Source organism: Equus przewalskii, chromosome 26, assembly GCF_037783145.1.
Source record: "Equus przewalskii isolate Varuska chromosome 26, EquPr2, whole genome shotgun sequence".
NCBI classification, from domain to species: domain Eukaryota; kingdom Metazoa; phylum Chordata; class Mammalia; order Perissodactyla; family Equidae; genus Equus; species Equus przewalskii.
The window spans coordinates 25,368,144-25,641,780 of NC_091856.1; the positions used below are offsets into that span (position 1 = coordinate 25,368,144).

At 47.0% G+C, this 273,637-nt stretch overlaps 1 protein-coding gene and 3 long non-coding RNA genes across 13 annotated transcripts; 3 read left to right on the plus strand and 1 right to left on the minus strand.

The window, feature by feature from the left end:
* Nucleotides 1-4,138: 4,138 nt before the first annotated feature.
* Nucleotides 4,139-231,551, minus strand: TTLL11 (tubulin tyrosine ligase like 11). 10 transcript variants are annotated; one of them, XM_070596184.1, is made up of 9 exons: nt 230,937-231,551; nt 184,238-184,334; nt 177,671-177,804; nt 144,037-144,612; nt 131,807-131,902; nt 130,907-131,022; nt 50,360-50,611; nt 42,679-42,785; nt 4,139-11,088 (listed from the first exon to the last, which is right to left on the minus strand). In XM_070596184.1, the coding sequence occupies exons 1-9, from the start codon at nt 231,366-231,368 to the stop codon at nt 10,796-10,798; spliced, it is 2,103 nt and encodes a 700-aa protein (XP_070452285.1). In that variant the 5' UTR covers nt 231,369-231,551; the 3' UTR covers nt 4,139-10,795. The 10 variants fall into 10 exon arrangements, with proteins under 10 accessions (XP_070452285.1, XP_070452288.1, XP_070452287.1 ...); XM_070596187.1 differs by lacking the exon at nt 230,937-231,551 and adding an exon at nt 213,572-213,656; XM_070596186.1 differs by lacking the exon at nt 230,937-231,551 and adding an exon at nt 211,302-211,486.
* LOC139079690 (uncharacterized) lies at nt 37,719-40,664 on the plus strand. The gene is made up of 2 exons (XR_011533539.1): nt 37,719-37,841; nt 40,474-40,664. It is a non-coding gene; the product is annotated as an uncharacterized lncRNA (long non-coding RNA).
* LOC139079689 (uncharacterized) lies at nt 50,609-54,804 on the plus strand. The gene is made up of 2 exons (XR_011533538.1): nt 50,609-54,052; nt 54,305-54,804. It is a non-coding gene; the product is annotated as an uncharacterized lncRNA (long non-coding RNA).
* Nucleotides 226,953-236,380, plus strand: LOC139079686 (uncharacterized). The gene is made up of 2 exons (XR_011533533.1): nt 226,953-227,353; nt 236,175-236,380. It is a non-coding gene; the product is annotated as an uncharacterized lncRNA (long non-coding RNA).
* Nucleotides 236,381-273,637: the final 37,257 nt, after the last annotated feature.

Genomic DNA, 273,637 nt, shown 5'->3' on the forward strand with positions numbered 1-273,637 from the left:
TCCGGACCCTGGTGGGCAGGCTCCTTCTGGACTGTGGAGCCGGGGGCCCTGGCTTTGGGGCAGACAATCCGGATGTCGTGACACTTTGCTCACACCTCGGGTCCCTGGGTTGATGAGCCCTGGGACATTCTGACCTTCAATGATGTGAGCAGCTGCTTCCCTCTCCCTGCTGTGCCACCTCAGAGCCTCTGTGGCGGCCTCGTGGGCTGGGGCTGGGCGGCCTTAGGCAAGGTGGGAGGCTTCTCTGAACCTCAGTTTCCCCAGCCGTAAAAGGAGAGTGATGCCACCCGCCTCCGCACGACAGCTGGGGTGACTCCGGTGCCTGGGACAAAGCTGGTCCTCCACACATGGTCATGGTTTTTGTCACCACCTTCCCCTCCCCACACTGCCCAGCACATTGTGGCCAGACGCGGAGGCAGCCTCAGTTATCGGAATGTGGCCTCTCCGTGTCCCCTGCCCCATCACTTTGTGCCAAGCTGGGCAGTCCCCAAGGCCTCTCTGCTCTGTAAACCTGGCTGGGCTGGAGTGGCCTCCAGGAAGCAGAGACCAGTGAGGGCTTTCCTCGAGGACTTTATTACACGCAAAGGCTTTTCAGAGAAGCATTGCTGTGCGGTACTATTCAAGGCCTCACCAGTGCCTCCCTTCCTACGCGCTCTGGAACGCCTCCCTTGGCAGGACTCACCCGCCATTTGAGGGAGGAGCCCAACACGGCAGCACCAAGAAGAACCGTCTGGAGTGCCAGCTCCATGAGGCCGAGGTCTCAGACCGGCTTTGACGTGTATAAACCATGCCACTTCGGGCAAGTCACTTCATCTCAGTTTTGAACCTCAGTTTCTTCAACTGTAAAAGGGGGTGATAATAAGAGCATCCATTTCCTGAGCATGTTTCTCAGATTACATGAACGAACACACATGATGTGCCTGGCGTGGTCTAGCCATCGTGTGCCCTCAGTGAATGTGAATCGAGGCTGTGGTTTACATTCCCCCGGGGCCATTGCCTTATGTTAATTGTGACATAACTGCCACCAGCTACAGAAGGAGCTTGGAAGCTGTTCGATTCACCCCTTTGTGCTGGACCCACCCTCCTCGGCAGGCCTATATGCAGGGGCAGGTGGAGCCGGCTTGGCCAGACTGCCTGTCTCTAGGCCAGAGGGCCCTCTGGGGCCTGGACTGAGTGAGTGCTCTGCTCCAGCCTGGGAAGGGCAGACACTCTGTCTGGGATCTTCAGCCATTCTTAGAGCCAGGCCTGGCTCCCACCTCCTCAAGGGGAAACTTCAGCGGTGACCTGCTTTAGACTCGGTTTTCCAGGTGATGGGAAAGCTACCCAAGGAGCTTGGAGCTGAGCTGCAGCCAAGCTGCAGAGCCTAGGACTGGATTTCTTGGTGGGAGGATACACGATATCCCCAATATCTCCCTGCAGCTCCAGAGTCTTAGGAAATCCATGGGCCCTCCCATCATGCTGTGCTTCTCAAATGGACAGTATTGAGGGGGGCGGGGGGTGCTGTGCAGCTGTGTCGTATTTTTGGAGGAACAATTTTATTTGAAGATGGCGGGGGGGGGGGTGGTGGAGAAAAACACTTTGATATTGAAACAAATACGAATTCAGACAAAATGATACTATGTGTTCGAGTCCCATTTCACTTTCTTCTACTTGGGTGTACAGGAGGGGTACCTCTCCCAGGGTCCCGTGCACTCAGGTTGGGGCCATGTGACCCGGTTCCGGCCAAGGGCGTGTGGGCCGAGGTGAAGTCAGTGCTCCCTGAACAACCACCCTGCAATCCTCCCGTCTTCTCTTTCTCCCAGAGGCAACTGAGAAGCCCTCACTGAGAGGAAAGAGTGCAGGCTGGCAGCAGCCCGGACCCTGCAGGGAGGAGAGTGATCCTGGAGGGCCACCTGACCCCCATCAGATTTGCACGAGCGAGAAACAAACCTCCGTTGTGCTAAGTCACTATGATTTGGGGAGTTATTTGTTATCTGAGCATCACCTAGTCTATTCTGACTGAAATATGGATATAATATGGAGCTGAAGGCAATATTTACAGGACTTTTAAAGCTAAAGCATGAGGCTTCACGTAAGTGGCTGTGTGAAGTTGGCCTCTGGGCCAGGCCTGCAGACTTCTGACCTGCTGAAGTCTATCTTACTCCAGCACAGACAGTGGTGAACCCAGTGACCCACTGATGCCACAGCGGCTGGCTCCAGAACAGCTCAGAGCAGATCTGTTTAAGTGACATCTGAGGAGCTGTCGAGGGAGAGTGTTTCACAGATCACAAATGTCTGATGATTACAGCCAAGTGAGAAATGAGCCGAGTGCCGGCCTCCGAGGGTCCCCAAAACCATTCTATGGTGGGTGAGTGAAGATGCTCCAATCTGGGAGAGCCTGCTCCTGCCCTGGGCCCTGGGGCGAACCAGCCCAGTGACTGAGCACCATTGCCAGCACAATGCACATGTCTTTCAGGTGTCCAAGTGTCTGGAGCGGTGGCAGGAGTCACGGCTGGGCTCAGGTGGCCTGGGAAGACGCTGCCGTGGTTGTGATTTTGACCAGTTACTTCTCCCAAGCCTGAAGCTTTGTCACAGGGAAGAAGTTGAGAGTGATGATGATGACATTTGATGCTTTTTCTTTACATGCAACCACAGTAGATAAAACAGAGAGCAGCTGAGCTACTCTTGGGCAGTGCGGAATCTAGATTTAAACCCCTGAACTAGAGGCTCCCTGGGCTGGCGCTGGCTTCTGCTCTTCAGAGTCCCTCACTGAGGAGGCCTGAGCTCACACCCCTAACTTGCTGGGCCTTTGGGGCAAGGCCTTTCCCCTCTCTCGGCTTCCCTTGTTCCATTTGTAGAATTGACAGGGTGGAATGCAGCGTTGTGGATACAATCTTATTACAAGCCCATTACATATCAGCGATGAGGCTGGAGCTGCTTGGGTTAAAGGTGGAGGTGGGATCTGAGTGCTGAGGGTGCCACGAGATGCCGCGGCTCCTGGGGGAGGCGGCTGTGTGGAAAGGCCCTTGTGGCCCGGAGAGTCCCTGCTCCCTCCCTGGAAAACGTGCCTGGCCCATGGCAGAGGCCAAGGCTGTTCCAGCCTCACGGGAACCTGGAGCCGCCTCCTGGCCTGGCTGTGGGACCTCAGGTGGCAAACCTGGGTTTCTCCAGCAGGGAGTGGGGGACAGATCCTCGGCATGGCCTAACCATGAGCTGAAGGCACAGGAGTCTAGGACCAAGGGACTGGCACAGGGTAGGAGCCTGAGGAATGCGTAGCACCTGAATGTTTCATAAAATGGTGAACCTGAGGGGTCGAGAGAACAAAGGAGTTACCCAGGGTGGCAGCCTGCCTGGCGGCCCCTCCCTGGGGAGGGGCTGTGCCACAAACGCCTCCCTGATGCCATTGGCTGGTGGTGATTTCCAGGGCGCAGGGATCCCACTGAATTTGTAACTCAAGGCCATCAGTTTTCACTTTCTGCCGGGTGGTCCAGGGTCTGGGAAGTATTCAGAGCAGACAGAGGCTGCCCAAAGGGTCAAGGGGAGAGGTGGTGCCAGGAGGGGTGAGATGTGGAGGAGTGGCCAAGTGCAGCTCAGCTGCTCTCTGTTTTATATATTGCAGTCGTGTGTAAGGAAAAAGTCCCTCTGTTCCTGGGGACTGAGCCCCCAGGCAGCTTCTTGGGCGCAGCTTGAATGGCTCAGTTCTCTAGGGAGCTGCCCCACCTGGAGCGTCCCCTGTGAGGGTAGAGGTTGTGACAGCACCTGCTCTGCCAGGAGCTGTGCGCAGTGGCTGCTGTCCCCGGGAAGCTGGAAGGGGCCACCCTCCTTGCCAGGGCAGGCACCCCTGCCACACAGTCTCCGACAGGTGACCAAATTCTAGGGACATGTCACTTGCCCCCTAAGCGAGACTATCCCCAGCAAATCAAGGATTGGAGGATTTTCCAAACTCCTCCCTCCGTCTCCCCCAGGATCTCCCAGTTTCCTTGAGGCAATATTTAGCTTCCCAAGCAAACATTGTGGGAGAAAAAATTAAAAGGAGCCCTTTTCTCACCAATTGACCCAAAATGAACAAGCATTACCGGGCCCGGTGGATTTGCCGTCCAAAATTATCAAGCAGAAGAAATCGTCAATACTTTGCAGCAGTTTATACAATGAGCCTATGTTTAGCAACATTCAGCTTCATTTTATTATTGCATTTTACGAAGTTACCAAGACAACTGAGGGCAAGGAACAGAACCTTGACTTTATGCGCCATGAAAATTTAATAAAGAATTTTTAAAGGCTTTTAAGAGGGGGGAGCTGCAGCCTAGCGGCAGAGCCCCGGCAGAGGGAGGTGGGCTGGGCCCACGGCACCTCCCGCCAGACCTCCGGGAGCCTCCTGCGTCAGCGACTCCAGGTGGGCAGAGGCGTTCCCTGGCATCTGTCCTGTGCCAGCATATTGGGACCGGTCCTTTTCTCAACAGACATTTATTAAGACACTTCCCAGGTGCCAGGGCCCAGGCCAGGCTTTGCGTTTACTGACACGATCCCACTGCACAGGCCAGGACTAGGGCGAGAGGTCGAGTCACTGGTCCACCGCCACACACGGAGAGAGCGACGGATACAGCAACAGCTGGACCCTTGCTCTTTCCACAACTACTCGGGGACTCTCGGCGCTTGCTTTCCCCGTTCTGATGCAAGAGGTTCTGAAGGGAAGATGCCCCTGCGGATCCTTTCATCACCCAGCTCCTTGTCTTGCTTCTGCAGCCTGGGAGGGGCCTCGGGGAGCCCCGTGGCCCTAGACGACGTCTTCCCGTCGGAGGAAATGTCTCTCGCGAGCCTCTGGGTGAGCACGTTGTTACCCCAGGGCTGCGAAGAGCCTTCTTTCCCCCGCTCTCTAAATAAGACTCAAAAGCAAATTGCCAGAAAGGAGAAAAACACCAGTAATTTTGCCATTTTATGCCAAAGCTTAATGTTGCTCAGTGCGTGTGTGTGTGCGCACGCTTGCAGGCATGCACATGTAAGTATTGTGTTGTGTAGTTTTCCTAGTTATATAAAAATTAAGACTTTTGGTTACTAGAGATGGAGGTAATTGAACATGTCGACGGTTCTGCAAAGCTCCTTTGTCCCCGGGAAGGGAAAAAAATTCGGATGTATTTCGTGAGGGAGAAATTCACATGCCAGGTGGGAAAATCTCTCTCACATTCATCAAACTAAATAAGAGATTGGCAAAAATATCAATCAAGGCGAGGTGGATCTCAGGGTAACACACACTGTGTGAATTTACCTGGCTGAGGGAGCTGTCTTTCTCCCTCAGCCGCTGGGAACAGCTCCCTGACTGGAGATGTCATCATCTCTGAGCTCCCAGGGGCGGGGCTCAAAGGCTGAACATTCCAGCCTGATTCTCCATGATAGGGCCAAGGAGTTTAGAGCATTAATCAAGCAGTGAAAAAAAAAAATTAAGCTATTTTGGAGTAATACTCTGCCAATCACAAGGCAAATTCCGGGTGTCGGAGGAGCAGCAGAAGCCATTTTTCACCCCGTGAATGTCTTCGAGCATCTTCGGGTGGAGGGGAGGTGTGGAGGGAGAGGAGCCGGCTGTTGTGGCTTCATTTGTCTTGATGGATTACAACATTCAAGGAGGAACCTTGTTCCTTCGTCCCTTTACACTTTGTAGGGAACCCGGCGCCAGTGTGAAGATAACAGGCTGTTGGAGCAGCACTTCGGTTTACAAAGCACTTCCACGCGTACCATGCTGTCTGCTTCTCGCCTTATGTTCCCAGAGACCAGGCGAGGGAGGACCTGTCACCCCTTGTGTGGCTGAGGAAGCTGGAGCCCTCCTGGGGTGCCGAGCGTGGGAAGAGCAGGTTGGACGGCCCCAAGTTAAACCCCCAGAACCCCAGGACTAGCTGAGCAATCATCCAGCCTCTCTGAGATGTGGGTTTCCACGTTTGTGAAATGGGGCCCAAATCCTGTCCCCACTGGCCTGCTGCGAGTGTTGACACACTGTGCAGAGCAGTTACGGTGCCGAGAAAGGAGCCTAGGATTTGGAGCCAGGGCCTCTCTGTGAGTCCCGGCTCTGCCTTTCACCAGCCTTGAGGCCTTCAACGAGTCACGAGGCCCCCTGGGCATCAGCTCCTCATCTGTGAAAAGCAGGTGATGAGAACCCTCACCCTTCGCTGGGGTGGTGGGAGGATCAGACGAGAGGATGGATGTGAAAGTGCTTTGCAAACTGCGAAGCATCGAACAGGTGTTGTTACCCTTACGTGGGAAAAGGAGTTGGTTCTAGAAAGGCACGGAACACCATTCCAAATGTCTGGGCTCCTCCCCAACCTGGTCCGACCTTCCCCCGACCACGGACATTCACATGGGGATTCCCTACTCTGAACCAACAACCCCGCGCAAACACAGACTGCGGTGGAGTGGAAGGGACAGGCTGGACGCCCGATGGAGGCCCTTAGTCTCCAAGGCTGAGTGGGAGGGCGGCTCCTAGGGGGACAAAGCCCATGCACAAAGGGCCATAGAGAGACTGCCCAGGGTCAGAAGCCATTGTCTGTGGGCTCCTGGGAGTCCCGCTGTGTCCAGGAGAGAGCAAGGCAGCTGGGGATATGGAGGTGTTGAGCGAGCGCTTGGCAAGGTTTAGAAACCCATGCTTCTTCACCGTGTCTGTGGGCTGAGGGCAGAACTGTCTCGTCACTCAGGCTGCTCACCTGGGGCTGCTGAACATTCCTGCTACTTTGACTGGCACCTGCTGGGCCCTGTTCTGCGCCCCGGGGGCCAGCGTGAATCCAGCAGCTGCCTGACCCTGAAAGAACCCGCAGCTCGGTGGGAGCGAACGCTGTGATACCACAGGGAAGCGTGATAATAAAGGAACTTTCCAGATTCTCGCAATTATACGGAGGGAGCGGTTCATTCTGTCTGGGGGATGGCAGTGGGGACATTTGAGCTGGACCTTGAAAGATAAGTTTCCACTGGACGGAGGGAGGAGGCCGTCCAGGCAGAGGGGACGGCGGGGCAGGAGAGCACGGAGCAGTTCCTGGCCCTGTGCCTCCCACGGTGGCGGGAACCAGCACATTCTCTTCCCGAGTGGTAACTGCAGATACAAAGGGCCCTGGAGGCACAGGGTCACGGGCCGGCGCGCATTCAGGGTGGAGAGGAAGGATGGGACTGGGTTACGAGGGGCCTTGAATGTCGGGTTAAGGAGCTTTATCTAGGAAGAGATGTGGGTTAACTGAAGGAGGGGATCATGCGGTCAGCTCTATGGCTCTCTGAGTTCCTTCCGGCTGATGCGGGTGGAGGACGGTTGTGGGGTTGAGAGGTGGGAGGCTGATGAAGTGAAGGCAAGAGATGATGACGTCTGCGTGAGGGAGAGTGGACAGAGGCCCAGAGGAGAAACAGCAGGGGTCAGGAAGGCTCGTTTTGGGGACGGAGGAGGCTCCTGTCTCCAGGGTCTCTGCCTCCGCACGTGGGGAGGGGCCTGTTGGGACCAGCTCTGCGAACAGCCGGACTGAATCCAACCCTTACAAGCACCTCCTGCCGGTTCCGTTCCGGCCAGGCCGTGGGGACAGAACTCCTGATTGTAACAGCGGAGAAGCTAAGCACATCCCCCGGGGAGGCAGGAAGGAAGGCAGCAGTCAAGGCCAGCATGGAAGGGAAAGGGCGCTGTCGCAGCACACCAGAAGGGGCAGGCAGGCACAGTGGAAAAGGGTGGGGGGCAGTGGCCCAGCGATGCACCCCAAGCTGGAACAGGCTGAGCCTGACGTGTCCATGCATTGAACCCACTCTGGAGTGCCGGCCCTCCAGGGACTCGGCCAGTGAACAGGGACAGGGTCGGTGTGGCTGGACTGCGCATAGGGGGACATCAGCAGGAGGGGGAGGGAGGGAAGGAGGGAGTGGGGGAGAAGAGCGGGATGGGTCCTGAGAGCCCTTCCCAGGACTGGGCTTGTCCCGCAGGCCAAGCTCTATACGCAGCATCTCTGGGTCCGGGCTCCTGGCTCCCGGCTCCGGGTCCTCTCCTCCAGGGGGCAGGAAACACCTGCTTTTGCTGTCCCTTCACTTACACCCCGAAAATGAGCGGCCAATTACCAAAGGGGGTGATGGGGTGAACCCAGTGGGACTTCTGCTAGGCACGAGGAGGTGGGGGAAGTCACTGAGCCTTCGCTCTGAGGAGGGAGCAGCCTGATTCTTCCTGGTCCACATCATTGAGAAAAAAGGGCCCCGCCTGTCACTACCGGCCTCTTGTAAAACGGCCCCCGATTTCCTAACACACAGGTGACCCTGGCAGGATGACGTCCAAGAGGTGGGGAGGGGACATTCCTGATCATGAGAGTTACGTTTTCATGTCACCCCAAACAATGTGGCTGGAATTCAACCTATCGATAATTTTCTTTCCAAAAAATTCAGTGTGCTTGGTTGGTTTGGGACCTGAAAATTGCATTCCATTTTGGCAAGTGAATGCTTTCTGGAAATCAACTTCCAGAAATGGGGTAAAGTTCGGGCTTTGTGTAAAAGACTCTTGGCTGCTCCCAGCTGCTGACAAGTGTGCCCAAGAGCATTTACTTGGGGCTTTCACGGTGAAATCCATTTGCTCTGGCCACAGGGACTGCAAGAGCGGGTTCAGGGTCTTCAAGCTCTGCGTCTCACAGCGGACCACTTAGGAACATTGATTGCCCTGGCCCGTGCCACCAGCCTATGTGACAGCAAGCAGAGCCCTGGGAGACTGCGGGCAGCCCCAGAGCAGGGGGCACCCACCAGCGGTCTGTATTTGGAGCTGAATTCACCCTCACGGGGGGACAGAGAGGAGATGGGGCTCTGGAGTCACTGACAGATCTGGACGAAGGCCTGGCTCTACCACGTGACCTCTCAGGCCTTTCTTTTCTCATCTGAAAATGGGGACGGCGTTACGAAACTAGAGCCTGGAGCATCGAGCTGATGACACCTCTGAAACGCCCTCATGTAGGAGGCGCTCAATGCACATGGGGTTCCTCCTGCCCCTCCCGTCTTAGGCCACCTGTCCTGCTTTTTGAGGGGAAAATAAAGACATTTGTTTTCTTTCTATAAAGACAGTGTCTCCTGTCACAGAATAGCCCAGCCTGGTCACTGCAGGGCTCGGCTACTGCTGGGCCCCTCTGGATAGGGGAAGGGTATCAGCCTGGGCCCTGCCCCGTGCCCTGAGGAGCAGGCGGAAGGCAGCGGGACAGGAGCCACACTGCATGGGGGGCGGGCTTTCCTCATTGAGAGAGTGGGCTTCTGGCGGGAAGGAGGGGCGGGCGAGGATTAACGGGGGCGCTCTGCTCTAAACTATCTCGCCAACGGTTGGAAGGATCTTGGATCGACAACGTTCTCTTCGGGTTTAAAAATAGTGCCAGGAGGGTGAATCCTAGTAAGTCATTTCAACAGACACTTTGGAGCACCTGCTACGTGCCGGGCTCTGTGTGGGAGCTGGAGTCGGCCGCTCCCATTGGTGTGAATGATGGAGACTTGAATGGAGAGACAGGGAAGGATGGGAAAGGAAGAAGAAAAGAGGAAGAGGACAAGGAGACGTGCTTATCCAGGACACACTTGTGCCACCCAGGACCCTCCCCCTTGCCCTACCTTCGCGAGCATTTCCTGAGTCCCACTGTGTGCCAGGCACCGTGCTAACGCCCTCAGAGACCTTTTATCCTCCTCGCTTGGGGCGATGCTCAGCTCTTCTCAGGGCCCCAAGGGTCCTTTAAAAGGGACCCTCTAGAAAGGGCCGTTTTAGCCCCGCATCCAGCAATGCTCCGGAGAGCTTTGCAAGGGCGGTCTCCCATCTGCCTGTCATCAGTGGGCCTGGACCCTGACTTGCCTGTGGCTGTTTCCAAAATGCCACCTTTGGGTGCCCCAGAGCCTTCCCCTCTGAGAGCAGGGCTGCCTGGGGACACAGATGGAGACAGATGGAGACAGAGTGCAGACTCCCCTTTCCCTCGCCCCGTGACCGCACCTGAGCTTCTGACATCAAGCTCCTGCTCGGCTCACTCAGATTCCCACCCAGGTCGTGTTTCCCTCCCCTCTGAAGCCCCTCCTCCCACCAGGGCACCCGGCACGTGCTGGGCACACGGGGGCCCTCTGGCAGTGCCTGCTGTGAAAGCGCTGGCCCTGTGGTGAGCACCTCACCCAGGGAGGGTTCTAATCAGAGGCCCCTAGACCACGGGACTGACTCCTGCTTTGGGGTCAAGGTCAAACAAAATCAGACAAAATGACCTTGGAGGCTCCTGCCCGCTCCGAGACTCTAAGAGCCTTACTTAGTTACTTCTGAGTTAATTATTTCTTAATTAATAACAAACTGAACCTTGCAGCAACAGGCAAGCTCATGAAGCAAATGAGGCTAATCTGCTAACTACACCCACGTAGCACATGATCGGGAGGGAGCGGCGCCACCGCCCACTTGATATTTCCTCTTCATTTCCACAGAGGGGGTGGTAGGAAATAAATACGATGTTCCGGGCTTTCCCCCACATTCTCTCAGAGTCCTGGGCAGACCCGCGACTAGGCCTCCTCAGGCTCTCTTCCCCACAGCCCTCAGTCTTGGGATTGTCAGTGCCCCGTGCCCCTAACGCAGCAGCTTTACCCCTGTTGTGGCTTCCTGCGAGCCCAGAATAGAAGATGCCATCTGTCGCATTTTGGATGTCATCTGTCCACTGAGGACCGGCAAGCAGGTGGACCACTGAGAGGCGCCGGGAGGAAGGAGGGCAAGAATCAGCCTTCAAGCGCAGCTCAGCAGAACGGGGAGACAATTCGCGGGCGTCTCAGGCGGGAGCCACAGGCGAGGAGCCCGGGGCCTCTTCAGCCTCTTCTTCCGGGAGGACAGAGAAGGGCCTCAGGACAGAGCGTGTCTGGAATGGGAGAGCTTGTGGGCACTGTCCACGCAGGGCAGGGGGTTGCCCTCGGCCGGCTGGGCCGAGAGGGCGGCCTCCTGGGGAGTGCCACCGCAAGCAGGCCGGCCCCCCGATGTGCCACCGTGGCCACACACCAGACGCTTCTCATCCAGCAGGGACAGGTGGTATTCACACAGGTCGATCAGCGAGGCCACCTGCTCGTGGAGCGGCAGCATCTTGAACTTCTTCTGAGCCAGGTAAAAGAAAGCCTCCACGAAGGCCTGCAGGCACATCCCTGTGGACGAGAGAGCCGCGTTAGCGGGGTGTGCGCGCTCGCTGCTCAGCACGCTGCCCTGGAAAGGCCTGGCTCCAACCACTAGGCTTTCTCCCCACCCTGTTTCCATCCTGGAAGCGAGATAGGCCTAACTCATAGAGTGCCTACTGTTTGCCAGGCATCAGTGGGACATGTACAACCATTGGCAGATTTGATCCCTTACACAACCCTGTAAGGTAGGTTTGATTAACCCTATTTTACAGACGAGGAAACTCAGTCTCAGAGAAGCGGAGAGACCTGGGCAAAGTCACACGCGTGGAAGCTGGCAGAGTTGGGATCTGAACCCAGCCCAAAGCCTACCCCTCTGCACCAGTGTAAAGTGTTCCCATAAACTCAGGCCCTCCCTTTTATGGTAAGGAGACAGTTATGAAGACAAGCCGGGTCTGATGGCGGTGTCCCCGTCTTAATAGAGGCGTTGATTACCTTGGTGCGCGCATTTGCCAAAACTCATCAAATTGCACCTTACGATTTGCGCATTTTGCTGTATGTAAATTTTACCTCAAAAAGTAAAATAAACCCGACCCCTTCACTCTACCCAAAACCACATTAGTGGCAGTCCCCACTGCAGCCCTGGAATGTTCTTCCCCTGCTGTGCCTCATATGCTCTGACTCGTCCTTGGGATCTGAACTCGGATCACTTGCTCAGTAAAACCCTCCCTGATCCCCAGACTCGATCGGCCCGCGCAGGCTTCTTGCACTTTCCTTCGCAGCATCTGGAGAAGCTCCTTCACTGCTTATTTGTGCTGTATCCCTATCTTCCCTGCTGGATCATGAACCCCAGCTGACCACTCACGCCAGGGCCAGGTGCCCAGAAGGTGCTCCATATAGACGGGCTGAACACACGACTGAATGAAAGAATGAGCTGTTCTAGGCACTTTTCAGACATTGCCACTAATCCTCACAACACCTTCGTGAGGGTAGTATTATTGTGTCCCGCTTTACAGATGAGGAAACTAACACTCAGAGAGGTCGAGTAACTTCTCTAAGGTCACACAGCCAGAGAAGAGCGGTCTAGAAATTCAAACTCTGACTCCTAATTCTTTTAACTAAGTTGTGCTGCATGAAAGCTTCTGAGTCTTCCCAAAGTCCACGTGAAAATGAACCCTGTGATCCAAATTCACGGGATTCCCTGGGCTCCTTGGGGAAGGTGACACTAAGGCTGGACCAAATGCCACACAGTATTTTAGACAAGGCCGGCTCCCCTCTGCCACTCTGCACCTTCCTAGCGGCCTTGCTTCCCAGCTCAGCTGCATTATTCACCGGCTTCTGTCACTGCAGGCAGAAGCCTGGCCTGGAGCCTGTAAACGCTGGACTATGGATGGACCCTGGGCTCTGAGAGCACTTTTCGTGTCGGGACCTTGAGCTGAGCTGAGCAGTTGTTCTTAGTCTCCTTCCAAGCCCATTAAAGCTTTTTTGCTCAGCCTCGCTTGACTCCAGATGCTCTGCAAGTCCCTGCTCTGTTCGGCCCTGACAGGAGGAGTTGATAAAGAGAACAGTAACCCTGGCGGAAAATCCTTCTAAGGTAAACAGAGGCCTGGTGTGAGACGGAGATGCAGGGAAATGCACCCTCAGTTAACCAAGAGACCGACGTTTTCTAATCACCGACTCTGGGCCAGGGCTCTCCTGGTGGGGGTTGGGGGATGGGGGAGTGTGTGCGCGTGCACGTGTGCGCATGCACATGTGTGCGTGTGTGTCACAGTCAGTGGGGGGTCAGATATGTGCAGAGTGGAAGGGGCTGGGATCTGAAGCGAGAGAAACCCAGTGCAGTCCCAGCCTCCAACTTCCCGACTGTGACCCAAACAGCACTACTCGAAGCGTGGTCGGCAGACGGGCGCCAAGTCCAGGAACTGCGTGTCCCTGGTCCCTGACACAGTAAGGAGCTTGGGTGAGAATGCAAGTGTCCTCCTCACCCATCACACTGTTTAGTTCAGCTGGCCGTATTTTGTAGCAAGCCCTCTCTATAAAGGAAGCAGTGTGGGTCACATTCTGGCTCAAGTCTCCAGTCCAGGACTGCAAAGAACAGTTCGTGGACCCCAACTTTGAGTAGCTCTGGTCTACACCACCCTTCCCAGCTTTAACGGGCATGCCAGTCACCACGATCCTGTCAAAATGCAGATTTTGGGGTGGGGCTGGAGACATGGCATTCCTGACGAGCTTCCTGGGGGTGCCCATGCTGCTGGTCTCTGCAGCGCACTCTGAGTAGCAAGGAATGAGCGCCTTTTACTCAACCAACGTTAATTTCCTTCCCTTAATTAAAGGCAGACTGTGATTAGAGCCATAATGCACAGAAAAAAGAAACAATGAGGACCTTTTTTGGGGGGAAAAAAGGCTTGGCTAAATTATCTGGAAGAAGACTTTTTTTTTTTTTTTTTTTTGCTGAGGAAGATTCACCCTGAGCTAACATCCACTGCTAATCTTCCTCTTTTTGTATGTGAGCCACCGCCACAGCATGGCCACTGGCAGATGAGTAGTGTAGGTCTGTGCTCAGGAACCAAACTGGGGCTGCCAAAGCTGAGTGCACCAAACTTCACCACTGGGCCATGGGGGCTGGCCCTGGAAGAAGACATTCTAAAACAAGAAGTGAGGTTTAGTGTGTGACCCTTGGTTTTCTTTTTGTTTGTCTACATTCCCTGATCTTCTGTAGTCCACACATATGCAATCTTAAAATACACAATGGGAAATTCTAGAGGCTGGAAAGAGGTGAGGCAGGGGCAGCTGCTTTTAATTACAAACGCTTTGCTACTATTTGAATGTGAAGTTAGGCACATGTATTACTTTGGGAAAAAAACAGTGCAAACTTTCTGAATATATTTCTACTTTGATTAAAAATAGTTTAAATATATACATGGGAAATAGAAGAGGAAGCGAAGGGGCAGGGATGTTATTGCCTCTGGCATGAGCCAGTGCGCTATGCCAGGGATGCTCGGGTCCTCGCTACCACTCCCATTGTGCAGAGGAGAAAACTGAGGCCCAGAGAGATGAAATGACCTGCCCCTGGGTCACACAGGGCTAAGCGCAGGGCTGGAATTCGAACCCAGGCCTCATGTGCTACTGTTTCCGCATCTTATTCTCGAAAACCCCTCCTGAGCATCTCTATCAAGAACACTAGAGGACAGACAGGCTTGGATGGAAATACGTAGAACCCGCAGGAAACAGCGGGAGGTTCACCCGGTCACTAGGGGGTTGGGGGAATCAGAGGCGGCTTGTGGGGAAGGGTGCATTTGAGTTGGGCCCTAAAGAATGGGTAGGGCTTTCATGGGCAGACACGAGCTGGGGGTCGTGGGCTGGGTGGAGAACAGGGATGAGCAAGGCAGGGGGCTGGGCATGTGGCCCCGTAATAAACAGGGTGCCTGCAGCGGGGCGGGCCCGACTGGACTGCACTCTGGAGAGGGCCGAAGCCAGAGGCAGTGAGCCAGGAGCCGCTGAAGGAGCCGGCACAGAGAGCCGTCCCACACCTAGAAGAGCCTGGGCACACTTCCCAGTCGGGGGGTTTCTATTTTGTACAGTGATAGAAACCTTGAGGTTTTGTTTTGTTTTATTCTTCAAATGAAATTTTGTGAGGCGGGTGGCGGCTCGGAGCCCTGCCCTCGCTGACCTCCCTCACGTAAAGGGACTCCTCTGTGGGACTCCTGGCTCCTCATGACCAGCAAAGCCATCGTCCCTCCCGATGCTCTAGAATCCTCGTCTACGTCTTCATTTCACAGAAGGGGGAGTGGTAAATGAGGCCCTGAGTCACACAGCCCGTAACCGACAGAAACAGGACGAAACCCCAGGTCTCCTGACTTCAGACTGCACCCCCTCCCTGCCTTCCACCAAAATAAAAAAGCAAACCAAACATCTCTCAGGCCAGGGCCTGGGGAACAGGGCTGTCTACACTGAGCCACGGCCCTGCCTGCTTTGCCCAGCCCCGGTGAGCACATCCGAGCGAGTCCGAAGGCCGATGAGAGTTGGGAAGAGGGCTGCCCCAAATGGCCCACCAGGAGCACATGGGTCTCTGGCCCCCACAACAGCCACTCTAAGGGGCTGTGAGTTTGACAAGAGATTGTTCCTGAGCCTCATTTCATCAAGCGGGCCCAGGAAATGGTGGGCCAGACCCAGGGCAATACTCACTGAGCTTTTTAAGGCTTTGAGGGCGTGGGGGTGGGAGGAGGAGGAGAACCAGAGGGAGTAAGCTGCCCTCAGAGGAACTCTTCTGTGCCAGGAGCAGGGCTGCTGGGGGTTCCCACCTGAGTGGTGAGTGGGGCTCAGGTCAAGGAGCAGCCCCCACCTGGCGGGAGTTTCCAGCCTTTTCCAGATTCTCCACAGATGGTCGATATGTTCAGTCTGGGTCTTTCTCCTCCCTTATTATTATTTATTATAAAAAACAGTGAGAATCTTAGCAGAAAGCACAGTAGAGCTCATGTATCGTCCCCTCTTTAGAACCCAAGTGTCCTTGCTGACTGACCTTCCACCCACTTTGTCCACAGAAGACGTGTTCTCGCTTGGTTGTATAACAACATGCACTAATATCCTGAACATTTTTGTATGTTCCTATGCAGTTTTCATAACATTATTTTAGTGGTTGCATAATATTCCTTCAAATGTTGACTTGTATATCATCTCACCACACCCCCCGCTGCAGAACACTGAGGCTAGTTACATTTTTTTCACTATTATTGAGAATATGATAATAAACACTTGGTACATCATTTTTTAAATTTCTGACTAATTTATTCCCTTACAATAAAACTCTCGGAATTTGTTTTTTACTTTAATGTAATTTTGGTTCGGTAATTAATTTCATGTTAAAAATACTTAAACCTTATAGCGTCCCCAAATGGACAAAGACCATGAATGGACAGTCATAGACATTAGCAAGCAAGAGAGAAAATATCCTGTCCCATCGAAGCCAAGGGTGCTACAGCTCACCCATAAAACCGACAAAAATGTAACAATGATAACTGCGAGGCAGTGGTGGAACTGCTGTGGACTTTCGAAAAGCAATTTGGTGAAAGTTTTAAGAACCGTTCAGGTGTTTCAAAATAATCCTTCCAGAGGAAACACGATGTCCGCAATGGTACGCATCGCCAACTTATTTACAGGAGGGGTGGGGGGAACAGTGCCAGACAAATTTTTATATCCTTCTTTCTACTTTTCTGTGTTTTCCAAATAAGATAATGCATGCTCATTGTTGATAATAATTAGAAAAAATGTATATTATCCTTAAAATACCCCCAACCCAGCCTCTGAGGTCACAGGCTCTGTGGCGCTCTCCTTGACCCACCCCCAGGTGGAGTTAATTGCCCTTCCTTATGGCTTCCTCTTGTCTCTTGTCATATATTGGGACAAACCCTTGGGTACGAGGCTGTCTCCCCAGTGGGATTCTGTGCTCCCGGAGGCAAGGACATTGTCCCAATTTTCTTCATTGTCCCCTGTGCCTAGCACAGCCTAGCACGTGGCAAGCACCAATAAAGACCTATCGAATCCACTGGAACAGACTGTGAACGTTTTAACAATCTTGTCATGCAGGTGTAGTTATTTCCATTTTACAGCTGAGGACTCAGAGGGGAGCCCAGGCGCAAAGAGAAAGACGACCTGTGAGATCTCTTCTCTTAGATGATAAGTAGACTTGCGAAACCAAGAGGATCCAGACCAGAGGCTCTCAAAACACAGACTGTGGGCCCCACCCCCAGAGCTCCTGATTCTGCAGGTCTGAGAACTTGCTCTTCTATCTCCTTCTCAGGTTGTGATGAGGCTGCTGGTCAGGGACCCCACTTTGAGACCCACCTCCCTTCCTCCTTCTCCTCCCCACACTGCTGAGTCCAGTGGGTACATACTCCACTCTGGAAGTCCATCTGCAAGAAGGGGACTATTTACAAAAGGACCTGCCTCCGAACTTCGAGAAGCTTGACTTTGGGCTAAAGACGTCTGCATTTTAAGATACTCTTACTGAGAGCAAACTCAGTATATTTTTAAAAGACTAAAGATGGAGCTGAAAAACTATGAAATTGTTCCAAGTTTGCAATAGGTGATCTCTTGGATTCTGAGAAACCACACAGCCCCGGTTTCTTCCAGCATCATCTCTCGACTGCTAAGTGAAGCAGAGCTCTGAGGCCCTCTCCGAGGCCCTGCCCTCCTCTGTCTGTACTGCGGTAGATTAGACCAGAAGGGTTCTAGCAGGCCAGGCCACAGAGGACTTGGGAGACCAAGGGCAGACTTTGGATTTCACGCTGAGGAAGACGGGAGGCTACTGGGGAGTTTTGAAGTGACATGGCCAGGGTGGCTGCTGTGTTGAGAGCAGGTGGCAGGGGCCCATGTGAACGAAAGCAAGGAGATTTGTTAGGGATCTACTGCACCAGTCCCATCAAGGGCTGACAGTGGCTTGGACCAGGGTGGTAGTGGTGGAGGTGGTGAGGGGTGATGAAATTCTGGATAGAGTCTGAGGTTAGTGCCAGTGGGTCCTCGATCTGCCAATGGGTTAGATGTAGGCATGATGGCAAGTCAGGAACCTTATGAAGGAGGGCTCTAACACCAGGCTGAAGGGACTGGCCTCCCCTCAAGGACTGTGGTTTTTAAACGTTTTGTGCACAAACTAACCTAGGGAACTTTCCAGACATGCAGGTTCCTGTTCCCACCCCTCGGAGATTCTGTACGTTGGTGATGAGGCCCCAGCAACTGCCCTTGTAACTGCAGCGTTGGGGATCCTGCACCCACGGGTGATCAGGAACCTTTGGAATGAACACTCCCACTTGGCCATCTCTTTAAGTGCTCTCGAGGAGGCATGGAGTAAAGAAGCCAAGACCATGGTCTTTGAGAAGCCTAGTCCTGGGCTAGATCTGCTGTGGATGATCAAGAAGCCTTGGGGATGCACGGAACAAGCTTTCTCCTCTGAACTCCCACTGTCCACCCCGCCCCACTATCTTCATCTGCTTGGGCTGCCAAATACCATAACAAAATACCATGGCCGAGGGGGCTTCAACAACAGAAACTCATTCTCACAGCTCTGGAGGCTGAAAGTCTAAGATAGGGGGCCAGCAGCGTGTGGTTCTGGTGAGAGCTCTCTTCCTGGCTTGCAGACGGCTGCCTTCTTGCTGTCTTCATATGGCAGAGAGAGAGTGAGAGCCAGCCTCTGGTGTCTCTTCTTATAAGGACACCAGTCCTATTGGATCAGGGTCCCACCCTTAAGACCTCGTTTAACCTCAATTACTTCCTTAGAGGTCCCATCTCCAAACACAGTCACAGTGGGGGTTAGGTTTCAACAATTCACAACATGAATTGTGGGGGGACACAATTCAGTCCACAGCACCCTGGAACGCTTGGTTCTGTGGAGGCACATGCAGCACTTGGGGATGCCCTCCTACCCCTACCCCAGTCTCTGAGCTTACCTGAGCCATTTAGAAGAAACATAAGAAATCCCACCCCTCTTCCCTGGTCCTCCAGCAGCCCCCGGAAAACTCCTCGCAGCTCTGACTTAGAGTTGGAAGCATCTCTGTGGTACCATTGCTTCAGTGACCCGTTATAGTAAAAGAAATGAAAGGAAACGATGCGAGTTAATACTGATTGAGCCCTCATTACACGCAAGGCCCTGGCCTAAAGCTTCATGTGTGTTATTTAACTTAATCCCAAAGAAACCTTACGAAGCAGGTGTTGCCATCAATCCCATTTTACATTCAAGAGACTTGCCGAAGTCACATAGCTGGTAGATGGCAGACCCCAAAGACCATTCTTAAAACTTCTTTAGTCTGCTGCTGCTTCAAGAGACGGCCAAGTCAGAGTGTTAATTCCAGGCATTTAGAAGAAGGAAACAACATTCGCCTTGCGGTGAATGAGGGACGGGCCTCATCCATCTCTGCGGGATGTCAGCAAGAAGGGGCAGTCAGATCCGTCGGGCTCTGCAAACAGGCTCTCCCCACCTACCTCCCATGCCTGAAGATAAGCTGTTGAGTACTTTTTGAAACTTCATTTGAGTTGACGGATGTCGCCGGAGAAAGCAGCCTTTGAAACATTCCAGTTGTAGCCATCCACACGTCTTTCACCCGAGACTGCCACTTGGATATTGGGATGCGGCCCCTGACAGACCACGGCCTCATTCTGTCAATCAGCCGGGTGAGGGTGGGCCCACGGGCTCCTCCTGGCCTCGAGTCCTCTCCTCTCCACTTCCAGGGAGGGGTCTTAATAAAAGTGCTGGTGGCTGCTCTCCCGTAATTCCATCATCTATTCTGGGGCTTAAGGATGGGAACAAGAATAATACCTTCTGTGTGCACAGTGCTTGCCAATGTACAAAGAATAAAGAATAACCATTTTCTCATCTGGCTCTCAGAGTGATGCGCAGAAGAGGATGTTATTACAAGAACTCCCCATGTCCAGCGGAGGAACACAGACCCAGAGAGGCCATGGGGCTTGTCAACGGCCCCCCTAAGTGGATGAGGTGGCATTTAAACCCATGCCTATTTGACTCTCAAACCTACACTCTTTTTTTTGCACCACGCTCTTTCTTAACATCTGACATTTATGTATTATTTTACAGTGTACAGAGCACATTTGCATATATGATATAATTAAATCCAAATCACTGTCGACAGCCGGGGAGATTATCCCAGACGGAATATGAGATTGCTTTTTTTTCCTCTCAAAGATACCTGAGCTTCTTGCTGGTAGTTGTGTCTCAAGGTATTGGGGTGCTGGCAAGGACAGCTCCCTACCCGCTCCTTCTCTCTCCCCACCCTTTAAATCTCTTCCTTATTATCACCTAGAATAGATGTTTCTGTCTCACAGAGAAATTCTAAATGTGCACGTATACAAGTTTTCGGTTTAGAATCATTGGTAGGAAATAAAGCTGAATGATCATGACTAGAATTAGCTTAGTGATTTCGATCTGTGAGTGGAACGTTCCCACAAGAGCTATCTGTGCGGCTGCCTACAGCGAGGTGGTTAATCTCAAGAATCTCAGTCTTCGCTCCATTCTCAGGGTGCCTCAAGGCCCACTCCCCGTCTGCTGCTGCCCGGTCCCCCCAGACGTGAGCACTGTGCCTCCAGGCCTGGGGCTGGGGTCTCGAAGGACTCCATTACAGCAGATGAGTCCTGAGCATTTCCCAGGAGACGGCATTTGGTTTCGTAGCATAGTGACTGAGAGTCCGATTGGGCTGGTCTGTGTCCTGGCTCTGCCACTTACTAGCTGTCTTGTCTTTAGCAAATCATTTCACCTCTCAGGGTCTCTGTTTCTTCATCTGTAAAGTGGGGACAGTAATATCTGCCCCGAGTGGCTTTTACAAGGCACCACCCACAAAAAGCCCAATACAGTGCTTGGGGCGCAGCAGACCCATCCTCCTGTCATCTGCCCACTTTGATCTCCGCGCTCTCACCTCCTTCGCCTGGAGCGCTGTCATAACACTGGTTTCATTTTCTTATTTGATCGCAGACAGCCAATTGCTCGTCTCCACACCAGGCCAGAGCATCTTTGCCCGCATCTCCAGCTCTCAGAGGGCAGGCTCTCAACAACCGTTCGTGGCCTAAATGAGCCGACTGATGGGGATTCACGCAGGGAGGTCAGGAGACCTGGACTCTCGAGTGGTCTCCGCCCCTGCGCACAGCGGCTCTGAGCCAGTTCCTTCCCTCCCCGGGCCTCACTCTCCCGTTCTGTGAAATGAGCGGCAGACTGGGTGGTTTCCTGGGATTCCAGAAGCCTTGGGAGTGATGATGGCTTCTGAACCTTTTAAAAATGGTAATAACTAAAATCACAAACCCCGTTTATTGAGGACGCTCGGCCTGCCAGGACTCATGCTGTGCATTTTCCCTGACTCGCTCTTTTAATCTCATGGTAACCGTGGGAGGCTGGGACTGCTTATACTCACATTGTACAAATGAGAGGGCTGAACTCAGAGAGGCCCAGCCACTCGGCCAAGGTTACTTTTCACTTGGCCAAGGCCGCGCGGCTAGAGAACGGCGGTGCTGGGGCTCCCACTGCTGCTGTACGCCACCTCTCCCCCAAACCAGATGGAAACCTCCTGAAGGCCTATCCTTTAAGGGAACAAAGAGAGAGCCTTGCTCCTCTGCTGCCCGCACAGCTTGGGAACAGAAGTTACGTACACGCAGTCATTATTTTTAAGCATTAAAGCAACAACAAGTCACTATCACCTTTGTCCTGGGCTAGACGGAAAAATTAATGTGTCAGGAATGAACCATAAATAGACTTTGCAGAAAAATCATTACCCCCAGGAGCCAGTGGCACCCAAATAACAAACATAATCAAAGACGAAAGCAGCTATTTCATCATTTCATTAATCACAGGTCACACCACTGGCCAGTGCAGTGTGGCCCAGAGGTCCCACTCCAGTCCCATCCAGTGTCACCCCTGATTCCACCATGACACAGACTTAAGTTCCTGAGTCACCACCTGGGCTACAGGCTACAGGACTGGTCACCACTTCCTGCAACTCCTTCATGCTGTTCCAGACATTTCTTGTGGGATTCATGGCTCCAGTGGAACCTTCTGGGGCTCAATGCTCATTCCTCAGCAAGTGGTTAAATCTTTGGCTCGAAAAGCCCTTCAGAGATAACACCATCCAGGCCCTTACAGGATAATAACCACAGTCAAAATAGTAAGAATTAATAAAAGTAGTTGCTTAGTGATATCAGGCACTGTGGTGAGCTCTTTAAGGAGCACCTCTCATTTCATCCTCAAAACAGAATCTGAGTGGCAGATGCATTTATGACCCCTCATTTCACCCTTTGGTAGTTCACCTGTGTTTTAATGACAGAAAACTCTGCTTTTCTCTTGGGTTCTGTTGGTTAGTTGGGTGCTAAAGGCTTCTGGGGTGCAGGGAGTAAGGACGTTCACCCAGAGTCCCACAGACTGGAGCGGGCGGCGTGGATTCAAACCCGGGCTCTGTGAGTCTGCCCTCGCTGCACGCTGCCTCTCAGAGAGGCAGTGAAGGAGCCGCAAGTCATGAGTTAGCAGAAAAAGCATGGTTTCTGGACTGTCTCGCTGGCTCCCTGTAGTTTCCCTGGGAAACTCTGAGCCCTGGTTGCCCTCCCTGACATTGCTAATAATGGCCATGCAGCCCCCACTTGGCCACCTCCAGTGGTGGGGGCTCATCACCTCCCCAGGAGGCCCCTTCTCACCGTGTGCTCTCTGCCTCCGAGCTGAAATGTGCAAAGCCTCCCCGCTGGCCCCACTTTTCCAGAGAGCAAATCTAACTTGCCTTCCGCACGACGGCCTTGCTCTGAGAGGACCTGTAAGGCAGCAACTAGAGCGATTTAATGCCACAAACACTCTCTGAGCACCCATGGGGTGGATACAGAGAGGAGCAAGCCCTCCTCTGATGGAGGGGAGCGGGGAGGTGGGGAGAGAGAGAGGGATGTGGAATGGGCAGCTGATAGGGTTAGAAGGCCAAAGAAGCAGATAATTGCCTGGGAGGGACAGGAAAGCTTCCAGAGCACCAGCGGGAGGAAAGGGTGGTGGTCTGGAGTCAGTGCCCGGTGCCCCGGGCTCCTCGATTTCTGTTCCGCCTCCTGAAGAGTGCCCCACGGCCGCTGAACACACCCAGGGTCTTGCATTGTTTAAAAGGCTGCCTTGACATGGCATCCACTGGTCACGATTCTGTCTCTGCTGTCTGCTCAGCCAAACTGCCTGAGCCAAACTCAGGCACACGGCACCATCTCCACAGCCTCCCCTCTGGATCATCAGGGGCACGTCCATTAGCTACCTCTCCGCCAAACTGCTTCTGCCCAATGACCGCGCATCTTCCATCTCTGAGCTCTTCTTTGCTCTAGCTCTCTGCAGCATTTGACAACGTGGAAGACTTCCTGCTGGAAATGCCCTCTTCCCACTTCGCTAACTCCTCACTCTCGGGCTTTTCTTGGTATGTTTTTGCTAACTCCTGACTCAGGCTGTGTGTCTCTGCTGGCTTTTCTCTGCTTTACCGGGTGTGGGGTCCCGCAGGGCTCTCCCGGGGCCCTGCTTCTTTTCTTTCTTCGTGTCATTCATTCCCTAGGCTTTAAATATCTTCCGTGAATCAATGCCCTCGTCCAAATCATTATCTCCAGGCCAGACAGCTTTTTTGCCACTGAGATGTCTCATTAGCATCTCAAAAAGCCTGTTAGAAATGGATCTTTCCATCTTGCCTTTCGAACCTGCTTTTCCTTAAATCCTACCCATTTCAATAAATACTATCTCCACCCACCTCCTTGCTCCAGCCAGAAGTCTGAGAGCCATTGTTGAAACTCCTCTCCCTCAGTCCCCACCTCTCCCCACCATCCCCCCTACTTTACACCCCTCCTTGCCATCTCCACTGTCACCCCCCAACCCAGCCTGAGGGGCCTGCGCTCCGCCGGACTCCCACACAGCCTGCTGGCTGTCTCCCCGCTTCCACCATTGCCCCCTGCCAACACAGCATCCACAATGACCTTTAAGAAACACGAAATAAGTCACGTATTCTCCTTCTTTAAGCTCCCCAACAACATCCAGAACAAAATCCACATTCCTCACCCTGCTCTGAGGGCGGGCGCTGCAAGATCCAGCCCCTCCTGCTTCTGCAGCTGCTCCATGTGCCAGCACACCCCTATTTTCCTGCAAGCCACCCCCTGCCCTCTTTCATTTCCTGGAAGCTGTGTACACCTTCCCCCCTCAGGGCCCCTGTCACCAGCTGGAACACGCTTCCCCTCAGTCTTCACCTGCATGGCACCTAGATCTCAGCTCCGGTGTTGCTGACAGATAGCCCTGACCCACTGCCTCATATCGATTAGGTCTTCTCTGCTGTCCTCCTTAAAACTTAGTTATTTTATTTCGTAGTTCTCATCACAACATGTGATTACATGTTTATTTCTGTGTTTCTGTGTTTAATGTCTGTCTGTCCACGTCTAGGGCGTGAGGCCTGGGTGTGTCCTAGGGGTCACTGCACGTGCCATCACTGCCAGCACCTGGCATGTGGGAGGGGGACACTAGCTGACTAACTGAATGAAATCTACAGGCGTAGTGCATGGCACGTGGTGGGTGTTTGGTAGATATCCGTCCTCTCCTCCCTGCCCCCTGCTTGGGTCACTGGCGGATTTTAGGAGATGCCTTCAGCATCCACTTAGGGTGGACAGAACCTGGGCTTTACATCAAACACACCTAAGTTCCCATCCAGGGTCTGCCTCTCCCAGCTGCTGGGTGACCTTGGCGCATCACTTCACTTCGGGAGCCTCAGCTTCTACCTACGCTGCCGGGCTCTTCTGGGGGCTCAATGAGAACACAGATGTCAGGGGCCCCGCCCGGTGTCTGGCACAGGGAAGATGCTCCATGAATCTGAGCTTCTTTCTTTATTGTCTTTAGAGGATCAGAGGGGCTAAGCGTGGCCAATAAACAGCCTGCTGTCCTGGAGGACAGAAGCAAAGACTCTCCCTTCCATTGTAGTTGCTGTGTTTCCAAAAAGTAGGCAATTTGGGGGAAGTTAGGCTGCCCTAACTCACCCACCACAGGCCACTTCCCTGCTCCCGCTGTTTGCTCCCAGTTAACTGGCTGTGCCTTCTGGAATTCACAGAAGACCAGAGTCCAGAGCCTTGGGGGTGCGCATGCCCACACACCAGGAGGACCGAGCCCTGTCCTCAAGGAGAGAGCCCTCTGAGGAGCTCTGAGGAGCCAGCCTGTCACTTGGAGAGGTGACGGGAGGAAGATCAGTGTCAAAAATAAGACAGAGAAGTGGGTTTCAACTTGACTCACATTAAGAATGTCACTTTAGAGCACAAACGAAAGAGAAGAGAAATGCTCTTTTATGCAGGAGTTTATTTTTGTCACTTTGTCAGAGAGAAATTGCAGCCCTGAGGGCATTGGAGCTGCACAGAATTACCCAAAACATTAACATGCAAATTGCCTTCTTTAGAGAAAGTAATTTTATTAGTGCACGAAAACGTTTCTTTCACTGTACTCAGGCTCAGGAGCAGTGTTGTCTGGGGGCCAGTTGGGGCCGCCGCAAATGGAGAATTAGGGAGAGTCCTAAACTTGGTTAGGATTCTGTTACCTCCTCTCCTTGGGACCACGCATGGAACACGCTTCTGGGGGTGTTACCATGGTTACACGGTTACAGCTGGTTGCCATGGGCACACTGAGTGTAGAGGGCAAGGGACTTGTTCAAGATCATGCAGCATGAATGGCAGAAGAAGAGGTGGAGCGTGAGGTCGCCTGACCTGTGTCCGTGAGCGACAGGGAACCACTGGGGGTCCTGGAAGTAGCCACTCGGAGAATAATGAGATCCCAGTGGCATTCTAGCCTTCTATTCACTTATTTATTCACTCACTCACTCATCCATTCAATAAGCTTTCGCTGTCCTAGGCCCTGGGGCCGAGATATGAATCAGGCACTGGCAGCAGCACCCGCAGGGGGCGGGTGGAGAGGCATACAGATGTATGCAACCACTGATGATCTAGCCAGGTCAGACCTACTGGAGACGAGTGCCAAGAACTGACAGACCACAGGCCAGAGTATGGCTGACTGTTTGGCAGGGAGGCAAGGAGAGGGGCCTGGAAGCTTCACTAAGGAGGGTGTCACATGTGGGCATTGTCCAGGTAGTCAAGGTAGGGAAGGGCATTGCAGGCAGGGAGAAAAGCATGAGCAGAGGCACGGAAGGAAGCATGTTGGCCTGGCCCAGACTAGCCTGTATGGCTGCTGCACAGGGTGCGTGGGAAGAGGGGGGCTGAGGTTGCAGAGGATGGAGAGGAGGCTGGCCAGGCCAGTCTCAAAGGCTGAAGAGCTCAGATTTTACCCTGCAGGTGGCAAGCAGACCTGCAGGGCCTGTTCAGAACAGAACCACGTTCCGGAGACTTCACGAGGGAGGGGGTTTCCCAGGCCCTGGAGTGCCAAAATGACAGAAGGTTGTATGAGGCTGCGCTTACATAAGACTTCTCCTCCCTTCACAGACTTGATCAGCGGGGAAGTGTGGGCAGAGACACCCACCTGCTACCAAGAAGAAAGCACCTCAGTCATGCAAGGTCTCGCTGAACAGTTCAGGTATGCACCATGCCCAAGAGGCCGCTGTCCCTCGCCCTGAGTTGGTTGGCGGTTGTCTCACATGACTGTGGTGGGGCACGGGGAACTGCTCCCACTGCCCCAGGAGCCGTCTTTTAGGGAAGTGAAGGGAAAATGCGGCTATTTCAAGTACACACAGAGCTAATGTGGAGATCTTGAGTGGGCATACTCTATCTCAGGGTTTGCCAACCTCGACACATGTCAGATTCGGGGCCAGACAATTCTTTGTTGTGAGAGTTTGTCTTGCGCATTACAGGATGTTTTGCAGCATCCCTGGCCTCTACCCACTAAATGCCAATAGCAACTTGCCTCCTTCCCCAGTTGTGACAACCAAAATGTCTCCAGACATGGCCAAATGTCCCCTGGGGAAATTGCCCCCAGTTGTGAACCACCGGTCTATCTAGACTTCAAGGAAGACTTATGGAGGTCAAGGATGCCTGCCCACTGGAAGCCTCCCCAGTCTTCCAGCGAGATGCAGAGCACCAGCAGGGCGTGGGCGCTGTCCTCTCCGCTCTCCCATGGGGCAGAGTGTAGGTTTCATCACACATGTGTATTGACTACCTCAAAAAAAAAAAGTATCTAAATTACTCCTAAAAAGATCAAGGAAAAAGAGCAGGGTGGAGAGGGAGAAAGCCAATGGATAGTAGGTGGTTCTCCCAATAACTCGCCAGGGTCTCAGAGTCTCTCATCTGTAAAGCAAGGGCATTGGAATGGATGATCTCTAAGGCCTTTCTGGTTTTAAACACTATGATGCAATAACAGTAAGATAAACACACGTTGGAGAATGCCCCCAACAGATGTTGAAATTGGCCCCATGTGAGAGACAGTGAACTATGGGATGGATAAGGCTCTAAAATGGCTAATCTGGCCATTCCCTTGATGAGAGACAGAGAACTGGTCAGATGACTCATGCAGTTCTCACTTTACTCACAGGTTAAATGACTAAGCCCAGATTTCATGAGGAATTCCATGGAAAATCTCTGCCAGGGCCTGTATGTTAAACACTTTTGGAATGCTTGTGATTGGTGCAGTTTCTCAAAGACCATTAGAACCTGAAGACAAATAATTTTGGCTCTACCACCCACTACCTGGGTGACCCTGGGCATAACACTTAACCTCTCTGAGCCTCAGCTCTCTTCTCTGTAACCTGGAGTAGAAAGGTTAACTCTCAGGACTAGAGGGAAAAGTGTAAAATGCTAACAGAAAACTTCCAGTTTCAGCTCCAACATGCAAAGAGCTTAGAAGTCATCACTCCCATCCTCACAACAAGAAAAAAGATGAGCAAACTGAAAATCGATGCCTTTTCTTACATCCAGCTGAGAATTGAGGTCACAGGGCAAACCGCCATCCTGAAAAGAGGACAGACAAGTAAATACAGAGAATCACAGCTGAGATCAGCTTACTGGCAACAGAGCTGCTGGAGCCAATAACTGATAGGAACATTTAATTGGTAAGCGAAGAATTTCTGGAGGCTGAGTGTGGACTAGATGGAGAGTTAAAAACTCCTGGGGGTCCAGTCATAGCGGGTCTTCCACACTTTTGTGGTTTTACTCCAGCACCCCACCAGGCTCTCAAGGTGACAACTGTAGAAAAATCCCTCATGCTTCCGGCAGGGGTGGGGGTGGGGGGGAAAGTAACCATTTTGAAATATGCCCAGAGCATTCTCCATATCAAAAGACTGCCCTCCATGGAAATTACTTTACCTGAGGCTTAGCTGACTGAAAAAAAGGGCAATTAGTCAACTCCAGCCTCTCTAGCCTTCCGCCTCACATAGGGGGAGAGTAAAAGGCTCAGACACACTTCTGAAAGTCGCATCCAAGGACTCAAGCCCACTAGGAAACTGAGACTTAATCATAATATCACAGAATGCCTTCTTTCCCCAGCACCTTACCACCACATCAACGGGGCTCTAGCATAACAACAGCGGGTTACAACTGAGAGAGCTGCAAGACAAGAGTCTATTTAAGAAGGAGTTTTTAGGGAAACCCTAAGACGACAGATGGAGAAAATCAAGGAAACTAAAGTCTGGCACCAACAGCTGCAGCAAACATTAAACACAGCCCAGCTTCTAGCCAGATTAACATATAACCTCACACCAAAAGCCCGATTACCTCAGTTCCTACTACCAGATACATCATGTCCAGCTTTCAACAAAAAATTACAAGCCCTGCTAAAAGGCAAGAAAAAAACATGAGCTGAAGAGACAAAGTAAGCATCAGAACTCGACTCAGATATGACACAGATGTTAGAGTCATCTGATGGGAATTCAAAATAATGATGAGCAATAGCTAAGGGTTCTACTGGAAAACGTAGGCACTGTTCAAGAACAGATGGGTAATGTAAGTAGAGAGATGGAAACTCTAGGAAAGAATCCAAAGGAAATGCTAGAAATAAAAAACGTTGTAGCAGGAATGAAGAATGCCCACAGTGGACTTATCAGCAGACTGGATGTGGCCAAGGAAAGAATTGGTAAGCCTGAAGATATGGCAATAGGAACATCACAAACTGAAATGAAAAAAGAATGAAAAAAAGGAGCCTGTCCAGGAACAGTAGGACAACTACAAGAGGTGTAACATACACACAATGGGAATACCAGAAGGAGAAGAGAGAAAGGAGCAGAAGACACATTTGAAGTAATAATAGCCGAGGATTTCCCAAAATTAATACAGACACTCAAACCACAGATCCAGGAAGCCCAGAGAATAACAAGCAAGAGAGATACCAAAAAATATATGCCTAGGCATATCATATTTAAACTGCAGAAAATCAAGAGACAAAGAGAAAATCTTCAAAGAAGCCAGAGGAAAAAACACTTTACCTATAGAGGAACAAGGATGAGAATTATATTGGCCATCTCATCAGAAATCTTGCCAGCAAGAAGAAAGTGGAGTCAAATATTTAAAATGTTAAAAGAAAAAACCCCTACCAACCTAGAATTCTGTATCCAGGGAAATTATCCTTCAAAGGTGAAGTAGAAATAAGGACTTTCTCAGACAAACAAAGACTGAAGGAATTTGTTGCTGGTAGATTTGCCTTGCAAGGATTGTTACAAGAAGTTCTTCAGAAAGAAGGAAAATGCTGTAGGTCGGAAACTCAGATCTAAATAAAAGAAAAGAGCATCAGAGAAGGAATAAATGAAAGTAAAACAAAATCTTTTTATTTTCTTATTCTTAATTGATCTGATAGATAACTGTTTGTTCAAAGTAATAGAAGCAACAATGTATTGGGTGATTATAGCTTAGGAATAAGTGAAATGAATGACAGCAATGTTATCAGGGAGGGAGGGAGGAATTGGGAATACAATGGTATAAGGTACCTGCACTATCCATTAAGTGGCATAGTGCTATTTGAAAATGGACTTATTAGCTGGAAACATACATTGCAAACTCTAGAACAAACACTGAATTCTCTTTTAAAAGAAGTATAATTGATAGGTTGAAAGAAGAGAGAAAATGAAATCATATAAAATACTCAATTACTTAAGGCAGAAAAAGAGGGGAAGATAAAAAAGAAACAAAGAATGAGTACAATGAATAGAAAGCAGTTACAAACATGGGAGATATTAACCCAACTATATCAATAATTACTTTTCACGTGAATGGTTTAAATATACAAGTTAGAAGACAGAGATTGTTAGAGTGGATAAAAATACAAAATTCAACTGTATGTTGCTTACAAGGAACCCACTTTAAACATAAAGATGTAGATAAAAAGTAAAAGGATGGAGAAAGCTATATCACGCTAACACTAACCAAAAGAAAGTTGGAGTAGTACATTAACGTCAGACAAAGCAGATTGCATAACAAGGAAAATTACCAGGGATGGAGGTGGGCATTACATAATGATAAAGGGGTCAATTCTTTGATGACACAACAGTCCTTATAACACAGATATAACTAAAGACAGTGTCAAAATACATGAGAGAAAGCCAAAAGAACTGCAAGGGAAAATAGACAAATCTACTATTATAGTTGGAGATTTCAACACCCCTCTATCAGTAATTGACAGATCCAGCAGGCAGAAAATTGGTAAGGATAGAGTTGAACTGAACGGCACCATCAATCAACTGGGTCTAATTGACATGTATAAAATACTTCATCTGACAAGAGCAAAATACATTCTTTTCAGTTCACGTGGAACATTCACCAAGATACACTACATTTTAGGCCATAAAACACATCTTAGCAAATTTAAAAGAATACAAATCATACAAAGTATGTTCTCAGACCACAATGGAATTAAACTAGAGATCAAAAACAGAAAGATAGCTGGAAAGTCTTGAAATATTTGGAGATTAAATAGCACATGTCTAAACAATATATGGGTCAAAAAATAAGTCTCAAGAGAAATTTAAAAATATTTTGAACTAAATGAATATAAAACTGGAACTTACTGAATTTTGTGGGGTGCAGTGAAAGCAGTGCTTAGAGGGAAATTTATAGCATTGAATGCAAATATTAGACAAGATGAAAGATCTAAAATCAATCATCTAAGCTTCCACCTTAGGAAACTAGAAAAAAGAAGAGCAAATTAAATCCAAAAAAGCAGAAGGAAAGAAATAATAAAAATTGGAGTGCAAATCAATGAAATTTAAAACAGGAACTCAATACGGAAACTCAATTAAACCAAAAAGTGGTTCTATCAGAGGATCAATGAAATTGATAAACCTCCAGCCAGATGAACAAGGAAAAAAGAGAGATGATTACTAGAATACTAATTAGTCATTAAAAATTACTACTATCAGAAACGAAAGAAGGCTCATCACTACTGATTCCGTGGACATTAAAAGGGTAATAAAGGAACATTATGAATAACTCTATGCCCACAAATTTGGTAACTTAGATGAAATGGACCAATCCCTTGAAAGATACAATTTCCCAAAACTCATACAAAAAGAAAAAGATAATTTGAATAGGCTTGTATCTACCAAAGAAATTTAATCAATAACTAATAAACTTCCACAGAAGAAAACACTAGGCTCTGATGGTTTCACTGATAAATTCTACCAAACTTTCAAGAAAGAAATGACATCAATTCTTTGCCATCTCTTCCAGAATATAGAAACAGAGGGACCATGTCTTAACTCATTTCAGGAGGCCAGCATTACCCTAACACAAAACCAGCCAACAGCATTACAAGAAAGGAAAACTATAGATCAATCTCTCTTGTAAAACAGATGCAAAAATCCTTGACAAAATATTAGCAAATCAAGTCCAACAATGTATAAAAAGAACTATACACCATGACCAATAATTATTCTAGGTATGCAAGCCTGCTTCAGCATCCCAAAATCGAATAACCTAAACTATCACAATGACAGGCTAAAGAAGAAAAATCACATGATCACAATGATAGCTGCACAAAAAGCATTTGACAAAATCAAACACTTATTCATGACTAAAAAAAAAAACAAAGCTCCCAGCAAACTGGTAATAGAGGAGAACTTCCTCCACTTGATGAAGAATATCTACAAAAACCCTACAGCTAACACCATACTCGGTGATGAGAAGGTGGATGCTTTCCCCCTGAGATCAGGAACAAGACAAGGATGTCCCTTCTCATCACTCCTGTTCCACGTTGTACTGGGAATCTTAGCTAATATAGTAAGACAAGACAAGAAAAGAAAAGGTATATAGATTGGGAAGGAAGAAATAAAACTGTCTTTGTTTTCAGATGACATAGTTGTCAATGTAGAAAATCTGAACAAATTGACAAAGAAAGTCCTGGAACTAGTAAGTGATTTTAGCAAGGTTGCAGCATATAAGATTAATATACAAAAGTCAATTGCTTTCCTATATACCAGCAATAAACAATTGGAACTTGAAATTAAAAACACAACACCATTTACATTAGCACCAAAATAAAAATATTTAGGTACAAATCTAACAGAATAGGTATAAAATCTACATGAAGAAAACTACAAAACTTGGATGAAAGAAATAAAAGATCTACATCAATGGAGAGATATTTCATGTTCAAGGATAGGAAGGCTCAATATTGTTAAGATGTCTGTTCTTCCCAACTCAGTCTATAGATTGAACACCTTCCAAATCAAAATTCCAAACAAGTTATTTTGTGGATATTGACAAACTGAGTCTAAAATTTATATGGGAAGGCAAAAGACCAGAACAGCCAAAACAATCCTGAAGAAGGACCGTCGCAGGACTGGCACTACCCAACTTCAAAACTTACTATCAAGCTGTAATAGTGAGAAAAACGTGGTCTCAGCAAGAGAACAGAAAAAATAGATCAATGGCACAGAACACGGAGCTCAGAAATAGACTCACACAAATATAATCAACTGATCTTTGACAAAGGAGCAAAGGTAATTCAACGGAGAAAGGATAGTCTTTAACAAATGGTGCTGGAACAATATCTATTGGCAAAAAAAAAAAAAACCCAAAACCAATTTAGACACAGATCTTTTTTATAAATTGAAATAACATTGATTTATAACATTACAAAAATTTCAGGTGTACCTTGTAATATATTTTGAATTCTGTGTAGATTACATCATGTTCACCACGCAAAGACTAATTACAATCCCTCACCACACACATGTGCTTAAACACCCCTTTCGCCCTCCTCCCTCCCACCTTCCCCTCTGGTAACCACCAATTCAATCTCTGGTGCTATGTGTTTGTTTGTCATTGTTTTTATCTTCTACTTAGAGTGAGATCATATGGTATTTGACTTTCTCCCTCTGACTTTTTTCACTTAGCATAATACTCACAAGGTCCATCCATGTTGTCACAAATGGCCAGATTTCATAATTTCTTATGGCCGAGTAGTATTCCACCGAGACACAGATCTTATGCCTTTCACAAAAATTAACTCAAAATGGATCACAGACCTCAATATAAAATGCAAAACCATAAAACCTCTAGAAGATAACATAGGAGAAAATCTAGGGGAACTTGGATTTGGTTATGAATTTTTAGATATACCACCAAAAGCAAAATCCATGAAAGAAAAAAATGATTAAGTTAGACTCTACTAAACTTAAAAACTTCTGCTCTGTGAAAGACACTGTTGAGAGAATGGAAAGATAAGCCACACACTGGGAGAAAATATTTGCAAAAGACATATCTGATAAAGGACTTGTATCCAAAATACACAACAATAAGAAAATTCAACAATAAGAAAAAAAAAACCCAATTAATAAATGGGCAAAAGATCTGAACAGACATCTCACCAAAGAAGACATACAAATGACAAACAAGCATATGAAAAGATGCTCAACATCATCTGTCTTTAGAGAATTGCAAATTAAAACAATGAGGTACCACCACACATCTATTACACACCTATAACAATGGCTAAATGCAAAAAACTGACAATACTAAATGTTGACAAGGATGTGGAGCAACAGGAACTCTCATTCATTGCTGGTGGGAATGTGAAATGGTACAGCCGCTTTGACAGACAGTATGGCAGTTTCTTAAAAAGCTAAACATATTCCTACCATATGATCCAGCAATCTCATTCCTAGGTATTTGCCCAATTGTGTTGAAAACTTATGTCCACGCAAAACCTGCACACAATTGTTTATAGCAGCTTTACTCATAATTGCCAAAAATTGGAAGCAACCAAGATGTCCTTCAGTAGGTGAATGGATTAACAAACAGTGGCACATCCATTCAACGGACTATTACTCAGATATAAAAAGAAATCAGCTATCAAGCCAGAAAAACAGATGGAGGACCCTTAAATGCATATTGCTAAGTGAAAGAAGCCAGTCTGAAAAGGCTACAAATTGTATGATTCCAACTATGTGACATTCAGGAAAAGGCAAAACTATGGCGACAGTAAGAAAGACCCGTGGTTGCCAGGGGTTCAGGGCGAGGGAGGCTAAGCAGGTGGGGCCCAGGGGATTCTTAGGGCACTGAAAATATTCTGTATGGCTCTGTAATGTGGGATACGTTACACTAGAAATCTGCCAAAATACATCGAATGTAGAACACGGAGTAAACTTTAATGTAAACTGTGAACTTTAATTAACAATAATGTATTAATATTTATTCATTAACTGTAACAAATGTGCACGAATGTAGTACGTGATTGTAGGAGAAACTGTGTGTGGGGGGTAATATGGGAATTCTCTACTATCTACTCAATTTTTCTGTAAATCTAAAACTGTTCTAAAGAAATTAAGCCTATTAATTTAAAACAATGCTTTTAGAGCACCTGGCACTTGTTAGGCGCTCGATAAATGTAGCTCATGTCCGTGTCAATCACTGGCAGTCAGGTTAAGAGGCAGCCTGCTGGAGGTTTAGTTAGGAGACACGGGTCCTCATCCAAGCGCTCCGTGTACTAGCCGGGTGCCATTGGAGGTGGCCCCTAACCCATCTCGTCCTCATTTCCTCAACTCTAAATAGCAGGGCTGCTGGGAGCATCCAGTGCCATGTTTTGTAACAGTAAAGTGTATGTGAGCTTTCTACTGACTCCCCAGCTGGAGGAGGAGCGGAGGTGGGGGTGGCTTGAGGAGGAGACCCCTGGATGCATGCGTCTGTTGTCGTTATCTCCCTGAACCAAGACCAAGGACCAAACCATCGTCTTAGCAAACACAGCCTGCCCAGCCCCGAGGGATGCTTCAGTCACTCAGTCAGGCTCTTGGGCCCGGGGACATTAGGGGATTGGCACAGCCCTCCATCTTCACGTGCTTGTGACTGTTGTCACTTCTCGAGGCAGCACAGAACTGAAGCTCAGCTTCCTTCTCTGCCCCAAACTCCCTCGTTAGCCCTCTGAGCCGTGGTTTCCTCCTCCCTAAACTGGGTCATGGGAGTAAAGACTGAGCTCGCTGGGAGTGTGAGCATTCAGTGAACAAGTAGACTAGAAAACTCTTTAGTCATCTCTAAACACACACAAAAGTCAGGGACAATGTCTCGTTCCAGCCAGGTGTCCACTTCCTTACTAAATCCTTACAACAACCCAAGGGGGATGTCATCGGCCCTGTTTTAAAGAAGAATGTGGCTCCCAGAGTTAAGTGCCCCCTCTAAGGGCTCCCAGATGGGAGGGGGCACAGAATTGAGCCCAGGCAGCTGACACAGCCGCTCACGCTTTCCCAAAATGCTCCATCCTGCTGCCACTGTTCCTGCAAGATCTGGGATGGTAAGCAACAAGCACAAGGAAAGGGGAGGGCTGTATAAAAAACCATTCCACGTTTTCCTTTTGTCTCTTTCTTTGGGGGATGGGGCCAGGCAATGGGCGGGGATCCTGTCCCCTTCACCCAGGCGGAGAGGACAGAGAGGAGGATGAAGAAGGGGCACCAGCCTGACAGACGGACTGTGGGGTGACTACACGTCTTTGGCGGCGCTCACGGAGGGGACAAGCAGTTACAGAAGGCGCAGCCTGCGCGGTCGCAGGCCCCGAAGACAAGTGTCTGTGCGAGGGAGAGGCCGAGCTGGCATTTCTCTTGGCTCCCTTGCTTTTATTAAAAATAATTCTGACGCCGACTATTTTGTAAGTGTGTAGGGCACACATCCAGAGAGGCCCATCTGACTTCGAGATAATTTCAAGGCTGAAGAACATTGCTTGTGCCAGACACGTCGCGCGAGGCGCGGCGTGAAACCTGCCTAGTTACGGGCGGCCACCCATGTTTCAGAGGGAGGGGGCCGTCCATGTATATGCATAAGTGAGGCTTCGCTAAACATTCCAAGTAAAAATACTTTTAAATATTTCAGTACATCGTTAACCAAATACATTTCAGTTGGGGCTCATTCCAGCTGATGAAAGTACAGGAGGCAGATGATTTGCATAAGTCGACTGAGGAAATTTGGTGAGAGACAGTAATGAGACTCAGACGCCCACGGGATCAGCAGATTGTCACGTCCCGATTCCTCGTCCATTCGACATATGTTCGTGGGGCTCCTGCTATGAGCAGGCCCAGTGCGAGGCTTCATTAAGGCGGGAACAACTCTGCTTGTGGAGGTTAGTCCATGCTAAGGGGCAGATGCCACACCCTCCTTCCAGTGTTTAGTTGGCCATGTTGTCAAGGAGCAGGGCTGGATGCTATTGGAGCTGATGGGAAGAGGGAGGGACCGGGCCCAGCCTGAGGGCTGAGGAAGGCTCCTGAGGAGACAGCCTGCGCCGTGGTGGGTGATGAGAGGGGGTTTCCAGCAGAGGCAAGTGCCCACGGTGGAGGACCTCCAAGGTGGCCAGCCACCCTGGCTGGAGCCAGTGAGTGTGGGGCCTGTGATGGGAGCACTGGCTGCCCGGGAGAAGGGGTCCAGTCTGCGAGGCCCTCCCTCACTCAGGGGCTCTACCCTAGAGTTGGAATCGTGACCCCAGGACTACAGGCAGCTGGTGGTTGGCTCTGAGTTGAAAGGTGATGCAGAGGGGGGGCTGGAGGCCACCACAGCCACCCAAGGGCAGCGAGCACTGGCCCGTGTGGGAGCAGACACTACAAAGGAATGGTGAAAGTCGTTCTTCAGAGACTATGGCAAACAGAAATGGAGAGAAGCTGGGCCTGGAGAGCCAGCAGCACTGCCTTCCCAGCTAAAGGTCCCCAGCCCTCCCCAGCCACACAGGGCCCACTTGCCTGTGCTTTCCTGAGTCGGACGCATGGGTTCCTCTTTCCAGTCAAACCCCACAACATTGCTATATAAGGCAAAGGCGTGAGGGAGGGTGGAGAGGGGAGCAGCCAGGCACTAGGTTGTTTACAGCAACAGCTAAAGGCTAAAGGCAAGAGAGGGGAGTCTTGGAGAGAAAGGAGAGGAGCGCCCGGCGCTGGGTCGGGCACCAAGGTAACGTCTGTTGTCGCGGCGTCCCATCCCTCTCACAGCCTGTGAGCGTCTCCAGGCAGGCGCTTCTTCCTGTCTGTTCCCAGCACCTGCAGAGCGCCTGGCATGAGTGGGTGCCCAGGAAGCGTTTCCTGAGAGAGGGACGCAGCAAGAGCAATGTGGTAGCAATCGCAGCAGCCCCGCTCACTGAGCCTTTCCTACAGCAGCCCCTGCTCTGAGTGCGACCCCTGCTTCCTCTCGCTTCACCCATGTCAATGTTTTTATGAGGTGGGCACTGTCATTAGCTTCACTTTACAGATGGTGAACATGGAGTTCCGAGAAAGTCACGTAACTTGCAGAGGATACACAGCCAGATTCGAAGCCAGGTCTGTCTGATCCCAGAGCCCAGGGATTTGGTTACACTGCTGGTCAAACGAAGGCAGTCCCAGGAAGGGGGCACACGGCTCAGGTGTTCTTCAAGCAGTGGAAGAAATGTTCCTTATTTTGGTCAAAGAGTCCACAGCATATATCAGACATTAAATTATGCCACTCTTAGATTTCCCTCTGCAAGCAAAGTGTGTGTGTGCGCGCGCGCTTGTGCCGTGCATGCATGTGTGAGGCACGTGTGCTCAAATGGGCAGAGAATTGGGGTGGGAAAGGCTCTCCAATCCATTTTTTTTTTGCTTTGCAATCATGTTTCCATTGGTTACAGAGGGACCTTTAGCTTATATCTTAAAACAGCAAAGCACGTGGCTGTGAAGTGAACAAAGCTGTTGAGGTTCAGAAGCTCCTCACACCCCCATCCCCCATGTCGGTGGTGGGTTAGATGGACAAGATGCCTGGTACCGGGCCCACATGTTCCCTCCGCAAGTGAAATGTTTGTCTCTCATAGATGATGCCAGATACTGCCTTTTATTGCCTAATCTTGATGCCATCCTCGTCTCTCGCCGCAGAGAAGTGAAATTCACTCTGGGAAGAGTTGGGAGCAAAGTCTAAATGATAAGGAGGAGTCCGTGAGTGCAATTTACATGTAATGACGCATCCCCACTGACAAATTTGTTTCTTCATTTGATTCTGGGCAAGGAGAGGGCTACCACACCCCAGTTTTGCTGATAACACCCTCATTTAGATTTCTGTGTTCTGCTCGAAATTCTAGAATAGGAAATTGAAATCCTTTTTTTTAAATGACAATTACATTGGCCTGCTGGAGAGTGTGAGATTGCATATTACTGAATTCCATCAAGCTCCTAAATAGTCCATGACATTCGAACAGAGAGGAAGACAAGCCTATTTAGGGACGATGAGCACAGGATGCAGATGCGGGTTCTGTGGGTGGGGAGAGGCGGGGAAAGGGCTGGTGTGGGGAGAGCCTCTTGTTAGATGTGGGTTATTGTCAAGTCCTAGCTTTTGTTTTGGATGGTGAGTTTGTGGATGCTTAGTTCATTATTAAAAATAACTAATTCAAAAAGCTAACTAAACAAAAGCAGGCTATGCAGGGACCAGGATGGAAGTGTCTCATGAACCAAGAATTATGATTAATCCAATTCTATGCAGCTGAGGCCCAACAACAACAAAAAAGCAACTGGAAACAAGCCTATTCAAAAGGATGGTCTGAGACCTGATACAGAATGTGCATACTTTTTCTTATTGGTTTTAATTTTTTTCTTACTCATCTTTTTACACACCATTTCTTCTCTATTTCAAGAACAGGGTATCCTCATATGGGTTGCATAAAGGTGCATAAAGGTCTCAAGCATCAGGAATTGGGTGAACCCCCTTGGTGGGCACCAAAACCTCATTAGGGCAGAAGGAAGGTCTGGGCTGGCTGCCGGAAACGGATGGTGCATGAGCACGTGGATGCAGCTCGTGTGGGTGATGGTCTATCCAAACAGGCTGGCGTTTTATGCTGGACGTTCAGGAGAGGAAAGGGACACCCTGTCCAACCAGAGCACTGCTCCTAAGAGATGTTTCTCACACTCGGAACTCCCTGCATTGAGGATGTGGGGCATTTTTTATTTTGGCATTCATCTGCTCATCAAATATTCACTGGTCACTGAGCAAGATGCTTTGGCAGGCTCTGGGCCATGCACCGGGCCCTTGGGGATACAGAACCCACAGTGAGGGCCTTTTCTGGGCCACACACCTCGCTGAGTGCTTTGTACGTGTTCTCTCTCTGATCTCTCACAGCACCACTCCTTTGTCGCCCCCACATCGGAGCTCTGGCCATACCTATTAGAGTTGTCAACGGTGCGTCCTTTTCACCTGGGAAAGACACTGAGTACAATGGAAAGGCGATGGGCTCTGAAGGCCGACTGCTCTTGGTTCAAACCCCAGGTCCCCGCTGTAACACTTGACGCACCTGTTTCAACTCACCTCTTTAAGCCTCAGGTTTCTCATCTATCAAATGGGAATAACAGCCCTTATGTCACAGGGCTGAGTGAGAATTAAATGAGATAATTCATAAGAGGCATTTTTTGTTTCTGTCACATAGCAAATGTTCAGTAAACCGTCTCCATTACTATTTTTTTTCTTGAGAGTAGGATCTGTAAATACTTTCTCTTTGTATTCCCATAGGGCCCAGTATGTGGTAACATGTTCCTTCCGTGTTTGTTGAATGAATGAATGAGTGAATGAGTGCCTGCCCTTTGGGAATGAGAGCCCATGTTCTACTGCTCTCAGACTCCTTTCTTGTCAGCCCTACAGCAGCTCTAGGACAGGTGAAGCTGCCCCACTCCAGCACGGCACCCACTCCTCTGGCCAGGACTTAACCGGAACTGAGGGCCTGAGGTTCCAGGCTCTGCACCTAGTGGGAAGGAGGAAGGACTCTCTGGTCTTTCTGCTGACACTTTCCAGAAGGAAGAAGCACCTTCAACCACAAATGTCTTCTTTTGCCATCCAGTAGCTTCCTGAATGGTCCCAAGAACATGACTGTCTTCAGAAACTCCTTCTCCTTGAGAATCTGACCAGCTTCCTCAGGAAGCAAGAACTGGGGCCTGGCTTGCACCAGCTGTGGGACCGCGGTGCCCCTGAAACCATGGGCACAGTCAGGCTTCTCATTCCGGGCTTTAATGCCCAGCCCCCACTACCTCTACCCCCTAGACCCTAGACCCTTCTTTTCTGGAGCCATGGAAACAGGAGTACAAGCAACAAGGAGGACGGAAAGGGAGACAGGCGCCACCTCCCACTCCAGTTCTGTCCTCCTGCAGGCCCTGTGCTCTGTGAGTTGACCTTTCACCTCCCTGCCTCACAAGCTCTGCCCCCTCCCCAGTCATTCAAAGGAACAAGCGCTGCTTGGTGTGGCCCTGGATTGGGGATGGTGTCTGGTCCAGCAGACAGGAGGTTTCAGTTCAAATCTGCCCTCTGCTGCTCACTGGCTAAGGAATTTCAGACAAGTCACTTTTGCTCTTGGAACCTCAGGATCCTCATCTGTAAAACGGGATACGATTACCCACCTCGAAGTTCTGGTGTGAGAACTAGCAGTGATGTGTGCACACAGGAAGTAATCTCAAAATTGTAATTACTACTAACTAACGGTTATTACTCCATGCATTCAGGGGCTGAGGCGTGGCAAAGGCCTGGAAGCTCCCATCTCCAGTTTCGATTGTCAGATGTGCTAAAAATAACTATTTTTCTCAATCTCCTTAGCTAGGTCAGCAGAACGGAGAGACCCCGGCAGATCCCAGAAAGCGTCACCGGAGCCTGTACTGAGGACAGCCCCTGTGGATTCCACTTACAGGGAGCAATTTAAGAGGCAAACAAAACATGAAAAGCTACTCAGAATTAACAATGGGCCAGATGGTAATGCTAGTTTGAAGCAATAAAATATGATAAATAGCTTCCTGCTGCTACTCCTGATCAATTTCAATATTTAATAATTCCACTGCCACCCCCACCCCCTCCTCCGGCCCCCTCCACAGGGTCCTGCGATGACTCCTGGCATTCAACTCACAGAACAAACACTTCTTCGCTTTCTGAAGGCGTCAGCAAAAAGCACGCTGCTCAATTGTCACATGAGTGCTCTCGGTCCTGGAGATGATAATTAATCTGCCTACTTCTCCTGAAGACGCTCCAGCTCACGCCTCTCCTAGTTGCCAGGGAAGGCTGCGAGGGAGCTCCGACTGCAGAGATGTGATAGGAGTATTGGTATTCCTCGAGTTTTGCATTCCCATTAAAGGAAGGGGAGCCATAGGGTGGTCATCTTACTCCAGGACCAATCAGGAGGATAAAGCAACCCGGAAGGCCACAATGGCAGCCTGGTGTTAGAGTCTTATGCCCCGGCCATGCCTCTGAGCCTCAGTTTCCTTCTCCATACAGTGGAGATCATTGAGCCTACCTCCAGGAGAATTATAGCCAGTGCTGCACATGCAAAGTGCCCGGCAGGATGCTGGGCGTGCAGGAAATGCCCAACAACTGGCAGCCGGCAGCAGCAAATGACGCCTGAGCGCCCTGCCTGCAGGGACCTCCTGCTGGTCCCTGTGGTCAGGAAGCTGTAGCCCAGGGCAGATCACAGGTGTGGGGCAGGATCTGGCAAGGGCACCCTGCGGTCAGACAGACCAGACCACCCCAGGATTCTCCCCACTCGGTGCCCATTAATAAGATTAACCGCTTTGCACGGCCTGTGAGGGTTCCAATGGCTTTCCTACCCACTGGCCCAGGAGACCTCAGGCACCCCTGGAGAGCAGGTATTTTGGCATCGTTCACCAGAGGCAATGGAGAGGAGGTAAAATGGCTTTTCAAGCTGACATCGTAGGAAACGGCAGTCAATTCTAGTTTGGATCTCCCAACCCCCGACTTCATGTCCTCTCCCCAAATCACAGGAGAAGGCTGCTCCTCAAGGTGCCCCCTCCTCTGTGTGTCCCCTTCACAGGGAGGGACGCCTGGGGGCCAGGTCACCTGTGCTGCAGTTTACTCATCTGTGAAATGAGACTTGTAATATACCCACTACACTGGTTCACGGGCACATTTAATAAGGGAATATGCATGAAAGTACTTTGTAATTTTGTGATGAGCTGTACAAAGGTCAGGTATGGTTATTATGACTTTTTAGAAAAGCACCTTCTGTGAGGAAAAAGATCAGAAACTCATTCCCCCAAAGGTGGGTTCTTCTCACCAAAGCCTTCACTGGCCCCACATTACCTAGAGGATCAAGATCAAACTCTTTCGTGTGGCATTTGAGGCCTCGACACCCCATCTCTGCCCCTTCTCCCTTCCCTTCCCGAGTCAGCCTATCTAAGTTGCTTGGGGTTACCTGAGCCTTTCACAAGCCTAGCCCTGCCAGAGGGGTCTGTCCTGCCTTGTACACAGGCTTATCCCACTCATGCTTCTCCAAGAAGTGTTCCTGGGGCCTCCCTTGATTAGGAGCTCCTCCTCTGGGGTCCCGGATAACCTCTCTGTGCTTCTCTCCATCCTAGCCTGCATCACGGTACCCTAGTGACGGGTTTTTATCTGCCTCCCAGATCTACAGTGAGTTCCATCCGAGCGAGAACCGAGTGCTACTCACTCTAGTCCATCCAGGGCCTGGCCCGGCATATGCTCAGTCAGTATGTGCTGAGGGGTGAATGAATAAACGAATAACTAAGTATTCCCAGGAGAAATGGAATCAGAGTCTTAAGCAAAGACAATGGATTCTAACGGCGGAATTAGAATGTGGTTGGGCACAGCCTTGGTAGCAGAATTCAGGGTCGTGCTCTGAATTCAAATTCAGCTCAGCCTCTTGAGCCATGTCTAGAGCTGGTAGGATAACCTTCCTCCTTCCCCCACCTTGATCCTTAAAAAGGAGGAGCAGAAAATGTACTGCCCATCCCTGTCTGGACTCCCCGCAGGGCGTGGTGGAGGCCAGGCATCGGGTACCTGAATCACGCTGGTCCAGGGTCATGGAGTTCCATCTCCTTGTGATGTCGATGTAGAGGATGTCCACAGCGGCCATGGACAGGCTGCTGCTGCTGAGCTTGCAGTTCCTGCCCAAAATGAGAAGGGACATGTTACTGCTGGACCAAACCCGTCCTGTTCTGTCTTGCCTCCACGCCTTGGCCTGGGCTGTGTTCCCCACCTGGCAGGCCCTCCCTTCCAACAGCTGGAACTAGGGAAGGGTATGTGGCTGGGAAATTTGGGAGAGAAGGCTGCAAATACACGTTGAGATTAGGTCATGTGGGCTCCTGTAATTTGGTTAATTAGGGGTCTAAAGGGCTGGAAAGAGCAAGGACTTTAGGGCGGCAAGTCTTGAGTTGAACCTGGCTCTGCCTCTGAGAAGCTGGACGGCCCTGGTTGAGCCTCAGTTTCCTCACCTGTAAGACAGGCGGTCTTTATCACAGTCGCTGTGTCACTGTACAGGCTGAGGCATCACAGCTGTCCGGAAGTGCATCCCCCTGGAAATGCTCACCAGATGAGTCCCTGGCGCCAAAGCTACGGAGAGGAACTCAAGGCTTCTGGGCTTCCCCCAGCTTAACCTGTCACCTGAAGATTTACAGGCCCTGATCAGCCACAGTAAGCCCAAGATTTACAGAGCAGAACAGCACAGGCTGGCCCACGCCCCTTCGTGTGAGCTGAGGCAGCTTCACTGGGGATGCCCCTCTGTGCTCACTCCTGACCTTAGGGGAGCCACCTGGAAGTGACAGGAGGAGGGATGGGGCAGGCCTCTGAGCTTCAGATGTTCCCCTGGCTTAGGGGCAGAGAGGCAAAGATAACCAGGTTTTCATTCCGATGTCAGCAATGGTGATTTCTGTCCGAGCCACAGAGGGGTGTGCAGAATCCTCTCCCTCCTCCTCACTTGTGCCTTTGTGGTCTAGAATTGTGGCGGGGGGTGGGGGTGGGGGGGAATCTGGCTCACTGGAAGGAGCATGATTTGGGCATCAGGCAGACCGGGATTGAAATTCTGGCTCTGCTGCTTTTTCTAGCTGCGTAACTGTGGGCAATTTACTTAAGCCTTCCGTGCCTTTATTTACTAGCCTCTAATGAAGCTAGCAAAACTTGCCCACATGGCTGTTGTAAAGATGAGGTGAGGCAGGACACGCCAAGGACCCAGGGTGGTGCCTGGCACCTGGTTGACCCACAACAATTGTTGTTTTCCTTCCTGATCTCTCTCTTCTTCCCTTTCCCTCTTCCAGAGCTAGAACCATCTTGGCCCCATCAGAGGCCGCCTGAGGCTGACCTTTCAGTGAGTGGCCCTGTCTATTCTGGAGAAATGGAGCTTGCCAGGCAGAGTGTCTGGGCACAAGGGCTCGGGCTCTCTGTTCAGATTGGAGACAGCCCTTGGCCTGTCCAGGTGCACCACCCTCCTGAACGGGATTGTGCTGGGAGGCGAGTCCCACTGCAGGCTGGATTTGCTCTGGGATTCCTGAAGGCTAGACCTCTGGGCCAGCTGTCCATTTTGCTGAACTACATTCAATGCTGCTTTCAAATTTCCAAACATGGCCACATCCATTGGCTCAGCTAATGATAAAGTGGTTCTTTGAGTTCCCACTTGTCATCATCCCTTGTGTGAACAGCTCCCTTAGGAACCCGCCAGGCCAGGGGTTGATTGGCAAGCAGGATTTGGGCATTCCAGAGGCCCCTCTCCGTACCCATGCACACCCCTAACAATGGTGGCAGGGAGTGTGCCCAGCACGGTGCCCGGGCAGGCTGGGGCTCCCTAGGTGCTCCCTCCCTCCCTCTTCCTTCCTTCCTTCCTTCTCACCGGCATTTCTCAGGCCATCAATTCACACCCTGCTTCCTCCTGGGCTCCTGCTCGTATTTCAATCACAAGTCACTGTGGCAGACTTCAAAGCACATCAGTGCACAGTTATTGAGCCCCAGTAACAACATGTCAGTGGACACAGGGCTTTTCACGTCACCTGTCACCGAGATGGCTATCTCTATTGGGTTCTGCGGGAATGATGCTCCAGTCACTCCCAAGGTATTCTAACAACCTGCACGGCTCATTCCCAAAGCTTCATTAGGAACGGCCACGGGTTTTCTCTAATTATTGTATGAGTGTCCTCCTCACTGCCTGTTTCCCCACAGGACCAGAGCTCTGCCTGGCTTTCTCTGTGGGTTAATGGAGTGCAAAAAGGGAAACCAAACTGACCACGGGTATGTAGTTTTTTTCCCTGACAGACAGAAAATAGAAGTGTCAAACCTTTAGCAGGAACTGTAATTTACCAAAGAGAATTCTCCATTTATCCCTTTTCCAAGGTAACTCATCGTCCCTAGCGGTGCCTGCAAGTCCAGTCGATGACAACCTGTGCTGCCGGGATGGGGGAAGGGGGCTGTCCTTCCTGGCTGTGCTGGCTGCAGCAGACAGGAAATGCTTGAAGAGGATTTTGATTCTGTAGGCATTTCTTGGGCACCATCTGCATGCCAGGCCCTTTCCTGCCCATTAGCTCTCTGAATCTTTACAACCACTCTGTGAGGGAGCTATTCTTAGTCCAGTTTCAATGACGGGTAAGCTGAGACTCAAGGAAAGGGACATCTGGTGGGATTCATACTCAGTCCTCCCCTGGAAGATAGAGCAGTGGGCTTGGGACCTCTGGGGAGAAGTGAGGAGGTGGCCCAGTCCAGGGCCACAGGAAGAACCCAGGATTCAACATATGAAGACTCAGGTGGGGCTCAGTAAGAGAGCCCATTGGGAAGCTTTGGGATATCAGGCTGGGGGAAGGCGACCAGGGTCACTTAGAGACAGGTTCTCCCAGGCGTGTCCCCATGGTCACCACACATTCTCCATTGACCCCAAAAGGGAATGACTCCAAGGGTCAAGACTTTGGAACGAACTTTTCATGCGTGCATCCACTCAGTACGGAATTTATTTTGTGTCCACTGCGTGTAGGTGGTATTCTGGGCCCAGTGAGTGATGCACAGCTGACTTGGTCTTGGGTACCACTCTCATGGGCTGTAAACGATCTCAGAGTCCAGGGTGAAAACGTGAAGGCTTGGCAGCTCTTCATCACTGAGAACAGTTTCCCCTAAGGCCCTGAGATGCAGTCCTTCAAATGACTAATGAATGGAAGGATACATTCTTTAGTAGAAGAGAAGGCCAAGAAATACAGTAACATGAGAAGCCAGAACAATTCCTAAGAAAAGACAGGCTGGAAATGTACGTGGAAAAAATGAGCTTTGGAGTCAAATGCATGTGAGTTTGAATCTTGACTGTGCTGTGTGACTTCAGCGAGTCACTGAAGCTCTCTGCATCTAAATTTCCTTATTTGTATGATGAGGATACGGCTATTCACCACACAGAGCTATTTTAAGGACCAGCCCGGTGCCCGGCACATATGGGGAAGGAGCAAGTGACAGCTCGCAGCCTGCCTCCATGACGTAGAATCAGTTTGAAGAAATGTTTGTTTTTCTTCCCAGAATCAAAGGAATTTGGGCACATATGATGGGAGAGAATAACAAATCATTCGTGTTCATTAGGAGCCCAAGTATAGAAAGATTTGAAATTACCATCCCCATTTTTTCTCAACAACCACTGACATCTCATGGGAAATTTAGAAACCAACTTTTTCCACACCATAAAATCCTATTTATAGAATTTCTTTTGTGTTCATCCTTCTCTTTGAAAGAAAAGAAGCTTATTTTTCCTGGAAAAGTTCCTATCGGGAGAAAGCTAACAAATGATCAATACTCATTTTTTTAAAAACCCCACTATCTGATATCTGGGTGGGGGGGGGGGAAGACAACCCCAGTTTATAACGTATATATTTTTAAAGGCTATTGATATCCCTGGCGTAGACTCTTGCAATATTGCTAGAAAGAGATCATCACAGAAGAGGGGGAATTTTCAAAGTCACTGAGGAGTTAATGACAGAGGGGGAGGCAAGGCCCTTTACAGTTCTATTCCAGAACATTCTAACACACCATGTTGCCTCTCGGAGAACAAAACCCCCCACAGCTACCCATTATGAAGCATATTAATATCTCCTTATGAGAAAAGGGAGGGGAAGAGGAAAAAGAGGAAAAGGAGAAAATTGTTCTGTAATTTAAAGGGAGACCCGGATCAGAAACCACAAAGGGACGAGCAGGGACCTCCCAGCGGAAAGGTCTCCATGAAGCAGGTGCTCATGGTGCAGAGGCTGCCTCCATTTCCTAGAGAGAAACCCAGTTTTGGCAAACTGTTTAATTTTCTGCTTTGGAGAAGGAAAATGCAGTGATGTCAAATTCGGACGTAGGATACATTTGGAAAACGTGTTCTCAGTGAATTACATAGGATGCCCCCCAAATTAGTAATCCAGTGGGAGGCAAACAACAAAAATGCATTTCCCTCAAAGAAAGCTGTCAAACTGAAGAATCAGATAATTTCTATTTCTTAATGAAAGAGAAGTCTCCACACCCTCGCAATTATTATGAAAAAAAAAGAGAGAGAGAAAAGACAGAAAAGAGGTGCTTAATTCATGGTAATCTGTGTTGCTATTATGGGCCTCCTGAGGAAATGACACGAGGAGCTGGTTTGATAGAGTTAAGTCGAGACAAGAAAACGACAGTTCATTATTTCTCATTTCTTGGTGGAAAAGAAAAATAGAATATGTCCAGACTGGCATTAGCATAATTCACTCCTAAAACTGCTGATCTATGCAGCACATTATGAGAGATGGTCACTGAAAATAAATTCACTCGGAATCTGTATGATTTTGTTCCCTCCAGTTCTCTTCAAGGAACTTGGAGAGAAGGAGTGGGTAGGACAGATGAAAAGCTAAGTTCCACTTCTGCCGTTTGCGTGGGAGCTCGAGTATCTATCGAGCCAGCAAATATGTCTCTTGTGTCGTGCTCCAGAGAAGGACACTTGGTTCGATTTAACATATGGCATAAATATTATTAATTCATAATGAAGCAAAATTTAAACTGAAGTGGAAAGGAGAGAGAGAGAGGAGTTGTTAGTAAGAGAAAACGCTTGCTGTTAAATTTAGCTGGCGAGACTGAACATACTGAGAGAAATCTAAAAGCAGAGAACATCATCTTTTACGATTAAGTGGCTGTTGGGATCTCTTGGTATATTTTAAAAGGAAAAATCTATCAATGGTTGTGCGACGTTTTCTCCATTTCTTCCTGCATGCTTAATTACTCAGGACGTCTGCTGGGCGGGTGCAGAGGGACGGCAGAGGGGCTCCCTATCCCCACCTGGAGACGTGGCTTTCCCTCCTCCCTGTCACCTTCACTCCCACCAACAGTGCTCTGCCACAGACTGGGAATGACGGCTGCGGGACCTAATAGTCTCTAACATCACAAAAATCGTTTCTTCATGCAAATCTCCTTAATTACAGAGAACAAAGGGATGGAAAATCATAGAGCCTATCACACAGAGATAGATTTGTAGCGATATTTTTAACATCATCCAGTCCAGTCTGAGAGCATTTCAGGAATCTTCTTTGCTAGAACCATTCTTGGTTCTGCTTTGTTTTCCAGGTTGTGTGAGAACACAGCACTGGTCTTAATATGTCCCTCGGCTTCTCATACCGGAGGGCTCACACTGCTGGTCTCTATAGCCAGCCACGCTTTGACTGAACCCACACAATGTTTAAAAATTACTTTCTGAATCGCCAACATCAATATACCTGTATTGAGATTTTACATAAAAATCAGTATTTCTAGCTTCTCTTGAAAAATCAAAGGCTCCGGTGAAAGCAGACCAGCAGCAGCCCTCCCCTTTCCTGGGGCATGTGCTCTCCAGGCTGCCCCAGCCCGGCCCTCCCACCCTTCTGGATCTGGCCCACCAGCTTGTTCATGACCCCGGAGGCACCGAGATTGTGATTCTTATGGTACGTTGTGTTTTCAAATCTCCCTCTCTCTTACGTTTTAGGAGAATTTCATTAGGAATGAAAAGGAAGCATCCGACAAAGGCCTTTTGCTCCTCCTCCCTTCCTTCTTCCTGCCTGGAATGGGACCGTGATAGCTGGATTTGGACCAGCCATCCTGTGACCATCAGGCAACCCCGAAGCTTGAAGCACATAGTTAGGATGGATGAGCAGAAAGACAGAAAGAGGGGTGTTGATCACATTGTGGAGTCACTGATCGGTTCCAGAACCCCAACTGCCAAACTTTCTGTTACATGAGAGAAAACTAGTCTATTTAAACCACTTATCGATGAGTGTCTATTCCTACTAGTCAAATGCAATTCCTAAACGAGTCAGAGGGTATCAGGTAGTCTTCTCAGGGAAATAACAACACGTGCCTGTAGACTTTCTTGAAAATTCCCACTGCCTAATGGAAATGATAACCACAAGACTCATTTAACAAAGAGCTCCGGTAAACTAGGCACCAGGCCACGTGCTTTATCATATATTACATCCCAACCTCATAAAAGCCCTGCCAGGCAGGAGAGATTAGACCCATTTTACAGATGAGGAAACTGAGACTCAGAGAAGGTAAGGGATCTGCCCAAAGCCACACAGCTATTAAGTAACATGCTTGGCTCTGAAGCCAGACCCCAAAGTCTGTGCTGTTTCCCCTGGGCTTTCCTTTTTCCTCGACAGTAACACAAAGCCCTTCTCAAAATCACCGTGCAGAATACCTCTTCACGATGACTGACATGGCAAAAACCCCTGCTGATGCTTCTGTTTACCGTCCTATCAGGTATATCCAAGGGCGAGAGTTAGGATTTATAAAATTCATTTGGAGAAGAGCATATGACAAAAATGGTTTCTGATTCAAGACTTCTAGTAATTTCCTTTAGTGAATAAAACCATGGGAAGAGTGACTTTGAGGTGCAGGGTAGACATATTAAGACTGATGATGAGAAAAACATCAGCCACATTGGATGCTGGCAGATAGTTTCTTTGAGGGGTAGAGCACACAATCCTAGGGTGTAGGTAGTTTCACTGCCATTTTATAGGATAACTGAGGTTCAGAGACGGTCATTAAGTTACCCAAGGTCACACAGCTAGTAAGTGCTCCCCTATGTCCCTAAAGTGCCCCAGAGAGAAAAGGCAAGTTAACAAATGATCTCAGGAGATTGAGTGGCAATGGCATATTTTGTAGGCTGCAGCGAAAACACAATTTCTTTATCTCATGTTTTATCTTTAAGATTAATGCAAATTTTGTATTATACTCTATAATATAACCATGTTATTTTTATATTAGAACAAATGTATTGAATTATTTATCGACTGAATTATTTAACTTTTGTCTCTTGAAATTGACACTTTGGAAAGATGTGCCTCGTTTCTCTGCTGTGGCCTTGTAAACGCTCAGCACACAGCCACGTCCCACTGGGAGAACATTACCCCAGCTTAAGATGCATGAGGTCATTCTGAGTCCAAGGGGCAATTATTTATATGTGGTTTAAGGACCTCATTCAAGGTAGTGCAGAATTGTTTTCTAACCACAAGCGTAAGGTTGTGAATGCTGTCACTTCCATAATATTCATTAATTCATTCAACAAATCAGAACCTGCTATGTGCCAGGCCTAGTGCCAGCCACTGGGTCAGCTTAACCCCAAACAGGGCATTGACCCGGTACCACAGATTCTCTCAGGAGCGGTCAGGGAGATGGGACCAGCCAGAGGTGGGGCTGGACTCCACCCTGCCAGAATCCCAGGCCAGAGGGGCTGGTCTCACTGACCTACCTTATGAAGGTACGGAAGCCTGTTGGTCCCAACTTCATTGTCCCCTTGATTCCCAGGAACCGGATGAACAGGTTCGCCATCCTGTCCACCAGGCGCAGGTAGTTGAACTGCTTCGCGTACTTGGGGAACACTTGCTTGAGGCAGATGGAGGGTAGGTGGGCCTCGGCATTGGTGTTGACGTCCGCCGCGCTGGCCAGCTCACTGTCTGAGGGGTCTTCCTTTGTGGCTAATGGCTTCTCAAGCTGCTGAGACCTGAAGCACACAAGGAATTAATGCCAGAACCAACATCTGGAGCCAGATCCACAGCAAACAGGGCACTTTCCCTTGCATATTCTCCTTTCCCTTAGATTTACATCGATCTCAGGAGGTGGGTATTATCACTGTTTTTATCATACAGACCAGAAAGCTGACCTTAGAGAATTGACCTGGCCAGCTCACACCACTACTGCGTGGCAAAGTCCGGACTTGAACCCAGGGCAGAGCCACGACTGGAAACTTATGCTTCCTCCGTTCCACCATCCTGGTTTCCCGATATGGACGACTTCCTTTACTGTACTCGTGTTTCAAGAGAATACTCTATTATGGAGCAGTCTGGGTTTGATTTCAAACTCCTACTTATGGGTAGTAATTGAATAATTAAGAAATATAAAAATCTCATTGAGGGCTGGCAAGAAGCCACAGGCAGAGTTCAACGAACAATTTGCAAAGATGTATCAGTTACCCGATGCTAGGAATAGGCACAATTACATTTTCTGGCTTAACTGTTTTCTTATTTGGAACAAAAAAAAAATGATCATAGTGTTGTGATGCCCTAGTCTGGATATTTTATTCTGAAGTTATTCTGATATTCAAGAAAATTAGCAGCTAGTAACTCTCAAATATCTGCCTCTAGCTTGGGCTGCTCTTCTCCCCTCCAGACATATCCAACTATCATCTGTTTGACCCTCAGAAGAGCCCACGCATGCCTCAGACTGAAACGACCTTGTCCCCTCACCCCAAATCGGCACTCCTCATCTCCTTGAATGTCACCACCAGCTGCCTGTTGCATGGGAATAAATGTCAACTCCTCCTCTCTCTCCGCCTCCTCAGCCAGTCTCACCTCCTTAGTATTTCCTGAAACAAGCGGCACTCTCTCCTGCCTGGGCATGTCCACTTTCGCCTGGACTGAGGCAACAGGTCCCCTTGCCTCCAGCCTTTCCCATCCATAGATCTATCCTCCACACTGGCCCCCGAGGCACCCCTTTTAAAGCAAATCCGGTTGGGTTGCCTGCTTGCTACAGCTCTTTAGTGACTCCCAAGAGCCTACGTGATTAAGTCTATACTCCTCATTCTGGCACTCAAGGCCCTTCCTGATTTCTTCTCCGTCCTCTTCATTTCCTATCACTTCCCTAGACACACTATTCCCTTCAAGGCCTTGAACGTTCCTCCCTGCTGACCCCCACTGCACCCTGTCACCCACTGGCCTGGCCTGGAACTAGAGGCTCGGTGCTCCTGGACACCCAGCTCCCTTCCACAGTCAGTGCCTCTCTCTGCACTTGTAGCTCGTCTTGTTTCCTTGTCTCCTGTCCCACCCATAGCAGATGGTGGGGCCAGGTGTAACCCTTTCCCACCTGTGTGCCCCTTCCTGAGACAGAACCTTGAGTGCGTTATTCAAGGCCAATAAATACTGTCCAATTGGCTGATTGATCCAGGAAAATTAGAACCACGTCTCATGGTACTGAGTTAAATACCAAGGCCATTCTCTACTCTTCTCTTTATCAAATGACCTCGTCCCCAGTGCACTCACTTCCAAGCACACCATCAGTCCCACACGTGGGGTCTTCATATCTGCTTTCCTCGACCTACGAGGACTTCTTCTCACCCTGGCTGCCTGGCATACTTCTCTTCCACTTTCAAAACCGGCTCCTTGACTATGCCTCTGGCTCTCTTCCATGTCCCACTCCTGTCCCTAGATTTGCTTCTTTGTTCCCCTTGTCACGTTGCACTGCATTTGTTTATATGCCACCTCCCTCACTATTTATTGTGTGAGCTCATTGAAGGCAAGGACCAATCTTAGTCAACTCTATTTCTATAGGACCTGGCACGTATTAAGCGCTTGGGAAATGTTTCATTCAATTTGTTGAATTGGGCAAGTTTGCTTTTAACAGCAAGGTAAGCCCCAATAACACATCAAGGTTATCATGCTTTGTACCCCAGAAGCCCTTTTAAATGGGAAAGAGGTTCAATAGAGAAACGACATGCTTGGCAGCTATGCCAAAATGGCCTTCTCTTCACACTGGTCTAAGGAGCCAGCCTCTAGGAAGAGAAACCCCCTGAATGAATAAAGTCCTGTAAGTTCCATTTACAGTTCCTTCTGAGAGGGTCTTGACGCTGGTCTCAAAGCAAGGACAGGCAGAGGGCAGAGCCAGAGCAGCGTGAAGAAAAACCCCTTCTAAAGGGCAATAGTGGGGATGGTTCCGGGGAAGCAAACGCTCCCTCCTACAAAGAGGAGACACCTGATTCCTCAGGAGGAGAACACGTTCCCTGGCGGAGGGGGGTGGTGCAATTTTCCTTCAGCTAAACTGGCTTTATCATCATCTCCTTCAACTTGAGACTGTAAATAAAAGTCAGGTGGGTACTTTTCAGGAGAAATGAAATGTTTTCCCATTAACGTTATAGGAAGAAAGATGAGAAAAAAAGCGGTACTGTTACCGGAAATTAGCTCTTAAATTACTGGATAAGTGGCAATCACCGACTTTATAAGCACTCATTAAGTTTTTGTTAAAGGGAAGATTTGGAAATGTACAGTTTGAATGCACTCGGTGACAATGAAAAAGGCTTAGAGAGCTCTTCAATCAAAAACTCTGTCCCACATTCGTGATCTCACTCGCTCTTCACACACTCTGTGAAGCAGACTGTTACATTATGCACCGTTCCAGATGTGGAAACTGAGGCACAGTGGATGGAGCACCTCTTGGCTCTGGCTGAGCTAGAATTATGAGTCGATTCCTTTAACCATTACTCCATTTTTCCACCCCGTTATTCTAAAGCACATCATAATTCACATTGGGGGTTACAAAACTGTAGGACAGTTATTTATTTGGTTTTAAATAGTTTTTTTCATATTATAATAGTAATTCATGGTCTTTGTAGACGTTTTGAGAAATGTATAAAGGAATCAAAATCATTTGTAATAAACAACACTAACATTTTGATTCCTCATCTATATTTATGAAGTTAGGACCACATTACATGTAGTTTGAATCCTTCTTCTTACACTTGACATCACAAGTATCTTCCCACAGCATCAATATGTTTTCATGAGCGTCGTTTCTCTTAGACGTGTAATATTCTGTATTATGCCTGAACCATAATTCAATCAACCATTCCCCGTCAGTTAGATACTGACAGTCTACGTGGCCTGTCTGACTGAAGAGAGCCTGGGGCTCAGTCCCGCAAGCCACGTGCTCCCTCTCAGAAACATAACTTGTTACAGCTAGAAGCAGCCACAGAGCTCATTCTGTCCAGTGAGGTCATCTACTTTTTTTTTTATTGTGGTCTAATGTACATAACATAAAATTCGCCATTTTAACCATTTTAAAGTATAATTCAGTTGCATGTAATATAGTCACAATGTTGTGTAACCATCACTACTCTCTAGTTCCAGAAGATTTTCACAATGACGTCATTTTGGAGACGGAGACTTAATCCCAGGTAGATGGGGACATTAGCTAATGGGCCACTTCACCGGCAGATTGTCTAGGGCCGTGGGCTTAGCTTGGGTTGCCTTGGTGATGGGGACCCCACCCCCCCCAGGCTACCTCTCAGGCTGGGAAGGTTTTCCCCAAGGGCATGTCAGGGGATGTCCCCCCCAAGTGGCCATAGCCTGCATCCCATCCCCCCCAGAGCTGCACAGAGTGAGTCTGTTTTCTCTTCTTTCTGACAGTCTTTCATGTTTCTTTCAAGGGTTGCTGAACTTACTGGATGACTACCATTTCCCAGTCTTCCTGAATCCCAATTAATAACCTCAAGATGAAAAGGACCATCAAAGCCACAGATATCGTTTTCATGGACTCGAAACCACAGATTTGGGAGGAAGTGGTTTTACTCAACTGGAAGAAGGCAATAAAGATATAGCTGATATATAAGAGGAAATAAAACAATGAGACATAGTGTCCTTGCTGGAGATAATTCCAATTATCGCACTGAGATCCAAGTTATCACAAATACTATAAAATCCTTTTCTTACTTAACAGTATTTTGATGGAAATGTTGGGCTTATGAAATAAAAGTGGCTGGTAAAGAAAATATAAATCAGGTTTACTAGTCCTTTGGGGTAATTTTTTTTTAATTGAGTTTGGTGTATCTTTGATTCATTAAAATAGGGGGAAGAATACTGGAATGTTTTATCTATTATTGTTTTAAAAATAAAATGGAATTCTTTTTCATTAAACCTCTTGTGAAAAGCCACCTATCTCTGTCTTGCCTGGAAAGCCTAGCGTTAAAAATCACCACTGTTTATCAGACGCCTACTGCATGTTAAACAATGCGCCGAGCAACTTACCTATACTGTCTCATTTGTTTCCCGTAAGAGTTCTGTGAGGTAGCTAGTCCCGTTTCACAGACGAGGAACCTGAGGCCCAGAGAACTTGAATACTTGCCCAACATCGCAAATCGATAGTGGAATCAGAATTTATACTCAGGACTGTCTCACTACACGCTCTATGCTTAGTTCACTATATAGTTCTTGTGATAATGTGATTTAAATCAAACCACAGGCTTTTCTTCTTCTGTATAAGCTGTCTATATGCCTGGAAATTAACAAAATAGGAAGGTAGATACAGCAAGGTCAAATTCTAGTTTCAGAGAAAGTACTTGAATTCTCTCAGGGAAATAATTTCCATCTCTAGTTAAGCATCCTTTCAATAATTTATTCATTCCTGAGCCATTTCCCAAGCGCTTATCTGTCCCAGGGGTCTCAGATACACAGGTGGGGTGGACACAGTCCCTGCCACCCAGAGGCACGGGACCAAGTGGAGGAAGACAAGACCCATCTATAAACAACGACTGAGTGAGGTGGAAGTGGTGAGGTGAGACCCAGAGCGCGTGGAGGGCTGTCGGTTTGCTGGGTCTTGGCAGTACATATGAGAAGGAACAGGTGGGAGTATGACCAGAAAGCCAGCATGGGTCTAGGTCTTACGGGATCTTGTCCAACAAGGGTGTCAGATTTGGTAGTGTAGGAGATGAGAAGAAGGTGGCGGATTCGGGGTAAAGGAGCGGCAGAATCAGAAGTGCAGTGAAGACGAAACAGTCTGCCCACAGTGTGTGTCCTGAATTGAGGCGAGGGAGCAGACGGTGCTGGCAAGCTATTGGAGTACTCTCGGCCGATGAGTCTGAAAGCACGGTCCCTGGACCGACAGCATCAGCGTCACCCGAGAACTTGTTAGAAATGCAGATTCTTGGCCTCCCCCCAGACCTATGGACCCAGAAGCTCTGTGAGCAGTCCAGTTGATCTGTTTCAGCAAACCCTGAGGGGGATTCTGATGTAAGCAAAAGTCTAAGAATCACTGGTCTAGGTGAAAGATGAACTTGGCAACTGCTTGACAATGGGGGGCAGAAACGGAGAGAACGCCCTGGGTCTTGCTCCCAGGCAATTCATAGCTTGGCAGGAGAGCCTGGTGGGTAGAGGTGCTGCACTGGCAAAGGGAGGTGAGCAGGCTCCTTTTCCTGCTGTTCGGACAATACATGTCCCCCAGTCACTTGGGAATTTCAAATGCACATTGGCATTCCTGAAGAAACTGCTAACCATGCGCAAAGAAGTCCCTTCAATTAGCCCAACAGCTAATTTAAAGAGTTGGAGGATGAAGTCACTAAAAATAAACATAACTACCATGTAGCCCAGCTCTGTCACTTGATGAATCTCTCCCATCACAGAGGCCCCATTTGCTTGATGGCGATGCTATGCTATTTGAAGAGAAGGCGATAAGACTACAAAACGACTGAGGCATGTGCTTCCAAACTGATGAGGAAAAGGACTTAATGATGGGTCTCTGGCTGATGTTCTGGTCCCTATAAGACCCCGTCCCATGCGGGGGTCTATTCTCACCTCCTCCCCTTCACTCAGCCGTCCACTTAACACTCACCTGGCCACTTCCACCTCCCTTGATCGCTTTCTTCCATAGTGTGGCATAGCATCAACAGCAACAAAACACAACGGGGACGATACTGGTAGCACTTACTGTTTACCAGGAACCACAATACAAAAAAATTTAATCTTGATAAAATCCTACAAAGTAGGTATTACTATTATTCCCATTTTACAGATGAGGAAACCAAGGCACAAAGATACATACTAACAGGTTGTGGATCCAGGATAGAAACCCGCAGGCAGGTGCCAGAGTCCTTCTGTCTAACCACTGCATTACGCTGCTTACATGCACGGGCAGTTCTCAGGCACTGAGCACCTGAGAATCAGGCGGATTACCTGTAATACCCCATTTGACCCTGGCAGTGATCTTATGAATTAGGTATGATAAGTGGCCCCATTTTACTGATGAGAAGAATTGGCTTCAGAGAGGTTAACCTACTTTCCAAAGGCCGTTTGTCTCTTGAATGGCTGAGAGCGAGGATTTGAACCCAAATCTGTTTGAGTTCAGAGCCCAGGCACTGTCCACTCCATCATGTCACAACTCGGTGGAGTTACGCAGCTTCTCGGAACTCATTTTCTCCTCCCTTACAACGGAGAGCAGTCTCTTACTTGTGGGATGGCGCGAGGCTGGCGAGGGAGAGTGGCTGGGAGGACACCTAGCCTAAGCCTAGCACAGAACGGCTGCAGTGCTAGGACTGAAAACACAGCCTGTCTACACAGCATCCAGACGAATCTGCTGGGGGTAACTGACCTCAGTGGGACCATCTGGGAGCGACCAGTGCTTGTCTGGACGGGACCGTTCTGTTTTGATTGCCAAACAAATCGACCTCTTTTTTGACAGTTATGGGCTCACACGAATCACGGACACACTGGTTGCCGCATGTCTGAATTACTGAAGGCCCCGATGGCAACAGCAGCAGATGAGGTCTCTGGGAATCCTGCTCGGGATGGATTCCCAGAGCGCCAGGCCGAGCCGCTGCAGGAGCATCTTCCCACCTGGCCAGGCAACGGACTAACACAAGGACACACATGAGCTCTCGCTCTACGCCCCAGTTCCCACAGACCCAGAGCTCACGCGATTTTGAAGCTGGAAGAGCCTTAAGGGGTCCTGGGGCCCAGCCCTCTCATTTTCCGGATGAACGAACTGACGGCTCATTTTACAAAGACCTCCCAATCCGCTTCTTCTCTAACAGGGCTCTCTCTGCTCTGCCCCTCCGCACAGTGTCTTCGCCATTGTCCCTCTTGCTGTCTCGTAGCACAGGCGGTTAGAGTCAATGTAACACCCTGTCACGCAGGCCAGGGAGGAGTGCTGCCAGGGGCCTCCTCCCCAAGAGGCACTGGCCTGGCGATCAGGACATGGGCTCTGGGGGTAAACCGAGGCACTCTTGGAATCCCAGCTCTGCACTCTCTAGCTGGGTGACCTCAGGCAAGTCATATAACCTCAAAGCTTCAGTTTCCTCTTGCATAAAATGGGGATAATAGTGGTACCTAACCTATAGGCCTGGTGTCACTACAGAGGAGACGCGTGCGTGGTGCTTAGCACAGCGCTGCAATACCTGTCAGCCACTTTGACTGTGAGCACTGCCATCTTTATCTTCCGAGTGCCGTCACTGCCAGAGGCTTGCTGTCTAGTCACCAGCTTCGATGAAAGAGATCAACATACACTTCTGGGAATTCAGGAGAATTCGGGGTTCCTTTAATCACTTTCTGACATTCGGCCCCACCCCCAACCCATGTAACTAGACTCTAGACTGGCGTTCGGCTCCTCCGACTGCCCGTGGGTCATCTGGGGAATCCCACTGAAGGCTGCCCAGGGTCCAACCGCATCTGCCCTCTGGTTGCAACCTAAATAAATCCTCTAAATGAGTCTCCTTTTCTTAGGCCTCCCTGGATAACTGCCCCTTATCTGACACCCTGGTTCTCAACTGAGGGTTGCTGATGTCACAAAATAATAGAGATCCTTGCTGCTCCCCACATAAAGAAAAAGTGGAACTGTGGCGTTAGAAGGGGCTTCAGTGATCATCTCGTCTCATTTTCCTTCTGACATATGTAGGGAGGTTGAGGCAAAGCCACTTGCTCGAGGTGAGGCATCAAGGAGAGGCGGTGGCAAAGGCAGGCCCGCTCTTCCTGACTTCCTGTCAGAGCCTTTAAAAAAGAAAAGAAAAAAGAAAAAAACTGCACCACTATTGAGCTGAAACGCCAGAGTGGCCAGAATTCTGATTCTGAGTGAGAAGCGTTCGACTCTCAGGTCCCCTGGCAGGCAGGCAGAAGAGCTCTCTGCCCGAAGGGGTGCAGAGCTCCTCTTTAAACCTGCTCAGTAGTTGGCCGCTGTCTTTCTGCCGATGACTGGGCTCGCGCTTGGCTTCTCTCTGGAACCTGGAGAAAGACTTTTCAAGTGAGGAGCCTTGGCTGCACTGGCTGTCGGAGGCGCGCTGGGCTGGGTCCCTCCTCTAGAGCAGAGAGCTCAGGCCCTGCACGGTCTGGTGGCGCCTGCTTTGCTTGTCTCGTCTTCCACATTCCACATTCCCTCCTCCTTTTGGAAATGCTCTTTCCCAAGTTATCCACTTGAAAAACACTCATCCTTCAAATCTTAGATTCCATATCACCTTTTCCGAAAAGCTCTCCACAGCTCTGGGAGATAGAATCAACCATTCTTTTCCTTATAACCTTACAGACTTTGTATATCATCCTCCTCCTCCATTTCTCTTCATAGTCGTTATCACAACCATAGCGAAACGGTTACTTGTGCAGCTGTCTGCTGGATGCCTGTTTCTCTCACTGGGCTGAAAGCCCAGGAGGGCAGGCGCTGCTCTCGCTCGTTTATGACTATATCTGTAGTCGTAAACATGGTTCCTGGCACACAGTAGGTGCTCAAAATATCTGGCAGTGAATATAGTCATTGTTTCAATGACTTCTCACGACAATCCAATTAATTAGACACCATTACTAACTTGAGTTTACATCTGGGGATACTGAAGCTTCGAGAGGTTAAGTCAGCTTACCTAAGTGCCAAGGCTGGGGCTGGAACCTGGTGGCCTGGTTCCAGAGGCCACATTTTTAACCCCTACGCTACCACACCCCTCCACTGCTGGGTGCCACAATGAATCTTTCTTCCTCTTTTTCTCTCCCAGGTACTCCCAGCTACTAGGAAGATCCTGTCTATACTCGAGGAGACCAAAGATTTTCTAGTGGCAACAGCAAGGCGCTGTCTCTGTGACAATCGCAATCAGTGGTTGTATTAGTCTCTGTTTTACTACTTCCAAAATTAGCAGAAAAGGCCAACTCGAGCTTTCATTGTATAGCTCTGCTAATGAAGGGATCCTTTTAATTACAGACCAAGCGCCTGTCTGCAACACAATGACTTAATGTTTAAACACAGTTCTGCACCAAAGTATAGGGCTATGCGGATAAAGACAAAAAGTGGGGGGAAACCATGGGTAGAAGTTATCCTTTGCCTAGACTGTAATTCCTTTTGGCATTCAATTTCATCCAAACCCAGTTCCTTTTCTATGGTAATCCGAATTCGCTTTTGTATACTGTGCACCCAGTGAGCCCTTATCCAGGGATTCATAGGCATATCGCAGGTCCAATATCTTTCCCTCAGGTTTCAGATGAAATCTGCTCACTTCGTGAATTTCTCTCAGCACTGATTCGCCTTGAGGGTTCTCCCCACCCAGGGGTGCCGGTGCTGCCGGCTGGCTGGTCAATCCCCGCAGTGTGGGTGCTGAATGCAAGGCCATCTTCACTCGACTGTGTCCCCGGGGCTCATGGCATCTGCATCTCACCTTCCAAGGCAATTTTTTTTCTGTCATTCTGTATGGGATTTTCACTAATGTGAGTGAGGCCTTATGAGGCTGAGCCCATAGACCTTTCTTGGGCAAGGCTGCCCTGACTTTGCATTTGCATTTGGTTGGGGGAGAGGAGAGTAACTTTAATTGAACCCCTCCTATGGGCCAAGGACTCTTCCACACATTAATAAACATGTAGCCCAGAGCCAGAATGCCTGAGTTGGACTCTTGGCCCTGTCCCTAACCAGCTGGTGACCTTGAAAAAGTCTCAACCTGCTCGTGCCTTGGTGTCTTCATCTGCATAATGGGGATAGCAATTCTACCTATGTCACAGCACTGTAGTGAGAGTTAAATGGGCTAACATACACAGAGCATTTAGAACCATACCTGGCGTGCAGTAAGCACTCAATACAGTCATGTCGCTTAACAATGGGGATGTGTTCTGAGAAATGCGTCGTTAAGCTATTCCGTCGTTGTGTGAAATCATAGAGTGTACTTACGCAAACCTAGATGGCACAGCCTACTACACACCTAGGCTATATGGTACTAATCATATGGGACCATCGTATATGCGGTCTGTCTTTGACCGAAAGGTCGTTATGCAGTATATTACTGTAATAGCTAATGTTTATCAAACCAAGCTGAACTCAGGTTAAATAAAACACTCAAGCCTCCTAAATGGTATCAGGTGGTCACCTGGGTCTGTCTGACTCTCAAGACCCTGTTCTTTTAGGCTTCCATTGAGGTTAGGCAGCGCCAAGGGGGTTGTCTGCTGGCCCTCTGCTGAGAGACTACTGTCAGAGCCCTGGCCCAATGGGGCGTGACCTAGAGAAAGTCACCCTGTGTGCCCAACCCCCTCCTGACCTCAGTCTGAGCCCGCTGCTTTCTGCTTCCGCTGCTCCAAATGCACTGCTCTCTCAAGGGTTACCGCGGACCTCCTAATTGCCACTAACGTTGCTCTTTTTCCAGTTCGGCTTCTTCATAGTGTCTGATGCAGCTGGCCACTGTCTTTCTGGAACTCATTCTGTGCTCATGCAGTCTCCTGGTCTGGTCTCACTGGGTTTTTTCATTCTCTTTTTTTCTTCCTCTGTGGACCCTTAGTGGTAGATGGTCCTCTAAGCCTCTGCCCTTGACTTGCTTCCTGCCTGACACAGTCTCCCTGGGCGAGCTCATTTACACACGGAGATGACCCCAAGATCCCCTTGTGCTGGGGAGCTTATGCCGCTCCTGTGCCAGGATGCTTCCATCTGGCTCACCGTCCGCCAACAGCCAGGCACAAACCCTGCGCAGCCTTTGAATCTCACTTCAAATGCCAGCCAGCCCACAGCCTTCCCTGATCCCGCCCCCCACAAATACTCTCTTCTGGATTTCCCACAGCACCTCATTTGCACATCTCTTGTGGAATTTGTCATTTTCTAAACTTATATTATGGCCATTTAAGTCTGTGGCTTCTTTTCCCCATAAACAGTGAGTTTGCCAAAAATAGAATCCCTTTTTGCTCCTCTCGTAGTACTGAACACCTACTAGGGGATGCAAAAGGGAGCCATGCTGACAAATGGTTATGTAAGAAAAGTATTCTTTGAGACAAATAGCATGAAGGATTTGGTGTAATTTTGCCTGAAGGCAAAAAAAACAGGCAGGGTGACCTCTGGTGTCAATTTCAGTTTAAGGTTCTATAGAGCCATTTTTTAGGGTAATAACACAACAACAATAATTTACGGTGATAAGAATAGCAGTCATCCTGGTGCCGCTCCTTATTAACTGCATGGCTTTGGGGACGCTGTGTTAGGGCACAGGCTCTGCTTCTCTTCTGCGAAAAAGAGATGGACAATAGAAGCCACATCACAGGGGTGTCAAGGGACTCAACGGATGACATCAAACGAGAGGCCAGCATCCCAGCTGGAGCGCAGTAAGTGTGGGAGAAGTGGTAGCTGTCATCACTCATTGGACACATGTTTATTGAACACACTCCTAAAAATCAGGGACATCGGGTCAGCTCAAGCCCAACCTCCTCCAGAGAGACTTAAGCGCTTCCTCCAACCCATAACATTCCTTTCCTCCAAGAACTTGGGTCCCAACAAAATTAGATTTTAAAAAAATGTGGCTAATAAATTAGGCATGCGTATTAGCAATCAGGTCCAGAGAGAAAGTCTAACTTCTTTTTTGATGCAGTTTGGATTCCCCGAACATAGAGTTGTTGTCAAAATCCATTAAAGTATTTAGTTTCTCTTGTCATTGCACAATTCCCCAAGCAGACATCCAGTCGGTTTGCAGCGCTGTTTCTCACGGAAGTACTAAATGTTTAGTTATCATGGTACATTTTTTAGATGATGTCTCCCTGATGGCTCTAAGGACTCTAGAGAGATGGAGCTAAGTTCAAGGACAAGGTTAAGGCAGGGCAGCGGAGTGGTAAGAGTTGTAGAAATTATGCATCAAGAAGACCTGGGTTTTGGCTCCAAAACTGCCACTTACAAGCTGAGTGACCTTGGGGAAGGTACTTAACCTCTCTGATGATCAGTCTCCTCACTTGCAGCGTGGTGACAATAATACCAAATGGACAGAGTTTTAGTAAGCGCTAAATGGAATACCAAATGTAAAGAACCTCATAAAACGCCAGACATGTCATTGGTCCTCAATACAAGACAGCTTAAAAACCCCGCAGATTTGGAGACGCACAGACTGGAGTCTAGAGGCTGCTGCACCCACTCACCACGCCCTTCCCTGAGGGACAGCCCTAAGGAGCAGTGTGCTTACTGTGATACCATGGCCAGAACCACCACGTCCTGACACGTCCTTCTTTCACGGTGGCCTCTCCAAACACCCATTCAAATAAATTAACATCCTTCCTTGACCAACCCACCTGATGGGAGTAAAAGGTTTCCATGCCAACGGGAATGTGGTGGGCTCCCCCTCCACCCCAAGAAAGAAAACAAGAGAGTCTATCATTTGGTTTCTCTACTGAGGAGCACCGGGCTGAAGTCAGAGCTGGCCACTTCCTTGGTTGTCATGGCAACGTCGACTGACCTACCCTGTCCTGCCAAACACACCAGTGGGAGAGCACGGGGGACGCGTGGGAGGTGGCAATCCAGGGATGAGGGCAGCGCAGAAGAAGCATTCCACAGGGTTCGGGAGAGAAGCACTCTCCCCTGTCTTTACAAACAACAGAAACCATTGGCCAAAGTACACCTCTGGCCAGGGAATGGAGAAATTCCATTTTTTATTAGCTAGTTCCTTTGGCGATTATCAATAGATTTAAAGCCCACCAGAAAGGCCAGTTCAAACCTGGTGAAGGAGCCAGGATTCAGAAGGAGCGAAAGCGTCACTTGTGCCTCTCCTGTCGTGTCCAGCATTTGGGGAAATGTGGCTGATGCTGACACGGGCTGCCTCGTGCTCTGGTTCAATGCTCAGTCTATGCAGCAATTTCTCATCCCTGAGCTAACGCAACCTGAGCAACAGCTTAGGAAGAAAAAAGCAGTGTGCTCCTTTTACAGGCAAGAAAAGTAAGTGCGATGACCACAAACCGGTGAGTATCGACACATCTCATTTTTTCTTAGCTAGTTTGCTCTCTGCCCCCAAAAGCCTTAACCTGGGACAGTACTTGAATTTGCCCAAACAGGTTCAATTCTTTCCCTCACTCTTAAGCTCTGTGTAGCTTCTAAGAGTCACCTTCTAAGTCCAACACCTGCCAGTCAAATCCACCCAGATGTCCCACTTGCGTCTCAGTTGAGTCCAGCTTTCCAAGCTCAATGCAATGCAACCCCCACAAATCTGCTTCTTGCGATTTTCATGTTGCTATTGGCACCTGTAATTGGCATCTTCCAGGGAGCCAGGCTTAAAACCCTGACGTCAGCTTTGGCTTCTCCTTCCTCCTCACCCTGGTTTCTGGGGACCCGTTAGAAGCCTCCCACCGACCCCCTTCCACTCAGAGGCTGTGGTTCCAGTATTCTGGGAGTCCTAGCAGGCGGAAGCAGGAGCACAGTGGTTAACCACAGAGCTGTGCGGTCAGGGCCACATTTCAGCCCGGGTGCTAAGCACGTTCTCTCATTTCGTCCTCACCCCAGTCTTCTGAGGTTATCCTTATTCTCAATATGATTCCCATTTTCCACAGGAGACACAAGAGGGGTGACATGATTTGCCCAAGGTCGTCTGGGTCAGCTGGACTCAGAGCCCTCACTCATGACCAGCACACGAAGCTCCTGCCTACCCCGTCACCGGTTTCTGAAGAGCAGGGGCCCATCGCACCATGTTTGTGCTCAGCCCTAAAGACAGGGCCTGCTCGCATCCTCTGAGGAAGGAGGACCTGACTGAGGGTCTTAGCTCAGAGCTGGCCAGCCTGGGTTCTGCTCCCCACTACCACCCTTTCTCACTGCGTGACCTTGGGGAAACAACCAGATAATAGTTAGAGGTCTGTAGCCGGCTGAAGAGTGGCCCCAACCCCCAGATTCTGACAATGTGACCTTCTTTGGAAAGGGTCTTTGCAGACTTAATCAAGTTAAGGATCTCGAGATGAGATTAGCCTGGATTTAGAGTGGGCCCTCAATCTAGTGACAGGTATCCTTAGAAGAGAAAGGCAGAGGGAGACGTGACACAGACACATGGAGGAGAGGCCATGTGAAGACAGGAGTGATGCTGCCACAACCCGAGAAGTGCCTGGAGCCACCGAAAGCTGTAAGGAGCAGGGAAGGATTCTCCCCTAGGGCCTCAGGGGGCTGCGTGGCCCTGCTGACACCTTGATTTCAGACCTCTGGCCTCTAGAACTGTGAGAGAATACATCTGCACTGTTTGAAGCCACCCAGTTGGTGGCAACTAGTTACAGCAGCCCCAGGAAACCAACACTACGTCTCAGTTTCCTCATCTCTGAAAGGGGTAACCTCAGAGAGTTACTGTGAGACAACACAAGTGAAGGCAGCTAGGATAGTGCCTGGTGCACAGTAGGCCCTCAATAAATGCTAGTTGAACCAAACTAAAATATTCTGAGTCATTGTCTTGGAAACGTCTCTGTCTGGCTGACTGCCTCTGTCTACAATGTTGGACTTGTAAAATGTTTAACTTCAGAACCCAAGGGCCAGAAGGAGGAGCTACAGAGAGTATCTCCTGTGAGCCCAGGTGCGGAGCTGAGGGGGGAGCCAGCAGAGACATCTGTGTGCTTGTGAGGCTGGTAATGAGGCGCCGGCCCATCCCCAGCTCTGAGGAGCCTGTCATGGTGATTTTCACAAAACATCTGTTTCAGGAACAAGTCTGTTGTTTCAGGCAAGCTCTAGAGATAACAGTATGTTTTTCCTATACACAGTTACGACATGTTCACTGAAGCTGAATATTTCTAGATGTGACCAATTTCTTAAGTGGCAGAAGCCCATCAAACTCTTCAAGAACATGAAGTGCATGTGGCAGCCCAAGAGGTTTCTTTTCTTGCTGCAGACCTGGAGCAACATTTACCCAGGCTGATAGCGCAGTGGGTGGGGGGTAGGTGAGGGAAGACGGTAGCGAGCTCTCTGAAATTGGTCCCTCCAAAGGCTGTGCTTAATTCCGCAAGGGAGTCAGGTTCCTAGGCCTCACGCGTACGGATAGCAGCCGTGGTTGAATGATAACCTGCAATTTCCCTTCCCACGTTAATCGACTTCGGTTGGCTACTGAGAATTTGACCAAGAAATGCTATGCCAGTGCACATACCAATGAGCCCAGGACCCAGCACAGCTTTGCTGCATTCGACTCAATTCGGGCCTGAGAGAAGAAAGCGCGGGTGCAGCCTCCCATGTGAAATAAACAGACCGTGCCTTGGCATGAGATTAAGAGAGAACCAGAAGGCAGGCCAGCAATTAGGAAAGTGCCAGAACACTGTCCCCATAGTCCCACAGGTGAAGGGGAAACGTGGGCCCATGAAGCAAACTCCTCGAGATCCTCCAAGCAGAAAGCTCTTGGGAGCAAACACACAGAGCTGTCCTCTCCTCCTTTCTCCCTGGGGTGGGGGTGTGATAGAGTAGAGGCGCTCCCGCCCTGTGGGCAGGCAGACCAAACCCAGGATAGGCCTGCCCTCACAGGCCACCTCCTCCCGCCAGCTCTTGGAGTCAGGACCGAATGGCTCAGGGGTACCCAGGCAGCCCCAGCCCACCATGGGGTCTGGAGTGAGCCATGCTGTTCCCAGCTAGCCCGGAGCTTCCCCGGCGGTGGAGTCTTTGCTCCTAATCCTTGCAGCCTTGGCCTCCAGCCCCTGCTCCATGTCCCTGCGTCCCAGACTCGGCTTGGCCCTGGCGTCCTCCCCTCCTCACCGGTCTGCTGCCAGGAGGTCAGGCCCATCCTGGCTGAACACTAAGCTCCCAAGGCCAGGTCTGTGTACACAGAAGGCAGTGACCCTGCTCCAACTTCCCGGAATATCCTGTGTCCCGCAGACTCTCCCAGAGAGAGCCACTGGGCAAAGGAATCAACGCATTTAGAGGAAAGAGCTTCAGGTCACGGAGACGGGCAAGTTCCAGGTCCTCATGCTGCATGATGACAAGGACCGAGCTCTGGAGACGGGAAGTGATTCATCCAACGTTTCCTGGCACTTGGGCTGCAAGGGTCAGGAAGGACCTAGGCTTCCCAACTCTCGGTGCATTTTGCTGTGACAACATCCTTGGCTCTTCCTTGAGCCAATATCAGCTCTTTGCAGACGGGGCCCCTGTCTGACTCATTTCTGACTCTCCCATTAGCCGCCTGGGGCCAGGCCCAGAGCAGGGGCTCAGTAACAGTTATTCGACTTGGCTGAAGAGGTCTTCTTTGTAAAACAAATCAGACACAGACGCATTACCGATGCCAATGCAAAGGTGTCATCTCAGGATTCTGTGAACACCTCACCACCCGAAGGAAGGTGCAATTTCTGCCTGTACAGTGGTGTGGAAGTCGAGACGGATGTTACATTTACTGGGCGTGTCACCGTCTTAATTTTTTCCTTGTCTACCTGTGATCTGGTGTCCACACGGTAACAGTTGCTGTTTATCGGAGGCTACGGCACGGCACTGGGAGCCTTGAACACAGGCCCTGTTTAGTCCTGCCCTCAACCCTGCCAGGCAGGAACTATCAGCCCCTCTTTACAGGAGGAAACTGAGGCTCAAGCAGGTTAAGCGGTTTGCCCAAGGTCACACAGCTCACCAGGGCTGGAGCGTGGATTCTAGACGAGGGCTGTGCTGTTTTAGCAAACTCGGGGGGTGCTGATGTAAGAACGGTAATAACCTGTGATGAGAGGTAGCGAGAGTTTCCTCTGCGTCAGGCATGCGGCGTGTGTGAACTCATCTAGATCTCAGAAACGACCCTAGGAAGTCTCGTCTCCACCTTGCGGGTAAGGAAAATAGGCCCAGAGATGCAGGGTAAGTTCCCCAGCGGATCCCAGCTGGTCTGGAAGGCAGGGAAGAGCCAGAGGCAGAGAGCGCTCAGACGCAGAGGCAGGCAGCGCGAGAGCCCCCTCGGAGCTGGGCTGGACTGGCTAGTCGTGGGACTTTGGGCAAATTACTATAAAAATTCTTTTTAACATTTTTTAAAATATGTATAAGATAAAATTTACCATTTTAGCCGTTTTTAAGGCAGTGACATTAAGTACATCCACATTGTTATGCAACTATCACCACCATCCCTCTCCAGAACTTTTCATATTCCCCAGCTGAAACTCCATACCTATTAGACACGAACCCCCACTCCTTCCTCCTCCAGCCCCTGGCAACCACCACCCTACTTTCTGTCTCTATGAACTGACCGCTGTAGTACATAGAAGTAGACCCATACAGTATTTGTCCTCCTGTGATGGTTTATTTCACGTAGAATAATGTCCTCAGGTTCATCCATAAAGTTTGCGTCCGGATTCCCTTCCTTTTAAAGGCTGAGTAATACTCCCTTGTGTATATATCCACAGCTGTGAATCCATTGATCCATCAGTGGACACCCGGGTTGCTTCCACCTTTTGGCTATTGGGAATAACACTGCTATGAACACGGGTGTACATGGGCAAACCGCTTTTAAGCTCATCATCGTCTACCCCAAACCTGACCCTCCCGCTTTGTCCCCCGACTCAGAGGAGAGATTTGCCGCCCACCCGGAGCTGGGGCCAGAAATCAGAGAGGAGATTAGTCCTCTCTCTCTCCCAAGTTAAGTAGCCACGTCTTATCCTTCCATCACCTCAGTTCACCCACTGCTCTCCATCCGCATCGCCGCTCCCCAGAATCCAAGGCACCATCACCTGTCCTCATCAGTGGGCCAGCTGAATTTCCACAGCCTCTTCACCAGCCTCCTTGCTTCCAGCCTCCCCTCCAACACATCCTCCATGTCGTACCCAAACTGCAGATCTGACCGTGTCGCTCTGCAGCCCTAAACCTGTCCCTGGCTCGCTCCCTCATTTCTTTCAAGTGCTTGTGGAAATGTCCCCTTTCCAGACAGGCCCCCCACCACTCTGCTTATGGTGGTAACCCCCACTCGTCCCCAGAACCCCCGACTCCCTTCCATTCTTCATTCTCCACAGCACTTACCACCATTTATCAGAGTACAGCTTTCGCTCATCTACTGTGTTTATTGTCATCTCCTGCCCTCTCACCCTCCAGCCCCAATGAACAATGTCAGTTTCACGAAGGCAGGGACTTTTCATGGTTTTGTTCACTACCAACTCCTCAGTCCTAGCACAGAGTAGGCGCTCGATGAATATTGGCTGAGTTCCTGAAGGCATGAATGGCTGGCTCCTTTCTGCCTGCAGGATAAAGCCAAAACGCTTTGGCCTTGTCAAGTCCTCTCATGCTCTCCCTCTACGTTCCTCTCCAGCCCCGTGTCCTACCACATTCTCATGTAAGGTCCAACCAGACTTTACGGCTCACCAAGTTCCCCTGTTGTTTACCACCCCTGGGCCTTTGCACATGCTGTTGTCTCTGCCTGGAATGTCATTCCCCCCACATGGCCCCACCTTCCGCTGGCGTGGGTGGCCCCTTCACTAGGATTCCTAACACCCTATTTTTATCTCTGTTGAAGCCCTTTCACACTGCGCTACATAGCCCATTTACTTGTCTGTAGCTGTTTCTAAACTGCCAGCCCCATGAGGGCAGGATCCTCTTGCTCACTCACGAATTCCTGGTGCCATGCTCTGAGCACACTGTAGATGCACAGAAAATGTCTGGTGAGAAAAGTGAGCCAACCTCTCAAGTCTCAGTGGCTTCATCCGTGAAACAATGGCAGTGCCGCTGCTGCAGGTGCCTGAGGGTTAGAGAGGATGTGCGATGTGTGCACCATCTGCCACCATGCCCAGTACGGGGTGGGCCCTGCACGCCCAGCAGCTCAGGGTCAGCACTCTGAGGCAACAGACGGATTGCCAGCACTTGTCGAGGAGCTGCTGTTTCCACTGTTCTAGAAGCCGCCAGCTGAAGTCCTGCCATCATTTGTGATCTCCGGGGGCCACACTGATAAGTGTCGGCCCCAGAGAGAATTCCTGTCCTTTCCTGTCTTATCCTTCACGTTTTGGCAGCTTGCCCGCCGAGCAGAGAAAACCTCCAAGTCCACTTTCTTCTCAGAACCAACTGTTATTTATAATCAGCATGTCATGGAATTCAGAATGTCCAGGTGCCTCAGGGACCAACAGTGCCGATCTCCCATTTTACACAGGTTCAGAGAGGTTGATTGACTTGCTCACAGTCACACAGCTAGTTAGGGATTTTGCTTTCTATTTCCTTAATGAGAGTTTTAATTCTCTCTGGTTGAAACTGTTGCACCCTAAGGAATTTGACAGTTTAGTCTAAAACTCTCACTTGGGCTAAATCCTGACCATTATCATTACTATACTAATAATTAAAGAGAGAAGGACACATTTTTAACTTTCATAATCTCCCTACCAGCAGCATCAAGTTAGTTTTAGATGTTGGGGAGCTGTCCTCAGGGTCCTTCTCTGCTATCCAAACAGAAGAAATAGATGTGGGGGCTGGCCCCGTGGCCGAGTGGTTAAGTTCGAGTGCTCTGCTTCAGTGGCCCAGGGTTCAGATCCTGGGCGCAGACACGGCACCGCTCATTAGGCCATGTTGAGGCAGTGTCCCACATGCCACAACTAGAAGGACCCACAACTAAAATATACAACTATGTACTGGGGGGATTTGGGGAGGAAAGAGCAGGAAAAACAAAGAAGAAGAAATAGATGTGACTCTCAACCCTCACTCTGACTGTCCCCCAGACACATGGCTTGCCATCACCAGAGGGATGGCAATGTCCTGCCACGGCCACTGCCGTGTATCTCTGCCTGCCCTTGCTCACGGCACTGTGCTCCGTCTGCGGGCTGCTTTGACTGGAGGGGGGCAGCAGAGGGGACAGTGTGGAGTCTGGGGCTCAGGGTGTTGGCAGAGGGATGAGCAAGGCAAGTGAGGGGTGGCCCCAGCTGGAAGCACAGCCAGACTCCCTCTCACTGGGACGGGAGCTATGAGTCATCAGCCACCACCAACAGCCTAATTCACAACCTCTGGTCCCAGAGGAGATCATTACTCCTAATTATTATTATTAGGCATAATGACTAATTAGTAAAAATAGCTACCATTTACTGAGTGCCAACTTATGCCTGGTACTTAAAGCATATTATTCCTTTTTTCCTATTTTATGCTTCATGGTTTATTTTCTATTTTTCCAATTATACAGTCAATATATGTTCCTGGAGAAAAATATTTAAAGATGCCAAAAAGCAGAAATAGGAAAAAAAAAATCACCCTTGGTTTCACCACCCACATATAGCCACTGCTAACATGTGGGATTTTCTTTCCAGGATTTCTTCTGTCTGTCTGTCTGTCTCTCCTTCTCCACATGTGTGCATGTGAGTTCGAGTGTGCGTGTGTGTGTGGTATGTGAGATTTAACACAGCTGTGATCACACTTTAAAAAGAATTATTTCTAACTCTCACAACGAACCTATGAGTTGGATACCATTATCTCCATTTTACAGATGATGAACCCGAGGCCCAGAGAAGGTAAGCAATTTGTCCAAAGTCACACAACAGATAAACGGCCAAACAGGGATTCATATCAAGTCTTTCTGTTGTCAACATCCATCTTTCCCGCACTCTGCTGGTTGCTTCCCGCCCCTTAAGGGAGAATCGGGGACAGTCTTAATCACATCTCCACGTTTGCTCCCCACTCCTCTGCCAGCGCTGCTGGACCACCCTTTACCAAGAGACGTAGCTACAGGCTTAGAGGCAGACTATTCCAGCTATGTCAACCAGACTGGCCACTACCTGGCTACGGAAAACTTTGAAAGCTAAAGCTTCCATGAAGACATTCTGTCAGAAACAGCTCTAGCAGCCAACCTGTTCCGTGCCGCCTCTCTCTTCTTCACTTCCTAACTCCCAGGCCCTCTTTTTCTAATTATTCCCGACAGGAGTGACTCACACGTCTCATATGTGGGAACAGAAATGTTCGTGGTTGCACGGAAAGGTATGTGGAAGCAAACCTGCAGATGCCTGAGCTTCAGCGAGGGGGCCTGGAGGACCTGCAGGGATTGCTGCACAGACCCCAGCGGGGCGGGAGCAGGAAGCATCCTCTGCCGGTCGGAAGAGGAAGAGACATCCGAGTGGGGTTCAAGTCCCAACTCTGCCACTTAGATGCTGTGTGACTTTGGGCAAGTCACTTAGCTCTTCTGATCCTGTTTTCTCATCCTTAAAACGGAGACAATATCTCCCTTGCAAGGTTGGTGTGAAAATTGATATTTTATATAAATATACCCAGATAATATATATATAATATGAGATTACATATATATTATTTTTATAAAACGTTTTAAAACACTCATTTTATACACACACACACATCCCCTAGGTATGAACAGTGGCTGGCATAGGGCAGTCACCAATCTCTCTGGGCTGGCCCTTCTGGTCGACGCTTCATAAATCTGTCATGAGGAACAGGTGCGATGATGTAATTGAAAGGATTAGGTAAATGTAACGTATTTAAAGAAAACACTGAGGTGTATTTTTTCTTCTGTGCTTTGGATGGAATGGTATTTATCCTGTCATTTTACAGCTAGGGGTTTGCAGGTTTTTCCAGCACAGCTCAGGGATACCAAATACAATGTGGGTTAAATATACAGGCCGACTTATCTTCACACGCTAAGACTGAACGTGAAACATCAATTGCTTGAATTTCCACGTTCGTGACATACTCTTTGGAAACAGCATTTTCTCTTTGGAGAAAATACTAACAGCTAAAAATATTTCCACGTTTATGAACGATCATCAAAAGGAGATCTACAGAGGCTTGGCTTTTATACATCGTGCTGCGTTTAATACACTGCTCACCTGGAGCGACACCAGCCAGCCCCTTGCGTCTGGAGTCCCACAGAGTCTTGAGACTCCCCCAGCGGGCTCAGTGCTGTCCAAGCCTTGAGCCGGGGCTGGCCCAGCAGGTGACTCTCCATCACTTTGGCCCCAGTGTGCTTTTTTCTGCCCTGAGCCCTGAATCCTTATGCCTAAGACGAATGTCAGCCTCTAGCAGCTACCAACCCCATCCTCATGGAGGTGGTCAACTCCACCCAACTGGGCTTCTGCCTCAGTGTCTGCTTGGTACTCTAGGAGCTTCCCACCGGGAGGACAACACGACCAGGATCCCTGCCCGTTTGCCTGCTTCTCCCACCAGGGCAGCCGCTGTCATTCTCCATACTCCTTCGCGCTCTGTGGGTCCAGCTGTGAGTGACCAGGGCTCATGAAACCAGGAGGTCACCATGCCTAGTTGTCAATGTTGACTAGCGCCTGGCCTTCCATGCTCCTCCTGCCATCGCGGGCCCACAGTTATGGACCCGAACAAATCCAAGTTTCGCTAGTCATGCTCTTTCACTTTAAAAAGCTCAGCTAACTCTCTATCTCACGTTGCCAGGCCCTCAAACCTCAGAAGATGTTGGCCTATGCTGTACATTCCTACCCACTTGTCCAGGTTGTGGGGCTTCTCTCTAATATCGTCGGTTTTAATATTGTAACATCACATCTCTTTGTGGAAGACACAAAAAATATAGAAATACATAGGTAAGAGAACAAAACTCTCATTTATAATCTGCCCATCCAGAAACGATCACTTTTAATATTTTGGTAAATTCTCTTTCAGTCCTCTTCTATGAATGTAATTTTTTCACATAGTTGAAATCATACTATATATGCAATTTTATAGTCTTCTTTTTTTTTTTTTGTTGGTGAAGAAGATTAGCCCTGAGCTAACACCCATTGCCAATCCTCTTCTCTTTGCTTGAGGAAGATTGTTGCTGAGCTAACATCTATGTCATCTTCCTCCATTTCGTATGTGGGATGCCGCCACAGCATGGCTTGACAAGTGGTGTGTCCACTTGTCCACGCCTGGCATCCAAACCCACAAACCCTGGGCTGCTGAAGTGAAGTGCGTGAATCTAACCACTACACCACCAGGCTACCCCATAGCCTGCTTTTACATGTAACATTTTATTATAAACATTTGCCATATCACCAAAATTACTTATAGATATCTTTGATGACTGAATACCTATCTCTCAAGCTAACGGATATTCAGATTGTTTCTGATTTTTCATTACTTGGACGAATATATTTACACAACAAATTTTTCTCATAATTTTGGATTATATCTTTGGTGTAAAGCCCCAGAAGTGAAATTTCTGAGTCAACAGGTATTAACATTCTTAAGGCCCTTGATACACAATCTGGCTTTAGTCTATGACATTGTGAGTTGCTAAGAATAAATTCATAGTCACAAATTCGAAGCTTTTTTATCTATAATCTTTCGTTTACCCTGAAGTTAACTACTGAGATCACAATAAAATAGGGAGACACATTTTTCTATTAATTTCAACACAAATATGGGTTTAAAAATATTTCACACAGAGTGTGTGAAACCAGAAGTAATGAGATTAAGCAATATTTTCAAGTGTCCCACAGACACTTTCCTAATAATAGGAAAGAGGCATCGAGATTTGTATCTCTAATTATTTTTTAGACTCTTCTCCTCAAAGCTATGAATCTGAGTCTGAGTCAGCACCCTCAACAGCCAGAAGTGGAAACGGTGAACTCTATTTTTGAGTTTCTTGTGTAGAATGCGAACTTGGGATGTCAGCTGCTCAGAATCCATTTATGTAATAATTTTTTTTTAATATCTGTCTTCCTCGTGAACCCTCCCCCGATTCCTGCAGGCGGGATTAACCACCCTTCCTCCCAGAGCTCATCCCCAGCGCCTTGTTTAACACTTACTTTGGTCTTCATCATATTTGAGTTATTTGTTCAAGTTGCCCGCTAGGCTGGGAGCTCCTAGAAGGCAAACCTCGTGTGGTTCCCAAGACAGTAGAGAGATGAGAATGCAACAGGCACGCATCAACAGGATGAGGACTGATCTTCAATTTGCCAGGAAGCATATAGATTGTGCCTTGCTAGGAATCTGGTGTATAGAACAGATCCAAAAGAGAAAGTGGAAAGAGGTCCCATGCCAGCCCAGAGACTGTCCACAGAGCACTGGTCAGGAGAAGAGAGTACGTCTTCTAAAATGTCTGTGGTTCCAAAATGAGAGAAAAATCCATTTGTTATTTCACAGATATTTACGGAGTACCTTCCGGGTAGTTGGAGCGTGCTAGGTAATAGGACTCAGAGAGGAATAAGAAGTTCTTTCTGCTTTCCCCGAGCTCACGGAGAAACAACGATAAATAGAGGCTTCAGTGATCCTCCTAAAAGGTTATCCATAGACGAGTGACAATATGCATGCAAAACCAGGATAGGATAGGAGATACTAGTCTTCCATTAATCGGCGACCACCTCCCTTAGTTATCTACAAGTCACTCAGGATCTTGCAAGCAATCACTACAAGTCAGCCCCTGCCACGTCTAGATCATCTGCTCACTCATTGCTATTTGCTAGCAACCTGCCAGGGAGAAGTAAGACCTTTGAAATCTGCTAAATCTTATTACAAATTTCTCTAGGGATTCTCACACACGTGCTGGTTTGCCATGAAAAATGTATTACTTCTAACCAAATGGATATTTTAAAATGTGTTATACATAATTGGGAAAAAAATGTCTAAGGCCTAGGGATAAAGATTCATTGAGAAAAAGTGTGGAGTGGTGGGAAGTTTGGGGGTAAGACAGCCAGGGATACAAGCCCCGTTCTGCTGGTTAGTAATCCTATGACCTTGGTAACTTACTGAGCTTCCTGAGGGTCAGTATTCTCAGCTGAAGATGGGGATAAAGATACCTACCTCCTAAAGAAGGGAGGAGGAGAAGAAGTGGGAGAACGAAAAAGAGGGTTATCTGTGCAGGTCAGACACGGCCATCTAGCACCCAAACATAGTGCATGTGGACTGCTTAAGAGAAGGGAGAAGAAACCTTCTTCTTGTGGGTGGAAGAATGAGCAGGAGACCTGGCATCAGGTGACTCAGATTCCAGTCCCAGATTCATCCCAAACTAGTGAAAGACCCAGGGAATCCCATTTCCATCCAACAACCTCAGTTTTCCCATCTGTAGAATGGGCAGGCTGGAATAGATGACCTTGTGGCTCCTCCCAGTTCTGAAGTTCTATCAGACCCTTTGTTTCTCTCTTCTATAGTGTGTGGGGCAGAGGACAGTTATTTGGCTAAGAGCAATGCCAACGCTCCCATCATAGCAACACCCATTTAGGCTTTCCCATGTCCACGTTAGAAACTGCCAGCCTCGCTCACCAAGCAGAATAACTGGTACTAGTGAAGATCCTGCCATGTGCTGGTATTCCATGAGCAACGAAGAGCGATCCATCTCCCATTTTGACAGTGCCGTGTTGGGAATTCATAAAATATGGAAGTAACTAATACAGTCACTTTTCATTTCAACAGTGGTTTTCTCTACAAATCTCTGCATTTGTTTGTCCGTCTAGTCCCAGGTTTCTTTGACCAGCTGGAGCATCTACTACGAGGAACGCCATGCAGACGTGCCGCCCGTCCTCCAGGAGCTGGTGCTCTAACCTCCCTCTTTGGCTTGTAGACGGCCGTCTTCTCCCTGTGCCTTCACACGGTCTGCTCTCTGTATGTGGGTGTCCAGATCTCCACTCCTTAGAAGGACGCCAGTCATATTGGATTAGTGCCCACCCCAATGACCTCGTCTTAACTTGATCACCTCTGAAAGGCCCTATCTCCGAATAAGGTGATGTTCTGAGTTACTGTGGTGTAGGATTTCGAGATACAAATTTTGGGGGTGACACAATTCAGCCCATAACAGGTAGTGAACTTATTCATTCACTCGTTCATTTGTTCATTCATTCTTCCAACCCTAATCGAGTACCGCGGCCAGGCGTTGTGCAGGTACTCGAGATACAGAGCTGAACGAGGCAGTCCTAGACCAGGAGAACTTCGCCTTGGGGGAGGCACCACCCACACAGACAGACAGGTCACTCAGTGTGGTGTAAGTGTGAGTCGAGAGGTCAACACAGGGATGACTGGGCACTCTACGCAGGGCAGGTTTCCAAGGCTTCCATGAGGTAGTGATGCTGGGGCTCAGAGGTGCAAGACTTGGGTGGAGGCTTCGAGGTGGCGGGAGGAAGAGATGAATGCCTGGATTCTCTCAAAGGAAGCTGCATGTGTGAACAGACTGGAGGCTGGGAGAGAAGGGCGCAATTCTGGAAGTCGAGTAATGGGCATGGAGCCCAAGGAGCATGGAAGGGCAGCGAGGGAGGAGAGATCAAGGGTAAGCACCAGTATGGCAATTACCACGGGAAACCCAGGCAGGAGAGAAAGATCTCTCTGTGAGAACTCAGGCACCCAACCACCTCCTCTATTAGAACACTATGAAGGACGAGGAGGCGAGTGAGGAGCCAAAACCCAGACCTCAAAGCTCCTGCCCGGAAGTTCATGTCTGTAAATGAAAGGAGGGCCTCTTGGGGCTTCTCTCCATGCTGAGGTACTCTTACTTTACTGTACTCACAGCACAATACAACCAGCAGATTAGAAGGAATGAGACGGGATGCCACAACCACGCAATCTGCAGGATGTGAGTGACAGCTGCCAGGCTGAAAGCAGGGGAGGAAGCAGAAAAACTCTCCCAAGCTGATGCAAGAACCTGGGGGCTCTTCAGGGACACCAATGCATCACAGAACGATCTGAAAGCAGTGTGCAGAGTCCTCATCCAAAGAAAAAGTCAAATTCACTGAAATATATTGAAGTCAAAACTCCCAATGAAACTGAAAGGGTTTGGTGCTTAAAGGGTTAAACACAAGACTATTTAGAAAACAGAGGAATCCAAAGGCTCCTCCTCCCAGGGTCTCCCAACAGCCCAGGTTTCAGGGTATTGACAAGGGCCCCCTAGAGCTGGACTGTCAGTGCTCATGGCCTTTTAGAGTTTTCTGTTGGAAGGGACTTTAGGAATCTCTTAGGCCAAATTGTCCCTTTAGGTCTAAGAAAATTAGGCCCAGTGAGGGGAAGGGACTTACCCAGGACCACCCAATAAGAGAGTAGTAGAGCCTCTTAACCCTGTCTCCCCAGGGGTTAGGGAAACCCTGGGGATAAGTGAGTTTGGGGCAGCTCTGCAGAAGCAGGACCAGGATGGTTCCAAATGACAGAGATGTTCTGGGGCAGTGGAGAAGGGGGAAAGGGACTTCTCAGTCCCTGGGGTCCGGAGGTCTGCTAACAACGCTCTAACATCCTTTCTGGGGCTCAACACTCCAGTTTCCACCCATTACCTCACTAGATCCTCAAAGCAATGCTGCAAGGTAAACAGGGCAGAAATATCTCGATGTACAGAGGGGGAAACTGAGGCCCTGAGGGGATGGCTAGTTTGTCCACACGATCCAGCATGCAAGTGCAGAACCAGAGTGTGAACCATGGCCTCCGACGCTTTGCAGACACTGAAAGCTAGTTTAAAAGCCCCAGCCACAGGTCTCTCGGGGCAAACAAACCTATGAGGTTTTTGCACATGCCCTTGGGTGAGTCTCACACCCTGACACGGTCTCAGGAGGCACCCCCAATACCATGCAGCTGTCACTGCTGCTCGAGCATGTTCCCGATCTGCTACGGCTCGATTTCAGATCCTGTCCCCCATAACCGTTCTTTAACGTTCTGCCACTACAGTAAATGTGCCCCTATTTTGAGCAGTGCTTTAGAACCTTCCAGTTCCTTCACGGCTTCCTTGTCAGCTGAGTCTAACAGTTTGGAAAACCGTGGTGCATCATTACAGCTTCAAACCAAACACGGAGGCTAGCCCTGAACAGCCGCAGCTTTCTTTAGAACAGATTTATCGTTAAAACAAAGGATTGTGGGTTTGGGGAGAAAGAGATGTTTTGAGCTGTCAGGATAGTTGAAAATGTTTGGGAAAAACACTTTTTTTTTTTTTGAGATAAAGCTTGCTTTGTAGGTAGGTACAAATTCAATTTTTTTCTTGCAAATTAACATTTTTTAGATTGCATAGGAAAGAACCTGGATATCTTTGATAGTCTCAAATATAATTATTGTTTTGACTAATAAGTCAACTCTGCAACACTAAAAAGGCAAACCACCAAATATACCTATGCGCTTTGCATTTCTTTGTACTTTTAGAGGGCATATGCTGGGTTTTGTTAAGAGGGGAACGAGTAGTAGTCATATAGAGATTTCTTTAATGGGTGGGGAAACTGGTTTTTCAATATTGGTCCAGGTTCTAATTGGTGTACAGCTCTTTTTTATCAATAATGATGATCATGTACCCACATTTGAATAAACCCTGAGACCTTCCCAAGCCAGTGCCTTCACCCCTGTGACATCCTGGTCCTCAGAGCCGCAACAGGGAGGGAAGCAGGATAAGGATGGTCAGGTGGCTCATCTGAGCATTTACTCAGCAAACATTTACAAGCTTCTACTAGTTGGCAGGCCTGGACTGGAGACTCAGGGATGAGAAGACATAGTGCCCCTACTCCCCTACAGGGAGTTTACGTGAGGTCAGAGGTTGGTAGATAGAGCAGGGGCTGGGGTCAGGCCACCTGGGCCTCCTCACCCAGTGCATTTGGAACTCTAGCACTTGCTTCCTCTCAAATCTGCAACTGCATTAAAGTCAACAGCAGAATTTCCTTTTGGAAGGGACACTTCTGGTCTGGATGTCTTATGTACCTCTGGGGGTGGCTGGTACCACGTGGTACCTGCTAGGCCTCCTGGCCAAGCTGAGGAATCATCCAGACGCTTCAAATCCAGGTGCTCAGAGGATGCACCCACATCAGAGACACTCCATCCTATGAGCCTCTCTCCTCGCCCCTCCTCCCCAGCTAACAGGACCGCTGTTTATAATTCTCCAAATATGAAATGTCCCTACCCACCTCTCTGTCTTTGCATAAGCTGTCCCTGCGGCTCAGAATGCCCTTCTCTGCCCATAGACTGTGCAAGCCTCTCTATGTCATTAAAATCTAGCAGATGTCACTTCCTCCAGAGGGCCCCACTCCCTTCTCTGTGTCACCTCTGTACTTTGTCCATGCTTCCACTGTTGGACTTGCCACCCTAAACCATGATTTTCTTGTCTCTCTGTCTCAAAGCCCTATTGGATCTGTGAACATCTTGAGACTGGGGGCCGTATTTTATGACCTTCTAGATCCTTAGCACTTAGTCTAGAATCCGGCACACGGCAGATGTTCAACAACTATTTCTTAAATGAATAAATAATACTAAGCATTCAGTGAGCACCCAGAATGTGATGAATTCTGGGCACTAAGATTATCTCTAACCCTCACAATGATTCTATGAGGCAAGCATTGTTTTCCTCATTTTACAGATTGGGAACCCGAGGCTCAGAGAAATTATGAGACTTGCCCAAGACCAGGGTCAGAAAAAAGGAACCAGGATGTGAAGCCAGGTTTGCCTGATTTCAACGCCCTTTCCACAACGCAGTGCTGACTCTGCTGAATTTCCCTCAAGGTGGCATCTCCTGCAGTTTGATAAGGAATGCAATGAGCCCTGACCGCTGTCCCCATTCTCCACTCACCCTGCTCCACCCCAGACAAACAGAGGCCAAGCCGAGGAGGGTTCCGTGTAGAGGTCTCCTGGGGATGCGTCATCAGCGCCTCCCTTCCTGTTTGTTTCTTCCTAAGAGCACTTTCCACAGCCTGGATCTGAACAACAAGATTTGAAGTACCTTGCTCTTCGTAATCCTGACTCAGAGTTCCATTTTTTTTGGGTCGGCCTGACCGCTTCTGAAGATGGTCAAAGACCAGATCTTACCGAGACTAATTATTTCTTTAAGACGTACAGATCCCTCCGTTGGCGAAAAGAAGACCAGGAGGCAAAGTTAAATTACACAGTACATCACTGTCCCCAGCACATTCATCTCTGCCACTCTGTCAGCGTAAAAATTTACAGCAGATATTATCTCTTTGAAGGGGTTCAAGTCCTAGAAAATACAAGCTAAATTTTAAATAGAATTTTAATTTTAATGAAAGCTTCAGGGAATGCTGTTTATGTTGCTTATCTTTCATACCTGGTGATTAAGTTAATTTATGCTTAATGGAAAAGGATATTTCTAATCCCCAGACAGGCTCAACACCTGTCTGAGGCTGTGTTTTTGGAAGGCTTCAGCTGCTTGTGATGGATGTAATAAAACCAGGATGCTACTGAACTGACACCTGAAGGCTATGTGTAAGGAGGACCAGGGGCATTGTGTCTCTGCCCAGTGCTCGTGTGGAAATCAAATCAAAGTCCCGAGCATTTCATTCTGTCAGCCCTTAAAAATCCTATCTTCTGCTCTTTCACATTATTCCCTGGACAGGGCCGGGGAAAGAAAGCTGGTCGTGGGTCTCTGGAGGGTTCAGGCTCAGTTGAAACCGGCAGTTCTCAAGCCCTACTCCGTCTACACACCAGTGCTCTGCTGGACTCCCCACATACACTATCTCATTTAACTCTCACAACAATCCTGAAGGTGGCAACTATTATCTCCACTTCACATCTGGGGAAACTAAAGCTCAAAAAGGTGAACTAGCTTACCTGGGTGACACCACTTGTAAGTAATGAAGGTAGCGTTTGATCCTAAGACAGTCCGCTCCTGCTCCTCCCTTTATAGTATAGGATAGGAGTCGACAAACTATGGCCCTTGGGTCAGAAACCAACATGCTATCTGTTTTGTAAATGAAGTTTTACTGGAACACAACCACGTCTATTTGTTAATGGACTGTCTATGGCTGAATTGAGTAGATGTGAGAGACAGTATGACCGGCAGAGCCTAAGACATTTTCTCTCAGGCCCTTTACAGGAGAAGTTTGCCAACCCCCAGAACAGGGCCCATCCCATTACAAGGAAATGAGGTGAGCACCCAGTACTCACAAGGCCTGGCTTGGGGCAGGGGCATGAATTGAACTTGAAGATGACACAGTCCATGGTTTCCGGAACTTAGTTTACAGGCAGGACCCTCAAATGGAACAGTAAGCCCAAATGTTTAACATCTCAGCAGTCTCAATCTGCTCAGTAACAGAGTTAGAGTCATGCCCTGCTCTCGCCCTTCCTAGCAGATCACTGAGGCATTCTGGAGAGTTCCCCATGAAGACCTCGTGAGCACCCATGGCCAGTGCCGTAGCCCTCATCATCACACAGCACCCTCCTGTGCTTCCTCTCTTGCACAGACTCCCAAGGGTCCATTTCCACTGCCCACAAGGCTGCTGGGAGTGGCCTTGCATCTGAGATGGGCTGTCACATGAGTGCCATGTCACAGCCAGAGGGCTTGTTCTTCACGTTCCCTAAGCTTCCAGCCCTTGAATGGAGCTGGATTTCACGGAGAGATGGGGAGAGGACTGGGGGTCGGCGAGAGCCTGCACTACATGTGGCTCCTGGGCTCCTGCTTGTGCCCACACACAGGTCCTCTTGCCCAGATTCATCAGCTGCTGTCTCTTACTCCCTCCCCACAGGGTCTCAAAACCAGTGCAAAGGACCCAGGACAGGAACATGTGTCATTTCGCCTCCATTCCCTCCAACCAGGTTGTTCTTCACATGACCAAACCTCCCTCCTAGTTACAGAATAGACAGATACTGGTGGTGGTGGTGGGAGGGAGTCGCTGGTAGACTCTACACCAGTGATTCCTGGACATGAGATGAGGTGTTCACCCATATGATGGGTGAAATGAGGACAGTAAATAAAGGTGTGCATGTGAATGTGTGAGCATCCAATCTTTTACGAAATCATGCCGTTAATATTCAGCTAAACTATATGAAATTGCAGATAGTAGACAAAATGTCAATTGCACATGGTTCAAGCTAATAATTGGTACTTGATCTTTTTTTAACATCCTTACGTGGAAAAAGATAAAGCTGGCTACTTTCTTTATGTTATCCCCACAATTTGTTTTTAAAATTTTATTGGTTTCTAAAGTCTGAAAGTCTGAAAATTACTTATCCCAGCAGCAGCTGGCCCCAAAACACCCTCATAAAATTTGGCAATAGCTATCAAAATTTAAAAATCACCTATTTTTTGGCCCAGTAATTTTATTTCTAGGAGGAGTCTATCCTGCAGAAATATTGGTATGTGTAAACAAAGATGTACACACACACACATGCGTACACATGCACTCATGCACACATGCATGTGTGTGCGTGCACAAGGGGTTCCTGGCATCACTGTTTGAAGCGCAGAAAAGTGGAAATAACTTGAGTTCCCATCATCAAGGGAATGGTAAGGCTCCAAGCTGGAATAACACTCAGGCCATAGAAACGATAATGTCTAGATCTGGATTTACTGATACGGAAAGATGTCCTTCCCACACCGAGAAGTAAGAAGAGCAAGTCACAGAATGCACGTGCATAGTATAGGACATAGTGTGATCCTATTTGTATAAAAATTACAATAATAAAACAAACTTACCTTTCCTTGGAGGTTTAAGCATCACATTAAAAAGTTTGGAAGGATAAAAGCAGATCATTTATAGTGGTTATCACTGGAAAGTGGGGCTGGGAAAATGGGAAGATTTGCCTTTTCGACTTACGTACTTTACATATTGTTTGAATTATTTACAAGGAAGACGTATTATTACTTTTATAATCTTTTAAACAAAGAAATGAAGGAAAAAAAGCCTGGCTACACAGCGGTTCTACAAAGCAGAATGAAAGAATACAGAAAAAGGAAAAATTCATTTTGATTTGGCCGTTTCAGAGGAAGTGCTTTCTGAGCCGAACCTGAAAAGATGGTCCGAAATAAGAAGGAAAGAAATGGCATTCCGGCTGAAGGACTCATGGGCTCCTATCAGCCCTGAGGACAGCTAACCATGTTAGAGTTTGATTTGTAGCTGATGACAGTCAGGCAGTTGGAAAAATTGTTAGGAAACTTGATCTCCAGTTAAAATTCTTATTACTTTATTCAGACAAACCTAATTTCTCACCAGGTAAATGTCATCTACTTGGAACCCAGGCGGATTTATTTTTGGGTTGGGAAGCTGTTGTAGACATGATGGATGGCCCATCCAAGATCCATTTCCTCCCTTCCCTTTTCCTAACAGAACTCACATTTTGTTTCCTAACAGAACTCCGAGCTCTTCCTCAAGGCCATGTGCTTCAGGAGAGGCTGACCCCAGCCCTAGGCCCAGTGCAGGGGTGAGTTCTGATTGGACTAAGCCAATCGTGGGGGGCCCATTCCCCTTGACAATATCAGTTTAGGTTTGGGACCATGACCCAATACTGGCTTGTAGGATGTGAACGGAAATGTACAAAGGGCCTTCTGAGAAAGGTTCCTTCATTCTTTAAATACACTTGAGTAGGGTGGTCCCTTTCCTGTCTCAAGATGCTGCTATTTTTGGATATGACACCTGAAAATTGCTCTGGCAATCCTGTGACTAGGAGGGGAACAGACCTGAGGACAAAGCCACTGCTGAGGGTGGAAGAACATAGGATGGAAGGAACTGCGTGCTCAGTGATGTCATCGAGCCACCACACTAACTCTAGACTTACTTTAGCTTTTGACGTCCTTCTATGGGAAATAATGCATTTCCTTATTACTTACGCCAAATTAAGTTGAGGCTTCAGTTACCTGTAGCCAAAAGCATTCCAACAAATTCAAAAACATTCTTTCCAGTGACAGGATTCAATTATATGTTCATTCAAACAAATACTTTCCATTGTGTGCCAGAAGTCAATTTCAATTTCAATAAATATACTTACCTTTAAAATCTACTTGTATTGATGGTTGCACAACATTGTGAATATGCTTAATGACACTGAACTGTATACTTTAAAATTGTTAAAATGCTAAATTTTACGTTATGTGTATTTTACCACAATAAAAAAAGAAAGAAAGAAAGAAAGCTATTCACAGTACCTGGTGAAGCGAGCATGATTTGGGGGCAGGAATGAGTATAATCTCTAAATCTTAAATTTCTCATTGGTCTGTAGAAAATAGATTGCAGTTTAAAAATCCTCTAGAATTAAGTTCTGTCCATATAATGGAATAATATGGGGCCATTAAGAAGACAAGCCTGTGCTTCTGCTTTCCATTGTAACAGAGTCATAGAAAACTTACACTTTTGCCCTAAACGACTATGAAACTTAGCAAATTTTTTGTGGAAAGTGTTTTTAAGCGTTGGACAACAGGCAGTGCAGGCCTGGGAGCCTCGAACAAAGGGAAGCATGAGGTAAGCCTCAGTCACCCAGCTTTCAGCCTGTAGGCACTTCACAGATCACCGCCAGGGATGCAGAGCGGCAGACACTGAGCCACGGAGGCAGAGATCAGCATTCGGGGGAGCTGAGGTATCTGGAATGCGTGGAGCAGGGGACTGGAGAGTAGCAGTCTGTGATTGGGCGGGGGCACTCCTCACATCCTCGGTCGAGGCTGAATATGGAGCCTAACAGAGAGGGGCCACTCCAGGGCAGAGCACTGAGCAGAGGTCACAGAGGGATGAGAAATATTAGAGTGAGGGCAGGGAAATTCTACGCCGCTAGATCACATGCTCCATGAGGGTAGCAACTGTCATCTGTTTTCATGCCTGATGTACCCCCAGATTCCAAAACAACACACGCACATGGTAGATGTTTCATACTTATTTGTTGAATAAGTGAATGAATGGTGCCGCCCAAGACGGGTCTAGGGCAGATGGCATTAAGGACAACATAGGGGCTGTCCAAGGAGTGCAGATGAGGGAGGGACCTGGCCAAACCACTGTGGAGCAGAGAGGCACCGTCTGTGACAATTTAAAAAATGCATTCAGGGGCCAGCCCTGTGGCTGAGTGGTTGAGTTCTCGTGCTCCACTTTGGCGGCCCAGGGTTTCGCTGGTTGGGATCCTGGGTGCAGACATGGCAGCACTTGTCAGACCAGGCTGAGGTGGCATCCTGCCTGCCACAGCTGGAGGGACCCACAGCTAAAATGTACAACTCTGTATTGGGGGGATTTGGGGAGAAAGGACAGAAAAAAAAAGGAAAATTGGTAACAGTTGTTAGCTCAGGTGCCAATCTTTAAAAAAAAAATTTTTAATAAAAATTAAAAATGCATTCATTCATTCACTCATTTAATTTCTTCTATTAGCCATCTTGTTCCCCAAAAGGAATGAGAGAATAGCCAAACACTGGAAATTACCTATCAATTACAGATTGTAGAACATTCACAAAATATAATTCCACACAATGAATGGATTCCCCCCATGTGCAACAACACAGGTGGATATCACCAACGCAATGTTGTGTGAAACAAGTCAGATACAAAAGAATATATATTGGCCAACTGCATTTATATGTAAAGCTCAAAAACGGGCAAAAAGAACACATGGCGTTAGAAATCAGGATGGAGGCTCCCTGTGGGGAGGAGGAAGTGGTTGTCGACTGGGAGGGGTTTGGAGGGGAGGGCTTGGGCGGGTTCTAGTGATGTTCCATTTCTTGTGCTTGATTTGGTCCCCCCAGTGTGTTCACTTGATGACAATTCGTTGAGCAGTACACTCACAAATTATGCACTTTTCTCTACTAATGGTATGTATCAATAAAAAAGTAAATGTCAATTAAACTGAAATATTTTACCAAGATCAGAAGTTAGATTAAATGATGGAGAAAATGGTGGCTAGTTTAATTATTTATAAATTTAACAGTATCCTTTTTATTTTTGAGGAAGATTAGCCCTGAGCTAACATCTGTTGCCAATCTTCCTCTCTTTTTTTTCTCCCCAAAGCCCCAGCACATAGTCCCAGATCTTAGTTGTAGGTCATTCCAGTTCTTCCACGTGGGATGCCTCCACAGCGTGGCTTCATGAGCAGTGTGTGGGTCTGCGCCCAGGATCTGAACCGGCGAACCCCGGGCCACTGAAGCAGAGCACGCGAACTTAACTACTTGGCCGTGGGGCCGGCCCCTAAGAATATCCATTTTTGCGCTTTTTAATAAAATCAACATTAGACAACTTTAAAGATGGAAATATAACTTCAGAAATTTCATCCCTTTGACATACTTTAAAATGAGAGTTTTTTTGTGCTAAGCTGCACGTGACATTTACCATCTGAACCATTTTGAAGTGTGCAGTTCAGTGGTGTTAGACACATCCACGTTGTGCAGCCATCACTACCATCCATCCCATAACTCTTATTATGTAATAAGAAGAGTAATAAGTAATAAGCTATTGTTATTAAACAGTAACTCCCCATCCTCCCCTCCCCCCAAGCCCTGGCAACCACCATTGTACTTTCTGTCTTTTAGATTTTGACTACTCTAAGTACCGCAAATAAGTGGAATCATGCAGCACTTGTGTTTTTTGACTGACTTATTTCACTTAGCATAATGTCCTCAAGTTTCATCCTTGTTGTAGCATATTGCAGAATTTCCTTCCTTTTCAAGGCTGAATAATATTCCACTGTATGAACACACCGCATTTTGATAATCTATTCATCAGTTGATGGACACTTGGGTTGCTTCATCCCTTTGAAATACTTTAAAATATTGTGTTAAAAAATACGTATATGTTCTTTAACAAAAAGAATAGTAAGTGGCTTACAGAGATAGATAGATGATTGATAGATAGATAGATAGATAGATAGACGATAGATAAAATGCTTTAAATGGATCCACATGTGAATAAGAGTAAAGGGAGAGCATGGTTAGGATAAAAAGATAAGGTTAAGGCCAGATAGAGAAAGACAAGCTCTGTATGACTCCACTCATAGGTGGAAGTTAACATATAGACAAAGAGAACTGATTGGTGGTTACCAGGGGAAAGGAGGGTGGGGGTAGGGCACAAAGGGTGAAGTGGTGCACCTACAATGTGACTAACAATAATGTACAACTGAAACTTCACAAGGTTGTAAATTATCATAATCTTAATAAAAAAAAAGATAAGGTTAAGGGTGAACTAAACACAGAGACACATGCTTCAAGGGTCTGCACAGTCGCTGTGGGGGTGGAGCGGTCACAAGCTTGGCTCCAAGCTTCCTGATAGCCAAAGGAAAGAGGGAAACAGAAAAGAAGAAAGACTCACTTTGACAACAAGATGTTATAATACTAAAGACAACCAGTTGCTCAAGGGGAAGCCCAGCTTTTCCTGGATCTGAAGCCAGAGAGAAATTTCCCTTGTCGTGACACAGCGAGTGGTGTAGGGCATGATGTCCTCAACAACATCCTAACAAGAACAGTGACATCAGTGATGACAACAATAACAGTGAAGACTTTAATACTATCTAACAATGTCCCAAGCACTGTTTTAAGTTCTTTGCATGTACGATGTAAATTTAACATCAAGGCTCCTTATAATGTCTCCCACCACCGGGGGCATCAAAGCAGAGTCAAGAAAGGCAGCTGCAACAATGGCATACAAGAGCAAAGCTCTCTGATGGTTTGGTTTGATCCAATGATCCAGACCAGATGGATCCCATATCCTTCCAGTAAACTATTATGGATGGCACTAAGCAGCAAGTCGCTGGGAAGCAGATGCCCGTCTTGCAAATTTAGACCCAAGCTATTTTCTTTGGTAGCCAATCAGACCATAGGGAGGGTTGAAGTCCTTTTCCTAAGATGAGGTACATAACAAGATTATACCCAAATAGATGGCCACCCCATGTCCACAGGAATGAGCCAAGGGAGACCTGTGGCCAAGGCCAAAATTTCTCTCTGGAAACTGTTGTGTTTCTGCTCTAACACAAAGACCAGTAGCTAAGTTTGTAGCCCCAAGCGTAGGCCACCAAATACGGCCATGGTCATTTCAGTCTCGTGAATGATATGTATGTGAGTAGCCCCATCAGAGAAGAACTGTTCTCAAAGAGGGAGGAGCACCCTTACCCACTACAGAGGGCCAAGGACCCCTTTGCCTGGGGAAGGTAAGGAATAAAAGGACATCCAGCTAATGTGTGAACAGCCTGGAAGGCATCCTTATGCTTTTGAGTTACTTTGCCTTCTGTTATCTCTTTGTTGCTAACAGAGGGGTTTACACAAAGGATAAATTAAGAGACCAAGCAAAGAGGGAGATCCTAGTGACAGACCCTTGCTGGTGGTGTGCAAACAAAGAGTTAAATCAGATGTACATCTTTCCTTCGGGGAGTTGAATCTAATTCACTGGTTCCTGTTTCATTGGCTCCACAAACGTTCATTTCACACATTTTTTGTGCCAAGATCTATTTATATCACAAGGCAGGTTGGATCACGTGGTAGGCTGTCCTAAGGGTGCTTAGATGGAGTAATTAATCCAGTCAGGGGAGGGGGGATGATCAGAGAGAGCTTCAAGGAAGAGGTGACATCAGAGCTGGACCTCGAAGGATCAGTCAGATTTGTTTTACAAAAGAGCTCACCACAGGATTCCTCTAAGTAACAATTTTTCTCCCAGTGTCTTGCAATTACCCCTGGACTGATTTACACACCCTTTTAGAAGCACAGCTGTTGTGTAAATTAAACCTCAGTAATCCCTCCCCAGGGTTGAGTCCCCCTTAGGAGAAATTCTGGCACTTGCTGATTTATTTCTGTGTACTTTTTCAGCACCTTGAGAATTTCAGCTTTAGAATTGCAACTATGAGGCTCTCCAGCTGGGAACAGTTGGACAAAGAGGGAACAAGGGATGGAATAGGGAGAGTGGAAGCAAAACAGATGTTTGAGAAGGGTAGACAGTCCTGCAATGAAGCCTGGGGCCAGATAAAGGGAGTAATCGTAAGCTTCAGATGTTCTCGGCTGCCTCCTCCATTAGGAGGACGAAGAACTGAGAAATGCATAAGAGAGGCTGATCAGTGCCTGGAGAGCCGTCTCTGAGCCCACGGAGGAACCTGGGAAGCTGACATAGTCACAGACTGAGCCCTTTTCATCTGTGCTTCGAGGATTATGAGATAACATCTTTAAGGAGCTTAGCACGCTACCTGGCGAGCAGTCAGTGCTCTCTAGACCTGAGCGGGGGCTGCTGCTGCTACTGCTGCTGTTCAACTTCACCTGCTCCTTCCAGAGGAGCTTTCAGGAGCCCGACCCGTTAGGTTGAACCAGCTGAGTCGGAACAACCGTGTAGCTATACTGAACAATTTACCGCGGACTCTTTGGAGAGATCCTTTACTCTCGTGAGATCCCTGAGTGCCCCACAAGAATTCTACCCTGCTCTGTTTTCATTTTATTAATACTCTCTTTAAAAAATTTAATGTAAGTATGTTGTTGTGCCCTGATTTCCCGGCCTTCATGTGCATCTATGTTTATTATCTGGGACCCCGGAGCCAGGAAATCTCCTCAAGTGTCACTGTTGGATTTTTAATGTGGCATTTCTCACTGGAGTCCCCGAAGGTATTCCTGGGGCCCAGAATCCTCAAGCCTGCAAAATGCTACATTAGACTAATAACCACCTTGGGAGCAAGCTGACCTTGCGCCAGAGACATAAAGCCCACGGTGACACCCCAGTTCCCTTGGAGTCACTAGAATGACCTCGTTTGCTAACTATGAGTTTGAGACCCACTAAGCCTAGCGTGGATTTGTTTTTCTCTCTTGGAAGAAGTGACTGATTCTGGAAACCCTCTGGCAGCCCCTGCTATCACGGAGACACTGAGGGGGGAAAAGTCCATGGCTAGGAGAAGACCAAACCCTGAAATTAGTGCCCCGAGTAGGTCCCCATTACCCTGGACTGTGGGTGGGTGTGCGTTTGTCAAGTGGGGACTGTAATGGCCTCTGCATGGTCACATCCAAATAAGAGTTTTCAGGGTTCAGGGCAAAGAGTCAATATCCGTACCGAGTCTGTGTGTGTGCGTATCAAACCTCAAAATCCCAATGGTTAAATGGAAAGGGATAGAGGCAGGTAATTTCCAAGTCCCATAAAATAAATATAAACAGTAAACATAAACGGTTTACGGAAACATGTTCGTGCTCATTAACAACCAAAGACATGCACATTTAAAAAGCACCTCACACATCCTAAATTAGCAAGTCATTTTTTATAAAGTCAGCACCTAACGCCTTGCAGGGGAATGGGCACATGCAGGCCTGAACGGTGGCAATGACAGCAGTTACAACACTCTGGAAAAGCAAATGGTACTTTGCAGCGAGATCTTTAAAGATAAGCATTCCCTTTGACTCTGATTCCAGAGCGGGGTTTTATTTAAAGAAGAACAAAATTGAACACTACATAAATGTCCAATGATGGGGGTAGATTGCGGTACTGCACCCTGGGATATTCTCTCTTCACTAGGAATGATCACGAGGACTGCACAGCAATGTGGGGGAAAGTTTATGCCACACAGTCACTTAAAAACCAGCAGAATTCAAATAGCTTGTACATGACAAGAAAATATGAAAGGCACACCTGCAAGTAGACGAGGTCTAGAGAACTTAGATAGAGGTCTTAGCTTTGTTGGTAGAGGCTGGGGTGAAGGCCCTTTTTTTTTTTTTTTCCAAATTTGGTTTTTAGCATTACCATTGTATATTTTTTTAATGCTTTACTGTTGTTTGTTCAAAAACTGCAAAGGGCATCCTTTGGAAACTGGTGAATGAACACTTATGAGACATCCTCTGGGCCAGGCATCGCTCTAGGACGATCTTCACCCTTGATGCTCCCAACAACCTTAGACATCAGGCACTTTGTTTTACAGGTGCAGAAACGGGGCTTCGGTGAGAGGAAGTGGCTTGCTCTGCTCACAGGGCTCGGCCCTGATCTGTCTGGCTCCATCTGAGCTCTTTCTGGTGTCACAATGCCTCCCTTTAGCTCTCAGGAAAGTGACACTCCAGTTTTCATGCTCGAATGAGAGAATTCCTCCTGCAATGGCGTTTGCTTTCATGCCACAGTAGTAATTGGCTTTCCACGAAGTCTTTCAGCCATCCCCAACTGCAGTTAGCTTCCACCTCTCATGCTCCCCGCGCTCAACACAGGGCCTGGCAGTCAGTAGGTGCTCAGCACATAGCGACACCCTTGAATTGGAGCCTGGAATGTCTCCTCCCTTCCCAGCCCGGCAAAGGTGCTGATTTACAACTCCGGGCAGAGAGAGGGGCAAGGACCACATCCCCGGTTTTCTCCCGCTTCCTTCCGGAGTTCTCTGCACTGCATCCTGTTGATTGCTGGTTGGTTTGTTTTAATCATAATATAAATTCAGAGTTAGAAGATGCTGAGAAGAAGCCTTTCAGAGGAAAATGCAGAAGACTTGGCAAAACAAGACACCGGGGAAGGAGCAGGTGAGGGTTCTGTGGACAAAGATGAGAAGTTTAAAAACGAAACAGAAGGCACAGGTGGAGAGAAGCGCTTTGGGGAGAGGCCCGATGAAAGGCAGGGGTCAGAGAGAAATTGGGCACTTCCAGAAAGAGGAGAGAGAAAACAGGCTCAGGCAGTTTCCTGCAGAAATACCTGTGGGGATAACAAGCATTTTTTTTTTAACCCAAGCAAAATCATCAAGCCCAGCTCCCTTTATCATCTAAAATTCGTTCTGGAGATTTCCTCCAGCTTGTGAGAGACGTTTTAACTCTCCCTGAGACAGTCATTTGTCACAAGGGGCTGGAAGCTCACCGAAATGTCTGTAAGCAAGTTTGGGGGCTCTATATAATAAAACAAATGGCAAAATATTGATTTTGCTTCTTTTCAACCTGTTTTAGTCCAACTGTATCGTCTTATTACAGGAATTTTCTCTCAGCGTGGGAAGGAGAACAGGGCCAGCGGCAGGAAGGAGGAGCGAGACTCAGGCGATTTGCTCTTCGTTTCTCCTCTGAAAGGCTCTTTTTATGGATCTCTAATATCCCAGCAGAATTTCAATTCCAATCTTCTACTATGACATTTCTGAAGGAAAGACCGAGGTACTGAGGAATATGACAACAGAGGATGTGTGGTTTTTTCCTAAGGCTGAAGCTTAGGAAAAAAATGAAAAACCCAGAGAAAGTGATTCCATGTCACTTCTGTGCTTGTTGGCTGCTCAGAGCCCCCAGGCTGAGTCCCAGGCCCCCAGACCTCCAGGCCTCCCACTGCCTGGGCTCCATAGAGCTCCCAGACTTCTGGCCCCAGATGTACCCAACCCCTGATGATCCTCCTCACTGTGTTCTGGACATGCCAGGCCCATTCATGATCTCTGGGCCTTTGCTCATGCCCTCCCCTCTGTCTGGGATGCTCTCACCCCTCTTCCTCTAATAAACATCTTCTCATTCTTCAAATTCATGGGTTTCCTCCTCAAGGAAGCCCTCCGACACTCCCAGGGAGAGAGACCTGCTTCCTCCCTAGGTTCCCACAGCTTCCTGGCCAGACTGTGTGTGCCTCAGTGGTAAGGACGGGTCTCTTGAACCTCTCTGTGCACAGAGCCTCGACCAGGGCCTGGAACAGAGTCTGCTCAGGGCAGGCTTGTGGGATGAATGAATGGATGGCAGTGCCCCACTCCCCTCCTCCAACCTCACCCTTTGAAGAACATCACCATTATGGGGAGAGAGCCTGGCATCCAGGGCCTCTAATCTCGGCATGAAAGGCACAGGCCCACTCTTTAGAAGATAAAGCATTCATCTTTTCTTCCCACTTTCCTTGTGCCACAGGAGCTCTGAAAATCCTGTCATATCAATCTCTTCCCGCTTCTGTGTTCCTCTCAAAAAGATACCAGTTTACCCATGTGAAGGCTCGGAGGTTATTTCGTCTCTTGAGGGGTTTTTTAATCTTCAGAGACATAAGGGGATCCTGACACACACTTTGAAGTTCCCCTTCACTCGTGCCTGCCAGGAAGTAGCCACCATTTTTTAGATGTGAAGCGTCTCTGCTTCAGAGGGGCCCTGGTGGGGGGACCAGCCAGGGCAGGCCTTTGCTGCCCACGTCCCCTTCGCAGCACGAGGCGCTGGGGCACAGAGTGCCGGGCGCTTCAACCCTCGCTGTTGTCCATGCGCTCTCTCCACTGGGTTTCCAGGCCTCTGCTGGCCCACACTTTGTTTAGAATCTGCAAATAACTCCTCCCTTCTCTTGTGCAGTGCCCATACAGTTTACTAAGGCTTTATTCCCTTTCATTAATTCCTTCCATTCTCAGAATAACCCTACTGTGGGAACAGCCGCCAGCCTCTACTGAGTGATGGCCGGGTGCCAGGGGCTAGGCTGAGGACCCCACAGATAGGAGGCTCCCCCCAGGTCATTCCGATGTGGCACTCTTATCACCCTGTGGCCCAGGCCAGGAATCTGAGGCTTGGGGAGGAGAAGCAGCTTGTGCCACGTCTCAGAACTGGTCAACGGCAGAGTGGGGGTTTCAGGTCCAATCCTCTGACAGCCAGGACTGTTTCCTTTTCCCACGTCACCTGCTGCATCTCCCTTCCGTCGTCTTTCTACTCAGGGTTGGAGCAGGAGCTTTGGTGTCAGACACACTTGGCTTTGGATCCTATGGATGTCGCTGTATTTAGGCACACTACTGCACGTCTCTAAGCCTCAATCTCCTCACCAATCAAAGGGAAAAAATAATAGTATCTCATCCTATAGCATTGTTGTAAAAATTAATTGAAATAGTGCTTATGAAGCTCTTAGCACAGTGTCTGACACAGAACACATGTTCTATCTACACCTATGGAGATAGATAGAGAGAGAGAGATGTTTATTATCATTACCCTCTCTCTAGCCTTTGCACTTTCCCCTGGAATTTGACCTTCACGGTTACTATTTTTGTTCATCAAATGTCAGCACCAGGATCCTCTATAAACTGTCTCTCCCTGAACCCTGATCCAGCTTTTTGGATGAGTAAATCTCAAAAAAACATTGATGGAGTTCCTACTAAGTGTAGGTAAAGGAATCTAGTACGAGCCCCCTTCCTTGCTCCCAGGAAATTCATAATCTACGGGGGAAAAGAAGATGCAGACTGATAATTTTGAAATAAAATAGAAGTACTACAAGATCACAGAAAAGGGGCATTTGCTGAAGCTAGGAGAAGTCAGAGAAGGCTTCTGGGGGATATCGTCCTGAACAGACATTGACGGAGGTCTGGGAGTGAGCTGGGCAAAGAAAGGGTGGAAAGGGTGTTCTGAATAGAAGGGAGAGCAGCTGTCACACCGGGTTGTTAGTTACAATTTATTCAGTGTTACAGTTGGGATAATTGGGAGGCAGGAAGTGGTGGAAGATAATGTTGATAAGGAGGTAAGACCCTGTCATGGGGGAATCTCATTCATCCCATGGGATTGGGTTTGAATCTTACTGTCTAGGCTAATAATCCTCAAACTTTGGTGTGCTTAAGAAATCACAGAAGGAGCTTGTTAAAATGCATGTTTCTAGCCTTAAGCCCAGAGACTTTGCTATTATTGAATACGCAGCCAGGTGGTTTTGATGGGGGTACTCCAGGGACCACAATCTTAAAGCGTCACACTACATGATCAAGAACTATGGAAGGGGGGCGCTGGAGAGGGGTATGGGACATGTGGTGTCTGTGATTTAGAAAGATCAAGAATTATTCAGGACCACCTCTTGGTCAGCCCATCCCTGGTAAGGGCTACCACTTCTAGAAAATTTGATGCTGTTTCTTTTTTTTATTTTTCTTTTTAAGGAAGATCGGCCCTGAGCTGACGTCTGCCGCCAATCCTCCTCTTTTTGCTGAGGAAGACTGGCCCTGAGCTAACATCTGTGCCCATCTTCCTCTACTTTATATGTGGGACGCCTGCTGCCATAACATGGGCTTGATGAGCAGTGCTGGGTCCGCACCTGAGATCCGAACTGGCCAACCCCAGGCTGCCAAGGCAGAGTGTGCAAACTTAACCACTGTGCCACCAGGCCAGCCCCTGATGCTATTTCTTCACAGTCATGATAGATTACCTTAAATACTTTCAGTCAATGTTACGTACACGCACAACATACATTTGCCACACTAGTATAAAATGACTCATTTCTTCTCATCCGGACAAAAAAATAATCTTTAGCCTACTGGAGACAACCTCTGTAATTTTAAGTAGAACGTGCACTTTCAGACAATTTCAACTATCAAAACATCGCCTCCAAACATGAAGTCAGCCCCAAAGGCCCCAAACTGCAGCGCGTTTCCGGTAAAACTCATGCATTTTATTCTAGGAGAGCCAGGGGCATCTGTAGCTTCTCTCTCAGCCGAGGAGTGCGTATGAAAAACGTGGTGGGGAGAGGGGGGGAAAACAGTAAAATCAGATGCCAGTGCCACAAAGCAGAGCCATCTGTGGGGAGACGAGTTCATCCGTTTGGTCCTTAAATAGTAATTAGCGCTCACTCTGTGGTGGGTCCTGTGCTGAGCGCGGGGAATACAGGTAAGGCCTTCGGGGCAACAATTCCTCAGATTGTTAGACACGTAAGAAGAAGAAGTTGCGCTGGGCAGGTTCTGAGGACCCACCGTCTGCCCCTCCCGAGCTGTGTGACCCCGGACAGGCCACTTTGCTCTTTTGGGCATTTGTCCACTAAGGAGGCGGGTCACAGTTCTTTTGGGCAATCAGTTCCTGTGGTTCGACGTCCAAGATGATGAACCTAACTCGTCAAGAGAAAGTTTCATATCTACTATAGTTAAGCAAACAAATATATGGAAGCTTTTGTAAAGATTTCCAGTTTTCAGTGACTAAACTGTTAAATTTTGGTGACTAGTGGAATAAGTGCCTGTCGTTTGATAAGAACTCACTGACAGGGAAAATTGCATTCCTCAAATGAGAGGCGGTGTGAGGTCAACAAATAGGAGATCACAGAATGCGAGCACTGGGGGAGGTCTTTAAAGATTACCAGTCTAATTCCATCATCTGGGAAAACTGAGGCCCAGGGAAACCAATTCTGACCACACCGTAGGTTTGAGGCGAAAGAGAACTGTGCAGTGCTCCTAGCTGGACCAGGATGAAACGCCCAGGTGTACCATGCTGCTGTGATTTGTAGATTACGGGGTAAAACATGCAATATCAGTAATGGGGCTCCAAGGGAGAGAGAAAGGCTCTTGGCCTCTAGGACTTCTTTCACTCAAATAGATTGAGAGCTTAAGAGAGTAGTCCAAAGTGATAATTTGGGGAAAATAATACATACAAATTGGTTCGTTTTCTCAGTTAACTACTAAAACCATGTCCCACATGTTAAGACAGGCCACTCAATGATAAAGTTCACAGCTGGTGATGAGTGAAACTCAATCCCATATCAATCACGCCAGAGAAGACTAGCCCTGAAGGTCACCCGCTGCAGAGAGAGGAAATGACTCACCCAGGGTCAGCCAGTCCACTGGCAGCGGCAGAATCCTGGGCCAAGGATCAGGAGGACCAGAGCTCCTAGCTCCTGGGTCGCTGCTGTCACAAGGGGTTACAGGCATGCCAAGATGAGGACGCCTCAGCCCTCAGGGCCCCAGGCCATTTATCCCAGCATGGACAAGGCCCAGAAGCACCAGGGAGTGGAGAGGACATCCATGTCGAGCAGCAACCAGGCTCTGCCCGAGATTCCCCGAGTAGGCACCAGAAGCAACGCCTCTCTCGCTTCAGGTCCCACGTGGGTGAATTCAGAATGAATAGTCAGCCCTCTGGATCCGAGGGTTCCACACGCACAGATTCAACCAACTGCGGATCGAAAGGCCTATGATGGTTGCGTCTGTACTGAAGATGTACAGACTTTTTTCTCGTCATTATTCCCTATACAATACAGTATAACAACTATTTACATAGTATTTACATTGTATTAGGTATTATAAGTAATCTAGAGATGATTTAGAGTATATGGGAGGACGTGCATAGGTTTTATATGAATGCTATCCATTTTATACAAGGCATTTGAGCATCTAAGGGCTTGAGTATCCTCAGGGGTCCTGGTCCCAATTCCCCACGGATACTCTGCTACCCCCCATCACAGGGCGGTGTGGGGGTTAAAGGAGACATAAGCATGTAAGCAACTAGCATACTGTCTGGTGTAGAGTGGACAGCAGGGAGCCAGAGAGGGCTTGGACTCTGGGTTCGAGTCCCAGGTCTGCCACTCAGTCAGGCAGTCCTGGAGATCACTACAGTTTTCTGCCCTTTGATCTTTGCCTTCAAAAGGGAGCTGACACACCACCCACATCTCACAGGGCGGCAGTGAGGATAAATGCAGATTTTCAAGCACAGACTCTGGCGCATAGCAAGTGCTTATTTAATGATTTTGGTGGATGGCAGTCATCAATGTTGTAAGTGTCATAATCCCACTCTGCCCTTCTTCCTAGTAATTGAATTTGTACTCTGCTTTATGTGGGAAGGAGCTGGGAGGCACTCAAGCAGGGAAGCACAGCCAGTGGGTTGGAATCCATCTAATTACTCGTTTCACTTTATTCTACCATTAATTGGTAACATGGCAAGGTTCAAAGACCTAATGATTAATATTAGCTTTCCCTGTTGGGTAAGGCCAGCTATCTTCCCCCTCCACCTGGCTCAGCCATTCACTGGGAAATTGCAGGAGCGGCAGCTGTCCCATTTGTCAAACGCTGAGAGCACTTCGTAATGATCTAATGTGCTCGGGGCACAGAGCACATGCTAATGGCACCAAGTCACCCCACGTCCTGAGAGCCCCTTGTGGGCATGCAAACCTCTCCCAGAGAGACGACGGAGGAAGCTAAGTGGCTGAAAGGTTAAAATTAGCTGCTCTATTACTAGACTTCTTGTTTGAGGTGGGCAGTATGTTCTCAAGTTTCATCCTCCCATCTCAGCTCACAGGGGACATCTCACCCATGTCTTTCCAGCCTGTAATGGTCAATCCTCCATTTCAGATGGAACTAAAATGCCCGTGAACTATAAACAATTTGGTGAACGTTAGAAATAGGCCTTGAAACACTACAGAGGATCCTCCTGGGGGGCCTGTCTCATCAGACTAGCGACCTCTCTCACTCCTTGATCTAGCTGCCTGTTTTCCAGAAGGTTCCACCGGTCCCGCTGCACTCTCAGCAAAGAAATTTTGGTGCCCAACCTGGCTCCTCTCTCTCCATCCTCCTTTACAGCTTTTCTTGATGATGTCAGCACGCTCCAAGGGCCTCTTGCTCTATCCTTTCTTACAGCACATGTCCTGCATGTTGAGCTATGGGTCTAGTGGGCTGTGTATTCTATTTGTCTCCATTACAAGCCGATGAGTTCTTGACAGATGACGTTTATACACTCTCCTCGTCTGCTTCCATCGTGCCCCAGGATGTAGCAAGGGGCTTGACGCAAGGGTGTGTGTGTGTATAAAGACAATACACAGACACACACACATGTATATTATAAAATGAATATCCTTCTGCATTGCGCCTAATGCTTTCAGAGATTTACATATTTGCTTCCCCAGAACCCTCTACCCTTCCGTGGAAACACAGGCTTGTTTTCCCCTGCATCTGCAACCCTCCTCGGTAGCGAGCACCGTCTGGGTATGTACCAGGTTCTCAGGGTGCATCTGGATTGCAGAATCTTAGGGCAGGATGAGCCTTAGTGAACACGCAGCCCATTCACTTCACAAATGGGAAAACTAGGTCCCGAGAAGAAAAGAGGCTTGCCCAGGATCATTGGCGGCCAGGAGAAGCGTCACTGCCGACCTCCCCACCGCCAGCACAGGTAGCCCACGCTGGTACAAAGGCTTTTTTAAAAGATAAAAAGAAAATCTCATCAAACCTTTCATAGGAGTATGGCAGGCTGAGAGACCTAGATAGCCCACTTTTTTGCAAAGGAAAATCGAATAATAAGGCTAATTCCCACTGATCCCGAGGATAGGTGAGGTCTGAGTTTACACTTCAAGGGGTTGAGCTCAGAGAAAAGATGATGTACCGTTAAAATGGGAAGTTTGGCAGATCCAAAAAATAAGCACACACTTCAGGGATTTCCCACTACGAGAGACAGGAAAATCGGCCTCATTAATGACAAAATACAGATACTTTTCTTCTGGAGCTGAAAAAAACCGCAGAGTAAATTACACAGGAGCCTTTGAAGAGGTATGTGAGGTATTTTATTTCTTAAAAATGTATGAAATCTCAAGGAAAGATTGATCTACTGGCTCCCTTAGCCCTGGAAATGGCAGTTAGTTTTTCTTCTCTCTTGTATCAGACGGGTGGTGATTAATACAATACAACAGACAGCAGAGGAGGTGGGACTTATAAAATAGGCACTAAGGGGAAATGATAAAGGAGGGAGTTAACCGGAATTTAAATCTGAAGGCAGAGTGGAAGAGCACGTATGAAAGGTATTGACGTGGAGCCTATGGAAGGGAGGGAATGAGAATGGAAACAATGGCCACAGAGAAAGAGAAAGCTTTCCTGACTTTGAGGTAAGCAAGGATAGAGGTTAATAAGGGAATATTGGAGAATGGGGAACGAATACATTTTAGGCAGAAGAAATTGCATGTGCAAAGGCCCTGAAGCATAAGGGAGACAGGCTGGAGGAACTGATGGACTAATGGAAAGAAGACAGTTTGGGGAGAGTTCAGGGAATATTAGGGGTGACATAAGATGAGGCTAGAGATCTGGATCTCTAAATATAGGATCTAGAGCAGTGGTCCTCAAATTTTGGGGTCTCAAGAGTCCTTTATATTCTTACAATCTATCCATCTACCATAATAAAAATTAGAAAGGAGAACATAGAAAACTATCCATTTAAGAATAACAATAGTAGGGGTTGGCCCCGTGGCCGAGTGGTTAAAAGTTCGAGCGCTCCACTTCGGCGGCCCAGGGTTTCGCTGGTTTGGATCCTGGGTGCGGACGTGGCACCGCTCATCAAGCCATGCTGAGGCGGCGTCCCACATGCCACAACTTAGAAGGACCCACAACTAAAAATATGCAACTATGTACTGGGGGGATTGGGGGAGAAAAAGCAGAAGAAAAAGAAAAAAGAAGATTGGCAACAGTTGTTAGCTCAGGTGCCAATCTTTAAAAGAAGAAGAAGAAATTAATTATGTGTTAATATAATTAACATTTTTGTGAAAAACATGTTTTCCAAAACAACAACAAAAAATAGTGAAAAAAGTAGCACTGTTTTATATTTTTGTCAATCTCTTTAATGTCTAGTTTAACAAAAGGTAGTTGGAGTCTCATGTCTGTTTCTACATTCAATCTGCTATGATATGTTTTGGGTTGAAGTATATGAAGGAAATTTGACATATACCAAACTCTGTCAAATGGTGCTTTATTAAAGGTTAGTCCCAATGTGGTAGCTGAAACCATAGCAGGAAACTTTTTGCACTCTGTTAGGAAAATCTATTGCTCTCTCTTGCACTTTGTGTTTTTGTTTTTTTTTTTTTTTGAGGAAGATTAGCCCTCAGCTAACTACTGCCAGTCCTCCTCTTTTTGCTGAGGAAGCCTGGCTCTGAGCTAACATCCGTGCCCATCTTCCTCTACTTTATATGTGGGACGCCTACCACAGCATGGCTGCCAAGCGGTGCCATGTCCGCACCCGGGATCCGAACCAGCGAACCCCGGGACACCAAGAAGCGAAACGTGCGAACTTAACCGCTGTGCCACCGGGCCGGCCCCTCTCTCTTGCGCTTTGAACGGGTCTTTTACCCATGCAGAAATTTAGGATGTCATGTGCTGGACGTCGGTTTATGCAGACCTTCCAAAGGTTGTGCAATTCATTATACAATACCAGAACACTACTATATCACCGCGGATCTCATCAGAAAAATCTTCGTATACTGCAAAGCTGTCAAGCTCATGGTGGCAGATACAAGTTTCCAGAAATTCTAATTTTTGCTTAAAAGTTCTAATTTTATCATTGGCGGCAAATGCTGTTGGTTGTTTTCCTGGAAATGAGAAGCTTGCTTCTATCAGTTTCAAGAAAATGTCTGCCAATTGCCCAAATCTGAATAACTACGGTTTGTCTGCCAATCGTTCTTTCCATGAAAAGGAATTTTCCAGTCATTCCATGACAAAAGGGGCTAGTTCAGCTTGCAACCCAAACAATCGCACGAGAGCTTTTCCTCAAGACGAGCATCGAGCTTCAGTTGGCAGCTGAAGTGGTTTAGCTATTTGCAATTTTGTCACACAGAATACAACAAAGAAGTATACTCGAGGGCTGAGATTTAATTAAATTAAGAGTTTGTACTGTCTCCGCAAGGACTTTCTTAAATGAACCTGGTTTTCTGTTTGTTTGTTTGTTTAAACCGTGAGAGAGTACGAGGCGGTGAAGAACACGACGACTACAAATACAGTTTGGTACCACTGTCTGAAATAATGCTAAGGAGCCAGCGGTTTTACTCATCGCTGATTTGACACCATCAGTGCAAAAGTCAACACAATGAAAAGGCAAACGATGTCTTTGTATTACGATTACGACAATAGTTTTGACCCTGCAGCTGTCCTGAGAAGATCTTGGAGAACCCTGGGGGTCCGAGGGCCTTACTTTGACAACTGCTGGTTTAGGCTAGATCATGCAAAGCCTTGTCTGGCACTTAAAATGGCCTTATCTTTGGTCATGAGGAAATGAAAAGCCATTGAAGTGTTCACGGCGGAACTTGACCTAGTTAGATTTGAGTTTTGAAAAGATCACTCTAACAGCTGCGAGGAGGATAAAACAGATGGAGAAGAGAGTAGGTAAGGAGAAAATTAGTTATGAGATTCTTAGAGCTATCCGAACTAGAGATGATGGTGAGCTGGAGAAGATGGAGAGAATGACAATCAAGAGATGTTTAGGAGGTGAGCTCAAGAGGACTCATAGAGAGTTCATGAAAAACTTCATGGCTTCTGGCTTAGGTACCTGGGTGAATTGAGAAAAGAGCTCACAGAAATACTGCATGTCGTGCACAGAGGACAGAACGTGGCTCACAGCGAGAGCGCAGTGACAGCTAGCTGCCTGGCCTGGCCAGAGCACCAAGTCTCCAAAGATCTCCAGGTACACTGACCCCTACTGGCCGCTTCTGTGAAAAGCAGCCTCAGGTAGTAACTTGCACAATCCACTCTGTAAGTGACTGGCTGAGACTGAACTAATTTCCACTGAAGAGAGGTACTCTGCACAGAGGGTGATTTGGCCAAGCCGGTTAGATCCTCCCTGCCTGGAGAACTGAAGATGACAGGATGGAGAGAGGAAGACACAAGTGGTGGAACATGAGAAGAGAACCTTACTGGGGACTTAGAGTAAGATCTCCATTACACAGGACTACCTGTGCAGGGAGCGCTCGGGAGCTGAAAGAATCAAAGTGGCCCAGCCATTAAAGGCTGGCAAGAGCATATAAATTAAGACCATTAATATCAAGTTGGATTGTGGAAAGAGCGGAGACAAGATTCCGCTTCTCTTCTGCCCTCTGAGGGCCTAGAGGCTGCGTTTCTAAGATCCCAGCTCCAGCGCGTGCCTGTGAGCAGGGCTCCTTCTGGCCCTGAGTCCTCTGGGACTTGAGGCCAAGCTGCCCTCACACAGGTCTGCCGGGAAGGCCCTGGCTCCTTCCTTTCCTTCCCAGAGCAGGCTCTTTGTAGAAACTTGGAATATACAGAAAAGCTTAAAAAAAACTAAAAGTATCTATAATCTTACAGGTCAGAGATCAACACTCTTAAAAAAAGAGAGTGAGACAATAGCCAAGACATGGAAACAACCCAAGTGCCCATCAACGGATGAATGGAAAAGGAGATGTGGTGTATATATTGAATGGAATACTACTCAGCCATAAAAAGACAAAATCATCCCATTTGCAACAACAAGGATGGACCCTGAGGGTATGATGTTAAGCGAAATAAGCCGGACAGAGAAAGACAAACACTGCATGATTTCACTCATATGTAGAAGATAAACAAACACATGGACAGGAGAACAGATTAGTGGTTACCCGAGGGGAAGGGGTTGGGTGAGGGTCAAAGGGGTAAAGGGGCACATATGTATGGTAACGGACAAAAATTAGACTATTGGCGGCGAGCACAATGCACTCTATACAGAATACTAATAAACAATAATGTACACCTGAAAGTTCGCAGTGTTATAAACCATTATGACCTCAATAAAATAATTGAAAAAAAAAAAAAAAGAAAAGAGAGAGTGAGAGCTCTGAAGTAGATAAGACAACATTGTTCACATGTGCAGAATCTTGGCGGAAAGTACATAAATATCCATTACATTGTTACCTGAATGTTTAAAATGTTTCATAATCAAAAAAATTTTGTAAAAGAGAGAACACGGCAAAGCTTCAGCCCTCAGCACCAAAGAATTCCCGGGTGCTCCTCCAAGCCCCTCTCTTCCCGCGCCCAGCCCAGCCTGTCTGCGCAGGTCAGGCACCCCACAGACGTGGTGACAGCTCTGAAAAGCATTTCATCAGCTGGGGCTCGGCATGGAGAGGATAAAGGGAGCAGCAGGCAGAGGGCTGCAGGGAAGCCGGCTGGAGAAGGCTGGGGGAGGACAGGTGGGGATGAGAAGTGCGTGAATCTCTTGTGCTACCCGGAAAGGTAACTCATCAAGAAAGGACAAATGCCTTCCCTCGTCCACCCTTGCAAGCAGCCTGGCTCGTCTTTCCTGCATTACTAGAACCTAACGACCCGGCTCATTCTCAGGTATCCCAACAATGCCCAGCTCAAACATTTATCCAGTCTCTCAAAGTACAGCTTACCAGCAAATGGCTGGTAATAGCTATGTTAGGTTTTTTGAATATGTGTTTGACTGATGGTTATAAATCCTATTTCTAAATTACATAAAATTGTAAGCTCATGGAAACCTGCAGCCTATTCTCCAGCTCTCCTCTCTATCTCCCCATCTCTCCTCCCTTGGAGTTCTAATCATATGTGGTCTATGACCTCCTCTCTCTTCTTTGATTCCTCCTTCCCCTTCACACGCTCACACCCCATCAGTCACCGTAGGAGAGGAAAAATGCTTCTCCTAACTGTCCCCGGGGTCAGTGCCTCGTTCAGATCTCCTCGGCTCTGCCTAGACCATTGCCACGTTCTCCTAACTGGCCTCCCATTAGATTGGCATCCTTTCCTTTCTTCCTGGCGTTCTTCAATCCCCACCTCAAATGTTGGGTTCTCTGGAAAGTGCTTCCTGACCCACCTGGTGGAGGGAGTCACTTTCTCCTCTGAGCACCTTGGACTATCACCATTTATCACCTTGAGCTGATTTGATTGTTTCCACAGCTACCCCCAATTGCAGACCCTGAGCTGCCTGCCGGGAGTACCTGTCTGGACAGCCTCTGTCACTGCATGGTATAGAGCAGGCTCCACAAAACATCTGCTGATCTCTTCTTTTTCTATTCCATATAAACCGGAAATACAATTTTAATTAGATTTCTAACTTCTTAAAACATGATTCAATGCTAATTAAACAAACAGGTCTTTATTTACCATGGAACCCAGAAATGTTGGCTAAAGGTAACAGGGAAAACTGGAAGCTCCTCAGAACCCCAATTACTGCAAAGCAGACTATATTTGGGAGCCAATTAATTTCACAATGTTGGAAATTAATGCATTTAAGATTCTGCTGTGCGCATCCATTTTTCTCCATTAAAACATTTTAACTGTGCTGAGCCTGTCACTATCTTACTCGTGTGTTCAGAAGAGCTGTCATGTAAGGAAGACCTTGGGATTTCTAGGTACAACCAGTGGCTTATTCCCTACCTCCTGAAATTCGCAGCTAATTTTAAGAAACTTTCAAGTCAATCCACATCCATCACAACACTGAGCCCCAAGTACTACATGCCTTTTGCACTGGCTTCTAAAAGAGACGGAGGTGGAAGCTGCTTTCTTCTTTGAGTCTCTTCTTGTGCTCTATACACTCTGCCTGGCAGATCTCATCGTCAGCAATGGCCTCAACTACCACCAAGGTGCTGATGGCTGTGAAATCAACAATGATGATGACAATGATCACAGCCAACACTTATCGAGCACTGACAATATGCCAGGCACCCTGTTAATTTCTTATACGTGTATCTCTCATATAATTCTCTCACTCTGTAGTGTGGGTGCTGCTAATGTCCCCATTTTAAACACAGAGGAGACTGAGACTGAGCGAAATGAGGTACCTTGCCCTGGTCACTTAGCTGACTGGTGGCAGGGCTGGAATTTGCACCCATGTGGTCTGGCTTCACAGCCTGTGGTAAGATGTCTCTTGCTCACTTTTTTGAGACACTCTTCTTCCACCTGGAAGTCCCCCACGTAACTTAAAGTCAACCTGTCCCAAATTGGACTTCTCTTCTTCCCCTGGAATCTACTCTCCCTACTGTAGTCCTGACCTAAATTAAATGTTCACTCTCCACCCCATGGTGAAGAGTCCTCCAGCTCCTTCACTCATCAGATCCCAGTGACGCCCTGCCTGTTGGGTCAAGCCAGGAGTGCTCTCTCTAGCCGAGCCCCTTCTCTCCAGCCGCACTGGCCAAACACCTTGGTCCAAAGTGTTCATTTCTCCTCTGTCAACTGGCCCCGAAGCCTTCTAGCTCTCACTGTTCCAGTTCATCCTTGGACTGTTTCCCAAGGGATATTTGTGGTGTACAGACCAGCAACTCCATCATCCTAGTCTCCACCTGGCCACAATCCCTGGAGCATCCTTGACTCCTATGTCTCTCTCTTCCTCCATCGTCTCCAGCAGGAATCCTGTCAATCCTGCCTCCAAACACACTCAGAGTTGGTCCACCTCTTTCTCTTTCTACAGGGTTAGTTTGAGCCACCTTGCACCTCCCCATGGCTCCTGCAGTACTGAGGTATCTCCCTGCTGTACCTCCTGCCCGCCTGGCCCTTCTACATCCAGTCTCCTTGGAACAGTCATAAATCAGATCACGTCACCAGGGCTTCCATCGAAATAAGAACAAAATCTATGCTCCTTACCCTAGCTCCATGATTCGGCCTCGCCCATCTCCCCCACCATTCTCACCCTTGCTCAGCAGTCCAGCCACACTTGCCCTCGTGTTTGATAGACTCAAACACTGAACTCATCCTGCCTTAGAGTCTCTGTGCCAGCTATTTCTGTTGCCCGGGACGTTCTTCCCCTAGCTCTTTGCATGATGGTCTCCTCCTTGTCATTCAGGTCTCAACTCCAATGTCACCTCCACAAAGAGGACTTCTTGGACCACCCAGTCTAAAATAGGTCCCTGGGCACTCTCACCTCATCTTAGAGCTTTGCCAATTGATCTGCTCACCTGTTTCTTGTCTGCCTGCCTCCATCAGAATGTAAGCTGCTTGAGAGCAGGGACCCTGTCCATCCTTCCTCTGTTCTAACTCCAGACCCTGGAAAAGTACCTGGCACACAGTAGTGGCTCAATACATGTTTGTTGAATATTGAATGAACAGATAGGGATGTGACCTCTCTAGTTAAAAATGTCCCATGTTTCCCACTGCCGTGGAATTTAGTCTGTCCTTTGAGCATGATACTCGGGGCTTTCATTGTCTAGTTCCAAACTGCCTTTCCAAATTAATCTCCTACCAACTTCCCGCTGCCCACAAGTTTCTGCTCTCTTTTTTGCCTGAATATGTGTGTGCTGTCATACTTTTATGCCTTTGCACAGGTGGTTCCCTCTGCCTGACACCTTCCCTTCCTCTGCCTGAGGAGTTTCCCTCATTCTGCAAGACCTCCCCTCATTCAAGTTCTAACATCCCCTCATTCAAGAAAGTGCATCCGAGTTCCCCCAAGCAAATGAACTGTTCAGTGTTCCCACATCCTCTCACACCTGAATTACAGAACTTAAGAGGGTACACAGTAGGCCCTTGGCATTGGCAATCCTGAAGGTCGTGACACATAACAGTGTGAGTGGAGACAATAATCCCAATCACATGACTGCCACCAGGATGAAATGAGATGACATGTGTAAAGCACCTTGCATGACCTTGAATCACTCCTTCCAAGAGGCAGGTATGAATTAGTAAGTCACTTAGCTGGTGAATGAGCCCTGCTGACCAATGGACAGTGGGCTCGTTTCTGCCTAACAATAAGTAGACAATTTAAGGCTTCACAAATGTTCCTGGACATGTCCCTCATGAGTCAAGGATCAATTGTATTGTAATTATTTATGCATCTTTTCCTCCCTTCTCAAAGACAGGGACTGAGCCACCTGTGTTTTCTTCTTAGGTACACAGACCAAACAGACTCTAAGATAAAGGTTTATTGGATTAATAAATGAAATAAGACCTATGTGGATTGATTCCACGGGCACAGGAAAGACTCACCACTCCCCCCAAACACTTACCTCACCTACTTATTGATGCCCAGATTATTTTACCAAGAGAAAAACCTTTTCCTTTACAATGGAAGATAATTTTCACCTCCGCAAAATGACAACTTGCTACACTTCACAGATTTTCATGTTGCTCCAGAATAGTCATAATAATAAATGTTAAACCTGCAAATGTCGAGAAGCCAGAGTTTGTAACTAATTGTAGAAGCATCTGCCCTCCCCTGTACAGAGAGCACCTCAGAGAAGGATGGGGTCTCATCGCCCCCCTCACTATCCCACCACCATGCCCACCAGTGGGCATAGCACTGTTTTTCGACTTTTCCTTTCTTTCCTGCACCGGTGTACTATCTACCCCTCCTTTGGAATGCAAGACCCATGAGACTGGACTTCCTCGGTCTGCTTCACAGCAACATCTCCTCCCCTAGAACAGCGCTCGGCACACAGAAGGCCCTCAGAAAGTGGCTGCTGAATAAAGGAGCGAATGTTTCTGTAAGCCCATTCGTCTCTTTTTTCATGTCTAATCAAAGAATAAAAATCTATCCTCATATTATAAAAAGGTAAACCGCTAACAGTGAGAGTGAAAAACCAGATTAATGCGACGTTTACAAATCCCTAATCAAAAGTGATTTCATACAATTACCATTTTCCCGGAAGGAGAAACAAACTATGATCAAATTAATGAAATGATAAATATAGCCTAGGAAGGCTGGTTACACCATGAATAATCACAAGAACCTGCCCTCGGGGTAATTTTAGAATTTGGAACTTCACTGCCATAGTGGGGAAATATTGGATTGGTTCCTTTAAGTGAACTCAAATGGGATGGCAATAGACCAGGGTTAGTGGTATTAATCTACATCTAGACTATATTTTAAAAATTATTTTCATTATTTTCCAGATGCTATTTAACTAAAAGACAAATTCCTATGACATAAAACGTGGTCAATCAAACACAGGCAAAGGAATAGCAATGAGCACGTTACAGCAACGAGGCTGTAGCAAAGAACAGGGGCACGGGCCCAGCCTGAGGCTGAACTTGACCCCTATCAGCCATGTGACCTTGGGTAGTGACTCAGTTCTCTGAGACCAGCTTTCCTCTTCTGGAAAAACAATACTTGCAAAGAACCTGTAAGAATTCAACAAGGCGATAATATTCGCAAAGTACCCAACGCTGCCCCTGGAACCATAAATAGTGATAGTAACATGTAACAGTAACAAAAACAACAAGCTCAGAAAAATGCGGCATCAGCAAAGAACGGGATGTTCGTTTTCAGGGTGAAAAAAAAATTACCATTAGAGATTCCCCATTGAATAAGCTAGTAATCTTAGCAGCACAGTTTGGAAGCCTGTGGTTTAACATGCAACTAATTAGAAACTAGCACTCCCTAGCTCAGAGTGACACCTGCTTTAAAAATGCACACACAGTGGGGAGTCAGGGGCAAGGACAGTCTTTGGTCATGCGCTTTCTGGAAAATACAGCTGAAAACAAACCCCAGGTGATCTCTTTTATTAAAAATCTCTGAAAAACACTCAGGTTAATAATAGGAACCAAGGAGGTCTTCTGAGGACCCATTAGTTTAATTCCACCCTACACGAGGCCATTCTGGCCAGTCTGGGCTGTGAAAATAATGAAAGTAATAACTAAAGGTGAATTAGGCAAACGGGAAGGGCAGGAGCACCAGACTGGAGCGGGGAACTGCTCTGAAGGATGAGCGATTTGATCTCGTCTGTTCAATGGGCCAACCACACATGATTCTCTGACCCAATCCCGGGTCATGCCGACGCTGTCCCTCCCCTACAGGCTCCACAGAATCCTCCCCTCTGCCCACAGGGCAAATCTAAAGCTCCTTGGCCTGGCATTCAAGGCCTTTTATGATCCGACCACAGCCGACCCTTCTACCTCATCCCCTCTGCTTCCTACACCCGCCACCCCCCATCCATACCAAACTACTCACAATTTTCCAAACTCACCCCAAGTTTAATGCTTCCACTTAGGATGATATGGGGGAGAAAAATTATTTTAAAAGTCAGTGTCTAAGTCCTTTAAAGAAAGTAGTCCACAATTAATCACCATGAACAAATCCTACCATAGAAATTGATTTCCCTGTGAAATTTCTGGAAATCACAAAAACCTTCTACTTACCTGGAAAGTCACCCTTCCAGTAAGCTTCTCCCGCCAAATCACAGTCCTGAATGCAGAAATAAACTAGAGTGCTCCCACCCACCTACCCTTCCATCCACCTTTCAAATACATCAAAAACCCTGTGCACCAGGCCCTGTGCTCGATGCCAGAGACACAAGGATCAGATGTAGTTCTGACCCTGGAAGAGCTCACGATCAGGATGTTTAACCCGTAAATCAAGTACATTACGTACTTGGCTCGTAATGGACACTAAATAAGTATTTGTTGAATTAAAACAAACGTGTACACTAACAATTACAGCATATATGAGAAGCGCTGTGCCAGAGGTGGACACAGAGGCCTGAGAGCTCCAAGCATCCTGGGCGAAACTCCTGCGGAGGCAGAAAGGGCTTCTGCAGGAGGTGGCTTGGAACGGTCTTTGAGAGGTGAGGTGTTCACCAGGTGGAAAATGGGCAGGGGAGCTTTCTGGGTGGGGAGGAGTATGTGCAAAGGCACAGAGGCATGACAGAGCACGACGTACTTGGGGGGCGTTCAAGAAGCTACAGTGACTGGAGGTTGGGGTGGGTGGGAGTGGGGGTGGAATCTCAGAATTCTTTGCTCCTGAACTCCCAGCAAAGCCTCATCGGTTCCTGTTTAACATACGGTGAGGTTCCAAATGCACTCATAATCCTCTGGTTTTGCCCAGCTCCTGAGAGACTGGAAACAACGAGGCAAAGCCAGGCGGGGCTTTCAGAGGCAGGCTCTTTGGCAGCAGCGATGATGCCTGACAGCCAGCCTGTGAGACTGAGGAAGATGACAAAGTTCCCGCACAGACAACAGTTACCGTGCACTCCCGGGCCGCGGGTCGGGGAAGGCTATTCTGTAACCCCTTCTGTGTGCCAAGCAGTTGGCTTATTTCAGAGGTGACTCACTAGCCATCTTCAGGCATCCATCGGGACCAGCAGCTCTCAAACTTGGCCTGCACATTTGAATCCCCTGGGGGAGGCGTTTTCTGTTTGTTTGGAACCATATGCAGGCTCCCCCAGAAATTCTGGTTTAATTGGTCTGAGGTGGGGCGCAGGCTTGGGTGAAGTTCCCGGGCCAAGACTCAGAACCACTGTTTCAGGTGTTTGCCAGAGTGCCCACCCAGCCTGCTGCATTCACTGTGTCACCTGCTTGGCCCCCATAGCACTTAAGTTTGGGACCCCTGACTTATGCCACCTTATCGAGTCCTCACCATCACCCTTGGGGTAGTCATTTTTACCTCAGTTTATACAAAGAAACTTGAGTTAAGTGTCCCGTCCCGGGCAGCCCAGCTCTCAAGAGGGAAAAGTGAGGACGAACGCCAAGTCTGCCCGGGGCTGCCAGCCGGGCCCTCCCCACCTCCCGCCCCCGCCACTTCCTGCAGTGGGAGCCCCCACTGCCCAGAGATATTCAGGATCTTCCCAGCTGGTTGTTAAAAACCATCGATAGATTGAAATCAGTTGCGGTAGGAATATTTACACCATGGAAATAGACAAACACTACAAATCAGGGGTTTTTGGTTTGCTTGTTTTGTTTTGTTTTCTGAGAGCCAGTTTACCAGCACGCCTCTTAACTCCAAGCCACCAAGAAAAGAGAAGAAAAAGTCAAACTGGTTTCCCTCGATTTCAGGAAGCAGGTGTATAATGCATTTTAGCAAGATTTCAACTCCAAATAGTTAAAATGGAAGGAGTTTTTGAGTTTGGAGAGATAAACCTCAAGTATGTAGAAAATACACACCTGTAATTTCTAGAAAGATGCGTTTTGCATGCTGCTCTTTGCTGGGTGCGCTTGACTTAGAGTCGCTTGGCAGCAGCAGAAAAGAAAAATCAAAGTGTGGAACAAGGTGTCTTGAGTGCTCCCCATCTCCACCACCGGGAGCAGAATAATACTCCCTGAAACAAGCCGCCTGGCAGGCCCGTCTCTGCCTTCGCTGCCTAGACGAGTTGGGTTCCCACATCGGAGCCTCCTTTTGAGGAGCAACGTGAGAGACTCACAGAAGTCACCGCCCCCGTGATCTCGGGTACCGCTGCGGAGCTCAGCGTCAAGCGGGCCCCACAGGCCCCACGGAACAAAGAACCGAGGCATTTCTTCCTCACAGCGTGGTTCCTCTGTCAGCATCGCTCAGTCGCCATAAAGCCTAGTTACGCAGGTACGGTGCTTTGAGAGGATTGAAGGAGATTGTAAATTGAAAAGGAATAAAGGAAACTCATTGTTTACTGAGCGCCAGCTTTTACAGCCAGACACTGAGCTAGACCCTTTCAGACATGGTGCTAGAAATGACACTATGGAACAAGTATTACATGTCAAGCCCTGTCCCAGGCCCTTAGGTACATTACCTCATTGAAACCTCTCAATAATCCTATGAAGTAGCTACAATTATCCCCATTTTACAGATGAGGAGATTGAGGCTTGGATAGCAGGCATCACTCAAATGGAACTGGAACATGGCAGAACTAGAAACCAGAGCAATGATTCTAGGGCCACCTTCCCTACTGAGAAATGGAAGTCCTCCTGGTAGGAAGAGAATCGTCACTGACTTAAACTCTGGTCTTTATTTATTCAATCTTTGCAAAAAACTAACAGTGTCCCTCAGTATTAGAGTGATGAAGAAAACGGTTTTTATGCATGTTTCTGGAATTAGGCCAGTTATAGTAATTATATATAATAGCATCTGTTCATCAGGTAATATCCACCATGTCTGAGGACTCTGAAGTCACTTGGTGATGACGATTCTCTGCCACTCTCTGAGCCCCTCCATGGCCAGGCACTGGCACTGCTCTCCGGGTTCCCCATCACCTGCATGAAGTTAGTGCAGACACAACACAGCACAGGGCAGGAATGTGACCTAATGCGAGCTGAGGGCCTAGCTCCCTTGGGAACAGGTGGACCAAAATGGAAATATGTGTCCCTGAGTCACAGGGCTAAACATTTCTCATGGCTGCCCCAGAAATGTGGAGTCTCAGAGGTGAGAACGACCCACCAGGCGAGCTGGGCCAGCCCCCCATCCAGTGCTGGCACATCCACTACAGTCCTCAGTCGGACACTCTGTCTCTTGGGGCCATCTCACATGACTGTGTCTAGGATTGAATGAGATATATGTAAAGTGTTTAGCCCGATGACTACACATTAGATAGCAGTAATTAACATCTTTAATTCCTCCTTCATTCCTTCACTGAATATATTTTAAGTTGGAGCTTACTATGTACTAGGCTTCGAGCAAAAGACCCAAAACAAGTTTCAGGGCCAGTTCTGGAGGAAAATCATTGTTCATTAATTAACCCAATCAACAAACATTTCCTAAGAGGAGATGACTAAGACATGTTCACCAGTAATTACAGTGAAAGGACAATGAACATAATTAACATTTTGCATGATGTTTCACAGTTCATAAAGAGCTTTCACACTTGTAATTGGATCCTTGCAAGAAACAGAGATTCAGAAGAGTCAAGTGACCTGCCAGGGTCACACAGCAAGTGCGCAAGTTTGGTTCAAATCTGGATCTCTGTCTCCAAAGCCTGAGCTCTCCCTCCTCTGCCTCCTGCCTTACCTGGCTCGCGTGGGCCCTTCAGTGACAGAGGACAAGGTCTCTGGGCTGTCTGCTCCACTTTAGAAAACCCTGATTATGAGAAAGCTTTTGCTCGTATGTACCCAAAATCTGCCTTCTGGTACATACTGTTAGTCTTAGCGCTTCCCTCCAGAGCCATACTGATAAACGTGCTCCTCCCTTGACAGGACCTTCCCGCGAGTGAGGACAGTTACCAGCCATCCCCAAGCCTTCTCTGCCCCAGGCCTGGTTCTTCAGTCCTTCTAGTTCTGACATAGCTGCCGACTCTTCCCCAACCCAACCTCCATCATTTCCCACCTAGGCAGCCTCTTCTCAGGCTGCACCCTGGATCACTGCACTCACCAGTTGGCCCTGGAATTGTCTAAGTGTCATTCCTAGCCCACGGGGAGCTCCCCAAGGCCGGGACTAATAACCACACCATGGCTGATCCAAACGCTAACCACATCCCAGGCACTGTTGTAGGCACTTTCCATTCAGAACCTCAATATATGACATAGAGACTATTATTTAGTTTCCACCCCTGGGCCTGGCAAAGGGTAGGGGGTTATAAATTGTTTCAGAATTGAATGGAACCCCAGTTATTGATATCCTTGAAACCTGGTGCTGGGAGTGTGATTTCTCCCCCAGAGCAGAAGAAAGAGTCTGACCTAAGGGCAGAGTGTGCAACAGGGACCTTGCAGAAAATCCCACTCCTCCCAGCAATGCTCAAGTGCTTTCTGAGCAAGGGAGAAAAACAAATGTTACTTAAAAAACAAAACAAGGGGCAGGCCCGGTGGCATAGTGCTTAAGTTCGCGCACTCTGCTTCGGCAAGCCCGGGGTTCACAGGTTTGGATCCTAGGCGCGGACCTGCACACCACTTATCAAACCATGCTATGGCAGGCATCCCACATATAAAATAGAGGAAGATGGGCACAGATGTTCACTCAGAGCCAATCTTCCTCAGCAAAAAAAAAAAAAAAAAAAAGAAAGAAAGAAAGAAAAAGAGGAGGATTGGTGATGCATTTTAGCTCAGGGTGAATCTTCCTTACCAAAGAACAAAATAAAACAAAACAAAAAACTCAGCTATGGCTAGATGTTAGCAATAATAGTTGCCAGGGAAAGGGGCGCTCTATGGGTTTATACCAAATGTCAGTGACATGGGAGCTGCAAGGGCTTTACATGAGCCTCCTTCCCAGTGTCTTTGAGAAGTCAGGTCTGTTCTCAGATGAACAAGCTTGCCCAATTTTCTGGGCAAGCATTGTAACAGTAAAACGCAGATAACAAATCCTCATAGGATTATGGTAAAAATTAAACTAGAAGGAAGCTGGCCATGGTAACACTCAATAAATGTGATGCTGATGATGGTGACAGAGAAGGACGAAGAGGAGGCAGAGGGACCCGGCAACACTCCCCTCCCCGTTTTTCCAGAGTGTACTCAAGGGCTGCCTCTGGCAAATGGAGCTGTCCCTCGAAGGCTGACGGCGGCATACCGGCTCGTGAACACGCCGGGCCTCTGTCAAATTCCCACTAATGATTTTCCAGCATAAATTAAATGGAGTGAAGACTTTCTAATGGCTGCTACAGAATTACATGACAGCTTCCAGGAGAATCTACAAAAATAGCCGGAATCAAAGGAATGGTCATTCTGCTGCGTGAAAGCTTCTCATTAATTTAATTTCTTCTTTCTTTCTGGCTTGTGGGTCTTCTTTATAAGAGCTGATAGGAAAGAGATGCATAACAAGCCACTGGGTACCCCCAGCCTATTTAAATCAGCCTAAATCAGGATTGCTAACAGTATTGCATAGCAAGTGGAATCAGTATTACACTAATGCCACCAACATAAATACCAATGTGGCTTTATATTTCTATAAATGCAATTCCTAAAAAATTGTGTAATTTACAAAGGATGTTTCTATACGTTATCTCACTTGACTTTCTATTATTTTTTGAGCATTTATCATATGCCAGGCATTTTAAAAGATTATCTCGCTTAACTTTCACAACCACCGACTACCATTTCTGTTTTACAGGTGAGGTTCAGCAAGGTGGAGGAACCCATCTAGGATCACACAGCCTGTAAGTGGAGACTGGCATTTGAACCTGGGTCTGTCAGACTCCAAATCTTGTCCATTTAACCTCTGCCCTCTGCTTCCTGTGAGGTAAATACGATTGTTTTGGGGGGCAGGCACTGTTTCCCTACTCTTGACGTTTCTTCCCACATGACAGGAGCACCACAGGATAACAGTTTTGGCCTCTCTCTCCCCACCCTTGCTCTACCCCTGAGGAAATTAAATGCCTTTTTTGGTTGGTGAGTTTGGAGGGAGAAACTGGGCGAAAGCAGCTCCTCCCTCCCTTCCTCATGGGGGCACAGGTTCGGCTGCTCCCAGGGGCTGGCTCTCGTCTCCAGTCCTACTTGTGGGGCTGGAGGAACAGCTGGCCGCATGAGTCTCACTCTGGATTCCACGTCAGGAGGCTCATCTGCCTGTGGACACAGGACACGTGCTCCAACATCACCTTTTCCATAAATGAAGCTGACGTTTGGCCCTTATCCTCTTTATTCTTTGTCTTATTCTCAATTAACTCAGAATTTAGTTGGAAGAAAGGGCTGCTGATTGGGCCTCCTTCAAAGATTCTGATGATTATGATCCCCATTTTGTAGATAAAGCTCGGAAAGGGGCAGAGTCCTTTCCTAAAGAGAAGATAGCTTAGATGTCGGCACGTGTGATAAATAGCCCAGTACAGTATTATGCTATGTGAATGTAATTACTTTAATTCAGATGAGGACACATGGTTTAAGGAGGAGAAAAATGGGAGAATAGAGCAATATCAAAAACAACACAAATGCAAAACAACCTAAAAGAGAAAACACAACTTCAAATGAGGACATCGTAAATCAAGAAGATGATAGGGGCACACCCTACGAATTCTGAGATCTTAATCTGAGGTGATGCAGAAAGCAATTGGAACGCCAATAAGAGGCCAGAATAGAAAATTACTCAAAGCATTTCCCAATGACTAATAATGAGCCAAGAGCCAGTTTATGGAGACCGCCCCTTCCCTCACCCCCCAAAATCCCAAAGATAAACCTTACGTAGGGTATAACCAAGCTCAAAACCTAAGCCTGCTTTATGGAGCCATCTATAATTTGGAACTCATCCAGAGATTTACCTGCTGCCGAAGTTCTACTAAAATGCCTTCCTAAATAACAAGCCTGAGGCTTATTGCTGTTATCATGATGGATAATTTGAGCCAACAGAATGTTAGAACAGAAAGAGCCCTCAGCAAGGAAGCCCAAGCCCCTCAGTGAAGTGATGAAGACGGTCCAGACGATGGAGCTGGGAAGAGGAACCACGCTGAATTATCTTTGCATCCAGGTGCCCCAACACGGTGCCTGGCCTACGGTGTGTGGGCTGAAGCCAGTCAGTGGCAGAGGCAAGACGAGGACCCGGGTCTCCCATGTCGGCGTTCCTTCCCTTTCTTATATTTGTTGCCCATGGTGTTACTTGTCTGTCCCCTTCACCAATATCATGCATTCATACTATTACATAATCACAGGCCAAGTCAACAGGCTTCCAAGACCAGCGGAAAGATTTCCCATGAACACAAACGGCAGAATAAGTGCTCAGATTCAAACCATGGGAGACACTATCTACAATAGTTAAGCACAGTGATGAGCACCGTCCTATCCCGTTATGAGCACTGGGTCACTAATTTCAAAGATGCTAGCAATGAACTTGGGCAGAGAATAGATGTGAAGCCTTGTAATGTCACCCTCATGAAGCACCCAGATTGTAAGGGCATCAAAATATGGCCTTCTGTACCAGAACTAATTTTAGAAGCACAATCCTATTTCTCTTCTTCAAACTAATTAACGTTCGTAACCAGGACTAAAGTGTTTCTTCTGAATGCAGTGGAGAAGCAAATGATTCTGGTTGGAAGCAAGAAGCTGGATGGTGAGAGACTGTCAAAAACACGCTAAGTGTGAGCACATCCACTCCAGATGATAAACACAACTTCCAATTAAGCCACACGCACATATCTGGCACCTAATACCTAGTGGTTTAAAAGCAACAGGCAAAATTTGCAGCGTCTAAGGGGTTTTAGAGGATGAAATCTTCCTTTTTATTTTTTACGTCTCTCTTTTTAAAGGGAATAAATCACATGCACTTAGAGAATTGCAGCGTTTTCACACCGTCACAGACTCTAGAAATGAACAAACCACAGCCCAGAGAAGGGTGGGGACCTACCCAAAGTCAAACTCAGGGTGACGTCCTGGACCCTGACTCCCACCCAGGTCACCTCCCACGGTCAGAGCTGCCTTTCCAGGGGAAAACTGTTCTTATTTAAGGTCCCCATACCCATGCACAACAAAGAGGAGAAGTTCCTGAAATCTGCGGAACTCATTTTCAATTTGAGACACAAATTGAACAAATGTTTTGCATCAGGGATTATCTTAATTAAACTATTTATATAAGCACCGTGGATTTACTTTAATCTTGCTAACCTTCATTAAGCTGTCCTTTTACTTATACAAATTCCTGTTGGCTCAAATATCTTAAAAAATAAAACGTAATTTGCATAGTAGAAAAGTGTTCTTTTAATATAAGTCCATCTATAAGAATTACAATGGTGATAATGGTAATAATAATAATAATTACCATTTATTGAACTCCTATGTGTTTAGCACTGTGATAAGCACTTTATATAATACAACAATAAGGATAATTATAAAATAACTACCACTTATTGAATACTTATCATGTCCAGTCATTATGCTATGTATTTAAGTACTTTAATTCACTTAATGATCACAATAATCCTATTGAGTATTATTACTATTATTTACATTTTATGGATGAAGAAACTGAGGCTTTGGAGGGTTAAGTAACTGCCCCGCATTTCACAGTGGGCAAGAGGAACAGTCAAGATTCACACCCAGGCCCTGGGTTCTAGAATCCTTTGTGTTTTCCACTATATAAGGCTCCATCCCCATTTATAAAAAGTATTGCTTCAAGGTCCATTTCCAGTAAGGACATTTATAGACCCAAGGACAAACTAAATGGTGCTAAGATGACCTGTTCCCCATAGACGTCTTGGACTTCTCCATGGTTTGGAACAAAGCAACTCGGTTACCAAATTCTCTGAAGAAAAACAGAGCTCAGGGCATTGGGGTAATCAGATAAATCCGAAATATGGCGTAGTTCAGAACTACAGTGAAATTTGGGAGATACAACTTGTTTATTGTTCCATTTTAAAATATTCATGAGGCAAGCGAGCAGTCCCATTTTCAATAATTAAATGGCTGAAATCTGCAACCTGATATATTTACCGATCACGAAGGACGCAGTCCTAGAAGGACCACAGTTCAAATGCGCAGCCCTGTGAGCTGCCATGTTACAGTGCAAAACCAAGCAGATGCGACAGAAATGCTGCTGCTGCCTAGAGATAAAATTTTCCCCACCACTTGTTCTGCTGTGGAGAAAGGCTGAGTCAAAATTAAGAATGCATCTAGGACTTCGCCTGCAAACCAGCTGGAAGAGAATGAAGAGATGAAAAAATCTGCAACGTTTTCCCTCATTAGAAGAATTGTTTTAAAAAGGCTTTGATTGTGCCTTAAAGGTTAGATTTTACAATCATTTAATATCTTACTTGTCTTAAGAAACCCACACAGAAAGGCAGGGAAAGGACATAGATGAATAGAAATGTGAATTTCTGAAGTGGCCCTGTTTTACTTTTTCAGTTCTGTGGTTCCATGCAATATGCACTATGAATAGAGCTGTATTGAACTGGGGTGTACTGTTCTCTGTGTTATTAGCAAACCGTCTCCAATGGCCTCCTTCACCATGGGCATTGTCCATCTCTTAGGCATGAGGATGATAAGCACAGAGCCAAAGCCAAGTAGGTGCTGAGGGGCTGTGCCCAGAGTCCTCAGATGTTTTGGGACAGACACAAGGACCAGGCTAGCAGGCAAGTGGTTGTCAAAGTGCTGTGCTGTGCTCTGCCTGGACCAGCAGCATTGGTATGACCTGGGACCCTGTTAGAATGCAAATGAATCAGAAATTCGGGGGGTGGGACTCAGCAATCTGGGCTTTAACAATCCCCCCCACAGGTAGTTCTGACACCCTGATAAAGTTTGGGGACCATCCATCTACAGCCTGGGTGGCCTCACCCTTCTGCCCTTACTAGCTGCAGGCTCTGAGGTCCTGCACCCAAGGACTCTGCCTCCATCCGGCCCTACTGCCTGTGCAGACTTCAGCAGGCAGTACGTTAGCAGACTCCAAAGCACCAGTAGAAGGGGATCCAGAATCTGATGCCCAGCTGCGCCATCTCTGCCGCCACGTTGACGATTCCATTAGGGCTGTGGTTCTATCCTAAGCTCCAGGCTAGATGGCTGAGCCTGGTCCCTACCCCACCCCCAGCCCTGGCCCCACTCAGGGGAGGCACCTGTGCTCTCCGTTCTTCCTCAAACTGACCAGGAACTGAGCCCAAGCCTGTTTGATCCCAGAGCTGGTGCTCCTTCCTTACATGTGGCTATTTAATCTGGGCTTGAATACTACCATCTACAGGGAACTCGCTACTCCTTTGAGTCAATCTTTATTATTTCAGGCAAAGTAAGGAGTTTTTTTTTCTTTCTTTTCTTGAGGTTAAACCTCTCTGCAAATGTCAGCCATGTATCTTTCTTCTGCCCGCTGGGGTTTGCGGGGAGTTTATCTTCTCTCCCGCGTTACAACCTTTCAATCTAAAAATGGGCTATTTTCTTTTCCTTGACCCTTTCCTCTTAGCACAGGATGTCCAGTCCCATTTCCTAATTAGGCCTCTGGGGACAGAGTCCAGTCACGGGTCCCTACAGCGCCTCAAAGAGGTCACGGTGTGCAGAAATACAACCCATCGGAGGCCTCAGCTTAGATCTGCACCACAGGTAGATGTTCCCATCACTGGCAAGCCCTCTCTGACGCGTAGAATCCTAAAACCCCAGGCCTGTGGGATGTCATGCGTGTCTCTGAGTCTTGGTTTCGTCGCCTGTAAAATGGAGATCATGACTCAGACGCTGCCTATTTTGCATGGCCGGATGAGTTTTATTTCAGATCACAGGCTTTGAAATGACTCTCAAGGGCAGCGCACTGTACAGGTGTGAGGCGATGATGGCAGTGATGATCAGGAACACGAGAGGAGGCTGACTGGGGAAGCCCCCCGAGGCAGGGGTGCAGGGAGAGCCTTCCTGTCTGCTCTGCGAGCTCCCTTCCTCTGTCACTCCTCCTGCCAGGCATGGGGCCAAGCACTTGGGAAGGACACCAAGGCACCTGCACAATTCCGAAAGCCTAAAAGTAAATTAAGACACCACGATGATAATGCAGAAGGCATCTTGAAGACAGGATGTTCTGTGCCCAGCGACTGAGCCAGCAAGCAGGGCTGAGCTCTATGAGCATGCCGCTGCAGAGTAAATGCCGGGAACAGAGTTAAAGAACGTGCCAGAAAGAGTGGCAGAGCCAGGATCTGAACCCAGACCTCCTGTCCTGGCTCACCCCACATCACCACAGTTGACTCTAAATCACTTGACAACACAGTGTCCAGTCTGCCCATGTGGACGCCCTGGTCTACTCTAGGGAACAATTATTCCTGCAATGGGCCTTCCCCGACGTGAGCCCTTGGCCCATGTGCCCAACTACCTAGTAAGCAGTACACCTGCAAGTCTCACGACTCTGTGTTAGACGCCTCCCAAGCTGCTGCTTCCCCAAGGCTCCCCGTCTCCATGACTGGCACCAACAACCACCTACTAGCTAAATGCACCCCTTTCTTAACTCCTCCTTCACCCTCACCTCTCACGTCTAGCTCATCTCCAAGTCATGTCCACTCATTCCACTGAACCCCTCTTGAATGCAACATTTCTTTCCATCCTTGCCACCATCACCTAACCCACACAACCACCATCTCCCAAAACTCTTCGCTGCCCGCACGTCCACCCAGCTTGGTTTTCATGCTGCCACCAAAGTGATTGTTTTAAGACACGAATCCCATCATGCCGCCCTGCTGTTTAAAACTTGCCTGTTGCTTTTAGGATGAAAAGCAAAGGCTTGGCCGGACCCACTGGATCCTGCGGCATCGGGCTCCGTCTCCTGATGCCCTCCCTGCTTACTCGCTGTGATCCTGCCACACCTCTTTATTTTACCTGTAACATTGTGCTTTCTCATAATCACAGAGTGCGTAAAATAAATGCGTGCATTTCAAGAATAATTCTAATACTTTTGCAGCCGCCACCTGGGTTAAGAAACAGAGCACATCAGGATCTCAACCTCTCAGTCACATCTCCCTCCACGCTCTGCCCAGAAGTAACCACCCTAAACTCTCTCATCACTCGTCCTTGGTTTCTTCATATTTTTGCCACTTAGGGTTATACCTCTGTAAAATAAAGTTGAGTTTTGCCTGTTTTTAATTTTATCTCATTGGAACCATTCTGTAGGTATTTTATGACTTGCTTCTTTCACTCAGCATCAGTGTCAACGCCTGGAGCTACAGTCACGCATTCGCATTGACATGCAGTGTTCTAGAGAGGGAATACCCATGAGCAGGGCACTTTCTGTTGGTGGACAGTTGGCCTCTTTCCAGCTCAGAGCTTTGTGAACCACGCGGCTGGAGTCCTGGAGTTCCTTCTGGGTGGTTTTTTTTTTTTTAAGGATTGGCACCGGAGCTAACAACTGTTGCCAATCTTTTTCTTTTTTTTCTGCTTTTTCTCCCCAAGTACCCCCAGTACATAGTTGTATATTTTAGTTGTGAGTCCTTCTAGTTGTGGCATGTGGGACGCTGCCTCAGCATGGCCTGATGAGCGGTGCCATGTCCTCACCCAGGAGTCGAACTGGTGAAACCCTGGGTGGACGAAGCAGAGCTCGCGGACTTAACCACTCGGCCACTGGGCCGGCCCCTCCTTCTGGGTTTTAGAGCCATGGGGGCTTGTTTTCTCTGCCCTGGCCCCTCTCACTGCCTCCATCCTGCTCACCTTGCTGCTGGTGCTCCCACTGCATCCTGCACCTCACAGAGGTCATCCCTGACCCAGCCACACACAAGGAGCCCTCAACACTCATTCATTCAGGCATGCATGCATGCATGCATTCACGCGTGTGTTAGCAGCTTCTCCAGGCTGACCCCCGATGCTGCAGAGGCATGGACAGTCTGGGGAAGGAAGTGATCCTCTCTAACAAACAAAGACATCCACCCAACAAGAAGTGGCCCCCCGACCAGCCAGCTCCACATCAGATATGGAGCACGGTGCTTCTCACTCAGGATGTGAGCGCCTAGCGGAGGACGAGTCTGGCGGCGGATCCACCACTCTGAACTGTTCCGATCCCACCTTCTTCCCACCCTCTCACATTAGCCTCTGTGATGAGAGCTGCGAGGGGCTCTGATGCTGCTTAAACTGAAGGAAAAAATAGAAATTGAGTAAAAAGGAAAGGAAAGAAGCCAGCTGGTGAATATTTCCCAGCATTCGGATGATAACCAAGGGCTTTCAAATGATGACGAAAACTTGCTTTAATTTTGATCTTTCATTTCTTTTAATCTAGCAGATAATTAGAGGGAAATCAAATCCATCCTCGCAGCCAAAGATTAACCTGTGACTGCTGGAGCCTCCTTCCCACTTACTTTACCACCTCTTCCTTCACACTTTTTCCTCCTTAAAAAAAAAGCCCCCAGGTTATATATATTGTTTGACTTATTTAAATACATTCAGATTGCACATTTCCCGTGACAAAATATTCTTTTAGAAATAAGCAACATTTTCCCCCTCTCTTCAGATTAAGAAGTTCTCATTGCTTTGCAGATTTAAAAACATCCAACTGCAAAGTCCCCTTTATGGATGAAGAAAGCAAAGCACAGAGAGGAGAGGGAACTGTACCATTGTCGGCGGCAGCGCCGGGATTCACCCCAGAGCATCTGACTCCGGGGCTCCCACTCCTACCCTCTCTGCTCTCCCACCCGCACATTAAAAACCTGAGCAGATCCCCAGTCCTCCTCAACGGGGGCTCTCTCTCTCCTAAGACAACATCCTAATTTGCATACAGAGCTTTAAGTACAAGATGCTGGAAATAAACTAAACATTCACCCATATGGAGGCAGACGCTGGCCCAGTCATTAATGAAAATGACGTTTACAGAGTCGTTAATAAGAAGGGGAAATTACTGTCACATAAAATGGAGAAATATAAAAACAGCCTACAGAAATTATATAGTTGGGCCTCAACTACGAAACAATATAGACAGAAGAAAATTATAGTACTTTTATGAACTAAAGAGTTGATAAAGATTAACTCTGCGTGGTTGAATTTGAGAGAGGTTTTTATTTCATGTTAAATATTTTCCAATTTTTTGACAATAAGCTTTTGACATATTACTTTTATAATGAGAAAAAATTTCAGTAAGTGGGTAGCAGAGAAGAAGCACCTGTCCCTCTACCCATAGTGCCCTTTTGGAAGCATGATTGGCAGGCCTTGCCTCCCATGCACCTCCCAACCCTGCCTGACCCCTTGGCCAAGCTTTCTGCCTCCATCCTTCCTCCCCAAAGCCTTATATTTCCTCTCCAAACCACGCCCGAGCGAATGTAAGCCCCGTCTCCTTCAAGAAGGCTGCCTTGACCACTCCAGCCCAGCTCTTTTTATTTTTTTCAGATGCACATCATATTTCGAATTCTGGATACATTACATCATGCTCACCACCCGAACACTAATTATAGTGCATCCCCTCACATGTGAGCCTAATCACCCCTTTTGCCCTCCCCCCTGCCCCCTTCCCCAATGGTAGCCACCAGTCCAATCTCCAATGCTATGTGTTTTTTTTTTGTTGTCGTTGTTTTTATCTTCTACTTATGAGTGAGATCATATGGTGTTTGACTTTCTCCCTCTGACTTATTTCACTCAGCATAATACCCTCAAGGTCCATCCATGTTGTCACAAATGGCTGGATTTCGTCATTTCTTATTCCAGCCCAGCTCTTAGTTGAATCATAGGAAACTGCCACTCTTATAGGTCCAAACAAAGGTTTAATATCAACAATTTTATAGGGTTCGAACTAATCCTTGGCTCACCCCACCCTCTCCCGAACTTGCGGCATGTTCCCTGTCTGGGATGCACACTGCATGTGAACAGTGTTCTGTCTGTGCTATTCTTTCTTGTGTCATGCGCAGATCCTGCTTGAAGGTGATGTCTCTGCACATGGACTTACATCTTATTCATTCTGGTTTTGAATGTTATTCAAAAATGAAATGGCCACCTAGCTGGCCACAGAGCTTCCTCCCAGGAGATCATCCATCAGTCCTAAGTGCCTACTCATGCATAGTGCTTGAAGATAAAGAGATGAGTCCCTGCCCCAGAGTTTACAGTGAAGGCACCAACCCAGCCAGGCAATGAGAATCCCTTATGGGCACGCATCTCCTTAGTGTGCCCAATACTTTTATACGCGGTCTTTCTCAAGGCAATAGTTAGACAGACCTGGCTTTAAATCTCCGTCTTTTGCTTCTAAGTGGTGTGGTCCTGGGCCACTTGAGGTCACTTAACCTCTCCAAGCCTCAGTGCCCTCGTTTGTAAAACAGAATCGGGAACAGCACCTACTGCATATGGCTGTTGTGAGGAGAAAATGGGAATACACGTAGACACCACTGGACCACGCAGAGCAAGCACTCAAGAAACAGTTCCTTGTGAAAGAGGTAGAGTAGCTACTATTCTTCCCTTGATTTCTTTTCTTACGAGGCAACTGGGTGCAGGAAACTATAATGCCTTCTCTGAGATCAAGTAGATCTGGTACCAAACCCTTGGTCTCCTGAGCCCAGACCACACTGTCTCCTTCCTAAAGGCTAACAACTCTTGATTTAAAAGCACATGGACATTTAAGGCTCACTGGAGCAACTCGTAAGGAAATTTCCAAACACATTTGCTACCGCATCACGACCTGGAATAACTCTGGGAGGGCCCACGCAGAATTCCGCACTGCCGTCTCCCCATAATGGCGACCGACCGGCCATATGGTCGTCTAGTTTTCCATCTGCTCCTCCCGCGAGCGAGAGGGAGAGGGGCCTGCCTGCCGGTGGAGGAGCTCGGCTCCTGTCTAATGGTCTCTGAAAGGACAGTCGCACATCAGCTCAGGAAATTCCGCCTTCCCCATCAGTCTTGGAAATGGCTCCTGCTCGACAAACTTCACACAAAAGAGACTTTTACTGGTTACTTCTGACTTAATGCTCAAACGTTTTCAGATGGAAGAGAGTTGTCTGGTTTTATTTCTTGCACATAACATAACGCACTTATCATTAGTCATTTCCTGTCTGTTCTTACTTGAAAACGCACGCACACTTTTCTAGTGTACTGACTGTGATCTGAAATGTGAGACCTTTTGAGGTATGGAGGGCACAACGGGTCTTGAAGCCACAACACCTCAACTTGGGACAAATTGCTCTAGCTTCCTGTAGCCTCCAATGATAAGACTGTTGGGTTCTTAACTTTTTGAAAATATGACGAAATTTACGGCCTTTTCTCCAGGAAAAATAGACCTATACTCAAAATTTTGTATAGTTTCTGGGCTCACAGACACCCTTAAAGCCTTCATATACTCCAGATTGAAAACAAGCTGAGTTCTTTAGCTTGGCATTCAAGGCCATCCAGCTCTGGCCTCTTGGTCTCCATCTACACGCCCCCAACCCCAATCAGCACCTCCTCTCTACTAATCCACTCCAGATACCTGTCTTTCCAGCTGATTTGAACTCCTTAGCTCCCCCAACACAGCCCTGGGCCTTTGCTTCCCCCACCAGGGATGTCCTTCCATCCATTTTCGTGTTTCAAATATAATTCATCCTTTAAACCTCAGCTCAAGTGCCACCTCCTCCTTGTCAGTGTTTTTTTTAACTCTTCTCATCAGGAAATAATCTTTCCTGCATTTTTCTCCCTTGGCAATTTGTCTTTTTGTTTAGGGCACTTCTCACTTTCCACCTTACAGATATCTCTGTGTCAGTCTTGCTTCTCCTACTGCCCTGTGAGCTAATTCACTTCTCTAAGTGCTCAGTAAACACTCTAGGTAACCAACCCCTGTTTCTTTAATTCACTTGTAGTGTAAATGAAATGCAAATGAAGCTGCAAACCTTCATTTCTCTGTACCCAGACTCCTGATTTGTGTGAAATCTTCAGAGGATCTTGGGGTCAATGTGCGCTGATCTGTAGGGTCTTGCTACAAAGGAATCCTTCGGAATCAACGAAACCCCAGAATTTCAACAACGTATCAGCTGTTCACACACGGACAGGCCATTTGGCAGGACGATTCTCCTGAAAGAATGTCTACTTCCAGAAGAATTGTCTCTGATAAGACAGACAATATTCTACATTTATGAAGGCACGTGTAGTCTGGATAGCTTGGGAACCCCTCTTCCCTATGGTTGAGGGGATGTCAGTTGGCCATACTGCCAATTTAAAGGGCAGGGATGTGGCCTTGGAGGGTCTCTGACTGATGTGTTTTCAATATTCTTCTCCAGGACAGGACAGAGTGACATTCCTTGGTCAGATTACAAGCCCCGAGCCATGAGATTGAGCCACTGGGAGATTCTTTGATCTTTGTACTTTTAGAATGTTTCACCAATATCCTAGATTCTATGTAGAATCAAGCTAATTTGGAGATTCACTGAATCCATTGGTTCTAAACATGGCATAGGACCCAAGGGATATGCTTGGATTCAAGGTAAGAAGTGTAGCCTGAGCTCCCAAAGAAGCTGTCAGAAGACCAACCTCTCTGAATTAGGGCAAAAGCAGCCCTTGCAGGCTGACTCCTGCCTTTATAACACACCTGGTTGTTATGGTGATAGGAGGTAAGTGAAGCTGAGAGAGGATGGAGAAATGTTACTGTGGGAAAAGGGGCTTCTGTGCCTTATATAAGTCATGTTCCAAACATACACTTTTGAACAAGAAGTGAGCAGTCTACACCCCAGCTCCCAGCACGGCATGGCATCACGATATCAAGAAAAATCCCTTCAGATTCCTTCAGGCCTGTCTCTGGCTTCATTTGTGTTACTCTAGGATCCTAAAGAGTTATGATTCCTGAGGAAGGAATTCAGTTACCAGAAACATGTACATTCAGGAAAAGGAGAAAAATCCTGGTAAAATGGCTACCCCAGGGTATACTGACCTTCCAAAATTTAATAATTTTATGGAATGATCGCCTTGTTTCTAAAATAATCAGGGAATGCAATTTATTCACTTCTACTTTGGATAGAAGTTTTAAAAAGAAAGACTTAGACTGCCCAAATACCTTGGAAAAGGGGGAATTTTCTGTTGATTTTCCTGATCGTATGACAGTCATAGAGCCCCAGCCTATTAGCCTCCTCCTTCCCATGTCCCAACGCCTCCAAAGAACGCTTGTATGAAAATGCACAAAGTCACTCGATAATACAAAATGTTATCAGAGTTCAAAATAGTTCTCATATGACAGCTCTTTTCTTCCCTCAGGGACCAAAGGCATTTTCTCCTAACCCAAGAGATAAATAGGACTGGGCCAGTGACATCTTGCTACCTGGAAACGGAACTTTCCATGGGCCACCAGCTCCGGCGTCCATTCTAGTGCACAGCGATCTAGCAGCTTCAGTTTGGGGATATGTCCTTGATTTTAAACTCAAAATTCTACTTTAAGTATACCAGGAAAGAGAATGGTAACTAAGCTTTACTTTTTGTTCGTTTTTTCGTGTCCTAGTAGACAATTTTATTGTTGAGTAGTAAGCTAAGTATTACTCAAGTGCCTACTGTATATTAAAAGTTTTTCACGTTGTTTCACTTAAACCTCGTTATCCCCATTTAACGGAAAAGGATACTGAGGCTCAAAACGGCTCTGCAGTGTCCCCAAGTTCAGGATTTGAATCTCAGTCTCTTCAGCTCAAGAGAAAGTTCTTTCAGCTATACCACGATGGGTGTCAGCAGAGGTGCCAGCTTCTCTCCCCGTAGAAGGCATGAGGACTGCTCTCAGTCCCACCACGAAACCGACCCCAGCCTGCAAGACCCCCAGGTGTGTGAATGTGTGTGACACATGGACACATGGGTCTGGTGCCCTTCTAATGCCCCCGCGCCTTCCCAGAGCAGCTTAGAGACATCGGGACATTATCCGCCTTTTTCTTCAGTCTGTGCAGGGAAAGTAAAGACCCACTTCAACAGTCTCACTGACAAACCGTACTCAGGAAGGAACTGCTGAGGGACACTTCACACCCGCTTTTGCCAAAGAGTTGAAGGGAAAGGCTAGGATACTATTTGTTTTAAAAGGTTTCGGTCACATCCTATGCAAACACAAAAAAACCGGCTTCTAAAGGTAACTTTCAGCCTAGAAGTCTGTGTGATAACACTTTCTGCAATTGGCGTGGCATGGTCTCAGATTCGGACACGTATGATTCCGCACTGCTACACTGTGCATTTTCCGTGGGCATAATGTGGTGCTTTTTCGAGTTATTCTGAAACATTTCTACACAAAGGAGTGAGAATGATTTCAGCCTTTTTGTCTGCATGGTAAAGTCATGAAAACGATAATAATAGCTTACATATAACTGCACTTTACAGATTACGAAGTGCTTTCATGGACGCTCATTGCTGGGGTTTTTTTTTAAAGGTGAAGTCAAGGGAAAATATCAGTAAATGACATTTAACTATTAACATACACTCTTATACTGTAGGTAAGAAAAGGGTGAAATGAAAGAGTTTTTATATTAGAAACAAAGTCAGGTTCTTGAAGTTCTAACTGTTCCTGGTTATCAATAAAAAAAAAAAGTCAATGCTTTTTAAATTAAAAATGAGATGCTGCTACTTACGACTTGATAAGCTGTAAAATGCCTTTCCCGTCCTTCCCAATGGTCCTGCGCCCCATTGCTATTAAATTTTATATCTGCAGCTCATATGGGTTATACAGAATGGCAGGTGTAGGTAAAGAAAAACAATTAGAATAAAAAAAAGAAAGCTAATTGTATTCTGATGCTATTTAATGTGAAAATACAGTGGTACCCTCACATCTCTTCATGGTTTTGGTGGTAGAGGTTAAGAAGGCTCAGGCCACACTTGGCCTTTGAACTTGCGGCCACCAAAGGAATCAGGATGCTATGTGTCAAGATCATCTTTAAAAATCTGTGCCACTGTGCCATCCTGGCATAGAAAGCCACCAACATCTCCCCACAGTGACATACAGTCCCTCAAGACTTAAATTCTACTGGTGAGATTAATAACCATTAGAGAGTAGATTTTCGAGGAATGAGTTTTATTGAAATTAATCTGATCAAACTGCAATTAATCCACTGCTTTTCCTTAGGGATGGCTAAAAAAAGTGGCTGCATGCGTGTACCAGAGGACACCTTACCCGGCTGCCTTGGTGTTTGAGCTGCTCTGAGGATTCAGCACACCTGACACACCACCACTCTGAAGTGCTAACTGGCGGAAGCCGCATCTGGCAGAATCGGCCCATTCAAACTACAGGTGAGTATTCTCAGCCGAGTCTTGCCAACGATGGCAATCTGTGCCTTACGCAGTGAAGAACACTCTGGAGGAGAACCCAGCCGAGCAGGCGCCATCCAGACCGACTCAGAAGATGACAAATACTCCTTCAGAGTGACATTTCCTGCAGGACCGTGATGCTCAACCTTGGCTGCACAGTAGAATCACCTAGGGAACCTAAAATCTTTCTGCGGCCAGGCCTCCGGCCCAAGCTAATTAAAACCAGCATCTTTAGAAGAGGGGCCCCTGCACTGGTACTTATGAAAGCTCTCCAGATGGTTCTAATGTGCAGCCAAGGGCAGAAGCACTACTGTAGGGTGATTCTAACAATATTTGGGCCGCAGTAGAGGAACCTGCAAAACACAACTTGCTTAGGGAAGTCAGCGTTCCCCAAAGTCTCGAACCATAGCTGACACGTGCTTTACTCATCTGGAAGCATTTGGGTCCATCTGATTTGTTACAGGTACGAGGAGTGCTATCTGAAATGCCTGTCTTTGATTTTTTCCCCCCAAAACAGGCACAATGATATTTAATCAACCCCTACTTTGTAAGAGCCAGGAATTGGTAAAAACTAAACAAACAAAACACCCAAGTGAAATGTCGTTCATTTCAGGGGTGATTCCTCCGAGGGAAAGGCAGGCCACGTACTCCTCCCACCATCTCAATTAAACATCCACTGCATGGGCGGGCTGTAGAGAAATGATAACTATTGTAAATATTATAGAACTGCCAGAAGTTCATTAAATTGGCTCTGCAGATTTTGAAACAAAAAGCTTATACTGCAAATATGTGAACATCACGAAGAAAATAAAAAGGGAGCGAGCTTTCCCACGTCGCAGTACCTGTGGCCTTCCTCTCCAGCATTTTATACTCTCTCCCTATGCTTGAGGATTTCAAAGAGAAGTGCTGTTGAACAATGGTGGGAGGGAGATCCTATCACTGGGTTTTTCAAAGAGACTTTCCAGATTCAGGTAACAGTCAGCTAGAAATCCATTGGCTGAGCACCAAGTGTTAGATTTGTATTGTCTCCATCTTCTGATTTTGAGTCACTATATCTGAGGCGTGATTTTCCTATGTGACAAAATGACTTATTAGATGGTGTAACATGTGGATCTCACTCCAGTGTTAACGTGTTTCAAGAATTTAACTTACCTGCTTAAGGCATGGGAAGCAAGAGTTGATAGAAATAAATGATATAAAAAACACTTACTGCTTCTCTCTCTTCTTCTTAAGTGGGTCCATGAGGCGCAGTGTGTCTCTGATCACGGCCACTTTCACTTCCTCATCCACAAGGCTAGGGACATTTTCAAACACCCCCGGAGAAAGCTTGAATGGGTAAGGATTTCGTGTTACAACGGAGAGAGTGACAGTGCCGAGCGGCTCTCAGCATGCGATCCTCCCACTAGAGCCAGCGGTTGCACTGTTAGATTTGGCTTATGTTCATCTATAGGAGAGAATTGTTTAAGCCTCCCTTTATGATACCTTAAAAATGTCAATTTCCTTTTACAAATCACAAAATGCGTGAAGAGGAAAAAGAACACTGCTTTTCTGATCATCATGCTCATTGTAGAAAATTTGGAAATATAGAAGGGGGTTACGAAAATTAAAAGAATTCACATAATCCCCCCAAATTACATAAAATCCCCCCAAATATAGAAACATATATTAATATTTGGTGTATTTCTTTCCAGTCTTTTGTATGCATCTTTTAGGGGGGAGAAAAATATAACCACTGTTAAATGTACTATTTATCTTAGTGATTTAAGCATGTCAACATGGCTAAATCATAGTCATAGAATTTCAATTAGTTCATCTCCTAAGGCTAAGTAATTAGTTCATGTCAAAACTGTTGGAAAGGCTCAGCTGTTTCTACATTTGCAGACCTTAAAAATTGGAAGAATGGCATGCTGGGAAATTACCATAGGTCACATAGGTCTTATATTAATAGACTATGTTCAGAGCTCAACAAAATTGGAATTATTAAGACTTGAATAGAACTTTGCTGTGAAAATTTGGGAATGCTGAATCTTGTTCAGCTGAATGAACAACGTAAGAGTGGGAAAATCCAGCTGTATGGCAATATATTCAATGAGAAACTCAAAATACTTACTTCCTGCTCATGTTCGATTCTCATGCTGGGATTTGCATTTACTTCAAGTAGTACAGGCTTCAGATTTTTCATTAGAAGAATGTCAAAGCCTAAAATCTGGGCAAGATAAATACAATTCAGAATTACTCTCTCTAGCTATAATTTCTTTTCAGGAATTGAATGTGGCATTAGGATCATTAAGGTGAAAATAAATTCAAAGAAATTCGCCCCCCAACCTGGGCCTTGACCCTGACTTCTCTTGTCCACAGCCCCTCTCCCTCTGGGTGTACTTGTCAAGCCAAATGGACAGCAGAAAATTTTATAGAAACCTTGATAATCGGTTGAGTTCCCATAGTGCATTTCAGCACTACCGGCGTCGTCTGAAGTGCTATAAGTTGATGACCTCTTTCTTCTTTAGCAGGTTTTTTATTATGTTAAGGATCAGTGGTAGTCCATCGATTTCTCCCTCTCCTTCTGCTGTCCTCTATTAAGTTGCTTCCTAGCAGGTGTCTGAAAACCCAAGGCTCCTTTCTTAACCTCGGGTGTACATCAGTATCACTAAGGACCCCTTTAAAAACCACTGCTCATCCATCAACCCACACCTGTGAGTCAGAAGCTTTCAGAGTGGAATGCAGGCAAATGTATTTTGAATAATAAATCCCCCAGGGATTCTGATATACCCTCTTCGCTAAGGAGAACGGAATATTTATTAGACACCTACCTGGCACCAATTACTATACAACGCACCAATTATTCACCATCTCATTTAATCCTTAAGACAGTATATTTGAAGGAGGGAGTATGCTCTCCATTTTACAGAAGCAAAAACTGAGTCTCAGAAAGGCCAGTGGATTTCCCCAAGTCTGCCCAGCTAGTAAGAGACAGAGCTGGATTTCCTACCCAAGCAGGACCGGCGACGTAATTTATGAGACCCAGTACAAGATGAAAATGCAGGGCCCCTTGTTCAAAAAGTATTAACAATTTCGTGACGGTGACAACAGAGCATTAAACCAGCCATGGAGCCCTTCTGAACGCGAGGTGCTGTGTGACTGCACAGGCCACATGCCTACGAAGCCACCTGCACCCACGGCCAACTCCAACACCATTTGCTGGGCGCCTCTCCAGAATCCAGCACACTGCCTCCGGTAAAGCTTTGACTTCCTCTGGCCTCTTTCAGTTCCTCACAAGCCCTCTGCTGGGGTAAGCCACTGTGCATCTCATTCCCTCCGCCTGAAACGGTCCTTCACCTCCATAACGCCTCCTCATCCTTGAGATCACGGGTCCTAATTAGATTCAGCTTCTGACTCTCGGACGTCAGATTCTTGAGACGACTCTCATTATTTCTATAGGAGGTGATAGGGTAGAAAGCTTCTAACATAACTGATACAATCCCAAAGTTTCAAAACAGAAGGTGGAGAACAAAGGAGAGGAAGAAAAAGATATAACTGTATCCCTTTCTCTGTGGACTCAAGAAGAAAAGATGAGGTGAAATCCATTTGCTTGTCTGTATAGACTATGGATTAGTTAAATGACAATTATTAAACTGTAGCTTTATCTTTATTAATGAAATCAGAGCCTGAATGACCATTTTTGGGGGGTAATTCCAGACAAGGTTATTCTTCAGTGAAGGGCAGTAAGGATGAGATGTTGGAAAAGTCATCCTCACTCTATTTTTCTTCCCCTAGTCATGAAAAGAAAGGAATGGAAATTCAGTAGAGAATGTTACATGTATTATAGATCTGCTTAATAATATATGACAAGTGGATATGAGTAATGAGGCCTTTAAGAGACTCTGGTGACATCATCAGTCTAACTTCAGACCTGGTCTGAGACATGTGATGTTGAAAAGGCTACAGAGAACGGCGGGCTGCAGTGCCAACGTTTATCATCCTTAGTCATCAACGCTTACGTTCTGCTACATCTTAGAAGTTTGGACTTGTACTGTGTCAGTCTGGTAGACTCTTCCAGTTCAATGCACAATGGTTTTCTGAATGTAAAGCTACAAGAAAGCTGGAAAGGAGAGTGGAAAAACCTCATCAGCTGTATTGACCCATACCCTCCAGCGGCGTAATAGTTTCCCGAACCTAAACTTCGGTGCATGTAGTTGAATATGTTGGACCTTGCACAAGAATGCTTTGGAGTCAGAAAGATGTGGGTTGCAATCCAAGCTCAGTCTCTTACGTTGGCTAAATGACTCTAGGTCTGGTGCTTAGCCTCTCTGAGCCTCACCTGCCTCATCTGAAAAATGGGATAACAATGGCTACCTTGCAGGGTACTTGATAATGGAAGCAAAAAGGACCTAGGATTATGCTCATCATATAGAAGGTACTCGATATCTGCTGGCTCCTTTTCCAGTTTCCTACTAATCCCACCAACAAGAAATGGTATTAGTGGCTTTGGAGTCCAGAGGAGCCAATTTCAAATCTCAGTTCTGCCTTCAACTTGTGTGATTACAGGCAAGTTATGTAGCAGCTCTAAGGTTGAGTTTCCTCGTCTGTAAGATGGAGATAAAAATAGTACTTACCTTAGTTCATTCATTCATAAAATATTAACTGAATGCTTCCTATGTCCCAGGAACTATTCTAGCTTCTGGAAATTTAGTAGTGGACTAGACAAAGTCCCTGTCCTCATGGAGCTTACACTCGAGTAGGGCAGACAGGATCACATAAAGATAACGTGATGTAAAATATTTTGCACACTGCCTGATGCACAGTAAGTGTTTAATGAAGGTCAGCTTTATTATGGTTTTCACCAGTTCAGGGAAACATGAATTGTTTTCTTTTCAAAAGTTCGATGAAATATGTAGCATCAATGGACCTCAATACACAGAATCACAGAACTGGGAGGAGATTAGAGTTGTTCTTGTCATAAAATCTCAGGATCTCAGACCTGGCAGAAAAATCAGGAATTTACATGGTCCAGTGTTATTCAAAATGAGGTTCTTTTCAGGGGAAGCACTGGGGAGGCCAAATCAGATTAACTTTTACCTGTTTTACATAGTGGGGTTCTCAGGGAATAAAAACTTACTATTTTTTGGAAAAACTACTAATCTAGTCTAACACTCACTTTATGCAGATCAAATGGAGAGAGAGAGAGAACTTTTCAATCACGTGATACTCTGCCCCACCTCCGAGTAATTCAATCAGCAATTACGTGTTGCACACTTCCTACTTGAGGGGCCCTGGGGATTCGAAGACATCTTTCCTTCATCCCTGACTTCTAGAAGCTTCCAAAGCTAGTTGAGGAGAAAAGGTGCCTGAGCTATTAATTGTAAACTCATGCAAAGGCTCCAAACTACATTCCAATGAGATGGGATGCTCTCCTGAGCCCTAGAACTACACGTCCATCTGCATTCAGGGTATTCCCAACTGGTAGGTCCCAGATTCCTCAAATTCAATGCATCCAAGCTCACTATCTGTGGATGGCAGCCTCTAAGATGGTCCCAATGATCCTCACCTCCTAGTATTCATGCCCTTGTTTAATCTCTTCCCTTTGAGTGTGGGTTGCACCTAGTGACTTATTTCTAACAAATAAAATAGGGCAGAAATGATGGGATGTAACTTCCAATATTAGGTGATAAAAAGACTGTGGCTTCCATCTTGGGATGTATTCTCTTACTCTCTTGCTGGCTCACTCTGAGTGAAGCCAACTGCCATGTTGTGAGCTGCCCCATGGAGGGGTCCAGGCGAGTGGGGAACTGATGTCTCCATCCAATAGCCATGGGGGACCTGAGGCCTATCAACAACCATGTGAGTGAGCTGGGAAGAGGAGCTACCCAAGCCAAGTCCTGAGATGACTGCAGTCTTGGCCAACATGTTGACTGCAGCCTTGTGAGAGACCTTGAACCAGAGGACATCAGCTAAGCCTAGATTCCTGATCCACAGAAACTGTGAGATAATAAATGTTTGTTAGTTCAAGCTGCTAGGTTTGGGGGTAGTTTGTTACTCAGCAATAGATAATTAATCCACCATCTTTCTCTAAAATCTACTTTGCCTCCCATATTCCTTATCCATCCAACCACCTAAGTCAAAAATTTCCCCTTCATCCTTTACATCTAGCTGCTCCCCAACTCCTGTACATTCCACCTCCTAAAGAGCTGTCTAGATCTGGTCCACTCTCACTGCTTCCAGTCTACAGCAGGGCTGCACCATCTTTTACCTGGGCTACTTTCATAGCTTCCCTCTCTCGAACTCTCCCCTCTGATTCATCTGGCACAAGGGGCTGCCAGAGTAATTTTTCTAAAATATAAATAGAAAAATAACATTCGTTCGCCTAAAATCTCTGCATAAAGAATGAAACCCAAGTTCTACAGCACGTCCTACAAATTCCTCTATGACCTGGCATCTGTCTCACGCTCCAGCTTTATTTCCGCCCACTCACTCCTGCACATCTTTGGCTCTAATTGTGCTGAACTATTAGAAGTTCTAGGAGGCTCTACTGCTCTTGGCTTGTGTACTCTTCTGCCTGGAAGACAACTCTACTTACCAAATATTTATTGAGCACCTACTAAATACTAGATACTGCTCTAAGCACTGGGAATAAAGCAGTGAACAAGACAAACGATGCTTTAGCATCCTACCCTCTTGGGGCTTATATTCTAGTGGAGAGAGAGGCCACAAGCAAGTTGATAATTAAAGCAAGGTAAGAACATAGAGTGTGATACTATGGTGGGTGGAGGGGCGGTTTTGGTGGATAGAATGTTCAGGAAAAGCCTTTCTAAGGCGGTGACATTGTCATCCCATTGTCTTCTGGCTTGCACAGTTTCTGATGAGAACTTTTTTGTTTATTCTTTGTTTCTCTGGACATAATGTGTCTTTTCTCTCTAGCTGCTTTTAAGATTTTCTTATGACTGGTTTTTCCACAATTTGATTATGATTAGCTTTGATATGTGTGTGTCTGTGTATCCTCGTTAGAATTTCTTGAACTTCTTGGATTATGGAGTTTATAGCTTTTAACAAATTTGGAAATTTTGATCCATTTCCTCAAATATTTTTCTGTATCTTCTTTCTCTTCTGCTCAAGGAACTCCAATTACACATATGTTAGATCACCTAATATTTACCATAGGTCACTGAGGGTCTGTTCATTTATTTTTCTAGTCATCTTCTTCTCCTGTTTCATTTTGGGTAGATTCTATTCCTATGTCTTCAAGTTTATTGATCATTTCTTCTGCAGTGTCTAATCAGATGTTAATCCCATCCAGTGAAATTTTCATTTCAGATATTGTATTTTCTTCTTTAGAAGTTCCATTTGGTTCTCTTTCATAGCTTCCATTTCTCTACTAGGCTCATATTTCCCTTTAAACTTTTGTACATAGTTATAACAGCTGTTTTAACATCCTTTTCCTACTAGTTTCATCATTTCTAATATTTCCGGGTATGTTTTTATTGATTTTTCCCCATTGGTATGGGTTACCTTATCTGCTTTGTGAAATGTCTAGTGGTTTTCTACTGGATGCTGGACATTGTGAATGTTACAATGTTGAGTGTCTCTATTTTGTCTTCTTTTAAAAAGTGCTAGGCTGTTTTGGCAGTTAGTTATTTGCAGATTAGTTTGACATCTTCAAGGCCTATTGTTTAAGCTTTGCTAGGTTGGGTCTAGAGTAATTTTCATTCCAGGGAAGATTCAATCCATTAAAGCATAACTTCCCCAGAGTCTCCATTGAATGCTCCCAGTAGTCATCAAGGACTATCCATTCAGAGGATCAAAAGGACTAGCCATTCAGAGCTTGAACATCTCCCTGCTCTGTGTGAGCTCTTTGCCCACTTTTGCGGATCAACACTCCACACAGCAAAGACGCACGGGGATCCCACGCAGGTTTCTGGAGCTCTTCTCTTGCTTGGCTCCCTCCTTTTCAGAGTTCTGCCCACAGAATTCCAGCCACCTCAGCATTCCAAAACTTTGATCTCCATCACCTCAACTCATTGAGGTCACCAGGCTCTGTTTAGTTTCCTCCTCCTTGTTTCCACCTTCTGGAGATTGCCCTAGACAGAAAGCTGAGGCAACTGTAGGACTCACCTTGGTTTTTTTCCCCCTTTCCTCAGGGATCACAGAGCTGAGCTGTCTATTTTCAAAAATCTGAAAACACTTATTTCATGTATTTTGGCTGGCATTATAGTTGTTTGCAGAAGGAGGTTAAGTCCAGTCTTTGTGACTCCATCATGATCAGAAGCAAAAGTCTCAAGAGGTGATCTATGAACAGGGACTGAATTAAGTGAGTGAATAAGTTATTTGCATTGCTAAGGAAGAGCTGTCTAGGCAGAGGGAACAGCAAGAACAAAGGCCACTTCTGGTGAGCAAGAGAGAGAGTGGCAGGAGATGAGGTCAGATAGAAAGACAACGGACAGATCACATAGCATCTTGTAGGCCATGGTAAGGAGCCAGGATTTTAAGTGCAATGAGAAAGCCACTGGAGAGTTTGCACAAGGAAAGTAATTTGATCTGACATGTTTTAAAAGAATCGCTTTGGCTACAGTGAGAAAAATAGGCTATAAGAAGCAAGGGTACCAAAAAGGACATCAATTAGGAGGCTACTGCAGTGGTTCAAGTGCATGGTGATGGCTGCTTAGATTGGGATGGTAGCAGTGGAGTTGGTTAGAAGTGGTTACATTTAGGATGTGTTTTAAAGTCTCTTTGCAAGAGTTGCTTATGGATTGGATTTAGGAAAGAAGGAAAAAGAAGAAACAAAGATGACAGGTTTTTGATCTGTACAACTGATTGAAGGCTATTAATTTACTGAACAGGAAAAACAGTGGGATACTAATTGGGGAGGGAAACCAAGAATTTGATTTTGGACATGTCAAGTGTGGGATGCCCACATGAAATTCAAGGAGAAAATTTAAGTGGGCAGTTGGATAGACCAGTCTGCAGCTCAAGGAGAGGTCAAGACCAGAGGTACAAATTTAGGATCAACAGCTCATAGCTGATACTTAAAGCTATGGGGCTAGATGAGATCATTTCAGGAGTGATGGTAGACAAGAGGGCAACTTTCCATGGATTGAATCCTGGGGATCTCCAACACGGACAGGTCCAGAAGAAGGGGCTGAGAAGCAGCAGCCAGTGAGTCAGGAGGGGAACCAGAGGAGTGTGGTGTCCCTCAGCTTTTTCTGCTTGGCAAATTCTTCTTCATGCCTTAAGTTCCAGCTTAAACATCTCTTCTGGGAAGCCTTCCCTGACTGGGTTAGGCAAAGTTAAATGACTCCCTTTTCTGTGCTCTTGCAGCATCCTGCATACGCCCTCTTATAACATTGATTGCAAGGAATTGTCATTCCCATGGGTCGTCTTCCCCACTAAACTGTGTACCTCTCAGGGGCAGGAACTGTGTCCTATCCATAACCATGTGCCCCACAACTAGCTCAGGGCTTGTCCCACTGGGTGCCCAGGGAATGTGTCCAAAGGAAGGAAAAAGCTTAAGTATCAGACGTGGTCAAGGAAGCCTTTACAGAGAAGGTGGGATTTGAGGAGCACCTGTCAGAAGGCACTGAATTTCAAAAGCAGTGAGAACAGGAGAGAGCATGCCAGGCCAAGACAGAAGAGAACAAACAGACAGAACTGGGAAAGCACAAATGATGTCCAAGAGACAGGAATTGGCTCTGTTTGGCAGGCCTGCAGGGCTCAGAGAGGATAGAGGGAAGCTAGACTGGGGCCAGGCTGGGAGGCGCCCAAGGCCAGGCTAAGGACTCAGTTCTCAAACTATGTTCCTTGGAATACCAGTGTTCCGTTAAGTTTAAAATGTGAAAATTTCACGGTTTCCTATAACTTGGAGGCACCTCTTCATTGACAAGTTTGAGAACTGTTGTTACAGATAACAATGTAATAATAAAAAAAAATCTATCATTTATTAAGTGATTACTATGTGCTAGGTACTGTGCCAAATGTTCCACATGGCTTTCTCTCATTTAATCTCACAACGACTCTGTGAGGTAGATACAAGTATTATCCCTATTTGCAGATAAGGAAACTGAAGCAAAGAAAGGTTAACTTGCCCAGCTCACAGCTAGACTGCTAGAAGGAAGAGCTGGGGGTAGCCCACACCAAGCCCTTGTGTGGTCACTGGACTGCTTCCTCGTCTCCTTTCTATGTGGTGTCTGGGGCTGAGAGGAGGGAGGGGGTAAAAGAACAAGAAAGAAACAGGAGAAGCACCTTAAGAGTTAGGGAAAGTGTCTCCTCCATACATCTAAGGGGAAGGATCATGGCCAAGGAGAGAATTAGACACAGAGATAGAAGAAGATAGAGACCCAGCAATGGAATCGCGGAAGAATGTTCTGGAAAGCTGAGCTAGAAACCTTTCCTTGGCATGTGTATTTCTGCCACATGAATCATCTACACCCAGATGGCCCATACTGTTTAAGCCAGGGTCACACTGCTGCCCTCAAGTAGACTGACAGGAGGATATGTGGCTGGGGGCTGCCTGGGCAATGGCAGGGGGACAGGAGGAATGACAGGGCAGCCACGTTCCTAGGCAACAGATTACAGGAAACCTGCCCACAGCCTGAGCCGCGCCAGCAGCTGCTCTGGGCCATTGCAATTTCCCAAGTAGTTATTGTGGCTGTGATTGGAAAGGGGTCACAGTCACATGTTTAAGACAAATGTAATTTTGTTGGCTAGAGTGTATGTCTTGGAATGCTGCTATCAGGGCCAGGCCCAGGCTATGAGCAAAAGGGGCTTATAGCAGAGATAATTTATGACATATGCGCAGAATATTATAATTTGCAATGCCCTTCATAATCTTTGTCTCCGGTGAGGTGGACAACAACCTTGTGAGGTGGGTGATCAAATGGAGGCACAGGGAAGTTAAGTCACTTATGCAAGATCATACTCCAAATTAGTTCCAGTGTTTGAGATGCAAACTAACAAGTGTTTTAACAAGTGATAAGAATAAAGCAAGCAAGAGAGGACTCCAAGGAGAAAAGGACAATCTTTCCTCAATCACTGTGAATCTGAAATGTATGGTGAAACAAATTTCACACTTCTAACACCTGATACCTTGTCAAAGCGTTTTCACCTGCATCAGTTCACAATACTCAGAAGGCAGGAAGGGAAGTGAGCGTAGGTGATTCACAGAGAAAGAAACAGAGGCTCAGGGTGGTGAAGAAACTTGCCCAGGTCACACAGCTGGAAGGAGAAAATCCCCCTGAGGCTTTGCTCCCAGTGCTGGGCTCCTCCCCTGACCCCAGGCCTGGAAGCATTTAGTGTGGTCAGGCAATGGAAGACGGCCCAGCGCTGTGGTTCCACTGGGTGGGCGTGATCTGTCCAAACCAGCGGCTCCCTCCCTGTCTGCCGTCCAGTTCCCCACGGCTGGGGCCCCTGGTTCCGCCCCGATGGCTGTCCCATGCAGCCTGTCCACAGCCAAACGACCGCCCTGGCCCTCCACCCTGCACTCGCACTGTGCCAGGGCTCTGCGGCTTGGCCACGCATGCCGGCCCACATGATACTCCTGGAATAGCTGTCACTGTCAAACAGATGTGACCACCAGTCCCCCGGGATGACCCTGGGTACCTCCACGTTGCAACTGTTCCCTTTGCCCTGACCTTTGGATGGCTCGGGCCAGGATTTGTTTTCTCTGGTCCGACCTCTAAGTTCTACCCCCTTACTCTTCCTAATGCCTTAAGCCACCTGCCTGATGGCTGAGCTGGACATTCTGCCTGGGGTCCAACTGCCTAAGGATAGATCTCCAGATAGCAACCAGCCTTCCTGGAACTGATCACTGCCTGAACCCCCTCCAAAGGGCTCTGCCAACCTGCCTGGAAATCCTGAAGACGGGTGCCCAGCCCCCAGGGAAAGCCTCTCTGGATTTGGGGGTGCACCTTGGGACCAGACTCCTCTTCTGCCATTGAATGAGTGCCCCATTCATTAGAGATGCTGCCCCACTGCCTCCCCTCTCCCTTCTTGTTCCATGGTACCTGTTACTCTCCTGCCACAGTCTTAGCTAGAGGACTAGAGACTACCCAATGTTCATTGACAGAAGAGCCGACAAGCAAATTGTGCATATTGACCATGAAATATACAGCAGTGCATATGAAACAAACCAAGAACCCACATCAGGAGGTTGTGGGAAAGAATGTGGCAGAAGACTACATACTTTATAACAGCGTTTTTATAAAGCTCAAAAACAAGCAAAACAAAACAATATATTGTTTAGGGATACATTCATGTGTAATAAAAGTACTTTTAAAGCAAGAAAGTGATAAAGATAAAATTCAGGATAACGGCTACCTCGGGGGTGCGTGGAGACGTGGGACGGGGGAGAAGCACAGTCATTGGAGATCTTGGGTTGGGAGATGGGTTTGGGCTGATCACTTTGTTGTTCTGCTTCATAGCTTACATACATGTTCCATATGTTCTTTTTTACATATCAACTGCTACAAAATAATTTGAAAGATTAGATGGAGAGGGTCCCAGTGGCACTCTGTCTTATCGTCTGCTCCCCATTCTGATTTGTCTGGTGGCAGGAAGCTGTGTGCCTACTAGGTGCCCGGCTTCATGTCCCCCACCACCCTCACAGCCAGATGACCTGAAGGAATGCTCTACCCTCGTTCCCATTTCCTTCTGTCTCTTGTTCTGGCTCAGCCCACTACACTCTGGCCGCTGGCCCCTCACTCCACTGAAGATGACTCTCATTGAAGTAGTAAGGACGATGGACAGTTTCAGTTCTGGTCTTGCGTGACATCTCAGCAACACTTGCCGACGCTGACCCCCACCTGCTTCTTCTCCACCTTCTTCTTCTCCAAGCACGTCTTCCTTGGCATTTATGGTCTTCCTCTCCTGAAATCCCTTCTATATCTGAAGCCACTTCTTCTTGGTTTCTTTTGATGGGTCCCCTTCCTCTGTCTGTCCCTTACTTAAATAGTGGTGCCCACAGGGCTCTTCTCACCCTGTGACCTCTCCTGGCTTCGGTCACCATCTGACCACTGATGAGGTCCCAATCTTCTCCTACAGCTCAGATCTCTCTCCTGAACTCCAGGCCCAAATGTCCAACTGTCCACTCAACCCCTTCACTTGGATGCCCCACAGGCACTTCAAAGGCATGTCCAAGCCCAAGTTCCTGACCTTCCCCCTACAAGCCTGGTCCCCTTCCAATGGCTTCTATCCATCCATCCAAGTGCCTAAGCCACCTGTGAGTCAGCCTTGGTCCCCTCCCTCGCTGCCTCCATCTCTCCACCCTTCCCTAGCCCCAACCAATCACCAAGTCCAGCGATTCTACCTTCCAATGGCTCTCAAATCTACTCTCTCCATCTCCACCAACACCTTCCTAATCCAAGTCGTTATCATCTCTTGCTAGAGATGTCATTCATTTCTTGTCTGACAGCAATCAACTCACTAGTCCCCTCCGTGCTCCCAGAGTTGCCTCAATCCATTCTCCACCTTGCAGCTGGTTTGTTTTTCTGTTCTTTGTAAATGCAATTCTGAGTGCCTCAGTCCCCTGCTAACATCCTCCAGTGGCCCCCACTGCCCTCAGCTCTCCATGACTTCACCCCTACCTACCTCTCCCAACCTATCTTCCCTCACCTTCCTCAAACCCCACCCTCCAACCATACGGAACCTCTTTCCGTTCCTTGAACACTTCCTTCTTCACTCTTGCCCCTAGGGCTGCAAACGTGTCTCTGCCTAGAACACTTTGTCTCCCCCAGCCCTATCCAGTCCCACCTGCTTCATCTAATTCTTAACTCATGTTCCAGTTTAACTGCCACTTCTTCTGGGAAGCCTTCCCAGACCACTGTCACTCCCACTCAGAAGATGCTAGATGATCCCACAATCTCACAGAGCCCAGTACATTTCCTGCTCCAGTCTAGTGCTTATGGTACTGTATACAAACTGCTTGTTAAAACTATTTGTCTCCCACAATAGTAGACTCTATGCATGAGCCAGTGGGGACCTGACTTACTGTCTCACTAGGACCTCGGACAGTGCCTGGCCCCTACTAAGCAGGTGGTAAAAATTACTGGAAGAAAGAATGAATAAATGAATGGCAGGCACTGGGCTTTACATATGTCATCTCATTTAATTCTTACAAGAATCCTTTAAGAAAGGTACTATTAGTCTCATTTTACAGGTGAGAAAAGGGAAGTAACTTGCCCCAAACCACACAGCTAGTAAATGAAAAAACTGGAAGTTGGACCCTGGTTTAACCCCAACAAGCAGCCCTCCCCGTTCTGGCCATCCCACCCCATCCCTCATCCCACACGAGGCCAGGGAGCCCTCTGTAGGCCCCGTCAAGGTTGAGAACTCAGGCTGGGAACTGGCAGTGGTTACCTGGAAGCACGTGGGCCCCGGCCTCCCTGCGGGGATGTCCGACTGGTAGAAAACTTTGAGCTCTGGAGTCAGGGCAATGACAGTCTTAATCACCAAGGAGATGATATCAGACCAGACCTTCTTGATGTCAACACCTTTGGAAGACAACCTACAAAGAATGCTCGAGAAAGTCCTTTTGCTGCCTGTGCTAGTACTGTCCGAATGGACAAAGTTACCACTATGGATGTTCAGTGAGTAGTTGGTTAAGTGCATAAAGATGTGGTGTAGATTTTTGGGGCTGGGCTCCTGATATGGCTCAGTACAAAATCTAGAGAGTCCATCTTTGGCTATATAAATCTCTAAGGGGTCTAAGGACTTTAGTAAGACATACAGACGAATATCGAACTTGAGCTTGTCGATAAGAAGAGGTTTGCAGATGTATTCCTGGACCACCGCCGGCCTGCTCTGGAGGGTTCCTGCCAGGCGGATGTCGTTGGGGTCTTTAATGAGGTAGATTCCATCACCCTGACAACCACCATCAGGTTTCACAATGAAAGTGGGCTTCCAGGAGGGGTCACCGTCTTTTACCATTTGAACCTGGGGGGGGAAAAGAATGGTTAGCACTATGATTTTTTTCCTCTCTGGACCCTCAAGACAGAGCAGGATCTTGGTAAACATTTGGTGAATGAGTGACAAAATGAGCCCTGCCTCTAGGAGCAAGTCATTTGATGATGATGATGATGATGATCTAGTAGTAGTGCTCAGTGCCTACTATGCCCCAGGGACTAGCCTGGGCACTTTACAAGTTACCTCTTCTATGAGGTGGTTCTCTTTTTATAATCTAGGAATCAGAGAGGGTGCAGCTGTTGATAAGTGTGTGGGTATTGGAGTCAGACTGCCTCGGCTCAAATCCTGGCCCTGCTACTTACTGTGTGACCTTGGGCAAGTTACTTAGGTTATCTGTGCCTTCCTTATCTGTAAAATAGGAGTGAGATGGTTCTGAGGGCCAAATGAGATAACAAATGCACAGGGCTAAGCACACAGAAGCTGTCTCATAAAAGGCAGCCATCAAGCCTGGCTTAGTGCTATTTTTTACGTGAAGTAACCTGTTGGCTCACTGAGGCCAGAATTTGGATTAGAATCTAGATAAGGGCTCTATAGGGCCTGTGTCTTCCTCTGGACTAGCACGTGGCAGTTTCCTCATCTTAAAAGTGGAGATATAAAAACCCACCCTCACTGAGTCATCGTAAAGAAGAAATAAACCGAAATGTGCAGAAAGCCAAGCACGGTACCTAACACAGAGCTAGGACACAGGAAATGTTGGTTTTATCTTAATATCTCTCATGAGATTCATCTAGCAGACTTGGCCAGTCCTTCTGTCTGTTGAGACTTTTTTGAGACTAGATTCTGTCATCCATAATATTTGCTCTCCTCCCAGCTCCAGGTCAGCAGGACACTCACACAATTATCCGGGGCACTTGCCCAGTCCAGACAGTCAGTCTGGGTCTCTGGGTCTGCATAATTCATACGTGCCCAATCCCCCCAGACACTTGTCAGATCCTTCATGCAGCTATGGAGAACAGATGGATTGAATGGCAGGAGAGGAGGTTTCCACAGGGGGAGGGGAGCTCGAGGAAATTTAAAGGTGGATTTGAAAGAGGCAACCACTCTCTCTGCAGCTTCTGGTGTGAAAGAGCAGGAGGACAGGCCTTCCTTCCTTCCATTCTGAACTCTGTAACTCAGAGCAGTGCCCAACCCAGAACATCCACGCTCTGGGTTTTACTGATCTCTCTGACCAGCCTATATTTCTAAGTGAAGCTTTTGCCAATTCCCTGGGCACTATCAGTTACTCCGGGCTTGTAAAAGATCTTTAACGATGGAGAAACACTTAAAGCCTTAATAATGGTCCACATCAATTGTTTCCCCTTGTCAGCAGGATTCGAGAATGGAACTTCACAAGAGATCAATGCAAGCCTCCCAGGGACCTCCACAGAGCCTTGCTTGCAACTGTGACCTTGATGTTTATGTAGCTATTTAATATTCACCCACGGCATTCATACATTTGGCCCTTTACAGTAAATAGAAGCGAGCTGGAGAAATGGCAGTTACGGATCAGGAAGTGAAAAATGTCAGGTTTGCACTGATAGGTAATTTTTCCCTCTGGAAAGCTTTTGCTATGCTAAAGATACTAACAGTCCAATACATTATCTGGAGCAATATTTTCTCCTTTGAATTCAGTGTATATGTCTTAAATAAATTAAACTACATGGTCAATAGTCTCTGTCATTCATTGCATTACTGAATATTTCTTCTGCTCTTTGCCAGAGTAGTACCATACAAATCAAGATTATTAATACCAATAGAATCATTGCGTTTTTACAACGGGAAGGATTTTTGGAGATCAACGTCATCCAATCCTCTCGTAAGTCAAAGGGGGAAGCTGAGACTCAGAAAGGTGACATTACTTGCCTCGCGTCTCATAACTGGCTAGAGGTATGGTTAGGATGAGAACAGAGGTCTTTTGATCTCAGGTTCTCTGTGTCATTTTTACCTCTGATAAGATAAAATGAAAGGTCTCTTTTCCCTGAATACTGCAGGAAAGATTCTCTCAATATAGCAGACAGTATTGGTATCTGAGCTCTGGCCTCACCCTGAAGAGCCTGGCCCCTGAGCATGGCCTTCGTGGATCCCTAACTGCGGGTCCGGAGTTTGCCAGGATGGCCCCCAGGTCTAGATTTCCTGTCCGGGTTCCTGGCTTGTTACGATACAGGCACAATCTGCGGGAAAGCCTCATGGCTGTGCCGAATGTGCTTCCCAAAGCCGGCAGACTCAGCAGCGACTTTCATTTCTCAAACAGAAAAAGATTTCCTGGAATTCATATTCTCTCTCCTCTGAGGTTTTACTCGAGGGTGACCCTTTCCCCCGAGTTGTTAAAGTTATTAAAGTTAAGAACCAATGCATTGATTCTCAGCAAGAAGTCACGGACCAGAATCTAAATAGAGTCTATATATCTAGGCCCCAGCCCCAGAAATTCTGACTTAATAGATCTGGGACGAGACCTGGGCCTGTGCATTTTGGAAAAGGCACCATGGGTGATTCTGATGTTCACTCTTCGAGAATCACTGAACTAGTGAGAATTAAATAAAAACACAATCTGGGACCAACATGTTGAATGACGTTTCATGCGTTGATGTTAACGTGAACATGAGGAAGACCAGCACTTAGGCTACAGAGGACGGTAGCTCCAGTCTTCCCCAAACCCGCTGTTGGCCGTGAAATCCATTATTGTGTGACGGTAAGCACGGATGGCTGAAGACAGACAGCGAGGATATGCTGGCCTGATTGCTCAGCACTCAGAGCCCCATTGAAAAATTTATGTGTCTTTTACTGCCCCCTAGTGGATATTTGAGAAGTGTGACTGGAAAAGACCCCCGTTCAAAATTCCAACTCTTCTTAGCAGTTAGACACTCTATTAAGATGTTACCACGGTCTTAGAGAGGCACCAGTACAAAGAGTTCCCTTGGTAGCACTGTTAAGGTAAGCTCATACTTCGAACGAACTCATCTCTAAAATGCCAGGGTTGGCCAAGCTCACACTCAGTTTTCACACTCTCTGTCTTAAATTTTTTTTTTTTTTGAGGAAGATTAGCCCTGAGCTAACTGCTGCCAATCCTCCTCTTTTTGCTGAGGAAGACTGGCCCTGAGCTAACATCCGTGCCCATCTTCCTCTACTTTCTATGTGGGACACCTACCACAGCATGGTGTGCCAAGCAGTGCCATGTCCGCACCCAGGATCCAATCCGGCAAACCCCAGGCCACCGAAGCGGAACGTGTACACTTAACTGCTGTGCCACCAGGCCGACCCTTGTCTTAAATATTTTTTAACTTAAGTATATTTCAAGTGTCCTCCCTATTACACAGATTGGCCTACCTGTCAAAATTCTCAGTCTGTAAAAAACTTTTAAAATTATGGGCAACATGAATATGAAATCCTGGAAATATATACCACAAAAAAGTCAGCGACTTTATATATTCTCCATTGTACTTTTTGTATTTTCCAAACTTTACAATAGAAAAAAATATATAAGTAGTAACAGTAGGCAGCAGCAAGTGCCTCTAAATATAAAGATTTTCATAAGGCACAGCTTTTGGTGAACAGACAGTTGTACACACATGTTCACAGCAGCATTGCACACAATAGCAAAAAGACGGGAGCGGCCAAGTGTCCACTGATAGATGAGTGGATAAACTAAATGTGGTATAGCCACACAATGGAATATTATTCAGCCGTAAAAAGGAAGGAGATTCTACTCATGCTACAACATGGATGAACCTTGAGGACCTTATGCTAAGTGAAATAAGCCATCACAGAAAAGGACAAATACTGTATGGTTCCACTTATACGAGGTACCTGGAGTAGTCAAATTCCCAAAGACAGAAAATAGAATGGTGGTTACCAGAGTCTGGGGGAGGGAGAAACGGGGAGTCAGTGTCTGATGGGGACAGTTGGAGTTGGGGAAGGTGAAAAGGTTCTAGAGATGGATGGTGGTGGCGGTTGCACAACAGCGTGAAGGCACTCAACGCTACTGAATTGGACACAAAAATGGTTAAGATGGTAAATTTTGTTATGCGTATTTTACCACAATTATTTTTAAGCTAAAAAAAATATTTTTAATTAAAAAAAAAAGAAATAGCTTTTGGTGAGTTAGAAAGAGGAGTGAAGTGGAAAACAAAAAATCTGGATTCTAGAACCAATTGAGTCAGGTAATTTCCGACCGCGTGGCCTGGAGAAAGTCACCTAACCCCCGGACCTGGTTGTACTCACCCATAAAATAAAAGGGTCACACTCAGGGCCGTGGCTCTTGCCAGCTCACGGGTTCTAAACCGTGATTTATGTGGACATCACCACAGCTGAAGGCTGTGTCACAGACACGCGAGCGGCATTAATCAGCGGGGAGTTCACGCCGCCTGCTGCGCTCAGCGCTCCGGGACGATCCACAAGAGCGGGAGACCCGGACTGGAGATTTATGGTGCACCTGGGGACGTCGGCTGGGCATCGGGGGAAGCAAGCTAAAGTATTTTGAGAGGGAAATTCAGCACCTGGAATACCAAGCCATGAAACATTATTAGCAGCGAGGGGCAGGGAAGAGGACAATATCTGAAGAAATACTGTGTCTGCAATACCAGGGAAGTCAAAGCCAGTCAGAGCAGTCCTCTGTCACTCGGGCGGCTTTGCGTCCAGTCTTAGCAACCCAGACCCTTGGTGTCACAGGCAGCAGACCTTCAGCAGAAACAAGTCTCTGCGTAGACAGACAGATGTCACAAAGCGCAGGCTGGACAGGGTGCAGGGACCAGCCCCTCCCAGCCTCGGCGACCGAGCCTCGTACCCAGGGCAAATGCCTGCTCCCAATGGTCAGGCCGGTCTCTGAGCCAGTGCAGAAGGAGGCAGTTAGGTTACCGAGGGCCAGACCGGAAGGGCTTGAAGGACCCATCAAGAGGCAGAGTGGGAGGTAAGCAGGCGAGGCCGAGAGGAGGGACCCAGCAGGTAACGCGCTGCTGCGGAGGGGTCCTATGAAGGCGGGGGAGAGCAGGACATGTCTGGGAAGCGCAAGTAGTTCAGATGGCTGGAGCACAGAGAGCGGGTGGCGTGGGGAGTGCACTGGAAATCTCACCAGTGATGTCCGCAGGGGCCACGTTACAACAGTAACAGCATCAGCACTCACCTCCTGGGCGCTGTTCTAAACACTTTAGTCTTACCGCACTTAATCCTCAACAATACTATTTTACAGACAAGGAAATAGGGGCCCAGAGATGTTAAGTGACTTGCCAAAGGTTACGCAGCCGGGATTTGAATGCAGGCAGCGAGGTTCCAGAGCCCAGGTCCACCGTGAATGAGGGACGTATGTGAGGAAGCAGAAAGGAAGACCAAGCTTGTGTATGAGATAAGGCCTAATGGGGAAAGGCCTTGAATATCATTTTAGGGAATTTGGACAATGCCCTGAAGAGATAGGGAGTCACTGAAGGGTTTTGAGAAGGAAACAACTTAATTAATTAATTAATTAATATCGCTGGGTCTGCTGCTGGAAGATGAACCTGAGAAGGTAGACGGTCGGGAGCAGAGAGGAAGAGGCGGAACTGAGGCTGGCAGGAGGGCTCGGGGGTGACGGGCAAGGAGGCAGGTTTGAGAAATATTTCAGAGGCAAAATCGACAGAACTGGGTGACTAGGTGAGGGGGACAGGAGCATATAGGACAACTTCCAAATGTCTAGGTGGATGGCGGTTATATTCACAGGGAATAAGGAAGAGGAAGAAAGGGTTAGGGGAGGCTGGGGGAGGATGACCAGCCAGCCTGAGGAACCTAGAGGCACACAGCTGGAGAGGCTCTACAGTCATCTGGAAATGGTGGGGGCGGGGTTGGGAGAGAGGTCTGGGGTCATCTGGCCCCCAGTGATGGCTGCAGCTGCCGCAGAGGGGCAGCTTACCCAGGGAAAGTACGCAGAGGGAGACGAGCCCACCTGGGAATGAGAGGCTGGGGCAGCAAAAAGACCACAAAACGCCAGGTTTTGTACTTGATCTGTAAGCAGCTGGGGGATTTTCAACTCACGGATGACACGGCGCCCACATCACTCTGGCACCCGCGAGGAGGGTGGTTGGAAAGGAACGAGGCTAGATGAAGAAGATATGGGGCTCCAACATCCTGAAACCCCAAACTGGGGCAGTGGCAATGGGGTTGAAATGGGGAAAGGAGACAGGGAGATTCAGGCGCATCTGGTGACCAGGCAGACGAGAAGGGTGAGGGGGCTTTGGCAAAGTGAGGGGATGGTGCTATTTACAGACTTAGGGAATACAGGAGGAGCAGCAGGTCCGGGATGGGGGCCAGGAGATGAGGAGCTCACTCTATTGAATGAACATTAATTGAGCACCTGTAGCCACAGACCCCATTCGGGACCTCACCTCCTCATTCCTCAAGGCCCCTACTGTCCATCGGAACAGGCCGTGTTGTCCAGCATCTCGCACAGATGATTAATTTTGATACAGTCACTCTGCCAGGATTAGCAGAAACAAGAGCTGCTGTCTGGTAGGGGTGAGACTCAGATTTGAACCGCAGATGTGAGTATCCTGGAGGAAGGGCAGGCAAGCAAACCTCTCAGCCCGAGGGTTAGTGGGGGAGCTGCGGGCTCGTGGAAAGATGCACCTGACGCTGTGTGGTCAAACCTTCTCACCACTTCCTGGCTTTTAAGAAAAGCTTAGTGGCAAAACACACACACACAAACCTCTTGTTTGTTTCATCACTGATGAGGATCCTAGATTTCCTTGAACAATTTTTTAAAAATAACATCAATTGCTCTCAAAGAGTTGCAGCTGACCACTGCTGTGCAGCTCCTTGGCATGGCTTAAAAGGCCCTCCTTGCCGGCAGCTCCTCAGCCTCCTCAACAGCCTCATTTCCTGCCCCTTCCCTCCGTCCCCTCCCTCCCCCGTCCCTCTTTCATGCCGCTAGCCTTCACACAAGCTTCCCCTTGCCTCCATCGGCCTCGTTCCCACTTCTTTGCCTGCAGAACTCCTCCTCATCATCTAAGGCCCAGCTCAAAGGTTCCCTCTGAGAATCCTTTCTGGGCCTACAACCCTCCAAGCAGCGCTGCCACTCTGGTCCCCGGCGCTCCTGTGGCTGCAGCATCTAACCTTTCTACAACTGGACTCCATCACACTGGAATGTAGCTACATATGTATCTGAGTTTAGAGCTACATTGTATTAGCACTATGTATTTAAGTATATTATGAGAGCTGAGAACAGGGACGCTGAAGCTAGACTGCCTCCAGGGCTAGCAAGCCCACCGCAGCTGCCACTCACTTGCTGTGTGACCCTCCACAATTCTCTTACCTCTCTGTGTCTCAGCTTGCTCATCTGGAAAATGGGAGTACTAATAAAGCTTCTGCTGTAAGATTGTTGTGAGGATTACAAAAGTTAAGAATGTGAAGTGCTGGGGCTAACATATGGCGGGCTATTATTATCATCTATTGTTGTGACGTCTCTCCTATTTGACCGTGTGCTCATTGAGAATGAAGACCACGCCTTTTTTTGCTCACTATTCCCAGTACCTAGCAGAGTGGATGCTCAATAAATATTTTCAGACATGAAATTATGAGGAAGATTGATTACTATGGCATTTATGAGCCCCAGAAACATGAGTTAATAGATATCCACTTGACAGATTGCCAGATAAACCAACTTCTCCTATGGAAACAAAATTATTTTAAGGAGTAAAAAAGAGGAAAGGGAAAACTGCCATTCGTGGAACACATATTGTATGCTCTGTGCTTTGCAGCCACGACCTAGTGAATCTTCACAACCACCCTGCAAGGAAGCAGAGGCTCAGAGAGGTGGAGTCCCAGAGCCAAGGTCACACAGCTAAAGAGCAGTGAAATTATAATTTGAAACCAAGTTGATCAGATTCAAAAATCTGTGATCTTTCCATAACAACTAGCTTCTTTGGGAAAACTCGAAGCAGTTGACATATAAGAACTTAAGAAAAAATCATTTTATTGGCTTATAGCATTGTATAAATTTCAGGCGTATACTATTACATTTTGGTTTCTGTATAGACAGCATCGTGTTCACCACCAATCGTCTAGTTTTTATCCGTCATCGTACGTATGTGCCCCTTTACCCCTTTCGCCTACTCCGCACGCCCTTCCCCTCTAGTAACCACTAACACGTAGATAAGGAGAACAGGAACTTTTGTCTAACAAGCAAACTAAGGAAGGAGATGGTTGTGGGAATGCATAGTCGTAACCAAGCTGACAGGACTCACCTGGCCTTATCCGGGGCCAGCAGTGTAGGAAGAGGGAATCTCTACAGCCTTGCATCTTCACACCCAGCCCCACCAGGCCCAGGAAGGAATTATCTCACACACACACGCACACACACTCACACACATTTTATAAACAAAGAAACTGGAGACTTGCCCAAGGCCACAGAGCTAGTGGCAGAGCCAGAACTAAAACATAAAATCTCCAGATTTCCGACCCGAAGTTCCTTCTGCCATAATTGATTCGGGCATCTGCAGAGGTCTTTCAGAAGAGACCTTGGAAATAAGTACTCCCTTCTCGTTCTGAGTAGTAACAACACATTTGTTATAATAAATGTTAATGCTTTTCAGAGCTACCACCTTATTTAATCTTCAAGTCTCCGTTCCAGGGAGAATGGGGAAATTGAGGCCCAGAGAGTCAAGCAAGAAGCCTGCAGTCACCCAGCTCGGAGGTGGAACGGCAGCAGCAGCCCTGGACCCCAGGGGCCATGCCTTTTGAAGATGTTCTCACGTTGACCCAGGAGGCAGACACAGCGTCACACAGGCTGCTCAGGGAAGCTGGCGCTTCTGATCAGGAAGACCGAGAAGCAAGAGGAGCCTCTCTGCCTGCTTTACCCCCAAGCCAGCCTGTTGTTAATGCAATTTAATGGATCCCACTTTCAGTGGAGTGCAACCTTCTGTGGGCCATAATCTATCCATCATTAGTGAGCAATCAGAAAAGCTGCCCTAGAAGACGCCTGGGACTATAAAACCTGCTCAATAGGAAGGAGCCAGTCATTTCGTGAGACTGTCCATTTTCCTCTCGGGTCTTCTCGCAACACCATGCCCTTATTGCTGGAGCCAAGTGAGGGGAGAGAGGGCACGAGGACGGCGGGCTCACCAGCCAGGCCAGTCAGCCCTGCCTCCTCGCCCTCTCCCCAGCTCTCCCTAGTTCCTCTGGTAGAGTCGGCTCTACCAGGCTTGCTAGGGCTGAAGCTACATCCCAAGGGCCTTGGGGATCCCTGAGCGCAGGGGGGCCCCCAGGCAGTGGCTCCCCTTTACCACCACCCAGTCCGTGGATCCCAGCGTCCATGGGGAGCAGCAGAGCACAGGCATGGGCTTCGGAGTCAGACAGACCCAGGTTCAAATCTCAGCTTGGATGCTTCCTAGCTGTATGACCTTGGCCAAGCTACTTTACCTGCCTGCATTCAGTGTCCTCACGTGTAAAACAGGAAGAATAGTGTCTAGTTCCTATGCTGCTGTGAGGATTAAATATCTTGCCTTTCTACTTAACGTGGTACTGGTTTTTATTATTTCATTTTACTTTATGTTTTATTATTCTGCTTTGGTTTCTTGATCCTCCTCCAGATTTCCCTACTGAGGCTCATCTCGACCTACTTGGCTGGGGTCCAAACGTCAGCCCACGCTGTCCTGCAGTGCTCCCCTCAGTGAGGCGGCCTGTCTCTGGACCCTCTGCTGTCTCCTGGTCCCTTGGAGGGCAGCCTCACTTTCCTGTCCTCCTCTGGGCCACCAGCAGAGTCCATCCCACAGCCTGGTTTGTCTCCCTGGCCTCCCAGGTCTCACTCCTCCCTCCTTCCCCACAGTCTGCTACTGAGATCCCAGCAGGCATCGCAGCCACCCGGGCCAGAACGCCCACGCGATTGCTGACGAAGCTCCCCTTCCAGCGAAAATCGTTTTTCTCAATCCTGAGGGTTTCCTGCTAACAAACTGGCTAAATGATCTTTGGCTCACCTCATGTCTCTTACGTTCTTGCCAAACTTTACCACTGAACTTTAAAAAAATGCAAGAACATCAATGTCATAGTTTGCAACACTCAGACCAAGAGTCCTTCCTCCCAGTGCTCTCTTGGCTAAAACAGCATTGCCATTTGCAGTATTGATCAGGGCCAGGCACTGGGCTGGGCACATCAATGTGGATACATGTGATCTAATCCTCCAAGATGAGTAAGAGCGTTTTCATTTTTATACTTTGTAACTAGAGGTTCTTCCCCATACTCCAAGACCCCACGGAAACGAGGCTGAGTTAACTCAACTGCTAACTCCTTGAAAGCAGGGAAAATAATTCCTGCACCTCTGGATTCCTCTGCCCCTCTGTCCCCACTAGCACAGAGCCACGTGGAGTAGGACTCAGCAAATGCTAGATGGAACCCAACCTGCTGTCTCACTTTGTTCAGTGACGTTCCGTCTTATCCGAGATCACAGGTAACATTGCTTCCAAGGCTAATCCTGGGTGATTTCAACCACTCCCAGGACTTAGGTTGAAGTCAGCCCAGAATGCGCCGACTCCCCATTCTCGTCTCTGGCACACACTTTTCTCTTGGGCTCCGGACTCTCATAATTAGACATCTCCAGAGGCATCATAAATTCGACTTGGCCGAAACTAAATCCAGTGTCTCTTTCCTCAAGTCCGCTCCTCCTGTGTTCCCTAGTCAGTAAATATGACTACCACCTGCCCACGTCCCCAACCCCAAATCTGCGAGTCCCCCCGGCTTCTACCTTCTCTCGCATCACCCACCGCATCCAGTCACAAATTCTGACCCTTCTCCTTCTCAGCACATCTTCCTGCCCTCTTCTCTCAGCGTCTCTCACTTCCATTACTGCAATAGCTTCCTGAGTGATCTGAAGGCCTGCAGTACAAGCTCTGAGCTGGTACTTCCCACATAGTATTGTCAATTCTTATAAGCAGTTGTATGAGGTAGGCATTAAAGCGTGAGCCATATGAAATTGCTATTCTTATGGGTCAAAAGCAGCCATACAGATATTGGCAATTTCACACGGTTCAACCTAATACTACTATCACCCCCCATCACAGATGAGGCAGCTGAGACTTAAAGGGTAAGTTCTTTCCCAAAGGTCAGACAGTCTGCACATGAGGGGGCCCGGATCCGAACCCAGGTGTGTGTTCAAATTCCCAAAGGCCATACGTTTTCTGCTAAATCATATCATCTTTCAGCGTTCTCAGCTTTATACTTTAAAATGTAATTAATAATAATACTTAATCATAACCACTATTTATGAGTACATTCTATCTGCCTTACATTGTTATTTTACTTAGTCCTTACAGCTACGCCATGAGAAACCCACTGATGCTGGTTTTTTTTTTTTTTTGGTTTAAAAAGTATTTTTTTGTTTTGTTCTTTAGTATCATTTGTGTATGTGTGTGATATTGTTTTTAATAATGTTACAAATAAGAGATCTGAGGTTCGGAGAAGTCAGGTGACCCGTGAATCACACAGGAAGTGACAAGTCAAAAAGTCAGGAGGGCAGGAAAAGTGAAGAGCGGCTGCGGGGTGAGGCAGGAGAGTCTGAGATGACTCTGGAACCAGAGCCGTGAACCTGGACACTGGCTGCCCTGAGCACCGCGGGCATGGCCTGTGGCCGGGTCTGCCTGGCTGCAGGTGACCGGGTGTGCCTGGACAGCGTGCAGTGCCGGTGGTGCTGGTGGGAGCTCCGATCTCCAACAGAGGAAGCACTGGCTGGAAGCTGACAAACCAAGAAACCAATCCACTCTGAGAACCAGGCTGGGCAGCCAAGTGCCAGCCCGGGACCGAGTCTTAGCCTCCTCATTTACATCGGGAGAGTGAGAACAGGATCTCCCGCAAGGCTGCCTTTCGGCCACTGGTTTAAATTTCAAGGAGAAGCGTGAAGGTGTTGACATGTAAGGAATTACTTTTACATGCCTTTGATCACCGTGAAGCTCCGTGGTGTTCTAAATGAGCGTGCTGGTTGGAAGCCAAGCTGGGCTGAGTTTTACAAAGGAACTCCCACTGTGCCGCTGAAGGCTGGCTCCATAAGACACTTTTCCTTAAATAAACACTGTTTCCCTCCCCTCTTTATTTCAGTGGTAGCAGGGGGCCACTGGACAAGACCTTTGGCTAAGCTCTCAGATGGGCTCACAGGAGGTGTTAGCCCAGGGCCCTCTTCTGACCTCTGACCAGTCACTTAACTTCGGTGGTCAGCTGTAGGAAACTCGCCTGCTTCCTTAATAAATCAGAGAGGGGCAGAGGCGGCCATCTGTCTGTGTGGGAACAGGCTTCCCGACTTGTCCCCCACATCTACTTCCCTCTGGGGATATCTCACCAGTCACCGGCCCCACCACAATGGACTGAGGACAGGAGGGATGTTTGATCCCCTTTAATGCTCTGAAGCAAGCATGGGCTCCAACTCTTTCCTTAGTGCTCCATGGCTCAGATGGAACCAACCTTTAGATGTCTTTACTAGTAACTCAGGGAGAGCAGAGGGGGAGTAAACACAGAGACGAGCATGCAACTAGATAATTCTGTTTGCAGATACTCTCATCTCAGCCTGAGGGCTCTGAGTGTGCCCTTGGGTGGCAGAAGACAGTGTTTTCCCATGCCCTAGGAGCACACCCAGATTCCCTGGGGGCTCAGCTAAGAGAACCCCTGCCTAGCTGTAGGAGATGCCCTGACACTGACATTGGAAAGTCCCCCCTCTCCAGGGGAGACCTCACCTGTGATCCATAAAGACAGGACAGGACAGCTATTCTACAACCTCCACAGGACGGCATTTCAGGATTTCAGGATACAATCCCGTAAAATAAACAGCCAGAGAGAGATATATGCAAGAAATAGTAGGGGGCTGACCCTGTGGCATAGGTTTGGGTCCGGCACACTCCTCTTCAGCATCCTGGGTTCTCAGGTTGGGAACCCTGAGCACGGACCTACACCACTTGTCAGCCATGCTGTGGCAGCAACCCACATACAAAACAGAGGAAGGCTGGCACAGATGTTGGCTCAGGGTGAATCTTCCTCACCAAAAAAAAAAAAAAAGAAAAAGAAAGGAAAAGAAAAGCAAAGGAAAAAGAAATAGTTGGGTATTTGTTACACTATAGCATCAGTATCTTCATCCATCAAATGGGGATTAAAATAAACCTCTCTGGTCCAGCATTTTCCAGACTTGCATGGCCAAGGAACACTTAAAATTATAAAGTATTTGGAGAACACCAACAGGAGCTCACATACATTCAGATTAATAATGTGGACTGATTATAATGTCAATATATAAGACATGGTGATATGGGTCAATGGTGACATTAGTCAATATGTATTATAACATAACATTAAATATACAACAATTAATCTGAGAGACCATTTACCTTTTTGCCTTTAACTTGAATCCAAATAAGCATGGACGCCTTGTTAGTGTTTTGCCAGTTTTTAAAGGACCCCATGGCTGTCTAACAAACAGCAGATCTAAGAGCGGCAGGGATAAATCTGAGTGATTTTACTCTGATAAATCGTTTTATTTTGAGCTCTAAGCCCTTTCTAACTATCTAGAAGTTGCTTCAACACGTCACACTGGAGGAAGGAAAAGAGCAAGAAGAAGAAACGACAACTGACTGAGCGTCACAGCGCTGGGGTCTCACAGCCATCTTATTTAATACGCAATCTCGTGTTCATCTGTCAACAGTCCGGCGCGGCAGACTCCTCATTTGAGTTTTATAGGGGAAACCGGGCCCAGAGAGTGAAGGAAACAGTGCCAGGCACACATGTGGCTGTGGAGAGGGTCAGTGCAGGTGTGGCCAGCTCCAGAACCCAAGCCGTTTCCACTACACCGCGCTGGAACAGGGAGCGGGGAACTGAGCCTCAGCCTGTGTGTCCACGCCTGTGCAGTATTTGCCTTCCGACTACACTAAAGGCTCCATAAGGACAAGAACCACATTGGGCTTGCTCATCACAATAATCTCAGTGTCAAGTACAATGGCAGAGCCTGGAGGTAAGAAAGCTCAGGAGACTTGGATGAAATGTTGAAACTCCTGAAGTGTTGTCAGAGGGTCTACAGAGAACACAGAGCTCCCATGGGACCAAGAGGGCCAACCACATCTGGGGGGGGGGGGGTGGGGAGGGAAAGGAGGATGAGATACAGGGATGAGGGCCTCAACCCAAGAATACTGTAAAATTTAGAACAGTCCCACGGTGGAATGAACTGCTTAGAAAAATATTAAATTGCCCCTTTCTGAAGATGATCAAGCACTGGCTGGAGCCTAGTCACCTGTCCAGGTGCGGAGGGGATTCACCCCGAAAGCAGTGGCCTGGATATTCCTTCAGGTCCTTTCCAATCCCCAAGCTTTATCTATTCTTTGGTCCAACTTCTTCAACTCTAAGCCTGATTAGTGTCTCTGACTCGCTGTGTGACTCGGCCAAGTCTCTTTCCCTCTCTGGGTCTCAGTTTCCTCATGTGCACAATGGAGATATTTGTTTGCCTAGGGCTTCCATGATCTTTTCTATGTGTTGTGTGGAGCGTGAGGGTTAGGACAAGACTGCCTGCAGACTAGTGCTGTGTTCTGAGAGGTCACAAACCCTCCTCCCTCACGTGGACACCCTCCCCGTGTGCAAGCTCTGGCCACTCAAGGCAGTGAGCTGAGGCTGCTTCCCCATCCAGGGAGACAGATCAGGGTCATGCTCATTCTGAAAATAAGGTGAGAAGCAGGGAAACCTGTAATGTTAGACATAATTCTGGAAAGTGTTCAAATTAAACACCTTCAAACAATCTAACCGTATTTGTGTTTCTTAAGGATGAGGGATGGAAATGCTTCTGCTCCATACAGATGGATCAGTGGTTCTCCGTGAGGCTGGTACTGCCACCTATGGAGGGTTTGAGAAATTTCTGGGAGTGTTTTTGCTTGTCACAGTGAATGGAGAGCACTAGTGGCATGGGTTGGCGGGGGTCTGAATGCCAGGCCGACCGCAAGGCCCTGGGCGATCCTGCCATGCCTATGTCAAGTGAGGCAGCCTAGAATGCAGCCTCTTGTCACATATACACAAAAAGAACTTTCTACATGATCTAAATGGAGCATCACAATTTTACAAGAATGCAACAATCACGTAAATGGAAGGAAAATTATACTTTGCCCTCTTTTTCCTGGAACTGTATCAAGAGTTGTTCAATATTTCAGAAGCGTCACGTCACTAACGGCATGGTGGCTTATGGTATCTGAGTCACCCATACGGCACGCAATGATTACATATGAAAAATAGCTTGAAGTGTCAAATATAAAGAAACAGTATATGCATGCATATTGTATACATATATATAATAGAGACTATAACGTTAAATCAAATTGTCTTACTTTTCTTAGATTCAAACTTATTCGTTATAGGTAAGTGCAAGCATTTGACCACTTCACTATGTCTCCTACTGTAACACTGCCAGAGCATTTACTGACTGAAATGCACAGCATTTCATTATAAAGAATTTTTCCTTATTATTTTCCTAAAAGAGAACATTCAGGGTGGGTTTTTGTCTTGTTTTGCTTTTAAACGATGCGTGTAGGTTGACTATATTTCATTTTAGGATAGTAAAGAGAATATCACAGAATATTTTTCCTGAGGGCAACAGCCTCCCAGCTGCCTGCGATTATTGAAATATGGCCCTCAACGAAATCTTTTTTATAAAAGGGGGAGCGCATTGCAATGACACCCGTGGAGGAATGAGCACACTTAGCACCCACCAAAAGAAACTAGGGCTTCCTGGAGACTTGGCTGGCTCCAAGGCGGGGGCAGGGAAAATACAAGAAAAGCCTGGAACACCTTATTGTGACAAAAGAAAAAGAGAGCTCCAAGAGTAACAGGGATTGTTCAAAGAAAACAAGGCTGCACTGGCCAAATCTTGGATAATTTGAGCATCAAAATAAATAATGATAGTGAAGGATTATAATCCATTGAATAAAATAAGAACCCACGAGTCTACATTAATATATATACATACATACATAGAGAAATCAATGAGAAGGCAAAGTTCTTCCTCGCAGGAGAAGCTCACCTAAGACACGTAGAAGGAACGATGGAGTTAGAAAATCACCATTTGGCAACCATCACAATAATAACTGATTCAGGCAAGAATCACTAACAGAGGTTAAAACTAGAGTGAAAGTTTGCAGAGTAACAGGATATTATGCAGTCTTAAACTATCTTCCCACAAAATACTTATTCATTAGAAAGGGGAAAATAGTAACTTTTCAGTGGAAATCTGGCAGACATCACCTTAACCAAATGATTAAAGTTAACATCACCAGTAATAAGACACATTGACATCATTCGCCCCCAGAGATGATACCCCTGAGAAAAATACAACATTGCTTCGGTGCTATTCCTGCCAAAAATGCATATCCTGATCTAATAATGAGGAAACCCCAGACAAACCCAAATTGAGGGGCAGTCTGCTAAATAACTAGCCTGTACTCATCAAAAATACCAAAGTCATGAAACACAAAGAAAGACTAAGACATTCTTCCAGATTAAAGGAGACTAAAGAGACACTTTTGCTATATATTATTGGGACAGTTGTCAAAATCTGAATAAATTCTGAATACGATTAGATTAGATAATAGTATTGGATCAATGCTAATTTTATGATTTTGGTAATTACACTGTGGTTATGAAAGGAAATGCTTTTTTATTTAGGAAATACACACAGATGTGTTTAGGGGTAAAAGGGCATCATTGATGCAACTTACTCTCAAAAACAAGAGAGAGAAAGAGACAGTGAGTGAGTGAGAAAGCAAACGTGGTAAAATGCTAACATTTGGGGATATCTGAGTGAAAGACGTGTAGAAATTCTCTGTACTATTCTTACAATTTTTACATCAGTCTGAAATTACATCAAAATAAAAAAGTTAACTGAAAATGAAAGGGAGCCCTTAGGTCCAAAAGGCTAGAGAAGCACTGTCATTAGATCTTTTCTAGCCAAACAAATCCTTCCGTCTGACTCTTCTAGAAAATGTGTGGGGTTAATTTCAGAAGGAGAGTGGGAGAAGGGCGTTGGAGTTTGGGTGAGAGGAAAGGACAAGAGAATCGTTTCATTAATGAGGCCAGGGAATTCGATTACAACAGCTTTCTAAATCCAAATCTCGACTTGGCTTCGCCTTTCATCAGAACTCCTCCAAGAAGCAATTACACAGAAAAGAAGTTGAACAAGCAACAGAGTAGGAGAGATTTCTTCATTTCTTTGGAGACGAGGAAAGAAGGTACAGGCAGAGCAATTTTCATAATTTCCCTTTGAAACAGGCAGTGAAGTCAAGATTGGCTCCACTATTTTCTTGCAGAAAATTAGACATCTCTACTCAAGTGACTAAGGTGACATCACTAAGAACTTTTGCAGAAAGAAATGAAAGGACAAAAATTGAAGAGTGAAAGATGACCTTTTACTCCCTTTGGGAAGCAGGGTTTTCTTGACCTTTAAAATAGTCTCCCAGAAAAATGTTTACCTCTTTCACTTTTTCATTTTAAAAGCTTGCCGTTAGAGGAAAAAAAGCATGTTAAGGCAGTGGCCCTCTAATGATTATATTCATCTCAAAATTCCACATAATAAATCAGTACTGCAAAGTAGCAAGATTATAATAGTTGTGATTTAAAACACTAATGTATTTGGGGCCAAATTGAAGTTTAGAAAGTTAAAGAGTAGAGCTTCTACTCTTAAAAAAGTATTTCTGTATAAGGCTGTCTCTGGGGGAGAAAACCTAAGGGGAAAAAAACAAGTTAAGCCAAGCTGGGATGATGTTCAGTCAAAGAGAAGTCTTAGCTCTTTTCCTCTCCTAAATGATCTATCATCAAATAATGAGACAATTAGTCTCAAGATCAGATTGTTATTAAAAATTAAAATAAGTCCAATTCCACATTTCCAATAAGCCAGAAACACCCAGAATGCTTTGTGTAAGCATTCTTAGCTCCAGCCCAAATTTCCATCTAAGACTGAAAAGCCTCTTTCAATATTCATTCATCACACAAATGCCTGAGGGTCCCCTTTGTGCTGGGCACTGGGGAGATGGAGATGAATCCGACCAGGTTCCAGCTCCCCCAGACTCCTGTCTAGCAGGGACAGCAGATAAGTAATGTCCCTTCACTGAAGGGATGCGTTGTGATGCTCATAGCATCCCTATGATGCTCCGGATGAGGAAACTGAGGCTCAGAGTAATTAAGTAACTTAACCAAGGTACACACTTAGAAAGTGATGAAGAAAGGATTTTAACGTACGTCTACACTGACCCCAAACCCTTGCCTTGCTATCTCTCAACCAAAAACACTGAAAAAAAAAATACTGTGTTTTGGGGTCCTGTAATTGAGGGAGAGTACAGTATGGAAATGGGGCCCGGGGACCGTCCATGGGTCAGGGCGGCAGGAGCGTGGGAGGTGGAGTGGGAAAGGGGGTGTCAGAAAAGGCCTTTGTGGATTAGGTGACATAAACTCTGACACAGGGAAGCTTAGTAAGTGTTTGTCAAGTGGACAAGCACAGGAAGGGTGTCCCCAGCAAAAGAATCTGGGCAGATGTGGTTCTTTCTGAATGGGCTTTAGAAAGGAACCAACAAGAAGGCTGTCTTGGCTTAGCCAATATTTGCTAGTCTCAGCCAACCACACCACAGGACAACTCAGGAAGGAATGTGCAGACGCAGCTTCAGTTACCCTCCCGGGAGGGGGTGGCGCAGAGGTGAGGAGACAGCCACTGCCCGGTGCCAGCAGGCCAGCCCCACAGTGCTGCTCCAGATGAGGCTGCATTGCAGCCTTTGTTATCAGCGCTTCTCTAAGCCCCGGGCTACACTGACCTGGCATTAGCAAGAAGATGATTGATTACATAAGGCCCTTTGTGCTCCAGCTGAAACCTTGGCAGCAGAAATTTGTGCAGAATTTTAACTCCAGCAGGGACTTTTATGGAAGTCCAGGAAAGCCAAACTCAAAAAATCACAAAATCACAAAAGGCTAGAACTGGAAGGGACCTCAGTGATGCTCTACAATCTTCTTCTTTTGCAGAGGAAGCACTGAAGGCTTGGGAGACAGGAGAGAGTTGAGTTGGCCGGGGTCCCACAGCCGGTTAAAGAGGTGTGACACCAGAAGCACAAGCAACAAAAGCAGGAATCAACAAGTGGGACTATATCAAACTAAAAAGGTTCTGCACAGCAAAAGAAAGAGCCAACAAAATGAAGAGGCAACCTACAAATGGGAGAAAATATTTGAAACCATATATCAGATAAGGGGTTAATATCCAAATTATATAAGGGACTCATAAAATTCAATAGCAGAAAACACAAATAATCCGATTTTAAAATGGGCAGAGGACCCAAACAGACATTTTTCCAAAGAAGACATATAAATGGCCAATAGGAACATGAAAAGATGCAAATCAAACCCACAATAAGATACCACCTCACACCTACTGGTGAGAATGTAAATTGGTACAGCCACTACAGAAAACAGTACAGAAGTTCCTAAAAAAATTACAAATAGAACTACCATATGATCCAATGATCCCATATCTGGGTATATATCCAGAGGAAATGAAACCACTATCTCTATGAGATACCCCATGTTCATTGCAATAACCAACACATGGAAACAACCTTGGTGTCCATCAATGGATGAATGGATAAAAAAAATGTGGTCTATATATACAATAGAATAGTATTCAGCCTTAAAAAAGAAGGAAATCCTGCCATTTGCAACAACATGGATGGAGCGCGAGGTCATTATGCTAAGTGAAATAAGTCAGAGCAAGTCAAATACTGTATGATCTCACTTAAATGTGGAATTAAAAAAAAAAAAAAGCCCAATTCTTAGAAATAGAGTAGAATGGTGGTTGCCAGGGGCTTGGAGGTGGGGGAAATGGGGAGGTGTTTGTCAAAGGGCACAAACTTCCAGTTACAAGATGAATGTTCTGGGGATCTAATATACAGCGTGGTGACTATAGTTAACAATACTATGTTACATACTTGAAAGTTGCTAACAAAGTAGATCCTAAATGTCTCACCACACACACAAAAAGGTGATTAAATGAAGTGATGGATGTGGTATCTAACCTTACTGTGGTAATCATTTTGCAATAGATACATGTATCAAATCACCACATTGTACACCTTAAACTTACACAATGTTATATCTCAACAAAGCTGGGGAGTAGGGAAAAGGTGGAGCCAGGACTTGAACCCAGGTCTCCAGACTCCAGTCCAGTGTTTTCGTTTCACATTAAATGATTGCACAGGGCAAGCATATATCTAACTTGTTTTGCATCCTCAGCACTCGGCACTTAGTAGGTCTCAGGAAACGTTTGCACTAAACAGGGTCAGAAATCTGAGTGCACCGGCATTTGCGTCATGTATAACCACAAGCAAGTACCTTTGATTCTGAGCCTCTATGTCCTCATCTGTAAATTGGAGATAATGACACCTCCCCAAATTGAGTGAGGATAAAAAAGGTCATGTACATAAAAAGCACTTGGTAAACTGCAAAGCACTACACAGATGCCAGTTGTCACTTGGGCTATTTTCAAAGAACCTCCTAATGAACAGGGCCTAAGTATGCTTTCCCAGAGAGGAGCAGCATCTTGCATTTCAGATGCTATCATTTTTGCAGTAAACAAATTGAGCTGTTAAGCAAGGGGCACAAGAACAGCATGATATATCTAAGCAGGAGGTGAAGATCTATTTTTGGCAACCAAGGAAATAAAACTTGAAGCAGATGGGGAGGTGAAACCGGGGTTCCAACAGAGTCTCTGCCAGCGGCTCTGAATCATCTGCCTTCTTCTGACAGCTGGAGTCCCCTGGCTTCTGTCTCCAGTCTTTTCCTAGTTACGCACCAGAACCCTGGGCCACTGCGCGGGCCTCCAGGGATGCCATGCTGCATCAGCAGAAGACATTTGAATCTCCAGTCGGCTCCCGAGCTTGCTGCAGCTGTGTCAGAGCTCTGTGTGGGGCATCACAGGGAAAGGGCGGTGGGCTGACCACCAGGTCGCTGGATGGCATCATTCTGGTAAGTTCCTCATGGCCCAAGTCTGGCCCACACCCTTGTAAAGTGACAGGCTGGGTCATGCTGATACCCTTGGCCTTGGAGAAGCTAACTTTTGATGGTTAAACCCGCAAGAGGGGAAAAACTTTTAAGCACAGCATCTGCGTATTAATCTGCAATTTAATTGGGCAAATATACTTGAGTTCCTACTATGGTCCAGGCACTGTGATAGACACTAGGGAAACAATGATGAATAAGACTGACCCAGTCACTCGCTGTCCTTGTGGAACTTAGAACAGGAGAGAAAAATATTTAAACATGGAGTCACTAAACAGTGTAGCAAGCATAAGTACGTGAAGAGAGAACAAGAAAGCATCCCTCCCAGACACAGGGGGCAGAGTGGGCTTTATAGAGAAAATAAAAGGTAGGTAGGGATCTAAAGAATTAGCAAAATTGGTCAAGTGAAAGAAAGCAGCCTTGGAAGCAGGAAGGGGGGCACAAAAGATGGAGACAAGTGCTCCAGGCAAAAGGAGAGATGTGGAAAATGCAGAGCAAAGAAAGGCTGTGGTGCCACTGAATTCCCAAAAAAGTTGAATGCGGAAGGATCTCAGAGCAAGAGGCTGGAAATGGCGCGGGCTGATCCTGCAGAGGGCGCAGCGGCTCCACAAGGCGTGTGAAGGAATTTAAACTTCATCCTGTGGATAAACCATAGGGTGACCCCAAACCAGCCAAATCAGCATATTGTCTATATGAAGGAAAACAATGTGAATAATCAACTCAGAAGGTTATTTGATAAGCGTGGAATCAGGACAAGGAGTATATGCTTCACACTGCAGGTTTTCATTCTGCCTTGACTCTGACCCACTTACAACTCCACGTTTTCCTCGTTCCTAAACCCAGTGGAGAACATTGTTCTCTGGGGTCTTTGCAAATAATGCACTTCATTCAGCCTTGAGAAGCCGAATCAATAAAAGCAAACTTGGGATGGTAACTGGAGAGGAAAATGGAAGAACCCCAGGCTCGCCGGCTCCCTCCAAGAAACTGCAAAGCATTATTGAACAGATTTTTGGCTTTATTCACTGAAAAATTCTTCTGCTATGAAATACAAACTCCTTCACCATAATAAATACTGTTTTGATAACAAAACTGTACTTTTCTCAAATACCCAGATGGAAGACCATATGCAAAAGAAACTCCATGGAATTTTTTTATTGGCCATCTGCTAACGTTGGAGAGAAAGCCTGCATCCTCCTGTAGTCTTCACAAAAAATTTCCACTGAGAATCCTACTTGCTTCTGCCTAGTGCCACCTGCTGATCATTTTTGGGTACCAGTTTTGCAAATGGATAGCATCAGGGATGTGGGATCTCCTCCTCTTTTTTTTTTTAACACAGTAAATTTAATTCTAATTAATGTGAGAAATAAAATACCTACAAAGTGTCAGGTTTCAGAATGTTTTACAGCTCCGCGCACCTTCTCCTGTGGCTGTCAGAATCACAAAGCAAGGCCCACAAGCTCTCCTCAGAGAGTTCACTCCCAAGGCACTGGCAAGATGCTGCTCCCCTCATAATTCAGTGCACCATTTCTAATAAAGCCTCGTGTCCGGCTTTACCTGTCAAAAAGGTAAACGCACATACCCTTTAATACAGCAATTCTACTTTGAGATCTCTATCTGGAGGCAGTGCTGGCACAGGTGTATATAGATGCCTATATGAGCATGTTTCCCAAAGCAGTATTTGTCGAACCAAGAAATATGAGAACCACCTAGATGTTCACCAACAGGGAAGTGATTATAAAAGTTAGAGTGCATTCATACAATGGGATACTACACAGCAGTGACATGGAAAGATGTCTAAAACATATTTGGTGCGGGAAAAGGAAGCCTAAAGAAAAGAATATATAGTACAGTCCCATTTTTAAAGAAAAAAAAGCTGTGTGTGTTACAGTATATATTTGTTTCCACATAGGAAAAGCTGGAAGGATACACACCAAAGTGTGCAAGTAATTTCCGAGGAGTGGGGATTTTTTTTTCACTGTTTTACTTTACACATTCCTATAGAATTTGAATTCTTAATGTGAATGCATTGTTTTGTATTAAAACGAAGGAGATATTAAAAATAAGAATGCCACAAGTTTTTCTCAGGTTTGTAGCTAATAAAACATTTCATCATCAAATACTCACTGGACGCCCACAATCGCTCTCAGGTTGGGATCATTTCTTCACTAAACAGATGGGGAAATGGGACTAAGAGGAGGATGGACTTAGCTGAGATCCCATAGGAAATAAGCGGTGGTGTTAGGGCTTTCCGGCAAACAACTACAGCGGGGTTTTCATAGCCTTTTCTACATGTGCCAGGCCCTGAGTCAGCAGATTCTAAATTAATGCTATTTTAGACACAAAGAAATCCTCCTTTATATCAGAGAACTATCCAGTTCCAAGTACCTTCGACATAAATCAAATGGGCTCTGACATTTGAGGACTTAGCATGCTGAAACATAAAACAGGAAGAAACCAAGAATCGCCTGACCCCACCTCCCTGTCCCACTCAAGAGAAAGGAGTCTCCTGAACGGCTGAAATCAGGAAGCCGACGGTTAAGCACCGAGCACTTGCTCAGCTTGCCATCTCCTCCACTAAACCTGCCCCTCCTCTTGGGCATCTTGGCAGATGGCACCCCCCCAACCCCGATTCCTGAAAGCGTTACATCTGCCTTCTTCCTCACTCCTTCGCCCATCTGTCTCCAAATCCTATAGATTCCACCTTCTAAATATTCCTCACATCTGGCCTTTGTCTGCATAAGACTCTTGTCCTAATGTCTTAATACAGCCCTCAGCATCTCTTTTGCCTGGACAAGCAGCACAGCTTTTCCAACAGGTCTCCCTCTTTTGCCCACCGCCACCCCCCACCCCCGAAACTACTCCATATTCTGCTATCAGGTTACCTTTCTAATACTAAAACCTGACCGTCCTCCTCCCCACCTCCTACTGAAAACCCTTCATGGCTTCCCCTTGTAAAGTTCTTTAACCTGGCATTCAAGGCCCTCCATGATCTGGCCTCTGCTTCTCCCAGTTCATCTGCCATCAAACCCTCGTCTTTTAAACTCCAGTAACACTAAACTGCTTATCGTTCCAATGTGTCATATTATTTCACATCTTTGTACCTTTGCACAAGCTACTGGTTTTGGCTGGAATGCTCTTCTTTGGCTAGTCTGCCAGGTAAACTCATCTCAAATGAGATCAGCTGTCACTTTTACCAGGAAGCCTTCTCTCTCCCTCTATTCCATCTGTCCTCTACCCTGAAAACATCCTTATCCTCTTATCACCAGCAAAGTTTTACTCTTTTCTCTGGAATATGTCTATACCTTATCTACACATCTATTAAAATATTCTCCCATGTTATAGCACTGAAGGTAAAAGGGTATTGGCTCTGGAGTCAGTCTTCCAAGCTGTGTTACCTTGGCAAAGTTACTTAATCTCTCTGTGCCTCAGTTTCCTCTCCTATGAATGATAGAAGAATGCTATTACAGTTGCTGAAGAACTTTAAGATAGGTACTCCAGGTAAAAATGCTCAATAAATGTTGCTATTGTTATTGTCATGTAATCATTCATTCAGAGGACTTCCACTCCAGAGAACTGAAACTAGAAACAGAAATTCGATTTACCCTCCCACGTGAAGCAAGCAAAATATGGACAAAATATATTATATAATGGTTTTTAAGGCACTGGACATCAGGCAACAAAGGACAATGATTCCTGAGAGACAAGAATCAAATGACGTGAGCCCCACGATTGCCCATTTACTGCCTTGAGAGAGATCCCAGCCCAGTAGACTTGCTGGGTTGAGGAAATGGAATGGTGACTCAGGGGAGACTAAGACAGCTGGAGTTCTCAGGACAGAGCACTGGCGAGGAGATTGCTTCACAAAGAGAGAACTCTGGAGATCCACAGAGGGTCTCCCTTGAGTCTTTAGCTGAGTCTGGATCAGTGCATGCATGTGAGGAAGATACCCGAGGCCAAGGAAAGAACCACTCAGAAGGATTAGAGGTAGCAGTGCCTGGTGCCCACACGGAGCGCAGAAGCGTGTCTGATCTCACCAGCCAGCCTGGAAAACACCATGATTCACGAGGATTGGGTAGATTATACATAAGATTCTTGCCTCAGGAATAATCAGCCTTCGACTGAGCACTGCTCCAGTCATGCCTAATAAACCTTAAAAATAAGACCCAAAATCTATTTCCTAGTAACTTAACTGGATCCCATAATGACGTTCAAGAATATTTATAGGAATGCAAAAATGGATAAATTCCTTGAAAGACACAAACTACCAAAGCTCATTTAGGAAGAAGTAGATAATATTAATAGCCTTTAATAGTGAAAGAAATTGAATTTTTAGTTAAAACTCTCCCATAAAAAAAATTAGGTCCACATGGCTTCACTGGTGAATTTTACCAAACATTTAAGGAAGAAATAAGGTCAATTCTACACAAACTATTCCAGAAAATTTTAAAGTTAGGGAACACTTCCAACTCATTCTATGTGACTTGCATTACTCTGATAACAAAACCAGACAAAGATATTGCAAGAAAAGAAAACTACAGAACAATATCTCTCACAAATATAGATGCAAATATTCTAAATAAAATTTCAGTAAATCAAATGCAATAATATATAAACAGGATAATCTATCATGACCAAGTGGGATTTATCTTAAGAATACAAGGTTTGTTTAATATTTAAAAATCAATCAATATAATTCACCACATTAACAAATTAAAAAAGAAAATCCATATGATCATCTCATTAGACTCAAGAAAAGTATATAACAAAATCCAACATCTACTCCTAATTGAAAACAAAACAAAATCCATAAAAACAAGGAATAGAAGGAAACTTCATCAATCTATTAAACAGCATCTTCAAGAAATCTACATCAGCACCATAATTAATGATGAAAAACTAAATGCTTATCCCCTAAGCCCAGGAACAAGTCCAAGTCCAGGACATCTGCTCTCACCAATTCTATCCAGCATTGTACAGGGGTTCCAGCCAGTGCAATAAGGTAAGAAAAAGAAATAAATGGATGATTGGAAAGTAAAACATAAAACCATCCTATTCTCAGAGGACATGTTGGTCTATGTAGAAAATCCAATGGAACCTACAAAATAAGCTACTGCAACTATTAAGTGAGTTCATCAAGGTTGCAGGATACAAGATCAGAATATAAAAATCAATTGCATTTCTCCATACACACAGTAAACAACTAGAAATTGAAGTTTAAAAATAAAACATTGCCAGGGCCGGTCCTGTGGCCAAATGGTTAAGTTCGTGCTCTCTGCTTTGGCAGCCCGGGGTTTTTCCAGTTCAGATCCCGGGCACTACTCATCAGGCCATGCTGAGGTAGCGTCCCACATAGTGCAACCAGAGGCACTCACAACTAGAATATATAACTATGTACCGGGGGGCTTTGGGGAGAAGAAGAAGGAAAAAAAAGAATTATTTGATAAATGTTAAAAAAATAAATAAATAAAACATTGCCAATGTATCAAAAATTTGAAATACTTAGGGATAAACTTGACAAAAGATGTGAAAGGGCTGTACACCGAAAACTAAAAACTTTGCTTAAAGAAATTAAAGAAGACTTAAATAAAAGGAGAGAGACACCAAATTCACGGATCAGAAGACTCCATAGATGTTGATTCTATCTTAAGTGATATAGAGATTCAATGCAATCCCAATCAAAACCTCAGCAGGCTTTTTTGTAGAGATTGACAAGCTGATTCTAAGATTCATATGGCAGATCAAAAGACAATAACAGCCAAGACAACTTCGAAAAAGAACAAAGTCAGAGGACTTACATTATCTGATTTCAAAACTATTATATAGCTAGAGTCACCAAGACAGTGAGGTATTGTCATAAAGATAGACAAATACATGAGTGGAAGCAAATAGAGAATTCAGAAATACACCTACACATATTTGAGCAACTATTTTCAACATAAGTGCAAAGGGAATTTGGGAGAGAAAGGTTAGTATTCTCATCAAGTGTTTCTGAAACAATTGCATATTCATGTGCCAAAAACACTGAACTTCAATCCATACCTTACATTATATGCAAAAATAACTCAATTGTGACAAACGTGCACAAAATGTGAATAGATATTCCATCAAAGAATATATTTGGATGGCAAACAAGCACTGAAAAGATGCTCAACATCATTAATAAACAGGGAAACACATTAAAACCCATGAGAAAACACTACACACCTATTATAACGGCTAAAATGAAAGCCTGACTATTACCAAGTTTAGGCAGGGATGTGGAAGAATTAGAAGACTCGTACAGTGCTGATGAGAATAAAAAATGGCACAACCACTTTGGAAAACTATTGGTACTTTCTCCAAAATTAAATGTACACCTACCATATGATTGACATTCCATTCTTAAGCATTTACTGAAGATAAATGGAAACATGTTCACACAAAAACTTATACACAGATGTTCGTAGTGTTTTTATTTGTAATAGCCAAAAACTGGAATCAATCCAATTGTCCAGCAGCAGTTGAAGGCTGCAATATTGTAATTTATAAGAAGTATACATATTATTAGGTATTTCAGATGACCAAAATATATTTCTCATATATATTTGGTCTTCATTCACAGTTCCCAAAACCCTTGGAATTTCCTGAGTGGCAAGAGCAATAGAGCATCTTCTGTTATAATATTTGGTCTCTAGCCCTCAGTTCTTGAAAACTCTTCAGAGCCATAAAGGTGAAATGGGTGTCTTGTTATTTACAACAAGCCCTTTCCATCACAACTGGGTTTATGTTAATAAGGGTGACTTTTGCAAATCACCTAAGGATGGGGGCTGATTGCCAGGGAAACCAACCATGTGATTAGAAGGTTGGAACTTTCAATTCCACCCCCTCGCCTCTGGGGAGGAGAGAGGGGCTGGAGGCTGAATCAACCACCAATAGCCAATTATTTAATCAACCATGCCCATGTAAGGAAGGCCCCATAAAAAAATCAAAGGGACTGGGGTTTGGAGAGCTTCCAGGTTAGTGAACACGTGGAGACCGGGGAGAGTGGTGTGCTTGGGGAGGGCATGGAAGCTCCAAGCCCTTTGCTCATACCTTGCCCTATGCATCACTTCCCTCTGGCTGTTCCTGAGTTATATCGTTTGATAACAAACCAGTAATCTAACAAGTAAAATGTTTCTCTGAGTTCTGTGAGCCGCTCTAGCAAATTAATCAAACCCAAGGAGGGGGTTCTGGGAATCTCTAATTTATAGCCAGTAGGTCAGAAGTACAGGTAACAACCTGGGCTTGCAACTGGTGTCTGAAGTCCAAGAAGGTCTTTGGAGCCTCCAATCTGTAGCCAGCTCATTAGAAGCACAAGTAACAACCTGGGCTTGCGACTGGCGCCTGAGCTGGTGGGGGCAGGGGCAGTCTTGGAGGACTGAACCCTCAACCTGTGGAATCTGATACTATCTCTGGGCAGATAGTGACAGAATTGAGTTGAATTGTAGGACACCCGGCTGGTGTCCCCAGAATTGCTGGTTGGAGTGGGGACCCCCACGTACCAACCTATCGGTACCAGGACCTATTTAAAGGTATAAGCAAACTGCGGCATATACAGTCAATGGAATACTCCTCAGTAATAAAAAAGAATGAATTATTGATGAATACTACAACATGGATGAATCTCAAAATAATTATGTTGAGTGAAAGAAGCCAGACCCCAAAAAAGAAGAAAAGAGTACCTGCTATATGATTTCATTTATATAAAATTCTAGAAAGTGAAAACTAATCTTGACAGAAAGCAGATCCACGGTTGCCTGGTGACAGGAGGTAGAGGGCAAGGAGGGGAAGAAAGGAAGGACTAAAAAGGGACATGAGGAAACATTTTGGGGTGATGGATATGTTCATTATCTTGATTGATGGTGGTCATGGTTTCATATGTTTTTACATATATCAAAACATATCAAGCTGCACACTTTAAATATTTGCAGTTTATTGTATGTCAATTATACTTAACTAAAGCTGCTTTTTAGAAAATTATAAGACAAATAGGCTATCTGCATAGACTCAAAATATCTCCCCACAAGATACTTAATGATTACAAAGGGAAAAAGTAGTAACTTTATAGTAGAGAAACATAGCAGACACTACCTTAACTAAGTGATCAAAGTCATCATCACCAGAATTAAGACATCTTGCCATGATGTACCTCCTGATATGATGCATTGAGAAGGTGACAACATCATTTTTGTGTTATTCTTAGCAAAAATGTTTAATATGAATTTAATTATGAAAAAAATCTAAAACAGATTGAAGGACATTCTTAAAGAAATAACTGGCCAATACTCTTCAAAAGAGTCGAGGTCATGAAAGACAAAGACAGATTGAGCAACTGTTATAGATCAGAGGAAACTAAGGAGAAAGTCAGTGAGGGATCATGGAGTGGATCCTGTACCAGAAAAAAAGGACATTAGCAGGATAATAGAAAAAAATGCAAATAAGATGTGTATATTATTTAGTATTGTTATATCAATGTTAATTTACCAGTTTCAGTAATTGTATGAGATGCTAATATTAGGAGAAGCTAAATGGAGGATATATGGGAAATCTCTCTCTACTGTTTTTGCAACTTTTTTGTAAGTCCAAAATTAGTTCAAAATAGTTTAAAAACTGAAAGCAAAATGAAGGCATTTCCAAAAAACCAAAAGCTGAGAGAATTTGTCACAAGCAGACCTGCACTACAAGAGACATGTTAAAGAAAATTCCCCAAGCTGAAGGAAAATAATGCCAGATGGAACCCCAGAGCTACATGAAGGAATAAAGAATGCTGAAAATGTAAATATATGGGTGAGTATAGAATACAAATATATTCATTTTTCAGTTTCTTTATAAGAAAATTGACTTTTCAAAGCAAAAATAATAACAATGTATTGTGGGGTTCGTAACATATAAGTAAAGTATGTGACAATGGCACAGAGAATGAGAGTGGGAGTAGAAGCCGACTGCAGCAAGGTGCTTAGATTTAACTTGAAGTATGTAACACTTAAAGTAAATGTGATAAGTTAAAGATGCATTGTAAATCCTAGCGCCTAGGGATAGAAGAAAAACTAAAAACACTTTTTAAAGAGGTATAGCTAATAGGCCTAATGAGGAGATAAAATAAAATACTAAAAATATCCAATTAATCCAAACATATAGGATAAATAGAAAAGAAATAAAAAGATGGTATATTTGAATCTAACAATATTGATGACTGCATTAAGAATAAATGGGCTAAACACACCAATTAAGAGGCAGGGATTGTCAAACTGGATAAAAGATCATAACCCATTTACATGCTGTCACCAAGAAGCACTCTTTAAAAGTACAGATAGGTTAAAAAGTAAAAGAATAATCAAAAGATATACCACACAAATAGTGAGTCAAAGAAAGCTGGAGGTGCTATATTAATATCAGAGTAGACTTCAGGACAAGGACAGTTACCTTACAAAGGAGTCAAATTATCAAGCTAATAACAGAGCTTCAAAATACAAGACGCAAAAACTGACATAACTAGAAGGAGAAATAGACAATCCACAATGTGAACTGGAAATTTCAACATACTCTCTCAATAACTGACAGAACAAGTAGGCAGTAAATTAGTAAGGAATATGTGAACAGTGCCAAGTAACAACTTGACCTAATTGATATTTACAGGATGCTACACCAACAACTCCTAAATACATATTATTTTCAAGTGCACGTGAAACATTCACCAAGATAGACAATATACGGACCATAAGACAACTTTCAACAAATTTAAAGGGATTGATATAAGATGTCTTAGACATCACACAAACTACAAAAGAAAATCTTGATAAATTTCACTTCATCGAAATGAAAAACTTCTGCTCTTTAAAAGACAGAGTTAAAAAATGCAAATTTAAGGTTAAGACTTTGAAAAGTCAAGTGGGAGAAAATAGTCACAATACATATACAAATACATCACAATACACATGAAAAGACTTGTATTCAAAATATATAAAGACCCTATGACTTAAAAATAAAATATTCATAAAAAATGAGCAAAAATTTTGAATATACACTTAACCAAAGAGAATATTCAAATGGCCAAAAGGCATATGAAAAGATGCTTAACATCTAGTCATCAGGGAGGTGTAAATTAAAACCATAAAAAGATACAACTACACATCTACTAGAATGTCTAAAATTCAAAAGACTAACAATACCAAGTATTGGCAACGATGTGGAACAAAGAGAATGCTCACACACTGCCAGTGAGAGTGTAAAGCGGAACCACTTTGGGAAACATTTTGGCAATTTATAAAGTTAAACAGACACATACCATATAATCCAGAAATTCCACTCCTAGATATTACCCAAGAGACGTGTAAACATATATCCACAAAAGGACTTGACATGAATCGTCACAGCAGATTTATTTATAATATCCCCAAACTGGAAACAACTCAAATGCCCATCAATTGGTGAATAGATAAACAGAGCGGGGTACAGTCATACAATGGAACACTGCTCACTAATAAAAATACAAGCTACTGACACACACAATAAACATGGATGAATCTCAAAAACATAATTCCGAAAGAAAAAAAGACTCAAAAGAATACTTACTTTATCATTTATATGAATTTCTCGAATGGGCAAAACTAATCTATAGTGAGAATGCAGATCAGTGGTTGCCTGGGCTGGGGGGTGGAGGGGCTGACCACAAGGAAGCACAGAGGAGCTTCAGGGATGATGGAAATGCTCTTCTCACTCGTCTGATTTTGAAGACACGGTTGGTATCATTTAAAGTCATCCTTGCAGAATAGTTAGATATAGAGTTGTAGAAATGGGAAGGAAAGGTATTCCACACAGGGGCAGTAGCATGAGCAGAGCCACAGAAGTGGAAACTGGGAGGTGAGTATGGGGAACAGATGGTAGTTCACTTTATTTTTAAAAATTAACTTTACTGAAGCATAATTTCCATACAATAAAACACACTCATTTTAAGTCAATAATTTGATGAATTTTAAGAAATGTATAGATCTATGTGACCACCACCTCATAGAAAGCTTCCTTTTAAAAATTACTACGTCAAGATTTTTGGGCTTAATAAATCATAATTTTATTACAAGTTTTATAATTCAATATTAAAAACAAAACAACATGCAGGCAATAAAGAATATAAAAAGCGTAGGCCTTGAAATCAGCTCTAGTTTAAATCCTACTTCTTAAGCAAGTCAACTTCTCAAAGCCTCAGTTTCCTCATCCATAAAATGGGGATAATAATACAACCAACTTCATAAGATTGCGGTGAGGATTTAGAGAAATAATGGTAAGCTTTTAGCACAATGCCTGGAACATAGTAGGACCAACAAATGGCAATAGCCTCATCACAGTGAGACAGGCATTTGCTGCATAGTTACCCTCAGAGGTATGGTATGGACCGTGGAACCCATTGGCAAAGGCTTTGAAATGGTCCTAAATGAAATTGTTAAAAGACTAAATGAAACGGCAATTCTGCTTTCAGCTTCACTACTGGTTCTGTTTCACCATCAGCGGTGAAGGCTCAAACAAGTTGCTTTGATATGGAATGGGTGATTTAAAAATTGATTCTGAAACAAATTTAATGCAGGACACTTCAAACGTTTCCCCCCTCAGTCTGTCAGACCTACTCCCCGGCCTTGAAACGGAGCCCGACCTCCCACGTGTCCCACCACAGGGTGCTGAGGAGAGCACAGCCTCGAGGGTTCACCCAGACAGTGCCAGTCCAGTCCACTTGTGGGCTCAACCCCTGCTCCACTCTGTCTGCCTGGCTTTCCGAACGCTGACTCCGTGATCCAGCTCCCAGTATGAGATGCCCCAGGCCTGTCTCCTCATGTCAAGACCCACTTCTTCAGCTTACCTACCTGTCACTCTACTCGTTCAACTCTGCAGGCTGCCTTGATTGCTGCCAACACCTACTGTGTATGGTTAAGACACTCCCTTAACAGTCTCAGCTTCCTGGGCACCCCCTGCTCCAGCTCCCAGCACACAGCTCCCAGGACGTAGTTGCAACCAGAACATAATTCAAGGGTCGTGGGGACGGAGTGCCATCTACCTGAGCAACAAAGAGCTGGAACTCGTCAGGCAGAATCCATGAGCGAGGGTAGAAGTTGTACTCCTCAGGAAAGAGATTCTGCATGATTCTCACTGCTCTGCTCAGAGTAATTTTACGCACCATCTCCGTCATGCCTGGGGAGAAGAGAAGCTGTGAGGTTTTAACAACAGTGGCCACGAGCTATAAGACAGCCATTATTTGGGACTTTTAAAACCACCCACCCGCCATATTCACCTTTTTAGACAGGATAAAAAAAGGTACGAATTGTTCCCCACAGCGGTGACTCATAGTTTTGGAAGATCTACCAAATTAATGACAAACTTGGGGGGATAGACGGATATTTTTTTTCTCCTTATAAAAATGAAGCATCAATTTGAAAGAATGAATTTCCACCGAGTTTATTATTCCATTCTTTGTCAGCCCCCTACATAATGAATAAAAAGAAACATTTATATCTTACACTTAAAACTTAATATCCTCTTTAATTTTGGGTGACTACACGTACTTCTGGGATTCCTTCCATCTTATATCCTAGAGAATATTATCTAGTGGACTCTGATTACACTATGAGAAGCTTAATTAAGTTGCTTTGTTTTAAACTCTCATGAGTATTAAAGGTATAAAATAGAAAAATATACAGCTTTCAGCAGAAAATCTGTCTCCTTGAAATAAGGACAGGAAGTAGAAAGGATATCATAGCATAATTTATAGTTTAAAGGGAAAAAATGGAATCCGTAGGAGTTCTTCTGTTATAAATACTGACACTGACATTGATCAGATCTCATTAACTTGCCCAGAGGGACTGAAACGTCTCACTTATAAAACATCTTAAAAGGATGGTGGATTTTTTTCTTGTAATATCTTTAGTAACTCTGACAAGAGGAGAAAATGAATATATATCTTGGCAAATTTTAAGCAAATAGGTCACAATTTTAAAATTTTAGCAAGCTTCGTTCTTAAAGCAAATATCATTGCTAAAGATGAAGACTAACAATGGCCTTCACCCTGAAAGAGCCTACATGGTTCCGTTACTGACATGAGAAATTTGCTTAACAAAGTCATTTTTAACAGAAAGTACACAGCTCCATGTCAGCCTGGCATGTGGAATTATCACACGGTCCAAATGGGCACAGTTAGAATGAATGAGGTCTCACAAAACTCCCACGTTCAGGAAGCAAAAGGTGAACATCTGAGAATGAACGTTTTAATAACCTATCTTGCTTCCCTCAGCATATTAAAAACACAATAAATCTAAAGATCGCAGCTTCGAGATGTCAACGCCTGGGTTCTTAGCTCTTGTTTAGAAGGATAAGGAGAAGGATTAATAAGAACTAAAGGAACTTAAAAAGCACTAACAGGCTGTGCTCTGATGTGGGCTCTTCGATATTAAAGAAAACTCACTGAGGACCGTGTTCCGAGCTTCGCAAGAAGTAAGTACGCATTCTGAAAATTACACCTATTGCCTTTGATTCCTCCATGAAATTAGAATTTTTGAGTTACAAACATTGGAGCTTAATACAAAGTATACACAAAAAATTTTCAACTTTTTGGGAACCTTTTTACTTGTATTTAACTAACATTTCAGTTATAGTATTAAAATAAAAACCTTCCTAACTAACTGGAATACAGCACCTAACATCAAATAGATGATGCCTCCAGACCAGAGGTGTGGTGGTATTGTCTGCACTGAATGGTTGTGACAGGGGAAGGGTCCCTTTCAGAAATCCTTGGCAGGTCAGACGGACCCACACAACACACACAGAAGTGCTGTGAGCACAGGAGTGCAGTCTGAATGTTCCAGAGAAGGTCATGAACATCAATGTCCAGCAAACTGAGTAGATATTCATTATAAATCTGCAGTGGCTCTTTTTCTAATGTGGATCATCAGCACCCACACCAGCTAATAGATCCGTTTCCTAGTTTACCTCTGCGTCTGTCTCCAAGTTGAAAACAACCAGCTTAAGAAGCACCCCTACAAGCCAATGCTGTTTTTCCCAGACCCCTCTGGCTTGTAAGTTTTAGACATCTCACCCCTAGCTCTGCCTGAACGCCCGTCTCCAGAATGCACCAGTGTAGACCCCTCTAAATCTGTTTACCACAAAAACCTTTTTTCCTCCACCATATCTAAGCTGTGTTCCCACCCAGTGCTGTGTTCCCATCCCTGCCTCTAGCGGTGGCTCAGAGACAGACGTGAGGAGTGTCATCTTCTCTCAGTAGCTGGGTTTCTAGCTGAGGCAGAGCACATGCTGCAGAGCACATGAAAAGGGAGGTCATCGCCAGGACCTACTGGCTCCAGGCTCTGCCTCCCTTCTCTAAGCAGCTGCAGCGCCTGACCTCTACCTGTCATGCCCGCTGTAGGTTCTGGGACCCACTGTGACCTGAGGTGCAAGCTCTAGGTCTACTTATCAGGTCGTCCCTACTGAAACTTTGACCCTGACTTTGTACTCCAATTAGATGATGAGGATTTTAACTGTTTTTCTGAGGCTCCACTGCTTTGTCCTCAAATTTTGGTAACCTGTCATTTACTCTTGGTGCCTGAGTGGCAGCCTCAGCCCTGCCTTTGCCTTGTTCTCCCCAGTGTTCTTTCTCTGTTCCCTGCAAGACTATCCTGCAAGGGCTGCAGTCCTCCCATCTGTGACTAAACCAGTGACTGGGCTACTGCTACCTTCTATCATGTTCTTTTGAGGCTGACTGCCTACTTGGCTTTCTCAATAAGGTCTAGCCCTAGATATCGCTACTGTGGCAGTTCCCCTAAAGATCGGAAAAGAGCCCCAACTCCGACTGGAGCTTCTTACACCAAGAGCTTGCCTCCTGCCACTCCTTTGGGGCCTGGGTTCTTCCGTCTGCTACACTGGAGTCTCAAGGCCTGGTGGTCCCACTCCATTGGAATGACCCAAGAGTGCAATAGTTTAATCCTCTGACTTGCCCAATCCAATTAAAAAAACGAAAACGAAACAAAATCTAGTACTATTCAATCCAAATACCATAACAGTAATTCTTGGCGAAAACACCTTACAACCACCAAACAACAAATACATTCTTTCAGATCCATCCTCTTTCCTCTACTCCCATCACCAGTGATTAGTTTCTTTCTCGCCTGGATGCTGCAGCAGCCTCTTGGCTCTATATCTGTTTCCTTTCTCAGCCTTTCCACCCACCTCCAATGCATCCTTCTGGCTGATCTTTCTAAATTGCAAGCTGGCCCACGTCACTCTCTGGCTTAAAAATTTCTCAGTGGCTTCCCATGACCTTCAGACCAGAACAATGCTGTACTTTGGTCCCTGCCTATCACCTCTCCAATGTCCTTATCATACTTGACCCTTGCTAACCATCATGGGCCACTTGCCCTTCACTGAATGAGCAGCATGCTCTAAGCATTCTAAACCTTTGCCCCATCTCTGCTCCCTGTTTTGCATGGGAGTCAGGCTTATCTGTTCCTGGAGGCTCAGTTCACCTGTCAATCCTCTTCTCCAGGATCTCTCACCCTGCCTGCCCCCCAGGCAAATCTGAGTTAGGTCATGTGCCCTTGCTCCAAACTCCCACGGCCTCCCAAACTTCCTCTGGCATTGTACTTATTTTGTATTTTACTTCTCTTTACTTGCTTTCTCCTTGTCTTTGTATCCCCAGCCCAGCCCAGTGCTTGACACATGGCTGCCCTCCTAGATTCCTCACGGGAGCCCTCTCCCTCTCTATAGAAAGTTCCCTCCTCGTTGGTGGGCTCTCAGGCACCACCTGCCATGAGCTGCCCTTCATCTAAGACCCTAAAACTCAGCAAGAGACTTGCTTGTAAGCTGAGAATTGACGATTCTGGACTTTTTTTTAAAGCAGAGACATATCTAAATCAGATAATTTTTATAGAAAGTCTTAATTCATCAGTTAAAATATAATAACATATCTTGCAGGAAATTGCCCATAGAAAAGTGGCTAAAATCTAATGTGCTGACACAAACAAAATAAATTACTTCCATATGGGTATCCAAAAGTTTTCAGTTTATTCAGCATGTGAAGTGTTTAGACTTGCCTGGCACATCCACTAGGACTTTAAGTAACATACTAAATGCATTTTTAGAATAATGGGATATATGAGAGACAGAGGAAGAAGATAAGCTTGGACACAAACTGGAGTCAAAGGGCAGCCCGTGCTGTGATCACCCCCTTGCTAAGGGCTGTCCTTCACAGAGCAGAAGGTGTGGCAGCACTCTTCCTCTGCCTAGAGGTTCGAGAGACTGCTCTGTCATTAGAGTTAATTAATTGCTGTTAGTAAATTGGAAAATTATATGTTCTAATCACTGGCATGTGGAATATGGGATAGGCCAGACTTGCTTCTTTGGAGTGAATATTCTTATATTACCTCTAATGAAACTAGTCCCTCGGGGGTATTTTTTTCTGTATTTCTGATTTGTGTTCCAAATGCAGGGCCATGGGTACTCCTTCTTTCCCCCTCTCAGCCCTTAGATGAGGCCTGAACAGACTGGGAAAAGGTAAATGAAGCCTCCTTTGATGACTCCTGTCTCAGGAACTCTGTCCTCATTCAAAGAGTTGTTCTCATCCAAATTTTGTTCTCCCAACATTCCAGTAAGTCCTTTTAGTGGCATCAGAATGTCGCTTTTTCTGAGCAGCAAGACAGAAAATAAGAGCTATCCCATTAAACTGTGTGCAAGAATCCTGACTACAAGAATTGTTCTTGTCCTCTGACAAAACCCTCTCTCCTCCTCTAAGGACAAATTTGACCTTGGGCTAATTTTCTAGCTTGCTCCCTTGGAAATCAATAAAGGTGGAAATTTAGCGGTGTTACTAGACAACAAAGCATACAGTTAAAATGATCCCTGATTGGCAAATTGCATAAATACCTGGTAGGAAATCACAGCTCTAGGCTTTTTTGAGTGTAGTGATTCTTGTAACTTAGCATGACCCTGGCGGGGACCCTGGAAGCTATGCTGTGGAGGAGTTACACGAGGTGTTGGCTCCTAGGTGGTGTCTAAGCTAAGACAGACCCACACCCGCCAGTGTGGATCTTGTCTCCTTGCACCTGAGCTGTCACTTGAGGTGACTGGCTGGCAAGCTGTGTTTCCTGCCCTACACCCTTCCAAGCAAATCTGAGCCAAGTGGGGCCTATGGTAGTCAACACTCAGTTGAAAACCCCTAGCGGACGTGGCACAACTAGCCAGTGTATAATGTGCAGATAATTGGGTTTTCTGATAGGTGTGTCTTAAAGACATGGCATGGAATTCCAAAGAAAAAGAGCCAATTGATTCTCCTTTTTAAAATAAGCATAAATGATATAATGCTGAGAGAAAATACCTTACATTCAGGCGACTACGCTCTGACTGCCACTATGTAAAAATAACACATATACATGGTTAAGGTTTGGGAGGAAATACAGAAATATTCACATTGTGGTTTTGTTAAATGAGGGATGGAATTCAAGATGATGTTCTTTTTAGAAATTATTTATTATTGCATTAGAATATCGTTTGTGCAATATGTTAACATTTCTGAAAATAAGTGGAGGACTGTTTGGCCGTGATCACACCCAGCTTAAGCAAATGCTCCCTCCCCCCGGCACTCCCACTAACCTTGACCACCCTCTTCTATTAGCCATTAAAAATAATGCATAGCAATCACGGCAGAAGAGGGTGGGAGAGATTAAACATGAAATAAGAAGGTGCATGGGGGGCTGGGAGCGGAGGGAGGGGTATCTTAAAATTGGCCGGGAGACTTTTCTGGCACTAAGAGTCACCTTGCAGGGTAAGTCTCGCTGGGATGATGTCCTGAGATAAAACTAAACGCTGACTGCAGCCTATTGTTCCCAGTATGGAGACTGGTGGATTTGGTCTTAAAAATGGTACCTCCAAATATGATACTTAAAGAAAATGGAAGCTGCTAACCCCATTTCTGTGATAGATCCCTAGAATTTTAGTACTCCTGTTTCCTGCAAAGTATTTGAGTGAAATGTTCTTTTTTTTATTTTGAGAATATAATCCCCTCTCATAACACCCCCATGTTATATCAAGAACCCAGAAGGTGAAAATCATGTTCTTCCACCAGTAGAATTAGACCAGAAGAGCCTGTCTGTTTGTGTTTTTGAACCTCCAATCTTTTTTTTTTTTTTTTTTGAGGAAGATTAGCCCTGAGCTAACATCTGCTGCCAATCCTCCTCTTTCTGCTGAGGAAGACTGGCCCTGAGCTAACATCCATGCCCATCTTCCTCTACTTTATATGTGGGACGTCTGCCACGGCATGGCTTGACAAAAGATGCGTAGGTCTACCCCCGGGATACGAACTGGTGAACCCAAGGCTGCACAAAGTGGAACGTGTGAACTTAACTGCTGTGCTACCAGGCCAGCCCCTGAACCTCCAATCTTAAACCCTTGGTGGGTTAAGTCCTGATTGCCTCCGTGTTAACTTCCCTCCAGAGGGAATGGTACCGCTGCACAGCGCAGGCAGCAATTCCCAATTAAGGGTCCTCGAGTTTCATCTCAAAACACTGTCATGTTTTTGCAGAAGAGTGTACCCTCAGACTCAGCCCTAGAAACGTTTTTAAATGCCAACAATAACAGCAGATACCTGGAAACTTGTTCACTTGACCGGAGAATATGTCATTGTCATGAAATGAAACTCCATGCCAGTAGATGTCACAAGGCAAGCGTCGGCCAAATGGGATCTAGAAGAAAGGGAAAAAATGTGATTCGTAACAAGCACAAGAGGAGCAGCACCGCAATGAATGTCTACCATGTACGAATTCCTGGCGCCGGGCACTCATCACATGATTTAATCCTCACAATAAGCACGTGAGGTAGATGACGCTCTTTCCCATTTTATAAGTGAGGAAACAGATTCAGACAAGCTAAGTAACTCGCTCAGGGTCACAACCACTAGTGACTAACAGCCACTGGTGTGGGGCAGAGTTCTGATTCTGTGGCAGGCACTATATAGTGACTTTACAGACACCTTTCATTTTAATCCTCTTAACTACCCTAGAAAAGATTACTTTCATCTCACTGATGAGAAAATTGAGGCTGAGGAGGTAATCGAATAAGCCCAAGGTCACACAGAGCTGATAATGAAAAGAGTCAGGATTTGAATCCAGGTCTATCTAAATTCCAAGCCCATAGTTCTTTTTCCCTGAAAATTGCAACTCTCAACCCAGTCCCAAAAGAAGGAGCTTTCATAGTCTGTCTGTCTCTCTTTCTCTCATGTACACATACACACACACACACACACACACACACACACACACACACACACACAAGGTCCACAAGGGCAGGATGGATCCCCAGTGCCTAAAACAGTTCCCAGCATTCAACAAAGACTTTTTGAATGAATAAAAGAACAGACCAGGAGTGGTCATCTGACTCAAGATGAGATAACCAGATTCTCTCTTCCAGGAATTTGGAAATCAGAGATGCCAGGCAGCCTCTGCTGGCCCTTGAGCTGGAAGTGATAAAAAGCCAGAGCTGGGCAGCTGCGCGTGGCTGTGTGAACGGAGAAGCAAAGGCAGCCAGTCTGCTGAGAGAGAAGAAAGGAGCAGGTGCAGCGAGAAAAGAAGAGATGAAGCCGTGTGGCCCTGGAGATGCAGACTGAGAGACCTCAGCTCCTAGGGCTTCCAGGACTGAGGCCCAGACCCTCCTGAGCCTGATTGTCCCTCCTGTCCTTGGATCCTGTGAGACAGCCTCGTCTCCTTAGAACGCATCCCCTCTGCACAAGCTATAGTGTTTCAATTATTTCCAGCCAGAAAATCTCTCACTGAGACAAAAGGGCCTGCTCTTTCCACGACATCCTGCTGCCTCTCAAAGTTATCAGCAAGTTCTGCATTTACAGACTGGACCTTTAAAGCCTGTAACTCAGATGACCTTCATTAAAAGAAAAAAGTAAAGACATGTTAGTTTATATTTAGAAACTGCTTGTTAAAAGTCCAAATGAAGAGAAATGCCAACATATTAAATAAAATCATTTGATTTTCCCATGCTAGGACTATAGTTAATCAGAATTTTTTTATCTACTCCAAGTTGAGAGGGCCAAGTTCCAATGGAAGAACACAGCATTACTAATGAAATGGTGGTGACTCAATGCTTTCCAGCTAATCCCAATTAAAACGAAGGCAAACAGACTCAGGCCCTTTAAATCATTCACATTACTTCAAAGCTGTGCCAAAGGGAGGCATATGTTACACATTCTACAAGCATTAACAACCTCCATCTCTAATTTATAGCATTTCACTCATTTTCTTTGTATCCAAAGAACTGAAGTTATTAATTCAGTAGTCATAAATACAGAGAGATACAACATATGTTATTTTCTTCCAGCTGTTAAGTGCTAATATAGAGAAGGGAAAAATAACTTAACCAAGGAGATTTCTCTAAAAAGCAGATTATCCAAGCCAAGTTTACTAAGATCCAAGTGGCTTTGCTGCCCACAATGTAGGACCAACACCTGCTCCATGTCAGTGGACAACTGATAACTCCTTATTATCCTTAGGGTTGCCCTTCAAACCTTGCCACCCCCATGAATCCCACATCAACCCTTCATTCAGAAGAGCCTTTAGCTCGTACAGTTTTGAGAAACTGCCTTTGTTTTTAAAAAAATCAATTCATTCGATAATCACTATGTGCCAGGCACCGTGCAAGGTGCCGAGAACTCAGAGAAACACAATTTTAAATAGGCCCCAAGACTTCATAATCTTACCTCTTTTTAAAATCTTTTAAAAAACTGCTTAAACAGCTAACACCATACTCAGTGGTGAAAGACTGAAAAGCTTTTCCTCTAAGATCAGGAATGAGACAAGGATGCCCACTTTTGTCACTTCTGGTCAACGTGGTACTGAAGTTCTGGCCAGCGCAACAGGCAAGAAAAAAAACAGGAGGCATTCAAATTGGAAAGGAAGAAGTAAAATGATCTCTCTTTGTAAATGACACGATCTTATATGTAGAAAACCCTAAAGATCACACACACACGCACACATACACAAATCTGTTAGAAATAATAAACGAATTTAGCAGTTTCAGGATACAAAATCAATAGGCAAATATCAATTGTTTTTCTACATATCAATGATGAAAAATCCAAAAAGGAAATTAAGAAAGCGATTCCATTTACAATAGCATCAAAAAGATTAAATACTTAGGCATTAACGAAGGAGGCAAAAGACTTACACGCTGAAAATTACACAATGTTGCTAAAAGAAATTAAAGAAGACACTCATAAGTAGGAAGACATCCCATGTTCATAGATTAGAAGACTTCATATTGTTAAGGTGTCAGTACTACCCAGAGCAGTCTACAGATTCAATGCAATCCCTACCAAAATCCCAATGACATTTTTTTTGCAGAAATAGAAAAACTCAACCTAGAATTCATATGGAATCTCAAGGAATCCCAAATAGGGAAAACAATCTTGAAAAGGAAGAACAGTGTTGGAGGTATCACACATTCTGATGCCAAAACTTACAACAAAGAAACAGTAATCAAAACAGTGTGTAAAACAATAATGAGATACCACTATACACCTATTAGAATGGCCAAAATCCAAAACACTAACAACACCAAATGCTGGCCAGGATGTGGAGCAACAGGAACTCTCCTTCATTGCTGGTGGGAATGCAAAATGCTACAGCCACTTTGGAAGATGATTTAATGGTTTCTCACAAAACTAAACATACTCTTACCATATGATCCAGCAATTGCGCTCCTTGGTATTTATTCAAATGAGTTGAAAACTTATGTCCACAAAAAAGCTGCACAATTTTTAGAGTTTATAGCAGCTTTAAAGTTCATAGCAGCTTTATTCATAATTGCCAAAGCTTGGAAGCAACCAAGGTGTCCTTCAGTAGGTGAATGGATAAACAAACTGTGGCATATCCAGACAATGGAATATTATTCAGTGCTAAAAAGAAATGAGCTAACAAGCCATGAAAAGACATGGATGGATCTTAAATGCTTATACCTAAGCAAAAGAAGCCCATCTGAAAAGTCTACATATTGTATGATTCCAAAGATATAATATTCTGGAAAACATAAAACTACAGAGACAGTAAAAAGATCAGTAGTTGCCATGGGTTCAGGAGGAGGCAGGGATGACTAGGTGGAGCCCAGAGGATTTTTAGGGCAGTGAAAATACTGTGTATGATACTATAATGGTGGATACACATCATTATACATTTGTCCAAATCCACAGAAGGTACAACACCAAGAGTGAACCCTAAAATAAACTATAGACTTGCAGTGATTACGATGTGTCAGTGTAAGCTCATCCATTGCAACAAATGTACCATTCTGGTGTGGGATTTTTGACAGTAGGGGAGGCTGTGCATATGCAGGGGCAGTGAATATATGGGGACTCTCTGTTCCTTCTGCTCAATTGTGCTGTGAACCCAGAACAGCTCTAAATAAAAAATAGTAAAAATAAATTAATAAAAACCACTATGGTACTGGTAAAAACAGACATATAGACCAGTGGAATAGGATAAAGAACCCAGAAATAAACCCTCACAAATATGCTCAAATGATTTTCAACAAGGATGACAAGACTATTCAACGGGGAAAGGACGGTCTTTTCAACAATTGGTATTGGGAAAACCGGTATCCACAAGCAAAAAGATGAAGTTGGATCCTTACCTTACACAATATACAAAAATTAACTCAAATGGGCCAAAGATCTAATCATAAGAGCTAAAACTATAAAAACTCTTAGAAGAAAATATAGGGGATAAGCTTCATGACATTTGACTTGGCAATGATTTTTTGGATATGACATCAAAAGCACAGGCAACAAAAGAAAAGATAAATAAATTGAACTTCACCAAAATTAAAAACGTTTTGCATCAAAGGACATGTCAACAGAATGCAAGGGCAACCCATGGGATGGGAGAAAATATTTGAAAATCGTATATCTGGTAAGAGATTAATATTCAGAGTGTATTCAGAAACGACTGCAACTCAACAACAACAACAAAACCAATTAAAAAATGGGCAAAGGACTTGGGCCAGCCCCAGTGGCCTAGTGGTTAAGTTCAGCACTCTCCACTTCAGTGGCATGTGTTAAGTTCTCCACGGACCTACACTGCGCTGTTAGTGGCCATGCTGTGCTGGTGGCCCACATACTAAAACATAGAGGAAGGTTGGCATGGATGTTAGCTCAGGGCAAATCTTCCTCAGGAAATAAAAAAGGGGGGGCAAAGGACTTGAATAGATATTTCCCTGAAGAAAATATACAGATAGCTAATAAACACATGAAAAGATGCTCAATATCACTGATCATTAGCAAAATGCAAATCAAAACCACAATGAGATACCACGTCACACCCATTAGGATGGCTATTATAAAAAATAATTTAAAAAAGGAAATAAGTGTTGACAAGGATGTAGAGAAATTGGAACCCTTGTGCCCTGGGAATGTAAAAAGTTGCTGTGGAAAACAAAATTACCCCATGATCCAGCAATTCTACTTCTGGGTATACATCCAAAAGAATTAAAATCAAGGACTCAAACAGATATTGGTACACAAACATTCACGGCACCACTATCCACAACAGCCAAAAGGTGGAAACAGCCCAAGTGTCCATCAACTGTCCATTAACGGATAAAGAAAATGTGGCACGTACGTACACTGCAACAGCACTCAGCCTGAAGGAGGAATGAAATTTTGACACCTGCTACAACATGGATGAACCCTGAAGATTATGCTAAGTGAAATAAACCAGACACAAAAAGACAAATATTGTATGGTTCCACTTACACGAGGTAGCTAGAGTAGTCAAATTCATAGAGACAGAAAATAGAATGGTGGTTTCTATGTGCTGTGGGGAGGGAAAAATGGGAAGTTATTTGTCTAGTGAGTACAGAGTTTCAGTCTGGGAAGATGAAAAAAGTTCTGGAAAGGGATGGCGGTGATGGCTGCACAACATGTGAATGTATTTCATGCCACTGAGCTCTGCACTTAAAAACGGTTAAGACGGTAAATTTTGTGTTACGCATGTTTTACCACAATAAAACAACAACAAAAAGCTGTCTGCTTCCACCCCCGAAGGCTAAGGGGCCATTCATAGCTCTCTGAGCTCTCTGTAGCCTGGAATGCTATGCGGATTTTCATGGGGCAACTGAACACTGACAAATGCTTCTCAGGCTCTCCACTCCCCATTTTTCTCAAGGTCAGCACCAGACTTTAAATCTGGAAGTCATCTTTCTTTTTCTTTTCTCCAAACTCTTTTGGAAAAGGAACTGGATTTGGGGTCAGGGGACCTGAGAGGTCTAGACTCATCTCTGTCACTTACTAGCTATGAGACCTTAGGCCACCAAAAGTTCTGTGTCATTGGTAGGTTGAAGGGAGAAAACCTGGCAAGGTGCAACAGGAACCAAATGAGATGACGGAAATGAAAATGCTTTGCACACTCCACAAATACAAAAAATACAAATCTGAGTTCACCATTAATTTGTTTACTCTTAATTATTAAGAACCGATTATGTGGCACAAAATGTCTCCAGTGCCAAAGACACATGGGAGCACGTCTGCTGTCATGGAGCACCCAGCCCAGGGGGGAGGAAGAGCTGAATCAAACAGTCACTCCAACGCATGACTATAACCATGGGAAGGGCTGTGAAATGAGGCCCACAGAGCAATGAGGATCAGAGCACGGGGGACCTGATCACACCTGGGAAGTGTCTGAGAAGGCCACTCTGAGTTGAGTGACCAGGTACTCATTAGTCCAGGACAGTTCCAGCTTATGCCTATTGTCCAAGTGTTATTATTAACAGCACCTCTTTTCACTTTCAAATGTATCCCAGTTTGGGCAACAAATTAAATGGCCACCCTATTCCTGAGAAAAGGCTGTTTGAGCTGAGACTGGAAGGAAGAACAGGCAGAAGATGGGGGAGGAAGAGAGAACACATGTAAAACTCAGAGGTCAGACTGACCACGGCACGCTGGAAAGCCTGAAGCGTGGTCAGGGTGGCTGGAGCACGGAGGACAAGAGGAAAGTCGTGTGAGATAAGGCAGAAGATTTAGGTGGAGGCAGGTCAGGCAGGGCTGGAACACAGAAGCAGTAGGTAGTGGGGAAAGGAGGAGGAACCCACGGGGCAGACTGAGTAGGAGGGACCAGAGATATAGAGAGCATGAGCCATAAAAGGCATCAGGGAAAGTGTTTCAAGATGAAAGGAGTGGCGAGCAGTGTGAATGTGGCTAAGAGGTGAAGTGAGATGGAAGCTAACAACTGCCCATCAGATATAATGACATGGAGAGCTTTGGACCCACTTCAGCCCACAATGCTCACCCTCCTGATCCCTTAGCATTTACTATGCTTATCATTTGTCTGTACTGTTGTGTATTTCCTGCTGAACCCCGACCTCCCCCATAATACTAGGAATCTATAAGACCGGGAACAATTTGACACTTGTTGCAGGTCTCCAATGATGTCTAATCAGGTGTCCAATGGGTCCTAAGCCCACAGGAAAACTAAAAGCCATAATCCTGAGAATCACCCATGGCACCTCTCTCTCCCCAATACCCAACTGATTAGCAAGTCTTCTGGTTTATCTCCTAATTTATTTTTCCATTTCCTCTCCTTCCTTAAGCCCCCCTGCCACGGCCTTAGTTCAAGGCCTCCCCTCTCACCTGGATGACGACTACCCCAGCCTCCTTCTAACTTTTTCCCCTCCTCCAGGGTCTCCCCAACACACAGAGGGATTTTTGTAAACTTAGCTCTGACCATGTCACTCCTTTGCTTGCAACTCTTCAATGCCCTCCCATGGACCAAGGGATCAAGACTAAGCTCCAAGCCTGGCCTGAAAGACACTTCCCAAACGCTTCTGCCAACCTGCTGCCTCAAGTTGGGCCACTTACGCCCTGGGCACTTGCACTGTCACCACTAGACTACTTGTGTGACATTTAAGTAGACAGCACTTTACTGTTTTGTGGCCTGGGTTTCTGCATGTTATTCCTTCTGCCCGGGATCTTCTGACTCGGCTTGACCATCTGCTCCCTCCATCCGTGAAGCTGTCTCACCAACTCTCCCTTCTATGTGGCCTCTGTCACTTAAACCCTTAAAACAGGCCATTCTGTAACATCGTGTCTGTAAGTCTGTCTGCCTTACCGCTCTGTGAACTCGGAAGATGAAGACGGTCTCATAATCATTTGTGTATCCCTAACACCAAGTCTTCAGCACACTGTAGACTTTGTTTGTAACTTTTTGGGGTCGAGAATCACTTTGAGATTCTCTCCAGAAAAACACACATATGCACAAAACTTTCCATGTAATTTTAGGAGATTCACAGCTCCCTGAAGCCTCTAGTTGTTCACAGACACCACTGTTAGCAACATCTGCCATATGTTTCATGAACGAATCCATGAATAAAGGAACTTATGAATAGCAGCCACTCCAATAATACATTGTCATCATCACCATCGTCATCATCATAAAAGTTAACATTTATGCAATGGTTATTACTATGTCTATGTGTTAAACACTTTACATATATTATCTCATTTAATCCTCACAACAACCTTTTGAGAAAGATGCTACTATTAATCCTATTTACAGATGAAGAAACCAAAGCTTTGAGAGATTAAAAAACTTTCCCAAGGTCACAGAGCTAATAGGGCAGAATCAGCATCAAATCCAGGTCTGCCTGATTCCAAGGCCCGTGTACGTAACCACTGCACACGACTGATCTTGGACTGATGACCACAGCTGTATTTATTAGTCACACATGAACTATTGTGACTGACCTACCCTCTCCCCACATGCTACCGTCTTCGCCACAAAGGAGCCCCTCCCTCATCGCGTACACTGTGCGGACCCAAAATCTTTTTCCCTCTTGCCCAGAAGGAATCTAAAAACTTGCAAAACAGGCAGGCTCATACAAGAACTGAAACCATTAAGCATCCTTTGAGCGTATTTGTGCTTAAAGAACTGAGCTTCAAGTCCCTCTTCTAATGGTCCAAAGAGGAGGTTCAAACCCCTGAGGGATTCTGCACAATGAAATTTCACAGTGAATGCTGATGAAAGCACAATTCCCATTTCCATACTTTGTGAATCATAAAGGTTCTTCACGAACAGAAAATCTTTCAAGTGATTGGGCATAAAAGTGGCAAATAATCTTTGATACGGGCAAGCATATGTGTAATGCATCCACAGGGGGGAATGACCCAAACTGCTGCTTTAAAGTGAGGGGCCCACAGTACTCGGGGAGCATACAAGGAAGGCGCAGCAGCCAGAGCAGCACATTAGGACTAGGAAGAGCTTGGCTCAAGCCCTGGCCCACCACACCCCACCCAGAGACCTTGACACACTGACCTTGCCCCTCTAAGCCTCAGCAGCTCGACTACAACAGAGGAAAACAAGAGCGATCAAACCTGTCTTGCTCCCAGGGCTGTTATGTGGACTGAGGTAATGCATGGGGAAGCACTTTGTAAACAGTAAATTGCTGTTATATACGATAGATTATTATTTTTAATGACTAAGCAAATCACCTCAATGAGTAACTTCAATTAAAAAAGATGCCAACCAAAGATGAAGCATCATTGCACAGACTTGGATATGAACAAGCAGGTGTACCTGCATTTAGAAAACCTTCCGTGATGCCCCCAGGCAGAGCTAACAGATTTCTCTCCAATGCTCCCCCTGCACTCTGCTGATGCCAGTAGTACAGCCACTGCCTTGTAGGGTATTTATGTTTATATGACCGTCCCCCCATTAGAGTGCTTCAGGGTAAAGACGTTTTATTCTTCTTTCTGTCCTCTCCCCGATCTACCCATCTGTGGTAGGCAGCCTCTACGATGGTCTCCAATGATCCCTGCCTCCTGGAATTCATACCCTTGTGCTGTCTTCTCCCACATTGTCACAGGCTTGGTCTATGTGACCAATATCTACAGCAGAAGTGATGGGATGTCACTTCTAATATTAGAATATCTTTATAAAGAGACTGTGGCTTCACACTCTCTCTCTCTCTCATCATCATTCACATTGGGGAAGCCCAGAGAGAGGTACAAAATCCAAGCCTCGTGCCAAAGGCCATGTGAGTGAGCTTGGAAGTGCATCCTTCAGCCCAAGTCAAGTCTTCAAGACCGTGGCCCTGGCCCACAACTTGTCTGCTGCCTTGTGAGAGATTCTGAGCCACAACCATCAGCTAAGCCACTCTTAGATTCCAAACCCCAGAAACTGTGCGAGATAATAAATGTGTGTTGTTTTAAGCTGCTAAATTTTGGGGAAATTTGTTACGCAGCAATAGATACATCATTCCAGTTTTAGAACAAGGTCATAGAGAAAGAAAGAATGAAAAAGTTCAAGACTGATATATCTTTATAATGAATATAATAATTACTATTTATTGAGCATGTAATTATGTGCCAGATATTTTACATATATGCATTCTGCACATAAGAAAATACAACTCCATTGCTAATAAGTGGCAAACCCAGAATTTGAAGCCATGTTGGTCTATCTCCAAAGATTCTTCTCTTTTGACTCCACTAAGCTGGATGGATGGATAGATGAATTAATGTATGAAAAAAAAATGAGCACGTGTATCTATGAAAAAAAGAGTTGTGGTTAACGCTTCAAGGAAGAATGTAGCACAGAAAAGTCCAGAGAAGGCCAATTAAGACAAGGAAAGGACTGAGCAATTGCCCTTCAAGGATGGACTAAAAATTTAGCACTCTTTTCTTCAAGAAAGCAAGCAGACAAAGAAATACTGATGGAAACCCGTCAAATTCTGAAGGGTGTGACCTGTTGAAACACAGTTCCATCTGCCGAATGTGAGCATTTAGAAGGAAGGTGAGCCCCTTTCAAGCTGGAGAGAAGAGGGCGGCTCACTCCTCTTGTTACTCACATGTCAGCTAAGGGCATTGCTATCTTCCCAGAGGGATGAGAAGCGCTAGCGACCCAACTGAGGGGCCACAGGGAGTTTCCAGGCGCCCTCCTGCCTCTGGAAAATGGGGCTGATGAGAAAAGGCCTCTTCCTGCTGGTGAGGGACCAGCCAGCTTCCTGATTGCAGTGTCTTTGGATGGGGCTGTGGGGGAAGCCCACACATGGGGCACCCCAAGCCTGTTTCCTCAGCGGGAACAGTAATGGCTTATTGGAAGGATTAATAATGTGATTGAGCCAACTAGCAATGTGCCTAGCACACAATGCCTGGTACACAGTAGTTGTTCAAAACATGCTGGTTTCCTTCTCTTCCATTCTTTCCCATCACCCTTCACTCCATACCTATTGGCTGGTAAGATTTAGAAAAAAACCACAACTTGCCCCACCCCTATCTCTCTGTTGCCCAAAGGAGCTGGTGGACAGGAGTGTTTTCTAGGACCAGCCTAAGTTAAACGTGCACAGGTATGCTCAGGGGATTTGAAACCATGTAGGTCTTCCTGGGTATGCACCTAACCTCTGAGGAAAGCCCGTATTTGCACAAAAGTTCCTTGACTTAAGTTGAAGAACCTGTTTTTGGGAAGAGGAACTGAACCTCTGATAATAAAAGTTTAAGTTTTACGCAATTACCAGGCTTTGCCATTCAAATATTGGCCCTGCCAACTGCTGAGGGCCTTGGTTTCATCATCTGAGAAAGAGGACTAGCACAGCATCCCTCACAGGGGTTGCTGTGAAGGTTACATACAACTATGCACGTGAGAGAATATTTGTGAACGGCCTGGCACATAGTAGGAGCTAAATTAGTCCAATTACAGAACATTGAGAGCGAGCCTCCTGGATTGTTCTTCACCTACTTACGTCCTATGGTGAGAAAGGCAGAGAGGAAGAGTCCTGAGACATCCCCCATGGTGGAGAAAGCAGGTCTGGCCCTCAACAAAGCCATCTCCTGAAAAACAGTAGTGAATCAACATAGCTCCAGGGACTCAGGAGCCAGGCTGTGGGGTAGAGGCAGACGTGTTACAGAAAAATGGGACCATGTGCTGTGTGAGAGCCCAGGAGGAGCAATGGCTTCTGCTCAAGGTGAGGGAAGTTTAACCAAGGAGGGGCCATTTGAGCTAGGTGTGAAGCAGGCGTTTGCCAGGCAGAGAAGAGAAAGGGAAATCAGGCAGAGGGAAGGCAGTGAGTCAGAGAAGTTCCGGGTGCCTGGAGCCCAGGGGGAGTAAGGGAGACAAAGCTGGAGAGGTCCACACAGCCCAGACGGACCGTGAAGGCTCATAGGGCAAGCTGAGGAGCTTGAACTCAATTCTGCAGGGGGAGGAGAGCAAGGGAAGTGCTAGAATGGAGAATGGAGGAGAGGTAGAGAGAGACTGAGGGCGGCCAGGCCCATGAGGGAGGCAGCCAAAGCTGGGAGAAAGGGGACAGGGAGGCGGTGGTGACTGGGCGAAGAGAAAAAGAATGCACTGGGAGTAGGGGCGGGGGTGGGGCATGGAGGAGCAAGAGCACATCGGGAAGTCCACATGTAAGAACCACTGTGACAGCTGACACACTTTAGAGAAGCCCTTCTCTCATGCCCACGGGCTGACATTCCTGACTCGCCTCCTCCAGCTTCCTGGTTGTTGGAGACTCTGAATGGAGAGCCTCCCACAGGGATAGCTAGCGCTCTGAGGAGCCTTCCAGTTTAATAAAGGCGCCGTCTGGCTCCAATGGGTTTCCCAGGAAGACAATAATTACTCATCCTCTAATAGAGCCAATAAATATAGCCAAGAGGATAACTAATTAACAACCTTTTGCTGGAAAGCAGCAATTTTTGTGATCTATGAAGTTTCCTTTTCCTGTTCACTTCTTCATTATTGCAAATGTGATAGTCTAGGTAAGCCACCATTCGTTGTTCATGGAGCTAATCACCAAGGGATGTTGTATTTTTTATTAAATCCATTCATTATAATTGACTCATATGAATAAAGCTGGAAGAGCTGCCGTGAGGGCTGTCGTCCACCTTCCTTCTGCTTCTGATCACAATACTTTTAATGAGATCGAAATTGTTACCAAACAATTTAACTACAGAAAAAACAGCCCACATTAGCAGGAGGGGAAGATAACCTTGCCCCTTTCATAATTTCAGTGCCCCACAGCCATCTCCTTCAGTTATTTATTCTGGTGTCTAATTTCCCACCAGTAAAGAATCTTTATTAGTGGTAATTAGATTAGGCAAGAGAAAAAGAAAAACTTCACAAACTTCTAAAGTGATTTACCTCTTGGCTTGCAGTTTTAATTAAAATTCCAGTTTATTTAGCAAATAGCTCTGGAAAGATTAGATACCAATTTAGCACTATGTTCTTTTTCCACTTTCCAATTCATAAGGGTAACACAAACAACAAAATAACCACGTTAAATGACTCTTACTCCATTTCATCATAATTCAGCCTATGGAAGAGCTCTAATATCAATTATAAATTATAAATTAACTCATTATGCTCTGCAAAATTATCAACAGTAATCTCCCCGCTCTCTACTCCCTCACTGCGGGTAAATTATATTAATTCACCACTAGGCCTCAAATTATCCAGTCTCCTCCACATCGAAACTTTAAATGTGCTTATTAACTGAAATGGAAACAAAGAAAATCAGGTTTCCATCTCAGCAGGACTTTCCTCCCACCCAGGATATCAAACAACTTTTCCCAAAGTCACTCCTGACACTTCTTAGGGCAGCTCATCCCGTTAACCAGATACCCAGGAAACTTCAGTACTTTCCATAAGGTAACCAGAAAGCCAGTCTAAGGCACCACGGGTTAGCCAGAACATCAATTCATTCATTCAACATGCAAGCAAGTCGTGCCTTTGACCAGGCGGTATGCTCGGGGGACGCTGAGAGGTTCCACACATGGGAGCAGAGGGTTAGCAGGAGGAGACAAAGCTGGAGAGGGGAAAATAGGAGGAAGGAAATGGTCCTCTCCTTCAAAGAGCTCATAGTGCAGCGGCTGAGCCAGACACGTAAACAGATCATTGTAATGCCTGTAGCCACCATCTTACTAAGCATCTACATTCATGCGCCACATAACAACATTTCAGTCAACAACGGACCACACATATGGGTGAGTAGTAGGCTTTACCATCTAGGTCCGCATATGTACACTCTATGATGTTCACACAACGATGAAATTGTCTGACAATGTGTTTCTCAGAATGTATCCTCGTTGTTAAGCGACACATGACTAGACTATATACATGCCTCAGAGCTAAGCTCTTTACCCACGCGGTCACATTTAATCTCCACACAACCTTACGAACAGCCATCACAGCCCCATTTCACAGAAGAGGTAACCAAGGCTCAGAGAGCTAGGTGGCATTGGAGCTGACTCTTGATGAGAGAGAGAGAAGTTGCCAAGACTAGAGAAGGAAGGTCATTCTCATGAGAGGAAGCAACAGTATGTGCAAATACCAAGCAAAGAGCAAGCAAGAGCCTGGAGATTCGGTGCTCCTCTGTCTGTGGCCACTAACTCGCCGAGCCACCTTGGGCATTATTGGGTCTCTTTGGGCCTGTTTCCCCATTTGCCACATGCAGGGTATTTCCCACTTGGCAAATCTATGTTCCCAGAGGACTTACTAGACAAAAGAAGAGGGCTCTGCCCCCCTAAACTCATTTGCTCTTCTTGATCCCTAAAACCAGCCTGTAATCTCCCAGAGACATGCCACGGCCATGAGAGCCTCAAGTCATACCATCACATATTATTAGAAGAATTAATGCAATTGTACCAATAATTTCTATAATAAAAATTGTGGCAACTATTTATGGAGTTTATATTATGTGCTGCATACTTTACATGCGCTATCTCAATTCACTCTCACAACAGCATTATCAAGTAGGTAGATACGCTGCAATTGCATTTTACAGAGAAAGAAATCAAGGCTCAGCGCAATCAGATAACTTGGTCTCTGGTAGTGTATCTAGTCAGTTGTGGAGCAAGGAACAGAACCCAGCCCCATTAAGTCCTCAGTCCCCAGAGAACTAAGCCTAGGAGAAACGAGTGAGTTTCCTATAACAACCATGGAACTCCAGTGACAAGGGGGTGTATACTAAGCCTGATGTGTGTGGGAAGGAGCAGAGGGAGGACATGAGCAGGGGAGCTGTTCCCACCTGGGAGCTCTCCAGAGTGCTGAACTGCCTCTGACAAAAAACACCTGCATCTTCTGCTGAGTATCTCTGCCTATCCTAATCCTCACCTCCAGATTTCAGTGCCCCAAACAGCCACTAACGGGATAGAGCGAATGAGAATGGGGGTACATCTGGGAGAGAAGCAGTTAACTTTTAGAAGTACTGAGCTTGAGGGGACAATGGGACATCTAATTAGAACTATGAGATCACAAACACAGGAATGGGAGTGGAGAGAAGTCAAAGCAAGAAGTCCAAATTCGTGAGTCATAGAGGAGAGAACTAAAGAAAGGGTGAGCAAATAGAAAAAAGGTGAAAAATAGAAATTAGCCTTCCATAGGTGACATGATTCAACTTAATCAAGGCCATACTCCCTCTTACTTGAAGTAAAATGGCTCCAGAGAAATTTGAGGTGTCACTCAGGAAGACCCTGAGCCTCTCTTTGGCCTTTCAGACCACAGAATCCGAAGGCTTACAGGATGGGATATTTATAAACTAAACACATCTCTCCCCCTGCTGGTAAAAGAGATATTGGAAATGCACATTTATTCTTTGCTCCATCCCCACCTCTACCCTCCTACACACCTTACATAAGAATAATTATACTCTTTTATTAACTGATTGATTAATTCAAGAGAACTTATTATGCACCAACTCAATGCCAGGCACTGGGGATTCAGAGAATAAGGCACAGTCCCTGTCTTTAGGATGTGAACCTGTAAATAAATCACAATGCAAAGTGGCAAACGCTCCAGAAGATGAGGAGCCAAGAGCTACGGGAGCATGAAGCAGGGTGTGAGTTCTTCTTCTGGGGGAAAGGAGGTGGTCTGGTAGAAGCTTGAAAGATGAGCTGGGATTTGCCGAGCCCAGAAGCCAGGAAAGTGGTCTAGGCTGAAGGTGCCTCACGTGCAAAGTCATGGGAGCATGATTAGAAGTCTCTCCAGGGCAGGAACAGCATTTTAATCATCTCTGTATCCTGGGCAGGGAGCGGCAAGTAATAGATGCTGGAGGAATAAATGGCATGTAGTTCAGTGTGGTGGGAATAAGGAATGACTACAGGGTCTTGTAACGGAAAGGGAAGTGAACGGGACCAGAATACATAAGCCTCAAAACAAATCTTAATGTGAAACTGCTCGGGCGGACAGCAGATGTGTGCAGGCTGTGGTCATCCATTTCTCCAGGCCAGGGTTTGGTAATAACTCTGCAGATGAACAAGGCAGCTGTGAGAAGGGAAATGGACGCCCTCGATGTGGACCAGTTCAGGAGTGATGGGCTAGTTCACAGCAGTAGGCCGCCCTGCTGTTTGGAATTCTAAAAGGAATTACCAGCAACAACAACCTGAATGCGGTGGGAGTGGGGGTGAGAGCGTACGTGTATCCTTATCAAATTTTGGAGTCTCCTTTTGTTTCTGATGTTGAGCTGTACTGTCAAGTTCCAAATCTCATTTTTCAAAGATCAACACAGTCAATAGCTGCGGCAAAAAGCCACTGCTCTCACTAGCTCCTTGAGATGAGAGTTGTTACTCCTCTACTAAGTATTTAAGCAATACCTTTTAATTTACTTAATGAACTCAGAACAAACTGATTGAGAGCCCAGCTCAGCTGGCAATGACAGTGGCATTTCCCTGATGACCAGGTAATTAGGCAATTGCATTAAGCGGATGTCACCCTGATCAGCTGAAGTGGCCTATTAAGGCAAAGGCAGCCCACTCACAGCTTCCAGCCGCTTCCACAGCACGCAGGTTTTTAAGCACTGTACCAGTTTAAACACCTCGGTATTTTCACAGTGTTACAAATCTGGTGCTTTCCTGGCTCATCCTGAAGAAACTTGGCCAGTAAAGTCAGCTTTGGAAAAATCTGTATCCTATTGCAAATAATGATTAGTAGAAATATTATAGAATTAAGAATCAGGAGACCAAGATTCTAGTCCTAATTAATTAGTTCATCCACTTAACAAACATTCATTGAGTGCCTATTATGTCCTAGCTACTGGGAGAGGTGCTGAGATGTAACGAAACCAGCATCACCACATTCGCTGAGTGTTCACTGTGTACCAGGCATGGTTCTAAGCACTTCATATGTAAAGTCACTTAACACTGCTAATGACTCCAGGAGTAAGTACTATTCTACCCATACCCATTTTACAGATGGGGAAATTGAGGCACAGCGAATAAAGTAACTTGCCTGAGTTTTTGACCTCATAAGTGGCAGAGCCAAGGCACAAATCCAGTCAGTTTGACTCCAGAGATCAGTAAGATGTAGCTGCAGACTCAGAGAAGCTCAGAGCTTCTTAGAGGCATACAGAGACATGTGTACTTACTGGCTCTACGACCCAGGGAAAAGCTTTTAATCTCCCTGTATTAGTTTTCCAACAATGCACAAAAAAATTAACACAAATCTAGTGGCTTCAGGCAACGCCCATTTATTAGCTCACAGTTCTTGAGTTCGGAAGTCCACCACGGCATAGCTCGGTTCTCTGCTCAGGTTACCACAAGGCTGAAGTCAAGGTGTCACCAGGGTTGCGGTTCTCATATGGGTTCAGGGTCATCTTCCATGCTCACTGTTTCACAGAATTCATCTCCTTGCAGCTGTAGGACTGAGGTCCTCATTTTCCTTCTAGCTGTGGGCCAGGCCACACTCAGCAACTCAAGACTGCTGGCAGTGCCTCGCCATAGTGACGCCCATAGGCAGTTCATAATGTGGATGTTTGCTTTCTTCTAGACTAGTCGGAACACATCTGTCTGACTTCCTCTTCTGCAACCAGCCAGAGAAAACTCTGCTTTGAAAGGGTTCACCTGATTGGTTGAGGCCCACCCACACCTATCTTCCTTTTGGCATATAATGTAACATAATCATGGGAGTGACATGGCACCATACCCACAGCTCCCGCCCACACTCAAAGGGAGAGGATTATCCACGTGTGAAGGTCATTTTAGAATTCTGCTTACCACACTTTCTGAGTTTTCACTTTCCTGGTCTGAGGCTAGACTAGATGATAACAGTATTCTAGTTGTATAGTGATTTACAGTTTAATAAAGACTTTTTCACATATATTCTCTCACTTGAGGCTTACCATCGAGGGATTCAGGTGCTCTGGGAGCAAAGGTTAGCCTCAGTATCAGGAAGGGGAATTTAAGGGTCAGAGAAGGTAATCACCTTTTCCCTCCCATGCTGGAAGAGCTGGGAGAGCAGAGGTTAACTCAGGTCTTCCAATTCCAGCACCTGAGCTCCCTCCTCCAGCCGTGCCGCCAGACTGATCTGAGAGGACCCGACGCATTCTGAGGCCAGTGTCACAAGGAAGAGGAAAGAACACAGGCTTTGGAGTGAGACAGAACTGGGTTCAAATCCTAGTTTGCCCCTTATTAGCAATAGGTGTTGGGCAAGTCATTTTCCCTGTCTGCGCATCCTCATCTTTAAAAATGGGCGGAGTTGGACTACATCTCTCCAAGGGCTCTTTCAGCCTCAAACCAGGACAAACTGCTTCCACTGCACTGTGGAAGATGATCAGCTCCATCTTTCCATTCTCTTGGCCTAGGGAGAACCCCATAACTATACCCTCTTCCAGGTATCCCTGTGGTTTGGGGGAAGATCTTGGTTTTATTAGAGTCCTAGGGCCGCCATAACAAATTACCACAAACAGGGTGGCTTAAAACAACAAAAACGTATTCTTTCATAGTGTGGAGGCCAGAAACCCGAAATCCAGGCATTGGCAGGGTTGGTTCCTGCTGAGGGCTCTGAGAGAAAATCCATTTCATGCCTCTCTTCTGTCAACCTTTGGCATTCCTTGACTTGTAGACCATCAGTCCAGTCCCTGCTTCTGTCTTCACATGGCCTTCACCTCTGCGTGTCTCTGTGTCTTCTCCTCTTTTGTGTTTTATAAGGACACTCATCATTGGATTTAGGCCCCACCCTTATTCCAGGATCATCTCATCTGGACATCCTTAATTTAATTACAGCTAAGACTCTATTTCCAAATAAGGTCATATTCGCATATACCAGTTAGGACGTGGACATATCTTTCGAGGGGGACACAACTCAAACCACATCATAAATTGATTTATGTATCTCACAATTGATGGAATATAGATGCTTTCCAAATTTTCCTCATTACGAAGAACTCTGCAATAAACACCCTCATTGCATCTCTTTGTGCACATGGACAAGAATTTTTCTAAAAATGGATCACAGAGTACACACATTTTCAACTCTGCTAGCTACTGCTAAATATTTTGCCAATCCAACGATGCGAAATGGTATCTCATCATTGTTTTACTTTGCATATTCATGATTACACTAGTGAGATTAAATTATTGTTTTCAAATGTTTATTGGACATTTGGGTTTCCTCTTTGAATATCTTTCCAAAAAAACTCTAAATAAATTGTTCTGTGTCGCGATTATTCAGAAGCTTTTCAAAAGTAAAGAGATGCTGATTGAGTAGAGGTGGGCTGGGACCTAGAAATCTGAATGCTAAAAAGCTTGCCAGGAGCCTGAGGCACAACCCCAGGGAAGGACCTCTGTCTTAAATGTAGTAACCGTCTTATCGGCGCTTGGTTGCTATGCCCTCAGAGGGCACTGAGGGGCGCTATCTCATACAACACCTTGATACTGTATTGATTAGAGGGGGTTGTTGGAGAGATGCCTATTGACACATGGGCTCCTTTATGAAGGGCCCTCTCAGGAAATTTCTCCCAGTCTTTGGTGCTAGGAAAAGCTGCGCTTCGCTTAAGCAGCATCTTTTATTTTATCTTAGAGGCAACACGACGTACAACTTGGTACATTTCTGTTTTTCCTTGGTACCAAGGAAACTCAGAGCCAAATCTGTGTCTCATCACAAAAACCACAAGATCTTAAGATCATGCATTTTAGACACTAACTTTTCCCTAATTTCATCTTATTGCACCATTTTTATCGTTCCTTTGCCCTGATTTTTTTTGCCTAAACTTTTAAAAAACTTATAACAATGTATGTATTTTTGAAAGCCACTTTACATACTTTTGGGGAATAAGATAGGCATAAATACATATAAAGATAATTTTAAATTTTACCTTGTGAAACTTAAGTGATAATATACAATTTATATGAGTTAAAGCCTTTCTTTCAAGACTGACCTATTTTCAGGATTCATCAACGATAGTATCAGTTCTACTATTGATGTTTAACTAGAAAAAAATACTTCAAAGATGAACTATTCACAACATATCACTGAAAATGATTAACGCTAGAAAATGGGTCACATAAATTGGCTAGCTGTAGCCATTCAGGGCAGAAAAGACAGAATTGGGTTTTACAATACAATACCATTCATTTCTAAAAGACTGTCATTGAATTTTTAAACAGTGCAAAAGCAATCACATTTAAGACCACCTATATTTAGTTTAGTGGCTTTAAAAGTGAAATTAATTTTCAAAAACTTTCACAAAATTAAAAAAAAAGCAGTTTTAACTTCTTGGTTCCTGTGTTTCGTAAAACAATAGAAAAGCAGGCTAATGTTTCACTTCACTGTTATTTCAGTTCCTTCAACAAGCCTCTCTGCGCACTGGATTGGATAGCCAATCAATTCATTCCAGTTTTCCCAGAACTGTCCAGGTTTTAGAAAGTCCAGTGCCATGGAAACCACCTCAGTCCCAGGGAAACCAGGACAGTTGGTCACTCTGGTGCTGGGGCATCTTCCATTTGCCAGTGTGTGGGCAGAAGGGCCTGTCAAAGCAAGTCCTTCTCTTTAAATCTGAATGGCGGTCATACATCCAAAAGTTATTCCTAACTGGGTGGGGAAACAAAATAAAATTCTGAATTTCCTTCGCCTAATATCAGCCCGGATTTCACAGTCAAATGATTAGAAGAAAGCTTCACAAGCCAATGTTCTTCTTCTTTTCTAAAGAATTCCAGAAAAAGAGATTCCATACAGCTACCTTTGAAATCCATTCTACCACCCATGATCTTTTTAAAATATTAAGTTCAAGCTATAATTATATCATTTTCATTCTCAGCACCAAACTGAATAAAGAAAATTTAAAGATATGTTATCCACAGGAGATCAGGTAAAATTATTAGAGACCTTGAAACGGGTCACCAGAACAAAGTTAAAAAGACCATTGGAGGACAGTCTTTGGACTTGGGGAGAAAAAAGAAAACTAAACTCTGAAACTTTAAGAATACAAGAAACTTTTTAGAATGGTGTGCCAAGCAAAGGGCCTTAAAGCCTTGGTTGTAATCTGCTCTGTTCACTACAATAATCATAAGTAAGTTCTCCAAAGGACGATAAAAACTAACATTTAGTAGATGCCTACTGTATGCCAGTTGCTCTCATGCTATTTCATTTAATCTCCCAATAGCCCTGTGGATAGATTGTGATCATCCACTTTTACAGATGAGGAAAACAAAGCCCGGAGTTCATTCACACTTCACCATGCTAGATGTTGGGTATGCAATAAGAAATGTGAAAGTCATAATAATAAAGCAATAAATAATGAATATTAGAGGCATAAATAATAAACATGAGAGTTATGGTTCCTGCTTTCACGGGGCTTGGAGTCTAGTGAGGCACAATAGACACTTAAAAGATTATTACAAAAATAATGACGAGGGCCAGCCCTGTGGCCAAGTGGTTAAAGTTCCATGCACTCTGCTTCGGCAGCCCAGGTTTGTGGGTTCGGAACCTGGCGCAGACCTACTCCACTCATCAGCCATGCTGTGGAGGCGTCCCACATACAAAATAGAGGAAGACTGGCACAGATGTCAGCACAGGGCTAATCTTCCTCAAGCGAAAAAAGAGGAAGATTGGTAATAGATGTTAGCTCAGGGCATATTTTCCTAACCAGAAAAAAAAAAAAGTAATAATAATAATGACAGGTGACCCAGCTTTGGGGAAAATCAGGCAATGTGCCCAAGAGCTGAAGAATAAGAAGACAAGGGAGGTGAGAGGGATGGGGAGAGAAAGGAAGACAATTTCCTGTTTCCGGGCAGAAGAAATGGCAGCAGAGGTCTGGAGATGGGGACATTGTTATGTGCCCAAGACAACACAGTTTCTGAGTGGGCAGATTGGGGTCAGAATCCTTTGCTTTCTGACTCCAGAATTCATGTTCTTTCCACGGCAATACAATGTGACCAGCTGTGCTTCAAATCTAGAGGATAGTCCACAAGGAGGACCTAACTCCCAGCGATGATGCTCAGTGTTCCCCAAGCTAGTCTGATCACAAGAATTGCCTGCCGGGGCTTGTTCAAAAAACAAAGATTCCCCAGGTCCCATTCCTACCGGGAAATCAAATTTTAACAAATGCCCCAGGTGATTCTTATGATCAGACAAGTTTGGGCAATGCTGAGTTAAGGCTTCAGGAAACCTAAAACCCAACAGGCTGGGAATTTACTTAACTGCAACCTCCTAGACACTTTTAAGAACCAGGTGGAGCTCCTTGAAGTAATTTAGCCTTCCAAGGAGAAAAGGAATGGAAAACAAAATGGAAACCCTCTAGAGATCAATCAGCCAGCCAGTCAAATAAAAATGCTCCCCCTCCTTTCTTCCAGATTTCCTGTGGATTTTTACCATCTCCCATTCTGGATTAAGTAATGTCTTCTCAGTATAGATTATTTGACTGCTGTCAAAAAAAAAAAAAAACCATCCCCGCACCAGAAGGCTCGCAAACATGCTACGGATTGGGAGTCATCACTAATCAAGGAGCTGGGTGGAGTAAGCGAAGCAGCAAGATAATAAGAAACTAAAAGCCTTGACTTTCCTCTGGGAGAGTTTATGGATTTAGAACCTAAACACTTGGGTTCAAATCTCAGACCTACCACTTACTGGATGAAACACGGACCAGTTAATGAACCTCTCTGAGCCTCATTTTCCCCGCCTGCAAAGGAGGCTAATACTACCCCCTCCGCAGGGTTTTTGAGGAATGTGTGAGAGAATGGAGGTGGCGGCCTGATGCTATCAGGCCCTTAACAAACGTTTGTTAATAAATAATAACGGAAGAGTGAATGTATAGCCCAACAGGAGAAGGACTGTGCTAACATGGAGCCAACAGTTAATAAAGACACATTAAATTAATAAAAAAGAGATTCACAGGCACAAAGCACTGAGTCTAAGCTATGCTGCGGAAAAACAGGCCTTTCTCAGTATACAGTGGACTGAATTAGACTGTGGTTCTTGAAATATCTTGTTTTAAAATGTGGGGGAGGGAGGAGCTCTAATGTCTAATTTTTGTTCATAGGCAATAGATTTCCTGGGAGCTGAAGAACTGAACCCAGCTTCCAGAAATGAGAGCAGACTTCAAGTCGAGGTGATGCCAGCTCAAAGCCTGGAGAATTGGGAGAACAGAGTCGTGGGGTGTAGGTCGTTAGTAATAATAATGCCATCCAATTTAGAAAGTGCTTTAACGACTTTCCTTTGCTAAGAGATAGAAAACACACTAAGAGAAGTTTGATAAAGGGTGTACGAAGGACACTGGGGAAAGACGCCAAGCCAGAGTCCAGGGTCATACAGAGAGCAATCCTGCCTGAGAACTGAGGGGTAGAAACATCCGAAAGTGGAACCCAGCAGAGCTGACAGTGTAGACTGGCCTATGTAGTCACCTGAGAGTTGCTGGATTAATGACGTAAGGTCTAAGCATGCCAGATACCCAGCTTGGGGCTGTTACAGACTCTCTTTCTCTACTAAACTCAGAAAAAGCCACAGAATCTTTAATAAGAGTCACTGCTAATCATCAGATGTTCATGCAACAGGTAAAATTTATTTGACATTCGGGAAAGTTCTACTGAATCCCCCAATTAAGAACAAAAGAGGCCCACAGAGTGTACAGTCACCAAGACTTGAGTTCAAATCTTGGCTCCCCATGACCTTGGGCGAGTTACTCAACCTCTGTGAACCCGGCCCTTTCCTTGTCCGGAAAAGAGGGAAAATATTTTTCACCTCAAATGTTTGCAAGGATTAAATGAGACAATATATGAAAAATACCTAACACAGAGAAAACATTCAACAGTGTGTGTTTCTCTGTCACTCAAAAACAAAACAAAAAAATGGAGTTTGTTTCTATTATGGTGAATCCAACTTCTTTAACAGGTGTGGGATTCAGAAAATTGGTGGACAACTTGTTTATGTGGGAAAATAAACTCTGAAGTGAAGAGCCAATTTGCATTGGTTTATAAATCTGCCAAATATTCTTGCTGTGGAATCTGGACTCCCAGGTATCATGGGAATAGGGAACAAGGGTCTGTATTAGTAAAGGTTTTAAAAATTAAAAAACAACATACTCTAGGGGCTGGCCCGGTGGCTGAGTGGTTAAGTTCACAGGCTCCGCTGCAGGCGGCCCACTGTTTCGTTGGTTCGAATCCTGGGCGAGGACATGGCACTGCTCATCAAACCACGCTGAGGCAGTATCCCACATGCCACAACTAGAAGGACCCACAACTGAGAATATACAACTATGTACCAGGGGGCTTTGGGGAGAAAAAGGGAAAAAATAAAATCTTTAAAAAAAAAAAACAAAAAACAACATACTCTACATCTGATCTTCTCATGACAAGCTGAGTCTCCAATTCCCAATCCTTTCTCTCCACAGCAGTTACTAGAGCAAAAACATTCCAAATTTTAAATCCTAACTTCTAAGAGAATTAATGCATGGTATGAATCCTAGATTTATCTTACAGATATTCTCGCACAAGTGCACAAAGACACATACACAAGAATGTGGTCATGGCAGCTTTATAGAGTGGTGACACCCTGTGAACAGCTAAATGCATGTCAGCGGGGTACCAGCTAAGTGATGGTACCCTCATACTATGGAGTGTTCTGCAGCCATAAAAAAAGGATGCAGTAAATCAATATACACTGATATGAAACAATAGCTAAGTTATACTGTTAAATGAAGCAAAAGGTGAAGAATAGGGGCTGGCCTGTTGGCCAAGTGGTTAAATTCACCCGCTTCACTTCAGTGGCCTGGGGTCCACAGGTTCAGATCCTGGGCGTGGGGACCTGCGCACCACTCATCAAGTCACACTGTGGCAGCATCCCACATACAAAGTGGAAGAAGATTGGCACAGATGTTAGCTCAGGGACAATCTTCCCCACCAAAAAGGAAAAAAAATTGGTGCAGAATAGAGTGTATCATATGATAGCACTGGGTAAATAAAAAGGGCTATTTATATACGCATGCTTGTATATGCATATTTCTGGAAACATATCAAGAAACTGCTAATGGTGGCTGCCTTTGAGGAAGGGAACTGAAGGTGGGATGAGGGAGAGACATATTTTTCAGTGTTTCTACTTTTACACTATGTAGATTTTTTGCCACGTGCACGTTATTAAATTTTTAGTTAATCAGTAAAATTGAGATACATGGTAATAATAAAGATAACAATGACTAGAGTAATAATAGTCATAATTTATTGGTTATAATTTACATAATCTCTTATGTACCACTGGGGCTTTCTTTAGTTCTCAATCATCCTTTATGTGGGGTTACTATCCCCCATTATTCAGCTGAGGAAATTGAGGCTCAAAGAGGTTAAATAATTCATCCAAATCTACAAAGCTAGTAAGGAGCTGAGCCTGGATTTGAACCCGGTTTGGACAGACTCCAAATCCTGTACTTCAGCTATACTGCAGTGTGGCAGAGACTGTAGGATGCTCACCAAAATCCATTTCCTCTTCTCCCTGGACACAGCACTAGACCATCTTTCCCAGTCTCCCTTGCAGCAACCAAGACCCTCTCCTTGACCACACTTTAGTCAGGCTCCTCTGAACTCTTGTCCAACTAGGCCTCCGCCATTGGGCTCCCGTGTTCTTCTTTGCATCATTCAGTTGTAGCAAGTATCCTGCTAAAGTCAACTTAGCAAGAATCCCCCACCCTCAGTGTCTGATCAAATTCCCCATCCCCTACCCTTGGTATGTGCTCACCCTGGCCTGTCTTCAGCAATAATCCCGTCAAATTGGTTTAGTCAGAATCCCCCTTACCCCTGACGTTTCCTCAGTGATTTTCCATCCACTGACCCCACCCTGCTCCTTGGCTAGAAATTTTCACTTGTCCATGCTGTATTTGGAACTAAGCCCAGTACTATGCTGAGATCTCTTTTCCCCCACTGCGATAGCTCCTGAACAAAATCTCTTTTCACCACTACTGTCCAGCTCAGAACTCCTTTGACAACAGTTAAGTGTGACCACGTGCCTGAGTTCCAGCCACTGGAATGTGGGCAGAAGTGATATGTGCCACTTCCAGGACTCACAGGAAAACCTGCTGTGTGTGCTCCTCCTCACTCTTTCCTCTACTGCTGCCTGGCTGTCGACGATGCAGAGCCCAGGGGATGGCAGAGCCACAGATGGAAGATCCTGAGTCCCTGAATGGTTCCCCACCAAACGAAATAACTCTGCCCGGGCTGCTGCAAGGGCGAGAGATAGACTGCCGTCACGTTGAGCCCTTACACGTTGGGTCTAGTTGTCACAACAGTTTGGCCTCATCTAATGAATACACACAGCAAACAAAGAAAACAAAGACCAAGAAGAGCTGTGGGCTTTGAAACCACTTTGTGCTCAACCTACTTTGAGTCAGGCTGGGGATCAGTGACAACTAAGATAGTCCCCACCTGTGCCGCGGGCAGACTCCCGGGTATGTGAGCCCCATCTCCCCAGGCCAAGTCAGAGATGTTTCAAAGCAAAGGGAGCACAGCAAGTTCTCATTTGTTCACTACTAGTCAGCGAGGGTGTCTGGACAGAAGACAGGTGAGGAGGGGAGGGGGCAAGGACAGGGGTGGGGGTTATCACCCTCCCAGGTGAGGTGGGTGAGAGAACCTGCTGGACGGCCCCAGAGAAGACCAAGCCGAGTGACCCCCCCCCCCAGACGGAAGCAGCCTTTCCAGGCAGAGACAGAAGCAGAGAGAGGAGAGCGATAGAACCGGCCTCTGTCCCTCACAGAATGCATCTCTGACCTCCTGCAGCTGAGGCCAGCGCTGGCGCGGGGTCTCACATTCTTCCGGTCACAACCCCTCCCTGAGCACCTCCTCTAGGCTGGGCTCCAGAGAACCACACACACACACACACACACACACACACACACACACACACACGGAACACTGTCTCTGTCCTCAAACTGCTCAGCGTTTAGTGTCCCTAAACAAATTATCATCCTCTGTGAAAAGCAATATAAACAGAGGGACATACCAAGTGCCAAGAGGACACAGAGGAAGAAGCTGGCCGCTTGTGCAGGGAGGGTGAGGCTTCACGGTGGAGCTCCGAAATGACCGGTTATTGAAGTGGGGCTCCAAGGTCAGCCGCCAGGAAGTGGGGGGAACAACAGCTATTCCAGGCTGCGAGGTCAGTGTGAGCAAAGGGTGGCAGCAGCAGATGAACCCAGGCTGCTAGGATGGAGTCTAAGTGGGCGTGGGGGAGTGTGAGGGGACAGCCCGGCAGGGGGAGGCTAACTGGGTAGCAGAGGAGATTCTAAGGATCCTAAGGGCTTTGCCAGGATGTGAGCAGGGACGGTGACTGTGAGAACATCCGCCCCACGGCCTGTCATCCCTCCAGGGGCACCTCATGCTTTGGCACTTACAGATGAGACCATCTTCCAACGTCTCCTTTTAAATGTGAAACCTCAAGGGGAATCACAACTAATTCTCCATCGGCCTGCTCATTACTAACCTGAAAGGGCTCAGGATGGATTCAGATCTTCAGGAGGGCCAGACAGGCGTCTCTGAGGAGCAGAGTGTAGAGGAGGGGGAAGGAGAGACAAAGGGGAGAGTAACGAGAGGGTGGTAAACAGGCCAGTGACCCTGCACGGGGCGGCGAGGACCTGCCAGCCTCATCCAGCTGCCATGTGTGGAGCTGCACCAGGACCGGGGACCAAGATATGAGCTCCTGCCTTGGGGGAGTGTGCAGTCTAAACTAGCGCAGGCTGCTGACCTCCACCCCGTTTGTCCTTTGCACAAAAATAAATCGTTGCTTGTCTCTTGGAGAGAACAGGTGCACAGGGGAGGCAGCGTGACGCAGCGGAAGGAGCGGGCACCGTGAGGTCAGACCCAGGGTGGGGATTCTGGTTGCACCTCTAAGTGGCTGGTGTCCCGGGCACTCCACTTCCTCACCTACAAAATGCACAGCACCGTGCCTACTTGCTGGCTTTGCCATGAGTAGTAAGTGAGAAAACCGATGTGAAAGCTTTGAACGGGTGCCTGGCTCGAGTGGACCCTGGATGATGGTTTGTTCCCTTCCCTTTCCTTTAGGAGGAGGGCCATGCATGCGAATAGCCTCTTTATTCTTTTATTTCCACATGGTCTGGATTTGATTTAACTCTGCGTCTTCCTCCTCAATGAGGTTGAAATCTATCATTGGTTACTTAACGGCCCTTCAAGCAATGAGGCCTTTATTAAATAGCAGCGTGATACCCAGGCGATGAGAAGGCGAGCGGCCCACAAATCTCTCCCCACTGCTTTGGTGAAGACAGCTTTCAGCTGCCCGCTGGGCCTCTGTCTCCTCTGCCTGGAAGGAGGCTCCGGGAGGGGGCACCATTGCCTGAAGGGACACAGTAGAGAGGAGGACAGTGGTCCCTGGGGAGAAAGGCACCCATGAGCCAACCCTCTCCCCAGCACTGCCACCCACCCTGCCCTGCAGCATGGGACGGAGGAGAGTGCACTGGACTCGGCATCAACAAAGACCTGGGTGTGAGCCCTTTCATCAGTCCCAGCCTCAGTTAGCTCCTCTGTAAAGCGGAGCTGATGATATATACCCTACTTGCCTCAGAAGGTTCCTGGAGGCTCCAAAAAGGGACGGCAGTGATTCTGCTGTCATTCTGGGGTGAGCGCTTGTGATCCTAGCTTGCTGGCCTCTGCAGGTTGACTCAGTCAGAAAGTACCATTTTGGTGCTTACTATACCCCAGCCACTTGCCAGACGCTGGAAATTCACCAGGAAGCCACTCTCCCTGCCCTTACAGAGGGTTTCCCTACTTCCAGTTCACCACCCAACCCCTAAATACACCCTCCACACTACAGCCAGGGTGTCTTTCTAATATACAAATGTGATTTTTGTCACACAAGCACACACCTGTTTGAAACCTTCCAGCGGCTCCCCAGGGCTCTCAGATTGCAGTTCAGACCTTTATGACTTGGCTCCTGCCTACCTCTCAGGTCCCATCATCCATCGCTCTCCCATCCTCAAATTCCGTACTCCAGCCAGAGTAAAATGTTTGCAGGCCCCTCAGTTCTCTGTGTTCTAGCTTGACGCCACGTTACCGTGCACGCCGAGCCCTGTCTGAACACGCACCCTGCCTCTACCCCTGGAAACCTTGCTCACCCGTCTCACCCATCCAGACTCAGTCCAGAGTCTCCTGCTATAGGAAGCCCTCACTGAGCCCTGAATCGGAGTCAGCTGCCCCCCCTTAACACTGCTCTTCCTCCCCTGGATCGTAATGACAAGAGAGTGAGCTCCCTGAGGTTGGGGGGGGGGGGCTCACAGGTGTCATTTCTTTGTTTGCCTAGTGCTCGACGGGTCCAAGGCACAAAATAAGGAAATGTTTGAGGAATGCAGGAAAAAATCACTTCAGCCAATGTCTGTTCAAAGCTTCTTCTTAGTATGCCAGGCACTGTGCACTGGAGCGTGAGCATCCAATAATAAACAATTATAAACAAGATAAACGTGGCCCTTGCAGTAGTCGAATTTAAAATCTACGGGAAAGAAAGAAAATTAAACAAGCCGTAACAATAAAGCTGATTCATGCTATGACAGCAGAGACCTGAAGACAGAGGAAGATGGAGGCAGGAGGAGAGAAGATCGACACAATCTATTCAAAAATAGGAACACCTCACCAATCTGGAACTTAGCTACCTCACTTATCCAGAAAGTAGCAGAAACCCAGAAAGAAGGATGAGAGGCTACATAGCAGCCAAAATATGACAAAAAGACTATGCCCCTTTCTCACCTGAGTGCCCCTCACACACACAGCCTTTGCCAATACCTCCAGGTTGAGCTTGTCTTGCCTCTGTCTCCCACCACATTCTGTACCTCCTTCTAACAGCAACTCTTAGCATCACACACTGGAATCATCAGCTCTGTCTGCTCCCTCTAGACTGGGGCCTCCGAGGCCACCACGTGTGTGGCTTTTTAGGTCATGTACTAGGGTGCCATGATGCTGTTCGCACACAGACATCTTTACTATCTTGAACACTTTTCATATTTTATAATTATATTTTTTACTCTATCACAAATAGATTATTCATAATATTAGTTATTATATAATATTTACACATTATCATAATGAAAGCACTGGTTGATTAAAACCGGGAGTTCAGAAATATTCTGGTTCGGTAAACAAACATCAGGTGGTTTTGTTTGGGCAATTTTATATTTATGATGAGAATTTTCTGGCATGTGGTAGTCAAGTGTCTTATTTTAACAAGACAATATGTATTGTTCCCCTTTGACAAACTGGATTGTCAAAAGACTGTTGATCTACTAACATCTAAACTAGACTGGGCTTCTGAATAAGATCTGCTTTCACATCTGCTGTATAATCGGTGAGTATTTTTAACTTAAAAAAAATCCTTCACTGGTATTAGTGTCCTGGTTGAATCTGAAATTCCATATTGCAGTCCAATCATCTGATGTCTGTTGACTGTGCCAGAATATTTCTGAATTCCAAGTTTAAATCAACAAGTACTTCATTATGGAACCATGCAAAATATTATTTAATAACTAACATTCATTTATCATTAATAATCTATTTGCTGTAACAAATTTGTTATTGAGATATAAATAATATATTGACTAGTTTAATAGTTTTTTCTTGAGGAGGGTGTACTTTTTCCTAGTTCACACAAAGGACAGTATGGGCCACTTGTGGCCCTGGTTCAAGGAGACGGATGGTGTCTGACTGTGTCGTTATCACCAGTGCCTTGCACAGGGCTTGGGGCATAGTAGACACTCATTTGTTGAATGAATAATGAAGACCTTCAAGGCCAAAGAACTTAAAATCATATATGCTTGCTTTATCTCACCATACTTTCTAGAAATACTTGTGCACATTCTAATGGAATAATATTGCATAAACTCTTCGAAAAACAGTCCTTAGTGATGAGCTGAAGCTTATTAAATTGTCACCCAGCAGGGACCATTTACCTCTCCCTTTGTTCCCTAGACACAGCACATTTTCTGAGAAGTCTTATAAGTAAGAAGTTTTCACAGCTATAGTATACCTTTAGAGGAACATTTTTGCAACCTGCCTAGAGAGTCGTGAAGTTTAGTAATTTCTGAGAAAACGTCATAAAATCCAACAAGATGGTAAGGCTTTGTGCAAGTACTTTCAAATAGAGCCTGAGATTTCTTAAGAAAGGAACAAGCGCACAGGCTAAAGAAAGCTATGTTATCATGGAAAGTAAACCCAGCCAAAACCTAAGGCTTGCAGGAGCTTACAAACAGCTGGCTCTCTATTTCTGGCTTGAGCTTCGCAATGCCAGAGACAGGATAAGTTCACTGCCTGGAATCCCTTTATGTCACTTCCCTTTAAAGAAAATAGTCACTTTGAAGATAGTCCAAAAACACAGCACTAGAACCATTACTAATTACACAGTTCGATTCAATTAACATTTGCTGAATGCCTTCTCTGTGCCAGGCATTGAAGGACTCAAAGATGAATAAGACAAGCTCCTTGCTACTGGATGTCTTACAATGTAGGGGAAGAGACAGTGCATCTCAATCTATAACCTTCCCACCCAGCACTGTCCTGTCCCAGGTAGCACCATCTCCCCTGAGGTCTACAACAGCATCCTAACTTTCCTCTGCCTCCACTCTGGAACTCTAATCCATTCTCCAAAGGGGAGCCAGAGCAAACTTTTTAAAAGGCAAATGTAATTATCTTTTTCTCTGTACACAGGCAATGGTCTGACCTCTGCATGTAGTTCGGGTCCTGAATGCATGCTGGCAAGGTAAGCATCACATTGGAAACTCCCATGTCAAGCCAGGCCCTCTGCAAGGCCACATCCTTAGGGGGTGAACTAGAAGAAAACCTGCCTTGATTTGGCCTTGGCTCAAGGAAGGAGAAATGGAAGAAAACAAGTCTCTTCTCAAAATGCCTGACCATAACACTTCCTGAACCAAGTCTAGAGTCAGAATTCAACTACACCTATAACCTAAAAAGTGTAAGACCAAAAATTTAGTTGTAAGTGTTCTCAGTTAGCAGGGCCCTGTGAGGCCTCTGCACAAGATGAAAGTCCTCACTTTAAACTCAAGCCTCAAAGAATTATCAGAGATTAAGGTTCCAAGGAACATGAGCTCACTATCAAAAAAGGTCTAACAAACATCTAATTCAGAATTCCACGAAGAGAGAAGAGAAAAATTGAGTGAGAGACAATATTGAAAGAGAAAACAGAGTAGAATTTTCCAGAATTAATAAAAGATACCAAACCTCAGAGACAAGAATCTCAACAAATCCCAAGCAGAATAAATAAAAAGAAATCCTCACCTAGAAAGTCATGATGACACTGAAGACATCCAAGACAAAGAGAAGATTTTAAAAGCAGCCAGAAAGGAAAAGATACTCTACCAGGAAAAGAAAAAAGTAGACTGAGAGCTGGCTTTTCAACAGCAAAAATGGAGGTAAGTAAATGGTGGCATATCCTCAAAGTGCTGAGACCATGTAACTCTGAACTCAGCACCATACGTGCAGCAACACTCTCTCTCAAGAATGAGGGCAACATGAAGGTAATCTTGGACAAATAAAAACTGACAGAGTTTATACAAAGAGTCCCTCACTAAAGGAACTTCTAAAAGATTACTTCCAGGAGAAAGAAACTGATCCCAGAGGGAAGGTCTGAGTTGTAAAATAGAATAATAAACAAAGAAAATGGTAAACATGTGGGTAAATCTAAAATACACTGAGACTATATAGAATAATAATAATGTCTAATTCGTGAAGTTCAAAAAAAAGGATAAAGTCAGATAGAACTAAAATACCGGACAACAAAAGCATATAGATAAGGAGGGATGCCACCAAAATGAACGCATCCCAAGCTCTTTGTATTGTTAAGAGGAGAGTAAAGATCCTAACTTCAGACTTTGTGAAATTTTATACATAGTACCTTTTCTAGGGCAACTGCTAGAAGAACAAAAATAGAATGTGTAACTTCCAGACTAGTACAGGGAAAACAGGGAAAGAACAAAAAATGACTTTAAAAAAGATACAAAATCCATAATCATAGAGGGAAATGTTAATATAACTCTTCGTGTAATTAATAACTCAGACAAAAATATTAGGGCTATAAATTTGTATAATGCAACCCATAAGCTAATCTAATGTACATACGTAAAATATTGCATTGGATAACTAAAAACTACACACCCTTCTCAAGCACACTTAGAAAATGATCATATATTAGGGTACAAAGCAAAAAACTGGAAAACAAATTAAGTAAGGAGGGAGAGCATGAGGAAGGGAGGAAAAAAAGAAGTAAAGAAAGAAGGAACACCCTTTAACCACAATGCAATTAAGTTAGAAATCAATAATAAAAAGATAAGTAGAAATAATCTCATATGTTTAGAAACTCTAAAAAGCCACAATCCAAATAACCCATGAGTTAAGAAGAAATTTTCATGAAAATTTAAAATACATAGAACTAAAAAGTGATTGCTAAAAATGCTACATAGCAAAACATGTAGATGCAGCTAAAGCAGTACTTACAGGCAAGTTTGTAGTCTTGAATGCTTTTACTGGAAAAGATGATAGGTCAATTATCCAACTTAATGTCAGAAAAAGAACAAAATAAACCTCAAAAAGTAGAAGAAAAGAAATAATAAAGAACAGAAAGCCATGAAATAGAAAACAAAGATACAATGGAAATGATCAATAAGCCAAAAATTGCTTCTTTGCAAAAATGAATCAAATTGAGATCCTTATAAAATACCGTAAATGACCAAGGAAGGGTACTTAGCCTAGACTGGGGTGTGCGGGAGTCAGGGAAGATTCATGGAAAAGAAGAGTCATGAGCTGATCCTTGAAGGATGTCTAAGAGTTAGCCAAAGAGAGGAAGGGAGCATTCTAAGGAGAAGGAAAAATATAACAAAGGTAAAGAGGAATGGCACAGCACGAAGATTCAAGAGAACCATACACAGTGTGGTGTCAGTAGTGGATAAAGTTCAAGGCGTGGAATACGTGAAGTGAGTCTAGAGAAGCTTAGGGCCAGATGTTAATAAAAAGATACTCAATTGAGTCTTTACTGTGTACTAGGTATTATAAGCTAAATACTTTACATGATTATATCCTTCTATTCCAGCAACAAACACCTCCATGAGTTCTGGTTGTACTATGCCCATTCTATAGATAAAGAAACTGAGACTCAGAGCAAAATTTTCTCAGTGCCACGTAGTGAATTGTTTCAAACCCACAGCTGTGTGGCTCCAAAGCCCATGCTTTCAACCACCATGTTACATTACACCTTAGGTCATGGGAGGCTCCATATGGAGCCTCGGTAAAGAGCCTGAACTTCATTCTTCGAGCAAGTATTCAAATTCCCCCCACCAAAAAACCCAAAACTCACTCTTCAGATGAAAGTTTGGAGTGTTGTTACAGCTGCCACTATTTTGTGCCACGAGGACAGAATTCCATTAGATACAGGTGTACAAGGAGTCCATGTACCACTAACAGGAAATATCGCAATGCAGAATCAACAGAGGGCACTGGACAGATGTGAGTTCCTGAAGAACATTTACAACTACTACCTAGAGGACAAGTGCTCTTCAGTGATGAGACCTGGATAAGCATACGGCATTTTTTTCACCAGCTTCATTGAAATATAATTCACATACTATACAATTCACCTATTTTAAAGGATACAATTCAACAGTTTTCAGTACAGTCGTAGAGTTGTCCAACCATCACCGCAACTGATTTAGAGACATTTTCATCGCCCCAGAAAGAAATCCTGCACCCACTAGCAGTCACTCCCCACTTCTCCCACCAAAAGCCTCCCTTACCCCCAGCTCTGGGCAACCACTGATCTACTTTGTGTCTCTGTCGATCTCCCCATTCTGAACGTTTCATATAAATGGAATCACATAATACACGGTCTTCTGTGACTGGCTTCTTTCACATACATGTTTTCATCCATGTTGCAGCATGTGTCAGTACTTGAATCATTTGTATGGCTGAATAATATTCCACTGTGTGGATATGCCACATTTCACTGATCCATCAGTGGATGGACATTTGATTGTTTCCAGCTTTTGCCCCTTGTGAACAATGCTACTGTGAACACTAGTGTACAAGTTTTTTAGTGACATGTATTCTCATTTCTCTTGGGTATAGACCCAGGAGTGAATTGGTGCAATGTGGTAATTCAATGTTTAACATTTTGAGGAACTGCCAAACTATTTTGCAAATGGCTGCACCATTTTACATTCCCACCAGGAATGTAGGAGTTCCAATTTCTCCACGTCCTCACCAACGCTTATCATCTCTCTTTTTCATTATAGACATCCTAGTGGATACAAAATGATATTTCATTATGCTTTTGATTTTTATTTCCCTAATTTCTAATGATAGCACACGACATTTTAATACAGCCCTTAATGTACCCTTTTTTTACACCAGAGATATTTTAACAAAATCTAGGAAATAACCTATTGAAGCTTTCGGCGGTTTCACTGCCTAACTGCATGAGAAATGCTTAAGCCTTACCTCGCGGGTAGAAGATTAGGGATGGGGTAAGGAATTAGATGTGGGGAGAGGGTCAAGGATAGGGAGAAAGTCAAGCATATCCACTAAATACATTATCTGAAAGTCAAAAAGTGGCTTTACATTCTGCTATGGCTGTTTCAATTTAGATGTGAAGGCTGCACCCAAAGAGCCATATCAAAATGCCCCACTTCGAACGAGGCACTGGTCACTGGAATTCGATTTCGTAAAGGCAGGAAGAAGATTAATTTATTTCACTATCTTCCCCAATATTTGCCGTTACACTCTTCAGAAGTGAGCACTGATAGAAACTCTCACACACTGTGGAGTATAAATTGCTGCCACTCTTTTGGAAAGCAATTTGGCAACTCCTTACAAAAGCCTTAAAATGCACATGCTTTTTACCCAAGTGTTTCACGGCTGTAGAGTTATCTTAAGAAAATGAATATGGGCCGGCCTGGTGGCGCAGCAGTTAAGCGCACAAGTTCCGCTTCTCTGCGGCCTATGGTTTGCTGGTTCGGATCCTGGGTGTGGACATGGCATCGCTTGGCAAAAGCCATGCTGTGGTAGGCGTCCCACATATAAAGCAGAGGAAGATGGGAACGGATGTTAGCTCAGGGCCAGTTTTCCTCAGCAAAAAGAGGAGGATTGGCAGCAGTGAGCTCAGGGCTAATCTTCCTCAAAAAAAAAAAAAAAAAGAAAAGAAAATGAATATGAACTATAGCGCAAAAAACACTACAGAAAAGTTTTTAATAGAGGAATCAATCGAAACATTTAATAACATGAAGATAAATAATGAAATACATTTCACTGAATGAGATATTTTGCAGCAATTAAAATGACATTTATGAATAGTTTTTGCAGCATGGGAAAATGTTTAAATTATATTGTGGGCATCAATTTTAACATAATAAAATTATATCAGCCTTGTAAAACATTAACATAATTATGTCAGGTTTATAAAACATAAAATTTATGCCTAGAAGAAATACAAGAATAAAATGCTTCAAAATGAACATAGTCATTGTATCCCAGTGGTGGGATTATAAATTTTTTTCCAAATTTTTAATATTTTAAACAATGTATCAGGATTATTTATATAAGTGATAAATGTTCTTTTTAAATAAAACTAACAGCCAGACTCAAAGCCCGGTCCTGGACTGAATGACTTAAGTAAACACTAATTTTCTGGGGTCTGCCCGATGGCCAAGAGCTTGGGTTCTTGTGCTCCAATTCAGCAGCCAGGGGTTTTGCTGGTTCTAATCCTGGGCGCGGACCTAGTAGCAGTCATCAAGCCATGCCGGGGCAGCACCCCACACAGCAGAGCTGGAGGGACCTACAACCAGAACATACAACTATGTACTGGGGGGCTTTGGGGAGGAGAAAAAAAAAAGAAAAGAGGAAGATTGGCAGCAGATGCTAGTTCAGGGCCAATCTTTGAAAAAAAAACAACTAATTTTCAATGGTCTGATTTCTAAGGGGCCAGGAAATCATACTCGATTCAGAGGGACAGTATGGTGCACTGGAACAAGAGTTGGCCTGACAGCCAGGAGCCCCAGCCTCTGGTTCTCAGCTGTGTGTCATTTAACACCTCTGAAAAATGGGAGAGTTAAAACAGAACCAATACTTCCTGCACGCTGACTCTGCCATACACGTTACATCTGTGATGAAAATGGGACACAATCCTATGAGATAAGTATCACAACGCCCCTGGTGACAGAACTAATAAGTGGTGGGATTTTTTTTTTTTATTGAGTTAATGACAGGTTACAATCTTGTGAAATTTCAGTTGTACATTAATGTTTGTCAGTCATGTTGTAGGTGCACCACTTCACCCTTTGTGCCCACCCCCCACCCCACCTTTCCCCTGGTATCCACTAAACTGTTCTTAGTCCATAATTTTAAATTCCTCATATGAGTGGAGTCATACACAGATTATCCTTCTCTCGCTGGCTTATTTCAATAAGTGGTAGGATTTAAACCCAAATCTGACTCCACACCACACTGACATCTGTCCGCCAGAATGAATGAAGTCTACACACTCATTGCACAAAGTGACGGTCAACCCAGATACGTGTATGTGAAAGGGCCACACAAAATATCTAGTTCCACAGAAACGTGAGACTCTGAGGCACGCTACAAAACCTGTTAATTCACTGGAAGTTTAGTAGCACCTGAAAGTAGAATTGCTAACAAGTCAATAATAATTAAGGCCGATTTTTAATGAATGGGAAGGAAAAAAATTTAATTATAATAACGAAGCTCATGCAAGGCAAATGATTCTCTAGCCCATGTGTAAATAATCAACACGGGAACAAGAGTGACAACACTTAGGAGACAAAAAGTAACTATTCATAATATTTACAAACCAGTAACAAAAACATAAACAAAATATAAACGTAAACAACCCAAAAGATAAATAAACAAAGAATACATTTAGCCATTTCACAGATGAAGCAGTCCAGAGACAATACACTTATACAAACAGCCCAACCCTCAGGATAATCAGAGGAGTGTAAATTAAAAGAACATATTTTTACCTACCAGTTTGGCAAAGATTTAGGAGATTAACAGGACACAGTATTGGAGAGAATCTGAGAAGACAGGTACTCCCAAACACTGTGGGTGGCGATTCGATAGTAACTATCGAAATATAAAGGGCATGTACCCTTTGACCCAACAAGTCCTAGGAATTTATCCTACAGAAGTATTTGCACAAGTACATACTTAATAACTGAACAGTGATGTTCACTGCACCTTTCTTTGTAACAGCAAAGAAAAAACGTGGAAACAACATCCATCAATAAATTTTATGGTGGTACATCCAGAAAATGGACTATTAGGTGGCTATTAAAGTGAAATAAATCTCTGTGTACTAACAGAGAAAGACGTCCACGAGGTACTGCTGAAAAAGCGGTTGCCAAACACTATATAGTATTATTGCAATATACATATAGGATATATTCTAGGATATATATAGCCTATATATAGTATACATATAGTATAACTGTAGCATTTAAAATAAAGTAAAAATTGTTAATGCTTACATTTATATACAATATATATGTCCTCCTGTATCTCTACATGTGATTTACACTGCCGTGGTCCCTGGCACGGCTACTCTGATTCTCCTCTGTACCTCCTCAGGGCAGGACGGCACATCCTCAGCCCCTCTGGAGGTGGCCATGCCTTGTAACTTGCTTTGGTGAATGAAATGTGAGCAAGGCCTCTTAGAAGTCTTCAAAGCCAGGGCACAATTTACCACCTTCCCTTCCCCTCAGTGACTCCCTGAAGCTGGGGTCGAGCTGGAAGCCTGGGTCTCTGAACCAAGACAATGAGAGACCCCCGTTCCCCCACCCCCCCAACCCGCATTGAACCCCTAAGTGTGAGCAAGAAATAAACTTCTGTTGTATCAAGCCTCTGATGTTTTGTGGTTGCTTGTTACTACAGCACAATTTAGTGATCCTGATACACACAGGAAAAAGAAAGATAATCTGGAAAGATGCACACCGAACTGTAATCCTGGTGTTACAGAGACGAAGAGGAAAAGGCAAGGAGTGGGGGTTTTTGGTTTTCATTTGATGTACTTGGGAACTGTATACATTTTTATAAGCACACAGTGCTTTTGGAAATTGAACAAAGGTATCTGTAAATAAGATGTCCAGAAATTTTCCCATTGTTGCTTTTGAAAATTCCAATAAACCACAGTTCTGACACAAAGAGAATTAAAATCTCCCTATGAGCATAAAAAACAAAATAGGAAAAATAGCCTTCTTCAGAGTTCTAGGCAGATGGACTGAAGGACTTCTCGGAAAAGTAACCCTGCGCCTGGGGATGACGGCACAGGAGACAAACCGCCCTGCGCTCCTAAAGATGAGAAGGTTTTGCTCTCAGATGACACAGCAGCAGATGGGGGAAGAGACGGAGCCGTCAGAAATGCCTGCTAGGACTCACAAAGCATTTATAAAAATTACTAGATAATGGTTCAAAAACACCCAGGGAAACAAGTGTGTACACAAATGGCAGTCGAGGCAGCTGTGAAGGCAAGGCGCGACTTGATGCAACACGGGAAGAGAGATGCTAGTCTGTCTGGAAGAGAGAAACATGATCGTCGTTCTCTCCAGCAAAACAATAACCTTTGCAGAGGAATCTCCGGGACATGACTCAGCTGCAGAGGAGCAACCACAAGGAAAAGAGGGGTTCAAAACGGAAGAAAGGAATAGCAAGGTTATCTGCCTGTTCACATCAGCAATTTTCTGTTACAAAATTTAATTGAGATGCCGTAGAAATTCATCAGAGGGTAAGCCAAACCAACAGGTATTCGTACTTTAAGCACCAGGCACTTTAAAGGTTTTTCTGATTTAATCCTTACAACAACCGTACCAAGTATTTTATGCTTACTCTTAGAGACGAGAGACCTTTGGCTCAGAGAGGTAAAGCAACTTGCCTAGGGCCACACAGCCAAGATTCAAACCCATGTCTGGCTATGGTCTTTCCAGGGTCAGCGGGGAGGACTGCCTACGGATTCAAGGAAGGAGTAAAGAAATCGACCCAGGAAATTCACATCTCCGTGCAGCCAAGGGGGATATTCACACACAATAACCTCAGTTCTCCTGGCAAACTTGTCACCATATTTGTTTTGTGAACACGAAAGTTAAGATACTGATGTCACTCAAATAGCTAAAATAAGTTTCCCGTGGTGATGGATATAATTAACAGACCAGAGTGTGAAACAGGCACAGGTCGAGAATGCAGGCTTTAAAAAATTCAATTAAACTCATGAAACCTTAAAAGTATAATTGGCTTAAAAAGAAAAGAACTTGAAATCAGCATTTTTTAAAAATTTTTAAACCTAGACTACATCACGTTGACATTCATTCAAATGTAACCGTCCCTTAGCCCACAGAAATCTGTGTGTTTTTGTTATCTGCTGTATCCCAAGAACCCAAATATAGCCTCCAAATATTTGTTAATGATTCAAATGAGCCGGTCATATCTGTTCTGGTTAACCAGTAACCTGTATATGCAGACTAAATTCTATAACAGTTTTTTTGTAATTAAAAAAAAAAGATCAAATAACCAATGTCTGTAATTAACCACTAGAAGGAAAAGAATTAACATGAACAGAACACCTAGAGTGTGCCAAGCATTGGGTTAAGGCAATTTACATACCTCCCCTCATTTAATCTCACAAAAATTCTGCAAGATAGGTATCACCAGCCCACCATTATAGTTGAACAAATTGAGATTCAGAAAAGTTCTGTATTTAGTTCACAGTTTGGTCACACACATAGTTAGTGACAAGGATTTTAGCTCATCTGTCTGAACCCAAAGTAGATGCCAACTCCAGCATACGACACTCCCCCTCTGGAGAAGGCACATACAGAGTGGCCTGTTACTTTTATCATATGTTCTTTTTTTTTTTTTCTTTTGAGGAAGATTAGCCCTGAGCTAACAACTGCTGCCAATCCTCCTCTTTTTGCTGAGGAAGACTGGCCCTGAGCTAACATCCATGCCCATCTTCCTCTACTTTATATGTGGGACGCCTACCACAGCATGGCTTGACAAGCGGTGCCATATCCGCACCCGGGATCCGAACCCCTGACCCCCAGGCCGCCAAAGCGGAACATGCACATTTAACTGCTGAGCCACCGGGTCGGCCCTACTATAATATGTTCTTTTTAAGGAATAGATTTAAAAGAAAAAGAACACATATGATGGGGTTTTGGCATTCAACGTCTGCTGATACAAAACCAGAATCCAGAACGCTACCAAAAGTGAGGCTATTTACAAATATTCCTGTTCATATAACATGGAAAACAGCCCTAGCCAATATAATACCTGCTAAGAAACTGAAATTTTAATGTGTAGTAGTTACAGAACTTGAATATGAGCCCCTGGTATTTACTGTCTTTTTCAAAGGATTGCTTAAGGCGTTAGTGTGGATTCACGGAGCTGTTACACATGTTGCGCTGTTCAGATAACAGTGGTAGTGAATTGTGATTTTTATGGTATGACAAGCTTAACTTGCAAAGGAAAAATTCTGGGGAACTAGATGTTAAAATATAAGTCTGTTGAAATAAGATACAAACCATTCTTAAACACAATGCTGTTTTCAAAAAACGGAAAGTAAATGACTAGCATTGAAATGAGAAAGGGAGGGAAGGTTAAACTAGCCCATGTTTCATTTTATACCCCATCTTCTTCCAGGAGGAATCTGAGATGCAGCGATTCGTCTGGCAGGCTCGCATTCCACAGGGGAGCAGGGCACCTCGGCTGGCGGATGGCGCGGAACTGCTTCTCCTTTGAAGGCAGCAAGGAGAGAGGACTGGGAGGGCGGGCACCAACGGCCCCCTCTGCCAGGCAGGATATATTTCAATGTGTTTTATTTTAAGTCCTATTTACAATATCGCTCTCCTGCTTCTGAGCAATGCCACTGTCATCTGAGACTTATGAGTCAGATGAGGAACGGGAGGGTTAGGAAGTGGAGAGTTATACACACACCAAAAAGTGGGCTCTGGAACAAGGCAGCCTACTGCTGGAACCCTGACTCTCTCGCTTACTTGCTGTGCCCACGTCAGTTTCTCTAATTGTTATCTGGGAATAATAATATAGAATAACTCCTTACAGAGTGGATTTTAGCAAAGAATTAGCAAAGAAGACAGTATAGGATTGTATACAGGCTGAAAACACGGGCTCTGGATGGTTCTGCCACTTGTCACCTGTGTGGCTGTGGGCTAGCCCTGTGCCAGCCTCTCTCTAAACTTCAGTTTCCTCATCTGTAAGCTGAAGATGATACTAGGATCTGTTTCAGAGGGCTGCTGGGAGGGTTAACTAAAATAATCCATTTACCATGGATTAATTAATTACTAAGCATTAATACAATGCCTAACACATAATAGATATTTAATAAACAGTAACTCAGATTATACAAGTTACAAGCAGGAAAATATACTAAGTGTATGCATGTTCTAAGGAAAGGCTAGATAAATTTCAGAAAACAACATACAGTTTCGACTCTGAAACAAAGAGCTCACACGGCAATAGATCTTGGGACAGGGGCTTATGCAAACTGCTATCAACAAAGGTCCCTCTATCAAATCTCTCAGTGCCCTCGTTCACGCTAGCTGGTGTCCATGGCACCACTGCGCACATACACTGCCTACATCTCCAAGGACGGCAGCTCACAACAAGAGTGGCATTTATTCTCCATGGTGTCTTTTCTCGAAGGCTTTCTTTAATGAGGGTGTCAAAACTGGAAAAGAATACACAGGGGATGGGGAGAGAGGCTCACAGGATTGGGATTGTGTGGACAATTCCACAAATATTTATTGAGCATCTACTATGAGCCAGTAACCATGCCTCTCTTTCACGTTGCAACTTCGGTAATGACTGTAACATGATTCGCTATTTTCAGAATAAACTTTTGTCTTATCTGCAGGTTTACAGAGTTAACATTTGTGAATTTTCCTTTGGGAAACAAATTTAACATTGTGGGCGCAGCTGAATTAGACCTGACCAGAGTGGATAGGACTGAGAACTGACTCACCAGAGAGTTGGCGTGGTTCACTTCTGACTGACAGAGAGTGGGCAAGCGAGACTGCTCTATATATGGCAAGAGCCTGTGATCATATTCAGTCAGAAGCTCAGCTTCCTGGCACGGCCTTGAATGTCCTCCATGATCTGGCTCCTTCTTCATCTCTCTCCGTTCTCCCACATGCTCCCCAAGCTGCCACCATCCCATCCTGCGTATAACACCCAATCCATACTCCCAGCCTTTGTTCCTACTCTGTGTGGAAGGCCCTTTACCCATTCAGCTCCCAGACTGGACTGCACTCGTCTGTAGGCATGTCTGCCCCTTGACACTGGGAGCTGCTGGAGGGCAAGGAATGAACCCTATTCACATCTATACCTGCAACCCCTAACCCGGGGTCTGCCGACAGACAGCCAACAGGGAGCAGTGGGAAGAGCAGAGACTTGAAGGCTGGCTCCAAATGGAATGCCTGTTTCTGCCACTGACCAGCTATACAACCCCTGGTAAGTTGACCTCTGCGTACTTCGATTTCCTCCTCCATAAAATTGAGACAAAAAGGCACTTACTTTACTGGGTTGTTGGGAGAATCAAATTATTGTGTATATGCAAAGCACTTAGAAGAGTGCCTGGCAGCGGGAGAGCTGTGTAAGGGCTCATTGTCGTTGTGGTTGCTCACCGTCACCATTGTTGTCGTTAGATGTATGTGGAATAGAGAACAGTGAAGGAGGAAGGGAGATGGCGCCCTGTAGACGAGAAAATGTCTGAGCTCACCAGCTGGCTCAGCGCTCCCTGCTAAGTGGACCGTGTTGTGCAGCCCCTCACTACACACAAGGAGACACAGCGCTGTCACTCCAGCTGGTGCTCATGACCTTCTTTCTTACTTGGGCTACCCGCCCACCCCTGCCAAAGCCAGCCAGCTGGGGACTCCCAAACCCTGCAGCAGCACATCATGACATGCAAGGGACACTTTGGCTCACATCCTGGGGCCCCAACCCCAGCAGACGCTCCTGCTCCTAGGACGTTAGGGCTGAGTACTAGAGATGATCTTGTCCAACATCACCCCTGTATCAGAGGGGGAAACTGAGGCCTGGAGAGGGTGTGTTTGCACTTCGTACCCGATTTACAGATATATTACTTGCCACATGGTCAACTTTGTAGTAGGTGTTAAAAATACCATAATCATAGGTTACAGCTGGAAGGAACTTTAAAGTTTTCCTAGTCTGGCACTTTTCAAACTCCACATTGTAGGGTGTCAAGGTGAGATGTGAGCTCTGCTGCAAAAATTTCATTCATTCATTCGGTGAATACTTATGGAACACCTACCATATGTTGGGCTTTGGGGACACAAGTCAGACACCACTCCCGCCCTCAGGACCTCACAGACTAACAGGGAAGAGTGACATTAGGTAAACACATCTAATCACACATCTAATAGTAAAGTCTTATTGTTGTGAGTGAATTATGTTTTAAAATATACTAGAATGAGCATCGCCACTTACATGCCAATCTGTTTCTGAGCGGGAGGAAAAGGCAGACTTGGGGGTGGAGGAGCCAATTACAGATAGTACCTGGAAACTGCCCACCGCACTGAGTTCACCAGGGCATGTCCTCCTGTAGACTAACGTTACCATTATGTGGCTACAGCAGAAGAGAGGCTGCGAACCACTGAACTAGCTCAACCCACCCCCTTTGACAAGGGCAAACCGAGACCTAAAGAGTTTAACTCACTTGTCAAAGGAGCATAGCTGATAAATAGAAGAATCTTAAGATTCTCTAGCGGCTCACAAAGTGTCCCCCCCCCCAAAAGTCCAAATCGCACCGCATGGCACACAATCTGACCCCTGCTCATTTCTCCAGCCTCATCTCTCACCATTCGGCCTCCCACTCTATCAATCCAGCCATCGTGAACCACGTGCAGAGCCCCGAATGGACCTCTGCTTTGCCCATTCTACTCCCTCTATCAGGGATCCAAAGTCGACAGCCCCTAAATAACTCCTCCTCCTTTCCAGCACTCAGAACTCAGCTCAGGTCTCCCTCCTCCAGGAAGCCCTTCTGAGGTGGTCCTCCCCCACCTCCCACAGCACCTATACCTTTACAGAGAGGGAGAGAAACACTCATCACATAAATATTCATCCAGTCAGCAAGTATTTATTGAGCAGCTTCTATGTGCCAAGCACCCGAGGATACAGCAGTAAATACAACAAAGCCCTGCCCTCACGGAGCTTCCATTCTAATGAGGGAAACAGTCAATAAACAAACAATAACAAATATGATGTCAGGTAGAGTTTAGTGCTGCAAAAAAAATAAAGAAGAGCAAGGGTCGGTGGAGGGATCACGGGGGAAGGCCTCTCTGAGGAGGTGGCATTTGATTAGAGACCTGACGTGACAGAGTAAGCCAGGCAGATACCTGGGAAAAGAGCACTTCAGGAAGCAGCAGCAAAGGCCCTGTCCTTACTGCATGCTTTCTTTACCTGTGTTTTATCCTCTACTAAACCGTAAGGTTCTTGAGGGCAAGGGTTACATCTTAAGCATCTTGGATTCACAGGGCCCGGCATCCACGGCAGACACTTGTGTGATGAGTGAAAACCTGGGCCGCCATGGATGCCTGCTGATTTCTGAGCCCTTCTGGCTCCATCTCTCGACACCTAGCCAGCTTCATGTCTCTCTCCCACAGGGCTAAGCTAAGCACAGACCCTGTTTGGGCCGAGCAGCCTTGCCTGACTCTCTGGCCTGGTTTCACTCCCCGGAATCTCTCTTCATTCGCATTGACAAATTCTCCAGTTTTATCTTGTTCTGGTCCTCCTACCTCTAGCCTGGACCTGGGACTCTGTCCAGAGCCAGAAGCCCTCCCTCACTTTCTCCAGGTTTCCTAGACATGAAACTCCTCCCCTGAATCCTGGGCCCCAAGGATGGGGGCCCTGACACCTGGAGTCACTCTTCCCCCATAGCTAATGCCTACCGACCTGCAAGTCTGCCCTGCCTGAGCCTTGACTTCCCTCCAGACCACAGGACTCCTTCCTGCTGCAACATCAACCCTCTGACCTCCTCAGTCCTTTCTGTGGCCATCTTTCGGCATGTTCCAACTTCACAGAACCATTCCCGAATGTCCACCACAGCCCAGGCCCGGGGCTAAGTACCTACAGCCTCATGCTGCTTGCTGCAGAGCCCTGTTCCGGCAGCAGGCCGTCTGGATCTGTCTCCAGACTTGATTACCCTCAATCACAATCCTGACACTCCTGAAAACACAGGAAATAACCTCAGATGCTGCAAATGAAGTCAAATGGCTTTAATCACTCAGCCAACTGCAACAGACACCTCTGGATGTCACTGGTGCTTCATCCCAGCCCCCACCAGGTCTAAAATGGGTGCAGGGACAAATAACCCGTTCCTCCATTCGCCCGTTCACCCATCGCTTCCTGACACCCGCCAAGCCCTGGAACGTAAAATACAGTGTCTGCACTGATGACAATGATGGTGATAATGATGGTGGAAGAGAGAGAGAGGAGAGGGTGGTAAGATTGCCATTTATTGCAAACTTGTGCTACACTACAAGCAGCGAGTCTTCTGAGACCGACAGGACTAGGAGAGAGGTATTAGTAGCTTCACTTTATAGAGGAGCAAATAGGTTTAAGAGGTGAAGCACTATGCCCAAAGTCACACGGCTAAGAGGCAGGGTGTGGTGAGACCCTAGGTCTGTGTGCCTCCCAAGTATAAACTGTTCCACTGCCCAAGAGTCGCACAGTAAACGCTAAACAAATATAACTTAAATGAAGACGTGAAAGAGAGGGTCCGGGGTCCCGGGGACTCACAGGCTGGTGGAAGAGACACTTATAAACGAATATCTACAACGTGGGGAGGCGAGTGCCCATGACTGGAGACCACAGAGCCGCAGGGGAGCCAGAGGAAGGAGGGGCTAACTTTCCCTGGAGGGGTCTGAGAGCCTTCTTGAGCAGTTTGCGGCCGACACGCAGTCTCGAGCGTGGCGCACGGCAGCAGCTCGGCCCCCAGCCCTGGCCGGGCCGCGCCGGCTCCACTGAGGTCGTCCTGTCCACCCCCCCTGTGCCCACGCGGCCGGGCGGGCCTCACCTCCTTCCACTTGAGCTGGCGGATGCTGATCTTCAGGGCGTCCAGGGAGGTCCTGGCCTTGGAGCTGTCCACGGTGACGGGCCGCTGGGAGCGGTGGCCGTCCGGCCCGCGGCCCGAGCTCCGCTTGCAGCTCCGGCCCTTGCACCGGGGCTTCCCGTGCCGGCAGAGGCCGTGCGCGGGCGCCGGCTTCGGCTCCGACAGGGGCAGCGCGGGCGGCGGCCGGGGCAGGCTGCGGGCGTCCCCCTCGTCGGCCGCGCGGGGCTGCACCGGGGCCGGGTCCTTGGACGGCTCCTCCCCCGCCTTGCGCTCCGGCTCGCCCGCCGCGCCCGCGTCCGCGCGGACCTGCTTCGCCGCCGCCTGCGCTTTGGCCGCCGCCGCCTCCTCCGCCTCCCACCCGGCCGCCAGCTCCCTCTCGGAGCTGCCCCGCTGCATGGCGCTCAGGGCCGGTGCCAGCGCCTGTGCCACCACCGCCGTCGCCGCCGCCGCTCCGCCGCCCCGGCCCGCGACCAAACTGCCGCTGCTGCCACCGCGGCCACGCGCTCCCCGCCCGAGCCCGTTGCCATGATCGCTCAGGCTCCGGTTGACAGCGGCAGTCGCCGCCTCGGGACGGGACCCGGGAAGGGACAATCGCCGATCAAGCCCGAGCGACCTCATAGGCGAGGGTGCCCACGTGATCAGGCCTGTCACAGAGGCGGCCGCGGCCATCTTGGAAGAGGGCGGAAAGCCGCCGCGGGAACGCCCGCTGGGAACGCGCGGGGTTCCTGAGCGCGCAGAGCTTGCAGAGGCCGGAGGTGAGAGAAGGATAGAAAGGTGCTGGGCGCCTGCGGGGATCCGGAGCCTGGGGACTGGGCAGGAGAGACGAAAGTCTCCAACAAGAGGCCCACTTTCCCCTGGCCCCGTACACACTCGCCGGGATAACTCCAATCTGAAGGAGGAGGCACAGCCTCACCCATTCTAGGGAACTCCACCATCAGGAGCTCCTCGTTCTGATGACGGACGTGAGAAGTTCAGGCCCTCGGGGAGCAGCTTTGTAGAAACACCTTGCTGGGCCTGGGAGGGCCGCCATCCTGAGAGGGGAGACACCCCCTGTTCTCAGATAGCTCCCTATGGGATGGGGAAGCCGTGGAGAAGCCCTACAGATTCCCAGTCAAGTTGAGGACATTAACCACTGCTTTTCTTATTGTGCCATATGTTTTTTATTGTGGTAAAATAAACATAAGGTAAAAGTTACCGTTTTAACCATTTTTAGGCATCCAATTCAACAGCATTAAGTACATTCACGTTGTGCAAGAACCATCACCAACATCCATTTCCAGAACTGTTTCGTCTTCTCAAATTGGAACTCTGTGCCATAATTCACCATCCTCCCTCCCCCCAACTCCTGGCAACGCCCATTCTACTTTCTGTCTCTATGAATTTGACTACTCTAGGTACCTCATATAAGTGGAATCATACCGTAGCTGTCCTTTTGTGTCTAGCTTATTTCACTCGGCATAATGCCTTCACAGTTCACGTATGTTGTAGCATGCGTCAGAATTTCATTCCTGAATAATGTTCCATTTGTGTATCTTCCACGTTGTCTTTATCCATTCATCCATCGATGGGCATTTTGGTTGTTTCCACCTGTTGGCTGTTGTGAATGATGCTGCTATGAACTTGGATGCGCAAATACCTATTCAAGTCCCTGCCTTCAATCTTTTGGGTTACCATGTATTTTTAAAGGCAATCCAAAGAGAGGCCTCTTCCCTCTCACCTTAAGGAGCCACATTTGGTTTTTCAGGGGATGGAGTTGGCAAGGTGTGACAGCACCCCTGACTGAAGATAGTGAGTGTAACTGCACACCAGTGAACTTTGCCACACTCTGCACTATAGGGTGAAAGGAACACAGAAGTTATCAAATAAGGTGACCCCTCTTCCTTTCTCATCTTCCCAGGTCTCTTGTTTCTTTGTTTTGGCCCAGAGTTTCACTGTGGAATTAAACTGCCTCGAAGTGTACAAGTCAGAAACTCAAGAGGTCCAGATCTCCTTTTTGGCAGCAGAGGACTCTCTCATCTCTTCCTCTGGTGCCCAGCATGGCTTTATTTCAGTGTTTAAGTGTAGTCATCTGACTGCCTGCACCTGAGTTACCTGGGGTGCTTATTTAGAATGCAGGCTCCTGAACCCCAACCCCAGAGACTTTGATGCAGATTATCTGGGTCGGCCTGGGAGTCTGCATGGTACGATAGCTCCTCTGCTGATTCTAAGGCAGCCAGGGTCAAGAACCATGGAGCTCTATTCAAGGCCTGTGGAGAGTCTTGGAGCTGTCCATGGTACCAACAAGAAGGCCTCACTGCCCCCAGTCTCTCTCCGCCAACCTTTTCCCCTAAATCCTGTCTCTCCTCCTGGCATCCCTGGTCTCAGTAAGGGGCACCGCCTTCAGTCAGTCATCCATGCTTGAGAGTTGCAAAGTCTTAACATATCCCTCTCCCCAGCCTCCTAAAACCAGCCCATCGCCAAGTCTTACAGGTTTTACGTCGAAATGTCTCTCCCATCTTTCTCCTCTTGTCTACCCTTATTTTCATTGTCCCGATTCAAGCTTTTAGCCCATTGCACCAGCCTCTTCGTGGGTCTCCCTGCCTCCAGTCTCCACCACACCCCTATCCATTCTCCACACTGCAGCCAGACCTGACACTCTCCTGCTTAGAAACCTCCCCTAGGTTCATGCCATCTTCAGATCACGTCCAAGCACGTTAATAGTCCTGAGACCCTTCCCGATCACCATTCTCTGAAACCACACTCCTCTCCCTGGCTCCATGCCTTTGAACACACAGTGCCCACTGTCTGGACTTTCTCCTCTTTTGTGTCTCTGCCTGACTTCTACATCAGACTCCGCTCAGATGTCTCCGTTTTGAATAAGCTTTCCTCAGTGCCCACAGGCAGAATTAGTTACTCTCTCTACCCTTCTACTAACATGCATGATGACTCTCCACCATGGTGTGTCTCTCACACTGTATGGAAATCATCTTAGTCTCCTCCGTTAGTCTGGAAAGAAATATGTCTGGTCTGACTCATCTCTACATCTCCATTTCCAGGGGCTAGAACAAGAGGCCCTCAGAAGGTAGTATGAATGCATACCTTAATAAGTTGTTTTCCATTTCATTTGTCAGATCTGAGAAGGCCATTCCATGTAGAGACAATCCTTTTGGCCTTGCATTCTCAAAAATATTCTCTTTTGGGGCCTTTGCACGTAGCCTTCCCTTTGCCTAGAACATTCTTTCTCTGCCTCCTTCTCCTTCATCATTCAGAGTAAATAATACATCTACAGTGATATATCTAATCTCTTGATCTAAATCAGACCTCTTCAGGTGAAATAATGACACAACAGAGGAAAACAGGAGGAATCACAAGGCAGTGTACAATTAAGTGCCAAGTGAAGCAAAGAGTCAAAAAAATTATTTAGGAGTTCAAAGAATGCAGAATTGACTGTGAATTAGAAAGCTAGATAGGATTTCATATAAGAGAGAGAATATAAGCTGAGTCTTTGAAACGGCGTAAGAATCCAGTAGATAGAAAATAGGTGAGTGGTCATTCCGGAGGCTGTGGGCAGGGCTGCCATGCACAGTCATGCAGGTGACTCCAGAGGCTCAAAGGGGCTGAAATCCAATTGTGCTCTGCCCACCAAGCATCGCCCACCAAGGCTTTGTCCACCAGCAGGGGGCACCTTTGCCGAGTGGTTCAAAGGCTCCCAGGGTTGGTGGGGGTCCTGTATTGAAAAGGAGGTGAGGAAAAGGCGCAGCAAGAGTAGATTTAAGAAGGAGATAATCATAAGCCCCTTTGAGGGGCAGGGAGCAGACTGGACAGATTGAAACACAAGCCTTAGAGGAAGGAGAACAGGAAACAAAGCGCATCTGAGCTCGTTGTCAGGTCTGTGACCACCACGGTGAGCTCTGATTTCTCCAGAAACTCTAAAATGTGTTAGTGGAAATCCAACCTCACATGGGACTCCTCAAAGAGAAGTTTCACTTAGGCCCGCCAAGGAGCAAAGAGCAGGTTAGAATTAGGGACCAGGACTACTGCCAAAAAAATACACAAATGTATAAAAAATGTAGGTCTCTCCAGTAGTTCTCTCCCTGTCCTTCACAGCACTCACCACAGCCGAGAGCGAGAGCTTTACTTCTTTATTTGTCATGGTCCGTCCCACTGGCCAGAGTCCTAGTGCCGGAAATGATGAGTGGACAGTTCTTGTTGACCCCATGCCTAGGTCAGTGCCTGGCAGAGAGCAGGCATTCAATAACTAGTTCTTGAATGAACGAGTGAAAAACTAAACTACTCAGATACTCAGCATAAGGAAATAGTTAAGCAAACTATGGCAAATGCTGTCAATGACAGCTTCAGCCGCTTAGGAAAATGCAGATGATGTAACATTAGGCAAACTGGTGCAAGCATTGTAATTACAAGGCTTAAAAACTGTTCTGCGTAAATAGGGCCTGGAAGAATATAGAGAGAAATGGAACAACTGTGGGGCTGGAGGCGTGAGATCTTGGTTGAAATTTTCCTCTTGGTTTTGGCAAACTGTATCAACCTTGAGGCTCTTCATATACTTAGGCCCAGAAATCCATCCCATTTCTGGAGATTTCTGCCACGAATCAGATAGGCAGACTAAGCTTTGTGTGTTAACCTGTTATCAGTGAGAAACCTAGCTCTCCCGGGCACTGTACTGAGCATTTTGCATATTTTGTGTCATTTAATCTTCACAACATAACCACATTTTACACATGGTGAAGGAAATTGTTACTCAGAGAAGTCAAGTCACTTGCCCAAGTAACACAGCCGGTAAAAGCAAAGACAGGATTCAAACTCATGGTGGTCTGACACTAGCACCCATCTCTCAACACCCCCACTAACCCCCACACTAAGACTTTGTGCATATGTTTACACATAACTGAGTCCATAGATATGCATATGTATTTGTACATAAATATATATACACACTAATCCTCAGCCATGTGAAGATTATATGCAGAGAAAAACACTGGAAAAAAAGATGCCATTGTATTAATAGTGATTATTCTGGGTGATGGAATTAGAGTGACTTATTTTCTTTATTCTTTGCTATATTTTCTGAATTTTCTACAATGAGCATGCACTGTTTTGATAACTGGGAAAATGTAATTTTTTTTTTTTTTTTGGCACCTGAGCTAACAACTGTTGCCAATCCTTTTTTTTTTCCTCCTTCTCTTTCCCCCTAAAACCCCCCAGTACACAGTTGTGTATTCTAGTGAGTGCCTCTGGTTGTGCTATATGGGACGCCACCTCAGCGTAGACTGATGAGCGGTGCCAAGCCCGTGCCCAGGATCCGAACCAGTGAAACCCCGGACTGCCAAAGCAGAGCGTGCAATCCCAACCACTTGGCCAAGGGGCCAGCCCCGAAAAATGTAATTTTTAAATAAAAAAGTCTTCCTCGATTGTCGTTCTGTCACTTTTACAGCAAGTCTATTTCTAGGGAAAGATGAAGGGACAATTCAAGGGAGAGGGGTGTGGACAGCTTCTATTCCCCGGCTCGTTTCTGCCCTGTTAGTGTCAGAGACCACCACCAGGTGGCGCCCGAGGCCCGGTTTTCGAAGAGGCTGCCGACACACGAGGTGCAGGAAAGGAGCCACAGCAACGATCGTCTGAACAAAACCGAACGGCTCCCGCCTGGCTCCACTGTAAAATAAATTTTACATGACTCCAACTTTAAATTAATCCAAGCCATACATGATCCGCTTGGTGCAGAGAGGATAAGAACGGGGAATGTCTTCAAACACAACAAGGGACAGTGGGGTCCACAGTGGGCAAAGTCCACAGGGGCTGGGACTCTGCTTCATGGCAGGCCCTCGCCAAATGTCACGTGGTGTCCATCAAATGAGCGCCCCTTTCCACCCCGGCCCGCCATATGCACCTGCTGTGAGCAGGAGTCAGGAGGGAAGTCCTGGAGGGGGACAGAGACCAGAGGAGAGAGCCTGGCAGAGGTGATAGCTTGACGAAGGGCCCAGGGTGGAGGGGTGACCGGGGGTGCAGGGGCGCGATGGGCTGTCGGCAGGTGGGGGTGGTAAAGACATGGGCAGGTTGGCAAGGTCAGTGTCAAAACAAGCCCCTGCCCATAGCCGGGGGGGGGGGGGGGGGGGGGGCGCGGGCGGGGATGGGGATCCCGGGAGGGTTTCCAGCAGAGGACCAATGTCGTCAGATTTCTATTTCAGGAAGGATGCTCTGAACATTGATAAATAAAAGTAACTCTATCTATTGAGCGAGACACTGTTCTAAGTCCTCAACATGGGTTATCCAGTTCAAAGCTCACAGCAACCACGGAGGTAGGTGCCCTTCCCATCCCCCATTTTACAGATCAGGACACACCCCAAGGAGAGTAAGCAGGTGCCCAAGGTCACACAGCTGGAAGGGATGGAGCTGGTTTGCATGCGGATGGTGCCCTAGAGCCTAACTCTTAATCTATTCTGCCCTGGAGGGGCTGGGAGGCAGGACTGCAAGTGGAGAGACCAGTGAGGAATCTGCCGCAGTTAAGCAGCCGAGAAGCGGGAGAAGGGACGAGGTGGGGTCTGCGGGGAATGAGGTGTGAGGGGACTAGAGGCCCTCCTGCTGCTCAGGCCACAGCAGGTCCCTTTCCCTCAGCCCCAGGCACCCAGCCTGAGCTCCTTCTCACCAGCCTAACTCCAGAGACGCCCAGCCTCCTCCTCCTCACTGTCCCTGAAGACTCATCATTTCAATGCTTCCACTCAGTGGAGGAAGACCCTGGGGAAAGGGCGGTGAGTCTGGGGTCTCTGCACTGATGCTCCTGACCCTCTGTGGGAGGGTCTCTGGAAGCCCTGGGGACCCTGGCCCCCTCTAGTTATCATCCTGAGGATGAGTGGGATGACTCCCAGCCTCCTTCCCTTCTAGGCGTCTTCCTTCTGGGAACTCCTCCCCCTGGGAGATTACCTTGATGATGCCATCAACCCTGAGGCTGGCGTCCCCTCCCCTCTAGAGGACCCCCAGGATAGCAGCACCCTCCTGGTGAGCCCCCGTCCTGGGAAACCTCCTGGAGAAGGCTGATGTAAGACAGGTGCTAGGTGGTGGCACCTGGTAGAAAGATATACCTGGAGGGAAGGGCCTGAGAGAGGGGAAGACGGCTCAGGGAGAAAAGCAAGCTGCAGAAGGACACCTGATTTTGTCTGTCCCAAGTAGGAAGGAGGAAGAGAGGGAAGGAGGGAAGAAACTAACATTTGCTTAGCAGTTCTGACACTGGGAACTAGACCTAAACGAACCTTCATGGTAAAGATTATAAGGCTCTATAGTCTATAGCAAGGGTCAGCAAAGCTTTTCTGTAAAGGATCATATAGTAAATATCTTAGACTTTGTAGGTTCTGTTGCCACTCTGCCACTATAGTGAGAAAACAGCTGTAGACAATATGTAAACGAGTGAGCTGGCATGGCTGTGTTCCCATAAAACTTTATTTGCAAAAGCAGGCAGAAAAGATGCTCAATGTCATTAGCCATCAGGAAAATGCAAATTGAAACCACATGAGATACTATTTCACACCCACTAGGATGGCTGTAATAAAAAAGAGAGATAAGCGTTGGTGAGAATGTAGAGAAATTGGAACCTTCATACACTGCTGGTAGGGATGTAAAATGGTCCACCTGCTTTGGAAAACAGTCTGGCAGTTCCTCAAATGGTTAAACACAGAGTTGCCCTATGACCAGCAATTCCACTCCTGGGTATAGACCCGAGAGAAATGAAGACATATCTCCACGCAAAAACTTGTACACAAATGTGTGTAGCAGTGCTGTTCATTATGGCCCCAAAAAGGAAACAACCCAAATATCCGTCAACTGATACATGAATAAATAAAATGTGGTATTATCCATTCAATGGCATACTATTTGGCAATTAAAAAGAAATGAAGTCATAGACAATTCAAGAAATTGCTTGGTGTGTAATGACATTAATCTCAGATTGAACAGGCCCATTGTGTACCCAACCTAATGAATAGAGAAAGGGTCCACTCCAAGTCACATCATTTTAAATTATAGTACACTGGGAATGAAGAGAAAATCCTACCATTTCCGGGGGAAGACAATGGGGGGAAGTGAATTCAGAAGGAAAGGGAAGCAGAATGGCATGAGATTTCTCAACAACAAACACAGGAATCCAGAAGATAGCAGAGCAGTGCCTTCAAAATTACGAGTCAAAAAATGATGGAGAATTCTATACCCAACCAAACTATCAAGTATGAGGCTAGAATAATGATGTTTTCAGACATTCTAGGCCTCAAAAATTTGTATTCTCAGTGTCCCTTCCAAGAAACTACTGGGAAAGTGCTCTACCAAAATGAGGGAGTAAAACAAGAAAGAGGAAGATGTGAGATGCAGCAAAGATTTTTAGTAAAAATGGAAATTTAAAAAAAAAAAGGAATGAAATACTGATACACGAACCTTGAAAACGTGATGCTAAGTGAAAGAAGCCAGACACATATTGTATGATTCCATTCATATGAAATGCCCAGAAGAGGCAAATCTACAGGCAGAAAATAGATTAGTGGTTTCTGAGGGCTGGGGGGCATGCGGGGAATAGAGGGTGATGGCTAAGAGATATAGGGTTTCTTTTTTCAGGATGATGAAAATTGATAGTGGTAGTACATAAACAAATCTGAATACACTAGAAACTAGTGAATTATACACTTTAAAAGTATGAATTGGGGGCTGGCCTGGTGGCATGGCAGTTAAGTTCGCACTCTCTGCTTCGGTGACCCAGGGTTCGCTGGTTCAGATTCGAGTCATGGACCTACGTACCGCTTATCAAGCCATGCTGTGGCAGGCATCCCACATATAAAATAGAGGAGGATGGGCACAGATGTTAGCTCAGGGCCAATCTTCCTCAGCAAAAAGAGGAAGGTTGGCAACAGATGTTAGCTCAGGGCTAATCTTCCTCAAAAAACAAAATGAATTGTATGGTATGTGAATTATATATAAATAAAAATGTTTTTAAAATAGTCACTGGGCCAGTTTCAGTCCACCACCCATAGTTTGCTGACCCCTGATGTAGAGTTGTCAGACTGCCTGTGTCGGAATTTGCATCCTTCTTTGTGACCTTGGGCAAGTTTTAGAACTCCTCTGGCCTCTACTTTGCTCATATGAAAAGTGGAGTGGTAATAATAGTGCCTATCTCAGAGCATTCTTGTAAAAATTGAGTTGAAATATGTAAGCTGCCTGCACCTGATTGATCTATAAATGTTGGTGATTATTATGGCTTCCACTTTAGAGATGAGGGAACTGAGGCTGAGACAAAGGGAGACTCTTATCCAAAGTCACACAGTGAGTAAGTGACAGAGCTGATGTTCAAAGTTCCATCTGTCCAGTGCTGAGTCCTTTTTCTTTCCATTCTGCCATCTTATTGTGCTGTCACCTACTGGTAGGTCCTAACTCACTGGGAGGCCCTGGCTGTGCCCTGTGCCATGTAAGGAGCTTGGCCAGGATGCTCATTAAGGGCTTGAACAAGCTGAAAGTAGGACATTTTACAAATTGGTGAAGAAGATGGTTCGGAAATCCTGTGGCGTCTTGTTCCATCAGCACTAAGTCTAGAGAATGGATTTCCCACTCCCTTGCTGGACTCTCATGCCAGCCCCCAGGAGAAGAGGAGATGTACGATGCTTTACTCATGGGCTAGGCGTGTGAAGCAGCAGCTGAAAGTAATGTAACTGACAACGTGACACCACCCTGTGGTCCCCAAGTGCCCTGTGGAGGCAGAGAATAAACAACAAACTTCACACTACTTTTCCTAAAAGGTCAAGAGAAATGGAAAGCCACCATACTCTTCTAACAACAGTTTGCTCTCTTGGAGAGCAGTGAGGGTATAAAAATATTTTATAAATCAATCATCTGTGTGCCATCAAGAGAGAGGCCTCACCCGGGCCAGGAAGTGGGGGCTGTAGAGTGTATCAGTGGAGTTGTACCAGGAAAAACAATAGCAACACTGCTGAGAGACGAATTGTAACCCAACTTTGGAAAGCAATGTTGAAAAGAAGGAAGAAAGAGAACAGGAGGAGGGAAGGAAGGAAGGAAGGATGGAAGGAAAGAATGAAGGAAGGATGGAAGGAAGGAAGGAAGGAAGATATATCTTTGATATTCCCAAGTGGCCCAGTTGGAGAAGAAATCCTTTTCCTGGCTGGTTTAGCGGTGAATTGAGGGAGGGAATCTCCTTCTGTTTTTAGACACCTAACTTCTCCATTCCCTCCACCAATCCACAACCAATTAGCCACCAAGATCCATACTGGCTTCTAATGGTATTTGCCAAATGGATTTTGAGAGAGCTTGAAGAAAGTCTTGCCATTTTTCAGAAAGGCTGGCTATGAAGACTAGATAGGTGATTCCAGCAATCCTGTAGTCTCTTCCACTGAACTTGAATGTGTGTATTAGTCAGGATAGGCTATACTATGCTGCAGTGACGAACATCCCCCAACTCTCATCACCTTAACAGAAGAGTCTGTTTCTCACTCACAGGACATATCCAGGGCAGGGGCTCCACATATAGTAATCACTCAAGGTCACAGACTAACAGAAGCACCATTTCAACACATGCTTCTATGACCACCATGAGTGAGAAGAAAGGGGATGTGCTGAATTACATGCTGGCTTTTAAAGCTTCACTCAGAAGTAATGCAGGGAAATTCTGCTTATATAGCGTTGACCAGAAAAAACATAAATTCAGAGCCTGAAGAGATGGGCTTTCTAGCATGTGATGAAGGCGGAGAGCCAGAAATGTTTTGTGAACTCTCTCTTGACAACCACAATGTACCTCAGACAGGGACCAGGGCAGTGGGCCTCAGATCCCAGGAACCAACCATTAAAGAGCAGTAGTGTGGGACCCACGGAGCTTAGTGGCCTCCAGGGACTTCTAGGTGAGAGCAGGCAAAGTGCCTGGTACATGGTAGGCACTCAATAAACACAGCATTGCCTGGCTCCCAAAGGATGATGATAGAAGAGAGATGGAAGGGATCTTAAAGGTCATTTAGCCAAAGTCCCTGAAGCAGAAATTGGAAAAAAGAAAGGGAAATGAGGAAGGGACAGATGGGGAATGAGGAAGTGGGGAAGAAATTCTTCTCACCTGCCATTTCCAAGCAGCGAAGCCCTACCATTCAGAGGGGTCCCCTGCTATCTATCTTGGTCGAAAGTCTTCTGTTGTCTGCAGTGACAGGTGTCCCATGAGAGGGGACTGTTCTCAAAGACCCAGCCCCCCAGGGGTAAGGTTGATGCTTGACACAGAGGTTGGGATGGGTGTCTCCCTGAGGGCCCCGCCTGCAGACGCAGCCTCAGTTAATGGGACAGGCCCCAACTGTGACTGGGCCTCGGGTTCAAAGCAAGGGGATCAGAGGCCACTTCAAACTGGCTTTGACTAACTCAGCTTGCCTTGACCTGACAGATGGAGAGGATTCCCACTTGTACTTAAGGCCATTTCTAAAGAAGGAAGCATGACCATGGTAGACAGTTACACTGATGACCCCGGTGAACCATACCCAGCCCCAGTAATGGCCATGACTTGCTTTGGCCAAGGGAACGTTAGCAAGTATGATGCAAGCAAAGGCCTAAGCAGGTCTTCCACACTAGGACTTGTCATCTTAGAATGTTCCTGATGGAAGCCAACCACCATGCTTTAAAGATGCTCAGGCAAGACTACAGAACGATGAGAGGCCATGTGGAGAGACCCTCAAGGATGAGAAGCTCCAGCCCCAGCTGAGCTCCCAGCTGAATGCAGCCACTGAGTGACCTCAGCTACACAGCATGGAGCAGAAGAACTTCCCAGAAGAGCCCAGGAAACCCTCAGAACCAGGAAAAATAAGTTGCCATTATTGTAAGCAATTCCACTTTAGAGTCATGACGCACCAATAAATAGCTGAAAGACTGACTTTCTTTTGATCAAGATAAATGTACAAGATGATGCTTGGGTACCTGGATGTGGCTGCCTTTCTGCCTCAGGTTTGACCGACACCAAGAAACTTCTTCTACACAGATGTGAAGAAGACAAGGCCCCGGGGCCTGGGGATGCTCCCCATCCATTGAGAGGCCAGACGCATCCATATACAACAGCAGAACTTTAAGTGTTGTAAGAAGGAGACATGCAAGGTGGTCAAGTTGGGCCTCTTAGCCAGTATGACGTGTAAACCAGCTCTGGAAGCAGACAGTTCCCCAGGCAGATGGAGAGGAATGGGGAAGGACTCCTAGCCAGAGGGACCAGCATGTGCCAAGACACAAGTGGGAAACAGCCTGGTGCAGTTGGCCGCCTACGAGCCCCGTGTTACGGCTGGAACATCTCTATATATAGCAGAGAGTGGGGCGAGGAGGCTGGGGAGGCCAACAGGGCCAGGCTCTTCAGGGTCTTGCAAGCCAGGAGAGGGAGCGTGAACACCATCCTGAGCTCAGTGGGGTGGGGGGACGCTGAGGGTTTGGAACCAGAGCAGGACGGGGTTAGATTGACAGTTTCCAACATGTCACTCTGGCTACTGAGTGGAGAACGGATTGGAGGGAGGCAGTCTGGAGGCAGCTGGTGAGAGCCTGACCTATTCATTCATTCAAGAAATTCTGACCACCTACAATGAGCCAGGCACTGTTGTGAGTGTTGGGCAATTTGAATGGTGGGGATGGAGAAAGGGGGTGGACCTAGATATGTCTGGGAGGTAATTTGGGAGGTGAGAGCAAGTCCTGGGTAGACTCCCAGGGTGTCCTGAGGCTGCCCAACTGAGGGATGGAGGTGCGTTCACCAAAATAGAACCAGAGACAGCATCAGGTTTCAGGGACGCAGGAGAGTTTGGATTTGGTATGTCTGTGGAGCCAGTGGACGTCTCCCAGCCTAAACTCCCTTTTATGTCATGGGGACAATTAGCCTGGCTGTTGGGGTTGCCAAATATTGTGCCTGCCTTCAGCTTTTCCTGGTCTGTGTTTCTTCTTCCGTGGAGCCCTTTGGTGGTGAACGTGAGAAAGGGGACACCAGAGGGGTTCCAGGGCTGTGTGCTGGTGGGCTGGGAAAACCCGTGGGAATTCATCTGCTCAGAGGAGACAGGGTGGGAGGAGACGGGAAACCAGGTGTGGCCGAGGAGTCTGGAGGCAGGTGGGGGGACTTCAACGCTGTCTGCCAACCTCCTAAGGGTGCCGAGGGGCAGGGGGACAGATGCAGCTTCTAGCCTCAATTTTCTGTCTATAAAACTGGACTGAGGAAAGTACTGAGGCTCAAACCAGATAATTCAGGTAAAATTCTTATCAAGAGGCCAGGCCTATGAAAGCCACTTACTAAGTGACTGACGTATTTGCTTCTCTTGGCTTGTGAGACCCCAGAAGCAGAGTTCAGGCCGAAGAAAGAGGCTTTTGGGGGGGCCTATTCAGCCCCAGGCCAGGAAGAATCTTCCAGAGCTAGGAGGGAGGCGAGAGGGGGCAGGGGCAGGGAGAAGGCTGAGAGCAGAGGAGAGAAGCCCCCTCCCCGCCCCACAGACAGTGGCGGCCTGGCGCACATCCCCATCAGCTCTGCCCCACCGTTCCCAGTCTCGATGTCCACAGGCACGAGGCCACACTGCCACTGCCCCACAAGTCCCCCTGCACCTGGTGAAGCCTCCTCTCTTTCCTTCTGGGAGAGGGGCGCTGACTCGGGGAGGGGCAGAGGATGAAGGAGCTCAGCTAAGGCTCAGGACCCAGACAAATCCTCCCTCCCACAATGGCCCCAAAGCTCACCGTTCTGTTGCCTGGTGAGACGCCTCCACCAATCTCTGCCTGTGGGAATCCCACCCATCCTTCAAGACTGGGCTTAAAGGCTGCCACCTCCAGAAAGCCTACCCTGAATTCACCTCCTCTTCTCTCCCCACATCCTCCTGAGTCGGAATAATGCTCCCTCCTCGGAGCCCACATCTCTCCTTTGGCCTCTGATCTCAGGCTTGCTCATGGCAGGGCAGCCTCCTCTCAAGCGGCCGTGAGCTCCCGAGAGCAGACCTGTGTCTGAATCATGGCAACAGGTGACATTTTTGAGCACCTCCTACACGCCAGGTGCTGTGCTTAGAGCATGACTTGCTTTGCCTCACTGAATCTTTGCTCAAGCTCTGTGAGGTGGGCACTGAGACCGTCCCCACTTTGCCAGTAGGAAAACGAAGCTACTTACTTGACGAGTGTCTCAGAGCCAGTCATGTGAGCAGCTGTCCCTGAATGCAGGCCTGTGCGACCCCACAGCAGGGACCTTACCCGCCTCCCCCTCCAAAAATAAGGAGTGGGCGGGGCCTGGCCGGCTGCTGCAGGCTCAGCCCAGCGCCATCTGCCTACAGCCCACTCTGCTGACGCCAGCTCCGCCCCACCTGCTATTCCGAGCTTCAGGCTCCGTTTTCAGAAGGGCCCTGGCCAGCTGTGGCCTCCCTCCCAGGGGCAGGGCATGAACTGGGCTTCCTCTGAGCTCAGGCCCTCGATGGCTGCGTCTGGGGGGGGTCTCATCCAGGACCCTTCAGATGTGGCCAGTAGTGGCCAAGGTGGCTGGGCCAGGCTGCACCCCACCCAGATCTGTGCCTAGAGGCCCCTGCCCTGGACCTGCCACCTGTTTTCAGTCTTCAAGTGCCTGCTGATCAAGGACTGTGTTTTGAGGACCCCAAGCTCAATGGGCCACATCCCTGGTCCCCGGGAACACCTTCAGGTGGCCTGCAGGCTCTGGGTGATCCAGCCCCTCCACAGTACCATCCTCACTCTCTGCTACAGGCCTCGTTCCAGGCACCAGCTCTTCCCACATGCTGGCTCTTTCTATCACCTTGAGGCGACACATGCATTTTCTTCTTCCAGGCCAACTCCACTCATCCTCCAGGTCTCTACTCAGAAGTCTCCTCCTCAGGACAGCCGCCCCGGAACTCGAGGGCAGCTCTCACGGTACCCTGGGCTTCCTCATCATCCTCATCGCAGGGACATTCCGTTTCAATGTCGGCCTCCCCCTGCTGTGAGTGAGCTCCATGCAAACAGGGCACTGTGTGGTACCCTCCTAGCCCAGCATAGTGCTGGCACACAGGGAACCCTCAGAGCTGAGCACAGGATGTGCAGGTGTCCGGGACACCAGGGACGGAGGCAGAGGTCGGTCTGAAATGAAGGTCACGAAAAGCAATCCCTTGGACCGCATCTGAGCTCACACCCAGGTGGGCCAGGCAGGAAGAGTGTTCCTGGAGGAGGGAGCAGCCTGGGCTGAGGGCAGAGGGAGGCCCCGTTCTGGTGCCCAGCAGACTGTGAGGGGCCTGCAGCCTAGCTGGGTTGTACAACCTTCCCAAGCTCGCGCTGTTAGCAGCGGAACCTGAGTTCAAATTCAGAAGGTCTGATGCCACTGCCACACCTCCCACCACCCTGCCACCCTCACCCACCCCCATGCCCTCCTCTGGCTGGAGTCTGCCGAAAGACTCAGCAGAAACAGCCTGAGCTTTGGGGTCAGGCAGCGCCCCACCCCGTTGCAGACTGAGCCCCAGACCACAGGTGCCAAGGGAACAGGTCAGAGTTAAGGGAGAAGGGCAGCCCTGGTAAGTGGGGGCTGTGGTCCGGGACCAGCAAGAGGACTGGGGCCCCATCCCTTCCATCCAAGGAGACTGCCTGTCACCTGCTCAGGCTTCCAGGTGTCTGTCGTTCATCCTTTTACTCAGTAACTTTGCTGACTACTCACCCTGGCCGGGGTCTTAAGCTGGGGATGCAGAGCTGAGCAGAATCCCCAGGCCCTGAGCTCGTGGGGCTCACAGGCTAGTCGGGGGCACAGAGAGGAGTTGGCCTGTGACAGGGAAGCACTGGCCCCTGGACCAGCACGACAGGCTGCTTTCAGCCTTTCTCTCGGCCCCTGTGGACCAGGTGGACTGCAGCCACCACTTGCCAGGGCCTCCTCCACCCCTTTTCTGATCTTGCTCCCTCGGTCTCTATAACTTGGGGCTCAGACCGGAGTTTGGGTTGCGAGGGAGAGGTGCCCCAGGCCAGCCTGTCTGCCTCTCAGGGCTGTGCCTCCAGCCTGACTCTGCAAATCCTTCAGCCCCTCCACATCCTTCCCCCCTCCCATTAGCATGCAGGCTGCTCCTTTGAGGAAGCTTCCAGATGCTCTGCCTGCAAGAATCCCTTAGGAGGGCCTTGGGGGAATTGGGTTCCCTTCAATCAATATTTATATCACAGATAGACCCTGAGTACTGAGCTGGCAAAAAGCAGACTTTGGTCTTAGCCAAAGCTCACAGTGGCCCTGGGAAGGCAGACTCGCCACTATCCCCATTTCACAGATGAGCAACTCGAGGTTCTAATCATTCATTCGTCCTTCCTCAAGTGCTGGGTCGCAGTGGTGACCATGCAGTCAGGAGGGCTGTCCAAAGGAGCCTGGGGACATGGAGTTAGTCATTCCTAGTGAGACGAGAGGAGGAAAGGGAGCCCTGGGAGGGGAGGGCTCAAAGGAGGCTATGCCAGGAAGCACAGAGAACCTGCACCTGACTGGAGGAGGGGTGGGAGGCAGCCAGATAAAGGCAGGCCAGAGAAGCAGCGCAAGTTAGTAATGTACCCAACTACAAGTCAGAGCCATGACTGGACCTACTGGACTCCATTCTCAGTGCTCTTCCCACCACATCATGCTCTTCCACACACACATCCCATACTGACTGCTTGCATGGCCAAGCCCCGTCCTGGACACTGGAGAGAAGGACCGCGCCATGAACATCACAGTGTAGGCACTGCTATGGGAGCCCAGAGCGGGCAGTTTGCCTCAGAGGAGGAGGAGAGGTCTGGGAGGGCTTCATAGAGGAGGTGACATGTAAGCTGGCCCTTAGAAGATGGGTAGGAGTTTGCCAGCTAGAGGAGGCCTGTCCATGCAGAAAGGGTAGGGTGTGCAAGGCTTAAAGATGAAAATGGAATTCACATTTCGGGGGCCTCATCATCATGGGTAGGTGAGTGAAGGAAAGGGGTGTTTCAGGCGAGGGGTGGGGGGCAGTCCTCTCAACCCCTGTGGTTTCATCAAGTCCAGGAAGAAACCTGGGATAATTGGGTAGAGGGAGGAAAAACTGGAAGTGAGAAGGGGAGCTGGGAGCCAGCGTGGGGCTGCGCTTGGGGAGGACGCCAGCTGCCAGCAATTGACGCGTGTTGTTGGCTCCCCATTCATCCCCGGTCTCTCTCGAGAGCTGATTAGCAATTGTTCCTCCAGCTTCTTAAGAGGCCAGGGGATTGCAGGGAGGGAGGTGAGCCTGGAGAAGCTGCCAGGCTTCCGTGGAAGGATCCAGACGCAATTTGGGAGGCAGAGGAGACCCCTCCGACACCCACCTCTGCCTCCTTCACGCTCCCTCCCTTTCTAACCAAACCTGGGAGATGGGAGAGGGAAGAAATTCCTAAAAATACTGAGACAAACTGAAGATCATTCTGAAGCAGAGGCATTTAAAACCATGGAGTTGGAGGATGATGGGGCAGCGGAAAAGTCCTTGGCTCTCCAGACAGACTTGAGTCAGAATTATCCCAGGGCACACTTACTGTGTGGCCTGGGGCCAGCAGCCTAACCTCTCTGAGCCTCAGGTTCCTGGTAAAGTTGTTGAGAGGGTTTTAGGAGGCAGTGCTGGCAGAGTGGTTGGCAAACAGTAGATGCTCAGTAAATGTGCAGTGAGAGAGACTTGGGGGACTCAATGGCTACCTCCATCTTCAAATGTCAGTAGGGCTGTCCTGGAACAGAGGCCTGATGGAGAAAAGGCAGCCTCCATCACCGCCCCCCACCCCCGACCGCCACACACACATACTCACGTGCAAAGGCCCTGGCAGGGTCTTGACTTGTCCTTCTCAGTGTCAGCATCTAAGCAGGGTTCACATCTCAGCTGGAGGAGCGATCCAGCAGCAGCCACTTCTCTCTGCCTCTCTCTTGTTTCCATCCTTGTCTCTGTCTCTTTCAGTCTCTGTCTCTCTTTCTCTGTGCGTCTGTCTCCATCTCCCTTGCCTCCTCCCACATCTCTCTGTGTCTTTGTGTGTATCTCTTTCTGTCTCTGTATGTTTTGCCACGTTTCCGTCTACTCATCTCTCGTGCTGTGTGTCTCTCTGTGTCTGTGTGTCTGTATCTGTGTGTCTCTCTGTGTCTGTATCTGTCTTTGTTTCTGCCTCGGACTCTGTTTTTCTCTTATTCTTTCTCTTTCACTTTTTGTCACCTTCTGTTCCACCGCAATCAGAGACTGCTTGAGTCTAAGGGTTGGAAAATCACCACTTTCTCCAAAATGTTCTCCCTCTCCCCCGGGTCCTGGTGCTGGTGGCACCTCTGATGTTGGGAGGAGGGTGGCCCCCAAACCCCTCTGCCGTGGAGGCCTGGCCTGGGTCAGCACAGAGGGCACGGCCTTCTGGACGTGCCGGTTTTCTGCACGGCTACTATGAGCCTCGTGGAGAGGCGCCCTCAGTTCCCCTCCTCCAGCAGCGGCCTTGGGTGATGAAGGCCTATGAACTTGAACTCAGGTCCCCTCTTTCTGCCCTTGCCCTGGCAGGTCCCCGCCTCTCTGAGATAAGCCCACCATCGCTCAGTGGCGGAGCCTTCTGCAGTGCCTGCCTCCCCAGCTGCCCACCCTCTTCGCTGCCATAACGGGCTTCCACCATGCCCAGACATGCTCTCCCCATCCTGTCTCTTGTCTTAGCATTTTCTGTCCCTTCCAATTGGCATTCCTGCTTCAGTGCCACTTCTTGCCCCTCAAAGCCCAGCTCCAATGGCCTCTCCTCAGCAAAAAGTGGGTCATTCTGGCTCTGTGTTCCCCAAATCCTGGCCATCCCTCCACATGACCCTAATCTCTCTGGCTTGTTTCTTGGTCTGTCTCCCATGAGCTCCTTGTTTCTGGGACTGCACAAAGGACGTCTTGGTGCCTGAGCAAATGAGCCCACCAGACTCTGCAGGGGTCTGTCGGCAGCCCTCCTGCCAGCCGGCCCAGGACAGAGGCTTCGTGCCAGCTCCCTGGGGTACCTAGCCCAGACTCCCTGAGGGATGGAGACATTTTCCCCCCGGCAGCTGCCCAGCCTGTGGCCCAGGGCTGCTATTTGGCCAGCAGCAATCCCAGCCTCCTCAGAGCCACCCCAGACGCCCTACAGAGGCACCGGATCAATGCGCCCGGAGGAAAGCTCCACTCTTCTTGTGCAAAGCATCACTCTTTAAATGACTGGGGTTGAGGTGCAGGCTGGAGTGGGCGGGGTTTGCTGAGGGTGGGGTACCCCGGTGCATCACATGAGCTTCAGCTCCCTGGTGAGGCGCCTGCCTGCAGGCCAGCATAGGGAGTCAGGGGCTGTTGGGGAAAGGCTGGGGCAGGGAGATCCCAAACTGGGAGCCAGTCCTGGGTCTGCTCCCGACCTTGGGCTGTGTGACCTTTTTCTTTCGGGGCCCTGTTTCTCCCTTGTTCCATGAGGGCTGGGACTAGTGGTCTCTCTGACCCCCACAGCTCTGATATGCTGGGCTGAGACCAGAACCCCCCAGAGTCTGCCCTTTAGTCAACATCAACCTTAAACAGACACCGCCTGCTCCACCAGGGCCCCTGCAATGTGCAGGCACAAGCCGTGGGTGAGGAGCTCACGTCGGGAGACATGCCTCTTCCCCATTCCCGCTTCCCAGAGGCCAGCACTCCGCCCCAGGCAGCATGGGTCTTGCCCAGGACTCACCTTGGGGACACCTCAAGGGACCATAGAGCACAGTGGCCATGGCCACTGTCTTGGAGCCCTCCCCCCCAACTTGGGCTCAAACCCTGAGTCTGTCACTTTCAGCTGAGTTACTTTGGACTAGGTCTGCCCAACCCTGACATCACTGACATTCTGGGCAGGATAATTCTGTGTTGCGGGGGACTGTCCTGTGCATTGTAGGGTGTTTAGTGACATCTCTGTAGCACCCCCTGAGATGTGACAACCACACAAGCCTCCAAACATGGACAAATGTCCCCCGGGGTGAAAGGACACCGGGTTGAGAACCACTGCCCTAGACAAGATATGTAGTTTTCTTTGTCCTCAGTTTCCCCATCGGTAAAATGGGGATTAATAGTGATGAGAAAGGCTGACTTGTGGTAAGTGCTCACTGAATGGGAGGTGCTATTCTAAGCGCCTTCTGCGGTTTAGGTTTTAATTCATTGACTCCCCATCGCAGCCCTAAAGGTGGGTATCAGTCTCCCCATCTTTCAGAGAAGGAAATAGAGAGAGATGTTCAGAAGGTCACACAGCCAAGAAGGGGCCCATTTAAGCAAGGCTGCCTGGCTCAACAGCCTGGGCCTGGAACAGCAGGGCGCTCTCCGGGTTGAACAAGACCACGCGTGTAAGGTGCTTTGTGCCGTGTCTGGAACTGTCCAAGCGCTCCATCAATGCTATTATTGGCTCCACGAGCCTCTCCACCCACATGCTGGCCTGTTGCATCTCCATTGATTCTGAGTCAGCCAACAGTTACAGAGCCACCACTCCATGCCAGAGTTACGGCATTTAATCCTGCGAGAAAGTTCTCTCCCCAGGTTGCAGAGTGGGAAGTGGAGGCTCAGAGACAGGGAGAGCTGGCCCAGGGCACACCGCCAGGTGCCAGGCGACCCCTGTGGGGGCGGGGGGGGAGGCGGGCTCCTGCAGCTTAACCTTCAGCCAGACCCAGTGTTCTTGGGGACAGGCTCTCCCCGACTCTGCCACAACCGTCAGGAGGAAGCAGGATGGAATGGCACCGATGCTGAGGAAGACGCCAAAGGTGGGTGTCCCCTCCCTTTGTGTTAAACCAAACTTTCCAGACTCAGGGCCTGCAGCCTGTACAGTGCTGAAAAACAGTGGTCATTAGTTGCCAACATTTAGAAACATTTAAAATTACAAGATTTCACATTGAAATCTGCATTACTGCTTTCCTCTGAAAATTCCAAAGAGGCAGTGCACCTGTGCAGGTGGACAGGCGCAGAGGCTGTGAAGTCAGACTATGTGGGTTCCAAGCAGCTCTCCCACCAACTTGCTGTGTGTCCTTGGCTGAGTTACTTAACCTCTCTGTGCTCTGGTTTCTTTGTATGGGGGGATAATAATAGTATTTGCCTTGAGATTGTCATGAAGATTAAACGAGAAAATGCCTATGAAGCACTTCTTTAGAACAGCTCTAGACAGAAAAGAAGTGTTGACAATGTTTGCTGTCATTATTTTTATCATTATGTACTCATATTAGTATCAGGCAATGCTGACTCCACATTCTCCCTCACCCGTGGCAAAAAACAGTCGAAACCGAGTAGTGGCCGCCCCTTGAGATGGGGTGTGACTCTCCCATTGTCATAGCCCCCGACACCCCAGACCCCAGACTAAGGTCCTTAGAAAGGCGGCTCCACATAGGGGCCTGAGTCCCGATCACCCAATGACTTTTGGACAGTCCCTCCATCTATCTGGACCACAATTTCCTCCTTTATAAAATGGAAGCACAGAACCCTGAAAACTGAAAGAAGGCAGACACGGAAGGCCACGTATTGTGTGGTTCCATCGGCATGAAATGTCCTGAGTCGGCAAACCCACAGAGACAGCGAGGTTAGTGATGGCCAAGGACTGGGGGCTGGGAAGAGACTGCTAATGGGTACAGGGTTTCTTTGGGGCTGATGAAAATGTGCTGGAACTAGATAGTGGTGATGGTTGCACAACCCTGGGAATATACCAAAAAGCACTGAATTGTGTATTCGAAAAGGGTGAATTTTATGAAAGGTGAATTATATCACAATTTTTAAAACTCCAAAATGGAAGTGCCAATGCCCACCCGGTATGAGGTTCGATGATGATCAAATGAGAAATGGGCTACAAAGCGCCAGGCCAGAAGTGGGCACCCAGAGAAGGTACATTCCAAGCACCCCAGCCACATCCACTTGCCCTCTTCTTGGAATGGGGGCAGCTTCTGACCTTTGCCGCGTTCCTTTCCTTCGAGCGCCCTCTGTGGCCAGGACCTGGCTGGAGCTCTTGTAACCTCGGAGGCCAAGGATACAGCCAGTCTTGGCTCTGGTCAAGGACCATCTGCACGGCAGGGCTGCAGGACTTCCCTGCAGGTCACAGCTGCCCTGGTATCCTGAGAAGACCCCAGCCCCATGGGGAACTCAGGCATCCCCTAATTTTTCTTGCCCCTACTGTTCCGGGCCTGGGTCTGTTTGTTTCCTGCATGGGAGGCAGGCTGGGACCCTACAACCCTTACCCCAGGGCATGGCCTGGCCCTTCTCATCTCCCCATCTCTCTGCAGGGGCCAGAGCTGCCGAGGGATGCGGGCTCAGCCCTAATGCTGCATGACCCCATCGACAGTTCTGGAGGTCCCTTGGCTCAGCCTCAGCCTCAGCCTCTGCTCAGGCCCCACTCCCATGGGGCCTAGTGGCTCCCAGGTGGAGGTCATGCCTTCCTCCTCCCCCTCCTTCAGGATCTTCTATGTATGCCACGACTCCCTGGACCTGAAGACGTTTGGCTGCATCACCCAAGATGGTGCCCAAGACAGCCTCGATTGCCATGTCTTCCAATCCAAGAAAAAGGTGAAGTTCTTTCCCCTTCAGCCTTCCCCACTGGCCCAGGGATGGGGCAGATGTCCCATCTGGACACCTGGGAGGCCTGGAGGAGTGATGTGTGCTCTGAGTAAGGCATGTTCCTCTGCGTATCTGCACGTTCCTACGAGTGCGCTTGTGGGCGTGTGTCCGTGTGCACCTCAGCTTGTGTGAACATGTGCATATATGTATATGTATGCTGTTGACACAGGGTCTGTGCACATCCGTAGGGCTGTGTTTCTCCCTATGCCTGTGTGCATGACTGTGCACATACAGGCCTTTAAAGACCTACCAACGTCCACACATGCGTGTTCACCTAGTTAGGCCTGTACTTGTGTATACACATGTGGCTGAGCGCATGACTCTGCTGGTGCTTGTGTCTGCCTTTGTGTGGCCGAGCTGTTTACACCTGCCTGAGCCTGGGGGCCCGTGCTCATGTGTCCCTGCCCCCCCATCTGTGCACACATGTTCTGTGTGTGCAGACCCAGCAGCCTGGCAGAGCCAGCAAGACCAGGGCCCGGGCCTTTGAAGTGAGCCATGAGCTCAGTCTCCAGCACCCATTGCACAGGGCAGACCTGCCAGGGATGGCACAGAGGCCCAAAGGCTCAACTCCAGCATCACCATCACCAACAAGGCCGGTGCCTACGCCTCCCCTGGGCTCCAGGGACCCCTGAGCCTGGACAAGATTTTGGTTCCAACTCCCTCAAGGTGCTTAAGGCTGGCCCTGCAGGTGTGCAGGTACAGGTGCGAAGCTGCACACAGGTGGATGAGAGATCACAACTGGGATGAGGAGGTACTTCCTGTCTGGAAAGTCTCTAGCTCTCACCCCTTCTCCACCTGAGCCTCTCTCCCCTCACCCCGGCCCCCCTCCCCCTGGCACCTCCCTCTCTCCTCCACTAAGGGCACCTGGCACTGGGGCTCCAGCAGCAGCAGGTGCAGAAGGCTGAGGCTCAGGTGAGAGTGGCTAGTGGGCAGATGAACTGGCTGGGCAGATACCAGACCCCTTCCATCCCACTGGCCCGGGCTCGACAGGCCGTAGCCCCACAGGTGCAGCTCCCTGCAGTCCAGCTAAGTGCGGACACATTGGCCAGCAGCGAGGCCCATGCCACCAGCGCCTGTGCACCAACCGTGCACCTGGCACTGCAGGTCCTGGAGGGCCAAGCTCAGAACCCACCTGGGGAAGAGAGGCCCTGAGAACCAACTCAGCCCAACACCTGGGAGGCACTGAGGGTGGTGGGAGTTGGGGACTCTGAAGGTCTTCCCTGGGTGGAACGCAGAAAGACAGCGAAACAGCAGCTCAGAGATGGGGGGTACTTGCACAGGGTTGCCTGTCCAGGCAGTGGCCAAGCCCATGTGACTGCAGAATCCCTTGATTGCCCCATCCACGCCCCCAGCCAAGATTGTGATACCCAGACCTCAGCGAGGCACGTCCCAATTTGCTGAGAGCCCTGATGGGCTCCATGACTGGGCCCCCTAGGACAAGCAGGTGGCCCAGGGTTGCCTGCCCCTCTTTACCCTGATTCTAGGGCTACTCTGGGCCTGCAAGATGCTGACTGGATTCCTGGATAGGCACCCCCGCCCCCCCCACCCCCCTCCCACCAAAACCAAAGAGGGTTGGCCACTTGCCTGAGGGCACACAGCAGGAGAGCTGGCTCTGCCCAGCTGGTCCCTGAGTGCTCTCCTGTACCGCTCCCCACAGGCTGCCCCGGGCTGGCTCAGGCTTGGTGTGGGAGGGGCCCTCCAGGCGGACACTGTCTCCCCGGGCAGTGCTCCTGCTCACGGCCGGCTCTGGGTACCCTGCCACCCCTCCAGAAGTGATCGACTAAGGCCACACTCGGTCAGATCTGGGATGAGACTCCAGGTCTTACTCCTCATCCCAGCTTCTCTGAAGGTCAGACCGCAGCACCAGGGCCAGGCATCAGCTGTCCTGACCCTCGACACGGCCACTCCCCAGGGGCAGCTCTGGGAGGCGTCCAAGGATAGGCCAGGGGGGCCTCAGGACTGAGGATGGAGACATGCTGAGGAAGCTCTAATGCCTTTTTCCTGTTGTTGTTCAGATGGGCCCTGAGGCTCAGAGAGGGCAGGAATGTGGACGAAGTCACACAGAGGGTTGACAATGGGCAAGATAAGGAACCCAGGCTCTGGCCTCCCAGCTGGACTCTGCCCATGGGCGCAGACAGAAGGGGCGGAGAGCACGCCCCTCTTCAGCACACCCCATAAGAAGAAGATGGAGCCACCTTCAGAGACTGTCATTATGTTCACGAGTCTTCGCTCTGTTGACCATGCACACGCCCCTGGGCCTGGTCAGGCCAGCGTTCTGTGTTCCTGCTCACATTCAGCGTCTGTGCTACTGACTTGACACACTTGCGTGCTGTCACTGGGGGGCTGTTGCGCCGGTCGTCTGTCCTGGGGTTGGTCTCAGCAAAGCTGGAGGTTCCGGTGGGTCATGGGAGGATACGAAATGAAGGGGATCCCCAACAGGTCCCAAGAGATTATGATGTCCAATTGCCCCACTTTGCAGGGAAAGAAACTGAGAGCCAGGGAGCCCAAGACCACACCACGAGATCTGGACATGCTGTCCTTAGAGGCAGAAAGCTGGGCCCGGGCAAGACCTGTTCTTCTGCTGTCCCCTTGTGGTCAGAGGAGGGACTGCCACCAGCAGCTCAGTGCCTCCTCCACAGCAGACCCACAAATGAAGTATTGGTCTACTTTTCTCATTCCCAGGCCAGCTCCCAGTGACCCTTGCCCTGGGGTACCATCTCCTCCCCATTTCTCAGTCTGATGGAACCTCAAGGTCAGTCAAAGGGCACCCAAGTTTCCTCACCCAGGGTGGCCCCCTTGGGCAGGGACACCTGGAGAGGCAACCAGCTCTGTGCAGCTGAGCAAGCATTTGCACCAGGGCTCACCAGGCAGCCCCACTGCCACGTCTGGGACATCTTCAGTCCTCACCTCCTTGCCCTCTCTGTTCTCAAATGACTGATCACACCCTCTTTCTTGAAATTCTCTCTTTCCTTGGTCCCCACGAAGAGACACTCTTCTGGCTGTCCTCCTCCCTCCCGGCTGTTCCCTCTCAGACTGCGGGCTTCTTGCTCCCCTTTACCCCTGGCCGTTGATGTCTCCTGAGCCTCTGACCTTCCAGCTCTGGCCTGGATTTGGAGCTGTATCACGCAGCAGGCGGGGGCAGCCTCAGGGCACCATCAGACCAGGAGCACCAAAAAAAGGAAGACAGGGAGGAAAATGTCAGTTTTCACGAATCCATCCATTTGGCGATAATGAAATATTTGTAATGCATGTAAGTGTTATGTTTGACAATTTAGGGTCCTTCTTTTTGGCTAACGGAGACAGAGTGAGCACCATCATCTTTTCAGTGCTTAGGGCTTCTAAGGGCCCTGCCTGAGTGACCACATCTATTCATTGCTTTTAACTACCTGTCAGTAATCTCCCAACATCCCACATGGATATTACCAGACCTGATTTCAACTCTGTCCTGGATACCTCCCCTAGGTATCTCCCTGGCTCTCAGGCTCAACAGATCCAAGTCAGTCTCATCATTTCTCCCCTAAGCACTGATATCCTCCAAGGTAACTTCCCCATCATGCTCACCTCCTCTGCTCCCTCCCACCACGGCCAATACTTCCAAAATCTGTTTGTCAATCTCCATAACAGTCTGGAATCTGCATCCTTCTCAACACCCGACTCCCAGCACCCCTGCCCTGGTCCAGGCCACTGCTGTGCCTCCACGCTGCTCCCTCTGCCCCTAGTTTCTTTTCACTGGCTGACTCTCACATGCCCATCTGACCATGTCACTTCCCTGTCTGCGCCTGTCCCCAGATTCCTGTCTCATCTCCCACCACCCATCATTTCACAGCAATGCTCCAGGTCCTGAGGAGGTCTCAAAGTTTGATGGTTAGTGAATAAACTGAACAGGAGGTGCTCATGTGGGTGGGGTAAGATAAGGCTGGACATATCATCCCAAGCTGGTGATGCCTCCAAAGTTGTCCACTCTGTCACTAAAGGCCACCCATCTGCAGGTGGGTCCAGCTCAGCTTGTACACCTCTCACGATGCGGAGCTGCCTCCCTCTCACCATCACTGGACAGGTTCTCCTGTTAGCAAGTTCTGCTCCTGGAGTACACGGGGATATGGGCAGGGAACTGGGACAAGAGAGACCCTCATCCTCAGGGACACTTACATGCCTTTTCCTCCCTGGGAGTCCCAGTTCCCTGGGTCTGGGTGCGCTCCCTTCCCGGTTATGGCTCAGCTGTGGCTACAGAAAGGCAGTGTGGGCCTGACAGAGAGATTACCAGAATAGCCACCAGAGGGCAGTGCTGCCCCATACACGGCTCCTAGGACTAGCCTCTCTTTGTGTCTCACCGTGTGGGTCTTTCAGGGAAAATCTGTGTGTGTGTGTGTGTGTGTGTGTGTGTGTTACTTTGTGTGTCTCTGATGGGGCTGTTCGTTTACACCAGTTGGCGTACGTGCTTGTCCATTGTTGTTCGTATCTGGGTCCTCAAATTCCCACTCTGGAAGGAGTGTCTTGGTCACTCCTGAGACCCCAGGGAAGGATGGGGAAGAGCACAGCCTCGCCCTGTGCATGGTCCTCACCCTCTGAAAAGCCCCCCGCCACCATCACCATGACACTCGAAGGCCACACCTGAGCCTCAGGTACCTGTAGACCAGGGCTCTGACCCCAACCAGAAGGGGCAGATGTGCTGGCTGGAGGCCCAGGGCTTGGAGGCACAGCTGATCCTAGCCTGTGGGGCCCATATGGGCTGGGAGACCCCCAGACCCTCCTTCCCAGCCTCACATCCGCTCCTGCCCACCAACACCCTACAAGAAGGGTGGGGTGAACATGTCCCCATATCACAGAGGACATGTGTTAGGTCAGCCCTGAACTGGACACCAGGGGCCAGGATGATTCAGCCCCAGCCCCCAGGTCTCACAGGTCAGTCTGGTGGAGAAGGACGTGGTGTACCCCCGCCCACTGCTAGGAGAGAAGGACACGCCTGGAAAGGAGGGTGTGCAGGGAGGGAGCTGTCCTGTTGCCCGGGGTGGTAGGGAGAAGGGAAGGCTTCTTAGGGCGGGTCTGGGAGGACAGGAGGATGTGCCAGCAAGAGAAAAGCATGTGCAAAGGCCGGCGGGGGGCGGGGGGTCGGTAAGAGAGGATAGTTTGGCCAGGCTGGGTGCCTGGACAGCAGGCTGTGTGGGGGGGTGACACGTGAGGGAGGCAGGAGATGCAGCGACCGGGAAGAACCTTTCTCCCAGGCAGCCTGGTTTGGAGGACTGGCCAAGCCACCTCATCCTCAAAGCCAAGGCCGGAGTGGGATCTGCCTCCTATCTCCGTGGTCTCCACAAAACAGACAGGTCCCCATCACTGTCCCTGTTGTCTCAGGAACCCAAGGAATTTCTGAAGCTGGAGAGGAGAGGGGAGAAGGGGCTGCAAAGAGCCCGAGCGTTTCAGGCTCTAGACCTGAGAGACGCGTGCACGGAGTTCGAGACCTCGAGAGAGTCGGAGAAAGTATGCCAGACACATGGAGACAGAGAGAGAAAAGAGGGAGAGAGACACGGGGGTAGAAATAACGACGGGAAGAAAGAAAAGGAGAGAGTCACAGATGGGGAGACGGAGGAAGGCAGGCAGAGGACAGAGGGAAAGGGTGCAAGGAGGAGGGGCAGGGCGAACTTTCTCGGCCTCCCTCCTCGCCTCCGGGCGGGCGCCCGTGGCCGGCAATCAGGCCGGCAGGAGGCAGGTGGTCCGGGGCAGACAATGGCGCGGAGGAGTGCGGAACCTGGGACTAAATTTGGCTTTGCCTTTGCAGGGCGCGGGGCCGCCCGTTCATCTCGATGCAAAGGAGAGACGAAATGAATATGCAGCGCGGGCTGTAATTGGGCCGCCGCGGCCGCCGCCGCCGCCACCGCACTATAATTTTCCAAACAGGATCTTGCAATCAGGGCCTTATTCATTAGCGCATAAACAATTTTGTTTCTCGGCACTCGAGCCTGTCAATCACGCCGAGAGGGAACATCTTGGCCGGAGGCGCGGGCCCCCGCGCGAGCTCCCACGCGCGCCCCCTCGAGCGCCGCCAAGTGGCTTTGTGCCCGGAGGCCCTTGGGTGCTGGGTTGGAGGGGCACCCGAGCACGCTGCGGGGTCCCCAGTCCGCAGACGGGGAGGGGCCGGCAGAGGAGGGGGCGGCAGAGGAGGGCGCGGGGTTTGGGGGCCCACCGCCCCAGGGTTCGAACCTGCCTCTGCCATCTCCAGCTCTGTCCTTGGGCAATCCCCGCTCCGGAGCCTGTTTGCTCCCCTGTGAGAGGCGTTAACTGCGCTTACCCCGCGGAACTAGAGGGGGCATCAGTTGAGAGAAAGGCTGCCTAGCGCTTTGGATGGTGCTGGGGGGTGCTGGGGGAGCTAGAGGATGGGGGCTGCTGGGGATCGCTGGGGGAGGGGGCCATCTAGCTCCTTTTATTAAAGGGGGATCAGGGGCCCACAGAGGACTCCTTACTGCCCCAGGCCCCACCCAGAGTAGGCTCCGGGGACACTATGTGTGCCTCTGAGGATGGAAAGTAGTTCTGCAAAGAGCTGGGCACAGCCCTGGGCTCGCCCACAAAGGGGCACGCGTGCACGTGTGAACTTGCATGCTTGCTGGCAGCAGGGTTTGCATGCCCCAGGGCACCTAGGATTCTGCAACTCAGTGTGTGACTATATGAAGGGCACACGTATGTGCCTGCGTGGTTGTGTCCCATGACTCTGGGTGTGTATATATGTGTGTGTGTATGTACAAGTCCACCTGCAGACACACCTGTGTGAGTGGGGTGGGCTGTGACCGTGTGTGCCGTTGCTTGGCTCCCTGTGAGACCATGGTGCCAAGTGGGGCTGCCCAGCTATGGCTAGGTGACAGGGACTGAGTGTGGCTGTGTGTTTGAGAGAAGGCTGTGTGAGCAGGACTATGTGACTGTGTGTCTGTCTGCCTGTGGATGTGGGGCCTTTGGGGCCAGGAGACCTGGCAGGACGATGTGTTTGCATGGCCCAAGTGCTGGGGTACTGTTTCTTTCAGGACAGATGACAGTCTCTGTTCTCCCCACCTCCTTCCTGGCCACCCCTCCCCAGGCCCACTTCCCCTGCACAGTCAGCCGGCTGCCTAGGCTGGGGAGAGGAGCAGCTTTTGCTCTCCTGGCAGGCCCTGTGGGGTTGGGGGGTTCACCTCCCTAGCCCCCTCAATGCCTCCCTCAGACCTTTCTTGGACTCAGCCCCTGCTGCTCCCTCCGTTGGGAGAACCCCAAGGCCTCTGGAATTTCAGGTCCAAATGTTCTCATCAGCTCAGCTTTACATAGATGACAGCACGTCAGTGCTGGACAGACCCATTGCATGGATGGAGAAACAGAGGTGCAGGACAGGAGACAGGAAAGACACCTGCCCGAGGTCCCCCAGCAAGTAGGGACGAGAGCCAGGATTTGAACTCCCGTCTGCCTGGCCCCAAAACAGGGGACAAGGGCCTGACTTCACCAGATACAAACACGCAAATACACATACACATGCCGATACACACATGCACTCTCATACACCCCAGACCAAGCCTAAAGGCTAGCCGAGAGCAGAGGTGCCAGGCCACAGAGATGTCCCAATTCCCCGCCGCTCGCTGCCCCCACTCCCTCCTCTTCTGTATCACCCCACCCCCGTCCCCTGCTCAGTCTGCTCTGCACAGAGACAAAGAATGTGAGGATGTGTCGGCAGCCAACTGACAGGCCATCAGTCTCTGCCCAGACACCCTCTTCACAGCTCTAGACCCAGCCCGGATGCCACCCCACCCGCTGGTCACCCCCAGCACCAGGCCAGGAAGGGAGGCGGCCGGGGAAGGGGCTGTGGGGGAAGGCACGGAATCCGGAAGCCCCGAGGAACAGTCTTCAACCTGTGAATCCGGCCGCACCCGGCCCCGCAGTGTCCCTGCTCTTGCGTGTCCTGCTGCATGGCTGACCCCAGCCCGAGAGTCCCCAGGCTATCTGCTGGGCAGATGCCGTGAGCTGCTCCTAGGGAACAGCGCATTGGCACCTTGGCATGCTGGGCGAGGCTAGAGGCAATGGCTTTGGATGAGGAGGCCAAGGTTTAAAGCCCACCTCTGCCACTTCCTGGCTGGGAGACCTCAGGCAACTCAGCAACCTTTCTGTGCCTCAGTTTCCTCTTCTGTAAAGAGGAGCTATTTAACTTACTTGGTATCTGCTTGGCACTTGATGCTTAGTATATGACAAGAGGAAGGAGAGCTCAAAGGAAGAGACCCCCTGGGCCAGATTTATCGCCAGACACACATGTCAGAACTGTCACTCATGAGGGACTCCTGCCCATTCCCCAGCGGCTGGAAGCAACCAAATCTGGGTTTCTCAGCAAAACTCACACGGGTTTGTCTTTCTCGAAAAAGAGTCCCTTCCCACGCCCTGCGCGACCTTTCTTATGGACAGTATGCATTCAGGGCCCTCATGTGGCCTCGTCCTGGGGGGCAGGCTGCTCTGCTCATTTATGGAGACAGAACCCAAAACCTTGAGGGTCAAAGTCTCTTTCCCAAGGTCAGCAACTGGTAAAAAAGGAGACAAGACTTGAACCCATGCCTTCAAGCACTAAGAACAGTGTCCCCATCCCCCTGCTGCCTTGGTGAAAGATGGGCCTCCAGGTTGGGACATCCAGGCTGGCCCCAGTGCAGCCTCTGGAGCTGCCAGGTCAGCAGGGCCACCAACCACTGTCCCTTCTGCAGGGGTGCTGGACTGAGTGTGATCCAGGAAGGAGACGGCCTCCGTGCAGGTTCTTTGGGAAATACTGGTTCCAAGTGCCTGGGCATCACAGCTCAGGCGGCTGGGGGAGAGGAGGTTGAGGAGGAGGGAGAGGAAGCATATCTCCAGGGATCTATAGAGCCTAGAGACATGGGTTTCCTTGGAGACCCCACCTGTACCCCAACCTCATCCCTCCTGGGGGCTTTATTTGCATATAGGTGACCCACGCAACATGGGGCAGGGGAAAGGGCTCAGGGGATTACTAGCTGTGTGATCTCCAGAAAGGCACTCAACCTCTCCGAGCATCAGCTTCCTCATCTAGGAGATGGGAATAGCATTATGATAAGAATGACTGCTCCATGCCCAGCTCACTTATTCTAGCCCTAGCACCTAGCACAACGCCTCACATAGTAAATTCTTAATAGAAGTCTGTGGAGTGAGTGAGATGGGCTGAACCAAAAGAAAGGTGCAGAAAGAGGTTGGGCGTTGACCCATGTGGTTCCCTTCCCCCGATCCTAGCCCCAATCAGCAGGTGTCCCTGAGGCACGTCTGCAGACTCAGCCCCTCCCAGGATGTCATTACCAGTGGGTGGGCTCCAGACCCTAGAGCTGTGCTGTCCATGCAGTAGCCACTGGCCCCATGTGGCTGTTGAGCACCTGACATGTGGCTCGTCCAAGTTGAAGTGTGCTGTAAACATGGAATACATACCCATTTTCAAAGACTTTGAACCAAAAAGAATGTCAAATGTCTCATTCATAATTTTTTGTTTTGATAGCCTGTCGAAATGATAATATTGTGGACATACTGGGTTAAGAAAAATATGCTATGAAACTGACTTCTTCTATGTCTTTTTACTTTTGTGATGCGTTGCTAGAACATTTAAAATGACATGTGCAGCTCGCCTTTGTGGCCTGTTACGTTTCTGTTGCAGAGCAGCGATCTAGAAGATGCTGCAGCCCCCAACCCCAGAGGAGTCAGGAAAGACCTTGGACACCGAGTTACAGCAACCCCATGGCCCTGGCCCAGGGCACTCAGGCCCAGGGCACAGCACATGGGGTCTACCTCAGTTTCCACATCCAGCCCTCCAGTTCTTCATAGTCCCAGCATCCTGCATCCCACCTGGAATCACCCCACAGCCTCCTTCCTGACCTGTAATGGCATCTGTTCAGAGCCACACCCACCAACACAGAAGGGGCCTCAGGGGGTACGTCCACCGACTGACCCACTCAAGCTAAGGCCAACCAGCCATTTTACCTTTTCCATCTCTCTCAGTCCTTACACTTCTCTCTGTCCCTTCTGCTAGTCCTCTAGTCCAGGTCTTATTCATTCATTCATTGGGCAAGCGTTCATGGAGCACCTTTCTACCAGGCACTCTTCTTGATGCTTAATATATACCAGTGAACAAAGCAGACAGACCCCTCTGCTCTTGTGAGCTGACATCCTAGTGGGAAGACAGACAATAAACAACAGACATTATAAAGTACATGGTATGTGATCGAAACTATAAATACTAATTAAAAATGATGGAGCCAGGTAGGGAGGACCAGCCTCTACCCTGGTCTCCTTGATTTCTTTCTTGCCCCTTTGACTCATGCTCCATGAGGTGCTGGAGGGATCTCAGGCCCAGCCATGCTACCTCTCTGCTTCAAAGCCTCCAAGTGAAGGGCCAAGCTCCTTAGCCTGGCATGCAAAGCCCCGCAGGATCTGGCCCTGCCAGCCTCATCCTCCTGCCCGGCGGCTCCCTGGGGTGCTCTCTAGCACCTCCCTGTCATTCCCTCTGTTCCCTCGCTTATTATTCCTAGAGGCTCCACTCACTGTCAGGAAGGTTTGTGTCCAGCCACATGTGGATCTCCGCATCCTGGGCCTGCGTGTGTGCTCCAGCTACACGTCTGTTGCTGCTATAGCTCACACATGTGTGCAGATTCTGTGTGAGCAGACATGCCACGTTCCCATGTGTGCTCCCCCTCGGAGAGGCTCAGCTGGGCACAGGAGCTGCCCAGGTATGTCTTGACTTCCCAAAGCCTCAGCAGGAACAGCCGCTGTGACTCAGAAAGTCGCCATGGCAACCGCCAGGCCCTCTGCCATCTCCTGCAATCAGCGCTGGGACCAGGCCACCCGCTGGGCTTCCTGGGGATTTGTTCCCTACGTTGTGTGTGTCGGGGGATATCCTAACCCTCTCCCTCCTCTCTTCTCCTGTTCTCCCCTCCCCCACCCCCAGCATGGCAGGGCTGCCTGGCTGGGACAGCATAGTGTTTGGGAGAGGCCTCCTCAGAATTGAGAGCAGGGACTGGAGTTCTGGTCTCAAATAAACTGGCGGCACCTTATCTGGCCTTGGGTAAATCCTTCCTCTCTCTGCACCTCTGTTTCCCCATCTGTGACGTGTCTCCCTTACAGGGTCACTGTGGGGTCTGGTGCAATGATGTGGCATAGGTGTTAGGTGCTCGATTAATGCTGTTATCAAAGTTAAAGGTCTAAAACAACCCCTCACCTTTACAGAGTTTCAAGGTGCTTCCTATCTGTTGGTTCACGGCAGCCCTTGAGGAGGATTTTTAATGTCAGTTTGACAGAAGAGGAGCCTAAGGTCAGAGCAGTGGAGAAAAGGGCCAAAGTCCCCAGCCCAGCTGGAGGGGGCGGGTCAGGAATGCTGTGAAGCCCCAGGAGACAGGCTTTCTGGGAGGGATGGTCCTTTCTCTGCCAGCACAAACAGAGGACCCTGCCTTCCTTTCACTTCCTGATAAGAGTCTGGCCCTCATCTCCTGGGCTGGAGCTGGGGAGTAAACGGGGGTGCCTCTCAGATCCCGGGGTCCTCAATGCAAAGAGCCCTGGATTGGCAGGCAGGAGATCTGGGTTCCAGTCCCAACTGGCTCTGTGACCTCAGGAGAGGGGTCATTTGCCGTCTCTGGGCCTCACTTGACTGGTGCTCTAGATTCGAAGATGAACCAGCTCACCCCCAAGGGCTCAACCCACTCCTAGGGGCTGTGGTTTCTATTCTCTGTCAAGACGAGCTCAGGGGACGTTGCAACCCTGGGCAACAGTGACCCGTGAGTTTGCCAAACACCAGGCTCGGACATCTCCCACCAGCTGATGGGCCTTGCTTCACACGCATCACAGAGAGTCAGGAAATGGAACAGCGTCTGTGTTCTCCCAGCTCCATATGGCCTTGAGTTTCTTAATTAGGAGGCTGCAGTGTCTATTTCTCCATCTCACTCCAATTCCCGCCAGAAAAGTCACCAATGTAAGGGAAAAGCCGTCACGTGCTTCCCATGTGCCTCATGCCACTTTTATGCCCGTGACCCACTGAATTCACGCAACCACTCTGCAAAGTAGTCTTATGGCATAAATTTCATGGGTGAGGAAACAAAGGCTCAGAGAGCTGGAGTGACTTGCTCAAGGTCACACAACTGAGTGGCAGAACTGGGATTGGAACCCAGGCCAAACTGACTGCAGGGGGAAGACCACCCTTGATTTCTGCTTTACTTGGTTACCTTGTCCCACACTCAGTGACAACTCTGGTCCCTGAAATTCCTCTTCTTCTTCTTCCTGGGGCCCCAGGTGCTAACTGTGGCACCCCTTCCTCATCATCCAGGCAGGAAGATGCTTAGACTCAGAATTCCAGAGCATCAGAGGCAAGAATGCCCTTTCAGTTGACCCAGACCAGCCTTACCTGACCAGTTTTGCCTCCATACGGATGAGGAAACTGAGGCCCTGTGAGCCAGAGCCAGTCCTGGACCCAGAATTAAAGGTGCAGCCTCCTATCCCGCTATGAGGTGTGGTGGAAGGGAGTCCCATCCAACAGGAGTCGAAGGGCTGCAGGCCCTCAGAAAGAGGGACATCAGAGGAGCTCTGGGGGTGCCTCCTGGGTCAGGCAGGTCTGCTGGTCGGGGCTGGAAGCCTTCGGATTTGGACCCGCAGAGAGGAGAGGGAGCAGGCCAGACGTGAGGGTGGGGGTTGGGTGGCCTGGCTGACCAGAGGGGTCAGGCAGCTTTGGCTGGGCTCCCATCTCCAGCCCGAGGGCGAGCGCGTGAGGTGGAGCTGAAACATTCAAGCAGCTTCCTCTCCTTTGTTGGGAGTGATGTCGCCCATTTCCTGGATGTCCAAGAACCGGCTTCAAACAATAGCGCTGTCAGGAAGCCAGGAAGGGGCTGCTGCCCTGTGCCTGGTCCTGCCCCATCCCTCCCCACCTCCTGAGACCTGACCAGGCTGTTCTTTAGGCTTATCTCTTTGAGTCTGATGCCTCCCTCTGTCACCAGCCAGCTGTGTTTCTATGGGCCAGCCACCTAACTTCTCTGGGCCTCAGCTCCCCAACTAAAACTTGGGGAAAATATCTTTACCTAGCAGAACTGACACATTGATCAAAGGAAGTAATAACAATAGTAGTAGTAGTAGGAGGAGGAGTAATAGTAGTAATGATAGTAGTAGTAGTAAAAGTAGTCGTAGTAGCAATAGTAGTAGTAGTAGTAGTAGTAATAGTAATAGTAGTAGTAGCAATAGTGGTAGTATTAATAGTAGTAGTGGTAATAATATTAGTGCTGGTAGTAGTAATAATAGCAGTAGTGGTAATAGTTGTCATCCTAGTAGTAGTAGTATTAGTAGCAGCAGTAGTAGTAATAGTCATCGTCATAGTATTAGGAATATTAGTAGTAACAGCAGTGGTAATAGTAATAGTCGTAGTAGCAGTGATGGTAGTAACAGCAGTAGTAATAATAGTTATAGTAATAGTAGCTAAAACACCATACACAGATAATACGTGAGGAAACGCTTAGCACTTAGTAGGCATTTGGAAAAATGTGACTGTGACTCGAATCATGGAAATTGCCAGCTCATGCTTTTCCAGCCTGCCCACATGCATTGCCTGTGCATAGTGGGGTAAGACTGGTGAAGACTGACAGTTCTGGAGTCAGACAAAAGTGGGCTTAAATCCCAGTTCTGCCATTTACGAGCTGTGTCCCCCAGGACAATAACGTGGCCTTTCTGGGCTTCGGTTTCCTCTAAAATAAAGCAAAATAGGAACAATGAGAATACCTATTTCGTGGTGGCACTATGAGGGATAATGTACAATGAACGTGCGGCCTTTGGCGCGTGCCTGGAGAGAATAGGCCCCAGCCAATGTTAGCTGTTGCTGGTGCTCTTTCCATGATGGGCCCCCTCGGCGCTCTTTCACGTCTTTGCTCATGTGTCCCCATGCCTGCAAGCCCTTCCTCTCTATTGCCCACCCATGCAGCTCTGCACAACTTTTTAGTATCTAGTTGCAGCCCCGCAGGCAGCCCAGGGTGGGGAAGTCAGAAGTCTAGGCTCAGTCCTAATTTTGCTACTATCTCGGCCCTTCCTGTCTGTGGGCTTCAGTTTCCCTATGTGTAAAGCAGAGGGAGTTTATTGGTCTCTGAAGTCTTCCCAGCACCCATGCTCCGTGAGTCAGTTCAGGGCCCAGCTGGATTCCTGGCACTGGACTCGCTAACACGTTGGAGCCCAGACCCGGCGCGAGAGGGCGTCCGCCTGCCCAGGTCAGCAGCAGACTGGGATCCTCCCCAAAAGATGAGGGCTCCACAGCTGGTTTGAGCTGTCTCCAGGCTCTGGAGCTGGGTGGGGGCTTTTGTCAGAGAACATGGCCTTTTCATTAGCGCCATTGTCTGCCAATTAGCCCAGAGCTGACTCACAGGGAACACTGCACTGGGGGCCACCGTTCAGGCGGGCATTGTGTTCCACCAGCTCTCCTCCCGCTTCTCTGGGAAGCCTCGGCTCTGCTGCCTGTCCAGCTTGTCTCAACCCCACTGCGGGCTGCACCTGTCAACTTGAGAGTGTCGTATTCATTGCACACCTACATGGTGCCAGGCAGTGTACAATCATCTTGTTACCAAGTCCACAAAACCACTGCAGCAGGGAAGCGCGGTCATTATCCTCATTTCTCAGAGGAGGAAACTAAATGTCAGAGAAGTGAAGTGTGCTTCTCCAGGCTCACGGAGGCGTGAACCATCTTACCAGTCATCAGACAGAGCAGCCATTTGGATCCTGTTTGCCAAGTACGCACTGGGCTGTGTGGCCTTGGGCAAGTCACTGCCCTCTCCATTTTCTCTCCTGTCCCTCCGCATGCCTTCATTTCCATTTCACCAGCTCCAAAATGACAACTCAGTGTGGAGAAGAGCAATAACCCCTGGTTGTGGAGCCCATCAGGACTGCGTTTTAATTCTGCTCCTGCCAGAGATAAAACGCACCCAGTTCCTGTCTTTGAGAAGCTCAAGTCAAGAAAGAGAGGTAGACCAGTAGACAGATAATCACCGTGTAATTCTATCTCATAGAAATCTTCCCACGTCAGTATAGCCACATCAGTCTTTTTACTGGCTGCCCGGGGTTGCGTTGCACGGCTCCGCTATAACTCGTTCAACTGCTCTGCTACTTGTGATGAACAGTTAGGTCCTTTCTCTCTTTCTAGCCCTTTTTACAAACAATGCCACAATGAACATCCTGTACACATCTTAAAATACTTGAACCAGCAATTCTATAGTATAAATTTTTACAGGTGAGGAACTGTACACACATCTATATTGTGGTAGATGCAGTAAATTGCCCTCCAGACACAATGTATCAATGTGTCGGTTTCTACTCCCACCAGCAGGATGGGAGACACCCATTTCCCCACATCTGGGTCTATACTTGATATAATCAATCTTTTACGTTTTTGCTGTCCTAATAAAATGGCATCTCATTGTGACTTGAATTTGCATTGTTCTGATTACTAGTGAGGTTAAACATCTTTTCATGTGTTTATTGGCCATCCTGATATTCTCTTCTGCAAACTGACTGCTCACAGCTTTTGCAGATGTTTCTGTTAGGGTGTTTGTGTCCCAACCACTCTTGGACTCTGTTCTGTCTCAGTTTATCCCACTCTTGTCCTTTTGGCTTCCAGTGCTCAAGGCCCCCTCTAGTATTCCAAGTGTCGCTGCTGTTCCCACCAATGAACCTCCCGTCCATGCAACACAAGCCTCCAGTGTCAGCCAGCCTGAACCCACGAGGGCAGAGGGCTTCCGACTGGACTTGGCCCGATCCAAAGGCAGTTCAAGTAGGTGATGATCTCCAAACAGTTTCTCCTTTACCTTTCAAAATCAAAGCCTTCACAATAATCCTCTGAACAAACTCAGCCTCCAATAACAAGAAAGTTACATGAAACTATTTCTAATGAGCGAAATGGATGACAAAATCCCAGACTCTCTTCGATATCTTGTCCTTCAAATGTCAATGTGGGTGATCTATTTAAAACAAAAGTTTGAAATGCCTTTTCCATCTTAAGGACATTTCCAGAATGAACTGCCCAGGTGATTAGATCCACCTCAAGAAGATCATCAAAACTCCACCATCCCCCACCAACAAGTTGGCTAGTAGAGAAAACGTTGCACATAATTTTTGGCATGGAAAATAGCCTATGCATGATCTTGGTCCAGTCCTTCATTTTACTAAAGAAACTGGCTCACGGGGGAAAGTGTTGTGCCAAGGCCGCACAACAGGGTCGGAGGTGGAGCCGGGAACAGGATCCCACCACCTTCTCCAACTGTGTCCGCTGCCCGTCACATGGATATGGAAGAAAAGATGCTAAAGTATTTTCTTGAAAGTTCTTGGGTTTGAGTTCACCACTGGGAACCTCAGATCCTCGGAAATAATGCCGGCAACATGAGGGCTGCGTGTTCAGCACACAATCGACATAAATAAATAAAGCCTGTCCATTCAAATTGCTATCACATCATGTCACATCTTAGTTTTGGATGGCAAGTGAAAGAAAGGTTATTATTATTTTCTTTTTAGCTTCAATTCTTCCACCAGAGCAGCAGAATTGATTAAAACAAGGCTTCCAGAAAGGGCATGCCTGCCTAATTTGCATTCAACCCTCAAATTAAAGGAATACCGGCATGCAATTATATTTCTTACTACCCTAGCCTAATCTGACCTTTTATGCATCCTCCCTTCAGTTCACAGACAGCAGTTTTACAGAGACTGTGACAGGGATTTCTGGGCTCTTTTTGGAAAAAATATTTTTTAAAAGCCTGAGGGTTCCCTTTCCCTAATGGTGCTATAAACACCGTTACAGTAGAAACCTGAGCCTCTGTTGGAATAGACAACACCCTCATATTTTTTATACATAGAGGGATCCACATGTAACGATTAACTAGGTTACTCCCTTTTGGAGCACCAATGGCTGTGTAGCATCCATTCAGCAAATAGTTTACAAGCACTGATTATCTACCAGCCACTGTTACATCAGGGAGTAGATGCAACGGAAAACAAGATGCGGTTCTTGCTCGTAAGGAATAAAACGGCTGTAATGTACAAGGCGCTCTTGAACACAGAGGAAGACGTGACTCACTTTTGGGGAGTTGGGGGACGCTTCACCAAGGAGACAAACTGAAGCTGCTTCTTGAGGGAAGGGGTCACCAAGAAGATGTGGGGGAGGACTTTTGGGGCAGGGGACCCAGCACGAGGAAATGTGCAGATGTGGGAAATGACACTGAGAGTTCAAGGTGGATTGAGTGTAGGGAGCAATGGTGGGAGATGAAGCTGGAGGGGTCTGAGTCAGCCTCTGGAGAGACTGACTCACACGGAGGAGTTTGGGCTTTGTCCAGCAGACTGTGGAGACACCGATGACAGGAAATGTCCCCAGCAGGTTGAAGGCAGAGGTGAGTAAGCTGCAGCTGCATTGGGCTTATACCCACAAACTACGCTCCAGCCAGATTGTTCCTGAAGCCCACTGAGCCCTGTCCTGCTTCAGGGGTCTGCTCCTGCTGTTCCCTCAGACTAGGATACTCTTCCATCAGCTCTCTGACGGGCTGGCTCCTTCTCATCCTTGAGGAGGAAGCTCCAACATCTCTTCCTCTGAGAGAGCTTCCATGGCCGCTCTTCCTAAACACATGCTCACCCACTAGCTCTGTGCTTTCACGCTAACCCTGTTTGGTTCCTTCATGGGACTTGTCACAACCTGAAATCATCTTGTTTCTGTATTGACCTGTTTATCACCTCCCGCACAGGGGTGGAAGCCTCTGTCTGTTTTGTTCATCACTCATGCCTAGAATGGTAACCAGCCCATAGAAGGCTGGAAAATAGTTGTTGAATGAATTAACAAATTACTTAATGTATATCCAGGGTTCTAGCTGCAACTGTATCCCTTTTTCTCCCACTGAAGAAGCTATATTTGAGTATAAATGAGCAAGAGTGATATTATTTATTACAAAATCTGTATGTCCAGGCCGCATCACAGACCAATTAAACCAAAATATCCTGGGGGTGGGATCCAGATATCTAGATATTTACAGGTCTCCAGGTAATTCTAAAGTGCATCCAAGACAAAGATTCAATGACTTTGAAGGTCAAGAGTCTGGCCATTGGAACCAGGTGACCGCCATTTGTTTCCCAGATCTGCCACTCATATCTACTTCTCCAATAGGAAGCCTGGGCCTTCTTACTTAACTGGCCCCTAATCTCTTGAATCTATTCTCATTTATTTTTTTTAAGTAAGTAAATTTGCAAATGTCAATATCTTATTAAAACACATTACTTGTGACACATATTACAAGTGATCAAGACACACGAAGATGTCACAACCCCAAAATGGTACTTCCTCTGTGGTAGAAACAACTGGTACATTTTAAAGTCCAAGAATGTCATGATCCATTTCAGGGAATACAAATACATCTTTTATTATACACAAAGCATTTCAGCTAGGATTTGATACCTACAAAGATGGCAATTTAACTTCAAAGCTTTACTCCTATCTCTACATAATTAATTTGTTTGTTGCTTTGTAGTAAGGAGGGGAAGTTCTTTGGAAAGGTAAATGTGGCGTATAATCATTTCCTGGATGTCTGTCATGTGCTGGGCACTAGATATAGAAATACACATAAAATAAAAGTCCAGATCTTACAGTCCTAAGACCAGGGAAGATGAGATGCACCAGTGTCATGACAGGCATTCCTCGTAGAGTGCTGTAACCATTGCTCTCATTTATCAGCACTGTACTAAGCATTTCATGTGTATAACTCATTAAATCCTCAGAGCCATCTGAGGAGGCTGGTGCTATTATTCCCCCATTTTACAGATGAGGAAAATAAAGTAGAGAAAGGTTCAGGAACTCGCCTAGGGTCACACAGCTATTAAATGACAGAGCCTGGATTCAGATCCAGACATCCCAGCTTTAGAGCCCTTGTGCTCAACCCTCATGCTGTATTATGTCATGGGAACAAAGGGGCAGGAAAGACCGCTTCTGGCTGTAGGAAGGGGACGCTTCCTGGAGAAGACAGCATTAGTGTTTGCCTTGAGATGGGTAGACTTTCAAAAGACAGAGACGGGGGAAGGATTGTTTCCCAGCAAGCGGGAAGATGTGGAAATTGGAAAACACTCTTGAGAAATGGCATGTGGGAGACTGCAGGGTACATGATAAGGAGACGTGAGATAATGGTAGGAAAAACGGGCTAGGCTAAGGCCAGATTACAGAGTTTCAAAATGCCAGTAAGATTTGGGCTTTAGTTAGCCATGTGGGAGCCACTGAAGGTTTTTGAGCAGCAGAGGCACAGGTAGCAAGTGGGAGGATGAGGGCGAGGTGGCGGTAGGGGACCCATTCAGAAGTAGTGTTAATAATCCAGGCAAGGGGAACAAAAACAGGCAGGGACCATGACAGTGAGATAAAAGAGGAAGTAACAAATGTGAGCGATTACAGAAGGAACTCAAGGGGACTTCGTGTTGGACTGGAACACAGAGAGGAGTCAGCGGAAGGAGTCAAAGGTGCGTCTCATGTTTCGACACTGGAAGGATGGAGACACCATTAACTCAGATAGGGAAGACAGGAACAGGCTTGGCCGAGGAAAAGGGGCAGATAAATTTCCTTTGGGAATGTGAGGAATTATTCTCCAGCCAAACCAGCAGGAAGATTTTCTATTATTTGAAGCCCTGCTCAGGGATCCTTCGCACTGACTGCTTTCAAATTGTTCTATGACCTTTTACTTACTGGAATTGAGAGATGCATTTGTTTTAAGAGATTTTAGGAATTCTATCTTCGCTTAGACTCTTCGGTCCTAGAAGGCTACAATGTGGCATAATTCCATCAAGAATACAGGAAAGCCAAAAAGTTACTTTGTTCAAGGAATTCAAATCAGGGTGGGGAGGGGGGAAGGCAAGAACTTCTGTCCAACTTGGGCAAAAGTTAAAACATCCTAGAACTGAATTTGAAGCCATTAACAGTTTAGGACTTGTTCCTCTGATTCTAAAGAGGTGACAACACTCAGGGAGGGCCCAGTGCTGGACACTGCGGAGGGAAAGATGAATCAGATATAGACCTTATACTCAGGAAGACTGAATGGTTTATTCCCTTGTAACCCAAAGTGTGGTCCACAGACCAGCAACATTAGCAACAGCAGGAAGCTTGCTAGAAATCTCAGGTCCTACTGCAGCCCTGTTGAATCAGAATCTTTATTTTAATAAGATCTCAGCTGATTTATAGGCAGTGGTATG

Coding starts and splice junctions, on each gene's coding strand:
- TTLL11 (XM_070596184.1), bottom strand. CDS start 231,368: ATGCAGCGGGGCAGCTCCGAGAGGGAGCTGGCGGCCGGGTGGGAGGCG. Junction 184,335..230,936: donor GCCAGCTCAAGTGGAAGGAG/GTGAGGCCCGCC, acceptor CCTTTCTTCTAG/ATCCCATTTGGCCGACGCTT. Junction 144,613..177,670: donor TCCAGCTCTTTGTTGCTCAG/GTAGATGGCACT, acceptor TTCCCCCCCCAG/GTTCAAATGGTAAAAGACGG.